At 37.5% G+C, this 288,358-nt stretch overlaps 6 protein-coding genes across 19 annotated transcripts; 1 reads left to right on the forward strand and 5 right to left on the reverse strand.

The window, feature by feature from the left end:
- Nucleotides 1-2,137: 2,137 nt before the first annotated feature.
- Nucleotides 2,138-17,458, reverse strand: si:dkey-118j18.2 (uncharacterized). 2 transcript variants are annotated; one of them, XM_053611713.1, is made up of 5 exons: nucleotides 17,138-17,458; nucleotides 15,156-15,218; nucleotides 10,814-10,973; nucleotides 9,019-9,148; nucleotides 2,138-5,142 (listed from the first exon to the last, which is right to left on the reverse strand). In XM_053611713.1, exons 2-5 carry the CDS (start codon nucleotides 15,173-15,175, stop codon nucleotides 4,955-4,957), a joined length of 498 nt encoding a protein of 165 aa, XP_053467688.1. In that variant the 5' UTR covers nucleotides 15,176-15,218; nucleotides 17,138-17,458; the 3' UTR covers nucleotides 2,138-4,954. The 2 variants fall into 2 exon arrangements, with proteins under 2 accessions (XP_053467688.1, XP_053467687.1); XM_053611712.1 differs by having other exon boundaries at nucleotides 15,156-15,222; nucleotides 17,138-17,456.
- Nucleotides 17,459-19,410: 1,952 nt separating this feature from the next.
- timm21 (translocase of inner mitochondrial membrane 21) lies at nucleotides 19,411-23,834 on the reverse strand. The gene is made up of 6 exons (XM_053612120.1): nucleotides 23,119-23,834; nucleotides 22,963-23,025; nucleotides 22,774-22,871; nucleotides 21,818-21,891; nucleotides 20,756-20,861; nucleotides 19,411-20,536 (listed from the first exon to the last, which is right to left on the reverse strand). Exons 1-6 carry the CDS (start codon nucleotides 23,414-23,416, stop codon nucleotides 20,414-20,416), a joined length of 762 nt encoding a protein of 253 aa, XP_053468095.1. The 5' UTR covers nucleotides 23,417-23,834; the 3' UTR covers nucleotides 19,411-20,413.
- An 11,947-nt stretch (nucleotides 23,835-35,781) lies between these two features.
- On the reverse strand, nucleotides 35,782-145,486 carry LOC128599393 (neuropilin and tolloid-like protein 1). Its single transcript, XM_053610929.1, has 8 exons — nucleotides 145,335-145,486; nucleotides 88,049-88,169; nucleotides 86,438-86,565; nucleotides 70,888-71,077; nucleotides 57,755-57,983; nucleotides 47,020-47,133; nucleotides 37,542-38,010; nucleotides 35,782-36,790 (listed from the first exon to the last, which is right to left on the reverse strand). The coding sequence occupies exons 1-8, from the start codon at nucleotides 145,484-145,486 to the stop codon at nucleotides 36,730-36,732; spliced, it is 1,464 nt and encodes a 487-aa protein (XP_053466904.1). The 3' UTR covers nucleotides 35,782-36,729.
- A 33-nt stretch (nucleotides 145,487-145,519) lies between these two features.
- On the reverse strand, nucleotides 145,520-149,122 carry LOC128599629 (neuropilin and tolloid-like protein 1). Its single transcript, XM_053611426.1, has 4 exons — nucleotides 147,698-149,122; nucleotides 147,230-147,283; nucleotides 146,605-146,739; nucleotides 145,520-145,903 (listed from the first exon to the last, which is right to left on the reverse strand). The coding sequence occupies exons 1-4, from the start codon at nucleotides 147,723-147,725 to the stop codon at nucleotides 145,614-145,616; spliced, it is 507 nt and encodes a 168-aa protein (XP_053467401.1). The 5' UTR covers nucleotides 147,726-149,122; the 3' UTR covers nucleotides 145,520-145,613.
- A 94,091-nt stretch (nucleotides 149,123-243,213) lies between these two features.
- fbxo15 (F-box protein 15) lies at nucleotides 243,214-261,063 on the reverse strand. Of its 12 annotated transcripts, none has more exons than XR_008384483.1 (14): nucleotides 260,819-261,061; nucleotides 256,543-256,761; nucleotides 256,216-256,314; nucleotides 256,087-256,119; nucleotides 255,918-256,004; nucleotides 254,945-255,049; nucleotides 253,389-253,619; nucleotides 251,021-251,221; nucleotides 250,067-250,190; nucleotides 248,849-248,931; nucleotides 247,442-247,587; nucleotides 246,608-246,732; nucleotides 245,610-246,037; nucleotides 245,108-245,229 (listed from the first exon to the last, which is right to left on the reverse strand). XR_008384483.1 is itself a non-coding variant. In XM_053611931.1 (13 exons), exons 3-13 carry the CDS (start codon nucleotides 256,251-256,253, stop codon nucleotides 244,960-244,962), a joined length of 1,443 nt encoding a protein of 480 aa, XP_053467906.1. In that variant the 5' UTR covers nucleotides 256,254-256,314; nucleotides 256,543-256,707; nucleotides 260,819-261,063; the 3' UTR covers nucleotides 243,214-244,959. The 12 variants fall into 12 exon arrangements, 10 of the variants coding, with proteins under 10 accessions (XP_053467906.1, XP_053467905.1, XP_053467908.1 ...); XR_008384484.1 differs by having other exon boundaries at nucleotides 245,109-245,229; nucleotides 245,901-246,037; XM_053611931.1 differs by lacking the exon at nucleotides 245,610-246,037 and having other exon boundaries at nucleotides 243,214-245,229; nucleotides 256,543-256,707; nucleotides 260,819-261,063.
- An 8,044-nt stretch (nucleotides 261,064-269,107) lies between these two features.
- cbln2b (cerebellin 2b precursor) lies at nucleotides 269,108-273,587 on the forward strand. 2 transcript variants are annotated; one of them, XM_053611612.1, is made up of 4 exons: nucleotides 269,108-269,476; nucleotides 269,906-270,377; nucleotides 272,112-272,231; nucleotides 273,230-273,587. In XM_053611612.1, exons 2-4 carry the CDS (start codon nucleotides 270,093-270,095, stop codon nucleotides 273,425-273,427), a joined length of 603 nt encoding a protein of 200 aa, XP_053467587.1. In that variant the 5' UTR covers nucleotides 269,108-269,476; nucleotides 269,906-270,092; the 3' UTR covers nucleotides 273,428-273,587. The 2 variants fall into 2 exon arrangements, with proteins under 2 accessions (XP_053467587.1, XP_053467585.1); XM_053611610.1 differs by having other exon boundaries at nucleotides 269,108-270,377.
- The last annotated feature ends 14,771 nt before the right edge of the window (nucleotides 273,588-288,358 follow it).

Consider the following 288,358-nt stretch of genomic DNA (forward strand, 5'->3'; position numbering starts at 1 on the left):
GTCTTCAGATAGTTATCAGATACACACAGTAGAGCGATGAAGGGGCAATCCAATCTCAGATTTTCAACACTTCACAATCTTCAATCCATATTAAATGCCATCATTAAACATTGTCACCTTCACCTGCAGTTCAAACACTAAATAATTAAATAATACGGTATATACAGACGCGGAACAAATTAAATGGTGGTTCTGTTATGCAATGAGGGGCATTTTGCTGGGATGATTTGGTCCACTTGTCCCTTAGAGCACCACCTTTACTGTTTTATTCTAAAAAAAGTTTACATTTCCATTTTCTTTTAGGATGATTCCGCCACAGGGCACGAGGGCTCACTGAAAAGTTTGGTGAGGATGAAAATTATGTAAATCATATACTATGGCTTTCACACTCAACCGATCTCAACCCAATTGAACACCTACGGGAGATTTCATAGTGATGTGTTATCTCCACCACCATAATCCAAATACCACCTCAGGTAAACCCCACCTGTTTGGATGCCTAAAACTTTACTAAGACACTCAATGCTGGTTTTTATTTTAATTTATTGTCATCTCCACCACCGGAAGCTTGCAGTGTCTTGGCCCCTTCATTCATCAGGATCAGTTCAAACTTTGGGGTGTGATGTTATAGGAAATTTATCAGTGATGGAGTGGGCTAACATACAGTGGAGTTACTGCTACTACCCCAAAGTTGAGTACTTGCATTTAACAGAACATCCTTTTATTCCTCTTATACAAGAGAAATTTGCCAACACTAACCATTTTTATTCATTACAGAATGACGCTTTTTTTTTTCTTTTTTTCTTTAAATCCATTCATAGTTACATTTAACGTTGTGGAACACCCACAAAACAAGTAAAATTCTATGTTCACTTTTATTATAGCAATTATGAACAGATGTTTCATCATCTCTTTTCTTTCTTTCTTTAAGTTTGCTTAGACAAAAAAAACAAAACAAAAAACAAAACAACAACAACAAAAAAAATGCAAGGCAAAGAAACACTGCAGGTTGTGTTTAACGCTGTAGGGACAAGCTGGGTTTGTCTCAAAAAATGGTATTTCATTGCTCTCTAGTGGCTACAGTGAGCTATACATGATAATTACCTTTTAAATTCCAAATTCTTGAATACATGAATACATGTACACGAATAAAGACGGGACTTCTTTTTAACTAGTTTGTGTGTTTATTCACATCTCTCTTATATTATACACTCAGCAGCAACAGGTACATCCAGATCCACTGCTAATTTTATCACCTCTACTCACCATATACAGTGAGGAGGAAAATGTACTCAGACTATTGTTTTTGGTATTTAATAAACTTTGTACTTATAAATCTATGAACATGATGTGTAAGTGTGTATCCGTAATCATAAACATACTAACATTTTCCATACCACTTATCCTTCATGTTTTGTGGGGGAGCCTGGAGCCTATCCCAGGGAACTTGGGGCACAAGGCAGGGGACAGACTGGACAGGATGGCAACCACTGACCTATATATCTATATCTATCTATCTATCTATCTATTATATATATATATATATCTATATATATATATATATCTATATATATATATATATATATATATATATATATATATATATATATATATATATATATATATCTCTGTTCAGGGATGGTTTGAGGAACATGACAAAAAGTTCAGGGTGTTGACTCGGCCTCCAAATTCCCCAGATCTCAATCCGATCTCATCTGTGGGATGTGCTGGACAAAAAAAAAAAAAAAAAAATCGATCCATGGAGGCCCCACCTCACAACTTACAGGACTTAAAAGGATCATCTGCTAATGTCTTGGTGCCAGATACCACAGCACACCTTCAGCGGTCTTGTGGACTCCATGCCTTGATCGGTCAGAGCTATTTAGGTGGCACAAAGGGGACCTACACGATATTAGGCAGGTGGTTTTAAAGTTATGGCTGAATAGTGTATATCTAGAACTTTATACTTATTTTTATGTAACCTTTACGTATAGTATATGCTTTATGACGACATATTGTATAACAAATTATTGGTACATGCCTGATTGTGATATATTTTACTGATTATCATGCCCATGTTGATACCAGAATAAAGTATTTGACAGAGAACCTTTATGAAGACTAAATACACTAGATCTACGTGTTTTACCAAGATGCTTTAATAATAAAAAAGTATTGATCCCATTACATTAAGTTGCCAGTCTATTACATGGTAGCTACTTATTGACCATTTTAACAGATTCACCAACCATACAGGCCACTTTACAGGTGTTTAAATACTGATTGTACCCCATCTGTTGCTCTGTAAAATGTTAGCTTTATCCATTAGTGGAAAGGGACTATTACAAGATCACTGCTAAACAGATATTATTTGGGTGGTGGTTTGTTCTCAGTTCTGTAGTGACACTGACATGGTATTTTGTGTAACAATGGTAGAGCCACCAATAAGGTAGGTGCGTCTAATAAATTGGCCAGTAAGCGTATGTTAACCTGATACATTTGACAACTGTACAGTCATACATTCTTCAAAACACAAAAGATTTATATGAACATCTACTATCAAACACACATACTGAAAGAAATCACAAAGAAGTCGAGTTCATTACTGTGTGGCGTAAATGTATAAAGTCATTACGGTCACCTGATAGGCCAAAGAGTACGGCGGGCATACTCTCTGCATTTACACGCATCATCATTGCCGCGTGGACTCCGATAATCGTTAATTATATTCGCCGGTTACAAATAGGCGTGTGCCGATATTACATTGTCATATCACAGTGAGTAACATTTATCACGGTTACATCTTGATATCAAGTTAAGAAAATAAAATGTTTATCTGGATCTGTTCTCACAAGCATAGCAGCATATAACTGAAAAGGAAACGCGTCTCATTCATTATATGAGGGCTGCAGGGGAAAAGACCCAGCCTTCTGAATGAGACAAACTTAATTCCTCATGAATGCAATGCAAGGATGGTTCTGATATTTTTAAGTGTCCAAGATAACACTACTGAATTGAATATTGAGCTATACTGTACACCCGATTATCGGCATATGTCTACTTACAGTACACACAGACAAAAGTAAGGCAATTACAAGACGTAAAAAGTGCTTAGGGATAGTTTTAGAAATTGTCTTCACATACAAAGCGAGGTTATGCATAAACATGAGGTTAAACCTCTGCACAGAATCCTCTCCCTTTGGGCATTTATAGAGACAAGAACAAATGTTTTTCAACACGTCTACATATGAAAAATCTTCTGCTTCTTACAGGGCACTGGTCAACCTGCATGCTTATGCACAATTAATTCATGGTGAATACACAACAGGGGTGGACAAATCAGGAGCCCAGGTGTCCGGGACTAGCAGATTTCGTGCACAGGCTATTATTATTTTAAATTTTTTTATTCATAGTTGCCTGGTGGTCCAACAGGTAGGTTCAACCTTCAACCAGAGAAAGAAAAACAAACCATACTCTTTACTAACTATTGAAGTATGGCATGTTTAAAAGTAATGCACTGATAAGACACACGAAGATGCTGTAACTATAGCACATGCTTCCGAATCCCGCTTCCTGCTACACTACTACTACTAAGATTCTTTTGTTTACTAGGCTGATTACAGAAGACAATATTTATTAATTTTTTAAAAAATAAATAAATAATAATAAAAAAAATTCAATATGTGTAGTAAGCGGAAACGCTAATGAAAACGAATCGATACAAGCTCCAGTGCAAAGCTGTCGTATAATTCTTATGCAAGAACCATATGCAAATTGCATTATTAACGAAATTTAACTATTTATACTGCAATCATAGCCGGGATGTTCAACAACTACTTTGTGACTTTTGATACATTAAACCTTTATTATATGAGATTAAGGACTCCCTGGACACTTGTTTTGTTTCCCTTATTCTGTACTAATGAGCTTAACTAGCTATCCATAATTAAGTAAAATTACATTACCTACCTACATTACTTAGGCGTTTAAGTTTAAGATTTAAGTTTCTGGGCAACCTAATTATGAATCTGGGCAACACACTGCAGCTTCCACGTGCAAGGAGGTCTAGCTAATGAATTCTTCATTTGTCCACCCCTGCACTAAATCAGTCATTAGATCTATAAATGTCAGAAAGTTGAAATGCATATAGGATAAGAACAATTTGGTGGTGTGTTTTTTTGTGTATATCCATATTTTCCAGACTATAAGATGCAGATGCTGTAAACTATACAGTGATGAGTTTGTTTTAGGGTAGGCGTTCTGTCATTTGTTACAGGACAGTTACTGGAGCGCACACTTCTATTAACTTGACATTTCCACTAGTGATAGACAGATAACTGCTGGCAGAAATGAGTATCAGAGCAGCCGTGTTCACACCAACAAAAGCTCCTTATCAAGTAAATAAAGAGGTTTCAGTCTAAAAGTAAAAGAAAATGTGTAATGACATTTTCAGTAGCAAAAACAAGGCTTTAGGTGTGCTTAAATGCTGTTTAACGAGCAGAACATACGGTATGTGAAATAAGAGGATGGACACATTACAGTGACTTACCCAACAAAGCAATGTATATATGAATGTGTGCTCTAAGCAGAAAGAATTCATACTTGTATCCGGTGCGACATATTATCTAGAAAACATGGTACACAAGTGTGTTATCATCATGATGCTGGTTATACAAGAGAAACTCAAAATAAGGCATGAGTGAGCTTAAAGCACCCATTAATACCAAAGCAGCTCACCATCTCATCTTTCTAGAAGAGAAAATTATTAAGCCACTTTCTTTTTTTAACTACCAAATTCCCCAAATCTTTTAGGATGTCTAGAATCCACCTTACGCACCTTTATCAAGAGTAAAACTGACACACAAAAATAGAGTCCCTAACTAAACGCTGAGCAACTGCATGGAGAAGTACAGCCCTTGCTGTGAACAAAATTGAGAAATGACATTGGAAGAGACTAGCTGGATCTCCCCTCAGGCTCCGCTTGGCACTGAATGCTGGTGTGCTGATTGGCAGTGGGAGTGTATGGAGGCGGGTCATCGCTGATGCTCGAATTGTTGCCCTCTGGGATTGCGATGCTCTGAGACGTGTCCGTGTCGTCGTTCTGAGCAAACTCGCTGTACGGAGGAGGCTTCAGGTCATCGGCTAAAGCAAGAAGAGAGAAAGGGCAACACTGTCATACTGAAGAGAAAATGCACACTCCAAATATCTGAGTGCATTATACAATAAATGAAATACTGCAATTGTGAAAGAGTGGTGTGAAGAAGAAACAACCATTTCCCTGGCACACAGCAACAAAGTGAAAAGCTCTCTGCTAAAGCTAATGCTACCGTTACACAGTCATCTTCTCACCTTGCCTGCAGTTGTCTGTTTATGACTCTACTGTGTGTAGATGGTGAAGGAGGTTCTCAAAGCAAATGGCGACCTTGTGAGGATACTGTTTCTATGCCATTTTTTTAGTGCTAGACTGACTTTCTTTACAATGTGATAAACTAATCAAAATATATCATTGCTTCATGGTAACATGGCATTAATCAGAACGCATAACCGATTGCTAGAACTACCGGTTATCTGCAAAATAACATTATAATATTGCAAAGCAAGTTGCAAAATATCCTGCGTCCATTGCGGGAGTGACAGAGAAAGGTCCACTGTCATTTTACAGTATGAGAGTGGCCTGTAGAGGCAAAATAAAAACGATCACTGAAATTTTGTTGTGTTATTTGAAATGTTTTTTTGTTTTTTTTTTAAATTCATTTTGGATGTCTATTTTCATTTGTTATTTGGAGTGTTACTTTTTGGTTCAGTTTGGGTGTATATCTTTATTTTCTTTAATATTTATTAGGCAGTGTGACTGTGAGGAAATTTTCCCACCTGTTAATCGTCGTATGACAACACCAGTAATGTGGGGGCTTCACCCCTCGCTTGTGCATTTCACTTTCACTTTCGAATTAGCGGCAATTCAGGGCAGCAACTGCTTGAATGGTGGGTTCATTATTAGTCTTAATGAAAACCACAACAATTACAACCTCGCTTATATTAAACATAGAACTTTTGAAGCCAAATCTTCAGTCATCGTCGTGTCAGTCAGCTCGCCTCAGTCTCACTCGTGCTAAACGAAATCCGACTCCTGCTGATCTGCGCTGCGTCTCGGACTCATTTGGCTCATGCTGAACTGAGCAGACGTGGTGTTCACTTTTTAATTGTAGCATCCGTTCTCTAACTGAACTAAATAATTTTTATTACTCTAAAAAGGCAAGACGACGGTGGGGGCGGTGCCGCGGTGGGCAAGTGATGTAATCGGGGTGCGGCCCAAACACCGGGAACACAGTCTATCGCAGCAAGCCTAATATTTATTAATAGTTCATATATATTAATATTTATTTAATTAAAATAAATGGTACAGTCAGTACCGTTTATTGTTCATTTTTGTAATAAAGTTCAGCAATATGTTGAGTGTTATGTTTTTATTCAGTATAAATTTTAATTGGTTATTAATCGGTTGATTAATTGGTTACCGGCAGCAATATGATCTTCTGTGTCTTTGACAGAGGCTGGTCATGCTAAAGTTATGAATGAGCTAAGAGTGGCAGCAGAGGTAGAAATGTAACATGTTTATGCCATGATGTCTTGACAGTGCCGTGTCCCCTACAAAAAGTAATGGAGACAGTTTTAAAATCCAGAGGGACAGGGTTGTGAAATCCAAAATATGAGCTGCCCACTGGAGTAAAGAACTTGTTCAGGTTTATAATTAAAAAACAAAAACAAAAAAAACAACAACAAACAATTTGGTAGATATGTTAATAGAAATGCATTTTAATCAGTCACTGGTGAGGTAACTGTCCATTCACTATACACACCATTTACTCTATTCATGTTTAATATGTTTAGCTGATGCTATTCTGAATAAGTCCATACTGGTGCAAAAGAACTCTGCTCAAGAGAATGCTGTTTTAGCATCTTGTTGTGTTTAACATTGAAACATGTAAAGTGATAAAGATCCTTTCACGCAGTTATGACTGTTTCCAAAACACCACTCCTGCCTGTTGCGCTGCTATCTGTATACATGAAGCAACATGTGTACTGTACACTGTCACTATGACTCATGCTAATGTTGAAACTCTGGCTAATACCAGCCCGATCTTCACAATGTCACCTAATCTTCTGGTCCTTGTGTAAACTCACATTCCTCAGTTTACCATTTCATGGAACTTTTTAAAAGCTTTGTATACACCAAATAACTGTACACACTGAAAAACTTGACTAACTGATAACAAAAATGCTGAGCAGATAATACTGTTTAGAGCAGAGAAACACTGAAAGACCCTGAATTAGGCCTGAGTGCCTTTCTGAATGAACAAACTCTCTCTCACTCACCATACATGCACTGTCTCCTTTAATAGGAAAACCTGTACGATTGCTGATTTATGCAGTTATCCAATCAGCAAATCATATGGTAGCAGCACAATGCATAAAATCATGCAGATACAGGTCAAGAATTTCAATTAATGTTCATAATCAAACATCAGAATGTGGGAAAAGTGTGATCTCTGTGACTTTAACTGTGGCATGGGTGTCGGTACCAGATGGACTGGTTGATAAGTGTCCAGTTTGGGCGAGTCTGTACCCAAGATAGCTGCGGATTCTTGTTCTTGGCAGGCATAGAACTTGATATGGTCTTCTGCTGTAGTAGCCAATCCATGTCAAGGTTTGATGCGTTGTGCATTCTGAGATGCTTTTCTGTGCAACACAGTTGTAAAGAGTGATTGTTTGATTTAATATAGTCTTCCTGTCAGCTCAGATCAGACTGGTCATTCTCCACTGATCTCACTCATCAACAGGGTGTTTCAGCCTGCAGATTCTCTGCACACAGGATGGTTTTGTTGTTTTTTTTTTGCACCATTTTATGTAAACTCTAGATACTGTTGTGTGTGAAATTCCCAGGAGATCAGCAGTTTATGAAATACTCAAACCAGCCCATCTGGCACCAAATACCATGCCATAGTTAGCCACACATCATTCTGATGTTTGATGTGAACAGTAACTGAAGCTCTTGACCTGTATCTGCATAATTTTATGCACTGCGCTGCTGCCACATACTTGGCTGATTGGATAACTGTATAAATGAGCAGGTGTATGGGTGTTCCTACTAAAGTGGACGTATATAAGTTCAAAAGTCTTGTTAACAAGTTCAGGTGAGTTTCCCCCCCTAAAAAAAGCAACCAAACAAACAAAAAATAAAAGAAAAACAAAGCTTCCATAGTTTGCTTTTATTTAGGTAAATGTAAGTGGGAAGGACAAGGAGAAACAACCAGGAAAATAGGTTTGGATTAACCGTGGCTGCTCCTTTGCTTTGTCCAGGTCATAATATCAGCAAAAAAAAAAAAAAAAAGAAAAAAAAAAATCTGTATAGGAGAATGAATGAATCTCATAGTTAAGCTAAATGAATTTACTTAAATGTAACGAATTTGACTCATTGAATTCAACAGATAGAATGTAAATGCCCTGCTGGGGTCATGCTAATCCAATTTTTAAGAGAAATTATAAACCTCTCAGAAAGCTTGTTTATTAAAAAATTTGTTAAAATTTTCAAACTAAAATGTTTTATCTGGGCATTCATTGTCTGATATAAGTGAATACTCGGTGAAGCTCACATATGATCAGCAACTGCACATTTAAAAAGCAGTCTGTGTCAAAAAAACAAAAGAACTGTCAGCTAACCAAAGTATTAGCGGAACACAGTCCTTCCTAAATCCCACAAACACAATACAACTGGTGACTGACCATCGGTAAATCACTTTAATCACACCACAGCTTACGCAAGTCAATTGTTAATGTGCACAGTCCAAGGAAGTGTTCTGCTACTATTTTTAAAGCCACTTCCGCTCACCATCTCCCCTTGGACAAATCTGTTATAGTCATCTTAAACTTTATGAAGTGAAGCTGGTTAAATGAGTGTACGATAACTGTAGACCTTAGGAACACAATGTAACCACAGGAAACCATGCTTGTAGGCCTTACCTCCAGAAACAGCCTCGTATGGAGGGGGTAAGTCCAGTTGAGATAGGGATGAAGATGGAGGAAGAGAAACAGACGGTTCGCCTACGGAGCCATCGTCCTGAACGCCGTACCAATTTGGCCAGATTGACGTCTATAAAACCGGGGGGTTGGGGTGATAATTTTATTCACAACTACAATTGTATAGCATAAATAATGTTCATCTTACACACAGTTATATCAAGTGTACAATTTACTGAACGTTATAAAGTCAGAGTTGATGCTGATATAAATTTTTGGGTACATAAAGGTTCCTGTATAATAGTTAGTCACAGTAGATCAGTACAAACATCGTGTCATTTAAGACATGTATAAAAGAGAGTAACAGATGATAAAACTCTATGTAGTCCAGCTGCTTTGATTTTGCTAATAATAATAAAAAAATGGAAAACATATGTTGCTGTGGACATTTTGAGGAAGAACAGAATACAGAGAAGTCATTCAGAGACCACAGATGAAACAAGCTTTGTATAGCTAAACACAGACTATAAATATTAAGTATAACTTTAACTAAAAGTGCTATATGGTAGCGCTGATCAATATATCGATATAAATATCGATATCGTGATAAATGATTACGCAATACACTTTTCTGAGATAATGTCAGTATGGTGATGTGTTTTTTTTTTTTTTTTTTTTTTTTTAGAGATGCACCGATGTATCGGCCGATAAAGGCTGCCCCCATCAGGTCCGGAAGAATTGCAACCTCTGCACCTTTATTACAATCGATACTCATGCTACTGCAGAAAAACAAGTACCGTCACGTTTTAAGAGTGTTGGTACCGACTTGGTACCGAAGTATCGGTTCTCATGACATCCCTAAGTTGTAGCGTAGTATGTTTCATATCCAATTAATGTTAATATATAAAAAAGTTTATATATTACCAGTTTGATGTTGATGAAGTAGAAATGCTTTTGTTTGTGGTGAGTGAATGTGAGACTAACAGGAGTTTTTTTTTTTTTTTTTTTTTAGAATTCAGTCCATGTTAATATGAATTAATAACATTCAATAAGTTAAGAAATCTTGAGAATTGAGTTCATGTGTTAATGTTAATTAGAGTGATGTGTTTTCTGTTGATGAGACCAGTTACTGTCAAACAACTTGTTGAAATGGAGAGAATAAAGTTTTTATTTGCATTTCTTTCAGAATTCTTTTAAATTAGTTATTATTAACTTATAAGAAGGCATAAAAAGCAGAACTATCGGTATCGGCCGATATCACTCTGAATAATCGATTATCTGTATTGGCTATGAAATTTAGCATCGGTGCATCTGTAATATTTTTTAATAATTACAAATTAAATGTTACTGAATGGGTGCTGTAAATGAACGGCTATGATGTAATTATAAAACAAACAAATAAATAAATAAATAAAACACTTGCTCTTCTTCATCTTTGTAGGCATTACAGTATCATCAAACTCTTATTTTACTACTCTTTCGCAGACAGGTTGCTAGCTACATTATATACCGTGATATATATCGTGTATCGTAGAAATGTCCTCAAGTATCGTGATAGGATATTTTTGTCATATTGGCCAGCTCTAATCTATGGTATTCTGGATTATTTACATCCTGTGTCTTCTCTTCTATAGCAGTCCATCGTCCCTGACAGTATGCAAACTTTGCCATTCAACACTCACTATTTTAGCTTCCCTTACTGAAGATTAAATAACAGAATAGGATAAATGAATATTGTGAGTGGAAAATTTACCATCTTTAAACATTCTTAATGAATTAATTGATGACGCATACTTACGTTTTGGTTCTCGCACATCTGGTGCAGGTATGCTCTTCCTCCCACAATAACGATCTGGGCGTTGCGTGGATTACTGAGATATGCGGCCAGCTGCCTCTGTCTTGAACGGTACCAGCAAACGTAGAAGAAGATCTTTATCATAATAAATATTATGACAACTCTGCAAAGATGAATATAGACATGTTGATAACACTTCATTCAAAGCAAATCATCTCAGGTTATTAAATAACTGTAACAATCAAAAGACAGGGTGATGTGGTGCGGCCCAACACAAAGCAGAGTTACTGTTGATTTTACAATAACAGCACATGCCAGAGTGATTATTTCCTCTTATATCACAGCAAAATATCAACGTTAACTTTTTTCATTTACTTCTTCTTGTATGATTTACCCATTTATAGTTACATTAAATGTTACTACTAGCTACTCAGCCAATATTTAGTCAAAGAGATAACGAACAAACATTGCTATAATCAAATTAATAGCTTTAAAGCTCCAAGAAACCTAGTGTAAAGTATTAAAAATATTTGCATTAAGGCTGCAACTTAACACACCTGCTCCCCATTCACACCTGAGACTTTGTAACACTAACAAGTCACATGACACCGGGGAGGGAGAATGTCTAATTGGGCCCAATTTGGACATTTTCACTCAGGGGTGTACTCGCTTTTGTTGCCAGCGGTTTAGACATTAATGGCTGGGTGTTGAGTTATTTTGAGGGGACAGCAAATTTACACTGTTACACAAGCTGTACACTCACTACTTTACATTGTAGCAAAGTGTCATTTCTTCAGTGTTGTCACATGAAAAGATATCATCAAATATTTACAAAAATGTGAGGGGTGTACTCACTTTTGTGAGATACTGTATAAGACTGAAAAGAACCCAATACACATAGACACACACCAGAATATATATTATTCATTTAGGACTGTAGTTTAATTCCGTGCTTTTCGTGCATCAATAAAAAAATAAAGCATAAATACTTATAATATAAACTATAATATATTATATAAACACAAGTATTTTATTATATATATATATATATATATATATATATATATATATATATATATATATATATATAAATAAAATAGTTTATATGCATTATTTTAATGGATGCAAAAAAAGCACTGAATTAAACTACAGTCCTAAATTAATAATAAAAACTCACTTTCACCTTGAGATTCTGTTACTCACTGCCTTTAGGCATATTGTTTTACTTGTGATCATAGTATTTTAATTAGACATTACAGATCTTACTCGCGCTCCCACTGTATATCACAGCTTATACACCGCGAGTGAGGAGCAACAAAGCCTTGTTACTAACAGATCGCTTCCGTTATAATAATAAACATAATTTATACTGCAAGCGTAACAAACTAGAATTAAACTAAAGCTTTTAAGCCACTCGCACCAGTTTCCCCAGCCCCTTGAACAGTGGAGCATTTTGAATACAGACATAAATTTGTGCTCGTGCATCACTGTCGTGTTTCCCTGCTACACAAGCTCCGCTTCGTGAAGTTTAATCTTCTTCGCAGTGTTTAATATAAAATGCACCACTGCCTTAGAGGATTTGAAGGTCGCACACTTTCTTCCTCAACCACTTAACGATTACGCCTCTGTCTGATGGTGACTGAGGTCATGTTGGGAATAAAAGGTAACGTTGACAAACAGTAAACAGGAAATTTATTTTCGTTGACTCTGGGTATCTGCTAAAGCTAGCGGCATCACATTACACGCGTATGACTTCATCTGCCACTGACTGGGAAACAGCTTATACTTCCGGTTAGTAAAAAAATCCCACTAGTGCTTCATTTGAGATGATACTAACCCTTCTACAATTCATACACTAGACGGTAGAATACAGAGTGCATGGTGTAAGTGTATAGTACGTAATTTGGGACACAACTTTAGTATTTACTCTCCGACGCATGTTTTCGGAACAGAAGTAATGTAGTGAGTAAATGTACCCTGTGCCGTGCGCAGACCAAATAATTGATAATGAGATTTGTTGACAATCTGAAGGTGGCACACGACACACGACACCTGCAGCAGCAGCTAATTACGTGATATATATACACACAGGATGGATTTACAGCGCCACAAATCCCTTGCAGAAACTCTGCTACTAGGTTTATTTATGGAGAAGAGAGACAAAAAACGTTGTGTTTGGTCGCACCCCACCCTTCAATCATGTAAAAAACACAGAATTTCACCAACTAATCAAACCGCTCCGTGAGATTCAAAATGCAGATTTCAGAGTGGATAAAGAGAAAGGGTGAAGCTGATTGGTTGGTTCTAGTCACATGACCTGCGGTACGCTTGTGGAATTCTGAAAAGTTGGGACTTTCCATCTCGAAAAACGAGCGCGTCACACAGCATGAGCACGTCTACATTTAATATAACGAATAAAAGAACAGGCCCTTAATGTTCTTACAGTTTTACCCCCCCCCACCCCAAAAAGAAAACCTCTTTGGATCTACACGATTCACGTAAATGACATATTTTGATTCAAAATGCCAAAAAGCAACTAGTTTGCAGGTATGAATTTAATTAAGTAAGTAAGGTGTTGGACCACCACGAGCTGCCAGAACAGCTCCAATGTGCCTTTGGAATGGTACTGGAATGATTCTTCCCAAAGATATTCCCTCAGTTGCTGTTCTAATGACGGTGGTGAAGAATGCTGTCTAACAGGCTGGTAGAAAAATCTTTCCTTGATGTTCAATTAGGTTGAGATCTGGTGACCAGATCATATGATTTACATACTTTTCATGAACATCAGCATATTCAGTTATCCCTCGTGCCATGTAGATATTTGAGGGGGGGTTTGGAGTCTTCCTGGAAGAGATCTCCATCCATCAGGATAAAAATGTTTCATCAGTGGACAAGTGGAGCTGAACAATAAAAACTCCACCGGTTCTTTTTTAAATTGTTACCCATCTATATGTGTGAGTGAGTTTGTATGCGTGTGAGAGGTTTGTCTTTATTGTTTAAACTTTTTATCTTTTCTTCACAAAAATACTCACAAAAATACTCTACTCTCATAGATAAACAATTAATAAATCAATACTTTATTAATGAGAATGAATAACTAATACTAGCAACTAACTCAATGTGCTCCATATTTCATCTATTGTTCCCTAGAGCAATTAAATCATACAGAGTACCAAGAATGAACACAATAAATAACTCAATTAGGTAAAGAACTAAAAAAAAAAACTAAAATTGGGAAATCAGCTCGCTTAAGATCAAACACGGCTAATTTTACAGGGTTCATACAGATGCTTCATAATGAAATTCCAGGACTTCCAAGGACTTTTCAAGCACTATGTTTTTGTTTTCAAGGTCTATACAAGAGATGTTATTCAAACATATTCTTTATTTCTTCTTTTAAATTCCAAAATAATAAATAAAACCAAAATAAATAATAATAATAATAATACCAAATTTTATAATGGCGCCTTTTCCAGCCATGCTGGACTAAATTTGCATTTCCCAGGCATTGCTTCATCTTCACCATAACGTCAATATACTCCAGGTGAGCAACAGGACCACTACTGTCAACAACTTTCAATGGAAAGTTGCAAAACATCGCTAGATGATGTCATGTGCTAATCAACATTCATTACATCATCGCATTGTATTTGCATTCTGCCTAGTGTCCTACTCTCTCACATACAGTATTTTAATACAGCCAGATTCCCTATAAAGCTGTTCTCATTTACATATATTTTTCTGTTTCTGTTGTCAGAAAATGGAACCGTTATGAAATAGTGACTGAAACAAGGGCCATTAAAACTACATTTTTAAAGTTTTCCAGTACTTAAATTTCAAAAAGCCAAATTCAAGCACTTATTTTAGTATTTAGACACAGCAGTTAGCATAACATTAGCTTGCTTGGTAGCAAACAGGAAATCTTTAAAGATTAAAGTAAAGAATTTAGGTTAAATGAATTCTGCAAAAGCAGTGATGTGTTGTTTTAGTGAAAATAGTATTAACTGCCACACAAACAATACTACTTTCTGTATTGACTATACTACTTTAAAAAAAAAACAAAAAAACAAAACAAAAAAAAAAAACAGTTGCATCGGCGGCATTTTGAAGCTTTATTATCAGGAAACTACCGTACTACCGGTATACGTGCAACCCTAGACCCACTCACTTTACATTAAAGGGAGGACTGAGGTGTGTATACGTTGTAGTCTAATCATTCAAAGTTTGCCCACAAGACCAATGTTAACCTCATTAAACAGCAATTGTGCATGTAGGTTCCCTGGGATTTTAAAAGTAAAAAACAAACAATTAATTTTTTTAAAAAATAATGAGAATTCTGACTTACATGTACCAGTACAGCTCCATACTTTAACCTTCTCAGTCTGAATCAGTCTTCATAATCTTCAGTCTGACTGAAACCAGAGGAGAATAAACATTTTACTGTTAGTTAAACGTTCAATGAAGATTTCTCCGTTACTGTGGAACCATTTGTGATATTTTATTTTCACATATTTTAATTTAATGACTAACAAATGAAGTACTATTACATGCAAGTTTATTTCCTACAGGCACTTAGTGAAGTTGTTCTGCTGTTTCTGTGACTGAATCTCAATTAGCTTTCTAGTCTGCAGAAAGTGCACTATGTGGTGTGTGTGTGTGTGTGTGTACACGTGTGTTACAGGAAAATATTCAACCACAGGGTTTTGCGATGTGACCCGATACAAAACTGAGTTACTGATGTCACCCTGAAGTTGAATATTCTCCAACAGCAGCATGTGTTTTATTCCTCTTATACCTCAACAGTTTGTCAATATTTACAATATTTTTTACTTATTAATGAATGACAACAAGCTTTTTTTTTTTTAATATTCACATTTAATGTTGTGCAATGTCTGCAAGAAAAGTTAGTTCCTGTTATCACGTTAAATAAAAGTCGTTCCCTCAACAGCCTCTCTTCTCCCCCTTACACTTCCGACATTAAAAAAGACAAAAAGAAAATGCAGCTAAAAAAAAAACCCCCAAAAAACAGAAAGTGTAAAGTCCTGAAGACTTCAAAGCCTTTTCAAAGTGCTGAAACTGGAGACTCCTTCTATAAATGTTAAATAAGCATCTTACATGAATTGATGGGCGCTTTGGCTGAATGCGTATTGTGACGACGTTACATGGAACGTTTTGGACTAAATCTGCAGAAACTCCGCGGTAATTTAGAAAAATGACATGCTCCTGTGAATATTACGGAGTTTCCTTCATTTTGCGTTCATTTCTGGGATCGCAGAATCCTGGAGGGACTGACCCATGGTTCCGTTCACGTATTTTTATGCAAATTTTTGGGATGTCACATAAAAAAAAAAAACACTGGATGGAAACACCATTTTGTAAAGGTAATGATACGTTACGTCTCGGAAAAGTGTACTGCGATATAATTTGACACGATATAGGTACTGCATTATCACATTCGATTATCACACTAGCCATAAACCTAGGGGTTGAATAAGCCAAGGGATGTGTTACAATGTAATTTTGTTTCCCACTACAAAGCCCCATATGATCATACAGTACAGATTTATTAAGCACATTAGGAAACATTATAGTTATTTATTGTAACTGTCAGAGCTTTATACTTTCCACCCACAAAACCACATATATGCTTCGTGACACCATGGAAGTCCCCAGAGCCCACGTTCAAAAACCATGGTTCTACATCCCTCCACACACACACACACACACACACACACACACACAATCACCCTGAGAAGTGTCTTAATGCTCTGATAACTTGAATAATGTGTACTAGAGCAGGAAAATCATTAAAATCTTATTAGTATTAGGCGCAAAATCACCGAGGTCATACAATACCTACACACTTTTGTGGTTTATAAACAATACTTCCCATTTGGAAAATATTAAACGGATTAAATTTTGAGGCATTCAGGCTCCTTAATCTTCTTTATAGAACGCGGAGTTAAAAATACTCTTAAAACACGTTAAGATTATAAACAGAAACACAAAATTCACCAGTAAGTCTTTGTTATACATTTGTAGTTAGCATTAGCGCATTCGGTAACTAGCCAGTCACTCTGTCGTAATGTATTTATCGTTCTATCAGCACAACATTGGCTATCGGTGTTAGCTTAGCCACTTAGCTTTACAGTAAGTAGCCTTCCGCGTTCGCTACTAAATTCTTTTAGTGTCTCGCGCCATTTTAAAACAGTAATACCAATTTATTTTCGCAGATAATTATATGTGAACAAAAAAAAATAAATAAAAATTAATGACTTAAATAAACTTGGGTAATGTGTTTATTATATTATAAAAAAAATGACTCACCTCACACCGCGTTGCTCGTTATCTACAGTCCATTAGCCGTTAGCATTGCGTTTGTTTATTTTCCAGCTAACCGAGGAATGTGGCTCGTGTTTAATGGCTAAACACACCGCGTGTAAATAATCGTATCGAAAAACAACACTGTTTTCCTTCTCAGATTAGGAACTAATAGGGTTTATATATATATACTATGTAGTTTCCGAGACACTATCACGGAGCTCGTTTTTCATGCGTTTACATTAATTAATTTTTGTACATGGCTAACTCAGCTTCCGTAAAAAAAAAAAAAACACATCAGAACTAAGGGCGCGTCTCAAATCGCTATCTTCTGCATGCAGTGTGCATACTAGGGATTCAGACATTTTCCAGGGTGTTGCAAAGGTTAGTTAGCACTGAAGGGCTGGTACCATCCTGAAACGCAATTCAGACTGGAGTGGAGGATTATGTTACATGTCCTGAATTACACACATATGTATAACTGTATACCTGAGTGGTCATTCGAGTATGAAATAATTCCATGAACATGTTCTCAGGAGTGCATTTAAAAACTGCCACTAAAAGCCATTGTACCTATCAGGTGGGCTAAACCAATCAGAGAGGGAAAATAAAATAACAAAATCTATGAAAATTATTCCCAGGGATCCAAACTTGGGGGGGGAATCTCTTAGGGCATTTTTCCTGTGGCCAGCATATTTTTTTTTTTTATGTTTGCAATATTTAAAAAAGCCAGCAGTGTGACGAAGCGTTGAGCGTGTATTTTTTCTGGTCACCAAGAGTTGAAAAATGTTCAACTTTGGGTAAAACGCTGCGCTCATCACTGTCACTTTTTACCAGCCATCCAATCACAGTGTAGGAGTGGTGGGACAAATACCACATAGACCAAGTGTCACATCCTACTTGTACAATGACTGAACAACAATGGAGGAGAAGTTAATATTGCTGGTATCCAAGTGTCCAGATGACAGATCCCTGAACTACCACCATATTAATATGAAAAATAATGCTTGGAGGAACATTTTGTTCGCCATGGGTCTACCAGGTAAGCAGCAGTCAGCTAAATGTAGCCAGTTGATCAGGAAAAAAGTTCATACCGTGTAGCTTGCTAACCATCAACAACTACTTTTCTGTTTACTTCAGATACTAGTAACACATCATTTCTGCGGATATTCCGTATCATAGCAACCAAAGAGTCGCGGTGCCTCCAAAGTGCTCTCAAGCACCCCCAGCTGGCATTTTCAGCTGGCTAAAAATGCTTTGGTGGACACAAGGCCTTACAGTAGTGTTATGCTATCTTAAGTGGCTTATAGAATGATATGTCAAGCTTGGGACCGTTAAGTAGCCTGATAAGCTTGAATTGTTTTGATTTAGAGAATGTTGCCATCACATTTTGGATGTAACGGTCGGTGTTAATGTTATTTCCATGTAGTCCAAAGTTAGGGCTCTGGGACTACTCATATAACCTTACTAACGTTACCATTTTGCTCACAATTATAACACAAGTTGAGCTCCTCATGCCAAAGTGCCAACTTAATCTTCATGTTTACCCCTGATGGCTCCATTTTCTTTATGCTAAGATATTAGCAAGGCTAATACTGTTATAACCATGATGTAATCATAACCCCTGAACCCCTAAAGGTGGTTCGCATCTTTGTCACCTTTTTCACCGTGATGAGATAGTCTTTGGTCTGATGAGATGTCTTAGGCTAAAAAAAACATTTATTTACATAAATTGTATACAATTGGAATAAATTGCAACAGAATCAGTGATGGTTCATGTACAGACAGTTTTTGTTTTAAAATGTTTGCATGTGATATTCTTGTTTCCAAACATGTTAATTGACTGAATTGGTAATATGTCTACATGTGACCGCATACACTTTCTCATAAGTGCTGAGTGTTAATGTTTCATGTTTAGACCGCTTTCCATTTTGTCATTCTGCCAGTCGATTTGAGACAAACCCCAAACGTCTTAGTAAAAGGAGGAAGGCGTAGGCTGCATATACCACTGCCAAATACAAAGAGGATGCTGGGCCCGATAAACTTTTTAAAGATCTAGAACTCATTCATTCCACAATTATTACACACAGTTAAGTGGGTGGATTGTTGTAGTGTTATTGAGTATTTGGTAATATGGGACATATAAAGTTTATTCAACCTTCATACTACATTGACAGTGTTGCTAGGCATTTAATCCTGGCTTGTTTGAAAACTCAAGCAGATATTGTGATGTACCAAAACCTATATTATACTGTGTGGATATCTTTACAGAGTTCTGTCATTTAGGAATCCTAGTTCCTAATTTAAACATCTATTTGCAGACAGAAGATAAATGGAGTTTATCCATTTATCTTCTGTCTGCAAAGAAAGAAAATGGAGATTTAAAAACATAGAAATTGTGTTAAACACATCTGGGGTCATCAGTATAGAATTTAGATTTCCTTTAGAAGTCCTTCTGTCCATTTCTGTACTGCTTATCCTACATAGAGTCACAGGGAAGCCTTGAGACACAAGGTGGGGGACACCCTGGCCAGCCCAATGCAAGGCACAATTGCATGCACACACACACTTTAGAGATGTCAATCAGCCTACAATGCATGTTTTTGAACTGGGGGAGGAAACCAGAGTACCCGAAGGAAACCCCCGAAGTATGGGGAGAGCATGCAAGCTCCACACACACATAGGGCGGAGGCAGGAATCGAACCCCCAACCCTGGACGTGCGAGATAAACACCCCCATTATTAAACCATATAACAGGATAACCAGACTTCACAAACCGAATGCATCAGTTTCTTGCTTTATTGTTCATAACAGAGAAATGATTGTGCAATACATTTTTTTTTTACCCTGCTGGATTGGAAAAAAAAAAAAAAAAACACAGTTCCTGATTTTTAGAGGTTTAAGAAATATTTCATATCAAAGCTCTGTTAACAGCAACTCAGACTTCATAAAGACATATGCACATAGTATTTTATTGCCAAACTGTCATATAAGTGCCATCCATGATTTTATTTTGTTATCCAAAAGCGTGTTCTCCGTGTACCAAAATTTTGACTTATTCCTTACATTTAATTGAATTGATTGAAGAACTAAATCAGCTAAAACATAGCTGACAGAAGCACCATGAAGCTAAACCAGTTGAATTCTAGAATCTGAATGAGAAACTATACAACACTTTTTTCTTTTTTTTTTCAGTCTTTTAGCAGTATTAAAAAAATAATATTTTAGCTGCATTGGCGAATGCTGCAAGTGAAGCAGTTGTGTCAATAACCTGAAATCGATTCACACTTTTACAAATCCTCCAGAAATTTTTTCTCTGTTGTCCTCGATCACGATGGTCCTTCTTGGATACGTTTCCACCTCCACAAATATGTAGCGAAATTCATATTTTCCACTTTCAGGATTCTGGAAAATGAAGTAACACAGTACACATTCTCAGCACAGCAGTGACAATGGCATAAGAGTGTGTTGTGGTGCTGGTACTGTATACCTACAAAGTGATTTGATAAAATGGCAAATGACTGCTGCTTATCATCAGCAAATGAGTGTGTATACACAATATGTGTATGTATGTGTGTGGTTAGCAAATGGTGCTTTGAACATGACTTAAGAATCGAACTTCACCTCTTGTGACTCCGAGTGCACAGTGCCACGCAGTCCAGGTTCTGAACCCTCGATATAGAATTTCAGCCTCATGTGCTTCTGTCCATCCTTTATATACTCAATATGACTAGAGAAAGATCACATGCTTACTTAACTTTATTTTTTTCCCCCCATATTACTGACTGGTTAACTTTACTATTTGTTGAACACATCATTAATCATCATCGTTAATGTTGTTAACACATTATTGTTGCATTCTCAAATCTGGTTCACAAGGTGTTGATCAATTTTCTCTAACAGCAGCTCTGGCAATAGTTCTGCCTGTAATTCAAAACAGAACTAATCCACAAGGACTTGTAAGATGCATGCGTCACATAGACTCATTAGAAAAATGTGGAATTGCTGATATGGTAAAGTTTTTTGCGAGGAGACATTTATTTTGCATTTTTGGAAGGAGTCTCCAGTGTCAGTGCTTTATAACAGTCAGAGTTAAAGCTGTCTCCAGGACAGAAAACTGTGGTTTCTCAGTAACATGACAAGCTGCAGGTTTTTTTATATTGTTAACTACAAGAGAAGAAAAAAAAAGAAATACTGTCGAGGGAATGACTGAATATAGCCGGTGTACTGTAAGTGATCACAGGAACTTGTTTACTGGATATTCCACAACATTAATCGCTAAATGTCTAAAAAGTACAATGCGGTATTTTTAATTAATAATAAAAAATATATATCTTTGGCAAATTGATGTGGAATAAGAGGAATAAGACAATATTATTGGAAAGGAATCAACTTTTAGGGTGGTAACAGTAACTGTGTCTGCGTTCACATCACCACGCTATTGATTATGTAATGAATAACACACAACAGACCGTGTTGTTATATGAGAATAATGCACACTGGGGGAGTCTAATGCAGCACAATGTGCAAGCAGAGAGCATTATTTTCATATAACAGCACAGTGGTTTTCAGAAACAAAAACTTTTTCGGAATTGTACTTTGCTACAGCTGGAATTACCTGACCTGATTCACACTTACACAAATCACCAAAACCTAACTGTAAATTCTAAGATGCATGTCTTATACCTAACTTGCTGTCTCCGTCCGCGGCGTGTGGTCTCTCCGTAGCCTTTAATGGGCTCACCAAAAGCTCCAATCACCTGTAACCCACAGAGAGTGAAGAATAAAATCATATTCAGGTGTTCGTTCACATATAACAAATGCGCTGCTTCATTGCTCCAAATGGCTTTGCGTTGCCTTATATACAATTTTCACATTATACCACATTATACTTTTTTTTTTTTTAGCACAATATTACATTAACCAGACCAAAGACTTTTTTCATGGAACTCTCCTTCTGATCATACAGTCAAAAGTCTTGAAAACAGTAATAAATAAAATAGCACTTCTTCATACATATGGGAAATAAGTATCGATTGCATGTTTATTCACTGTCCAAAGGTCTTTAATCACCAGTACCAAAAGTTCCAGCAAGACTGTTTTTAGTACCTGCTTAAGATCAACACTAACAGGATCAGTGCTTGGGAACAGAGCTTGGTTACAGGACTTGAAACACCACACACAAAAACAACACAATAAAATAAACAAAACACACTATATGACCACAAGTTTGGCGACACCTGAACATCACACCCATATGTGGGCCTTGCTCAAGCACACAATTGTATACGATGTCTTTGTATGCTGTAGCATTACAATTTGCCTTCACTGGAACGAAGGGGTCACTGTGCACAAAGCACGGTCCATGAAGGTCCAAGGTTGGAGTGCAAGAACTCAAGTCAGAGTCCTGACCGCAATCCCACTGAACATCTTCGGGATGAACTGGAACACTAATGCTCTTGTATGAATGAGTACAAATCCCTACAACCACACTCCAAAATCTAGAGGAAAGCCTTCCCAGAAGAATGGAGCTTATTATATAACAACAAAGAGGAATAAATCTGAAATGGGGCATTCAAGAAGCACATACAAGTGTTAAGCTCAGGTGTCCACAAACTTTAGTCTATAGTGTCCATGCCTACCTCTGGGTGTAACTTGCATTTGTTAAAGGCCTTGCCGTAGATTTTGCTCGGGCTTGATGATGAAAACAGCTCTTGGAAGATGACATACAGAAGTCCTCCTGTGAGCAACCAAAAGTTAAGGGTTTATAAAATATTCAAGCACTAAATAACCAGAAATTGTGGATGATTTTCACCGGCCATTAACTTCACCTGTAACTCCAAGTCCAACAAGCACCACAATCAGATATGTGAAATCTCTGCCAGCTTGCTTCACTGTTAGAAATTCAAACATTTAAAAAAAAAAAAAATTTTATTAAGGAACTTGTTCAGGAATTATTGCAGTTTAGTAAGTTGGCATTTTAGTACCTTTCTGTGCAGCAGAGATGCCTGAAGATGGCTGACTCGTGGAGACTGACATCTCCTTTTTTCTGTGTTGATCTTGAGCTTTATTTCTGCACTCAGCTCCAATATGAACATTTCTCATTTGAGTTAAAACATTGTGATGGAGCACACAAGCCCACTGAGCCCTGGGAGATTTATTTAACCGAATTAAACCAGGGTTATGCAGATGCAAAGCCGATAGAGGATAAGTGGCATTGACACGATTTAATATATGTACACAGTACGAGGGTTTGCCAAATCGGAACAGAAGAGAATAAAGCATTATAACCGCTATTAATATCTAGTGTTAGACGTCAATTCGAGCTAGCCAAGCAGCGAAGCCCTCGGCTAAATAGTTAGCGTCGCTAGCCTGAAACTTTTGCTAAGCTGCAATAAAAAATAAAATAAAAGTAAGAGGGGGAAAACACTTTTATTTCAGAATTCTGAAGAGAGAAAAACTCTCCATTCTCATTAAAACCCTTTAAAAAATCTTGTCAAATTAGTGTGAAGACACCGACGACGCCATTAGCGAGAACACAAGCTCTCCCTTCAAAATACTAGCATATTAAAATATTTAAACGCATTAGCTACGAGCTAAACGAGTAGCCACAAATGTTCATATATTTTTATTTTTAAAAAAATGTGCTCAGAACATGAGCGTTTTTTATTGTTATAATTTATTGTAATAATAATAAGTATTGTGCTGACTTTTTTTTTTTTGCAGCTAGAGAGCGTTTCCTGTGTTTCGCGGCTTCACAGCGCTGTAGCGGTCATTCCTATGTCCCCCAGTTCAATATTCTGTTAACACACGTTAAGTAAACTTTCCCAAAGGTTTTATATAGTCAGGGCTCATTTTCCAGGTCCCTATTAACTTTATTACCTTTTAACTTTAAACACCAAGGACACGTTTAACTGTAATGAATTTCCTGGTTACACAACTGCAATATTTGACCATGTACTAAACAGTTACAGAAGGGACTTGATTATAATTGCACTATAAGGATGGGTCTTCTTTTTGAGTCTGGTTCCTCTCAAGGTTTCTTCCTCATACTGTATCATACTGTATGTTTTTCCTTGCCATCATCACCTCTGGCTTGCTCTTTAGGGATAAACTGATACATTTAAAAAAAAAAAGAAGAAGTATATCCTGAATTTAGGTATTTCTTTAAAGCTGCTTTGAGACAATGTCCATAAAAAAGCACTTGTTAGAGATAAGGAATCTCAGATTATGTCTTTCAGTCCTCCGTCAGCCTTTTTGCCTTTTTATTTCTCTTAACTCTTAGTTCTGTGCTATGTGTGGTTGACCGCAGAGCGTTCAGGCCTGGAGAGTCTAAATGAACACACACACTGACACATGCTGTTCACAGAGACATCCGGTTTATTCGTGCAGAACAGGAGTATTTATACACATAGATAAGCAGCTGTGCGTGGGCGTGTTTCTACTTGTGCTGGTGCTAGACAGATTCAGACAAAGCACACAGCACACAGTCATACTACAAAAATAAGTCTTTTCAAGGTATAGAAAATACATGTGTCAGCTATAATAAAGGATGGCAGTTAATCAGCTTATTCAAAGAGGTAATTAAGTGAATACATTCATCTTAGGTATTTGATAGCAGTTCATAATGTAAGAGAATACATGATATAAGAGAATCTCCTTCAGCACTAAACAAATAAAACTGAATTGAATTTAAATGAATAACAACATACATTAGTTTAAAGTCCATCCTTCATCCACACTTGAAATTTATAAAAGTTATGAACTTGCAAAATTAACTAGGTTGCACATGTTGAACTACGGAAGCCCTAAACGGCCATGCAGTATGACAAAAATTCTGTTGTTTTCTCGTGATCTCGACATAATAAAAGTTGTCCTTTCTACAAAAATCCAACAAGATTTTTCCATTGGCTTTTGGATTATTGCAGAAAATAAACTCTTGTAACCAACAAAAGTTTATGATACCTACATGTTTTGTTCATTAAGACAATCTTCACAAATGGACACAACTTTTATGAATTTTGAAGCCTATATACAATCGTACAATCTTCAGAAGCAAAAAGCTAATGTTAGGCTATAAACAAACTACACCACTGTCACATGACTCACCACCACTAAGCTTACAACTCTTTCAATCTTTATTTAATAAAACAATACAATTGGAAAATACTATAAATTGATAAATCTACAAGTTTGAGTTGCAAGAGAAGAGCTCGAGTGTAAACACAACGAGGCTGTAGTATAGGAGTTTTCCTGTTCGGCGTGATGACATTTAATGTCCCTGACAACCTTTGTAGTACCATTTAGCCACTTGTTAGCAACTGTCTTTTTCAAGACACGTAAAACCTGATGTATATGTATTACTGATGTATTTTATGTCATAGTATGATATGTATGGTATATGGTATAGTATGGTATGTATGTATAAGCTATAAATATGAGGTAATACATAATTCTCTTTGTCATTCATAACAATGGGTAAGATCAAGGAATATAACTGTGATGTGCTGCAAAAGGTTGAGCTTCACAAAATGGGAAGTGTCTATGAGAATATAGCAAAAGCATTGACAATGCCCATTTCCACCATCAAGGCAATAATTAAGAAGTTCCAGTCAACTGGAAATGTTATGAAACCTTTGAACAGGATGATGTGTGTAAATTGTTAGTATGTTGTCTTCTGGGAGACATGTAACTCTTATTTAGCATCTGAAGGGCAGTACTAAATGAAATAAAGATCTTTAAACAAAATAATAATTTACACTGATCATCCTGTTCAAAAGTTTACATCCCCCTGGCTCTTAATGTATCGTGTTACCTTCTTGAGAATCAGTTAATGTGTGCACCTTTTGTAATAGCTGTGTTTGAGTTCCTCAGTTGTCCTCAGTGTGAAAAAATGGATCTCAACATCATATAGAGACTGTTGGTAAGGGGTCAGATATGCAAAATATGCTGGAAAAGCAAATAATCTGCAGGACCTGGAGGATTTTTCAGAAGAACAGTGGGCAGAACAACTATGAACTCATGAACAACTATCTATAAACAGTCGTGGATCACCAAGGAAATGACACATAGTGTTAAGAATCAAGGGTGTGTAAACTCAGCTATTATCAAGGGGTATGCAAACTTTTGGGCAACATTCTTATTTCTGTTATATGAGTTTCTTTTTCATTGACATGTGCAAGTTAAATTTGGAAAACTGTTTACAATAGGTACTGTATGAGTAACTTGTGAATTGACATTTAATGCCACTGTAGTAATTAATTGGTTTTTAATTGCTGTTTATTTATAGAAAATACTTTTTCAGGTTTGCAAATACCAGTATTTCTGGTGCAAAATAGCTATAGTTATAGAAAAATGCTGATGTACTGTATAGGGTATGGCAATACCATTTATTTATACAGAACATCTCTGTCAACCTCAGCTGCCAGTATTTTAATGTAAAATACACAGAAAATATAATATAACCACCTTCTTTTTTTCTTAAAATGGTACATTTACTCAGTACATTTGATATGTTTTCTATGTTCTATTGTGCATAACATATGGGTTTGTGAGATTTTACACAGTGTCCCAACTTTTTTGGGATTGGGGTTGTAATATAATATAATAACCAAGAATGAAGCAGTGATATGACAGCATTGATCACTTTATTAAATAGGAACTGTTCAAGATCTAATGTTTAAACAAATTGAGACCCTTTAGCAAATTAACAGATTTCTCACTGATGTTTAATGAAGAAAACAATCCAAACATGTGCTTCTTTGCCTCCATTTTATTTGTATAAAAAAAAAACATTGGGTAGCTTTTTTTTTTCTTCTTCTTCTATTGGCATATGCATAGACAAGACTTGCTAATCTAATTTTTTATAGATTGTTAATATTTTAGGGGCTTTATATTCTTCAGTTTTTGTTCATAAAGTGGTATTTAACGTTAGTTGGAAACTTACTGGGCAGCTGTAATAAGATTAGAAAACATATCACAGGAAAGTAGTCCACTTTAATTTGGGAAAAATGTCAAATTTTGCATTAACATTCAACAAAGTTTCTATTCAAATGTAGTTTTAGTGTTACAAGAGTTTCTTAAAGGTCAACTCAGAGAGACAGACAGAGAGAGAGAGAGAGAGAGAGAGAGAGAGAGAGAGAGAACCCAACTCATCAGATTTATATTCCACACATAGGAAACAATAGTGAATAGAATGACAAATCCTAACCAAAGCCCCAGAAACACAATCACATTTCAGTTGATCATTGATGGTTGTAGAAAATCTGTCCTTAGTGTTCGGTCAGAATAGGAACAAAATCCACTGCACAAGCAATCCAACAAATGTTTAATCTGCCAGATAAAACCCAGGTGTGACTGCTGTTAAGTTTGTTGCTGAACGCAACAATATTGCAGGGTGTTACGAGTTTCCTCCTTCAAGTCGTCACACCTGGGAAGATTCAGGGATGTGATGCATCTGCCTGGAGAAAAAATGAAAATACTATGAAAAAAATTGTACAAAATTCCAGCTGTAAATATACACTCACTGTCCCCTTTATTGTACAACTGCTTATTCATGGAATTATTCAATCTGCCAATCAGGTGCGGCAGCACAATGCATAAAATCCTTGCAGATACAGTTTGAGATCTTCAGTAAATGTTCACATCAAAATGTGATCTCAATGACTATGCCTGTGGCATAGTTGTTGGTGCCAGACAGGCTGGTTTGAGTATTTCAGAAACTGCTGATATCACAGGCTTTTTTCATTCCACTCACAACAGACTTTACAGTTTACACAGAATGATGTGAAAAACAAAAAACATCCAGTGAGCCACAGTTCTACAGCAGAAGCCTTGTTGATGCTAGAGGTCAGAGGAGAATGGCCAAATAGGTTTGAGCTGACAGGAAGGCTATGGTAATTAAAATAACCATTCTTTATAACCATGGTGAACAGAAAAGAATCTCAGAACACATAATACATGGATGGATTACAGGAACACCAGGTTCAACTCCTGTGGGCACAGGCTCATCAAAACTGGCCAGTGGAAGATTGGAAAAACTCTGTCTGGTCTTTTTCCAGTCTTCACCTGCCACAAGAGTGGCTGGTTGGATAATTACAGGAATGAGCAGGTGTAGAGGTGTAGGGAAGTGATAGCTCAGTGATTAAGACATTGGACTGCTGATCTGAAGGTTGTGAGCTCAAATCCCAGCACTGCCAACCTGCCACTGTTGGGCCCTTGAGCAAGACCCTTAATCCTCAACTGCTCAGTGTGTATGAATCAGATAATCGTAAGTCGCTCTGGATAAGCTCGTCTGCCAAATGCTGTGATGTAATGTAGAGGTACTAAAGTGTTTTCTGAGTGCATGTCAGATTGTCTTCTTGTCAGATACCAATATTCTGCATTAGGATCACTTGTATATCCACTGGCTACCTAGTCAGGGCCACCTACCAAACAAGTGAACATTGTAGTTGTACAGATACAAGCTACCAGATGCAAGCTTCATTGGCTACTTATTAAATTCCCCATTGACTACAATTTTCTCTGCAAATATTGCCTACTTGTGTTAGCTTGCTATCTAATTAACATATCACAGTATATGTATTATTAATAGTAAATGAATAATGTTAATTAAAATGTTACACAGTATAATCAGCTATATACATAATATGCGTAAAGCACAATGTAGTGCTACATAACATGTACACTCAATTATTATTTATTATTTATTAGGAACACCTGTACTCTTGCTGTTATCTAATTAGCCAATCATGTGGCAGCAGCACAATGCATAAAATAATGCAGATATAGGTCAAGAGCTTCAGCTGATGTTCACATCAAACATCAGAATGAAGAAAAAGTGTGATCTCTGTGACTCTGATTGCAGCATGGTTGTTGGTACCAGATAGGCTGGTTCGAGTATTTCAGAAACTGCTGATCTCCTGGGAATTTCACACACAACATTCTCTAGAATTTACACAGAATTGTGTGAAAAAACAACACACACAGAGTGAGCAACAGTTCTGTGGGTGGAAAAGAGATGAGATAAGAGATAAGATAAGAGAGGTCAGAGGAAAATGGCCAGATTGGTTCGAGCTCACATTGAGTTTCACTCCTGTCAGCCAAGAACAGGAATCTGAGGCTCTGGCTCACCCAAACTGGGCAGTTGAATATTAGGGGAAAAATCACTTGGTCTCAGAATCTTATTCTTGTCTAACAGGAGTAGAACCTGATGTAGTCTTCTACTGTTTGACCCATCTGAGCCCATCCATACATCCATCTGGTTTGATTTGCCATGGATGTAAAGAGTGCTTATGTGAGTTAATACAGACATCCTGTCAGCTCAACCCAGACTGGCCATTCTCCTCTGATCTCTCTCATCAACAAGGTGTTTCAGCCTGCAAACCCTCTGCTCATAGGAGTTTTTTTTGCACTATTCCCTGTAAATTCTAGAGGCTGATGTGTGTGAAAACCCCAGGAGATCAGCAGTTTCTGAAACACTCAACCCCCCGTTGTGATGTTTGATGTGAACAGTAACTGAAGCTCTTGACCTGTATCTGCATGATTTTACGCATTGTGCTGCTGTCACATGATTAGCTGATTGGATAACTGCATAAATGAGCATGTTTAAAAGTGATCCTATTAAAGTGGATGGTGAGTGTACACAAACAATATTATGTGAGTGTATAAACACAATATTATATGAACTGGCATTATCAGATGGGTGACACATTATTAGAAAGTGTTTCAGTATGTCTAAACAAAATGTTTCTTCTTTTTGAATTTTACTGAAGCTGTTCTTTTGGCTTGTTTTTTTTTCTTTAATTTGTCACCCATTTGTTCAGTGCCCTCCACTAATATTGACACCCTTGGTAAATATGAGCAAAGAAGGCTGTGAAAAATTGGCTTTATTGTTTAACTTTTTGATCTTTTGTTAAAAGAATTCACAAAAATACTCTGCTCTCATGGATATCAAACAATTGCAAACAAAACACAGGTTCATCCAAAAAAAAAAAAAAAAAATCTTTGTTAAATACAAGTGTCCCATATTTACCAAGGGTGCCAATATTAGTTAAGAGCACTTTGTCCTTTCAGCATAACAGCATTTGAACATATTGGTTAAATATTGGTTAAAAATCAAATTAACAACTCTGTATGTGTTTGTAGTTTGTATTACTGTTACGAATACTACAAATGTTGTATATCTTTAAACTGACAAGATGCTGTTAATCCATGTCTTCAGTTGTATAAAAATCTTTTACTGTTGCAAATACTTTGGGGCAGATGGAACAAGACGCACAAAATGCACAGATTTCCAAGGTTTATTAATTTTGTTGAAACATACATATACTGATAATAAACTTCTTAGACAACTCAGCTAAAAAGGTCTGCGCCCCAACTGTTAATGTAGCAAGTTATCTTCCTCAAAGCATCTGTCTATTAAAGATTTATTCTGCAGAATTATCCAGGGCTAATAAAATACCCTCGATGAATCAGGTTTATATATATATATCTATATATATAATTGTGCACAATTTTGTCTATGCCTAAAATGTAGTGTATCCACATTTTTAATGTGGATACACTACCGCCTCAAGGCTAATATAGCTAACAAGTAATGGAGCATAGTGCAAGCGGCATGTCTAAATCACCTCCCATTCACCTCAGACGGCTTTGTCGAATTGCCCAGATTCTTAATCTGCTGTGGTTTCTCACACACTGCATGACATAGTGTTATGTATTTTAAAAAAAAAATGGACAAAAGAACTTAGCAGAGCTAAAAACATCAAAGTATAAAAGCAGTGGCCATCTTGAAACTGAATCACTTTCTTCCTCAGAACACACTAATACTCCACCTGCTTCTAAAATACAAAAGTGCACTTAAAATGATTAAGATGATAATATGGTTCCAAATCGAGACCAATAAAGACTATTATTTTATGAAACTGATTACATATAAAATTCCTGCTTGAGGCTCCATCTCAACAAGTGACTATATATATATATATATATATATATATATATGAGTGGACAACATGGTACCATTTACTCTAGTTGTGTGGTTTGAAGCCTTTTTTTTTTTTTTTTTGCCATTTTGTGAACATTGGAGCCACAGTAGAGACCTTGGAGCCTGAGCATGCTCAGTGGATATGGTTGGTCCTCTCATCCACCCATACTGGTGATGAACACTATACTTGTTCATGTTTGGAGCACGCACTCAGTATGGCGCATTGTAAAACGGTAAATTGTAGTTGCAAAATTTTCACAGCTATATTGATTTTTACTGTTGTCTGGAAAGGGTTTTAGTGCTTTGAGCCATGATTGACTGAGCTACCATTTGCTAGCTAGCAAATGATTTTCCATCATTTTAATCAAAGTAATGCAAGTATAAGTAGCTAATATAAGCAAAAATGTAAGCCCAAGATAAAGTGGTTACTGAAGAATAAGTATGTATAAATTGTATTACTGTACCAAATATTGTCTTTTGAAGTGACCGTGTGATGATTATGGCATGCAGCTTACATGATACTAAATTCGAGGCTATGACCTCCTCTTACTTGTTGAACATCTTAGCTCTAATCCAAAACTGAATAAGAAAATTTTGGACACTAAATGTCTAAGCTAATCAGACACATTTGTGTCTTGTGTACATTTAATTTTTATCTGAATTGTTTCTTTACAATTTTAGTATGCATATATTAGTAAAGAAATTAGTATCCAGATTATCGGCTATTAAATGTAAAAATATATAACGAAAAATGTTGTAACAGCATGAGAAAAATTATTTTAACCAGAAGTTAGCTATTACCGTTATTTATTAATAGAAATGGAGACTGTGTGTCTTGTAATTACTGCTTGTTTGCTTATAAATAAAAAAGTTGTCATTTCAATAAGGATACTTTAAAAAGAAAAGTGGTGTGTTCTACAACTCAGTGTTTTATTTTACAACTAAGTACTGTTAAATTGTTTGGAGACTAGAAACTGTGCTCTTTTGAAATGTCAAGAGGAGAAACTACAGCATCTTCCTACAATACAGGTAAGCTGACTGTTCATTGCCAGCAGAAAACGCTGGCTCGATGTCTGCAGACCACATTAGGTTAGTAAGGTAAGTAAGATTCATTCTGCTTCTCTAGTGTAAATATTTTAAAAAGCATTGCTTTTGTGGCAAAATACTGTAATAAATGTATACATTTGAATTCTAACAGCAAAGTATCGCTCATGCATATAATTCCATATTCCGTATGAACTAACATTTACATTTCAAGGTTAATTAAAGAGATTTAGAAGAAAAAAAAGTAATAATAAAAGGAAAAGTTAATTAAATCCTTTGTGAGACAGTTGCTTCTGTGTTTTGATGCTGGTGTAATACTCCACTCCTCGTATATTTACTGAAGTACTGATCCGGGATCACACAATATATTTTTTTTAAATGTCTAACATAGTGTGGGGACTCTGCAACATAATACAGAACATGACTAAACAAACACACTCACAAACATATTACAGTATACACTTCATTGCATGATGCATAAGACATAAAGTAATAGTGTACTAACACAAACAAAGGAAATTAATTCAACTTAAATTCACTATAAAATTGTATTGAAGAATGCCCAAACACAGTTTTTCTTTTCATTTTTTTTTTTTCCACATTTACACTCAACCCACTTCACCAAAGGTGCATGTCTGTGCATTTCCTTGTGTATTTTTATATGCATATTTTGCACATATAAAATCTACAACAAGAGATCTCTACAAAATTTGTAAAGACTAGAATCTCTACAAAATTTTAATTAGCTTGAAGCAGAATCACATGCATCTTTTTCAGAGAAGGCAATGTTTTCTTTCAGGAAACTCATTGATGATGAGATTTCCATGAAATTTGAAAAATACAGCAGATAAAAGTGTTGCCTTGACTTCTTTAGTTTATTAAGGGCATAGTGGCTTAGTGGTTTGGGGGTTCGATTCCTGCCTCTGCCCTGTGTGCACGGTGTTTGCATATTATCCCCGTGTTTCAGGGGTTTCCTTCAGGTACACCAGTTTCCTCCCCCAGTCCAAAGACATGCGTTGTAAGCTGATTGACATTTCCAAATTGCCGTAGTGTGTGAATGGGTGTGCGAATGTGTGTGAGTCCCAGAGTCCCTGGGATAGGCTCCAGGATCCCTGTGGCCCTGTGTAGGATAAGCGGTACAGATAATGGATGGATGGATGGATGGATGGATAAAATACCCTTCCACTCTTTCAAAAATGTGGTGTTTGAATGGCTAACTTTGCTTATATTGTGTGTTATTGTGACTACAGAGGTTGAAATCTGGATCAAATATGTTTCCACAAAGCAAAAGTTCCATTTGTTTTAAACACAGACCTTAACCATTATGTACAAATGCAGTTTGTCGAAAATGGGTTGAACGGAATGTGTAAACCATGTATCATGTGATCTATGTATCCAACCAAATACCAGAAAGCAATACTTCAGAAAATACAGAAAGTAAAAGAAAAAAAAAAGTGAAGCAGTTCAACACATGGTTAAAATTCTAAACTATCTTTAGCTACTTGTTAGACTTGGATAAAATCATCTGCCAAACAAATAAATGAATAAACAAAAAATACAAATGGAAAGCCACTACACTTCCAAAAATTTGATTACTTCAATTCAAAGATCATTGTGGGTTGTGATGGAAAATAAATGTTAATAAACCCTGTGCCACTTTACTTGACGTGACTTACTATGCAACATGCATATGAAAATCTACATAGAACAGATTATTGTGTAGGTGAACCCATATTATAAACACACACTCATATTGAAAACCACACAAATGATCCACCTCAATGAACATTCAAGGAAAATCTGACTTGAGCATGTGAGAGATTCAACCACATTCACTTCTTCAGCACAATTTTTCATGGAGCAGTTTGAGAAAAGGAGTTGTGATAAATGAATGTGCGCTGATCAACATATATCACAATATCATGGATAAACTAAGATATTTGCATGTCTATTGTGTTTCATTTGGGAAGAGGCTACTTGAGCACAGAACGGAGCATTTAAAAAATGGTCACTGTAGACGTTCTAAATATGAGCCACATCATAAAATTTAAGAGCCTGTCATGTTTGAGTATGCAAATTCAGTACATGCAACGCTGGCATACCAGAGTAAGGGGGCGGGGCGTGTCAGGTTTGGTGCTCTTCTATTATCCATATTAATATAATATGATTATTTTTGGTGTTAATTTTAGATTCTTTGAGCCTTTTTGTCTATGGGAAATTTACTATAATATTGTGACCACATTGTAACAGCATTGTAACATTGTAATAGCAGTGGAAAATACTTTGTTACTGTACTTGTACTATTGTACAATAGTACTCTGTACTCTGTACTGTACTATTTTGGATGAGTAGTACTTTACACAAGTACTATTGAAATTCAATACTGTGGACTATTTTTGCTCATGAAAATTTAAAAGAGAAAAACACTTTATACTCTACATTTTTATTTTTTGACATTTTTACATTTTATTTATTTATATTTTGTCAAAATATAAATACCACAATTGATTTTTTTCTTAGTAAAAATTAAATAGATGCCTTTAAAGTTCACCATCAAATCTAAAGAAGTATGTTGAGTTAATTTAACTTTACATTTGAGTAAATTAGCTAGTTTCTAAATTAGCTTGTTACATTAGGCAGCTATTTAAATTTTGATAATTAGTTTGCTAAATTTGCTAGCTAGTTTTGCAAATTACCTTTTAAATTAGCTAGGTAGTCCAGTTTTGTTTTCATTGCTAATGTGCCTTAGCATTGATTCCGAAAGGGCTATTAAGCATTAGAGAACCAGCAAACCAAAGTCTAGGTTTGTCTGAGTTTGCAGAATATTTTCTTTATGACGTATTTTTGAGTCATTCATGCTTGGGCATGATGAACTTGTAGTCAGCTATTTTCATCAGTTACTTACTTTTACGCTTGAATATTTGAGTATGTTTAAATGTACAGTAGATACTTTTTTTTTACTTTAACTCAAGTAGATTCTTACTTTATACTCATACTTTTAATAGGAGAAAGTGTTTGACACAGTACCTTTACTTCTATTTAAGTTCAGTTTCACTCTACTTTGTCCCCCCTACATTGTAATCTCTGATAAAATGTTCTGCAAATTATTTTGCCTGAAAATGTAATTTTGCATACAGTGATGTATTGCTTAAGGAGATACAGTGCTGTGAAAAAGACTTTGCCCCCATCCTGATCGCCCCTCTTTTTGTGTATATCTCATAATAAATTGTTTCAGAAATTAAAACAAAATCTAAGATAAAACAAACGCAACCTGACTAAACAGAAAATACCGTTTGAAACGATAATGTTATTTATTGAAGCAAAGAAGTTATCCAATACCAGCTAGGCCTGTGTGAAAATGTATTTGCCCCCTTAGTTACTAATTCCCCAAATCTATGAAACTGCATTCATAATGGGGTTCAGCTGGACTAGACACAACCAGGCTCAAATTGCTCAAATTGAGGGAAATTCCAGCAATGATGAGGAAGAAGGTGATTGAAATACATTAGTCTGCGAATGGTTACAAAGCTATTTCAAATGCTTTGGGACCCCAAAGAACCACATTGAGAGCCACTATCACCAAATGGAAAAACTCAGCACAGCAATGAACTTTCCCAGAGGTGTCCAACCTTCCAAAATTCCTCCAAGAGTACAACAACTACTCTTCCAGGAAGTCCCAATAGACCCAAGGACAACATCAAAGGACCTACAGGCCTCTCTTGCATCAATACAAGTCACTGTTCATGACTCCACTATCAGAGAGACACTGGACAAAAATGGCATCCATGGAAGAGTGGCGAAGTGAAAACCACTAACCCAGAAGAACATTAAGACTTATCTGAATTTTGCCAAAACACACCTTGATGATCCTCAAACCTTTTAGGAGAATGTTCTGTGGATTGATGAGTCAAAATGAACTGGATTATGTAGCAAGACAATGATCCAAAGCATAGGAGTAGGTTCTAGTCCTAGAAGTAAGTGAAAGTCTGATCTCCGAAACATTTGGTTGCAGTTATTGCTGCTAAAGGTGGCACAACCAGATTTTAAGTTTAAGGGGGCAATTAGTTTTTCACAATGGTGATAGGTGTTGGATATTTTTTTTGCTTCAATAAAGAAAAAAAAAACTATTGTGTGTTTACTCAGGTTGCCTTTGTTTCATGTTGTATTTCATTTGAAGATCTAGAACTACTTAATATGAGATATGCACAAAAACAGAAGAAATCAGGATGGAGCAGATACTTTTTCACAGCACTGTACATTTATCCTAGGTTTCACCAGCATAAGGAAGTGCTTTAGCATCTGTGGCTGAATCTTGCTCAGTCAATACAGCACTGAAACTTATACAGTCCATGCATATAAGCAAATCATCAGATGCAAGTGTAAACTTAAAGAAGTAACAATGAAAATGAAAAAAAAAAAAAAAAAAATCACAGAAATTAACCAGCAAGCAAGATGATGCAACATCCAAGTGGGAAAAACAAAAGCACTGACTCACAATGACTGCATAATATATTAAAGAAATGATCCATATCATGCTTTTTAGGGGCTCTTACCTCCTGATCGTCTCCTACACCCTAGTCGTGTTGTACTCTGATTCGTGTTTGCTTAGAGACCCAATGAGGCAGAACCTGCAATATCACCGCTGTCATATTTAATATCTTAATTCTCTTTTACACAGGGAGAAATGTTATCTATAATTCAGCTTCATGTTTCAGGACAATATCTCTTGTATGTACATGTTTTTATTGTTCATTTAAATATCAATGTGTGATTTAACGGTTAGTTAGTGGGATACATTTAAATTAATAAGCATTCATCTATAATGTAGTAAAATTGATAGCAGAATCAGAACAGATTCAAAACCTTTCCAGAGTATGAGAAATGTTGGGTTTTTTTTTAGGTGGTGTTGTGACTTACACAGTGAACTCATACATTATATGTTTCACAAATGTGCTCATTTCTTACAATTTTAGGGTGAATGTGCAATTACAGCAAATATGGCAATTTAACTCCGTACGTGGAGTTAAATGTTATTTTGGAATAACACTTAAAAACTTGACAGCTTATCAGAAACAAACAAGTAAAAAGGAGTAGAAAGGGGACCTAAAAGTTACACATTTTTGTTTAATGAAAAAGTGAAAAAACTGAAAGTAGGACATGGGAATGACTGCCAAGGACAAAATGGCAAATGGGAAGAACTAAGGCAAAAGTGGTGGGAGCTTAAAAGAAAACTTATAAGAAGGAGAAGGAAAAAAAAATAACTGATGCAAAAAGAGACTTCAAATGAAAGTCAGGGGAAGCAATTAGGTCCCTTCAGCCTCGCTTACTGAAAAGGTGATGTATGCTGGATAATTTGGTCAGAAATCGATGGATACTGACCGCTGCACTGCTTTGTCGTGTCTGGCCAGTCGATGGCTGGTCGTTGGCACCTCCTCATCCAGCTCATCCTCCATCTCTGCGTCTTCTTGCGAGTAGCTGTGCTTCATGACCACGATGCTGCGCCGGTTATCGTGATGATGATGATGATGATAATGATGGTGGTGATTATGCGGATCCATCACGGCCGCCGTTTTGGCGCGGCCACAGTGGTGCTCATGAACACACCGCTTCTGGAAGGTCGTCTCAACATCGTCTGTAAGCTCTGCAATGTCACCAAGGTCATAGCGCCGAGGCGTTTCTTGGAACACTTCCTGAAAGTTGTCACGCTGCACTACGTACTTCTTCCGTGGCTGTTTGATCTGCACTGTGACGGAGATGACGAGGAGAATGAGGACGATGCAGCATGTCACACCAATGATGCTGCTGTTAGTGTTATTCAGGTTGTCCAGGATGTTCGCTTTTCTTTTCTCTGATGAAACACAATCAGAAATAAACTTACAATATAATAATCGTCCAGCTCAATATGAGAACAACATAGCAGCACCGTGAGGTATTGGTGCAAGTGGTGCAATGTAGGCAAAATTTTATATATTATCTTTTATGCATATTTTTTAATTGATTTTTTTTTTTTTTTATCTAAATAGAAGCTTTTAACTTTAGATTTTGAATTTAATATTTTATAAAAAAAAAGTCATTATTCTAATAAATTATGGTTTCTATATGTAACAGCTCATTCACAGGGACTTGTAAAGCAGACACTGCAAATCTGCTGTTATTTAATAAAGAAAAATGTAATCATTGATATGGTGAAGTTGTTTGTTAGGAAGCATTTATTTAACATTACATAGAAGAAGTCTTCTATGTCGCTGCTTTGTAACTGTCAGTAATTTTTTTTGCCACATTAATCAAGAGAATAGAAAATAGACAGACTCGTGAGGTAAATACTATAACCTAAATTGACATAACAGTTTTGCAGATCTAATTGTATCTATAAACTTAAAAAAAAAAACAAAACCCTACAGTGTGTTGTTCTTTAATAAATTAAAAATGGTAACTGTTGGCAAATTGCTGTGGTACAAGAGAAACAAAGCACATCGTGACATTGGAGATTCCTTTTTTGTAACCAAAAACTAACGTCCCCAAAACGTTGCAGAGAGGGGTTTTTTTTGTAACGACCTAAAAATAGTATTGTTGGGTCTGAGTCCACCTTTGTCGAGTTCGTGTCGAGACCAAGTCCTTAACCAATCGAGTCCGGGTCCAAAAGGGGCCAAGTTGGACTCAAGGCCGAGTCTGAGTCGAGTCCAGAAAGTAATTAAATTGAAAAAAGATTTGAAATTGCAATTGTAAACTCAACACTGAGCTGTTAAATTAATATTTTAACCTTCACAAACCAATGGCATCAAAAAACGTAACAAAAAATACCACATCTTACCATTGCTATTTAATATTTTTATTTCATGTCATCAGCACCTCAACTAGTATCCTATCCAAAAATGGTTTCAAAGAAAAAAATGGATATAGAGGTATATGTAGAACTTTTATTATATTACATGTGTATGAAAATAAGGGCGCACGGTGGCTTAGTGTTTAGCACGTTCGCCTCACACCTCCAGGGTCGGGGGTTCGATTCCCACTGTGGCCCTGTGTGTGGAGTTTGCATGTTCTCCCCGTGCTGCGGGGGTTTCCTCCGGGTACTCCGGTTTCCTCCCCCAGTCCAAAGACATGCATGGTAGGCTGATTGGCGTGTCCAAAGTGTCCGTAGTGTATGAATGGGTGTATGTGATTGTGCCCTACGATGGATTGGTGTACCCCGCCTTGTGCCCGATGCTTCCTGGGATAGGCTCCAGGTTCCCGCGTGTTCCTGAAGAAGGATTAGCGGTATAGAAGATGGACGGATGGATGGTGTATGAAAATACAAATTAACCTGTTTCGTTATCACACTATATTGTGTCCTCCAGTTCAAGTTGACATTTCAATTATTTGATGCCTCTCCCCAACTGTTACATAGGCTGAGAGAGAGAGAGAGTTTAGAGTAGAGTTACATTTAGCAGCATGTCATAACCACAAGATTCATGCTTTATTACTACTTTTAATCTGACAACAAACTAATTTACGAACACAGCTCTGTTCTTGTAACTTTTTTCATTTTAACTCCTAAAATCAGCGGGGTTTATGATATTTACTACATTAAGAAGTACATTTCACAGGTACGGAGACATTCATTAATTTCTTGTTATCTTAATTTTATGTTGTTATTTATTTTTTTATCTTTCTTTTCATGTTACACATGACAGACTCGACTGTACTCAGAAAAGAGTCCAAAATGTCAGAGTCCGTGTCAAGTTCAAGTACAAATTTACTTTAGTGTGTGAAGTCCGAATCCATTCATAATTGGACTCGAGTCTGGACTCGAGTCTGTCTGGGATCGAGTACTCCAACATTCTCTAATGGTTATTTTTAGGTTTTCTAGACTGGGCTAGTACATTAATATGTTAACTGAGAGTTTATTTGTCCCTCCTAAAGATTCTATGTAGAACCCTTCATAGAACTCTTCCCACTATAGGAAGTAGGTAGGGTAAAAAAAAACACATACACAAAAAAAAAAACAACTTAATTATTTAAAAAAAAAACTTGAACCCCTTATTAATAGTATAATCTTGAGTGTTTAATATTTACTCAGCAATCAGCATCTTTGACGTATGTAAATTAAAAGTACATAGGAGAAATCCAAAGCCAAACCTCTGACATTTACACTATCTCATATGTATGCTATGTTAAATGCATTATAATATTACAGCTAATTTGTAAAGACAATGAAGAGTGTATTCAATTAGGAAGAGCATGCTATAGCATCTAGAAATCTAGCTTAATCTACCAATTTGCTGAGCAAACCTTCTCTATTCTCTACACACACTCTGCTACATGTTCCCCTTCCATCTCAGAACTCGTATAAATCACCGTTATTTTTATATGTGACCTGAATACAGTCATATACAGTTGTAATGAGTAGCTGGAGGTGAGCATTTTCTCCATGGTACTTTTATAGCATGAGTGTGCTCCAGAGAAGCCATTTATAACTGCTATAATAAATGTGTAAGATGGCCGCAGGTTTGGGAGCATGAGGAAGGACACAAATTTGTATGCTTAACATGTTTATTGCGCTGCTGATATAGCAAGAGTTGCTACACCAGGCAGGGGGCAAGAGGGGAACTTAGAAAAGGCATCTTGCTGCAGCCGTGGCTCGACCTTGGTGAAAGTGGGCTGACTCTTTGTGTGCCAAATTGTACCTCAACTACCGATCTCAAATTTATTGTCAACCCTATACAAATTAACTCAATCTATACACATGCACTCAGACAAATTCAGGCTGATTAGCAGACGGTCATTCTAAGTTTTCTTCAGATTAACAATAAATTAACGAAAAACAAGAATAGCTGTCGCAAAATTCCCAATTCCACATAAAACTTACATAAATATATTGTTTATACACAAAATATATAATGAATATATCATAGACTTAGAAAGGCCTACATATTTGAAGCAAGTTATGGTCTGTTAATTTTAGAATATTATGTTAGTGTAAAGTAGCTTCTAAATTATTCTGTTTTGTATTTTCCTGATACATTGACATCTGACCAGCAGATGTCACCAGCATGCAGCAATCTGAGCATTTCCCAACAATTGTTTGCCTCAGATTTAAGCTCAGCTTTATATTTTTGCCTATTTAATCACTGCTTAGCAACTGTTGCTACCCACCAACACCCTGTCCTATTTTAAGTATTTTAGTAGGTGCACCATGTTTCCCTATGGCCACATAAATTACATTATGGATTGGTGTGTGTGGTTGCGTTTACCAATAGCCAAATACAGATATACAATCTATGTCATCAAGTAAAACACCAGCCTTGAAAACCCAAACACAAGTAAAATTAGCTGGTATGGCAATTGTTAGTGGGGCGTAGGTTTGATTCTGACATTAGTGGGGACATAAAAGCAGTCCACAGAGACAACATGTGCCTATTCAAAACTTTAATTTCAAACACACATGGATGAACCATACAGTACATCAGCCTAACATTTGTCACTATACTGAATCTCATTACTAACATATCACCATGTCATTGTTCGACCTCACCTGTGACCCTGTCTCTCCACCTGCCAATTGATTTGTCCTGTATTTTTATGCACAAAACAGAACTGTTAGTATAAGGATGGTGTCTTTCTCACGTACCGGTAGCCTGAATTATGTGTATCTAGTTGACGGAGCTTTGGTGCTTCATACAATCGGATGTAGCTACAGCCAACATTAGCAAGAAACGGCAAAGCCAATCCTATTAGCGACTGTTAACCGTTTGTGTACCATAAATTTTGCTGATGCCTGTCTTGGCCAGGATGCTCTTGTAAAAGAGATTTTTAATCTCAATGAGACATTTCATGGTTAAATAAAAGGTTAAATAAAAAAAATGTAATAAGAACCACAAGACACAGACGTGTAACAGTGGTTATATTTATGGTTATATATAAAGGTATTTCAATTGTTTGATAAGAATTATAGGGACATATCTCCCTAGCGTCCCTACTAAATTCGATGCCCCTGCTCTGTTTACTTGTAACAGGTATTAGCATAAGGCCAAAGTAATGCAAAATGTTCTGTTAAGACTTACGGTTGCTAACAGTAAGTCTGTAAACACTGAGTGAAGTGATTTGAGAAGGCTTTACTGTTTCAGGAATTCAGCAAGCTAACCCATTCAGAGCTGTAAATGTCATGAGCAAGACTTTGTATTCAAATTGTAACTTAATAGGCAGATTGAATAAGACTGGAGTAATGTGCTCTGACTTTATTTTCCGGGTAAAGACTGTATGCTGCGGCATACTGAATTAGCTGACTCATCCTTAAAGAAGCAGCAGGGTAGTCAGTCAGTTAACATATTAATGTAATAGCCCAGTCTAGAAGCTATGAAAGCATAAACTACATTCTCAGCATCATATATAGGCTTATCACACTTCTTATTTTGACCATCTTTCTTAGATGAGTTTGGCAGCTTAACAGATGCTAGTTACATGTGAAGCAAATGATAAATCATACCGACCTACACCAAGCCCTCAATTGTTGCTTTTGGTATCACAGAAAAACCTTATAGTCGTGACACCACAGTTTCTTATCAAATATAGATACCAAGTATTTAAGCTCTTGGTTTATCTAGCTACCAAGTCTTATAAAGTTAGAATCATAGCAGAAACAGGACAAAACCTTTATCAGCAATTTCCCTCAGATGTTATTAAATTACTACCACTCAATACAACTAAAAATTACACTTTGATTACACTTAGTGTTAAATACTAAATTAACTTCCATCATCATAGTCATATCCTGATACATAAACATTGCATCTTGAATGCAGAACTGTCAATAAATTTTGAGTACCACAATAGTGGACTGTGAAATCTTCTCATAAACATGGTGAGTACAATGCCAAATAAATGCACCATTAGCTTGGCAACAATCATCAGAATCATTCAGGCTAAAATCTCATTAGCTATCTAGAGATCATTGGCTAATGTCAGTAAGTCAGTCTAGAAGTCTGCCTTGTCAGATTAGAAGGGAATAGGATGTGTGACCATATATGGAAAGTGGAGAACAAGGAACAAATGCAACCAATCAATAGAAAGAGTGTGGGTTAATAGGAGCAAGAAACACTGTGGAAGGAAGTGGAAGACAACAGGCCAGATGACATGCAGTGTATGGCTGGTATTTTAGCATGAAATAACTACAAATGCACGTATGAATTTGATGAATGAAAGAAAGAGAAGTGCAATGTAAATTTTTTTCAATGTTACTCTTATTCCAGAAGCTTAATTACTGCTGTGATTTTCATGAAAGAGCTGGTGTATCACCTCTCCATCTGTTCACCTGTCATTCTCTTGTTCTGTTAGTTTTATTGGACTAGGTCTTTGTTACTCCTTTAGCCTCGATGAAGTTCACATCTTACTGTAGTGTGCCAACGTTTTAATGAGTGTGCCTGTGTGTGTTGGAGCAGTAAAAATATTCAAATGTGCAGAGCAGTGGGACTAAAAGACCAGGAGTCGCATTTATACATACATAGTTGCATGCAAATGCATAGTTTTATGTGTAAACCATATTTACACAGATTTCTATGCATAGAATGTGACTTGTCAAGTAATTTTTGAGTGTGAGGATGTACCGAAAAGTGTAACAGCACGTTGTGAGGAGCTCTCATCACACTTATTGTCAGTCATGTCAGTATAATTGACAATAATTGTTGACAGGTAACACATGACAAAGTAAAATAATATAAAAGGCACATCTAAAGATTGAGATGATGCAGATAATGAACCTCTGTGTTGAGAGTGATGAGTGGCTTATTAGTCAATTATGTTCACCAGCAACTTTATCTACTTTTGGAGAGGCCAATGAAACCCAGCAATAGCATCGCTGTGCACACTCAAATCATTCATATCCATGGGCACAAGTTTGTGAACACTTTAGAATTTTCTATATTTCTGCATATATATGACCTAAAATATCATCAGAAGTCCTAAATGTAGATGAAGAGAACCCAAGTAAACAAATGAGACAAAAAATTATACTTGGTCATTTATTTATTGAGGAAAATGGTGCAATATTACATATCTGTGAGTGGCAAAAGTATGTGACCTTTGCTTTCACTATCTGGTGTGAGCCCCTTGTGCAGAAATAACTGCAACTAAATTTTCCTGGTAAGTGTTGATCAGTCCTGCACATCGGCTTGGAGGAACTTTAGCCCGTTCCTCAGAACAGAACAGCTTCAACTCTGGAATGTTGGTGGGTTTCCTCACATGAACTGTGAGCTTCAGGTCCTTCCACAACACTTCTGCTGGATTAAGGTCAGGACTTTGATTTGGCCATTCTAAAATATTCACTTTATTCATGTTTAACCATGCTTTGGTAGAATGACTTGTGTGCTTAGGGTCATTGTCTTGATGCATGACCCACTTTCTCTTGAGATTCAGTTCATGGACTGATGTCCTGACATTTTCCTTTAGAATTTGTTGGTAAAATTCAGAATTAATTTTTCCATCAATAATGGCAAGCTGCCCTTGCCCAGATGCAACAAAACGGCCTAAGCCATGATACCACCACCACCATGGTTCACAGATGGAATAAGGTTTTTATGCTTGAATGCAGTGTTATCCTTTCTCCAAACATAACAGTTCTCATTTAAACCAAAAAGTTCTAGTTTGGTCTTGTCCATCCACAAAACATTTTTCCAGTAGCCTTCTGTCTTGTCCATGTGATCTTTAGCAAACTTCAGATGGACAGCAATGTTCTTTTTGGAGAGCAATGGCTTTCTCCTTGTAACCCTGCCATGCACACCATTGTTATACAGTGTTCTCCTGATGATGGACTCATTAACATCAACATTAGCCAATGTGAAAGTGGCCTTTAGTTGCTTAGATTTTACCCTGGGTCCCTTTGTGACCTCGTGGACTATTATATCTTGCTCTTGGAGTGAGCTTTGTTGGTTGACCACTCCTGGGGAGAGTAACATTGAACTTGAATTTCCTCCATTTGTACATAATATGTCTGTGGATTGATGGAGTCCAAACTCTTTAGAGATGTTTTTCTTGTAACCTTTTCCAGCCTGATGAGCATCAACAACTCATTTACTGAGGTCCTCAGAAGTCTCCTTTGTTTGTGCCATGATACACTTCCACAAACATGTGTTGTGAAGATCAGACTTTGATAGATCCCTGTTCTTTAAATAAAACAGGGTGTTCAGTCAACACCTGATTGAAATCAAATGACTCTAATTTCAGCGTCAAATGAACTGAAGGTTCACATACTTTTGCCACTCACAGATATGTAATATTGGATCATTTTTCCTCAATAAATAAATGACAAAATATATTTTTGCCTCATTTGTTTAACTGCATTCTCTCGGTCTACTTTTAGAACTTAGGTGAAAATCTGATGACATTTTAGGTCATATTTATGCAGATATCTAGAAAAATCTAAAGGGTTCACAAACTTTCAAGCACCACTGTATATTGTTTTAGCTGTGTTTCTCTATGTAAATTGTTTCTTAAGCACAAGCAGACCAATTTAGAATGTGTAAGATTTATCAAGCTGTTCATACACATTTGTGATAACTGCTAATATTCTAGTGAGTACTGGATAATCTTATGCACCGAATTAGAACTTATATGCATACTTATACAACACCCCAGGACTGGGAAAACATGGGTCTATATTAAGTTGTTCATATCTGTATTATCATCTTTAAGTGACGATGACATTTGCAGCATTTGTTGATAAGTGGCTCACTAAATGTTCAGGAACACCCACATGACTCAGGGTTGCTGAATTTGATTTTAAAATAATAATAATGGATGCTTTAAAATGCTTTTTTAAAGACCTTAACAAAAGAATACCATGTCGATACCAGAATTACACCAGATACCCTGTTTGAACCTCAATTTTTTTTATTCACATTGGACAAGAAACCAAATATCTCACATGGAGGTACAATGGTTCACTCTTGGTTATTTGTAATTTTGTCTACCTTGATGATAAACAAATTCTTACTTACTTTTGTTTTACACTAAAACAATGAACAATGGGCCTTATTTATCAATATTTTAGTAAAGTTGTGTTTAAATGTTTGTGTGAGTCAAACAGAACTAAAAAAAAAAAAAAAAATTCCACCAGATTTACAAACGTTTCAGAAACGCTGAGTTTTTTCATACTTGTGTACATATGATAACGAATGACAATCACCCCTAAATTACTAGGTGTGTGTATGGCACAGCTGATTTGCATTTAGTGATGTCCACAAAACTCCATAAAAAGCAAGTTATTTAGACTCCAGTCCATGCCAATAAAAATACACTTAAATATATGTAACAGCGTAACAGAACCTGAAAAGGTTAAAAGTGAGGTGAAAAGAAATTACAAGCAAACATGGACAAAAAACTACACTGTACCCGGGTAATCATGGACACCAAGCACGTTACAGGGAAAGTGGTATTTTTACATTTTTATTTTTAAAGTGTTTCAGTTGACATGCTAGAAGTATTGCACAGCGTTAAAAAGAGATACAGTGGCAAATGGATTCGATTTACAAGCTACCATTCATCGTCTGAAAAAATCATACCAGTCTTTAAACATCCTTTCCCTCATAAGCATGGCAAGCACTAAATCTTCCATCAGCTGAGGGATTTGTTTGCATCTTATGGCTATGCGCAGACATACCGGCCCGTCCTCCGTTTCTACTGCACCATTGGTAAATGTTGAGTTTTATTTGTCTTATTCATGGTTTGTGTTGGCTCACTATCTTTATTTTTCATATTCTTTAATTAATGGCTATAATAGAAAATGACTGGGTTTCACAAAATTTTCTCAAAGGTATTCTTAGTCCCTGACCTTGTGAAATAGTGTGAGGATGTGTTATTTAAAGAAACAAAAGGTAAGACTCACCTTTGCAATGATTTTCGTCCCATGGATACACACAATTCTGGATGCCATTACACACCAGTGAGTTGTTGATGCACATGTTACTGTGACAGAAGAACATGTCAGGCTCGCAGGGAGCTAGAAAAAAACAAAAGTGAATTAAATTTTCAATTGCACTTCATTTTTGCCCATGACATACTAGGGTGGTATGTGAACTTTCTGAATGCCTAGCACTGGTGCTAGAACTGTTTAGCTTTTGTAGCAAATTAAAATAGAAGCACTGAGATAAGTAAAATTTATATATCGTTTTTGATCATATTTGTAAGCTTGAAAGGATTTTCAGTCTAGACATGACTCATAGTCCCAAATTTCAGAGTCAGACTTTCTAACAAGGTTAATTACCTTTGAATGTCTACATACACCTTTGCTGGAACTATGCAAATTGAACAGAAAGTCATATTTGTTTTGATCTGAAGTCACTATAATCATTGTGAGATTCCACATTCTGGGAGTCATTGATTCTGATCAGGACCATGCTCATGAGTGTAATTTAAAAGTGTGTGGTGTTTTATTCTGGGCAAATCACTCACAATTCAATATTGTTTATGTTTGTATAAATTGTGTAGTGTGGCATAGATATAAATATGACCATCAGATATATACACCACCAGAAGGCTGAGATTGCTAAGATTGTGCCTGGTTAGTCATTTGACTCACATGTTGCTCATTAATTCACTTACTGCCAGTGTTGGGTAAGTTACTCAAAAAAGTTATCCATTATAGATTACTAACTACTATTTTAAAATTGTAATCTGATTACATTCCTGAGTACTGCATGTAAAAAGTAATCAGATTACTAATTACTTTACTGTCAAGTTACTTTCAAAACCTATCAAAGCGACAAAAACTTGCCTTGGGTGTTGTCACTGTTTGTAGAACATCTGGGTTACGCATGTAACCTTGTTCTCTGAGAAGGGAATGAGACTTTGCGTTAGCTGAACACCTCTGAGTACACCTCTGAATGGGGGGGGGGGGGGGGTTGAGCTCTTAACCCTTTTGTACAGTATACAGAACCCATGGAGACACATTTGGCAGTAGGTATGCCAGATGGTATTTTTGTGACGTTAACTTTTTCACATTCTATTGGATGGCCCGGGTGAACTCGACATTCTATTGGCCCGGTTGAACTCGACACAAAAGGGAAGGAACTGACTGAATGCCACCGTATGTCGAGCTCACTCAGCAGGTCTGCATGGTAGGCCTGCAACACTGCCATTGTCTGTAGTGACCCACAAGCAAGACCCACTACTGCATAGGCCTTGCCCACCAATGCCATGGTGGCTTTACATGGCTTGGATGGCAAAGCTGGCCCCCCTAAATTACCTGCCGTCGATGGAGAGAGGTAGCTCGCAAGCGCCTCCTCCACCCTCAGCATAGCTAAATAGCAACGCCGTTCATTCCCCACGATGGCCGAATAATCCGACATTGCGGGCTTATAAATATGGCTAGTGCCTGGTTTTCCCCCAGAAACGTGATATTTTGTCATGCACTTCTGAAAAAAAAGGGGAGTTTTCTGCAGTGTGAGGATTTATTTTCACTGGGGAGAAAAATGCTCATCCAGCCTTAGTAAATACTTCTAGCAGCTCTTTATATGCTGCTCTCAGTTTTTAGCACACCCTTCTGGCTTCTCGGACTCAGAGAGGAATTATTATCTTTTTATTTTTGTGTTTTTTTATTTTATTTTTTGGCTTTCCATAACAGAAGGAGATGTTCAGTTATGTAATGACAAACCGCTCCAAGTGGAGAATTATTCAGGGGTAAAGAAAAAATCTTTGGGGCAAAACGTGATTTATTTAAAAAATGCATTTTACTTAATATAGCTTTCTTAACAATAAATTCGTAACACAAGTAAAGTAATTTTATTGACACCAGTAACTGTAATAAAATTATAAACATTTCAAATATAATGCATTACATTACTGCTTTATCAGAAAACATAATTAGATTACAGTAACACGTTACTTTGTACCAGATGAACATCAGTGCATTCACTAGATATGTAAGAACACTAGCGAAGCCCTTTCTAGTAAGAGGAAGTAAATATTAAGGCTCAAATCATATTCTTTGCATCTGTTTAGCTCACATTGGAATGGATGGAAAGATGTAGTGTTACATTACAACCCCTAGGAAATGAAATGTGGAATGCTGGATACTTTTTTTTTTGCACTGGGAGGTTGTAGTGTGTTAATAAGAATTAGTTTTACCTACATGCCTGTATACAATTAGTTGCTTCTGGCTATAGGTAGACTTTTGTATTTTTTATCCCACTCCCTTCTGCTCTCACAATCCCACTGGATCCGACAATTATTATTTATGTTGGACCTGCCAGTACTATTTTCAGACTAACATAGTTGGCTCTATTTACCAAAATATAAACAAATTATTAATTTAAACCACAACAAGCAGGGTTGCATGATGACATTGCATTGCTGCCTCAAAACTCCAGTGTCCTGAATTACTTTCTGAACTAATAAGTTCTCTGGTTTCCCGTGACCCTGAGAAGGATAAGCGGTATAGAAGATGGATGGATATGGATATATATATATATATATATATATATATATATATATATATATATATATATATATATATATATATATATATACATATACACACACACACACACACATATACACACACACTTTGAGTAGTTTTGCAGAATTTATTTTACAAGTTCTGAGCCGTGTTTTGATCACTTTTCCTCTGTGCACTGTTTGACTGTGTACTGAACCTTGCCTGCTGTTGTTTACCTGCATTATTTGGATGTCCCCTTTGTTCCTGTTTGCCATGCAGTGATTATTCGCCTTGGCCTGTTTGCCAACCTTGATATTTGGTTTGTGATTTGGATTTGTCTGTCTGCTTTGTAAATAAACATCTGTACAGGAACACTCTTTTAAGTGTACCTGAGATGCTTCGAAGTTTGACGATGTTTAGATTTTTGATTCAACCCTTAAAGCTGCAGTAAGGAACTTTTTATTTAAAAATGAACAAAAATCAATTATTGAACAAGTACATAAAAAAGCAGCGTTCAAACCGTCTTCTTACCTTACCCCGATTGACAACTGTAAACTTACAATAGTGATTTATAAATTGAGCTGTCGGTAAATGTCAGTAGAATTCATTCATGATGTCATTCATCTTTGCGAGGTTACATCACGTCCGTAAACAGAAAGAAGAAGCACCGGCTACTATATCGCGCGTGTGGGGGCTGAGGATGGTGGAGTGTTTGTAGCCTGCTTATAAGTAGTTGCTTAGAATTTTTGTCATCTTGATGGCTGTTTTAATCTGGATAGTTCTAAACGTAATCATCGTTGATATCTGCGGAATCAGATGTTGTCAAAAACAAGAAGCCTCAAACTGCGGAGAGCCTGAAGTCAAAAAGGAAAAGCGACAGAGTCCATGCTAAAATGAGAATAAATATTGGCATGGCTTTTGAGAGGTGGCGAAAACAACAAGATCTGAAGGGATTGAAGGCTGATGCAGAGTTGGCTTTTATTTCTGTTGAACAGGTAAGACTTGTGTGCTTGATTCAGCTAGGTATTGAGTTTCCTATGTTTTTTTTCCCTTTGTTTTGCTATGGTCAGTGTTGAAAATTGCTCTTATTTTCTACTAGCTACGAGAGAGAGCAGCTCACCTCTACTCCAAGATAACTATATCCGCCACCACCTCCGTTGTCAAGTATTGCAGCTAATATGCAATTTTTTTGTTGTAACCTGTAATAAATGTGGGAGGGTGAAATACACTACAGCACTGATATTATTGTGAGGCTGTGAGCAGACAGTGCCAATGCGTTGGGGAAAATAGCAACCATAAATGTAAAAAAAAGATTTTCCTGACAATCAACCATATTTTTTAAAACAATCCCAAAAAAAAACACAACCCATGACTTTTTTCAAGTGGCTTCAGAAAAAAAGAAGTCCAAAGTCACATATTATAAGCGGAATTGGCAACTTTGATAAGTATACCTCAAAGCATCAGATTCATCCATGCAGGGGAGCAGTGCCGAAGCACAACCCACATAATTTTTTTTTAAAACAATACCTCCACAAGTAACTTGCAATTTTATGTTTCAAACAGAGGGGCAAAAGTTCAGTACTAAAGTTTTAAATTCGACAAACAAATAAACTGCTAAATTGAAATTTGTCCTCACATTTAAGGATTTGGAGACAGTTTTGCATACTTTTATTACATCACATCTTGATTATTGCAATTCCCTTTACATGGGAGTTAGTCAGTCTTCGCTTTCACGTCTGCAACTTGTCCAAAATGTCACCGCTAGACTTCTTACTGGTACTAGAAAAAGAGACAGTATTTAACAAGTCATGGCATCTCTACAGTGGCTTCTGGTCAAGTATAAAATCGATTTAAAAATTGTATTGTTTGTTTTTAAGGCACTACATGGTCTGGCTCCACAATACATCAGCGATGTATTAGTGATTCAGTCCTTATACTTCAGGCAGGGCACTTCAATCTACTGATAAATTACTGCTAACCCTCCCATGTTCATCATTAAAACACAAGGGTGACCATGCTGTCTCAGTAGCTACCTTTTAGTGTAATATCTGCTTCAACCATTGACAAATTTAAATCTTGCCTTAAGGACTAACTTTTCTCCTTGGCATATGACTGTATCTAACCCTTGGTATTTTGTCTACTTAGTCAGTTTAATAAGGGGATTTATAGTTATGTATATTTTTTTTGGTCTTTTTAACCTTGATTGTTCTCAGCTGTATAGCACTTTGGTCAGCTTTGGCTGTTTTTAAATGTTACCTAGAAATAAACTGAATTGAAAATTGAATTGAATTAATGTCACGATTCAAACTACAGAGACGGAAGCAAGCGCAGATTCTTAAACGTTTAATAACCAACAAACATACGAAACACTCTACAACAAGGAAACAAAATACCGTGGCAAAGACAAAGGTATAGTGAGACGATAACGTGAGACAAAGAGTGCATCGCAAACTGTGACTATATACAAGAGTGCTAATTACCAGGAACGTGAATCAGGTGCAGGTGGTCATGTGACAATGAAGCAGTGGCTGTTGGGAACTGTAGTTCAGAGTTCCCTTACTGATTTCATGACAATTAAATGCTTATACTGTACTGGTGCTAAAGTGCTACTGCTGTCTTTACTTTATTTACTTCAGTTTAAGTCAAGGTTAGGTATAAATAAAACCATGGTTCAGCCTCACACTGTTCTGGATGCTGAGATCTTCATGGTGTACCATCACTGTTTGCTGAATAAAGAAACGCCTCCCCCTGCACAGTGCTGTTTGTCTGTCTGTTCATTTATAGAAATAGATTTTATACATCAGAATCTAACAGGCCTTTCTGTATACATCCCTTTACCTTTCTGTGTTTTGAACCTGAACCGTTCCTCTTGACTCTGCTTTAAAATAACACACTGTATGTGTCTGTTTTTGAATTATTGCCGAAAATTGGACTGAAGAAGAAGAAGCCTTTATTTGTCACATATACATTACAGCACAGACAAATTCTTTTCTTTGCATATCCCGGCTTTGTTAGGAAGCCTGGAGCAGAGAGGGTTAAAGTTCTTGCTCAAGAGACCAACAGTGGCAGCTTTGGTGATGCTGGGGCTTGAACCCCTGACCTTTTAATCAGTAACACAGAGTTATGTATGTAGAGTTATGTAGTAATGTATGAATAAAGACAGGAATTTCCTACAATACCCACAATGTTATCTGACTACCTTCTGATAGTGATGTCAGTGGGATTTAGATCTCTCTTCATCTATACCTAAAGAGACTGATTATTCCTTTAATCCTTCCAGTTCTCTCACCTTCTCATCTATAACTAGTTAAGCTGTGCCTCTGCTGTAATTCAGCACAAGTGTGTCATACAGCTGCAGTGCATTCTGGAATTTGGAGTCCAGTGTTTGCAGTGTCCACCACATCTACATTGGATTTATCATTAATATCATACTGAACATTGCTGGAAAATGGAGTGAGAAAAGAAGCGCTTGCTATTAAACCTGACCATTATGATTTTTTTTTCTCCTGTTAAACTTTATTGTAACTCTGCTAGAAATGTGCTCTTGTGATGTAGGCACTGAAGAAAACCCTTAACTTCTCATGGAAAAAAATATAGAATCAACCAACAAATTAGCAACGGAATGGCTAAATATTTATATAGCTAGAAAGTTTTTTTTTTTTCTAGTTCTATCTGATAAATTAACACAAAGCTATGATTCAGAACTGATAAAACTGACTACAGTTCATAAACACAACCACACCAGTATATAGTATATTTGATGTTAATGTGTGTCTACAGTAGGGCATTTGGTAGGGTGTACTGTATATTAACTACAATGAGGCTAGGCTGTAGCACACAGTTTGGTGGAAAATTGCTATTAGTCATGCTCCCTGAATATTCTAGTGCTTTCCTGCTCTGCCACATGTGAATCATCTCATTGAGTCAATCAGCTCATTAACACACCATTCATGGGTACAAAGACACAGAATTAGAAAACCCTAATCTAGCAATTTTACTCTAATGAAGGGTGTGTTAATGAACTGGTGAGCTGAATCAGGTGTGGTAGAGCAAGAAACACTCAGAAGTGTGCAGAGAACTAATGCAGCAGGATGTGGGAGTAGAGAATTACTGCATTAATACATGTGCATTTAGAGCACATATTGAATTTTGAAAAAGGACTTTCTTAAAAGCATCCCAGGACTCAAAGGCCACAGTGAAGTATTGATATTTTTACTCCCAAGTAGGATAGCAATGACATAGTAAATTAGGGTGATTCATTGCTTTAGGTCCAACATGCTCATGGTTTTTAATCACCAGGTTCATCTCTTCACCAGGTGGTGCTGCAGCTCTGCTGAATAGCACCAGTCTCAAGAGTAAGTTATTTACTTCTAATAAAAACAGCATTTTGCTCCTTTATGTGCATAAATGAAATAATAATAATAATTTATTATTATTATTATTATTGTTGATGTTGTTTTTATTATTATAATAACTATAAATGGAAAATATGAATATTTTTATATATACATTTATTATTGTTGCTATTTTGTTATGATTATTGTTGTTTTGTTAAATGAGATTAGAATTTTTTCAGAAAGCAACTACTATAATTAAGCCATTTTTTTAACAAAAGGGGAAAAAAAAGCAAGGTAAATGTGGGTGATAAGACAAATATATTATGATTCTCAATGGTATTTCTATGATACACAATGTAGAGTTGGGGGGAAAAACTGTGATGATTTATATAATGCCTATAAACAATATCCACAGTACCTCAGAAAAAGGTATTGTGCCAATCTGTCGGTTTTACAGTAATTCACAGAGACTTGTACACTGGACCCTCCACATAATCTACGACTAATAATAAACACAAGGATTTTACTGTACCAAGACTGCTAAACCGGTCTTTTTTTGCTCCCTGAATTTTGAATGAAATTCTTAGGCATTTGTCTGCCCTTTTGTTTAATTGTTACAGTCTCTCCTCATAAGCATCAAACGACATATCTAAAATCATGTCAACATTAACAGTGTCTGCCATTTCGTACCAAATAGCAGCTAAGCTGCTAGCTGAAGAGCGAAGTGACAGCTAGCGTGCTAGACTTATAAACAACAAATTTCAGAAATAAATATCAATAATCAAACAGAATTTAATATTTATAGTTTATTTACATTATTTAGAAAATTACACCTAGTGCAGGCTCCAAGTGATTCTGACTGGTGCCGACATGTTTCAGTCATGTTTATTACCATTTCACTGATTGGCAGTTGATTACATTGTTCCGGGTCAAACCAATCCTCACAAGGAGAAGCCGTGCATCCATGGTGGGACAACATCCAACAGCTGTAGCTGTATTCATATTAGGATGCTTTTATGCTCACAGTCCCACAGCACATCCAACCTTCATGTCCACTGCTCCACATAAACAACACAAGCAATACAGATACATTGTGGCACCCAGGTTCAGGGAACAGAGCAGTGAGTAAGCAGAGCAGAGTGAACCCTACAGCCCGCAACATGAGCAGCGGAGCACTGAACCGACAGCACAAAACAGCATACACACTGAAAACCTGACACGCATCAGGTTCAGAAAGCCAGGACACGAAAATGATCAGCTCAAGCTTGGGCCTGTCAGAACTATAAACGACTGTATGCTTCCAGTGCCAACTGAATGCTGGTGCATTTTATTTAGGCACTTGGGAACATAATCCTTACTCGAGTGTGGACCAAAACAACCATCTGAGCTAGGGAGGTGGTCTCAATCTGCTTCCAACATCAACTAGAGAGAATAGTGCAACTGCTGAAAGTGAAGTGATCATGCTGTGTATTATGGATTGCAGGCAGCAAGAAGGCAAGACTAGTGTGCTGCGGCATTACATTGCGCTCTGAAAATCTACACTAAAGGAACAAAAGCTCAAAACAAATTGTGGATGTTGAGCTTGATCCTTTAAACTATTTATAGAATGAATTAGTAATTTATTAAGCATTGGTTCCGGAGTGTCCATGCTCAACTTATTTCCATGGCATCAATGCAGTTTCCAAAAAAAGGTGGTTTAAATTCTCATTTGTTGTATTTTTGCCCAGCAACTGAAAGCTTATTTTGTACATTTCTGGTTTGTGTAAATATGCACAGTGTGAAACCATATCAAATACAAAATGCTATTGAACCAGACAACCTTATTTTAGATATGAATCTGAGTTATTTTCTCTTTGGCCTGAATTTTTTTGTTTGTTTAGACATTCTATGAGAGAGGCAGAAATTATTTCAAGGCATTTTCTCAAATACAAAATATGCTTCGCGATATTTGGGTTAACAAAGTGGCAGCAAAAAAATTCAGAATTTCTAGAACCGTTCATGGGATGAATAGTACAGCCTGGTATTATTGAATGTAGGCATTCCTGAGTGAATCAGTGTCAGAGTGCACTGTCAGTAGATAGAAACTGCTGGTGAGATCAAAGTCTTGAAACAATTTCCACTGATCCATTGAGTTGTAGCATCATTTCCTGTGCAAAAGGACTTTCAAAAAGATCAAATTTTGATAATTTTTCAGGGAAAAAAAACTAAATATGTGGAACAGATGGATATGGAGAAGGGTGGATGGAATAAGGAAAGAAAAGGGTGAGGGTCAGAGAAGATCTCTTGACTTCATCCACAGTGTGTGATCAATTTAATATTGCAAGGGTTTAGGTTTAAGGGTGTGTGTGTGTGTGTAGAGACCCAAAAGGAGCAACACCTGGATGAAATGTTGCAGGAAATTGGATGAAGAGATCAGTAAAAGGAAACTGAGAAAGAGAAAACCAGGAAATAGATAGAGACAAAAAGAAAACACATAATGGAGGGTAAATTAATCTTCTATGCATTAATTGAATCAGGGTCATAGCTGTTGAAGTTTCTAAATACACATACTGCTGCTCCTCCTCCTCATCTGTTACTGTTTGTGTTTGCGCTTGTTCACACACAGTATCAGAATTATGAAGGTCATGGTTTAATACTGTGAGGCTCACCCAAATATTTCTGGACAAGCCAGTGTAATATTGTGTCCTTTTTATGAAAGTAAAGCATTAGGGCTTAAGAATCAATGCCACCTCACACCACATCATGGTATAAAAGAGGAGAGGAGTTTAAGTACCTTGGGATCTTACTCACAAGTGACTTAAAAAAAAAAAAAACATGCTCAAGATCGACAAATGTATTGGGTCAGTGACAGCAGTGTTAAAGTCACAGTACTGGTCTGTGATGGTGAAGGAGGATCTCAGTTTGCGGATGAAGCTTTTTCTTTACCAGTCAATCTATGTCTCATGGTCAGGAGCTGTGAGTAGTGACCAAAAGAATATGGTGGTGAGTAAAGGAACCAGAAATTAGGCTCCTCCTCAGGCTTTCTGTGCTGACTCTCTGTGATAGGGTGAGGAGCTTGACACTTCAAGAGAGCATTGGAGTAGAATCACCGGTGCTCTGAATTGAGATGAGACAGTTGAGGTGGCTTGGGCACTTACAAGGATGCCCTCTGGTCATCTTCTTGTAGAGGTGTCTCAGGCATGTCTCACTGGCTGGAGACGAGACCCAGGACCCACTGGAAAGATTATATCTCCAGTTGGCTTGGGAACATCATGAATTCACCCAGAAAGAGCTGAAATATGTGGCTGGGAATAGAGAAGTCTGGGCTGACATTCTCAGCTTGTTGCCACCTTGACCCCCACCAGGAAAAATCTGAATGGTTTCTCCATTATTCCTATGTCCCTACACTGTTGTCTAGTATAGGGGGGAGAAAAAAAAAACAAAAACAAAACAACACACCAGTGGCCACACTTAAAAATATGTATAACTTAAATTTACTAAGTACTCTGCTTTGTGAGCGATTCTTTATTCTTTATGTGTGTGGCTGATTTACATGCCTGTTCCATTTTTGTAAACAAAAAACAAAACAAAAACATTGACGTTCATGTTGACTTTGCAGCACCACTATGGCCCACTGGTGGAAAACCAATATTTTGCAGAATTAATATAAGATCTTTATAACAGCAGACATTATTACAGTCTCTCACAAAACAGAACCATTAAACTTGCTCATTACAACTAAGTTTCAGGCTTCAGCAGTTAAATTGTGGTGTGTTATTGATGGTGTGTTTTTAATGGGAATATCAAAAGCAGATTCTAGGTTAATTACTTGGATCGTGTGTGTGTGTGTGTGTGTGCATGCATCTTACGCTCTTTAAACGTAGTGTAGAGGATGCGGAAGCGGCTGCGGCGACTGTGCTCATCGGCCCACATACGAACAACACCCAGCGCGGTTCTCAATGTCACGTCACTAGCCACCGTGCTGCAAAATTTACACTTCAGATCCTCAACAGAGCCGCTGCCATCGTACACAGCCACGAAGTTTCGCTTGCACTCATTTGAGTTCTGCATCTCATAGTCCAGGAATCGCAGGTAGATCTGAACATGTACAGAGAGAGAAAGAGATGTATATTTATATATACACTTTAAATAATGTATAATACACAATTTTCTGTTGCTATTACAAATGGCTAGCCAGCTACGTAGTTAAACGCTTGCAACTAGCTCACATTTTTCACAGCTTGATTTGCATCATCAAATTATTAGCAATTTATGAAAATCTAACCAAGACGGTCAAAATATACAATAACTAAATCTATTTTGTTTATCACTAACATTTATCACAAACTATCCAAGATCCGAGTTAGACTACTAGCATACAGACTCTGTGAATAAAGTCCCCAACAATCAACCGAGCAAACTGTCTCTCCATAGTTTTATTTTCATCACTGCAAATATTAAGTTCACTGCCTTAATGCTTCTTAAAAAGCAAACAGTGTCAACACAAACCTGCAGTTAGACAAAGCCATAAAATGACAACCCCTACCCCTGAACACTTCTCTCTAATTGGACATTTTTTGGTTTTCTTTTTTTATTTCCAAAACATTTCTGGGTGTTTGTCATTTCATATTTATATTCTGCAATTTCACAATAAAGATTAAAAAGGTTCTGACATGATTTAACTTAGATTAAAACCTGCCATTTTAACAGGCGTGTGTAGATGTTTTGTATCCACTGTAACACTGAAACAACTGTGATTTGTTCATAATTGAAAAGTTAAGTCAATTTGATTTATATAACGCTTTTAACAACAGACATTGTCTCAAAGCAGCTTTACAGAAATCCCAATGTAGATGTCATGTCCAAGATTCCAAACTGATGATGATCTTCATTTGTGGGATCAGATTTGAGGCTTGATGGATAAATTCAGGATAAAGCATAAGATTTGACATTTCTGGAAATAGAACAGTACAATATCATAAACGGAAATCTCAAAAAGAAGAGAATCCATCTGGTTTGCCGTGTGTGAAATGCTTGCTAGGTTTCAGGTACTATGGTCAATATAGACTGTAAAGAAGTACCCTGTGTGTTCTCTTAGTCTAGTTTAATGGACAGCAATTCCATATTCCCAGTGTCAGAATTTATTTTGTGTGTAGGAGCTTTTTTTTTTAAGGAAGTGATGGGGAGCATTTTGGCAGGAGAATAGCACTCACCCCCTCTTCTGAGGCATCAACCTCATCAGACTGGAATCTGGCTGGGATTTTTAGGTTTTAGGATGACTGCTGTTCTGAATGCTTTTGAGGGAGGATAATGTCATTTCATTTGTTTGTTCCAGATAGTATTTTCTCTTTCCTCCTGTGGGGTTCAGCAACTGACTGGAATAAAGTTTCTAATGAAGTGTCAAAGCATAAAAATCTCTGAAGTTTTTTGATATTTTCAGGAACAGGCCAGTTAGTGACTGCTTGAACCTTGGCATCATCCACAACAACCCCCTCCTTGCTTATAATGTACGCCAGAAATGCCACTTGAGGTACATGGCAGCAACATTTTTTTTCTGCTTTGGTTAAAAAAAAAAAAAAAAAAAGGGTTTTAAGACTCCCGTAGTACATGTACATGGTGGATGTATTGCTCAAGGTAATCAAAATATAAAACAAAAATATAATTTCACCAATGTAACCAATAAAAAAAAATGCCAAGCATATCTCTGACAATGTCATCAAAGATTTTATTTTTTTTTTTTCTTCAAATACAGCACCAAAGCATTGAAATCTGGTGACTTTGGGAGTAGGCCCTAGTATTTATTTTTTTATTAATTATTTTCTATAATTATAATACGTAACAAACATTAAGGTAAGTATATGCTGCAGATCATTTCATTAGTTCAATTTGACATTTTAATTCACTGTAAATGGCTTTGCTAAAATTGTCTACGTAAACTTTTTGTAGGTATCAAAACTGGTTACTGTTTGGTTGATATCAGTGGCTACATTTACATGCATATCAATATTCCAACATTAATTGGAATTTAGCAATATTCTAATTAGTATTGAGTCATGTAAATCCGGTTTCCCAATTCAGATTAAGACATAGATATTCTGATTCCCACCCCTGGAATATGCCTGTTTTAATCGGAAATTTGTTGCACGCAAACACCTTTTTCAGAAAATCCACTGAAAGGAGATATATGCGCATGCTCAGTCCACAAGGAATTGTGGATGCTAACAGATTCTTAGCTGTAGGCTAGGTATTTAGGAATGGCAACTCGGGCATATTTACAACAACCATGTATACAGGAATATTCTGATGCCTGTATGCATATAAACATTGTATTCTGAATATGGCTGCACCCCGAACCTTAAATGGAATTTGATGTGCATGTAAACGTAGTCAATGACAAACTCAATATTTTTATATCTTGAAACTTTTGGTTTTACCATGGTAATTTTTAATTACTAACAATATTAACTTAATCAATGCAAGTTTACATTTTATTTGATACTTGTCCATATCTTATTTCTATTAAAATTCCTGAAATAAATACACATAGGTATACACTCCATTTAAAAAGACAAGAGAAGAAATTCTTTTTTGAAATACAAAGCTGGCACCTGAAATCCCAAAACAATAATACAGAAGTAACATTTGAAATAACCTGTATATTAAACAACAAATATAAAAATATTTTCATTACACTTAAAATCCACCCTCTCCAATCCTAGTCCATCAAAGCCCTTAAAAGAAATTCACTGTGTTTTTTGTTTATACAAATACCAGACAATATACTTGAGGAGGCTACTGAAACTGTAAAATTAGCTTCTAAACCAGGGATGGGAAATTCCGGTCCTGGAAGGCCACTGTCCTGCAGAGTTTTCTTACTACATTACATCCCTAATGGAGTTTTTAGACTGATGGTATTCTTAGTCCATGAACAAGTGAACCAGTATCAGGATATATATTTGATAGAGACTTCAAAGCACTTCTGTAAGTCACTCTGGAGGTGAGGCAGGTGTGTTTGATGGTAAATGATAAATGGTCTGCACTTATCATATAGTGCTTTACACTGTTTCTCATTCACACACACACTCCAGTGGTAGCAGAGCTGCCATGCAAGGCACTAACTTGCCATCGGGAGCAACTTGGGGTTCAGTGTCTTGCCCAAGGACCCTTTGGTATGTGGGTCTGGAATCGAACCACCAACCCTATGATTAGTGGACAACCTGCTCTACCACCTGAGCCACAGCCACCCCTAATGACACAATGACACACAAGTTAGAGACACTTGGGCTAAATCCATCATTATGCAACTAGGTACTGGACTTCTTAACAAACAGGAGACAGACTGTCCGTATCCATGACATCACTGTCTCTCCTCAGGGATGTGTCCTGAGCCCCCAGCTGTATTCGCTGCTGACCTACAACTGCTCAGCTACATTCCCGAGCACCCACATTGTCATGTTTGCAGATGATACAGCAGTGATAGAACTAATTTCCTGCAAGAATGAGACGGAGTACAGGCTAGAGGTGGAACAACTGGAGGCTTGGTGCAGAGCGAGCAACCTCTGCATCAATGTGAAGAAAACTAAGGAAATGATTGTGGATTTCAGGAAAGTCACTAGGAGCCTTTCTGCTCCTCTTTACATCGGAGGAACTGCTTTCGAGGTCGTCTCCAGCTTCAAATACCTGGGGATACACGTCAATAATGACCTCACCTGGCACACCAACTCCGTCAGCTTCATAAAGAAGGCCCATCAACGACTGTACTTCCTGAGGAGCCTCAAGCAGGCTGGCCTAGGTGCCACAGTACTCACATCATTCTACAGATGCATAGTGGAGCGCATCCTTATACCATGTGTCACTGTGTGGTACAGAAACTGCTCTTCTGCAGACAGGAAGGCTCTGCAGCATGTAGTTAATTCTGTACAGAGTATCACTAGCTGCTGTTTTCTAACAATTGAGAACATTTACACCAGAACATTCAGGAACAGGGCTTACTGTATTGTGAAAGACTCTCTCCACCCTGCTCATTGACTGTTTAATCCCCGTCCCTCAGGTAGAAGGCTGCACAGCATTAGGGCCAGAACAACCAGGCTCAGAAACAGCTTCTTCCCAGAAGTTGTTAGACTCAAAAACTTTTCTAACGTGCAATAACACTCATACACCAGAGATGCTTTTATGTGCAATAACACTCACACATCTGAGACTCTTTCATGTGCAATAACACTCATTTCATGTGCAATAACACTCATCAGAAAGATTGTATTGCTGTATTGTAAGTTATTGTATTGTTTTATTGTCGATGTATAGTACTTATTTCTTGCTTTACTAATTTTATTGCTCAGCTTAATTTTATATTTAGTGTTTTTGTTCTTTGCTGTTGTTATGAGGACCTCAGTACTTAGTTTCGTTCCTTTCACATAGCCCATGTTTTGGAATGACAATAAACTTCCTTGAATACTTAAATTAGATCTGGAAAACGGTATGTCCTCATACAACAAAATACAAATACACATACTACTCATTAACACAGCGATCAGCATTAGCCTGGTAGTTTCCTCTCCTCAGCTATGTTGTATTATGAATCTGACTGCAAGTCAAGGTTTTCATCTGGAAAAGTGAAGAGGGGGAGGAGCACAGCAAGGGGGGCGGGCCATATGATTGAAGAGGATGTGCAGGATATTTTGCTTCAGCTGACGTTACAATCAGCCTTCATGTTTTAAATACTTCTAATCATGTAAATGATAATATTCAATGAATAGCAATGCCCCAGTAAAAAGGGTCTAGCAATACCCCTTGATGTCATTAAGTAATGTTGGAAAGAGGGAAGGAGCACTGACCAAGCCATATCCCATTACTAAACATTCATGTGCCCAGACAGAACTTAAAAGTTCTTTTGCAAATTGTACAGCAAAATCCTTCCCTTTAGCGAACCCCATGGAGGAGGGTGATGTGAAGGGTAAATTACAACCTTGGGTAAGGAACCCAGAGATATACCCTTCCATAGCTTTGTTCTCAGTTAGGGTTAAAGGGTAAATGTGGGACCTATTTGGGATCCTGTTTGAGAGAACATCAAGAGCCTGGTCGTATGTTCTTGGAAGGGGCGGAGCACATGTGTTGATTTTATTAAATACTTCTTGGAAAACAAAGTAACATTTGAGGATTATTGTGGATTGATTTACTTTGGTGGACAGGACTCAGGCAGTGATTTCTTGTTCCAACCATGAGACTTTAGTGTTATCATGTGGAAACCAAGGCAACCTTGGCACAATAGAGATTTTAGAAGATGCTTTGCTGAGGAGAGGGATTAGTTCAATGTAAAGATGTTGAGGTGTATTGGAATTGTCTGATGAGTAATGAACCAATTTGTTTTCCATCTAGAGCTTGAACACGAATTGGGGTTTTCAGAAGTTTTACTGGAATTTGGAGTGACACCATATATGAATTTCAGGAGTCAACATGGGGCATACTTACCACACTAGCATATGGTTGTTCTCTGATATGAATTTTTTATGTTTCAGGGTTAGGAGACTTTATTCTACTTCTTTGTCAGCAGGTGGTTGACTATACACACTACAAAAGAGTTCAACAAGACTTTTATGACCACACAGCGTTGACCCACTCTAATGGTTTACTTTGTGGATTGCACCACTTTGTCCTTATTGGACTTAAGGTTCTTAAGGTTTGCATGTTCTCACATGCTTTTACACGTGTGTCTCCTCATAAGATAAAGAAATACTGCGTAACTGTGGATAGTTTTCAGTTTGGACATGGTTTAGTTGAAGTGTGACTTTCTGACGATCATGGGAGTTGGGGTTTGTGGTGGGTGCACACATAGACATGACAGCCAGAGGTGACAGTGGCAGTGAAAACTCCCTGAGATGACATGAGGATTATAACCTCTTAAGAAGTGATCCTACCCTCTTCTGGGTGACACTAAATACTGGGATTATATTCACTACAGTATGCAGTCATATAGGGCAGACAGTACCAAATGTGTTGAAAGGATATCATTTGCAGTTGGAAGTGCAGGTTTGGGCTTTGTTAAAATAAGTCACAGCAATCAAACCTAGAGGTTAAGACAATTCATAAAAACTATTAATGGGCAAAAGGTCCGTTTATTGGCAAACAGAGCAAGGCTAAACAGTAAATCTTTAAGATGAAGTAGGATCAGAATTGGATAATCAGACAGCCAAATATAAGGCTCATTAGCATCACAGACTAGACAACTGGAGCAAGATGCAATATTATTTCAAGGTTATTTCAAAAGTTATTTCAAGGAGTGTGTTAAAGTGAACAGATGTGCATGATCAGAAGTCCAGGATAGGTAGTTTGTGGAGTCTGTGATATGGGTAATGTAGTTTATTTGGTTGCTTGTTGTTCTTTGAGCAGACACAGAATATGTAGTGACTATTATTATTATTGTTATTGTTATTATTATTATTATTATTATTATTATTATTATTATCCATTTTCTATACTGCTTACCCTACACAGGGTCACGGGGACCCTGGAGGCTATCCCAGGGGACTTGGCGCACAAGGCAAGGAACAATCTGATGGGGTGCCAACCTATCGCAGGGCACAATCGCACACACACTCATACCCATTCACACACTACGGACAATTTAAAGATCTACAATGTATGTCTTTAGACTACAAGAGGAAACTGGTCTACCCTGAGGAAACCCCCAAAGCATGGGGAGAACATGCAAACTCTGCGCAATCTGGGCGGGCAAATGTCATAACCAAATATTATTATTATTATTATTATTATTTGTTGTTGTTGTTGTTGTTACGGAAGATGTCAAATGTTATTATTTGACAGCTTCACTGTCAAAACGTTCTACTCAAATCTACATGGTGAAAAGTTGAAACAGATGAGTATCAACACCAGGAGTGAAATTTTGCATATTGTTAATTTCTTTTGCACATGCTGATCATATTTTATAAATGAGGAACTGTGCCTGGGTGTGTGTGTGTGTCTGTGTGTGTGTGTGTGGGTGTGTATGGACCAACATGCTCTGTAGGATGCACAGAGCTTAATTAAGAAGCTTCTTCATTAAAATTAAACTATTGCAGAAGCCACATCATTGTGTTTCTCTATGTGTCCTCAACATGATACATATACACAAGCCATCAACATAACTAATGAGCTGGAGATCATTGCATCTCATCAACAATCTGAATGTGAAATAGTGTGGGTTTTGCAAAGAACAAATTATGGCTATCATGGATATCATGATATCATGAGGATTATGTAATGCCAAGATCATTTTTAAATTGTTGGAAAACAACATCTCATTTTTAAATATGGCTAAACATGCCAGATTAATTGTTGTTGTTAAAAAGAGTGGTTACTAAAGTCTTCATGAGATTCACTAACACAGCAGAAACACCTACTTGAAAGATGGGAGTATGCTGCCAATTTTAGATCTGCTTCATCTGAACTGTACTCTTCGGACTTACAGGCTGAAGATGGTGACACTCAAATTTATCATTGCACAGATTCAGTTCGAGGACTGGTTTGTGACAATAGATCTAAAAGAGTCATATTTCCACATAGAAATATTGCCCGTCACAGGAAGTTCCTGAGGTTCACGTTTCAAGGCAATGCATACAGATGTGGCCTTTAAGAATGCACGTTTTTTCATGCGGTATCATGCGATTTGTAATGTGCGATCATGCTGTATACTGCAGGCACGGTTCTAAGAATATAAATAAATTTGTTGTGCTTCACACAATACCCACCAGATGGCGAATGGAACAACATACTGAAGCTGAACACAGTACAATAAAAATGGAATTTGTGGTTGAATGGTTCCCATAAAAATATTACGTTTCTAATAAAAACTTATGATAAACCTAATTTAAACAAGTTTTTAAATTACAAGATTATGTAAAATATAAAATGAGTGTGATCAAGTCTTGTAGTACAGGTACATTAATGTGATGTACGTGTGCTTGACAGTGCAGTGGTAACATGCAGGCTTAATATTCTAGTAATTGGGGTTTGAGCCTCAGGTCAATTAACTATTTTTTAAATGAGTGGGGTTTTTTTTCAGTGTAGAAAGTTCATTGAGGTAAAAGTGAATGAACTCCGTGTGAACAACAGTGACTGTAAGAAAGATTTAGGTGATGGACTATTAGCAAGTTATTGTTATTCATTTGTATAATTCCAACAATTATTATGTTGTTTTTTTTCACTATTTAGTTGTCTTTTTATTTTAAGTATCTAATAAATTGCATATATAAAATTATTTTATTTACAAGTGTCTTTTTTGGGATTTTTAGGTTATTCTTCATTTAGTACAGCTTCTGACCATCAAATCAAAACAGACTGGTGATTTGACATAATGCTTATTTATTCAGAAATAGAAGTAACTAAATACAAAAATGCTACTTTCAATTTGAACTCTGACAGCATGCTTTCAGTTGATGCACATCCCATTTATATTTTTGATGAGCTGCAGAGATATTCAAACAACTATATTATATATATATATATATATATATATATATATATATATATATATATATATATATATATATATATATATATATATATATATATATTGTTTAATATATAAAATTGTTTCATTCACAGGTGTCATGTTTGTGATTTTTATTCGTTGTGTAGAATATGTAGATCAACAATGTCCAGAAATAGGTGCATTTTTATAGCCTACCATTTAATTTTCCAGTTTAACTTTTATTTAACTGTAGATCAAAAAATAAAGGATTGCTTTGTAACATTATTTTACAATGACAGAAATCACTGCCTATTCCAAATGCAGTTTGACTTTTTCCATGTTCAGAACATTGAACAAATATTGTTCATGCTAGGGGAAAAAATAATTTAACAATATTGTTTGCAATTTTATAATAGGTCTTATTGAGCAACTGATAATTTCTTACTGACCTATTTCACTGTCCCGCCAGTTACAATTAGGACCAAGAATTTTTTTAAAAAGGTAGTTTAAAACCCCTTTTACGAAAAGGAATGCAGTTTGTTTAACTGGGCAATCCAGGGAGTAAAATGCATATGCTCACTTACTGTAGCTTCAGTAGCTTTGGATTCACATGCAAATGTACTGGGCGATTAATAAGCAATTATCATCTTTAAGTAATCTTTCTTTTGCCTCATAAAATTGAAGGGGAGGAGCAGAAGAATAAAACTTGGAGAGTCATATAAATTCTATCCAGGTAAAGTTATTTGTACGTGTTTGCAGTCTATGACATCGCAGTGGAGGCAAAAGCATTTTACTCAAAGAGAAGAGATGCTGAGAGGTGATAATAGTTGGGGGGAAGGGGAGATCTACATGTCAATAAGTAACTGGTGAAAAAGTTGCAGGGTTCATCCTCTTCAAAAACACGAACAATTTCTTTGTTGCTGAACCCAATCCTACGAAAGACCTAAGCGGCCATGCATGATTTTTTTTTCTTTGGCTTTATCCTTCCCGCAGTGACGGTCCCGCAACTTGTATAAATGGTATTATTTTTGGGTATAAAAGAGTATCTTAGAGAGGCAGAGTCTCTCAAAAGTAAAGATGGGCAGAGGTTCATCAATCTTTTTTGAGATGTGTTGCTGCCATCAAATTGAAAATTACCATATTTTTCCCTTAAAGATTGTACATTTCCTCAATTTAAACATTTGATAAGTTTTCTACATTCTATTGTGAACAAAATATGGGTTTCTGAGATTTGCAAATCGTGGCATTCTGTTTTTAATTACATTTTACACAACTTTTATATGTTGATGCTGACAGTTGTATCTTACTGTTTTTTTTTGTTTTGTTTTTTAGCTGGAAACCCCCACAGATGCCTTTTCTTTCAGCAGAGAGAAAGTTTGAAATTAGGGTTTATTCTTGTAAATAATCAGGTTGTTGGTGCTGCCGTCCTTATGGAAGTCTGCAAAAAGAGTCTCTGGATTTTCGGTCCGTCTGTTGTTTTTGTAAACTTTTCATGCTGTTTCATTTGAAATATTTTTTGGTGTTGGGTAGTTCAGTGGAATGGCCTCCACACTTTGGGTTTGTGTGGGCCTAGGGTTATGGGCCATTTGCACCTGTACTTGGGGTTGGGTGTGGATAATTCCTGTTATTGTTTTGTCCAAGACATTTTCACACCTTCCTTTTCAAACCTACAACATGTAGGTCGGCTGATCAGGTAGAGCTGAACCCTCATAGAGCAACTGTATAGTGCGGATAAATATGTGGTGGAAAGTAAAAGTAATAATATTAATAATTTCTTGAGTAAAAGTAATAAAATATACAATGAGAAGTCTACTCAAGTTACTAGTTACTTCGGATCTGATTAAAATCAATGGAAAATCCTGAATTTCAGACTACATGGGGAACTGTGTGTGTGTGTGTGTGTCCCCTGACATGTTTGCTTCTTCCCCGTCTCAAGGACGCTAAAAATGTGAGCAGTTGTTGTGTCAGACCACCGCAGTGTATTGAAAGGCCTGCGACCTCATTATACGTCATTTAAACTAATTATTAAAACTACATATATTCATTAATATTTAACAGTAATGGAGGAATGGCACTGAATGTAGTGAAGTAAAAGTACATTTCTTGAGTACGAGTATAAGTATGGCCAATTAACTTTTAAAAGTAATTTTTTTTTCAAAAAGTTACTGAAGTAAATGTAACAAAGTTACATGTACCACGTTACTACCCACCTCCTCAGTATTCAACTCAGTTTAATTCAGTTTTATCTGTATAGCGCTTTTTACAATGGACATTGTCTCAAAGCAGCTTTACAGAAACATATAAACACAGGATACAGAATTTAAATGTGTGAATTTTCCTTAATGAGCGAGCCGGTGGTGACTGTGGCAAGGAAAAACTCCCTAAAATGATATGAGGAAGAAACCTCAAGAGGAACCAGACTCAGAAGGGAACCCATCCTCATCTAGGTCACAACAGATAGTGTGAAAGTAAAGGGAAGTTAATTATGGTTTTTATATGAGGTCTGTTTTGTTGAACTAATCCACTTTTCACTAAAGGAATCTTGAGTACAAATGCAGTCCTAAGGCCATAGCAGCAACCATAGTACCAGCATTATAGCGCAACTGTTCATGTGAAATTGAGGTCCAAAACCATTTCCGTGGTACTTCAATCCTCACCATAGTACACCATCCTCAACAATCTCCAGGCTACACTTGACAACGTTTAATGTGCTCTGCTGCTTGTTGCAAAATGGTTCTGAGAGAGGTTCATAGATGCACGGACCACGTACAAGCAGATCATGGGCTTCAGTACAAGAAACAGCACCGTTTGGTTGGTAAAAGAATGTATGTGAATACAGTACGGTGTCCAGTAAAGGCTTTCTGTACTTATGTCCACTCGTCCTGCCAGTGGCGTAAGTTGGAGCAGCTGCTGGTCTGCTTTGTCCCACGAAGCAGGATATCGCTAATTGGATAGTGGAAGCAATTTCCATCGCTTATGAGGTGTGCGGTCTCGCTACACCTCTGGACATAAGGGCTCAATCCACTAGGGGGGGGTTGCCTCCTCAAAGGCTTTGTCCAAAAGGGTACCCTTACAGGATGTGTGTGCTGCAGTGGGGTGGTCTATGCTGCACACGTTCATTTGATATTACAGCCTGGATATACATTCCACCCTTGAGTGTCTTACAGTGACCCTCGGGCTCGGATCTTTTGAACAGGCCATGCCCTCAGTATGACGGAGTGGGTATTCTCGTTCCCACAGCATGAAACTCACGCAATGTTGAGTTCCCTCTGAAAGGGAACGAGATGTTGCATAGCTTTGTCATACTGGGGCATGCCTGTGAATTGCGTCTTCGCTTAAGATAACAGAGGTTGACGGTGTGGTTCACAGGTGGCATTTTTATATTACACGACATGCTTAATTGCCACGTCACCTGATCATGACAGGTCTATAATTAAGCATGACATTACACAAGCTTCAGATAACGGTCACGTGCGAGGGCGCTTCCCACAGCGTGAAGCTCACTCAACGTCTCGTTCCCTTCTCAGGGAACAGGGTTACATGCATAACCCAGATGTTACATGAAAATAAGAACATATAGTGTATGTTGCATGTGCTATTCGTTCTTGAAAGCTGTGGTGAGCTCAGCTCAGGACCTATCCTTTCTGTTTTGAGCTAATGTTATGTTTTTGGTTTTGCTGTTATGTTTTTGTTTTGTTAATGGGTTTTCACACTTGGCAACTATAACAAATGAAAGAAAAATTATATATTTGGAAATATATCCTTATTAATATGGACAGGGTATGATATTAGACTTAAGCGTCACCACCTTCATGTTTCCTTCATGGCCTTGTTTACTTGAGTGCACTCTAATTAGCCTTCTGATCTACAGTTTTTTAATTAGCTTGCTTCTTCCCCACCACTGGTCTGGAATACATTAGCAGTGGACGTCTGTCGTTGAGGAAGCAACCTTTAGGGCCGTGCTGCTGCTGCTGTGTGTGTGTGTGTGTGTGTGTGTGCACATTTTCCATGCTGCTCACGTCTCTCCTGTGCTAATTTGCTGATGTTCCAGCTAGCTTAGAGGAGGATGAGAGATGTGTGTACAATGTGAAGTACTAAAGCCAATCACATTTGAAAGACTTTGAAAGCTTCAAAGCAGAACATTTTCTCTCTTCCCTTTTTTTTTACGCCTTCAATCCTTCAATCAGACGCTAAATCAAACCGAAGAGGCTTCATGATGTAATGCGTAGGTGCTTAGTCTAACAGAAATTTGAGTGTTTGAAAATATGACACTGCTCTAAAGTAACAGATAAAATTAAAAAGTTAGTAGTGAATTAGTATTTGACTTGTAATTCATACAGACTCTTATAAAACTATTTATGCACAAATGATATTGGTGAACTATGAAAGACACTGAGGTGTCATGTAGGCATGCAGTTTGCATGAAGCTAACATGATGGCTATAAGCTTTCCTTAAATTTGGGATAAGATGAACATTGTATATATTTAATTCCTTGCTATAATGTTTTATAGTTGCTAAAAAGAAACAGCACTAACCTTAGAGTGAGGAGGAGCTCGGATGAACCACTTGCAGTCCACAGCTTCTGTCTGTAAAGCTTTACCATCTCTGACAATCTGTTGTGATTCAATGATGCCTTCAGGTCCACTCATCTCAAACTCACATGCTGCAGCAAGAAAGGGGTTTGTTTTAGAAAAGCCAAAAGAATGAGCTGTGTGAGCTGGAAGGCTGTGAGATGAGAACGAAAGATCAATACATACTGGGAAGAGGCTTAGGGACTCCAATGTCTTTAAAATCAGGGTCTAAAAGACAAGAAAACAAATATGCATCAATTACTGTGTTCAGTTGAATACTTGAGTTTACAGGTGTACATTTAAAATTTTTGGCTTCCTCAAGTAATGAAAAATAATTGGCAGATATACTGGTGAACACTGCTCTAGTGAAGTTAATGTTAAAGATCAGTGTTTGTTGACTTGAATTAAATAACTGAGCTTCCATTTATATGTACAGTGGTGCTTGAAAGTTTGTGAACCCTTTAGAATTTTCTATATTTCTGCATATATATATATAACCTAAAACATCATCAGAAGTTCTAAAAGCCACAATTTAGCATGATCCTATGTGAAAAATGGCAGTTGGGGTGAATTTGGTTTTATTTGGTGTGTAACATGCAGTGAGTGAAGACAGGACATACAGTAAATGTGTAAATTGAATGTGATTTATTAGGGTTAATCCGAAAATCCTAGCCAAATTCCACAGTGGGGTTCAATACACAGGCAGACACAAAAAATTACAGTGATGCATAAGCATAAGGCTTAGAAAAGCACAATAACTTCAACAAGACTTTTCAACAAAACAAAGAATCAAGCAGGTGTACACAGACAAAATAATCAATGACCAAACACAGAACAGGTGTATACAACCCGGTAACATACCAATAACAGGGCAGGGTTGTGAACATGAGTAGAACAGAAACAAAAGCACATGGCAATGTAAACAAAATGACATGAAAGCAGCTCAGAGCTACAACGTGACATGGCGATTCCCTGTAACTGCACAATAGGACTCTCAGAATGAAAGTAAAATACTGAGCAATTGCTATATGAACTTTTATAGTACTATAATTACTATGGGAATGCTCAGTGACTTTTCATTCACTGCAATTAATTATAGTTACTGTAATATCATAGTACACAGTTCTTGGTTAATGAAATCCACATTTCAATGTTTTTAAGATCCCATACAATATTTTTTGTTCAGCTAACACAGGTCTATTGAAGCACTATTCCGAAAGGTTTTCAACAAATGACCCTTCGGGCTTGATGTAGGAAATGCCTCTGTCATTAGGGGTCACTAGAGGTCTGTCACTAGGCAACCGCCAGAGATTCTCACCCCACCATGCTTCCAGTTTACCAGCACTGAAAGTCTTTTGAAGGCTAGACTATTGAAGGCTAGAATTGACAACATTGATATTTTTTAGAATAGAATAGCAGAGGGGTTCGACTAATACATATTGTTCAACGTGGGTTTTCTTTGCTGTTGTTTCTTTTAAGACATTTAAGAAAAGTAAAATCGTTGATGTAAAAAATCAGCAACACAAAACATTACTGTGGGTGAATTAATAAAAATGAATCTGAAATATGAACTATGCTATTGCCTCCTTGTGATGTTTAACTTCTTGTGGTGTATGTATGAGCACACAGTGTAGTACTACTGCTAACATTTGTTAATAATATAAGATAAAACCTCCTACTACCATAAAGCATTATAAAAGCATTTATATTGTTATATGGCACATGTAATGTAAAGTAAGTTACATACAGTTATAATGTATATGTATGTATGTATGTGTGTATTATAATCTCATGTTACACGTTATAATATAATGTTACAATGCATTATACATATATTAATGGATTATTATAATGGATCCATGTGGATTTTCTGAGACCATCAGAGTCTCCTGGATAGTAAGGGCCTGATGTGGGAACCAAAGGGGAGGGAGATACGGGTATGGATCAACGGCATGCTCAAGGTCATGTGCTCCCTGAGAAAAATTTCAGAGGAAGGGGCTCCTGACTGGCTGGGACCACCCCTGCTCTGCTGAGAATGTTGCTATGCCACCCAGGTCCACTTTGGACATCGCTCCTCATTCTTGCTCTGCTGAGTATATCATTTCTCCCACTTGCTTTGTGGTGTATGTTGCTCCCCCATCTAGCTTCATGGAGGACATCACTTCTCTCTTCTGGCTCTGTGTCGGGCTTTGCTTCTCCCTGCCTGCTTTGAGGTGGCAGTCCTGCCGCTCTTCGGCTGCCCCTTTTACGTACCGCCACCAATTAGCTATAACAAGGATGTCACACCGCCTCGTTGTTCAGCGGAGGACATTACATCTCCTGCCTGCTCTACATCGATCTTGTCGGCCTAAGGGCCTCCACCCGCTTGTCATTTTAACAATAAATTACCTGCATCCATCCATCCCTGCTGCCTGACACATGCATTATAAAGAACTACATAAGGCATTAATACAGGATTCATATGAACTGTTTAAAGTAATTAATTACAATAATTGCATTTTTTAATTTAAATGAAATCCATTTTCAAACAAATATGTTAGCAGATGAGGCTGTAATGGTGGGAATGTGTTTGGATTTTCATGTCAGGTTTCTGCTGCGCGCGCACACACACACACACACACACACACACACACACACACAGTAATAGATTGTTGGGGGAGGGGGGGTCCATGTGAACCCCTGGGTGTCCCTGTGCATAGTGACGAAAGGGCATTTATTACTGTAACACAATCTATTTCCATCTGACAGCCACAGCCTGGAACTGAACACCTGACTGGAAGCATCAGCAAAAAAAATACTGGGTAAAAAGTGTTTCCACTACTCTCAGGTGTGAATGTGGATAAAAAAGAATGTGTGACAAAAAGTTACAGCCCTTGTGTTTTTGTTATAAAATATTACATAGAAATGCTATAAGATTAAGTACTGTGGCAAGACAGTTCATGTGTACACATCCATGTAAAGTCACTGGTGGACTGCTTAGCCTTACATGAAGAATCAATAGATAAAATAGCAGGCTAATATTCTCTTCAAACAATATTTGGATAGAAAAAAAATGTCCTTTCCATCACTTTCCATGCTAGAGGTCTTTGTTCCAGACCCTTTGTGGCTCATCTCTGTATTTCCTTGCAAATTTCAGTCTGGCCTTCTTATTTTTACTGCTGATGAGTGGTTTGCATCTTGTGGCATGGCCTCTATATTTCTGCTCTCAACGTCTTCTTCAAACAGTGGACAGTCATATCATCACCCCTGCTCTGTGGAGGTTATTGGTCATGTCAGTAACTGATATTTTTGGGTTCTTCTTCACAGCTCTCACGATGTTTCTGTCATCAGCTGCTGTTGTTAACCTTGGACCTTGTCCTTAGACCTGTTTCACGTCTGGTTGTTAGTACACCTGTGGTTTCGTTCTTTTTCAGGACATTCCAAATTGTTGTATGGGCTATGCCCAATGCTTGTGCAATGGCTCTGATAGATTTTCCCTCTTTTCTCAACTTCAAAGTGATAGTGATAATGAGTCGTTATGAATCACATATACATTACAGCACAGTGAGATTCTTTTCTCCGCATACCCCAGCATGTCAGGAAGCTGGGGTCAGAATGCAGTGTCAGCCATGATACAGCACCCCTGGAGCGGAGAGGGTTAAGGGCCTTGGGCCTTGATCAAGGGCCCAACAGTGGCAGCTTGGCAGTGCTAGGGCTTGAATTCCCCGACCTTCCAATCAGTAACCCAGAGCCTTAACCACCAAGCCATCACTGCCCCCCCAAAAATTCCACAAAAATGGATTGCTTTTCTCCCATAGAGAGTGCTCTGGTCTTCATGTTGGTTTATCCATTTTAAGAAAATGTAGTCTTCACAGGTGAAACCCAGACCTCAAACCAAGAGTAGACATTCAGAGCTATTAATTGTTTCAACAATTAATCTAACAGGGCACACCAGGGCAACAAGAAACACTTGTCAGTCACATGTTCCAATATTTTTGATTACTTGAAAAATGGGTGGGTTCAAACAAAAGGTCCCATGTGCTAAACTGTGCTACATACTCTGTAGCACAACAGCATAGTATAACACACACTGTTACACACCCATGTTAAGTTCATGAAGCATGTGTTAATAAGCTGATGCATTAAATCAGGTGTGTTAGTGCAGAAAACACAAATATGCAGTACATGACAACTAAAGGAACACAATTGTAAATTTAGAAACATGAACCAGTTTCCAAAGCCCACAGTATGAACACCTTACTTCACTCTGCTCACGACTACACTAGAAATGCAGAATGGGACGTGACCCAGCACAGACTAACCAGCTCTGCAGTGGGAATAATGAAATAATGAAAAACATTACATTACAAGGCTAGAAGAATGAGAGAGACGGAGAAAGAGAGAAATTTGCTGGCCGTATCAAATGAAGCTCATGGGCTGTATGAAGATGAAATGTGTGATCAAAGGATGGAAGGAGAGCGAAAATGGGACGAGGACTCGGGCATTGACATTCACAACTAGACCTCATACTTGCATTCCATCGCTCTTAAATATGAGCTTAGATTCTCTGTTGCTATTGTAAACAGACTGTGGGAAAAGGAAAGAAAGTAAATCCCAGTTTCTCCTTGATAGATAAAAAAAAACACAGGGATGACTGATGATCCTTAGAAACAGATTTAAAAACATACAGTGCTGTGAAAAATATTTTTTCTTCTGTTTTTGTGCATATCTCACACTAAATTGTTTCATAAATTAAAACAAAGACTGATCTCCAGTTATCTGAAGCGTCTGGTTGCAGTTATTGCTGCTAAAGGTGGCTAAATCAGATTTTAAGATTAAGGGGGAAATTAGTTTTTCACATGGGTGATAGGAGTTTCTACAACTTTTTTTTTGCTTCAATGAAAATAAATAAATAAAAACTGTATTGTGGGTTTACTCAGGTTGTCTTTGTTTTATGTTGCTTTATATTTCGTTTGAAGATCTAAAAGTATTTAGTAAGAGATTTACTAAGACAAAAACAGAAGAAATCAGGAAACTTTTGCACAGCACTCTAGGTAATTGTTGATATGGTGAAGTTTTCTTTGTGAGAAGATGTTTAGTTAGCATTTTTGGAAGTAGCCTCCAGTATCAGTGCTTTGACAGAAGTAAAGCTGTTCCTTTATGCTTTACAGCACAGGAAAGCTGTCAGGATCGAGGACTATCCACCTTAGTAACATGACAAGCTGCATTTTTTTGTCTTATAAACTTTGAGGGAATGAATGACATTTTGCTGTGGTATCATGCTTTATTCCTTACATATAAAATATATATCTTAACAGTAGGCAAAACCTAATGTATCCAGACATCCTATGTACATCCAAAGGTTTCTTGAATGTAAAGTAAATTCTCAAACCGCACTATAAGAAAATGTGAATAGTGTGTGTTATCATCAAAAGTGAAATATATATTGAAGTGAAAATCATACTGTGTTCATAATGGGCACCAACACTGAATGTAGGATTATGCTGTACTGATTAAAATTTTTCAATTTAAAAACATGACTTCTAGGGTAGAACATAGCTTCTTTGCATACCCTGTGTAGATGGATACATGAAGCACATGCCAATTGAGATTAAGCCACAGAAGAAAAAAAAACCTGAGCCGAATGTAATGTGGTAAAAGCAATGTTAGAAGTAGAAAAAGGAAGTGACAGTACTTTTTTTGTCAAGTTAACTACTGGTTTTAGTAAATGATTCAAATGAATTAAGATAAAATCATTCAAAAAATGCAAATATGGTTTAGATTGCCATCAGTAGAGCTGTCATGTTTAAAGCTGTCAGGTATCTTTAAATCTCATTCTGAGGTGGTGTTTCAAACAAGTCACACCTGGAAGTTAAGGTTCCATTTTCCTCCATGTTCCCCATAACAAAAAACAACAAAATACACCTAAATCCCAAGTCCTCAAGTAACAGATGATCACCAGGCTCCAAGGAGAAGAAAGCATAAAATGCCTTTTGAATGTAGGGATCACACATCCTTTCCACCGTCAAGCCTAACTGGAAGAGGAAATGTGACGGCTAACATACTCCATACCAGGTGGGGGCAGTACTTTCTATAATTAATATTAAAGAATAAAAGAAAGCTAGAAGTCTCAGTATCATGCAATGTCCATTCAATGCCAATACAAAATGTCCAAAATCTCACACGAAAATGCCAAAATACCAGATTGATTAAATGTTTTGTCAAAATATTACACCACCTGCCAGTATTAATAGTTATAGTGATGTACTATCCTGAAGTACTACAGTGTTAACCACAATAGTACATGGTTTGGGATGTCACCAAAGAAGTTACAGTATACCAACTGCTATTTTAATGCCATTTTCATGTGATTTTTTAAGTATATCTCACAGTTCCAAGGTCCCTGGTTCAAGCCTAAGCTTGAGTCTGTTTGGAGTTTTGCATGTCCAAGTGGGTTTCCTCCGATTCTCTGGTTTCCTCTCACATCCAAAAACATGCCAGTAGGAGGACTGGCTACATAAGTTTGCCCCTAGCATCCAGCGTTCCAGGGATAGGCTCTGGATCTACTGCGACCCTAACCAGGACAAAGGGGTTATTAAAGATGAATGACTGACTGTTTGAATGAGTGAATAAATGTAAATAATGTTACCATTTTGTTTTCACTATGAACATATACTGCAGCTAGCATGAGCAGAAGTTGGAAAATGAGAGATACTATATATGTGCACTGATTTGCCTGGCTGACCAGTCAATCAGAGAGCTCTCCTCTGACTCTGATTCGAAATTCTCAATCAGTCAACTGGGTGCTGATAAGGGCTGACCTAAAAGTACAGGCGACTATCGGCTTGGGGTGTTACTGCATCACTCTAGGGTCCCACCCTGATTTTCAGTTCCATCATATACAGCTCTCAGTTTCTTATTTTTTTATAGAGAAAAGAGAAGAAAGGATGATTGGTTGGAGGGGTGTTACAGTATCTGATTGGGATTTACGTCTAGGTTCCCCTCCTCACCTCTGTCTCATGGTTACCATCAGCATTTGCACACTTTGCATGATCAGGAATGATTATCAGTCAAAACAGAGCCAACACATCTGTCAGACCTGAAATTACAATATGCCAACATGGACAGTAGCTGAGTACATGCATACTAGATGGAGGACGAGACTATGCCCCCATCCTTGTTTCTTTAACAATATCTGCAGGTGTGCTAAAACCTGACTCCAATTAGCTTTTTTGAGATCATTAACTCAAGGGTTCACATACTTTTTCCACAAGCACTATGAGGTTTTTTTTTTGGTTGTTCTCAATAAAGACATGAAGGATCAGAATTTATTTTGTGTTATTATTTTAGACACATTATTTTTGTCAATACCCTTGACTTAGATGAAGATCAGATCACATTTTATGACAAATTTATTCAGAAAACCATGAAATTACAAATGGTTCACATACTTTTTCTTGCCACTGTATATATGTGTATATAGAGGAATATCAACCATTTTGGAAAGCCTTCCCTATTTTATTCTAAGCAATAATCAAAATGGCAGGAAGTCAATGGAAAGGTGACCTTCAGGTCAAGTGAGCTTGGCTACTGCACTGATTTATAATGTGGCATTTGGCATCATTTACCCTAGGCAGGTATTTCCCATGAGGATTTTTTTTCATTTACTTAATGTCTGTGTTTCTTTACATCTTTACAATTCTTTACAATCTGTCAGGATGGCTCCATATTTACTCAAAGATGTGTTGAGTGAAATGTGAAACGCTGCTCTTTGCTTTATGAACACATTTTCTGATGCAGTTCTGACCTATGACCTATTTGATGCCTTTGGAAATTAAATGAAATGTCACTGATCTGATTATATGGGCATATTTTTTTTTTTTCCAACGATAGGTTTCCATTCCCTGTTATCATACACAAATTTTCCACTCAGACATACACAAACCAACATAGGCTACATTCCAAACTGCATACTCACATAATCAACAGATGTTCATCATGTTAAAAGAATCATCTTAAAAGAATACAGGACATGCAGTGGTAGTTGGATAAGCATTTATGTAGCATATTACTGTAAGATACAGCATGATTTTAATGATATTTAGGATTTAAAAAAGTTTAATTATCTATAGATTTAATTTTTTTTTCCATATCTTTTCATATCTTAAAAAACATGCATAAATGCATTTGGATGTGAAGCCTTATCAAATATCTGCAATATCATTAGTCTTTGACCTCCATTTTGCACTGACATTAAAATTAATTAATATAATTCTATTATTGTGTGAAACAGCTTTGGGGTAAACAGACAGGGCATAAATGAAGATTGACTTTTTGTTACAAAGAAATCAGCCTTTGAATATAAATGCCTTTTTAATCACATAAGCAATTCCTCAGCTTTATAGGCATGAATATTTCTCAGCTTTCATGAGGCATATAGTCTCGCAGCACTGCACATGCTATCTTTGTAATGTTAGTTGCTCTCAGAATACATAATTATAATACATTTATTTATGTACCATCATTTCAAACTTTATTTTGCTCGCAGATAAAATGTGGGCTGTAAAATGGCAGTAAGGTAATTAACTGCTCTTCTGGTTGTTATCGATGAAATGGTAATGCTAATGCTGTCTATAAACAATATTCAGTATTCAACAAAGACAGCATGGATGTTGCTAGTTACCTTGCTTTACTAAAAACTAACTAGGTGTATTAGTGAACACTAGGTGTATTAGCTAATCATGGATGTTGCTAGTATATATACAGTGCATCCAGAAAGTATTCACAGCGCTTCACTTTTTCCACATTTTGTTATGTTACAGCCTTATTCCAAAATGGATTCAATTCATTAATTTCCTTAAAATTCTACAAACAATACCCCATAATGACAACGTGAAAGAAGTTTGTTTGAAATCTTTGCAAATTTATTAAAAATAAAAAACAAAAAAGCACATGTACATAAGTATTCACAGCCTTTGCTCAATACTTTGTTGAAGCACCTTTGGCACCAATTACAGCCTCAAGTCTTTTTGAGTATGATGCTACAAGCTTGGCACACCTATTTTTGGGCAGTTTCTCCAATTCTTCTTTGCAGGACCTCTCAAGCTCCATCAGGTTGGATGGGGAGCGTCGAGATCATAAAGAGTAGTTATTTGAGGTATTGTAGCCATTTATTAGCATTCTTCCCTGTTCTTTCTCGTGAACAAGGCATTTTAGCCTGCAGATCTAGTTGCCTTCCACACCATTCTGTTTAAACTCTGTGGACTGTTATGTGTGAAAACCCCAGGAGATCAGCAATTTTTGAAATACTCAAAGCAGTCCATCTGGTACCAACAACCATGTCATAGTCACAGTCACTGTGATAACATTCCCTGCCATTCTGATGTTTTATGTGAACATTAACTGAAGCTTTTGACCTTGTATCTGATTTTATGCATTACACTGCTGCCACATGATTGGCTGACTGGATAACTGCATGAATGAGCAAGCACACTGTATAGTATTCCTAATAAAGTGGTCAGTGGATGTATCTTTAAATACAGTGGACAAGCCCTGATTAATTTTTTAAGTAACTAGGTGGAAATATGGGTTGTCTGCACTCTTTGACATGGTGTTTAGTAGTTTGCTGGTGTATTCACACACCTCAGATAAACAGAATTGCAGAAACTCACTTCATATTCGTCAACCAGCTTTATCAGTCCTGTAATAACTAAAGGCAATGAATCAGAAAATAGGCTGTGCTATCTGATTTAGAGACTCTTCATGCTATGAAATGGGGGAAAGAAAGGCAAAAGCAATCTCCAAAACATTTTAATTACCTCTTGGTAATATCCCCATAGAGTGCCAATCCCAATTCACTAATACACAGAAGTGGTGTAATGAAAACAATCTTCTGTAATATTGATCCTTGGCCTGACTGACAGGCAGGAGGAGAATGGGTCTGATTAAGAGCTGTGTCTAAATTTAGACACCTGTTTATGAACAGCTGCTGAGATCTAAGGGCTGTTGATGTGGACTGATATTTGTCCATTTCCGTCTGGTGTCAGGAAAATATTACTCGAAGCCAGATGTCTAGCAACTCTTTTGCTGAAATATACAGTATTAGCCATATCAGGCCATCAGTCCTAATCACAGCTAAGAGTTTTACTTGATTTCAATATTGCATTTGTAAAAACCATATCTGCTGCCATCATCCAGTGTTAAAAGTGGTAATATACATTTACATTTATTCATTTAGCAGACTTTTTCATCCAAAGCAACTTACAAATGAGGAAATACAAGCAAAGCAATATATATCAAAAGGAGAACAATACAAGTAGTGCTACCATACACGTGCTAGAGAAGCAAAGTGTGCAGAGTAGAGGTGTAAGAGCCAGTGTAAGCATAGTTTTTCATGCTTGTTCAATGAGCCATAAACAATTATTGCACGTGCACCTGTGGAACAGTCCTTAAGTCACTAACAGTTTACAGGCGGTAGGCAATTAAGGTCACAATTACAATAACTTAAGACACTGGAGAGATCTTTCTACTGAAATATACCAGAAGAAAGATGCCTGGGGTGCCTGCTCACCTGCGTGAGAAAATGCCATAGGCACGCTGCAGGGAGGCATGAGGACTGAAGATGTGACCAGAGCAATAAACTGCAATATCTGTAATGTAAGATGCCTAAGACAGTGCTACTGGGAGACAGGAAGGACAACCTGTGGAGGGAGACAAAGAGGGGTGTGACATGGGTTCTTTTGGGCTGGTTGAAAACAAGCCATGATGTTGCATACTGAATCATCTGAAGGGGTTTGATGGAGCTGGCTGGGAGGCCTGGGAGTAGTGCGTTGCAATACTCCAGTTTAGAGATAAGACAGAGATAATATAAGTGGGATACTATGGGTGATACTAGGGCTGCAACTAATCGGATGAGGGCAAACTTTCAGTACCATTTTTTCATTTATCTAAAATAAAATCCACAAACTGAGTGTTACAAATATAAACTTCAGACTAAAACTTAGTTGCGCAAGACGAGCAACGTGGCCTCGTTACTAATACATCACTTTCATTATAATAAAATAACAGAAGTTACACTGATACAGAATATAATGAAAATAAACTTAAATTAAACTAAACCTTTGAAACAACTTGAGACAACATCACTGTCGTGCTTCCATTCTACACAAACTCCGCTTTGCAAAGTTTTATCTTCTCCACAGTGTTTAATATAAAATGTTCCCTTGCCGTAGAGGACTTGGAGGTGGCACACATTCTTCCTCAGTCGCGTGACGATTTCTCCGCCGTCTGATGGTGACTGAGGTCATGTTGGGAATAAAAGGTAATGTTGACATAAACAGTAAAGTGATGAAAGTTATTGTCGGTGACTCTGGGTAGTCTGGCATGTGGCGTCGCATTATGTGCGTATGACGTCACGTGCCACTGACTAGGAAGCGGCTTATACTTCCGGTTAGTAAAAAAACGCAAGTGTTCCATTTGAGATGATATTACCTTTTTAAAATTCACACACTAGACAGTAGGATACATAATGCATAGTGTAAGTGTATAGTACATCATTTGGGACACAACTTTAGTATTTATGCTCCGATGTGTTTTTTTGGGAAGAGAAGTATCTTAATGAGTAAATGTACCCCGTGCTGCGCGCAGACCAACTAATCGATTATGAGATTTGTTGACAGCGATTTTCATAATCGATTATTATCGAATAGTTGTTGCAACTCTAGATTATACACACAAAAATAATAGCACTCAAATACAGAATAATGACTCTGAAGAAACTCTAGTAAAGACAGAAGTTAGATGTAATTTTGAATGTTTTCCACTGAACTTATACACTTTTTTCCACAGCTGTGTGTGTGTACCTGTGTGTGACACATTGAAGGAGTGATAAAGCGCTAGCGCTTAACAGTAGCAGACTGGAGGGAGGGTTTGTAATCCCAATCCAGCTGGATCTGGCACTGATTTTTTGAAGTAATTCGTTAATTTGATCAACCAATTTATCACTGAAATCATGTGCAAACGAGTAAAAAGAAAACAATTCCTGTGGGAAATAGAGTGCATGTCGTTAGCACTCTGCTCTGTGTTGCTTTGTAGTGTTCAAAGAATGAGTCAAACACAAAATTGTTTTAAAAATTAAATTGTTAAAAACTAATATATTTCTCTTAGGGGATTTTTCATTATTCACTAAAACAAGCAGATTGTTATTCAGTTTAACAAGCCGAACAAAGCTAGCATAGATACGTAACTGGCATTCTAAAGGTTAGGTAGCTAGTTACTGTTTGATCTGATCCATCCAAAAGCTGGTTTTAAACAGATTTTCCAGAAAAATACTAACCTTTAGTATGCTTATCCACACTCTCACTGGCTTGTCATGTAGACAAAGTTAGTAAATTAGCTAGCCCAACTAACAGCTAATTAGCTAGCCAAGAACTGTAGCATTTAGCCTCAGTTTTTCTTTTCATTATGCCATCATCTGTTTGCTGAAGTAATTTATTTGTTTATTTCTACTTCAAAACTTGTTTTAAAGGCTTAACTGTCTGCTTCTTCCTGAAAACCTTCCTAATCCCATGAACTGATCGGTGGTGGATGAGTAATATTATTTGACAATTGTATTAGCGTTTCCGAACTGATGAAATAAAAACTCAGTCAGATCCAGATTTAAGCTGCACAGTGATTCCATCCTACAGGAATTCAAGCTGACAATTGTGTGTGTATGTGTGTGTGTGTGTTTGATTGCATTTCTGAGTGTGTGTGCATATGAGTGAGATTGGCCTGTATGCTGAGAGGGTCAGTTTAATTTCAGGAGGCAGCGAAAGATACGTTTCTGCTGTCCTGTTTTGTCAGTAAATACTGCACGCTTCAGGAGCTGGAAGACAGGCTTTAAGACACAATATACAAACACAACAGGCAATCCCAGTTACTGCAGCAAAGATAGACAGTTCTACATAATACAATTCTACACAGTTTAAATAGTGCGATTCTACATAATGTCTTTTAGCCTGATTTGATCTGAATGCAAAGGATGTAAACATAAGATGAAAATGTTACACTCTGCATTATATGTTTATTCACAGGCAGTGGTGGAATGGATGAGATACACTGGGGGGACTCTATTTGAGCACTTTCAGATGACTGGAGTGTAAATATAAAATAAATATAAACATAAATAAATACCTCTATAATATATAATAACATAGTTATTTACTTAGTTCATGCCTCCCCCAAACAATATGCTTTCTTGTAGTATCAAGACAGAAACATGAAAGGTCACTGAAAAACATTCATAAATTATGTGTGGCACAAAGCAAACACTGTTCATTCATTCCTATCTTCCATATCAAATCCCTCGGCCATCTCACTCCTAGCTTTTTCACCAGGTTGTCCAAAGTATTTTACTATAGTTTTTTTCATCCTGTCTAACTGACTGTCTCTCTCCCCTTCAAACTCTTCTTTCTTTTTCTTTTGACTATCAACAAAAATAAGAGTGACAGCCTGTGTCAGTGCAATGAAAAAAATTAAAGTGGTACAGTAAAAGCCCATAATGGCTGGAGAATCTGCATAAATGACCGTTAAAACACTTTACAAACATTACATATATGTCTATGTAACTATTGACCAAGTTTCTATTTGCAAAAAACATGTAGGCTAACATAGTGGATATAATACTTAGCAAGCTATGAAAGTGAAAATAAATAATACTATAAATAAGGGCATTCAAAATAGATTAAACCTGAAACATTTCTGGTACATGCATGCAGCTTTATCCATATCAAAGTTTCTACTATTACATCTGTTAAAGTAGCTGTTTCTGTTAAGATTTCCGGCTCCATTAAGACGCCGATAAGACTCCAATAACTCCATTAAAAAGCGTACCCATTGGCTGCAACCTATAGGTATTATGGCCAATCACGAAAGTCAACTATATGCAACCACACACAGAATAGACCCACAGTGTTACCGTGTAGAACTCGCATTTATGTGCGGAACTCGATTTTGTAGGCTTTAGGTCGAGAGAAACCCTCTTTTTTCCACCAAAATTTCCTGTAAAAAAGCTTATTATTAAATGGAAAAAAAATCACCCTATTTTTATTTAAAAATTGAAATTTACATATTACAGTTTTCTTCCTATTAATTTATGACCAACTCCAACACTAAAATTAATGTAAAACATAATGGTCACCAATATTCTGTAATGACTACCAACACAAACTTCTTGCACTGTGAAAAAAAAAAAAAGTTCATTAAAAGGTGTACATCAATTTCACTAGAATGAATTGCATTGCATTAATAATTTGTTTTTGTTCAGCCCACATGAGTTAATCATGTATATTTAAAACCCTGGAATAAACACTGCACACTCAGCTGAGCTTAGAATTGAACCCTGGACTCTGGTGCTGTAACAGTGTAATGTTACACACTGCATAGATTTTATAACCTAATTGGATACTATGTGAAACACTAACTCTACATAATTCAAACTAGTAGTTTTTTTTAACTCTGCACCTTTCTCTGATATATAGCACATTTCTCACATTCAGGCCTTCTTGAGGGTGATATGAATACATGTATATGTAAAAGAAATTAAATAATCTAATAAAATAATCAATGTATGCGGAAAAGATGCAGGCGTGATGAATGAATGCATTAACATTGCATTAACTGAAAAATCCTTTTGTTTTCTTGAGCTTCCAGATGTCTGAAAGCTAAGCTGAATGCCAGACGGATGTTTTTTAATAAAGGATGAGTAATTAAATGCTTGTGCGAGGGGATTTAATCTGCTTTGGAGCAGCAAGATGTTGACAGAGAGGCAATCGAAATTCTTCCCATTATGTAAGCCTGTGCTTATTCACCACAGTCCAGCTGATGAGTATGGGGAGTTAAAAGTGCATGCTTATCTAATTCTGTCACTGACAAGCTGAGGATTTCTTAAAAAAAAAAAATCCTCATACTGTAATTGCTTGTCTGTTTTAATGAGAATATCAGAAACCAAGAACGATGAATAATATTGTGTAGGTCGCCCTTGTGCCACAAAACAGCTCTGACCCGTTGAGGCATGGCCTCCCCAAGACCTCTGAGGTTGTGCTGTGGTATGCGGCACTAAGACATTATCATCAGATCCTGTAAATTGCGACTTGGGGCCGCCATGGATTGGTACTAGTCTGTCCAGCACATCTTACAGATGTGTGATCAGGGAATTTGAGGGCCAAGTCAACACATTGGACTCTTCTGTCATGTTCCTCAAACCATTCCAGAACAATTTTTGCAGTGTGGTAGGGCACATTATCATGCTGAAAGAGGCCACTGACATTAGGGAATACTGTTGCCATGAAGGGGTTGCTTAGTCTGCAACAATGTTCAGATAGGTGGTACAGGTTAATGAATGCCAGGACTCAAGGATTCCCAGCAGAACACTGCTCAGAGCATCACACTGCCTCTGCCGGCTTGTCTTCTTCCCATAGTGCATCCTAGTACCATCTCTTCCCCAAGTAAGTGACGCATACGAACCTGGCCATTCACATGATGGCTCTTCATTCACAGTAGCTCTTCTGTGGGAGGTGTGCTAGCATCAAAGCCATCAATGAGCCTTGTGCACCCATGACCTGGTTGCTGGTTCACCAGTTGTCCTTTCCTGGACCACTTCTGGTAGGTACTAAACACTGCACACTGGAACACCCCACAAGATCTCACATCACACATAACAATGCGGCCCTTGCACATTTTCCTTGCTTCCAACACACCAACTTTGAGAACTGACTATTCGCTTGCTGCTTAATATATCCCACCCCTTGACAGGTGGCATTGTAATAAGATTATCAATGTTATTCATGTAACCTCTCAGTGGTTTTAATGTTATGGCCGATTGGTTTATACTAAGCAGGATTATATTATAAGATATAAGAACAAGATGAGTCCACCAATGAAAATGTCATGAAGAGGGTGATACAATGGACTGGATGTAAAGTACCCAAAAACCAAAAGAACAAGTCTTGTTTGCTGTCAAGCATTCATTACTAAGGCTATTTTGTTCATAGCAATCTGTCAGGGAGAACAGTTGTAAATGCTTGTTAATATGGAATGGAATGAGGTCTTCACATGATGCATCCAGCATGAATTAGCCATTACACCAAATGTAGTTAATCAGCCAAGATATGTCTAAGGACTTGAGTTTTGCTAATGATGTTACTGTAGCTAACAAGTAAGGAAACCTTATAGCCATTAGGTTAACTTTCTAAATGATCACACACTTAGTTGAGTTGTTACATTTCTGAAACAGACTCAAGCCTGGCACTGTTGTCTATAAAAATGGACAAAAAAAACTATTGCAGGGTTAAAAACAACAACAACAGCAGCCATCTTGAAGCTGAAGTCACTTTCATTTGACACATTAGAAGAGATATGGATAATAAATTTGTTCCAGTTAGATATGCATATTTAATGTTTTTAATACAGTTATTTACAATTTCATTAAACAATTGATTGATACATTGTACATGTTGTCACGTAATGGTGGCTAGGACAGATGCAAATGGAGTTAAGAGCTTTATTAAAGAGAAGCAGGCAAGCAAATCCAAATTGTGAATCAAAAGTGTGGTCCAAAACACCCAAAAGGTCAGGCGATCGGCAAACAAGCATAAACTAGGCAAGGCAAAACACAAAACGAGAAACTAGACTCGAGATCAAAAACCATGAAATGGAACACGATGAACAAAGGCTTGGCACGGTGAATACACTCAATACTTCGCGACGTACATAGATACACAAGGGGTTTAAATAACAAAGGTAATCAGCTGAGAACAATGATGACATATAAGGTAAACAACCAATAACAATACAGGGGTGGACACAGGACCTAAACCATAACAAAACACATGTGTCCGAAGAAAACAAAGTCAATGCCACTGAAACCCGGAAGCGCATGCTTGTGCTTTGAGCTTCAGAGCGCTCCAGTGCTTAGCACGAGGGGAAATCGTGACAGAGCTTTGGGGAGGAGGTCACCCTGTTTGCCTGCTCATAATAGGTGGTAAATGGCAGGGCAGGTTTATCTGCCAAGCTGACCCCCCCCAAAAGATGTTCCAGGTCAGCCTTGGATTCTAGACCAAATGTCATTCCCAAATGCCATTACAAATATTCCCACAAACTGAGTTACAGTCCCAAGTGCCCTGGCTCCCTTGGCCACTAGGAGCCGCACCCACTGGTGGGCTGGTCCAAAGAACTGGGACCACATGAACTTGAGCCATTGTTTCTTCTCCGGCTTGGGGTCTGCTAGACTAGCAAAATAAAACAGGCAGTCCACAAGAAAATATTCAGGATAGCCAAGAAAATCTATCGTAAGTATCTGGGAGCTCCATAGCAGTCCACTGAGGAAACTGGATCGAATCAAAGGCTGGCACAGTTTGCTTGGCTTCCGCTTAGTGTGAGGGGAAATCATGACACGTATGGTGTCATTATATATATTTTTAAGCTTTTTAGCTACATTATCCTTATGAGTTCAATGCAAAACAAACACTAAACAAGTCTGGGCTGATCTACTGCATTCACAATAATGTGGAATATTGTGTACATTTTATCTTTGGCCAAGCTATTCCTTTAAAGGAATATGTAAATCTCTCCTGCAACTTCTAATATGTCTTACAAAAGATTAGTGGCCTCTTTTATAAAGCACTTTAGTCTGAGATTGGATGAGGATGGGATTTCTCTCTCTCAAGCGTTCACACACACACACACACACACACACACTTTGATGAGAACTTTTCCACTTCTTCATCAACAGAGACAGTTTTTGGGCCAAAAACTACATAAGTGGATTTATAGCTACATTAACGTAATGACACCAGTCTCTAAGCTGAGATCAGGCCAAGGGGGAAATATGACTGAAAAATAAGTGACATTCATAAAATAGCTGGTACAGCACATTTTTACACCTGTCAAACATTCAGTCTTAATCATGGTGATCATGTAACAGAACAAACACAAATCTATACAGATATCAGATATAAAGAAATATAGAAATGTTTGGTTCAGGATGATCAGTAGCTATTATGGATCAGTTAATTGTCATGGCTAATTATTATACAGTATTTAAATTCATTCTTATGGTGAGTGTTTTTATTTAACAATTGTGGATGTGTGTGTGAATGGTGCCCTGTGATGAATCGGTGGCACCCTGTGTTCCTGCGATGGACTCTAGATCCACTGTGACCCTGACCATGATAAAGCAGTTTTTGAAAGTGAGTGTTTTACAAGTCATTATAATTTGTTAAATATAGACAAATTTGGGGTGAGACAGACCTCCATTACTTGATAGCAACATTAGTCTCACGGATTAATTGCAAAATTTAAGAAGCAAATGTTGGACACCAAAATGTATCTTTTTGTGGTCATTTTGTTAATTTGAAGGCCACCAGAAGTCAGCATGTGCTATTTGTTTCAGCTTCTTTAGCATTGACTGAAGAGATTTGCCATGGCTAAAGGGTCTAAACTAAAATATAGCCAGTCAAGCACAACTCTATCTAGTCTATACCTGGCTAATCTAAATGCCATAGAGTAAATGATTATTGATAGAGTGACTCTGTGACAGAGCAGAATAAAGCACCAGACATCATGTTAGAAGACATGAAGCATCTTTATCCACTCACTTAATCCCTAATCAGACTTTTTAGGCACGTCTAATTTATCTGGTCGGGTTGACTGATGTGTTTTGCAGAATGCTGTAGCAGAGTGAGCCGCAAATTGTTCATGTCAGGACTATTTAGTATAGTGGACAGACTGAATACTATCATGAAACGCCATATGTTGTGCAGCAGATGCCTGATTTGCATTGTAATATTGACAGACATTAGACTCTTTATATGCTAACTAAGGGGTGTGTTTCCAAGATGATCTCTATGTACAGTAGGAACAACATTCCGATACATTAAAAAAAAAAAAAACATAAAAAATGTTGTTTTATTTTTGTCTTGACAGCTTTGTTTTTGGTTGTACTGTGTGTTTTCACTTCCTCTATCAGCTGACTGGATGCTTGTATTTGTGATATAGAAATAAGATGACAGTATTGCGCAAACACAAATATGATGCATACTAATTGTTTTGGTGTATAAACTTCAGTACCTAGGATGACATGTTAAATTGAAGAAAAAGGGAGCAGTGGTTTGCATAAGTATTAACCCTACTTGAACTTTTCCACATTTTGTAGTATTACAAGCCAAAGCTGAAATGAACTTAATAATAAGTCAGTTTTTTGGAAGCCACATAATTAATTGAATGGAGATGGCCTATGTGCAATTAAAGTGTCATTATCAATATAAATACACCTTTTCGTAGAGAACATACCTAAACAGACAGCATCATCAAGACCAATGCGATATCAAAAGATGTCCAGGACAAAGTTCTGGAAAAGTAGTGTATCAGGCTGTTCCAATGGAGCACCATTAAATACATTATTAAAACCATGACTCTGCCTAGAGGCCATCCCCATAAATCAGTGACCAGGTAAGGAGGGCATTAACAAAAGGAGGGCAAGGGTATCGCTCAACATAATGCTACCACCACCATGCTTTGAACATCCTGCAGAGCACCATAAAAAAAAGAAAAGAACATGGCACAACCATGACTCTTCCTTCCACAGAGACCATCCACAAAAAGTCACTGACTGGATAAGAAGGGCATTAGTCAGAGAAGCAGCGGAGGTAAGATCCGGTGATGTGGGAGGTGCGATGCTGGACTGACCAATTACAAGCCATGCTACAAGACACCCTGGAGGACACAGACTGGGAGATGTTCTGGCACAGCTCTGATGACATCAGCAAGTTTACAGCAGCTCTGCTCTTTTATACAGAGTTTCTGATAGGAGAGACTATTCCCACATGCTCTGTAAAGGTTTTTACTAATCAGAAGCCATGGGTAGTTTGATCCATGCGGAAAGCTCTGACAGCATGCACAACTTCTTACAAAGCAGGGCTGCAGACCGGTAACATGGATGAATATAAAGCAGCTTCCTATAACCTGAGGAAGACAGTAAGGGAAGCAAAAAGGAAATGCTGGGACAATATTGAGACCCAGTTTGAACAGGCAGATTCCTGGCATATGTGGCAAAGCATGCAAACTGTTACAGACTACAAACTAGGGCTGCAATAAATAAATCGACAAAATTGCTAATTAAAATAATCAACAGTGAATTTCATTATGGATTAGTTGGGTCTGTGACGTCACTGTGGATAACACCTGTCAGTGACGTCAGTTCACAATTGTGAAAAATGCATTTCTATGAATAAAACACGGCAGAGGTCACTGAGTGAGCTGCTGTGGGAAAAGTGCATGATCCAGGTTGTCCAACACGTGAGAATGTTTTTCATAAAGCGCTTCAAACAAACTCCAGAAGTGTATTAACGTGATTTGTCATGTCAAACACTGCGACAAATGCATGTGCTGTTCAATATGTTCCAGACATGTTTTTTTCAGCCCAGAAATTACATTTTGACCTTTATATCCTTATCTGTAAAGGTTAGAAATTCACGCCAGTATTTCCATTTTACATAAAGGCTCGTCTTTAGTGCAAGTGAGTCTCCATTAAACACTGAATGAGCGCGAGTCCACACATGCGCATCAATCAAACAGTGCACAATAGAAAGGAAGAGCAATAACTCTGACTAAAATATTCATTTTGATCAAATATGTTGTTTGGTGCTATATTTAGCTATATTTAGAAACAAATGTAATTGTCTTTTTTATAAGAGCTGTAATGGGGTTATAACATGTAAATGTATATAAATGTAAGAAGTGTCATACATTTATAGAATAAAGTAACATGTTACTGTGTTCAAATGAGCGAATGTGTACGTTACTGTAGAACATTCAACCTCTTACCAGTTAACACATAGTTTGTGCTTTTGTTTTTCTTTTTTAGCATTTTTAATATAGTGATTTAACTTCTGCTTTAAAGCTTGTGGACAATCAGTTGCTTTTTCGTTTTCAAAATATAATGTGCATATTTTAAAAAATCCTTTGCACAATGTATAGCATAACCCACATAGATATATTTAGTACCTTTTCCATAGCCTTCAATTTGCACATTTAACAAGTTAAATAGTCAAATGTTTAAAAAAGAGAGTTAAAAGAGTGTTTATTTTTCGCTGTTGTTCCATTTTTATGTGTTAGTGCATTGATGATTGAAGTAAGTATAACGCTGATCGGTCATCTACTGGGATGGTTTGAATCCTGCACTCTGGGATCGATTGCTTTAGTCTCCGCCCACATACCTGAGGAAAAGCGGTAATTTTCCATTCGAGTAAATTTCTCGTGGAAGTAACACGGTGCTTGTGACTTACTTCTCCTGTATATAGGTATGCTGTGCATGTTTAACTCAACTGTTTTATCTGTGTTAACTTGCTGACATATTGCAATGTACTTATATTTTGTTTCTAATAGTTTCTGAGTAAGTAAGTTTTGTCGTGTGTGTGTGTGCGCGCACGTGCAGGTCCTTGCCTTGTACTGAAAACTAGAACAGCGCTAGCTTGTGTTTAGCCGTAATTTGAACATGTGGACATGAAAGGCGTATTTTGTACTTTTATTGAAATAATGTTTAATACACTTTAGGTTTACTGTTTTGTACAACTGTTTGTGTATATTGTTGTATTTTTGACAATTCATTCGAGTAAAGCTCTCGTGGAAGTAACATAGACCGTCATGCTTGTGACTTATTTCTCCTCTATATAGATAGGGGGACAACACACAATGTTTGAAGGACAAACATTGTGCAAATTGAAGGCTACTTCATGTTTGTTTAAAAAACAAAACAAAACAAGTAATCCAAGTAATCGATTAATTGAAGAAATAATCAACAGATTAATTGATTATCAAAATAATCGTTAGTTGCAGCCCTACTACAAACCCGACCCCCCACCATAAACAATGGCAGTGCCTCCCTAACCAACGACTTGAGTATCATTTATTCATGGTTTGAGGCTACCAGCTCCAGCACAAACCAGGAAAACCATGAGCAGGAACGATGAGGTCTAGCTAGGGAAGGGAAGGACTGGTCATTTCAGAACTGGACGTGAGGAAAGTGCTATACAAAGTTAACACCAGAAGAGCGTGCAGCCAGGACAACATCCCTGGACATGTGCTAAAAGTCTGTGCTAACCAACTAGCACCTGTCTTCATCACCATTTTTAACCTCTCTCTCAATAAACGGGTCATTCCCACATGTTTTAAGTCTTCCACCATCATTCCTGTCCCCAAAACCCCCTGTCCTCTGTCCCTGAATGACTACTGCCCAGTAGCACTCACTTCTGTAGTGATGAAGTCTTCAAAAAAACTGGTCAGAACTTATGTCTGCTCCTCCCTCCCCAGCTGCCTTGACCCATTACAGTTTGCACACTGGTCCAACAGGTCCACAGATGACGCCATCAACCACACCTTACAGACTGCCCTCTCCTACCTGGACCAGAAGAAGAATGTTGTTTCTGGATTAATCCTCCACCTTTAATACATTAAAGGCCTGTGGGCTTCAGTTCCCACACCTAGTATAGAGTTGAGGCCAAAAGTTTACATACAACTAGGCTAAAGACATTTTCACAACTCAATATCTAGATGATCCTCCTTCCTCATGATGTCATCTATTTTTTGAAGTCCACCAATCCCTTTTCCAGCAACACACCACCACAACATGATGCTGCCATCTCCATGCTTCACATTTGGGATTGTGTTCTTCAGATTAATGCCTCACCCTTTTCCCTATATACACAGTGCTGATTATTAATGCCAAACATGTCATTTTTTGTTTTGTCAGAACACTCCTCCAAAAGGCTGGTGATCACCTGCACTTCAGCCTAGCATTTTTATGTCAGTCTTAGAATAAGGGCATAGGTCTCTCTTAATGGTGGATATACTGTACATACTTTGTACCTTCACCTGTTCCTTTGTTGCTGTCTAGGGGTTCAGTTGAACTTTTTAGACCAAAGTTAATTTGTACCACTTTCCTGAACAATGCAGTCAGTGTGGTCCCGTGATATTTACACAGATGCTCATGGTACCTTCATTTGTTTGTTTTTCTGAAGCCTTGGCTGAGTTACTTAGAATTTCCCATGGTATCAAGAGCAAAAAGGCACTGTCTATAAATGCAGGCCCTTTCAGAGACACATGTGCATTCCCGATGAACTCTTATTTATGAAAATAAGAAATCAGAAAATCCTAAAACTCATTACTGTTCTATAACATTTTTTGTTTAAAGAGACAATCAACTTGTATGCAAACATTTGAATCATATGTTTCTGATTATCCTTTGTGGATGTAACCTTTTTTTTTTTTTTTTTTACACAGTATAGACCTATCATTTCCGATGTCTCTCTTTACTATGTCCTGAACTCTGTGCTATGATGCATATGTTTGTAATTGTAATTTGAATATGTAATTTCATGCTTATACTGTATAGCTCAGAAAAGCACAGGTTGTAGTAAAAACAAATGTGTGCAAACATGTTTAAACTTCTCACTTTAACAGCCCGAGAGTGTTTGTATGCTTGAGCACGCCGTCTGTCAAAACACACCAAGAGTGCTTTAGCAAAAAGAAATAAATAAAAAGGCCCTCACTTTATCCAGAACACAGTGCTGGAGTTCATATTGCAAACGCATCCACTTGAGAACACAATTACACGCTACAGTTACATGCCTCTAAGCCAAACGTCAGCTTGTGTTTCCTGCTGAACACCGTGTCACCCCAGACAAGCTGATGTAATGGAGTGTGAGGATGTGTCGCCGTGTTAGCATTAAATAATGAAACATCAGAGGCGATTAAAGAGCTGCATTAGCCATTAGTCTTGTAAAACTTAATTTGAAAGTTATACACACACACATACACAAACAAATTGTTTGTCAACTAATTCTTATGCTTATGTAGTTATAAGCTTATGTAATCATATAAAGCAGTTTTTAAATTCTGAAGCAGTTCTAATTTACACAGTTATTAGAGAGAAATAGTTTGTATATATTGTAACTTATTTTTGAATAAAAAAAAAAGAATTCACAAGCCATATTGCTTGTTGATGCTCAGAATACTTTGACTCGATATGTATTCAGATTCATTTATATATCATGTAGGAGGAGTCTTGGGGAAGGTGGAGTTTCTGATCAAGAGTAGTATATTGACGAAATTGAAGAGATCTTCTAGCCTTACTTTTATTTCCGTTATTTCTTTGTCTCTTCCAATTTTTTGGAATAATTCATCGATTTGATGGACGTAGCGTTGCAGATCGTGCCAGCTGGTTCGGTCATACCTCACTTCACAGTTCTCTTTGTTATCAGGGGCGTCGTCACTGGTTAATACAGCAGCACAGTGCAGTGAAACCTGGTTCTTGGAGAAATTTGTTGCTCTGATGCGGTATTTGCATTGCAGAGATGTACTGTTCCATTTACGTCTGTACGCATCCGGGGAAAAGAAGTCCATTCTAACAGTGTAGTCAAAATCCTTGCACCATTTTCTGAACTTTTTCCAGTCACCCTCGTTAAAAGTTATGCTCACTGTAGCACGGGTCCAGTGGATGTGACCCGGGACCAAGAACTTGAAAAGCAAAACGGTTCCTTTTTCTGCATCGAAAAAAAAAAAAACCTGGCTGTACATCCGTTTGACATTACCCAATATTGAATCTTTTCATGATCTAACATTTTTTCTATTCTTCCCAAAAAAGGGTGAGCTTTTTTGGGGGCATTAGGGCATAAGTCAGCCATGTTGTAAGCTTGCATACGATGTTCTAAGTACAGAGTATTATAAAACCTAGAGGGGGTGCTCGACTTTTATAGACAGGTTCGTATGCATGCGAGTGTCTGTGTGTGTGTGTGTGTGTGTGTCTGTGTGTTTGTGTGGTGTGTGCGGGAATACACATGGCCATACTATGTATGGGAACATTTGTGTCTGGAATGTATGGGAACCCGATTTAACATAACTGATATATATATATTATGATCATGACCTTTGACCTAGATATAGAGAGTAAGAATATGTATCTTTTTGACCTAGACCTGTCAAAAATAAGGTTACAATATATACAAACTATTTCTCTCTGTTATTGGTTATACAAGTCTGAATAAAATACACTTATAATATGACCTTTAATAAGAAGTTGTACAAATATCATGTGTTACTGAAAACAAACTAAATGAAGACTTTGCTGTAGTGGTAACCTTAAAAGAACACCTCCCTAAATAATTTTTTTTTTGTTAAATATCAATTGTTTTATTATTAGTCTTAAATGATGTGGATGCATCTACCATACAACTCCTGATAACAATAATGTATTAGACTGAACGTGTTAATATAATATGTATTAATTAACTGTGATACAGCTGGCATTATTGTCAGATCTGCTATTATAGAAAATTAATCAACAGCTTCTGACTGATCAGAATTAAGAATTCAACAGTGCTGTTAGAACTTATATACTATATGTTGTCTAAGTATATTTGTAAAAGTATTTATAGAGAAAGGAACATAAACCGAAAAGGAATATGAGGGAAAAGCTTGCCAGGGATTAATTGAGATTAATCTTTGAACAATAATCTGGTGATAGAACAATATAAACCTCAGGAAATTCTGGCATGTGTGAAGATAATTAGCGAACATAGGAGATTATATACCAAAAATCAAAAAAACAAAAAACAAACAAACAAACAAACAAAAATATCACAGACGTAGATGATTAAAAAAGGACCTTAAATACGTTCTCTGCTTTGATCTGTCTTAACATCGGTCATTTTAATCGAACCCGTCTGTCTAATTGTTTGGACTTATTTTTAGAAAATACAAACAGCACATACTGCTGAAGGTAGCACTTTCCATACTGCATGAAAAATTTAATTCCAAAGAGTAACAGATTCTCATAAAAACTGGGTCCCTCAAGATTAAGACAAACAACATCTCTTTCTCTTGCTGGTGTGGATCATATCTGTAGTTGTATTTTGCAAGCCTGTACTGGCTACTAAAGTCTGTTTAAATGCTATTGGAGCTAAAAAATAAATAAATAAAAGAAGAAGAAGAAGAAGAAGAAGAAGAAGAAAGACAAGTTTTGAAAATAAAACTGCGGTGATACCAATGTCACCAACCGGAGAGGAGACACGAAGATCAACTGAACAGGAATATTTATTTCACAGAATAGCAGAGATATGTGCAGTAAGTGAGCAGGCAAGTACGTAGCACAATATGTCCCCCTTAGCCATCCGCCCGAGCCAGGATGGCACCAACAGTTCAGAAGGGAAGAACACACTTAACTGACAAGTTCTGTCATCTGTCGTGGAATGAAGCGTGGAGAAAACTGGAGAACGGCACATGGCAGAGACAAAGGAGGTGGATAGAGCTTCATATGCGAGGTAACCACAAAGAGAGTCTGAATGGTAGCTACTCACATAAAGACTGACAAGACCAGACAACAGGTACATGATAGCGGTGTGCTTAAGGATAGTTCCTAATTAGGGTGATACAGGTGTGGCAGGTTAGTACTCAGGTGATTGTGAACAGGTAAGTGGAGCTGAAGGACCTGGTGTTGACAGTATGCTGGCTGAATCTGTGACAACCAAACACTCAGTCCCTTTCATCTAATTTTAGTTTGTTCCCATTAATAATTAGTAACCAATTAATAGCTTGATTTTTGGTGGAAGAGGGCTCAGTTGTTCATTTGTCAATACAGGGATGGACAAATCATAAATGTATTAGTTAGCTCTCCAACGTTTCAGCTAGATGTGGTGGTCTGTCCTCATATCGCAGGTAAACAATATTATTTGAGTCTGCATTGTCCTGGGCTTCAAATTTGCTTGTCTCGGGTTAGTGACTATTTCCTCCCAATAAAGAAAATGTTCAACTCGTCTGCACTAGACTTATGTGCTGAAACAACCTAAATTAACGTTAATATTACGTCTTCAGGAGTAGTTATCTGGTGCTAGTTAGCTATCCAAGTTTGATAATAAGATAACTAACGTTACACCAACATTTGGCTAACTATAAACATAGGTTTACCTGCAAGCTAGATTATTTTAGGTATATTACTGTAATGATGTCATATAACCAACTTTTCAAATGGTTCATCTAATTTCAGGCATTATATAGGTGTGTAATGCCATTTGGTTTATTCATTTAGCACCAAACTTGTCTCATACTGGTAGTAGCTTATTATGTGATGAGATCACATTGTCAACACACAGCTATTCAATCAAAACTTGATAAAAAATTAATTCAATAATAATAAAGCATGAAAAAAAAAACAACAATTCACAATACAATTAAAGAGTCCAAGAAAGCAAAATTAGCTGCGGTCTCTGGGTGGGAGATATGACATACTCTCTCTTCCTTGTTAATCACAGTGACCCTAGCCACTAGACACAGTGAGTGCATTGCTTCGAACGTGCTACCCTGTCCTCTGACGCAACATGAGCAGACGTTTGAAAGGATGTGGTAGGCTGGCTTCATTTTTAAATATTTTAAAACATAAAAAAAAAAAAAAAAAAAATGAAATGCCACATTTTCATTCTAAGAGTATGGGGTGGCAATACACCCAAAGGCAGTTTTATGGAAATTATTCTAAATCTCAACCACAAAGAAAAAAAAAATGATTTGAAAATTGCTCACTGAATCACAGGTTTAACTGTCAAATAAATAAACATGTTCTTCTTTTACTTCCCCTTCAATTTTACTTCCCCTTAATCAGCATTCAGCAGCCCCCATGCCAGCATCATCTTTTGGTCAGCACACAGTCCATAGTCTCATATTTTCTTTGCTTTCTTCTCACTTTCTGTCTTTCAGAGAGCCCCATGTACTGTCCCTAACAAATAATTGAAGAGACAGGCCTTTCTTCATAGTGAAATCCTCCACAGCAGTCCTGTGAGGACAACTCTGCTGAATGCTCCTCACTGTGCCAAGACCTGTGAAACATCTACTTGAACCAATGAACTGATCGAATAGACTGAGAACTACAGAGAGAAGGAGTGAGGCTGAGAATCAGAGAGAGAAACAATGAGATGGCTATGAGATGGAGATAGATAGAGATAGAAATAATTTAAAAGGCTGAAAACCTCATACATCACTCCCTGCAATGAATGTGCTTTTGGAAATGTCCTCACTGCAAATTCCTATCTCATTGAAAAAGAGCAAGAGAAAGAGAGAGAGAAAGCAAGAGAGAGAGAGAAAGAGAGAGAGAGAGATGGAGATGAAGAGAGAGAAGGAAAGAGAATAAGATACAAAGGGAGGAAATGACTGAAACATACATAGCTACACGGGTAAAAAATCAAGCAGCACCACTAGAAAATATACCCACATATACACAACAACCCACCTCACATCCTTACCCATACTCTTACTGTCATCATTAATACAATTTCTATTTTTGTTAATTATTACTGTTATTGTTCTTACTGTTGTCACTGCTATTATTCATACTTTGTTATTTATTTATTCATTTACATGGTTTGCATTATAATTGTTGCCAGCACAGTTATTCTTTTTTTTGCCATTGATGCTGTTATTATTCTTGTTTTTTTTTTTTTATCACAGTTGTTCTTTATAGCTTTATAATTAGTACTGATACAATTGTCACCTTGCCACTTTTTATGTTATTATTGTTGTTATAGCTGTGGACAGGTTTACGCAGATTGGGAAATAGGGATAAGGATATATTCCCATCACTAAAACAACTGCTCAAAGCATGTGTTTTTGCTTCTAATATTTTTTATTTCTTTTGGCATGGTGGCTTAGTAGTTAGCACGTTTGCCTCACACCACCATGGCTGGGGGTTAAAACTCCGGTTTCCTCCCCCAGTCCAAAGACATGTGTTGTAGGCTGATTGGCGTCTCTGAATTGTCCGTAGTGTGTGAATGGGTGTGTGAGTGTGTGTATGATTGTGCCTTGTGATGGGCTGGCACCCCGTCCAGGGTGTCCCCTGCTTTGTGCCCCGAGTCCCCTGGGATATACTCCAGGTTCCCCCGTGACGCTGTGTAGGACAAGTGGTACAGAAAATGGAGGATATTAATTTGTAAAATAAACGCGTGAAACAGAAGAGGAGATTCTGAGTTTTTCTCATGATCCCATTTGTACCCCCTAGTTTGGGAACCACTGGTCTAAATGCTGGATGCAGCTTTGTTGCAATAATACATACTGTATATTTCCATTGCAGAGGTTGGCAGACTGCACTATCGTGACTCTGCAGTATACTTGTAAATAGATCTGGTAAAAGGGGAATGTAATATGCAAAGTGTAGTATGATTTACTTAAATGACATTCTTCTACATTCTTTGTGTAGTATATAACAAATAAAAAATAAACAATCTTTTTTATTAATAATTAAATTTTAGCTTCAATCAGTGGTGTGCATTGCCAAAATTTTGCTTAAATCTACACCACTGATTGTTATTATTACTGTACTGTTGTTATTATGAACGTTATTATTATTGTCAGTTTCTTTTTTCTTGATGGCCTGGTAATATCCTATAAGCAGATTGAAAGGAAATTCTCTTATATTATGAACTGTATTAAGACACCTTGGATACGGGGAATACTGGGTTATAGTTTCTGTTTGTGTGTCTCTTTGCTATCAAATACCTATAATGAATGTATATATTTAATTACCTCTTTGAATAAGCTGATCAACTGCTATCCTTGATTATAGCTATATCCTTGAAATACACATGTATTTCCGTGTCAACATGACACAGGACTTGTTTTGTATTATGACTATGTGCTGTGTGTTTTGTTTAAATCTGTCTGACACCTGGACCAGTAGAAACCGTCCATGCACTGCTTCTTATCAATGTGTATATAAATACTTCTGTTTTGAATGAATAAACCAGAAGTCTCTGTGAACATGTGTTAGTGTGTGTGTTCATTCGGACTCTCCGGGCCTGAACTCTGCGGTAAACCACACTTTCTAGCTCATAGCAGCACAGAACTAAAAGTTAATAGAAGTAATGGTAGAACAGGCTGATAGAGCTGGCGGAGGTCTGGAAAACATAGTCTGAGATTTGGAGATTCCTGAGATATTCTCATACATGGAACTCTAACACAGGCTAATAAAGCTATTTGGCAGTGAACTGAAATCGAATCATGTGTGAGTGAGAGAGAGCGAGAAAGAGAGAGATTTTGCGTGTGTGAATTACCTGCGTTTGTGCCACGTCTCTACTGATAATGAAGCTGTTAGTTTAACTGTCTCTCTCTCTCTCTCTCTCTCTCTCATAAATGACAGACAGCACAGTTATATAATTGCAGGTTCCATTAAAACTTTGGCAATGATTGAGGCCACAGTAAGTAGATGGTTGTCATATACATCATTCCTTAAGGCTTTCGAGAATTTTTTGTGAATCTTTCACAGTACGCTTTTAACATTTCATTAAACTTTATTTTATTTTATGCTAGATGATGTGAACTATGGAGTAAATCATGAAAGGCTAGGTTAGATGTTTGGATACTAGGATATACTATTTTTGTTGCGACAGTATGGTCAATATTGTCTTCTTTTTTTCTATTATTTCATCGGAGCTTTATAACCAGCACTGGCATTCTCTATACCCTCTTTCAGTTTAAAGCATTGAATCAATTCAAACCAAAGCGTGAGTCACGCACAGAGTCGGACGCTGTCGATAGCATTTAAATAACATTTCCTCAACCACTAAATCACTTCCGTTCCCAAACGCCTGACAGATAAATCCATCTTTTGGATAGATAAAGGCCTCTATTAAAACTGTGTGGAGTGTGAGTCAAACGCTTCGTGAGCAGCGCTTAGCAGAGGAAGAAACACACACACACACACTCACAACGACCTCTAAAGTCCAGTGGTGCTGAAGATAAAATATAATATATAATATAATAAGCACAAGACAGAAAAGCAAAGTCACTCTCTTCCTGGATTCCAAGGCAAAACTTTCACAAACAAGGACAACTGTGACACCAGCTATATGTGTAATCAAATATAATAAATGTTAATATAATACATGGGGTTCTGGTGGTTCTTCATTGGGTTCTAAAAATATGTTGAAATAACTGTTGAAGCCAACTCATTTAATCAGAATCAGAATGAGTTTATTGCCAAGTGTACTCACACACACAAGGAATTTGACTTGGTAAGTGAAACTTCCAGTGTGTACACAATGTAAGATTAACGTAACATTGTGTACGTTTTACAGTAAAGCTGATTGTGGACTCACAGGGTATGCTAGCTAATACATAAAAGATATTGAAATATGAATTTTCTGCACTTCAAATTTAGCTACAGTTTATATATTGTGACCGTGTTCTACCTTCCTAGCTAACCAAGTTACTTACTTGTGATTGACAGCTTACAAGAACAGTTTGACTGAGATATTACTGATTTTATTATTTCTTTTGCCTTTCATAACAAGACATTATTATTTTTTCATAATGAGACCTTCTAAACCTAATGAACAATTTTTCTATTTTAAGTGCTTGGTGGCTTTGAGACTTTGGCTAAGATTTAGCCTATGTTATTTTATCTATCTCGTTAATTTTACAGAGTAGTGCTGTTCACGTTATCTCAAGTAAAGTAGCTGTTAGCTAGTAAATCCTGATTTAACATTTGCTCTTGTAATATTTAGCTGTTAGCTGGCTTTTGAAATAATAACACAAATCTGGTGCTAAATATTAAATATTAAGAGAAATTCTTCACACTTTTTACTTGAAGAACAATTTAAAACAAATTAAAAAAACATCACAAAACAATCAAACTTGAGGAGAAATGGTCCACAATTAAACATCAATCAAGAACATTGTACAAAGACAATTTGTTCTTAATATGTTGTCACTAATGAAAAGGGGTACTTCTAATCGAAGCATAAAGTAAACGGACCTTGAGCAAATGTTGTTCAAACTCATTAATAGTCTGCTATTGATTTAATCATCTGTAATTGAGTCTGTTATGGCCACTGCTGTTTTTGCTTCCATTGCTCTGCCTCACAAATGGAGTTTTGGTCATTTCAACAGATTGAATACTTAGTAGAGAAGTACTAGAGTATTCGAGGGGGTTTGAGCTTTTACTGTTGTAGCCCATTTACCTCAAGGATTGATGTGTTCGAAGACCTACCTCTTCTGGAAGTACTTAAATTAGCACTTTATGTGTAGTCTGTGTGCTTTTCTTACTATTTTACCTTCCCAACAGTTTTTTTCTGATGATATTCTTAGTCCATGACCTAGTGAACCAGTATCAGGATGTATTTATTGACAGAGACTTCAAAGCACTTCTGTAAGTCACTCTGGATATGGGTGTCAGCTAAATGCTAAAATGTAAACGTAAATGTGTTGTGCATTCTGAGATGCTTTTCTGCCCACCATGGTTGAAAAAAAGTGGTTATTTCTGTTACTGTAGCCTTCCTGTCATTCCAAACCAGTCAGGCCATTCTCCTCTGACCTTTCTCATCAACAAGGTATTCCACCCACAGAACTGACCCTCACTGGAGGACTTTTTCTTTCTTTCTTTTTTTTTCTTTCTTTCTTTTTTAACCATTTTGTGTAAACTGTAGAGACTGTTGTGTGTGAAAATCCCAGGATATCAGCAGTTTCTGAAATACTCAAACCAGCCCATTGGGCACCAACATTGAACAACCAAGACCATGGTTAAAATCACTGAGATCACCTTTTTCCCATTCTGATGTTTGATGTGAACATTAACCGAAGCTTTTGACCTGTATCTGCATAATGTTATACTACATTGTGCTGCTGCCACGTGATTGATTGATTGGATAATTGCATGAATAAGCAAGTGTACAGTTATCCCTTATAAATTGATTCATGAGAATATTACTGAAGAATCTAAAGGTTGTTGACAACATATAAAATGAAAACTGCTTTGGTGGTGGCCTTTAGTCCTGTTTTAATTGTTTTGTTCTGAGACATCCGCATCTGCCTGCACCATGGATATGAATGAGTGGATATGATCAGACTTATGTTTCGTTATGCCACAGTGCAAGTCATAAAATACATTCATAAAGTAACTCTCTTATTTTATATATTTTATGCAACTCACTTCTTGTTTCATCATGTCTCTGCTTTCAGAGGTGCTTTGAAGGTAAAGTGTTAAAGACCTGCTACACACGGCAGTGATAAATCTGACGTGCTAAACCGTGGCAGAAATAGAAATGACACCTATAATGGCAGTTCAGTAGCAGGATGATGAATATTCCTTTTGTCCTGGGGCTCCTCTGCTTCTGCTCATTCATAATCACTCAGTAAATTAAAGTGATCTTAGAGGTTCCTTGTGCAAACTCCCTAATTAACTTTGCGGTGCATATTTAATGATTATCACCCAAAAGACTTGTTCTAGTGGGTTTCCTCATTTCATATAGATAAGCACACGGCAGGCTTCATCAGGAAGTCTCAGTGTGGGCGCCTGCTTTAACATTAAACAGTGCAGTGTCTCGAGGAAATGCCACCACTGATTATGACCAAATGAGGGTTTTTAAAAGGTTTTTTTTTTGAGTGAATACTCCGGAAAAAGAGTCTGATTTGTCTCAGAACAAATCCTCAGTGACTCACTATTGAATATAACGTGCACACTGTAGGGTACGTCATACAATAATTAATGTTGAAATTTGGTTGGAACTGTTTATCATACTCATGTGAAGGTGGAATGTTAAAATAGTTAACTTTGGTATTTAATTTGTTGTAGCCTCAGATTCTTATTCTTGGCAGAGTAGTGGAACCCGATGTGATCTTCTACTGTTGTAATCCATCTGCCTCAGGGTTCAATGTATTCTGACATGCCTTTCTGCTCACCACAGCTGTAAAAATCGGTTATTTTTAAAGTTACTGTAGTCTTCCTGTCAGCTTGAACCAATCTGGCCATTCTCCTCTGACAGCAAATGCATTTCTTCCTGTAGAACTGCTGCTCACTAGATGTTTTTTTGTTTTTCGTACCACTCTGTATGCCCTACTGTAATTAATGATGAAATTTGGTTGAAGGTGGAATGTAAAACTACTTTGGTATACAATTTGCTGTAATCTCATATTCCCCTCAGTGAGAAGACTGACCATGTGTACTTTTAGTTAAACTGTGTTTTCCTCCTACACCCCTGTGCTATTTATACTGTGTGTGATTGCATGTATTGTGTGGTTTTGTATTGTCTTATGTGTAGCACCATCATCATGATGTTTCCTTCCACTTACTGTACAACTATGTGAATGGGATAATAATAAAGTGCACTTTCACTCTAAACCCAGCTTTTCTCTAATGTCTGTCCCCTTATCTCTAGAGATCACAGTTTTTCTGTGTCTTATGCTATCAAAGAGGAAAAAAAGGGGGAAAAAAAACAATTATCTTCATGACCTTATATGGTATCCAGGTATAAACTGCAATTACTCATATAAACTGACACTGATATAAATAATATATGTATGTAGCTATACAGAAACTGTCATCTTGATAAGATGTGGTGAACATAAAAAATAGAAGGAAAAAAAAAATGAGAAAATAATTGGAGGTCAATTTGAAAGCAAACAACCCTGGTATTTTTGGTGTTTTTTTTGTTTGTTTGTTTGTTTGTTTATTGTTGGGTTTTTTTTTTGTTTTTTTTTTGCATATGCTGCTATGCAATTGTTTCCACTTTGCCCTAATGTGGTCACATGATTGAAAGAATTACTGAAAGCACAGATGAACTGACACTAATCATCAAAATGTTTACAAGCACTTTGGTTCAGATAGAGACTCATGGTTTCATTAAAACCAGAGTACCATTAGAGTACTTGGTGTGTGATATTAACTGTGATTTTAATTGATATATAAATTTACAGTATGTCATAATTCCTGACAATACGTAACTATGACAACAAGCATAAATAACAGTTAGAGCAATGTAAATATTTACACGTTTCGTTTCTCACCTTTGAGACTCTGAAGCTGGAGGAGGTTAAACCGGTTGATACATAAGGAATAAAACATGACAAGATGTGCTGTTTTAATTAGCCCTCAGGACATTTCACCTCCCTGCCTGCAGAGGTCATGCAGACCGGATACTAACATGACTACTAACATTTACTTCCTGATTACTTCTTGATTTTAGAGTATATAAACTGTTCATTTCCATTTACTCATTGCAAAGTCTCGCCATTCTCTGTGTTCGAGTAAGTTCTGAGCCTTGTTTAGGATGGTTGTCATATCGTGTTTAGAATTACTTCTGACCTTTGCCTGCATTAATGTTTCAAATATTTGAATATGTTATTGCTATGTTTGCTACCATTTGTATAAAACCTAAATGGATTCTTTGTCTCTGAGACCTCCTTATTCGAGCTGTTGTTTAAGCCAGGGGTTCCCAAACTTTTCCAGGGAAAGGCCCCCCAAATGGCATTAACATTTGATCGAGGCCCCCCTTTTGCAAGATGTCTTTAAAACACATTAAAAATACAGACTTCTGAATATATCCCCCTTTTTCACGTTGATGTTTTGTCTGTTTAGCAATTAGAAAGTTAGGTATAGCAAATGTGATTTTAATATGTATTGTTACAAATAACATGTTATAGTAATGCATGTATATAAATCATGTATTCATTTATTTTTCACACCAAATTTTTGAGGCCCCCTGGCGGCCCCCAAGGGGACCACGGTCCCCACTTTGAAAACCACTGGTTTGAGCAATATCGCACGAGCAAGTGTGTGGTTACACTGAATGTTGGCACTGAGATTCGGCTGTAAGCATGAGGCCGCAGGTAATCATAGTCATGCCGATATTCAGTATAAAAGCACAATTGTGAGCGGCACTGATTTTATACAATAGTTTTATAAATAAGAAATTAATATAGAGTAACTGATGTTTCGGACACAATAAGGGAAAATAATTTGTTTATTTTTGCTCCTCAAATGGAAATAGATCCTGAAGAAGCCAAATTCACAGATTGGCCGTGAGCTAGCTGGCTAGCTAGCTAGCTCACAGTGATTTGTACATTCCCATTAAAGGTGCCTCTGATGAAATTGGCTTCCCTTCTTCAGAGTCATCTTCATCTGACAAGTGCTTATATTTTAAGTCAGAAATTATATTCATGAAAAATGTATCGCTTGACAAGTCTGCTGATGATGTCGCTAACTCTACTGTACTAACGGTGGGTAGATTTAGTGGGACTGTTGCTAGAATTGGAAATTTACATGGAGAAAACAGAAAATGATGTGATGAAGAGTGAAATATAAACAAATAGCACTCCGCAGAGGCTCTTTGCCCCCACGTCATGCATTAAAATTGTGTAATGCACACCTAGCCATGGATTATCCTGCTTATACCATAGCCACTCTCCAGCACTGACAAGTTAAAGCTGTCATTGATGTTTGCATTGCAAATTTTGACTGAAAAGATAAAAATAATGGTTCATTTTCATTAGTTATTTTATATATGGGTTTTTAGATCTAGAATTCTGCCCGCTGTAAATTAATTCTTTGAATGAATTATAATAAATAGTTATGAGAGAGAGAGAGAGACAGAAAGAGAGATTGTGTGTGAATTACCTGCATCTGTGCCGCATCTCTACTAATAACAAAGCTGTAAACTGTATGTTACTATGGTTACATTTGATTATAGGCAGTTTACTAGGCAGTTGATTATATATGTTAATATAGAACAGTGATTAAACTGACTGGAACTACCTGTGGTATATACAGATGTGGCCTTTAAGAATGCACATAAATTCATTTGTTGTGCTGTATACAGTATATGTCCTGGCAGAACTATTATATCTACTAGCAAGCCATGTTTATTCAAATGAAACATGACTGCCTCCTACTGGTCTTGTAGTTCCTGTGCCCGCAGCATGCACGTGATTCTGTGTGATACTGCATGAAATTGTATGATCCCTTTTCCTTTAACGCACATTTTCAATGCCAACATCTGTATGGTTTTAACGCACATCTTCCAGCCAATCAGAATCGAGTATTTGGACAGACCATGGTATAAAGGAAAATAAACAACAATAAAGTACTGTTATCCATTCCTACAGACATCCTGAATTATTTTTATTCCTCTTATACCACAATAATTTGCCAGCAGTTCTCAATTTTAAGGATTAAATTGAAAATTAAAAATTAAACAATGGCAAATTGTGTTTTGGATCCATTTAAAGTTACATTCAATATTGTAGAACGTCCCTGAAACAAGCTTCTTTTATCAGTATGTTACAGAATCTAGAAACAATAATTCCCTTACTTTTTCCCTATGGAAAGCTTAACCATATCAGTGACTATACATTTCTCTTTGTCAAATAATGACACATTTAAAATCTGCTTATTATTACTCTTAAATTATGTGGATTGTCTCCCATACAAGTCCCTGCGTACGTTATTACTACACAAAGAATAACATATTAGAACAAGCACATTAATATAAGCCACTCATACAGCTGAATTACTATCAGATCTGCAGTACAAAATTAATGAAGCCTTATGACAGATCAGAATTCAGAGTTCAACAGTGCTGTGGTATAATTTAAATTAGTAGCTGTAACTGTTGTTAAAATGAAATTCATTCCATAGATTTTTAACATCCTGGGAGTAAAGATGAGATCTTTTTTCTTTTAATTTTTTTATTTCATTCCTGCCCTAAATATATCATCAGAGAAAGAATATAGTATGCATACACGCTTCCCTGCATGCTCATTTATATTCCAGTGTGCTCTTTCAACTTGAGTCTAATCTGTCTGGCATGGTGGCCACCGTGTTTCTCAGCATACGGTGAGCATATGCTGCCTGAAACCTCACACCAAGGTTGACCTGTTGTGTGCATGTGTGTGTGTCCACATCACATAACAGATGTAAGGAATATTAGATCTTAGCTCAATTTCTGACCTTATCTCACCCATCATAATATCTTCATGTGAGACTTTGAACTTGCAATTAAGATATCATGTATCGCTCTGTGTTTGTTGAACACCCTATTATAGATTTAGTCCCCCTTTGCTGTTATAAAATCTTATGGGAAGGCTTTCTACTAGATTTTGGAGTGTGGCTGTGGTGATTTTTGCTCATTCATCCACAAGAGCATTAGTGAGGTCAGGCATTGATGTTGGACAAAAAAGGCCTGGGGAGCAGTCTGCATTCCAGTTCATCCCAAAAGTCTTCAGTGGGGTTGAGGTCAGGGCTCTGTGCAGGCCACTCAAGTTGGCCACAACAAGGCAAACCATGTCTTTAAAGACCTTTCTTTGTGCACAAGGGCATTGTCATTATGGATCACGTCTTGGCCTCTTAATTCCAGTGAAGGGAAATCTTAAAAAAGACATTGTATACAATTGTGTGGGTCCACATTTGTGGGAACAGTTTGGGGGAAGGTCCACATATGAATGTAAAGATCAGATACCCACATACATTTGGCCATATAGCATATAAGGACACCTGTATCCACATTCATTTTAGTTTACTGATGGACTCAGTTCATTTCAGACTCCTATCAGCCACTTCCAGTTCACGACACTGAAAAATTTTAGTTAGTAATAAAGTTAATTCAATACTAAAAATTGAGACATGAAAGAATGCTGTTTGTTGTATAATTAGAGGTTGCTTGTAATCTTCAATGACTTGCACATAAATCTTTATAATTAATGTGTATTTCTCAGTGTTGACCAAGATGTATGATGTAATGAATTTGTGAGTTGACTTTTTTAGTTTAAACATCTTTCATTGACATACTGGTCTATTTTCAATTTGAATGATTCAGTTTACTACATTACGGATAATGCTGTTACCTGTTGCCAATTAACCTCCAGCTGTTTCTTTTTAATAACACTTACTTTTCCAGCTTTTTGTTGCCCCCTTGCCAACTTTTTTGAGACGTGTTGCAGCCATCAAAATCAAAATGACCTTATTTTTTTCTTAAAATGGTACATTTACTCAGTTTAAACATTTTATATGTTTTCTATGTTCTATTGTGAATAGCATCTGAGTTTATGAGATTTGCAAATCATTGCATTCTGTTTTTTAAAATTATTATTATTATTATTATTTTTACATTTTACACAGCGTGCTAACTTTTTTGGAATTGGGGTTGTAGATGACTAAGGCTGATAATGCAGTCACTGTGATTTTTTACACCCAGTCAGTCTCTCACACTTTAGTTACTCAGCACATAATGATTCATTGCTGCAAATGTAAAAGGAGAGTGTTTAAAATATTAACTGGTATTAAGTAGAGATGCACCAATACTAAATTAATAATAATTAATTCCACAATTCTGAAGGAAATGCAAATAAAAACTTTATTCTCTCCATTTCAGCAAGTTGTTTCACAGTAACTGGTCTCATAAACAGAAAACACATTACTCTAATTAACATTAACACATTAACTAAATTCTGAAGATTAAAGTAACTTACTGAACGTTATTAATTCATATTAACATTGATTGAATTCTAAAAAAAAAAAAACTCCTGTTAGGCTTGACATTCACTCATCACAAACAAAAACATTTCTACTTCATCACTGACATCAAACTGGCAATATATAATATAAAACTTTTAATGTATTAACATTAATTGGACATGAAATACACTACTCTACAAATATATTTTTCTGTGTAATATATACTTTTTTGTCAACTCATCTTCATATAAATCTTTCAACGGTGTATTGGCCCTTTAATTCATCATGGGCAGCTCGAGCAGCGCGGCAAAATAAATAAATAATTTTGACTCGACAACGAAACTCCTGCTTCATTGCTGCTCACTTCTGGTGTAAAATTTTAGCAGTGCAGAGTTTACAGAGCTTACAAATTGCAGTTTTGTCATCATTCCACACAAGAAACATCTACTTTACACACAGGACGAAATCGATGTGTTTTCCCTCCGTCTTTTGATTGACAGGATATAATCGGCCCTGATCATCGGATGTTTTTAAACTATCGTCTGACAGCGTGAAAATAGCCTTTATATCGGTGCATCTCTAGTATTAAGGCATTAATTGAGTTTTAGACACTGTTAGTAATGTTATGATTCTCTCCTTATGAGACATGTGTAATAACACTAGTCATTGGAGGTCTTTTTCATGACGAGTTGCGAAACACTAAATAAACTTGTGTTTCAACAACCTCCTGTTCAGCCACCTCAAATAGCCTCCATCTGTACCCTGGTATACATCCTGACAAGAACAGTGATTCTGTTAAGTACTCTAAGTTGACATATGTTCAGTATTTTCCGTAAACAAAGGTGCAACCTGAAGATCGATTAGGCTTTTGTTTAACTTTGTTTCAGCTCCTAGAAACCTCTATAGGGTGGATGCTATAATACACATAATTGGATCAAGCCATACCAGCTAAAATAAATGCTCCTTATTTTGCATTCATTTGGGTTATGTCCCTTTATCCCTTTATCCTGCACCTGCCTGACTGTTATCACTTCCTGTATCTGTTTATCCCCGCCAATTCAGTTCACCAACACAGCGGGATGTTGTGACCTTCCTGAGATACCTGAGTAAGTGATAATTACTGAAGGACAGAAACAGATGCAGTGGAGGTGTGTGTGTGTGTGTGTGTGTGTGTGTGTGTGTGTGTGTGTGTGTGTGTGTGTGTGTGAGAGAGAGAGAGAGAGAGAGAGAGAATCATGGATTGAAAGACAGAGAAACAAGTAGAGAGAGATGAATGACTAAAAAAGGGAAACAGTAATGAAAAGGAAAAAATAGAAGAACCAGATTTGAAGTCCAAACACACACACACACACATACACACACACACACACACACACACACACACACAGCTGTATGTATGTGTATTTGTGCTGATGAAAATTAAAAGGTTCAAGCACCACACCTGCAGTAATTATAGCAATGTTGTTAGCACTAATTTCTGCCTTGAATATGTGAGTATAGTGCCTAACAAGATTGCCTAGCAAACTATTTAGAATAATTTCTTATTTATAATACATATTTGATTGATTTCTCCACATTTATCTTAACCAGTGGAGTAAGAAGTGTATATAGAAATGTCTGCGACCTGAATGGTCAACAAACAAAGAGCTGGGTGAGTTTCAGTGGAGGTTTTCCGCTGAGTAAAACTGCTCATTCTAATAATTGTAAGCCTCAGGAGATTGAGCATGTTGTGACACTTTTTGTTACTCCAGTGGAAATTTCTTTTGCAGTGCTAGGCACCAAATGACTCATCCCTCAACATTCTGTTGGCCGAGTCGCACAAACAACATGATAATATGATGAAGCAAAGCTGACTTTTTGGACGGGCTCTAGATGAAGTAAAATATGAAGGAGTACCTAATCTCATTGTGATTTTTTTGTGGTTTGTTTACTTATTTTGATGGTAGAAAGCCTGGATTTTCTTTTTATTTGGATAGTCCTATGTAGACACTTTACAAGCATTTACAGACTGTCATGAACCATCCTATCAACTGTTTCTCAACATTTCATAAAATGTAGTTGTCACGATTTCCACTCGAGCTAGCGCTGTAGCATACAGCATTCTCGGAAACCCGAAGCGCGAGCTCATTGCCCGAGCTCAAAGCGAGCGCATGATTTTGGGTATATATTGGTATATATATACCAATACTGTATATATACAGATGCCTTGCTAAAGAAGCTGAGGGTGAAGGTGATGGATGTCTCCAGACCTAAACCCTATTGAGCATCTGTGGGGCATCCTCAAATGGAAGGAGCACAAGGTCTCTAACATCCACCAGCTCCGTGATGTCATCATGGAGGAGTGGAAGAGGACTCCACTGGCAACCTGTGAAGCTCTGGTGAACTCCATGCCCAAGAAGGTTAAGGCAGTGCTGGAAAACAATGGTGGCCACACAAAATATTGACACTTTGGGCCCAATTTGGACATTTTCACTTAGGCGTGTACTCACTTTTGTTGTCAGCGGTTTAGACATCAATGGCTGTGTGTTGAGTTATTTTGAGGGGACAGCAAATTTACACTGTTACACAAGCTGTACACTCACTACTTTACATTGTAGCAAAGTGTCATTTCTTCAGTGTTGTCACATGAAAAGATATAATCAAATATTTACAAAAATGTGAGGGGTGTACTCACTTTTGTGAGATACTTTATACACACACACACACACACACACACACACACACACTATATATATATATATATATATATATATATATATATATATATATATATATATATATATATATATATATATATATATATATGTAATTTTTTTTAATCTAGCAGTATAAGGAATTATAATACCCAGGCATTTCTATTAATGGCCACATAATGAATGATAGCTGTGCATAAACATTATAACCCACAATACAATTATCTCATAAGCAGCAGGCTTCCACAAATCTGATCTACTCACTATGATTCCACTCCCACAGCACTGTCATGAGATGAAAGAGATTAAATGGGCTGAAAAATGAATTTTGACTGGAAAGCAGTTAAAAAAGAAGCAGGCATCAGAGGGAATGAATGCTGGTATTGTTCTGCATTAGAGGATTACACTAACATGTAAGGTTGTAAGGTGAGTGTCGAATTCCAATATCACGTCACATCCACTCAAGCTTACTGATTATATGAAATGGATCCAGACTCCTAAGTGATCGACTTATCTAGCACATTACACCAAATGAGACTCCAAATAAGTAAGAAATTAATCACAAGTTGAAATACTCCACTTGGTCAAACTTATGATGATGTGATTACTTGAGGCATTTATCATTAAAGGCAAAAGAGCTAGCTAAAGAGCATGTTTGACATGCAAAAAAATGTAAAATAAATCCCCATCAGCATCTTGTTAATACTATATGTTTCTTGTTGTTAGGTAACAGACGTGGAAGCGGAAAGCAAGTGCAGATGACAGTCTTTATTCATACAAAGTCAACGAACATAAAACGCGGTCTTACACATGAAGCACGATTCGAGGACAAAACAGAAAACTTGAGTCAAGGCATGAAATAAACAGGACACGAACACACGACCGCTTAGCAGCAAGGTAGTTAGCACGAACATAACCGTGGACTTGTTAAATGAAACGCATATACAATACTCAGGCCTTGTTGGCTGGTTAACGTAAATAATACTGCGCGACGTGCGCAGCAACACAAGGGGTTTAAATAACAAACGCAATCAAACATGAACTCAGGCAGTTGGAAACAATCGAAACACACCCTTGCACCTCTGCCAATAACTAAACAGGGAGGGGACAGAACAGAAACCAAAACAAGTGCACGTGTCCACTGTAAACAAATTCCCTATCGTCCATGCTCACTTACAGTGCATGCACGCGTGTGCCCTCCGGCTCTCCGTGCACGTCGCCGGCACAGCGCCATCTGCAGGCGAGATCATGACACTTGTCATTAAGAGAAAACAACTCATTATTATGAGGAAGAGCATCTCTGCCTTATGTGAAAAACATCTTGGCATTTTGAGGAAACATCTTCTTATGAGAAAATCTTGCTTTATTAAAATAAATATCTTAAATAATTTAAATGAAATCTGCAATTTTGAGAACTACGAACTTTGTAAACTACACTAGATTATATAGCAACATGTGTGGCTATGTAATGTGTGGAAGCACATTTCTACAACACAAGAATAAACAAATCTCCATCCTTAATAAAAATGCTTTTCTTATAGTACTTAGGCGTTTTTTAATAAAAAAAAGATGCTTTTCTTGTTATGTGGCAGAAATGCAATATCTGTAAAGATTCTCATGGCAACAAATTGTACTGTGCCTCCCATGGATTTCCCCCCCTTTGCATCTACAGTAGATTTACTTATTTAGCTACACTTAGTAGAACAGATTTGATAGCTATACAGTCACAACCACTAATTATATTACGCTTATTGAGATTAATAGCTGACTTCACAGTGATGTGTGTGCCTTTGATCACAATAACAATTTAAATTAATTAGCTTAATGTTACAACCCTATGAAGGTCCCTGTGAAGGGCAAAAACTGTGCTGCAAGGTACAAGGGTTATTTAGTCAAAAAGGTTTATGAAACGCTCTTCGATAGACATACATTAAGTCAGTGGTTCTCAAGGTGTGCCTACATTCATTAAACATTCTACCGACTATTTACTTTTGAATCCATAAATATTATAGCAATCAAATAGCATCCTAACAGCACCATTTATTCTGAAAGCCTTAATATACTGTACATACAGTAGTCATTTATCCTATCCGAACTGCTGAGTCTCCTGTTTCACTCTGTGAATATTCAGGTGGAGACAAACTTCAGGGTCCTGAACCACCATCACATACACTCACTCCAATATTTCTTCTCTCTTTCCATTTTTCTTTTCTGAAAATGGATGCATTTTCCAGGCACTAAAAGGTAATAAAAGGAGAAATGGAGACTGCAGTGTGGCTGGTGTGATTAATCGAGCTTGGCAATGAGAAAAGGAAATGCAGAGAGAACCACATTGTGGAGGAGGCTAGGTGTGCATGTGTCTGGGAATACGTTTAGCTCTTTCTGTAAACCACATTTCTCCATGATTGATTCCCTTTTGGGTACTTGGGTTAAGATTCTTGAATGAATTTAGGGGAATTAAACCAAGTCATTTGTATAAATATGTAGGAGCTTATGCAGGCTGAAGTTAGTTCGCTAGCTGTTCTTATTTTAATTTGCAGATTGTAAAACAAAAATATCTAGTTATAGTGTAGTTACAGAATATCTGCAAATTCAACTTGTAATCCACTTGTAATTCACCAAGAAGATGTTACATAATATATCACACAAAGCCACTGCTATAATGAGACTACAACTAATGGTGCATTCATTTTCAGTAAGCACATTATCCTGGTCAGGGTCATGGTGGATCCAGGACCTGTCCTGAGAACCCTAGGCATGAGATGTAAATAGACCCCAGATGGCAGCATACAGTATCTCACAAAAGTGAGTACACCCCTCACATTTTTGTAAATATTTGATTATATCTTTTCATGTGACAACACTGAATGACGACATCACAGAGCTGGTGGATGTTAGAGACCTTGTGCTCCTCCATCTTCCATTTGAGGATGCCCCACAGTTGCGCAATAGGGTTTAGGTCTGGAGACATGCTTAGCCAGTCCATCACCTTCACCCTCAGCTTCTTTAGCAAGGCAGTGGTCATCTTGGAGGTGTGTTTGGGGTCGTTATCATGCTAGAATACTGCCCTGTGACCATGCTCTGCTTCGGTATGTCACAGTACATGTTGGCATTCATGGTTCCCTCAATGAACTGTAGCTCCCCAGTGCCGGCAGCACTCATGCAGCCCCAGACCATGACACTGCCACCACCATGCTTGACTGTAGGCAAGACACACTTGTCTTTGTACTCCTCACCTGGTTGCCGCCACACAAACTTGACACCATCTGACCTAAATAAGTTTATCTTGGTCTCATCAGACCACAGGACATGGTTCCAGTAATGCATGTCCTTAGTCTGCTTGTCCTCAGCAAACTGTTTGCAGGCTTTCTTGTGCATCATCTTTAGAAGAGGCTTCCTTCTGAGACGACAGCCATGCAGACCAATTTGATGCAGTGTGCGGTGTATGGTCTGAGCACTGACAGGCTGACCCCCCACCCCTTCAACCTCTGCAGCAATGCTGGCAGCACTCATACGTCTATTTCCCAAAGACAACCTCTGGATATGACGCTGAACACGTGCACTCAACTTCTTTGGTCGACCATGGCGAGGCCTGTTCTGAGTGGAACCTGTACTGTTAAACCACTCTATGGTCTTGGCCACCGTGCTGCAGCTCCATGTCAGGGTCGCTATTTTACATTGTACCAAAGTGTCATTTCTTCGGTGTTGTCACATGAAAAGTTACAATCAAATATTTACAAAAATGTGAGGGGTGTACTCACTTTTGTGAGATACTGTACATATACTCATTCACAGTCATGTTCAATGTAGAGCAGCAAGTCCACCTACAGGCATGTTTCTGGAAGGTGGGCGAAAACCAGAGAACCTGGAGGAAACCATAGGGAGAACATGCAATATTCAACACCAACAGTAGAGTTCAGGGTCGAGCCATGGAAACTGGAAATGTGAGGTTGCAACATTACACCACCATCACCATTTACACAAACGTCTTTATTGGCAACCCAAAAATGAGCTTTTTGTGTTTCCAATAAAGTACTGTAAAATTGACAGTATACAACTGTAAAACATCTACAATAATGAACTGTAATATTGTACATAGCATAAACAAACACATAATCCAGGACATTTGGTTGATATAGGATACAACTGAGCAGAAGGATCTTGCTCAAGGACCCAATCAAGTTAGTTGAGTGGTGCTGGGATTTGAACACACAACATTCTCATCCATGACTTGAAACCTTAGCCACTGAACCACCACATCTAGAGTGCAGTGTTTCAATGTAATCTTTTAGTGGAGTTAATTCAGTGTTAGAAGTAGTTGAATCAGTGTAAGCTAGTTGCGACGTGGCTTTGGTGTAGTTGTCATGGTGCAGTGGTTAAAGCATCGAGTCTGCGATTAGAAGGTTGTGTGTTTAAGTCCCAGTAAAACCAAGCAATCATGGTCAGGCAAGTCCCTTAAACTTTGGCTTAATTGTATCCTACATCAGCCAAATGAGCAAATATATTGGGTTGTATGTTATTCTATACAACATTAAGATATTACAGTACTTTACTGTAAATTTTACAGTACTTTACTGGCAACCCAAGTTGCCAATAATTTACTGTAAAATTTACAGCAATTTTCTACAGTGTCCTTTAATATTTTACTTTTATACTTTCTTAAATTACTGATTTATTAATTCTAATGTGAATATTTTGTTGTCAATGTAAACTAATGCAGTAAATATTGCTAATAATTAATAATTAGCCCATTAGTCATCCGGCTATTTGTAATCTACATACGAGGCTATGAAAGATGATATGATAATGTTATGTGCAGATTGTCCCGTAGTACCGTTGAATGAATTGTAATAGGAACTCTGGAATATAAGTGTTTTGTTACTGTTTGTTTATTGTGCTGATATTCAGTGCCATCACGCCACCCCTTCCACTAATGGAGTACGATGACAATATCGTATCAAGTTTCAACACGAACTGATTTTACACACAAACGTTTATGACTACTGGAAATCAGGGTGGTATTTCCAATGAAATGAATTTAATTTCACGCATGAAATGTTGATGCAGTGTATAAAAAGGAAATTTTACTTTGTGGAACTCTGATGTAGAAGGTTGATAAATGTGGATGCTCAGCAGGATTTTGTGTGTGTTTGTGTGGGTGTATGTGTGTGTGAGATCTCAAGATATTAATGCTTGAGCATGTGATGAAATGTCGCCAGAGAACATAGCTTAGAGGGAGCTCCCTAAAACACACACACACACACACACACCATTACACGCACAATTACACAGATTCTTTCAGACACATGCTCACAAGTACATTACTACTACACACCAAGTCAAAGTGTACACAAACAGGTGCACAAATACACACTGTCAATAAAGATTAATAATACTTAGAGCTCTGACTCAAACACACACTACTGACACACATTAACACACAAGCTTCTTATTTATGTAAAAACACAACCCTTGTACAATCATGACACAAAAATGCACACTACTACTAAAGTGCATGTCACTAACACACACACAAACACACACACTGCTTACAATCTTGAGAGAGAGAGAGAGAGAGAGAGAGACAGAGAGATGGATGCAGTGCATGTTTAAAGAAGACATCTGCATGTGCTGGGACAGTGACATTTTTCTGAAGAGCCAGAGAGAGACAGCAAGAGATGAAGAAAAAGAGTGTTTCGCAACTCAACATGATAAGAATTCATAAGAATGTGAGCGAGTGAAATGATTTAGTATCTGATGTGATTGAAGTTGTAGTTAAAGCTACAAGCTCCAACCAGCCTCTTACCCTAAGCTGAAGCGTTACACACACATTGGAGCGTGAACATTCTTATGAACTTGAAATTGTAAAACCATGTTGTTTCACATCATTCAGTTATTCTCTGGGACTCCAGGCTACAGATGATAAATTGAACCTCAGAGACTTGAGTCATTCTCAGTGCACTGATAAAAACTGTGCCTTGGCTGAATAAGCTACTCGTGACCCCAGTCACGGATTTTTATTAGGGATGATAAAATATTTTTCATCTATTTAGAACTTTAAATATGAGTTAGCTTGGCAAATCCTTACAAATTATTGATTTTGGTTCACCCTTTAATATGATAGACTATGGGTTCTCAACCTTTTTTTTTTGCCAGTGACTATTTAAGGACTCTAAATTCTCTAAATGCTTTTATGAATCACTATGCATTAGAGCCACAACTGCAATTGTAGCAGCTCAGGCAACCCAATGTGGTCAATACAATTTAAACACAGGGATCCCCCAGGATGTGTTCTCAGCCCCCTTCTGTTCTCACTCTTCACATGTGATTGTACTGACAGGTCTACTTGGTAGGAAGGTAAATGACAACTAGCACATGATAGCTAGCCAGGATAGCAACATTTGACTGAAAGTCAAAAATACAAAAGGTTCTTGTGGATGCTGGTAAGAAGCAAATAAGAGTACAGTATGGAGCCCTCACACTTTGGCTTGGCCAAATAATGGAAGTCTGCAGACCTATGTATCAGCTACTGGAGTGGATAACTCAGAGTCTCCACAGCAACCATTACTTTTAATTTACCTTTTGTAGCCCTGACACTGGATCCAACTGTATAAGTAGAGGTAACAGCCAAGTACAGGACAAGAATAGCTAAGATACTCGACAAATGGTGGTGTAAGCCATATGAAATCCTGTTTGAAGTTTGATAAAAGGCATGTCGGAGTCCACAAAAATGGAAAAGATTCTCTGGTTTTTAAAACAAGTTTTGTACAAAGTGCTAAATTTGACTGAAACCCAACACTGCTCATCATGCCCACAGTAAAACATGGTGGTGGTAGTATAATGCTGAGAGTTACCAGTGACTTCTTAGTTGTTTCTCTGACTAATGTCCTCTTTGCACGATCACTGACTTTTGGTGGACAGCTTTTTTGTGCTTGTGCCATATTCTTTCTGTGTTTTAATAATGGATTGAGCAAGTTGGCACATCATTCATCTCTCACATACATTGTAAACCACAGGACACTTGTGGAGAGAGAGTTAAAAGTTTAGTTAAGAGGGCTAAGATTTCCAAATACTTGATCATCATTAGTCATGATCTCTCCACCCTGACATTCTGATAAAGAATGCAGAACAGCAGCTTTATTGCTTTAGATTGATTAGATTTAAGCTGAATACCTACAAGCTCATAAACTTTTATACAATAATCACAGGGAGTACTGTGACAGGAACCATCTGTACTTGATTTGGGAACTAGATCTATCAGTACTGCAAGTTCCTGAAAAATGTTTGACTAAGTGTACTCTTGGTGAAGCTCCCCTGGATCTGCAGGATATTTATTTTAGACAGTGTGCATACAAGGCAAGGAAAATGATCGAAAATCTCAGTCACCCACCCCACAACCTGTCCTCCTGCTATGCTCAGGCAAATGCAACCACAGCATGACAACAGACACAAAGCTATTCAGGAGAAGTCATTTCCTACAAGCAATTCAAATTCTTTATGAGCTCTGCAGTTTTTGACTTATAGGGTGTGTACTCACCAAACCTTATGGGACTTTTCACCTCACCTCACCCTCACATAATTGATACACTTATAGTTTAATACAAACACCAGATATAGTCACATGCACATATACACAAAGTACGATGTTAAGCCCTGAATGGGTGCATTCTATGTACTAAATGTTTATGTGTATATTACTGTATGATATCTATTTTGTTTATATATAATATATTGTTTACTGTATGTACTTTCTGTCATATTAAGTCCACACTGGAAAACATTTCTACTGAAAATTAAAAGACTTGTGCTGTCACTTGCATTTGAGCCTATAATGTTAATTCGACAAATAGACCAAATATTAGTGGTAATGCTACATTATGCAATCATGTAGCACTACCAAATCAGGCAAAACCTTTCGTAATTAGTTACAGCAAATGGTTAGACCAAATCCTAAATGGCTTCCTATTCATTAAACACCAATCAGCCATAACATTAAAACCACCTGCCTAATACTGTAGCGCTGACCCATCAAGGCATGTACTCCACAAGACCTCTGGCCTTATCCTTTAGGTCCTGTAGGTTGCAAGGTGGGGCCTCCATGGATTGGACTTGTTTGTCCAGCACATCCCACAGATGCTTGATTGGATTGAGATCTGGGGAATTTGGAGGCCAAGTAAACACCTTGAACTCTTTGTCATGTTCCTCAAACCATTCCTGAATAATTTTTGCAGTCTAGCAGGGTGCATTATCCTGCTGAAAGAAGCCACTGCCATTAGGCAATACCGTTGCCATGAAGGGGTGTTCTTGGTCTGCAACAATATTTATGTAGGTGGTATGTGTCAAAGTAACATACACATGAATGCCAGGGTCCAAGATTTTATAGCAGAACATTGCCCTGAGAACCACACTGTCTCCGCCGAGCTGACTTCTTCTTATAGTGCATCCTGGTGCCATCTCTTCTTCAAGTAAGTGACGCACACGGGCCCGACCGTCCACATGATGTACGAGAAAACCTGATTCATCAGACCAGGCCACCTTCTTCCATTGCTCCATGGTCCAGTTCTGATGCTCATGTTCCCATTGTAGGTGCTTTCTTTGGTGGACAGGGGTCAGCATGGGCATGACTGGTCTGTGACTACGCAGTCCCATACACAGCAAGCTGTGAACAAGGCATTGTGTGTTCTGACACCTTTCTATTATAGCCAGCATGAACTCTTTCAGCACTTTGTGCTACAGTAGCTTTCTGTGGGATCAGACAAGACTTAGCCTTCACTCTCTATGCTCAACAATGAGCCTTGGACCCATGGTACTGTCACTGGTTCACCAGTAGTCCTTCCTTGGTCCGCTGCATACGGGGAACACCCCACAAGACCTGCCGTTTTGGAGATGCTCTGACCTAGTCATCTAGCCATCACAATCCAGCCCTTGTCAAAGTGTCTCAGACCATTATGCATGCCAGTATTTCCTGCTTCCAACATCCACATCAACTTTAAGAACTGACTGTTCACTTGCTGCTTAATATATCCTGCCCCTTGACAGGTGCCACGGTAATCAGATGATCAATATTATTCACTTCACCTGTCAGTGATTTTTAGGTTATGGCTGATTAGTATATTTGCTCACCACCTAGGGTATAAAAATGGCAAAAATTTACTCTTGGTAGCACACAAGCAATATTTTGAAAATTAAATAGTATATGTAGAACGGTAGAATTCTGACTGTCTAGGCTCTAAATGCATTTGGCCTTGTGTATCTCATGATGGATGAAAATTGTATGTTTTAAACATACTGTATAATATAATTGTGTGGTTAGCACGTTCGCCTCACACCTCCAGGGTCCGGGGTTCGATTCCCGCCGGGGCCATGCGTATGCGGAGTTTGCATGTTCTCCCCGTGCTGTGGGGGTTTCCTCCGGGTACTCCGGTTTCCTCCCCCAGTCCAAAGACATGCATGGTAGGCTGATTGGCGTGTCTAAAGTGTCCGTAGTGTATGAATGGGTGTGAGTGTGTATGTGATTGTGCCCTGCGATGGACTGGCACCCTGTCCGGGGTGTACCCCGCCTTGTGCCCCATGCTCCCTGGGATTGGCTCCAGGTTTCCCCGTGACCCTGAAGAAGGAGTAAGCGGTAGAAGATGGATGGATGACTCAAGAAGTAAAATGAAATGTCTTGACTGAAGATCAGAATTAAAATTGAACAGTGAGGTTTTTGTCTCTACATGCAATGATTGTCTCTTGTTACATGTGTTTGCTGCAATATCTCCCTCTGCTCAGAAAACTGTACTACAATACAATGTATTAGTCCTTTTGATTCTGAATTGAACATGGCTGGCTCTCCCACTAACCTCCACCTACACCCCACGCACACACTCCTCAGTTTGATTTGGGGATAATTGACACAACACAACAGCAGACAGAAGAAAATGTCAAAAAGTCAGGACTGTGTACCTAATAATAACACACAGGTCTGAGTGGTAATCAACTGGTTATCCAGTGTGTTTTGAACTGGACCCTCTTATTCAAATGGAGCAGAAGTGCTGTCAAAACTAGGACAGCTCACTAAGCTTATCTCCAGACTAGCCAGGCTCTCTGTTGTGCATCAATATGTTGTGAAACACACAAAACACAGCACAACACAAAGTGTTAGAAGCAAAAACAGTAGACCCACACACATTTACAAATAACAAAGAACAATATTTTACTTTCTTCTATGCATTTTTATGCCTGTTTACAGCAGTGCATAATTCTTCTGAGCAATTAGCTCAGTGTCAGGGAAGATTTCCTTTGTATCAGTTGCACACTCCATCTCAGCGACAAAACAATGTATTTGAAGTACCTTCATTAGTGATTCACACATTGTATTATCTTCACACTTGGAAAAGAATCATATAGGCTTCCTATATGCCATGCTAATAAGCTTGCTAGCCATCAAGTAAATGTAAAGTTCCATTAGCACTCTTGTACCAATTAAAATGGCTCTGTTATGTTTGGGGAATATAATGAGTAGTTTTATATTAATATACACATTTAACTACTATTGTGGTAAATAGTGAATGTGGTAATTGTGTCATATAACTGAAACAGTTACGCCTAAACTGATGTTGCCTTAATCTCTATGGGCTATGGGTTGTTTGTAGAAAGAACGTAATGACTCTTCAATAATCAGTATTGTAACATGACAATTTCCTTCTGCTCTTCAATGCTCCATTTTTTAATCCAGGTCAACTGTGACTGCCTTCTTTATAGCAATAATAATGCAAAAAGGATGAAATAATGCTTTTTGGAATATGTCCAGAACAGAGGAACACTCTGTGTTCTTTTCCACCTTGCCTGCACCAACTTGTGCCAAATGTCTCGCTATGATCACATTACTTTATGGTGCCAGAAGCCACCTTTATTAAATTAAATTGAACAGAATAACATTGCACAACACACAATGGCAACTGCAAACAATCAGCTGATTACTGATAAACCAGGCTTTACTGAAATACGGAAACTTGCTGGTAGCTAAAATGGCAGCTAATTATATGACTTATGACTAACTTATGATGAGCTAGCTAGCTAGGAAAATGAACAATAAAATGTTATCAATTCGTCTATGAGAGTTCCTGTCATGTATCAGGGAAGGAACTCTGGACTTCAGTTCCTAGCAGCCACCGCACCTTACTCATCAGTCACATGACCACCTGCACCCGAATCACTATCTGGTTAATGAGCACTCTTATATATAGCCATTGTTTGCACTGCTTCCTTGTCTTACGTTGATCTTCTAATACCTTGTCTCTGTAGCCGTGTTTTTGTTCCTTTGTTTATGTTTAATCCTTGCCACAGTGTTTTGCCTCGTGTTATAGTGTTTCCTGTATGTTGTGTGTTTCTTTATTAAAACCCTATATTCTGCACCTGCATCCGTATCTTTGTATCAACTTTGTATTGTGACCGTTCCATTGGAAATAAACAATATTATTCAAGTCTGGCTAGCATATTTCTTTTCTCTCAATATGTTTAACCCTAAGGTGACTGTCTGCTACACTGTGTGTTACACTGAATATTGGCACGGCTGTAAGTGTGATATTGCTTTCATACAACAATTCTATAAACGAGAAAAGAATATTGAGTGATTAAGTGATATTTCGGACACAATATGGCCAAATGTTCTGTTTATTTTTGCTCTGCTAGTGGAAATAGATCCCACACAGAAGCCACACTCACTTTATATTCGTCAGCTAGGTGGCTAGTTAGCTCATATTGATTTGTACGTTAAAGGTGCTTCTGGTAAAATTGGCGTCCTGTCTTCCTTTTCATCTTCATCTGATGAGCTTTCATATTTTAAGACAAGTTATATTCCTGAGAAATACTGTTTGTCATGTCTGCTGATCATGTCGCTAACGCTACTGTAGTAATGATTTCGAACTAGCAAGTGGAATTTTATGTAGCGAACACAGACGAGCAGTGTGATACACACAATGAAACTTTCCAGTGCAGTTATACTAAATACAAGTACTCTTAGAATGCAGCTTGACCAATCAAATTAGTATAAATTACTTTATTTTGTGTTTCCACATGCCTGTATTTATAGCATCTTGTTGTGTCACACCACTGTGAATTAGGTTTAAACATAGCCCACATATCAAATGAAAATGTTTGCTTTGTGAAATTCAATAAAGAGTAGATTTTTAGGGCTGTTGAGCCTACTTGTCTGCTTGGAAACTATGAATGAAAAATAAATACCCAGATACAATTTTTTTTTTACTGGTAATAACAACCATTTTCATGCATTTATTAGTATTTTGTTTGAAAATATTTAATGAGATTCATATTATAAGGTTAAATCTCCCATTCATTCTTAAACCAAATAGAATCTTACAATAATAGAGTCTTTTTTTTCCTTTCAGATTTTCATCTTTTTATTATGGAGAGAAAAAAAAGAAAAAAACCTCCATCAACAATCCATTTGGCAATAATCTAATGAAATAACCAAATGGACAATCGGACAAAGTTAATCTGAGAACTTCCATGCTGAATTTTATAATTGCACTGGTTATTATGTGCTGAAAAGAGGTATTCACTGTGACCATTTTAGTCATCTTTAAAATTGGTGAAAATACAATAAAATAGGTGAAAATAACAATCAGTAGTAACTGTTTCACAACACGAATAATTTTTGTGACTTCATGATCCACACACACGCGTAATGAGGGTTAGGACGGATGCAAGTGCAGATAAGAGCTTTATTGAACAGAGGAAGACAAATCCAAAATCTGAGACATGGGTGTGGTCAACTAGGCACGTAGTCAGACGAGCGGCAAATGGCCATAAATGAGGCAAAACAGAATCGAAAAATAAGGACAAGAACAGGAACAAAGAACAAAGAACAAAAAGCTTCGCACGGTAATAACATTCACGCAAAACTTTGCACTGAATTTAGACACCGGAGGGGTTTAAATACCAAACGTAATCAAGGGTGAACACAAAACAGCTGAGACTAATGACACCTAAGGGAAACAACCAATGTCAAGACTCTTAACAATTGTTAAGGCTAGTAAAAGCTTAATATTTTGCCATTTTGGGCTTGGACCTTTTTTCCCTGCCCAGAAGTATACATTACCCTCTGTAATACATTCTCATGCTCTTTTGGTGGTAAAGTAAATGGCACTCTGTAAAGATCTCTAGCTTTCAGCAGTGTAGCTGTGTTCTATCTCAAATGGCATTTCAAAAACCTAAAAAGTCCACCTAAACCTTTTGCTTCTAGCTTGCATTAGCAGTGTGGCAGTATGATTGTTTGTTCCAAAAGGTTTGTGCCAAAAATGTGTCGAGCTCACTTTCACACTTTATTTTTTGCCAGTTCTGACACAAAATCCTGGTTGTAGTTGTGCACTGCATCTCACTGACTAGTGTTCCCTAATGTATGCACAGTATTCACACCAAAAGTGGCTAGTATACTATACGCACAGCTGGTACAGTTTGCTTTTTTGTCCTCTTTATGCCCATATTCATATTTGCTGCAAATCATATTTCAAATTATACAATTAAGATCCATCCATCCATCAATTTTCTGTAACACTTATCCTACACAGGGTCACGGGGAGCCTGGGGCCTATCCCAGGGAACTCAAGGGGCACAAGGCAGAGGACACCCTGGACAGGCTGCCAATCCACCGCAGGGCACAATTACACACACAATGGACAATTTGGAAATGCCAGTCAGCCTACAACGCATATCTTTGGACTGGGGGAGGAAACTGGAGTACCCAGAGGAAACCCCTAAAGCACATACAAGCTCCATGCACACAGAGCAAAATTTACTGTGCTCTCTGGGTGGGAGGGTTGACATACTCTCTCTTCCCTGTTGGTCACAGCACCACTAACCAATTCTGGGCCTCTGTGAGCTCATATATGTGGAATAGGGCAGATAATGCTTTCCTCCAATGAGGAAATGAGCGGCAGTTTGAAAAGATTGATTTGCTTGGCTTTGTGTGTGTTGAAAGAAGCAATTGCACTTTTGGTGGAATGAAGTTGTAAAAAAAAAATCTATCATCTCAGTCTTAATCTCAGTCCACCTTGTTTATCTTCCAAAACTCTTCATCTCAGTTGACTCAGACTTTATCTATTCCCGGAGACCTAACAGAAGCTCGCAAAAACCAAAATAGACCCCTTCGATCTCTTCCCCAATCACACTGGAATGAGATGAAGCTTCATTCCTTCAATTTTCAATTTTCCATCAGTAGCCTCAATAACATGGAATGGTGTGAAGCCCCATAGGAGCCATAAGGCCATACTGTAAAGCATCTCTCTCTCACCAACAGCAATATCACTGATTTACCTCCTGAAAATGTATTTGCCCCTGTAGTTACTAATTCCCCAAATCGATCAAACTGCATTCATAATGAGGTTCAGCTGAATTAGATGGAACCAGGCCTGATTACTGCCAGCTCTGTTTAATCAAATCAACACTTAAATAGAACTTTTGCAACAGCATGAAGTTGGTTAAAAGGTCTTACCCAGTAACCTACTATGCCAAAGTTGAAAGAAATTCCAGAAATGATGAGGAAGAAGGTGATTGAAATACATCAGTCTGGGAAGGGTTACAGAGCTATTTCAAAGGCTCTGGTACTCCAAAGAACCACAGTGAGAGCCATTATTTCCAAATGAAAAAAACTTGGCACAATAGTGAACCTTCCCAGAAGTGGCCAACCTTCCAAAATTTCTCAAGTAGCACAGCAACTACTCCCATTACATCTGGTGTAAACCAAACACCAAATTCCACAAAAAGAACATCATCCCTATGGTCAAGAATGGTGGTGGCAGTGCGATGGTGTGGGGATGCTTTGCTACTTCAGGGCCTGGGAAGCTTGCAATAATTGAGGGAAACATGAATTCTGCTCTCTACCAGAAAATCCTAAAAGAGAATATCTGGTCGTCACTCCCTAAATTGAAACACAAGCGCATCTGGATTGTGCAGCAAGACAGTGATTCAAAGCATAGGATTAAGTCCACCTCTGAATGTCTCAAAAAGCTAAATTAAAGTTTTGGAGTGGCCTAGTCAAAGTACTGACTTGAAACAACTGAGATGCTGTGGCTAGACCGATTTAAGCTTGAAAACCTTCAAGTGTAGTGGAACTAAAGCAGTTCTGCAAAGAAGAGTGGGCCAAAATTCCACCACAGTGCTGTGAAAGACTGATCTCCATTTATCAGAAGTGTCTGGTTGCAGTCACTGCTGCTAAAGGTGGCACAATCAGAATTTAAGTTTAAGGGGGCAATTAATTTTTCACATGGGTGATAGGTGTTGGATAACTTTTTTTTGCTTCAAATAATAAATAAAAACTATGTTGTGTGTTTACTCATTTTGCCTTTGCTTTATGTTGTATTTCGTTTGAAGATCTAAAACAATTTTTTTATGAGAGATGTACAACAACAGAAGAAATCAGGATGGGGCAATAGACTATAGACTATAACATGCTAAAGGGAATCTGACAAAAGCTGTAAATGTAAATTTAAATGTATTGTTACTCCATGTCGTATGATACATTTCATGATACATTTAAAAGCAGCATTTTTTAAAACAAACTTTTCCATCCACATTGACATGTTAACATTTTTTGTGCAGTTCATATTTGCCAGGATTTTTTTTACACAGTTTACACAATTGAATGTAGTGTGCAACAGCAAATATGGCTTAAGTTAAGTGACATGATATTGACCACTCAGCATTGATTGGACAGCAATATATTTCAGTCAGGACCACTCTGCTTAGAGAAATTGAATTTATTGATGCTTACACAGATTGTTATTGGTGGCAGGATTAGGCTTTAAAGGGTTCAGCATCTATGCTAGACAAAAGGTGTTGTATACCTTACTGAGGCATAAACCCCCTGCCTAAAATAACCAGAACATTGTTTATGGCTACAAATCACATGATCAAGTTTGGAATACAATTTAAACAATTCTACTGAATATAGATAGCTCCTGGGCCATACCATGCTAAATGCTCAGACAGTGACATTACAGACTGGTGAGCATGACTTTGGATGAGCTTATATACACCACGGTTAATTGATTGTTGGTTGAGTCAACTTATCAGCCGAGCGTCAGCTGATACTGGTTAGCAACTGTGTTCTGCCTGAACTATGCTTAAGCTCCATTTGATCGATCAAGCTATATACAAAATATCTTGCTGCATTTATATTATACAAAGCTTTAATTATTACAGAGTTATTGAAACAAATAGGACAGATTACAAGAGTCAAATTAAGACTTTACAAGAAAAAACTTAAAAAGGCTGTTTTAGTATGGACAGAAGGCAGTGCGGATAAACGCTTTCAGATTCTTTCAAATTAATCTGTATTAGTGTGGACTAGGACTCAACTACTTACCAGATGGAGACAATCAATTATACTATATACACCAAACAGCCATAACATTAAAACTGCATGCCTAGTATTGTGTAGCTCCCCCTTGTGCTGCCAAAACAGCACCGAACCATCGTGGCATGGACTCCACAAGATGTGCTCTGCTTATAAATGTGATACTGAATTTGAAGGCCAATCAGCACTGAAATCTTTGTCACAATTTGGCCCTTGTCAAAGTCACTCAGATCATTCTGCTTGCCCATTGTTCCTGCTTTCAACACATCAACTTCGAGAACTGCCTGTTCACTGCCTGTTCAATACTGTATCTCCCAAACCTGGACAGGTGCCATTGTAACAAGATAATCAACGTTATTCACTTCACCTGTCGGTTTTAATGTTGTGGTTGATCGGTGTATTAATATACAGTATATGAGATAATAATAAAGAAGGTGAAGAACAAATCAAGTTGCAACCGAATCTGTTATTTTCTGATATATGGAAGACTTGGCACAGCTGTCTTGGTTACTTATCAGCATTTTTAACTTTCTAACTAACTTTCATGCTAACTTACTAACTTTATTTCTTTTACTTTCTTAATAATTACTTATTTTCTAGTGTTTGCTGCAGAGTGACTGTAACAGTGTTCTGTTATTTTGGATGATGTCGTTTACCACCAACTGGTTTTTTACCACTGAGGAGAGTCTTCCAGTAGCCACTGAGGCGAGTAATGGGGAACGAAGTGAGCAGCTCTCCATTTTATTAAGGCAGCCAGATCTTGTCTACGTGCATCACTTTATCTCTGAGAGAGGAACAGGAGGAGTAATAAAGTCGGGATGTTCTCTTTCTCATCTGACAAAACCATCACTCCGAATCCAGTATCCACGGCAACATTTTTCTGATTATGGCACACACAAAAACATAAGATTGGTGTCTTGTATATTTTTTTTATCTCTATGTGACCGATGGTGCAGGTGGTGCAGCGAAGCATGTTTTCATCCATTAGATTTCATGTACATATTTTATATCAATTTTGGGTGCTAGAAATAACCAGTTGACCGATAGAACTTACAGCAAATATATATATTTTTTCTTTCTGTATAGAGATAAAAGGAGCACAGTTTTTTTCTTTTGAATGCCAACAGTCCAAAGCCCACAATCATGCAAGGGGATAAATATACAGATATAAGGCTGACAAAGATAGAAAGGCATTAAAAAAGTCAATGAATATAGACACAATGTAAAATAATTCACAAGCAGTGTTGTGACCACACACAGAAAGCACATTTTTTCCTTGGTATGGCTTTCTCTTAATATGATGAAGAGTGGAGATGTTGTACATTTTTGTGGTGCATATTACAGCTGGTGTGGATTTCCAAATTAGTTAGAAACTTGTGTATGACTAAATAAAAGATTTCAGTGTGTAATGGCCTTTGGTAGCCACAACTGAGTTCTTATTTGTTTCAGCTGAAATAATTATATCAGTTGTATTTAGTAGGTATTTGGAAGAAGAAGCCTATTTATGTCAAAGCAGGGTAATATATGTAAAAAGTGAACATCTGCAAAACTGGATTATAAGAAATTAGAAATTACTTAAAATACTGTGCTTGAGGTCAGGAGAATACCGAATTATTCTTGCATCTGCGTTAAGAGTGGTCTCAGCAGTTGTTAACACACATTTTTGGATCAAAACAGGTTAAGAAATATGGCAGTAGATTTTTTTATCATTAATTTAATCATTAATTTGATCATTAATTTAAGATCATGCAAACAGCAACAGAACACAAACACAACGAAAAAATTGGCTTGCAACCAACCAAAATAGCAACATACCATCAAATTATACTTTAGTACAAAAAAATATGCACCAAAAGTTTTGAATATATCATTTTACATGACTAACACACAATATCGGCTCATTCAGTTCTTCAGTGTTTTAAGTAATATTGACCCCACTGCTTTCAGCCACTGCTTCGATGTATAAAATATAATCTGACAAAATGGATTAGAGTCACATCACTGTTGAAATGAAGACAGTTTGGGATAGTGTACTCAGACTATTGGGTGAGATTGTGTCTCCAAGCTTATGTATTTTCCTCCTGTACTGCAGGTCACGATGACATTTTATTTCTAAGCACGTACAGTTTGCTCAGTCTGAGGGACACATGATCTCCAGGTCCAGCTTGCCAGGGAAAAAAAAGCAGCATCACTGGTCTTTATAATGAATATCTATGGCATTGGATTTCCATAATTAGTGAGATGAAAGTCTACAACTTCAGTTGCTGTTCCTCAGCAAACAGAGCACAAAGCACATCTGCTATTCTCCAGCCTGCACTAACACATGCTAAAACAGATGGCAGAGCAGACTAAAGAAAATCAGGACCAGAAGAGAATGAGGTATTGAATCATGACTTTTTGCTGTGCTGTGCTGAAGATATTTAGCGACACTCCAACAAGAGGAATGATGTCCACCTCTTCCTTGCTAATGAAAGTGATGAGTAGCCCAAAGCAGGAATGAAGAGGACCTGAGGGCTCATGCTATATTCTGGGTGTGTGCTAAAGAATTTTTAGCCTGATTTAGTTCTGCTAAACCCCTAAAGTTGAAAAATTGTCTTGCCCAAAGAGAGGAAGTGCATGATAAACAGTAAAAAAAATTTTAAAAAACATAACACAGTACATTTTCAATATATTTCTCTTACAAATTGCTGTACAATTGCTTTTACAGTGAAAAGTTTAGCTAATGGTTAGCTAAGTTGAATGTACACTGATTCATTTTGTTTCATATTAAGGAACTACAATGAAATCCAAAATAATCTCCATTTATCCTGACAGAAACCCCTGCCAGTGCATCTTTCAAGTAGGAAAATAAAGTCGAGATGACCGCACCTGCCAAAAGATAACTAATGTGCAATGGGGGAAGGGGTGGGGCTTCTAGGGATGTAAGTTACTACCATACCCTGTCTCTCAATCAGCTGCCTAGTTCAGTAGACAGGGCACTCATCAGGGAGTCGGCCATTTTAACGGCTGTCTCAATCACAAAATCTGCACTGGAATGTTTGTTCCATAAAAAAATCCCAATGCACTGTAAAAACCAGGGAGCATCAATGCTCACTATACTCCCTTATTGGAATTGACATCATGTCAATTTCTGAAGCCTGTCAGCTCGAAAAAAAAAATGGAGGACGAACTCTCAGCTAATTTCGTCTACAAATGTAAGTAGCTTGTTTACAATTTTGTAGCTCTCAAATGATTAGTTACTTTAGCGTTTTACCTTTATTTGACATTCTATATGCAGTTTGTTTGAGTCTAATGGCTTTTAAGTGTTTAATAATTAAAAAAAATATTACTACCTAGTGTATGATCCTGCTTGAAGTAGCATGGCAGAAATGTGTGTGATTAAGCTAACAAATTTATATGGCATAAAACTTAAATATTTTAAAGTTTTTCATTTTTGGTGACAACCATGTTTGGTTAACAACGCGAGTACGTGGTTGTGTTGCTAGAAATTGAGTTATCAGTGTCTCAATATGTAGTGAGCCAGGGTCCTTACTAGTGACTCAACTCATGTACACAATATATTGATTCACGACCTAGGGAGGAAGGGAGCTGATCAAGACACAGCCAATGAGTTCAAAACTCATACGCAAATGTCAATCATTCCAGCTTAATATGTTGATTGGCTCATATGCCGTTTTTACAAGAGGGAAGAAAGAAGATTGCACTTTTTGAGTAATACCTCATCCCAGCGTACGCCGATGTTAAAATGCGGATGTTGACGTGATGTTAATGCAAAATTTGTTAAGGGTAGCAGCTCTTTTCATTTCTCCTTGGTTTGCCTTTTAAGAGAAATTTCCTACAACAGATGAGAACCTCCAGTTGAGGTTTGGATGTGGGCACAGATAATACAGCGGTGTAAGAGTCAGTGAGTTGACCTTAAAGGGGTTATAGTGTGAAAATGTGCTTTGTCCTGTTTTTCACACCTATTAGTCTGTTTGCTGGTTTCAAACCTTAGGAAAAATGGATATTTTTTATTTCTTTGCTATTCAGTTTAGTTTTAGACTGCACATACTGTAAATAAAGAGTAAAAAAAAATATTAGTGTGAAGCATTTTACATAGCATATTCAGCATTTGTTTATTTTTTCTTATTATGATATCCTGAATCATCTTTCTAATGAATATTTCTCTGTCCTTGTGCCTTGCAGGTCACATCAGCTGCTTGCAACTGCAACTAAATAAAAATGCTGCTTGCAACGCAAAATACACAGCATGTTTGGTTCACTTCCATCTTTTGGGTGGATACAAGGTCTAATTGCTTTTTAAGTGCAATCAAGCCATAGTGAAGTCTGCTTCTGAAGTGGAATGAGACCACCTCATACAGTCTTGAATCAGTTGTTTTGGTCTGCAACCAAGTATGTTTGCTGTGTTCTTACCTGCCCAAACAAACCCAGAGGAAAAGTTCATATTTCACAGGTTCTTCAGTACACTGGTGAAGAGCACCTGTATTTTTACATACTGCAAGTCAGGCAAAAGGTTAATTTCCATAATCATTGTGATTGGATCATGGCGGCCAATCAACATACAGCGCACAACTCAAGTGAAGCTTACTTGTGCGCGAATACTAGCTAGCAAATTCAGAATCAACTCAACAGGATAAGTGAAAAGAGGCTGCACTTCATACTGCAGAAAATTCTCCCAGGACAGCACTGAAAATGCAGGTTAGTACGACTGCACAAAAATCTTGTTCTTTCATGGCATTAAATAATGGATTAGTCTGTTCCAGTACAGGTTTGTAACAGCAAAATGATACAACACTAATTTCTTCAAAACTGAGTGCTAGTATTGATAGGTACAATGCTTCTCTCTCATTGGTGAGCATGCTTTTAGCTAAAGCTACCTGGGTGATTAAAGGAGACCTATTTTAAGCCTTTTTACAATATGTAATATAAGTCTCAGGTGTCCCCAAAATGTGTCTGTGATGTTTCAGCTTAAAATGCCCCTTTTTGGGTGGAAGCAAAAACATGCTGTTTTTCTGTTTGTTCAGTTGGCACTGATCCATGCTTGAGAATCAAGTTTTTAGCAAATCCTGCTATGTATTGACCCTCGTTCACAAAGCAGTCTGGTGTGAAATGATTTAAGGTATTTTTGGGGGCACATTTCCTTCAAAAATAAAACTACTCCACTGCTTCTTCAGTAGCTCTGATGCCGGGGGTACATGAAGACTCTCATGTTCATTCTTACAGCCAACAACAGAACACTTACAAAGCTTATGAAGCTGAGACATTCTTCTTATCACTGTAGCTGCTCCAGCATGGAAAACTTGGCAGACTGTTGCAGCTCACTCAGAGAAGGATCTATGCTAATAGGGCAGAGTCCCCGGGCGGGGCTTGTTCCAACGTGACATCACGTTAGGGCAAAAATGAAAATGGCTCATTTTTAGACACTGTTTCTGATTTAATGGGAATATGAAAAAAAGGAGTGGGTGGATTTTTACCATTGTAGGGTGGTTGTGTACACACTCTGCCAACACAGATTTATGTTCAAACATGATTTAAAAGTGATTTAGTAATTTTGCATAATATGTCCCCTTTAATCCTACAGATTATTATTAAAATGTCATTTTAAAAAATGCCACCATCACAGTTGAACATTCTGCACAACTTCTTCAATGTATTCTGCATCCGACAGGCCAAGAATAATTCTAAGATTACACAAGTCACCTGATAAATATGAAACATTGTTGGTTAGATTTATGAATATTAATAAGTAATGAGTTAGGAGAGGTGAGCAAAATGAGCTAAGAGTTGAAGAGGTAGAGAAAAGAACTGTGCACCATTCATTCATCTTCATTAATCACTTTATCCTGGTCACCACACACACACACAATCACAACTAGGGGCAATTTAGCCTAGTCAATCCACTATATGGCACAAAGTATGTGAAAATCACACCTATATGCGCTAGTTGAACATCCCATTCCAGATTTAGTCCCCTGTTTACTGTTATAATAACCTCCATTTTTCTGGGAAGGCTTTCAACTAGATTTTGGAGCATGGTTGTGCGTATTTGCCCATTCAGACGTATCACAAGACTCTTCAGGCACTGATGTTTGGTGATGAGGCCTTGAACACAGTCGGCCTTTCAATTCATTCCAGTGGTGTTTAGTGGCAGGGGTTTCTGTGCTTTTTGAGCTTCCTACCTGGTGGCAAGAGTTTGGGGAAGACCTATATATGGCTGTGATAGACAGGTGTCCACATCATTTTAGCCATATAGTGTACATTCATGTTTTTGAACAGTGGGGATGAAACTTATCGGAAACCCATGTGGACATGAGGAGAGCATGCAGAACTCCACACAGACAGTAAATTGAGCTCAGGATCAAACTGGGGATCCTGGAACCACTAGGCAGCAATGCGACCCAGTGCACCACCATGTTGTCCCCCCCAATGGACAGCAACTTATTAAAATTTTAAAACAGCATTTTAAGTGTAGAAATAATTTGTGTTTCATATATACTCTGCAGTAATACAAAAATCTGGCAATACTTTTCACACATTTCATTGTCATACTCCAGCTATTTGCTAGTTTTTGTTAACATTCCTTATAAATCAACCATCAAATGTTTTGCACACTGGGGCTATCATATTCTAGTTACAGTGCTATTTGTTATGGAATGATTGTGTATATTGCTGTTTTTGGTTGGGCATTAATATATACTCAACCATGAACCTTTAAAAAAAAAAAATGGTAAGGAGTTTAAAATCTCAGTGAATGATACCTTTAAATTTGTGCTTTGGTGTTCCTCACTTGGAGGAATTTGTCCAGCAAAAAAAACTACCATACACATATTTTAATATAAAAACAAGAGTTTTATAAATTTGTTCATGGTCTCTTTGCATCTTTACATCTACAATCCCCTCACTTCACATTGACCTAAAATCTAATTTTATTGCTTAAATAGTGTAACACAGTGCAGCATTTTTATTAAAGCAAACTGGGTGTGATGGGAGCATGTGGAACTGATTCAGCCCTGGACTGAAATTATTAGGGACAATAAAGCATAACACAAAAAAACAACAACATACTTAGTCAAAACTGAGTTTAAAGCGTTTGAATAAAGTAATGGTGTCTGAACAAGATAATCAGATTGATAGCATTATACAGACAGATGACTAATTAACATGAAAACCAACATAGTGTTAGTAAGGTGTTTGGCCATAACAAGCCATCAGAACAGCTACAATGCACCTTGCCACAAATACTATACATCTCTGGAACTGGAGTAATAAATTCCATTCTTCAAAAAGTTAGTGTTGGTGAGTGCTATCTAACATGTTGCCCAAAATCTCCCAAAGTTGTTCAATTGGATTGAGATCTGATCCATTTGTTATGGCTTTCACACTCAAATTATTTTAACCTTTTTAAAGCATCAATTGCTCCTGTGGGCCCTGTGGATGTAGGAGGGGTCATCCTGGAAGAGACCACTCCCTTCAGGATAGAAATGTTTCTGTATAGGATGCATTTTTTTCTTTAATGGATCAGCTGTCTGTAGTTTCATTCAGACTATTTCACACACAATTAAACAATGGATCTGTGTCAGACTTCCTGTGTAGAGGGTGCGAATAAAAATATCACAGTACTGTTACATAAAGGTGGACAGTAAGGACATCAGACACCAAAAATGTTTTGGCTGATCACTACATTTTATTTTTTGCCAAACTGTTCTTTTAATGCATAGGCTAAATGTGAATAATTCATTTCATATAACAGTGTATAAATAAATGTCCAAGCTATGGCAACGGTTCATGATACTGATGTAAATAATGTTTTTGTTTTTGCTTTATAATGCTTATAACCTTGCATGATTCATATTTTTATTTAACTTATTTTCAACAATTCAAACAATTCATATTTTGTTTGAGTTACATATTACACTATTTTACATATTTTGTCATATTTGACCAACTCAGTTAAAATTCATATTCATATTTAAATTCATATCTGAACCATTAATATGATAAGTGATTTACATTCAAACCATTCACATTCAAAAACTATTTATATTCAGACAACTAATTCAAAAAATCATATTTAAACAACTCATAGTTAAACACTAACTCATATTCAAACCATTTATATTTGAAAAAGCTTCATATTCAAGTAGCTTATTCAAAAATTATTCATATTAAAACATCTCATATTCAGAAGTAACTTGGCAGTCATTAGTTACTTGTAGTCATCTCTAATTAAAGTCAATTATAAAGGTCAATAATGAAGGTCATTTTTGCAGTTTGACTGAATGGCCAGTCTAATCTGTCATCTCAGTCACAAATTCATCCCTCTATACTTGTGCACAGAGGACAAAACCTCCAGAATCCACTACAATAGTATGCAATATTAACAAATAAGTTATGAACTGAGCTGAAATTAAATCTTTATAATGACAGCCAAGCTCATGGTGTCATGTCACAGCAATCCATGAACTCCATTTCCCAGCAGACACTGTGGCCTACAAACATCACTTCCCTGAATCCACTTCCCAGAACACACCCACACACACACACACACACAAACAAACAAACAAACAAACACACACACACACACACACACCCTTTAAAAGAGACTTTCAATCACCAGAACTTTGTGAATTATATGCTGTTTCCCTCTGTTTTGGACATTACCAAGCCTTTGTTTGTGCCTCATCTTTGCTGGTTTGACTTTGATCCTGTTCTCTGTTTTGTGTGTTTCTGCCTAGCCTCTGATATCCTGTTAGTACATCGCCTGACCTTAGCTTGTTCCTGTTTTTGACTGTTTGCTTTTTTGATTTGGATTGTTTGCACTGACTTTTATTTTGCTGCCTTACCTGCACTTGCATCTGTCTGAGTCTCCCAAACATGACACATGGGTTACAATTTTATCTCAATAATGTGTTTTGAAAATGAGGACACAAGTGGTGTTTCTTTGTATTTGTCAAATAAAACCAAGACCCTTAGAAGACATCCATCTTATCCTGTCTTGTGAATATGGGTGGCAAATGCTGGAGCACAAATGACACCTACTTGAGATTGTATTGAATTTTACAATATAAGTGATTATGGCACATACGTAGTTGTCATGTTCATAGTAGATACTGATTGTATATTAACTGTTTACTGACTGAAATAGTAAGAATATATTTCTCTTGGCTTGCATGTTCTCCTTGTGCTTCAGGGGTTTCCTCTGGGTACTCCTGTTTTCTCCAGTCTGAAGACATGCATGGTAGTCTGACTGGCATTTCCATATTGTCTGTAGTGTGTGTGTAATTGTGCCCTGTGATGTGCTGGTACTCCGTCCAGGTGCCCTGAGTTCCCTGGGATAGGCTCCAGGCCTATCCTAACTGTGACCCTGTGTTGGATAAGGGGTATAGAAAATGGATGGATGGATTTCAGTTCAGAAAATCCTGCCTATATATAGTAGAAAATTTCACTACATGAAGTGTTTTCCCAGGCTACCATACATACACTCACTGAGCACTTCAATGGGAGCACCTCCACATCTGCACATTCATTCAGTTATCCAACCAGCCAATCATGTGGCAGCAGCGAATTGCATAAAATCATGCAGACACAGGTCAAGAGCGTCAGTTAATTTTCAAATCAAATATCAGAATGGAGAGAAAATGTGATTACTGTGACTTTAGTGCCAGACGGACTGGTTTGAGTATTTACGGTAACTGAAATAACCACTCTATAGAATTGTGGTGAGCATAAAATCATCTCAGAAAGCAAAAAAATTTTTAACCTTGAGAGCAGATAGCATGAACAATGCTAAACTTTATAGGTGGTTATAGATTTCTTCTCATTGTTAGCTACATTAGTGCCATTAATTCCTTTTTCTCTGACATGTTCTTTAAAAGATCAATTTAACTTCAGTGATCCATGAATGTGATTAATGCTATGGCTTCTTTTCAGTTAAGAGCATTTGTCCCCATATTACTGCCATGTTTCTGGAATGTTTTTAATTGCACTGTTAAAGAAATAAAATACACTGGTAAGGTGATACTGTCTTGTTCATGCAGTAATTTAAATCAGTTCTGTCTCCAATATATTGACTGAGCTGCCTCCACAGAATCCTGGTGTGTTGTAAAGAATCACTAACTGAGCTGTAAAACTGAGCCTGTGTTTTAAAGACATTAACATCAATGAGTTATGGGAGTCCATGAATTACAGCTATCAAACTGCAGCAGCAGAAGTAAATTCTGAATGTGCTGGCTATAACTGAGTCATGACTGTGATTCAATTCTTTTGAATCTTTTTATGTATAAGAGAATCAACTATGCAAGATTTTATTCACCATATGGAGCAGGATATGATCCGATAGTGTTTCATAGAAAACAATTACTCACACACACTCGATTTAAGTTGAACTTGGGGTACTGACTGATGAACAAGCGAATCACAAGTGAATCATGAACATCATGAATCAGCGTGCTTGTTTGTCAGCTAGTGAAAAACTTGCCATTCATGCTCACACAGTTTCAGATTTGACCATTGATAGAGAATCCAAAGAAAGATAAGGAGGGTTTTTTTTTTTATATTTTAAGGTCAGGGGTGAACAAATCAGTAGCTTGTGCACCTGGAACAAGCATATTTTGTGTCTGGGTTATTAGTTTTTTATCCATAGTATTCAAGCAAGTAGGTTTATCAACCATAATAACAAAACAAAACGTTGTTGCCTTTTACAAAACGTCTGGGTTACGCATGTAACCCTGTTCCCTGAGAAGGGAACGAGACGTTGCGTTTAGCATAACATTATGGGAGCACCTCTCGCGTGACTGGCATCTGAAGCTTGTGTAAAATCATACTTATTTATAGGCCTGCCATGATCAGGTGACGTCTCAATTAAGCGCATCGCGTGATATAAATATGGCACCTGTGAACCGCACATTCAGCCTCTATTATCTGAAGGGAAGACGCAATTCACAGGCCTGCCCTAGTATGACAAAGCTACACAACGTTTCGTTCCCTTCTCAAGAAACAGAGTTACATGTGTAACCCAGATGTTCCCTTTCAAAGGGAACTCCACGTTGTGTTTAGCATAACACTATGGGATCGAGAATACCCACTCCGTCATACTTAGGGTACGGCCTGTTCAAAAAGACCCAAGCCCGAGGGTCACTGCAAGACACTCGAGCCTGGGGTGGAATGAATATCCAGGATGTAATAATGAATGAATATGTGTGGCATAGACCACCCTGCAGAAGCACACACATCCTGTAAGGATACCCCTTTGGACAAAGCCTTCGCGGAGGCGACCGCCCTAGTGGAATGAGCCCTTATGCCAAGAGGTGTAGCGAGACCATGCGCCTCATAATTAATAGAGATTGCTTCCACTATCCAATTAGAGATGCGATGCTTTGACACCGCATCACCTCTACTGTCGCTGCCAAAGCAGACCAGCAGCTGCTCCGATTTTCGCCACTGGCCGGAGCGGTGGACATAAGTACAGAGAGCCCTTACTGGACACAGCAGGTGTATTCTCTCTTAGTTCGGTGTGGGGAATGGAGGAGAGCAGAAAGCATACAACACCACAGGGTGGGCAGTCGATGTAGCCAGTTTAGGAATATAATCCGGCATAGGATACAGGAAGGCCTTGGCTAATCCAGGGGCAAAGTCAAGGCAGGAAAGGGCAACAGAGAGAGCTTGTAGATCTCCTACTCACTTGAGAGGTGTCAGGGCCAGCAGAAGAGCTACCTTTAGAGTCAGAAGCTTCTCAGAGGCTGACTCTAAAGGCTCAAATGGGGTCCCTGACAGACCTTCTAGGACCACACAAAGGTCCCAGGAAGGTATGCGTGGCCTGCAGATAGGCCTCAGTCGCCTGACACCACACATGAACCTTGAAGTTAGAGGATGTTGCCCCACAGAGGCTCCATCAACAGGGGCATGGCTGGCCAAAATGGCGGCCACATAAACCCTGATTGTAGAAGGAGTCCACCCTGCTGAGAAACGTTCTTGTAAGAACTCCAGGACTGTAGCTATTGCGCAGTTCACTGGGTCTACAGTGGATCCCTCTAGATGGGAATCTCACAAGGAGTGCCATCTAGCAGGGATATTATCTCTGAGAACCATATTCGAGCTGGCCAATAAGGTGCTACTAGCAGAAGACATAGACTGTCTTGGTGAACTCTCGCTAGAACTTGTGGGAGCAGAGCGATTGGGGGAAAAGCATACAGATGTGACCATGGCCACATGTGCACCATGGCGTCCAGCCCTAATTGTGCAGGAGGAGTGAGGGCGAACCACAGCGGGCAGTGTGTTGTCTCCTTGGAGACAAACACATGCAGTCCCGCTTGGCCAAACCTCGCCATATGGACTCCACCACTTGTGGATGGAGCCACTAATTCCTGGGCCTCAGCCCCTGCCTCAACAGGATGTCTGCCCCATATTCCCAGAATGTACATTGCACTCACTGACAAACTTTCCTTCTGCCCAGAGAAGAATTAGTTGCGCCTGCCTGAACAGGGGGCGCAGACATAATCCTCCCTGGTGGTCAATATATGAGACCACCGCTGTGTTGTCTGTAAACACATGGTGACCTCTCAATTGAGGTAGAAGGAATTTCAGTGCTAGAAATATGGTCCACATTTCTAGGCAATTTATATGCCGCTCCAGATGAGGGCCGCTCCAGAGACTGTGAGCTGGACAGCTGTCTAAGTCAGCTCCAGGCCGTGAGGGAGGTGTCTGTCATTACCATCTTACGCAAAGTAGACACCCCTAGAGTGTGACCCAAGGCTAGAAACCACGGACACTCAAATTCTCCAGAGCACGTAGGCATCGCCACGTGACACTGATTACTCTCAGAGGTTTCGTCCTTGGATGAAACCCCCAACTTCTCAGAAACCACTGAACGGTCTCCTGTGCAATAGGCTCCAAAAGTTCCAAAAGTCTCCCAAGATCTTGCTCAGTGTTGATAGGATTGACCCTATGCATGTTGGGGATAGAAACGCCCTCATTATAGTTGAATCCTTATAACCCCTAGAAAAGTTGTTCACTGCACTGGGGAAAGCATACTTTTCTGAGGTTCAACCTGAGCCCCAAGCTCTTCATGTGGGCGAGAACAACATCTCGATGTTGAACCGCCAGTTCCCTGGATCGTGCTAGAATTAACCGGTCGTCCAGGTAGTTTAGTACATGGAGTCCCTGTCACAATGGAGCCAGAGTGACATCCATGCACTTTGTGAAGGTGCAAGGGGATAAAGCTAGCAATATTTCTCTGTGGAAATATGCACATTTTAGATCTATCGTCACAAACCAGTCTTCAAACTGAATCTGTGGAACGATAAGTTTGTGCGTCAGCATCTTGAACCTGTATGTCCAAAGAACACAGTTCAGATGACGCAGATCTAAAATTGGCCGCATACTCCTCTATTTTATGCGGACCAGGAAATAACAGCTGTAAAAACCTCCCTCCCACAGGGAATGGGGTACATGTTCTATGGCCCCTTTGTCCAAGAGGAATCTTACTTCCTGCGCTAACATCGGGCTCTGGTCTGTGCTGACTACTCTGGTGAGCACACCTCTGAACCAGGGGGGTTGAGCTCTAAACTGGACCTGGTAACCCTTTTCTATGGTAGACAGAACCCATGGAGACACATATGGCAGTAGATTCCACGCTGCCAGATGGTCTTTTGGTGACGTTAACTATTCCACATTCTATTGGTGGGAACGCATCAGATTTTCGTTGCCTTGTGACAGCTCGCTGACCAGAGAACACTGAAAACTTGGGACAGCCTTGGCTAGGGGAGGCCCTACAGTAGAACTGGGGGCTAACTGCCCTTACCACCTTATGTCCCCTGATACGTCCCTCCACGGTCCCTCAGGACCGCTCTTCTTTGTCTGCTTGGCCTTTATGACCATTCTCAGATCAGGCCTAGTAGCAGGCCGCGACTGTGGCTGCCCGGTTTCCCTGGCTGTCTGCGGGGGTTGGCGGGCTGCCATACTCGCCTTCTGTTTCTCCCTCGCACTAGTGCTGGCCTGGGCTCCACTCGTGGATGCCCGGGTGAACTCTACACAACAGGGAAGAACTGGCTGAATGCCGCCATATGTCGAACTCACTCAGCAGGTCTGCTTGGTAGGCCTGCAACACTGTCATTGTCTGCAGTGACTCACAAGCAAGACTACTACTGCATAGGCCTTGCCCACCAATGCCATGGTGGCTTTACATGGTGGCTTGGATGGCAAAGCCGGCCCCCCTAAATTATCTGCCGTCATTCGAGAGAGGTAGCTCACAAGTTCCTCCTCCAACCTCAGCATAGCTAAATAGCCATGCAGTTCATACCCACAATGGCTGAATAATCTAACATCGTGGGGTTATAAATATGGCTTATGCAGGGTTTTCACCCAGAAGCCTGATATTTTGTCATGCACTTCTGGAAGAAAGGGGAGTTTCTGCAGTGTGAGGGATTTACTTTCACTGGGGAGAAAAAAGCTCATCCAGCCTTAGTAATTACTTCAAGCAGCTCTTTATATGCTGCTCTCAGTTTTTAGTACACCATTCTGGCTCCTTGGAGTCAGAGAAGATTTATTACTATTATTTTTGTATGTGTGTGTGTTTTTTTTTCTTCCCTTTTGACTTTCCATAGCGGAAGGAACGCGAGCTCCAAAATCCCACGGAGAGCCAAACCCGGAAGACAGAGCAAGAGATAGAGCAGCGCTCGTCTCCGGCTCCTCTTCCAGATCCATAAGCGATCCCCCGAACCTGAGATGGTTAGCTGCCTTGGCAGCGGCCGGCCCAGATCCGCAAGGCTCTGAAACCCAACTCGCTTCGGCTTCCGAGAAGAGAGTGAGTCGCGAGCAGAGCTGTCTGATGTAGGCGTTACAATGTGCAGCCTCTCGAGGCTGCCATCGCATGCTCTACCCCTAAACACTTCACCCAAAAAATGTGCACTATTCCCGTGTTGAAACGGGAGCATGCCGTAACACACTTCCTGAATTCTCTCACTCATGTTTTTTACTCTCGCTCATTCCTTTTTTTTCTTCTCTTTCTTTTAAAGGGATAGAAAAGTTCTGAGATTTTGAGAAAAGATAGAGAGGAAATGAAGCGTCTTTTTGTTTCTTTACACAAACAACCGACATGCAGTCTTTTGATGAAGATAATAAGGCTGATGGCGAGGTTCACAGGTACCATATTTCAATCACGCGACGCGCTTAACTGCCACGTCATCTGATCATGGCAGGCCTATAAATAGGTATGATTTTACACAAGCTTCAGATGCCAGTCGCGCGTGAGAGGCGCTCCCATAGTGTTATGCGAAACGCAACGTCGAAGTTCCCTTTGAAAGGGAACAAAAGTTGGAATGCAGCAACTTAATTTGGTATTTCATTTGGTACATTTCAAATTAAACATGGTCTCATATGCACCTCAATGCTAGCAGGGTTTTTATCATGCGATACCACAACAGAGCTCTATATTTTCATAGCTGAAACACTGGCCAAGGACTTTTCAAGGGCACAAACAAAATGTGCAATATTAGAAAATAGAAATTAGAGGAGGATAATAATCATAAATTCGTTCATTTCTCTTAGTCTGTATTAACACACCTAACTAGGCATATGCTGTTACATATGTTAGCTACCATTTTTTAGTCAGTTAGGTTTCCAGGCACTTAAATGATGAGACTGGACACGACACTGGAACTTTTACTTGCCCATTGGGCTATCTAATATATTTAATATTTGTATACCCCTGAAGATGATTTTAATTGAAGGAGTTAATTGTTGTTAACACTGGGGATATGTATCCTTCCCACAAAAACAATATAATGCACATCTCAATAGAAGATTAATATTATAATAGCAGTTGTAAAATAATTATTCACTATTATACAAATAAGTCACGCCTCCTTACTTGAATTCACAGACAAAGTCAGTCTTCTCTGAGACTGACTGACAAAAAGGCCACACCTCCTTCACTGAGACTGACCAACAAATAAGGTCACACCTCCTTTACTGACACTGACTAACACAAAGGCCACAAATCCTTTAATGAGACTGACAACACATAGGCCACGCCCCCTTCACTGAGACTGACCAACACAGAGGCCACACCTCCTTCATTGAGACTGACAATGGCCACACCTCCTTAACTGGTACATAGGTTTTGGTGGACATGCCTTCTTTACTGTGACTTACAGGCAGAGAAGCCAGACCTCCTTTCCTGGAGCTGACTAGCGCATAGACCACACATCCTCCAATCAAACTGTCATACACAGATGCCATGTCTCCTTCAATGACACGGTTCTGCTAATTTTAGTATACATTCATTTTGTCAGGCTTGTGAGTCAAATTACTCAAAATAATCATTCAAAAAAGAACAAACTCATCACGAACTGTCCATCACTGAAATTCAGTAGATGAAAAAAAAAGCATAAACATTGTAAACCTTACCTGTGGTGAAGTTGTAGTTAGCTGAAAATCCAATGGCTTCTAGTTCACCATCTGCTACAAACTTTATCCAGAGGTATCGGCCGCTCGACCTAATGTACTGCGGGCTCTGCTGGCCACAGTAGCGTCCGATTATCGGAGAAAAGCCAAAAGGTCCGTCACGCACTTCGATGTGGTCAAATTTACATTCCCATGAAGGCTCTATTGAGTACTTCTCGTCAAAGAAGAGATCAATGCACTGTCTCGGGGGAGCTGGAACAGCAAAAGCAAACACACAGCGTAAACATAAGGTGGAAGCACATGCACGTTGTCAGATCATTTCATTTCGAGTCAATACTGAGAAAGGAAAGAAGCACTTTTTTAATGAATGTGTAATCCTATGCACACTGTACAGGTCCAAGCTTTTTAGCATCAGCAATAATGTGGTTAAAGGTATACAATATGAAAAATGCAGCAACTTTACTGGGTAAATAAATCAGAAATAAAATAAAGAAGTACAAAAAGAAAAGATCATCAAGCAAACACCATATTCCTCCAAATTAGGATGCTGTCAAATCTATAATCTGATCCTGTAATTATAATATTTAAAATCTTATTATTTCCTTAAGAAAGATTATCCTGTTTAGCCTGATTAGCATATATATAATTAGTTCTCATGATAATTGGTTTGCAGCTCAACAGGCATATATATTGACTATACTGAGACAACCACACACAAACAGAATAAATCATATGTCCAAAGATGAACTAGTCTTATTTTAGTTAAAAATAATTGTGTTAATGCTCACTAGTTATCAGGTCATTAGTGAGAAGAACAGATTGATCAAATCATTTACATGCTACAGTTGAATTGCTGTAGAATGTAAAGAGATGACCTTGACACAACATTGCTTAGTGAGCAATACAGTACTAATAAAGAAAATAACTTGTGAATGTGGTGCTGTCTTGCAAACCTTCAATAACGTAAATGCACTCTCGCTCTGGTGGGTATTTGTTGGGGTAATTGGGGGATGTGAAGAGTCCTCCCTCTGTTTTTTTCACCCACGTTCCGCACTGTCCTGCTGGTTGAACCCCTGAGTTGTTTTTCACTGGAACATAGCAGCAAAGGACATTAGAAATCAGACATCAGTTACTGCATGACAACAGAGAATGACTAAATATTGTGTCTGTCTGTCACTGTCTCACTGATCTCCATGATCAAACATCTGAACAAGCACAGAGACCACCCCTCCTTTACTGTAACTGATCAGCACAGAGACCACGCCTCCTTCACTGTAACTGTCAGGCACATAGGCCATGCCTCTTTCACTATAACTGACAGCCACAGAGACCATACCTCCTTCACTATAACTGACAGGCACAGAGACCACTCCTTCTACACTATAACTGACAGGCACAGAGACCATGCCTCCTTCCAGTATAGATAACAAAATAATTATTCCCAGGAGCATCATTTCTGACAAGATTTTTAAAACTTTTAAAAGCAGTGAAAATAAAAGACAACTAAGGGTGACTCTTTTAATAAGTTCATAAAAAATATGCCAGCAGTGTTTCCCCCCCCAAAAATTTCAGCATTACCTGCTTCTTTTTTTGTCGCTACAGACAAACCAACCATGAAGAGACCTGCAACAACTGCAAAGAATACAGAAAAAAAGAGGTCTGTTAATCAATTACCACTTAATCAATCAATCAATACTTGTTATAATAAATCTACATAAAAGTGATAATATATAGTTAAAACTATATTATGTTTTTCCATAGTGGTCCTGTTTTGAAAGAAACTCCACTCTTGATCTGGTTCATTACCAGTACACAAACTGCAATGAGAATAAATAATGCCAACAACACTTATAATCTAAATGCAGTTTGCAATTTCCAAATGCTCCACTCAGTTCTAAGGTTAAAAATGGACAATGCACGCACCTTAAAGTTAGATTAGGTATGCGTGAAGTATTAAGTTCTCCAAGTTTTAAATAGGAGAGAAAAGTCAGATCATCCCTTAACAAATGTAAAATCGGAGATGTGCATTAATATTTTAAGACTCACCATGAAGGAAACTGCGCCCATGAACCATGTCTGCTCCTTTCACCACTGCCTTCGAGCTCCAATACTTCCATTTAGATAGGAATAATTAGAAAAGAAACGAAGGATATTTAAAAAAAAAAAAAAAAAAAATCTGTGGTGTGGAGTCTCGCGCACACCAGCCCCTGGGTGACCGCGCTTTTATTTTAGAACAAAAAGTACAGAAATAAATCCAGCCAGAGTACATAATAATAATAATAATAATAATAATAATAATAATAATAATAATAATAATACTAATACTACTAATAATAATGATAATAAAGAAAGAAAGAAACGAGCACTGTGTAGTTAAACACATTCACCACTTTGTTAGAGAGGTCTGTTTCATGCTGCATGCGCGCATTCGGATTCCCTGCATTGCTCCACCTTTAGCGCTTTTGAACAAAATTACAAAGCACGTCGAGGGAGGTTTTGCAAATCAAATAACATTTCAGCAAAGACCTGCATCCTCATAAAAACACCAGCAACAACAAAAACGCACGTATCCATTCATCGATCTCTCCATGCATCTGTGCATCTGTAGATTAGTGTATCCAATCCTCCAGTTCATCACTTCTCTTCATCTTCTTCATTATCTTGATTTCACTTGTTCGCAGCATGCAACTTCATCCACGTGCAGAATTTTTTGATGAATATTTTAATTTCTCTTCATCCTTGGTGAGCACTGAGCAGCGCAGAGTTCATTCCTAATGCCGTGCTTTAGTTTTCTGACTTCTTCCACAGCGCGGATTTATGCTGCACTAGCTAAAGAAAAAAAAAAAAGAAAAGAAAAGAAAAGAAAAAAAAACGCACGTGCATCCCATCCTATCATCTCTTTCCCCCATATGCATTTGTAATCCAAATATGTGGCAAAAGAAAGAAAGAAAGAAAGAAAGAAAGAAAAAATCAGTTATACTGCAGGATTCATCCAGCAGCTCAGGCACACACATGCGACTCAATGAAGAAGCAAGGTGAAATTCTCTCTCTCTCTCTCTCTCTCTCTCTCTCTCTCTCTCTCTCTCTGTGCGAGGAAGTGGTAGGATGGACAGAATGAGATGGATGGATGGGAGGAGGAGACGCATCAGAATCAGCATGATCTGGCCAGGAGCATCTGCAGCATGAGAGGCAGTCCATTCATTCAAGTGCAAATAAAGTCAGATAGCTCCCTTAGGAGATCCCAGTGCTGGGGAATTGACTGCCACACTAAATTGTTATTTCTGTGCCAGGTAATGTGTTATGTTAGGTTTACACTGTACAGCTGATTTAGCTCTCACAGGCAAAAAAAAAATGTTGCATGCATGTTGTAAAAGAATTATTTGGTCATTGGGACCTCCAGGGTCCCAATGACCCTGCAGGGCAGACGTTCAATGCCCACGTCTGCCCTGTGTGTGCAGAGCTTGCATATTCTCCCCGTGCTTTGGGGCTTTCTTCCGGGTACTCTGGTTTGGTCCACCAGTCCAAAGACATGCCTTGTAGGCATTTCTAAATTGTCCATAATTTGTGAGTGTGTGTCTTGCGTTGGGTTCGGTTGGCACCCTGTCCTGGGTGTCCCCCGCTTTGTGCCCCGAGTCCCCTGGGATAGGCTTCAGGCTCCCCATGACCCTGTGTATGATAACAGGTACAGAAAATCAATGGATGGTCATTTTTTTAAAATCAGTGGTCTTCGAACTAGTAACATGACATTCTCATCACCGGCAATTTAGTGCCATTACAACCAAAGTCATCTGATGACATTCTTGCTGTGTCACAGATTCTTTATTAAAATCTCAGCGTGAGATTTGAAATGATCGAAATCCAGTTTTACGCTAGTCACATTGTAAGAGATGATCCCAGTCAAATCTTCTATAACAGCCCATTCTCCATGTCAGATTATACTACATAAGATCCTCTAACGATAGACCTGTGATTAAAGGAAATTTCTATATTCTGTTATGTCATCAACCAGTGTGATCTGGGCTTGTGCTGAAATGGGGTCACATAAACATAAAAATTAAGAAAAAATAACCTTGATGTTTTTTTACTTTCCATTTCTCCATTAGCATGTTTTGTTTTACGGTTCGTCATTGCCACTGCTGTATTTGTAGGCAGGTGTCTGTGAGCTTCATGTCATCTTATACCATCCTTTTATTGGAGCTGACACTGGATACTCCTTCCATTAATGTTAAATAAATGCCTCCTCACAGAAAACGTAACCATACCAACAACTGCATAATCTTTTATTCTTATTTGGTGCATCCACAATACTATGAATTAGTTGTTACTATAGAAATGGTAATCTGTGATTTGAATTACACTCAAAACTATTGTCAGAGCTGCTGTTATAGAAAATTAATCACTACCTTCTGACCAATCAGAACTGAGAATTCAACAGTACTATAGTATAATTATGGTAGGTATAGTAGCAAGATTTACATAATTGTTTACAAGGATAACATAGCTAACAAGTAGTGGAAGCGTATGAGCACCAATTTGCATCATGCAAACTGCATGCTGAAATCATAACATGTGCCTTGTCCTACGTCATGTCATTAAGCTCAATTTCAAGGGCATTTTGAACCTTTAAAACCTGACAGTGTGTGGGCGAGTGTGTGGTATTTTCAGCCTTACAGCTTTCTTGCTGCTAATTGGTAGTCATGAAAATTGTTTATTTCCAAAGATAGCATCAGAGATCCAGTGCTTCACCATTACATGACTATGCATTCCAGATTTGGAGATCAAAACTATATTTTCAATACACATGACATGGAAAATTTTTGTAAACTCGATTCTCTGCCAAATGCTCTGCAGTACAAAGTTTACGCCCATCATCCAAAAAAAGTTCCTAGAAGTGTTTAGTCACAGCCGTACTCGATGACACGGCTGATCAAAGTGATTCAGAGGTGTGAGGTGATGTCTGCGTAGTTAAATAAGCCTTGGCAAGCAGAGGACACCTTCTATGTTGCAGTATTCCCGTTCAGCATGTCTTGGTTGAACCTGAGGCTGCTGCATGCATGCTAATAAATGCATTTGTATGCTTGCATCGATCTGCATAAAATATGACACTGCTCAAGTACAAGGGCTTTTGATCAACAGCCAGCTCATAGACTGTAGATGAATTTAGAGCTAGTAAATCTGATGCTGATTCAAGATTCATTTTTTCTTAAAGCAGTTAAAGGCTGTATCCCAAAGGGTAGTGTTTGATATCAAGGTTGTTATTAGAATTCATTAAGCTAGTGACCCTCATGTTATTTTCTTTCCTTAAGTTATTTTCTTCAAGTGATTCCAGTTATTGATTTACTGCCATTTTTTCTTTGACTATGGCACATGACCAAGAATTTCCAAGTGTTATTAATGTTAACCCGTAATTAGTTTTGTACCTAAATACTATATTACACCAGGTCTTTCTGGTAGAATTCCCTGCAAATTTGTCTGTTTTTACTGGATCTATGTATGTTGTGTTAATTAGTTTTTCATCTTTAAATGAAAATGGGAAAACAAGAAAACAGCATTATGCTCGAAAAAGTGATTGTGGCCTTATGTACAGTAGCTTTTAGATGCAGCTTTTAATTGATACAATGTCCATGTTAATACAATAAATTAACTTTGTAAATATATGTATTTCTGTTTAATGAGTTCAATGTCAACTTCCCAGTATTTACATATTTTCTTTTTGTTGAAGTCCCATATCTGACTTTTATATTGAACTTATATAGCTATAGTTATATAGCTCTTGATTTAAATACAGTATGTTGATCTATGAATATTTTTTTTTCTATGTAATTTTTTCCATAAATGTATAGTTTCTACTTGTTTCACCACAAAAACTGTGTACTGCCTACTGTGAACCGAGTCAACCTGGTGGTATATGTAGGCTATTCTGCAGTGGGTACTTTGGAATGTTTTTCTTTATTCATAAAATATTTGATAAAATGGGATCAACAAATGCACAAATAACTGTTAGCTGATTTTGATAGCCTGAAATTGTAGTACCTGGAAAATCCTGCTGATTTTTCAGCAACTATGTCAACCTCCTTTCCTGTAATTGTTTAGTTAATTATTTATTTTAAAGCATGCCATTTTCTGTATTAGCAGTGTATCAAGAGCAATCTTTAGTCTACCCATCAATTGCTGATACACATCCATATCATTCAACATTGTTCACTAATTGTAGCCCCCAAATGAATGTGAAATAATGAAAAACAAACAAAGAAGAAATATGATACCTTTTTATATCTACTAATAATCTGATTAGCCAGATTAGGTCTATTAGAGTTGAAACAAAAACAATCAGTACCAGTGATTGGAGCCAATCTACTACCTTCATGAATTCGAAGTACAAGTGGATATAAAAAGTCTACACACCCCTTCGAAAAATGGCAGGTTTTTCTGATATAAAAAATTAAACCAAGATAAATCATGTCAGAATTTTTTTCACCCTCAATGTGAAATTATAATGTATAAAAAAATGAAAAACAATCAGAAATATTTTAGGGAAAAATAGGTGAAAAAAAAATAGAATAACCTGATTGGATGTCTGACATGTACTGATTATTCTCTGATTACTCTCTCATATTCTTCACATGTCTGGGCTATGAGGTAGGGTGGCTAGACAGAAGTTTCTCACAAAAAAACAACAACAACAACAGCAAAAAAAAAGCATCCAAGCTCAACTAAATCATACCAAACCATGTGGCAAAATGTCTTATGGTCTGATGAGACCAATTACAATAATTCCATAATAGTTCCATAATTCCAAAAGGTATGCTTGGTGCACAAAAATAGCACATCACCAAAAGAACACCATACCCACAGTGCAGCATGATGGTGGCAGCATCATGCTTTAGGGCTGCTTTTCTTCAGCCAGAACTGGCCTTTTATCAAAGTGGAGGGAATCATGAATAGCTACAAATACCAGTCAGTTTTAGTGCAAACCATTCAGGTGTCTGCTAGTAAGCTGAAGATGAAGTGGAATTTCACTTTTCATCACAACACTGACCCAAAGCATACATCCAAATCAGCAAATGAATGGCTTAACCAAAAGAAGATCAATGTTTTTGAATAACCTAACCAGAGCGAGACCTGAATCCAACTAAAAATCTGTGTGGTGACTTGAAGTGGGCTGTAGACAGGAGATGTCCTTACAATCTGATGGATTTAGAATGTTTTTGCAAGAAAGAGTTGGAAAATATTGGCAAGTCAAGATGTGCCATGCTGATAGACTCTTACACAAAAAGACTGAGTGATGTAATAAAATCAAAAGGTGCTTCAACAAAGTATTAGTTTAGGGGCGTTTTAGTTTTTTTCTTGGTCAGAGGTCAGTAATTACGAATTACAACCAAAAGTAAAAATAGATCAACATGTCCATGAAAGAAGGTTAGACTAATAAGAGTAAGAACTCATTAAAAATTTCATTAAAAAAAATACATCTTGGATGGCAAATATCAAAAGATTACATGTTAATTATAAATATTAAGATGCAGGTCTTTCAGGATGGACTTTTCCTTTAAGTCTACTTCCCTTTTTCTAAAGATAAAATAATGAAACAAAGTTTAAAATCTCAGTGGAATTTAACCAAAGGGAAATTAATAAGAGTAAGTTGTCAAGGACATTTTAAAAATAGTGATGCGGGACGATCATCATGTATAAAAGCCGACCAGAATTATTGATAAAGAGATTGATTTTAATATTTCCGTTGCTCACACTCTGAGAACAATGTGCAGAGATGATTAAGGTTTTAAATAAACACTAATTTTGTTTTATTCAGAGCATTTAGAATAAAGCTTTTCAGACTTTCTGTCTTTTATCACAGCCAGATGGTTCAAGAAGGATTGAAATTCAAATGCATCTGCACACACGCTAATCCTATTAGTGGCCTTTCTTCATATCTCTGGATGTTACACCATCTCTCAGTGGCTTTATGTATGAGTGTCATGTGACCAAATAAATCAGAATTCAGCTCATTGATTGGTGGGTAAGGAGATGAATAGTGGCAACATGCAATTATGCAAATGAGGACTTATCTAGCATACGGTATATATCTCTACAACACACACACACACACACACACACACACACACACACACACAAACACAGATCCACTTCAGCAGCAGCATGAACGTGAAGTGATCCAATATATTTCAGAAACAAAGATTCATCCTTGGCTCAATAAAGGTGCCTTGTTTAATTAAGGGAAAATTTCTGTAGCATAACCGAGATAAGAATTGCTCATTCTGCTTCTCTGGATTTGTAATTAAAAGCGTTTTGGGAATGAAGCATACTCTCATATGAATTCAATATATGAAACAAATAAAACAAACATTAGCATTTAACATTTACCACCTGTGCACTAATATACTAAACTCTTACTATACTAAAATATACGAAATCTTTAAAATCTCTAGTATGATAATGTATATATGTATATCAGCCATAACATTAAAACCACTGACAGGTGGCATGAATAACACTGACTATCTTGTAACAGTGGCATCTGTCAAGCGGTGAGATATATTACACAGCAAGTGAACAGTCAGTTCTTCAAGTTGATGTGTTGGAAGCAGGAAAAGGTTCATGCAGGATAATGCGCCCTGCCACACTGCAAAAATTGTTCAAGACTTGTTTGAGGAACATGACAGCGTTCAAGGTGTTCATTTGGCCTCCAAATTCCACACACGTCAATCCAGTTGAGCATCTGTGGAATGTGCTGGACAAACAAGCTCGATCCATGGAGGCCCCACCTTGCAACTTACGTAACTGCTGCTAAGGATCTGCTGCTAATGTCTTGGTACCAGATACCACAGCACACCTTCACAGGTCTTGTAGAGTCCATGCCTCAATGGGTCAGAGCTGTTTTGAGAATGGCTTACAATAGATGGTTATATCATGGTTACTATGATATATTACTATTAATACCAACCATAAACATGTACATATACCAGAGTGAAGCCATGATCACGTCATGGTCAACACTATAACAACCATAGTTACCATAGTTACAATAGGGTACCATAATAACACTATAGCAGCATCATAGCTAAATACATTCCCCTCCAAAAGTATTGGAACAGCAAGGCCAAGTCTTTTGTTTTTGCTATACACTGAAGACATTAGGCTTTAAGATCTAAAGATGAATATGAGATGATAGATCTGAATTTCAGCTTGCATTTACTGATAATTAAGGACACATTTACAGTATTTAACATTTATGGACGGAGCCTCCAGTTTCTGCACTTTGCAACAGTCAGTGATAAAACTGTTCCTTCAAGTTTTCCAACATGAAAAAGTGTTCAGGATAGAGGACTTTTATAGTTTCTAAGTAACATGACAAGATGCATTTTGTTGTTGTTGTTGTTGTATTAAGTTCAAGAGAAAAAAAAAAAAGAGAGAGGCTGGTGGGGGATCGACTGTTTATAGGACTTACAACACAAGTGATAAGAAACTGCTTTGTTTTGCAGACTTTCTTCAACACAGCTATAAACAGATAAACAGGTATGGTGTGTTGTCCTTTAATAAATAAAAATTGCTGTAGTATAAGAGGAATAAAGCACTTCAGGACATGCTGTTAAAAGAAATAATGAACTTTTTAATTGGTAACAGTTACTTCTCTACATGTCAGGCAGTATCACACTAAATCATCGGTTATTATACTTTATTCCTTATTCAACATAATCATTTACTCAATAATTAACATACACATTAATCATAGTTCCCATACCAGTAATATCGCTGTTCTGAATTATGCAGGTCTGTTGGATTTATATTTTCTCATGTGCTTGTACAGACACAGTATTATTCATGCAGTTATTACTATTATGTTGTTTGAGTTGTACCTTTTAACTAGATACTATAGAAAGATTTGTTAACATATGATCTATATCTGTGCCATATGACCTTATTCTGTACAGTGGATATACTACTACTGCTAATAAATGTATGATCTACAGTATATCTACTTCTCTAGTGGCCTCATACGAATCTTTATAAATTCAAACAGCCCAATTAAATTTAATAGACCTGGTATAATAGGCCCGCTGAATGAATTTATGCATTACATTTAACAATACCCCATTACAAGACTGCTTACATCTAATATAAATATATAAATCAACTATAAAGTGAATAAACACAAAAGCTCACACACCTGACCTGACACATATTAACCTCACTGCTCACTAAAACAGCTCCAACTGTTTGCCATTCAACAAGGTTATACTTCATTAAATAACACCTTCAGGAGAACAGGCCACTCTTACCACAGGCAAATATTTGCAGTTTTCCTGTTGTGTGTGTACCTGCCAGTGTGCTGGTCTACACAGATTCATAGATATTGTTCCAGCGGCTAACACTGGCCACATGGTTATTTAGGTTTCTTACTCATATATCAACACAAAGGTGTCGTATTCGTGCCAAAGTATAATAATGAACCCTTTCATGCATAAATCACATATCTTTTTTTTTTTTTAACTTAAAATTGCATGATATATGAATTTTGATTTTGTTTAAATATCTAAATATCACATTTCTAAGTAAATGGCTTGTCCATGAGTAAAAAAGACTAAAACAGTATGCCTGAAATGAATAAATAAAAAAAGGATAAAATATAAAAAAATAAACAAAAAATCTTCCAACATCCTAACATTTATAACATTCAGGTCTAAAAAATGTGAAACACAGTTGTTATTATTATTATTATTATTATTATTATTATTATTATTACAACAAATCATCTAGAGAACTATAGGTTTACATTAATTTACAGTAATGCTCTCAAGTGACTCTCAAGTAATTTACATCTTATATTTTCCAAAAATACACATAAAACTATAAACTGTCATTCAATCAAATGTCTATTTTACAATTTTTTTTTTTGTATTGACTGCATTCAGTCTCTATCTCTTTGATTCATTTTGTTTGGCAGATTATTCTTCCACCTTGGGAGAGTTTTTATTTTATTTTTTATTTTTATAGCAACGATCACAATGGAAACACACAGCATTGCTTCTGGCCTTCTGTCTCTCATCTAACTCTCTGTCTCTCATCTAACCACAGCAGCTAGAGTCAATTATCACATTTGCAGGGCTGGCTTCTCTTTTATTGCTGCCTGGATGAGCGAGCCCGTACCCTCTGCCTCCAGTGCACTGCAAATTATTTTGTGTACATAGTGGCACTTATCAGCAAGTACAAACATGTACTCATGGAGTCAGACTGACAAAATTTAAATAGAGCCAGAGACTGGAAAAGAGTGGACAAGCACAAGGAGTATGAAATAAGAAGAGCTGAGAATATAGTTGAAATATAAGTTAAAAAAAAAAAAAAGATTGTGTGATAAAAATGCTATTGTGGTAAAAGACAAGGAAATAAGTTTGCACTAGAGTGACCTATTTAATAGCTAGATAATACCATACACACTGGGGATGTGACTGAATATGAATGTGTTATTCAGGCTGAACAGCTGATGTATTTTAAATAAATACAAATATAGATGCAAATAGTAGGATAGTAGGTGTAGTCTTCTTCTTCTTCTTCTTCTTCTTCTTCTTCTTCTTCTTCTTCTTATTCTTCTTCTTTTTTTAAAGAAAGCTTCCCATGAAGTTTCACACAACTTATTCTAAATCGAAGTGCAGATGAAGATATGAATATTTTGAGCATTATACAGATAGAGATACAGAAATTGCATTATGTTACACCACTAGAACACAGAGCAAATCCATCTTTTTGTTGCCTCTTACTCTAGTTAAACATATCAATCGACTGCTTATAGCTGTCTGTTGAAAAAACAAACAAACAAATCAAATGTAGATTACAGATTAAATAATACTTTTTTTTCATAATCTGACCACTGCACATGCAATAATATTGAGGACTCAACAAATTCACTGTAAAAAAAGAAAAATTGACTTAACTTTAAATTTTAAGGCAACTTGCTGCACAGCCTTTTTGAGTTTACTCACCTTAACTTCACTTAACTCGATTTTTAACCTTGAGTTGAGTAAACTCAAAAACAGCTAATATTTACTATTTTATTGTTAGTCTATTGTTAGGCTATAGAAATATGAGAAACCAAGTCAATCACATAAACTTCCATTTAGACAAATTTGTTTTTAGTATTTCCCCAGTTCTAATAATAATAATGAAACTTATACAAATTATGATGGATTATCTTCATCAAAAACAGACTGAGTTAATTTTTACAATAATTATTATTTTATTAATATTGATAGTAAGTCTAATGGGGTCCAGTTTGAGTCTGTGTCTGAGTTTGAGACCGCAATGAAAATCTGGGATTTTTTTGTTTGTTTTTATTTTAACCTGGAAATAAACAGGAATTTTAGAATAATAAAAAAAAATCTAACCAAAAACGAAATGTTCAATATCAATATTCTGCATTATTTTTATGTCACTATATACATACATTTAAGCAAATTTGTGATATTGAGCATGTAAGTAAAAAAATTTAGCATTTTTTGCATTTTTCTTAAATAAACATGAACCTGAGGAGTCTGTGCCAGATGGAGTACATACTGTCATTAAAACAAAAGGCGGACCTACCAAATACTAAGCACTTCTGGAATACATATAAATATTTCTAATATTTCATTTTTTGCTAAAGTTAATACTGAAAATTTTTTAAAATTTTGTATTAAATTCGAGAGGAAAAGGAAAAAAAGGAAAAAGGCATTTTCACTAGTGGTCTCAGACTTTGGTCCCTTGTATAAGAGAACAGATTAAAACAAACAAACAAAAAACAATATCTTTTCTCTTCAGACTGAATTATTATTGTCATTATTTACATTTTTTTTCTCTTTTTTTCTTTACAGAAATTCAATAATATAGTAGTTCACCATTTCCTGACCTGGGAAAAAGGTAATGGATACAAAAGGAAAATTCCAATTAAAATAAAGTCTCATTTGGTGATGAGAGATATTTATTTTCTGAAGGCAGAATAAGATTTCACTCATTTCACTTCCTTCAATAAAATGACATATGGGCCAATATATTCTTAATGAGCTGCTGTATGTGAGAGCTGAATAATTAACTAAAAAATGATCTTCTTTTTTTCATAGCCAAGGGCACTTTGCAATAAAAAAGAAAGACAAAAAGAAAACAAGAAGACAAAAACAGTAATAAACAAACACATATCTTTTAAAAAGCTGTCACTTGGATTGAACCACAGTGGCATATTTGGTCACAGACACAGTCTCTGGTGGTCAGCACTATCATGGCTGACATACTCCACCACATTATCACCAAGCACCACCTCTCTGAACACAAGAACAGGCACCTCATGGCAGAGACTGTCGAGCAGCCTAGAATGAGTGCAGCAAACAGCTCAAATTGCGAGTCTAAGGAGCATGCAGAGTAAACCTCCTTGGTTTCAATGAAAGCAGCAGACACACCAAAAGCTTTGGTTAAAGCTTTGGGCTACCAAACAGAATGTTCTGAGTTCAGCACTGCCAAACTAGCATTGTTGGATCCTTAAGCAAGACCTATAAAACTCATGTAACTGCTCAGTTTTAATTTGGATAAAAAAGTAAGCCAAATTAGCAAATGTAAATGTATGAAATCGGAAATACATCTGAAGATCAAGGCCAGAGAAATTCTGCCATTCCGTGAGGACAAAATGGACACAAAAACACAAAATCTAAAAAAAAATGGCAACGAAAACACACAAAGCGTACTCTCTCACATAGTTTTGATTAAATGGTAGGCATTCATTATTTTCTTATACCAGAGAATTTTTAAACATTTTTAATAAAGGCTCCTGTTTCAGAAAAGTATAAAAAGTGTGGAGGGCATTTATGTGGCTGCCATGCTCTTTGATTACTAATTACTGGCTGTAATGAAAAGCTTGCTGCGTACAGAACAAGCTTCATGTAAAAGTGTGCATTTGAATTCATTTTTTTTTTATTTCTTGTGGTCAAGTGCAGCTTCTAGAACAATTAGCTTCTAGAACAACAACAAAAAAAAAAAATCACAAAAGTCCCAATTAAAGTTTTGAATTTCTATGTGTAGGAAAAAATAGCTGTTTAGATTGAGCTGTTGCATTCCCCAGCAAAATAGCTAGGAAAGACTCGCAGATCAGCCTGGAAGGGGAAATTTTGCGAATTTAATATATCTGATCAACCATTCATCGAGTGATAAGTTGAAATTAGTGTAGTTATTAATTATGCATTAGATATTACCTCTGTGGCCACCAGTAATAATATCCTAATGTAAAACACAAATTATGAGCACAGTAACAAGATCTGACAACTTAAGACAATAAATCATAAACATAGACAAGAGACACTTGCTATTAAAATCAGACAAGACTTTATTAAACTACTCTAATACACAGAAATTAATCTAATACAAACACACACACACACACACACACACACACACACACACACAAAGGAGGTGAAAATAGCTTTGATGGAGAATGAATGGCTCCCTAGTTTTAACACTGTCCTCTGTTTTTAGACCTTGACCTGAATGAACCATCAACAATGAATTTTGCTCCGTTTTAGAAGGACTCTATTTAATACAACAGCTTCGACTAAGACCTGGAGGTGCAGGTTGAAGTTGCTCTAGATGAGGGATTCCCTTGCTATGTCGTTGTGTAGAAGGGATTCCGGATGGTGGGGATTCGTCAGAGGTCTGGTTGCTTTTGAGTGGCATCTAGGGAGACAAGTCAGAATGGTGAATGGAGCGGAGTCTCGTACATTTACATTTTACATTTATTCATTTAGCAGACGCTTTTATCCAAAGCGACTTACAAATGAGAAAATTCAAGCAAAGCTCGTAGGCGGCCTGCCTGAGAAGCTTGACGGTGGTTGTTCTGGTTCTTTCCTGACTAGAGTTAGGAAGCTTTGCAGGAACCGGCTCATGCAGACGTTGATTGCAGAGTACTCTGGCAGATGTTAGTTGAAAAGAGAATTCCTAAAGATGTTGATTGGAGAATTTCTGCAGATGTTGGTTGAAGAGGACTCTTGCAACTTTTGCTAGTTGATGAGAATTTCCCAAAGATGTTGATTGAGGAGAACTCTGAAAATATTGGTTTAAGAGAACTAATTGTTTCCGTGGTGTCCAAGGGTTTTAACTCTTCCTAGCTGGGCGGAATCTGGAAGGTTTTGCTCCAATCAGTATGAAGTTAGGGCAGGGTGTTACTAAGTTCTCCCCCCATGACTTTTTTTCCTTTATAGAGTGTGGATCAAACTTTTAGTCCCATCTGTTGGTACTTATACCTAACAACATTCTACTCGATTTTTTTACTCTCATCTTTTAGGAAATCACTCAAGGAACATGCACATACCAAATAAGATGTATGTTAGCCACTACTAACACATTACTAATAATTAATCACATACCTATATCCATAATCAATCCTACTCATGCATGCGAAACAATCAAATGTCTGAATGCAACTTTGTGGTTACAAGCCTGTTAATTACAGGGCAACACATAGAAGAAAATAGGCAATTTCAGTTGTTATTGTATTATTCTTGCAGTCCTTAGTCTTTTAGAATATATGAGGTGCCCTGGTGCAGTTGGTGTGACCACTGTGATAAAGACAGTGATAAAGAAAGTGAACTGGGTAAGAGAACAAAGGCCTTGCCTGTGTTGATTGTCCTTGGTGCCTGTTTGGATGAGTCACCCCCCTTTTCCCAATATTCAGCTAAGGGTCAGGGCTTTCATCTTGTAGGCCAGCCACAATGTCTCGGCCAGTTGCCCAGATCAACGAGTTTTAAGAGAGGTTTGCTAATCTGTGAAGGTTCATCCATTGTTCACAGGACAGTGAAAACCTTGCAGTCAGCCATGAGCCCTAATTGGCTTGGTTCTCCAAAGGGTCCTACATTTATTAGGTATGAGGAAAATTGATGAATTTGCCATGACCGGGGTTGCCAAATCTGTATAAAAAAGTATTAAACCACATAGTTTCCCTAAATAGCTCTTTTGCCAAGGTCTTAAATGGTCTTGTATTATTACACATTGTACCATAAATTAAAATATACAAGAGAATGAATAAAAAACATCTTCCCCAGTATTTTGAGCTTAAACAACTGCAAACACTGTTCCGACGTCGGCCCCCGACGTTTTCAGGACGCATCCGGACTGTTGTGGTAGACCCGGTTCTTTCAGCAGCTCTCTCTCTCTCAAGAAATTCATTCCTTGTTAGAGAAGAGGGCAATAGAGGTGGTTCACCCCAGGGTTCAGAGGGACAGGTTCTACTTCACATATTTTCTTGTTCCAAAGTGAGATGGAGGTTTTCATACAATTTTGGATTTGAGGAGACTCAACAAGTTCTTAAAGAAGCTCCCATTCCCCATGTTGCGTACAACTGACATTCTTCAGTCGGTGATGGAGGGAGATTGGTTCATGAGTGTCAACCTGATGGATGCATACTTTCATGTTCCTATTGCTGTGCATCACAGGAAGTTCCTATGCTTCAGCTTCATAAACCAGACTTACCATTTCAGGGTCCTACCCTTTGGTCTATGTCTAGACCCTTGAGTGTTTATGAGGTGTATGAGGCACGAGGTCAGAGACCTTGCTACGGCTCACTCACAATATCCTCACCTGGTCACTCCCATGGTTTGCATCACTGAAGGCTGTTTATCTGCCAGGGATAGCCAATCAGACTGCAGATGCTCTATCCAGAAATTGGCTTCATTCGGGCATGTGGAGGCTCCACCCAGCTGTAGTTCATGACATGACAGTTCGGTGTGGTGGAAGTGGATCTATTCGCTTCGGGAAACACAACTCACAGCCCATTGTGGTTTGCCCACATGGAAACTTCCAGTCCACTGGGGCAGGACACACTGTCACATGATGGGTTGGATTGTCTCCTGTATGCCTTTCCTCCAATTCCTCTGCTGTGGGAGACACTTCACAGAATTGCTCAAGGCAGGCACAGGGTGCTTCTGATTGCACCGCAGTGGCTGTCCAGACTATGGTTTCCCTTGATCCTAACTTTGCTGAGGGACAGACTGAGGCAGCTACCCCTCGGAGAGATCTATTGTCTCAGCTGGACGGCTGCATTTGGCATCCGAACCCGGCCCACTTACAGTTATGGATCTGGCCTCTGGGGCCGACTCCCTCTTAGCAGACTCTGAGCCTTCGGCCATTCACACTGATCTCAATGCAAAGGCTGCTTCCACGCAAGCACTTTATGCCTATCAATGGAAGTCTTTTTGTACGTGGTGAGAGACTCATGGGTTTGACCCTGTATGATGTGCGGTCTCTGTGGTTTTGGGTTTCCTACAACGTCTTTTGGATAGTGATAGAGCCTTAAAGGTTCATGTGGCGGCTATCTCTGCACACCATTCACCTGTGGATGGCTCATCTTTGGACTCCCATAACCTGGTTTGCAGTTTCTTAAAGGGTGCGAGGTGTCTCAATCCGGCTCGTTCTCCCCATTCTCCAGTGTGGAGTTTACCCTTGGTTTTGGAGTCCCTTTGCCAATCCCCCTTTGAACCACTGGAGGGGGCAGGTCTTAGATGGAATTCATTGAACGTGGCTTTTTGTCTGGCTGTGGCATCTACAAAAAGGGTCAGTGAGCTTCACGCTCTGTCCATGAGTCAGTCATGCATGAGATGGAAAACAGAAGGTACCGGAGTTGTCCTCTGGCCCAATCCAGCTTTCCTTTCTAAAGTGTTCCTGCACCAGTTCATTAATCAGTCCATCGAGCTGTTTTCCTTCAGGCTGGTGGGCCTTGAGCAGTGTTCTCTGCTCCTGTGCCCCGTATGGGCCTTGAGGTGCTACGTAGAGGCTATGGCACAGTTAAGACAGTCGGAGCAATTGTTTGTCTGTTATGGTGGTGTTAAGAAGGGTGCCCCTCTGTCTAAACAGAGGCTGTCACAGTGGGTAGTTGAGGTTATTGCCTTAGTGAACAAGTAGGCCCAGCAACCCATGCCCGTCCGTCACTTGCCATTCCACCAGGGCTGTTTCATCTTTGTGGGCAGAGGTGTCTCTTAGTGACATCTGTGCTGCAGTGACATGGTCCTCTCCCTGCACCTTTGCGAGATTCTTTAATGTCAACGCTGCTTCATCCCAGGATGTGAGCTCAGCTGTGCTTCGCCAATGACCCCTGGTCTTTTCAGGTGAGTTACTCCTCGTGAGTTTTCTGGTATGAGTCATATACTACTGTTGCACCATCTCTGGCTGTCAAGAAGAATGAAACCGAACGCTGGTCACGAATGTAACCATGGTTCTGTGAATTCCGGATGACCGTCAGAGTTCCCGGGTCACTTGGGGTGTGCGAGAAGATGCTCTTAGGTGGAGTGCTGAGCTGCAGTAGTTTATATCCCCTCAGCTCAGCTCATCTCACCACGTGACTTCATTGGTATTTATTTTCTTGACGTATCAGCTGGTTCAGCTGATGACCTGATAATGGATTTCAGCCAGAAAATAAGCACAAACACCACAGATGGTGCACATGTCATCAGTATCAGCTCACTCAGGAATAAACAATTTGCATGCCATTGGGGCACTGCCATTTCATGGAATTTACATGCCATTGGGGCACTGAGTTTCTAATTAGCATGTTTTTTAAATTATTATTATTTATCATAAAACGCAACTTGTTACCTTCTCCCTCAAATGACCCCAACAGTTTATGATTTAAATAAATAAATAAGCCTCATCTGAAAGTCATTTCATGCCAGGAAGTTGTCATTCAAATTACTCCAATGTTCACACAAAAGATGTGTGTACTCCCTTTCCCTTTTTGTTTCACTTACACTGATCTTCCATTACAAACATAAATTATACATTTTTACAATTTTGAGACTGTTTTTTTTTTAAATAAAAAATGTATATAAAGTAAATTAAATTAATATATGGGTTTTTGCATTACTAGAATTAAATACATTTCTTAAATTAGATTTAAAATGAACACAAAAAATTGGACAGTTTACAAAGTTTAGAGTCATAAAGTAGTAACAGGGCTACAATCCTCCACTTGTATGAGCGTCTTTGTGACTATATTATATCAATATTATTTTTTAAAATATCTTTATATTGAATTGGTATTTAATGTTATATACCATCCTAAAGGTTGTAGTTTGGGTTCCTTTCCCATATCTGATTCTTCAATGCTGCAATAAATAATGCACACCATACTTTTACTCACTGTAACAATTTCACAGAGGTTTCAACCCTCTTATTCAGTTATTTTTTACTAAAAGGACAATAAACCAAATCTAAAGTCACCAAACCTTATATAAGGTTCCCTTTATTAGCATTTAGTGCATTGGTTAACAGTAACAAACCCTTCAATTCAGCATTATTAAAACATAAGTAATGTTAATCCTCAAAAATGTTCATTAAGGTGTTGGTTCATATCAGTAATTGTAGGTGTAATTTTAGTCATTGATGGTGCAAGTATTTTTTTTAATGCAGTTGTTGATTATTTGGCTCATTTGGTTAATTATTTTTTAAAAGATAATCAGTATTAGTTTGTTAATGTTATTTATGGTGTATTAATACTATACATGATTTGTTCATGGTAACAAAAGTATTAAATAATTTAAATTAAGGAAACCTTAATGTATAGCATCATCAAAAATGTATATGTTTGGGCTGAATTTAAAGTAGCTATAGTGACATATAGTAACATGAGAAAACATCTGGGTTAACCTGTTCCCTGAGAAGGAAACAAGACATTGCATGAGCTTCACGCTGTGGGAAGCACCCTCGCACACAACCAGTATCTTAAATCTGTGTAAAATCACGCCTATTTATAGGCCTGCCGTGGCATTCTGCACATCGTGTGACTATAAAACAGCGCCTGTAAACCACATCATCAGCTTCTCTTTGTCTGAAGCGAAGATGCAATTTATAAGCATACTCCAGTATGACAAAGCTATGCAATGTCTCGTTCCCTTCTCAGGGAACATTATTATATGCATAACCCAGATATTCTTTTTCAAAGGGAACTCAACGTTGAATGAGCTGCACGCTGTGGGAATGAGTATACTCATGCTATCATACCGAGGGTATGGCCTGTCACAGAGGTTCCATCAATAGGGGCGTGGCTAGCCGAAATGGCAGAGAAACATTCCTGTAAGAACTCCAGGACTGTAGTCATTCCTAGCATTTAACATGGTCCCTACAACCTCGGTTGAGAGACTGGAATCTAAGAGCTGGTGCCCCTCAGGGGCCAGACTCACAGTTTCCATACTTCCAGCTGAGGGTGATAAATCAACCTTCTGGCTTGGGAAAATAGATTCCTGTGAATAGGAATCTCCCTGGGAGTGCGGTACAGAAGAGATATTATCTCAGAGAACCATATAGAGTGGGGGAAATAAGTATTGAATGTGTCAATATTTGTTTTAGTAAATAGGGCTAGTGAGGCCAGTCACATGAAATTTTCAATTCCAATGAGCCTAGTCACATGAAATTTTCACCAGACTTTGGTATTAACTCAAGAAATCCGCACATATAAAGAATTCATGACATCCATAAATAAAGTTATGTGTAATAAAGTGGGATGACACAGGAAAAAATTATTGAACACGCTAACTGAAATTTATTTAATACTTAGTGGAGAAGCCTTTGTTTGTAATGACAGTGTCAAGATGCTTCCTGTATGAAGAAATTAATCAGCCGCAGTATTCAGGTGTGATTTTGGCCCTTTTTTGTAAATATACTGTCTTTAAATCTTGTTCAATTGGATTCAAGTCAGTTTATTGACTGGGCCATTCTAACGCCTTGATTTTTTTTCTCTGAAACCAATTGAGAGTTTCCTTTGCTGTATGGTTTGGATCGTTGTCCTGCTGGAAGGTCCACCCACGTCTCATCTTCATCATCCTGGTGGATGGCAGCAGACTCTTCTCAAGAATCTCCCTGTAAAGGACTCCATTCATCATTCCTGTAATTATATGAAGTCTGTCAGTGCCATGCAATGAAAAACAGCCCCACATCATGATGATTCCACCTCCAAATTTCACTGTTGGTATAGTGTATTAAGGGTGATGTGTAGTGCCATTTATTCTACAAACATGGTGTGTAGTATGACAGCCAAAAAGTTTTGCTCTTGTCTGGCCAGACAACATTCTCCCAGTATTTGATAGGCTTCTCCAAATGAGTTGTAGCAAATTTTAAACAAACTTTGACATGCCTTTTGTTTAGTAATGGAGTCTTGCGGGGTGATTCTGGAGCTCTTTCCAAGTGGTCCTTGGGTCTTGCACTACTCTTCTGACTATTCTTCGGACTCCCTGATCAGAAAACTTTCAAGGAGCTTCTGTGCGTGGCCGGTTGATGATGAAGTGATGTTGCTTCCACTTGCGGATAAGGGCCCCAATGGTGCTTACTGGAAGATTCAGAAGTTTTGAAATACGTCTGTATCCGATTCCATCAATATGTTTTGCACAATATTGTGCAAACTCTCTGCTTTTACCCATCATGAGATGTTTCTTGTGCGATACCTTGGTAATGAAAAGCCTTTTTACAGACCATCAATTTACAAACCCAGCTGATACTATTTACACAGATAGGGGTATAATTACTTATGGATTTAGCTGGTTCCTTGCCTTACTTTGCCTTGGAGACCTGCTTTTTCTTAGCGTGTTCAATACTTTTTTCCTATGTCATTCCAATTTATTATACATAACTTTATTTATGGACTTTAATGTGAATTATTTATATTTCCAGATTTTGTGAGTTAATACTGATGTCTGGTGAAAATTTCATGTGAATAGCCTAATTGGAAATATATTTACTGAAAATTTTTTTGACGTCTCCAATACTTATTTCCCCCACTGTACGAGCTGGCCAATAAGGCCAAACTGTAAAACCAAATGAATGTGTGTGGCATAGACAACCCTGCTGCAGCACACACATCCTGTAAGGGTACCCCTTAGATAAAGCCATTGAGGAGGTGACCCCCTAGTGGAATGAGCCCCAATGCCCAGAGACGGAGTGAGACCACGCACCTCACAAGCAGTAGAGATTGCTTCCACTATCCAAATAGAGATGCGCTGCTTTGAAGCAGCATCACCTCTGCTGTCACAGCCAAGTAGACCAGCAATTGCTTTCACCACTGGCTTGAGTGGTGGTCATAAGTACAAAGAGCTCTCACTGGACAAAGTAGGTGCAATCTTCCTTGTTCTGGTGTAATGAACAGAGGAGGGGAGAAAGCCTGCAACACTACCAGCTGGGCAGCAGACATTGGCACTTAGGAATAATCCAGCCTAGGATATAGGGATTCCACTTATGCCTAATCCAGGGGCAAAGTCAAGCCTTGGCTAATCCAGGGGCAAAGTCAAGGCAGGAAGGGGCAACAGAAATGTCACGGCTAGCCAAAAGAGCTACCTTTAGGGTCAGAATCTTCTCTGAAACAAATGGGCCTTCCTAACAGACCTTCCTGGACCACAGAAGTTCCCAGGAAGGTATGTGTTGTCTGCAGATGGGCCGGAACTGTCTGACAGCATGCTTAAACCTTGAAGTTATAGGATGTTGCCCCACAGAGGCTCCAACAATAGGGGTGTGAAATGGCGGCCACATAGACCCTAATTGTAAAAGGAGCCAACTCTGCTGAGAAACGTTCCTGTAAGAACTCCAGGACTGTAGCTACTGCACAATTTACTGGGTCTCACTGCCGTTCCTTACACCACAATAAAAAAGTTGCCACTTGAATGCATACAATTTTCTCGTGGATGGTGCAATAGCGTTTAACATGGTCTCTACAACCTCGGTTGGGAGACTGGGATCTATGAACTGGTGCCCCTCAGGGGCCAGTTTCCATAGTTCCGACGGAGTGTGAAAAAACAACCCTCTGGCATGAGACAATATATCACTGCGAATGGTAATCTCCCAGGGAGTGCCGTCCAGCAGAGATATTATCTCTAAGAACCAAACTCGAGCTGGCCAATCCAGTGCTACTAGCAGGAGACATAGCATGGCCCTGGCTAACTCTTGCTAGAGCCTGTGGGAGCAGAGTGATCACAGGAAAGGTGTACAGTTGTGCCATGGCATTGAGCCCTGAACTTTTTTTCTTTTGTGTGGGAGGAGTGAGGGCAAACCACAGCAGGCAGAGTTGTCTCCTTGGATGGGAACATGTCCACGTCTGCTCACATGAACCTCTGCCATATGGACTCACCTACTTGTGGATGGAGCCTTCAATCCCCTGGACTCAGACCCTGCCTCAACAGGATGTCTGCCGTACATTCCAGTTGCCTGGAATGTACATTGCATTCACTGACAAAACTTCCCCTCCTCCGGAGAAGAATTAGTTTAGCATGCCTGAATAGGGGGCGCAAATGTAATGCTCCCTGGTGGTTGATATATGAGACCACTGCTGTATTGTCACATGGTGACATATCAAATGAGGAGAAGAATTTCAGTGCTAGGAGTATGGCCCACACTTCTAGGCAATTTATATGTCACACTAGATGAGGGCCGCTCCAGATACCATGAGGGAGGCAGCTGACATTAATATCTTGCGATAAGAGATGCCCCTAGAGTGTGACCCAAGGCTAGAAAACTCTCAGGAGTTTCCTCCTCGGATGAAACCCTCAACTTTCAGCCATCACTGAATGGTCTCGTGTGCAATTGGCCCAACAGTATGATGTTGGCTGCTGCTGCCACAAGCCCCAACAGTCTAGTAGAGACTGGAGGGGATGCCCAGACCTAACTTTATCTTGCTCAATGTTGATAGGATTGCCCTACATGTGTTGGGGATAGACACACCCTTATCATATTTAAATCCCATATAACCCATAGAAAAGTCACTCTGAACTGGAGAAGCAACTTTCCCTGAGGTTCAACCTGAGCCCCAAGCTCCTCACGTGGGCAAGAACAACATCTCGATGTTGAATCGCCAACTTCCTGGACCATGCTAGAATTAAGCAGTTGTCCATGTAGTTTAGCTCACGGATGCCCTAGAGTTACAAAGGAGCCAGCATGGCATACATACACTTCATGAAGGTGCGAGGGGATTAAGCCAGCAGAATGAAGAACCGACATTGATACACTTTGCCTTCAAACGCTAACCTCAGGAACTTCCTGTGACTGTGCAATGGAATAGGCATCTTTTCTATATCTATCATCACAAACCTCGCTACTCTTGTCTTTTCTGTGGACCAGGAAATAACAGCTGTAAAACCTTCCTCTCTCAGAGAAAGAGGTACATGTTCTATGCCCCCTTTGTCCAAAAGATCTTACTTTTTGGGCTAACATCAGGCTCTGCATTGTGCTGACTACTGTGGTGAGCATGCCTCTGAAACAGGGGGATTGTGCTATGAACTGGACCTGTACCTTTTCTATGGAGGACAGAACCCATGGAGACACATTTGGCAGTAGTTTCCATGCCAGATCGATTTTAGTGATGTTAACTTTCCACATTATGTTAGAGTGAAAGCATCAGATTTTCACTGCCCTGTGACAGCTCGCTGACCAAACAAAACTGAAAACTTGGGAGGACATTGACTAAGGGAGCCCTACAGTAATACTGGGGGCTAACTGCCCTACCAACCTCTTGTTCCCTGATACCTCCACAATGCATGTTCCCTTTCTATTTGTAGGCCTGCCGTGGTCAGGTGACGTGGCATTTCACGTGTCTGTGCCGTTTTATTGTGACACGACACGTGAAATGCCACGTCACCTGACCACGGCAGGCCTACAAATAGAAAGGGAACATGCATTGTTTTTATGGACTTTCAAAGCTCAGTTTCATAACATTATATATTTTTTGTTATAAAATGCAAGAATGAATGTCCCTGAAACACACTTGTTATCATTTAACTGCTCTTCAGTTTAATGCTGCCTCTTCAAATTGGGAATGGTGATGAAAGTAATTGGAGTGTATGTTAGAAGAATATTTAGCTGTCAGATGAAAACAGCATCATCCTGGAAACTGGATGAGATGAACAGAAAAGCACTTTGTACTATTATATTCATTTATCATGTAATACATATTGCGAGGAAACACTATACTTCCCAGTGGCAACTCATCAATAGCTGCAGGTGGGGAAGAGTCCAACCATATGTTAGTCATTGAACAAATGTTAAGCTTCATAAAGTCCCCATTTACAACTCCATAAATGTTAAATTCTATTGAAATACTCATGACATCTTTTGATTGACCAACGATTTAAAAATGAAATGCTATATTGAAAGATATAAGCTGACATTCCATTGATTTGGTTGCTTGTCTAGATGATGCAGTGGTCAGGACAGTTGATGATATTACCTCTTCTGTGTTTGCTGTGACAGTGGTGACAGGAACTGTAATGAACTGTGGTGAAGCCGTGTTAAACATAGTTGAATTTCTTTACAAAAATCCCTTTAAACATGTTATCAAAATGAAACCAGGTGACTTTTTAGTTTGCAGTTTTTAGCCCTTCCTCTGATTACAAATTAGCAATTAGCAAGTTATTAATGTGTCTTTGCGATTATCAACAAACAGAAACATCGTAATAGCACTAATTACTTATAAAATTATTATGTCTAATTTCAATAAAGCCAGGATCGAAAAAATTGCATATCTGAAAGAAGGACAACCTTATTTTCTTTACAAACAAGGTAGATTTAACAACGAGGTGGTTCAGTTTGATCAACCAAGGGAATTACTGTATATTGTTGGACTTTTTGTTTGGCTATTCATCTGTGCTCGGGGACTTTTAGACCATACTATCTTTCTGTGCTCTTGTTGAAAATTGGTTTCTGGTTAGCTTGTTCACATCTTGTTGACTCTCAGCTGGCCATTGTGGGGTTAATCTAAAAATATATTAGATGGTACACTATAGCATAAGTGTAATAGCCTTTACATAATTTTGTTACAATAGTTGACTTAATTTTGTTTGAGGCTATGTTGCTCTTATCCTTCCCCACCAAAATCCTTGGGCTCAAGCTTCTTCTGATACCTACTCAGTTGAAAATGTTGCTGCTTGGTTACTTAGTGGTGTAAAGATAAGATCACCCCAAGTTTTAGCATCACTTTATTGTTTAATGCTCATAAAAACAGTACTTTTGTTTCCCTATGATCTTAAGACCCCTTAAATTCCCAGCATCTGTGAAAGAGCACATACTCTCATAATTGTTTCTACATATCTTTCCTATTAGTTTCACTGTAAGTACTGAATTTAATATGCTTTAAGACAGTGACATAGTCAGGAATACATTGCAACCTCACCATATTAATATTGTCGATATAAAACACTTTAAAGAAAATTTTTAAGGAAAATTATGTTTTAGAAAATGTATAATTATATTTTACTTTTAATGCAGTAGACCTCCAGTATTTCAGAGGCTATCATCAGGATATCACATCTAGGAATAAGCATTTTGAACTGGAAAATATTTCAGATGATGTTCAAACCTGAAATCCAGCAATGCCATTGTTTTATGAATAGCTAAACAATATGTTTAAGAAGTTAAAGGATAGCCTGTCTCTTATATAGATGTAAGAAAATGCATAACATATATAGCTAGCAAACACAGGAGCTGGTTAGAGGGAGGTCCATTTGTCCATCCATCCATTTTCCATACCTTTTATTCTACACATGGATGCAGGGGAGCCTGGAGCCTATATCAGGGAACTCAGGGCACAAGGCAGGGAACTGCTTGGACAGGGTGCCAACCCATTGCAGGGCACAATTGCAGACACATTCACACACCCATTCACACACTACGGACAATGTGGTCATGCCACTCAGCCTACAACGCGTGTCTTTGGATTGGGGGAGGAAACCTCTGAAGCATGGAGAGAACATGCAAACTCCGTGCACACAGGACAGAGACGGCATTCAAACCATCAACTCTGGAGGTGCGATGCAAATGTGCTAACCATTTTATTTGCTAGCTATTTTACTTGTTTGTGTTTGTGACTAGCTATTTTAAATCTGTAAAGCACAAAACCTTATACAAGTATTTTAATGTCTAACGCATGTTATTTAAGGCTAATTAAGAAATCACATTTGAATTATGAAACTGATTAAGAAATCAGTGAATGAAACTGAATGTCCTTATTTATTATTGTTATGGCTCCACACTGATATTTTTCTTAAAAAGTTACCTCAAGTTACAGCATCACATTATGGTCATAAAGACTAAGACCTGATACTGATGCTTCTCGATGAGTTAGGTGCTTCCATAAAAATAATGTTCTAGATAGAAAGGGTGGAGAATGATTTAATCTTGTTTTTCTGACAAATGTAATTTGACAAAAAATTGTATCAGTCTTTGCTAACTGCTGAAATAGAAACAGCATGACATTCTGGTCACAGTGGGAGGGAAAACAGCTGCTTTTATTGCCGTACAATAAGGAACAGGTCGATAGAAAGTAATGGCTTTTGTGAATTAGGTGTGCCCGATTCTCTCGATGAATGAGGCTCATCATGTGGGTCTGGACCAACCACTGGGCCTTTATAAATAACAGCAAAATGAAGGACTGCAAATGAACAAGGACATGGATTTCTATTCATGACTCAGAATGAAAAATAGAATGTCAGCATGCATTTATATTGAATATAAAGCTATGGATGACTTTTTGTCTCTTTCGATATTTTGTTGAAAACCTGACTGAACATTACTGCAAACAACAGTTGTTCTTTTTCGTGTAGACAGTACACCCCATATAATTGAATGCTATTATTATTATTATTCAGGGTTGGGAGAGCTACATTAAAAATGTAATCTGTTACAAATTACTTCATAAAAATGTAATCAGTAACGCAATCCAAGTATCATAATATGAAATTAATGTATTCTGATTATTTTTGGATTACTTCAAGGTCACAAAGTCAAGAGAAAAGCAATATGATATAAAATAATTTTATGTAAAGCTTATTTTAGAGCTTGGATTTGTTTTAAATAAATAAATAAATAAAAGATTACTGTCCCTGATGCCTGTAACATTACATCACAAAATGTAGGGTGAACATATTCTGGTCATGCGGACACCTTTTTTGGGGTGTGGGATGGGGTGTCTTAATAGTGTTCAAAACAGTGTTACTATTAATGCAGACTTTATTACACTGAAAAAGACACACTATAAGCATCACATATACATGAATTAAACAAATTGTGTGTGTGTGAGTGTATGTATATATATATATATATATATGGGAAGAGAAGAGTATATATATATATATATATATATATATATATATATATATATATATATATATATATATATATATATACTCTTCTCTTCCCATCATTCTACAAGTTGATCTTTGTCTCATCTGTCCATATGACGTTGCCCCAAAAGTGTACAGGCTTTTAAACTATGCTTTCAATCAACACCTTTGGACTGAGCCATATATAGAATTAAAAAGCACTGGAGTACAATTGATTTGATTAAATGATACCCTGTACTGCATTAGTGGTTAGCACGTTCATCTCACGCTCTCAGAGTTTGCATGTTCTCCACGTGCTGCCTCCAGGTTTCCTCCGGGTACTTCGGTTTCCTCCCCCAATCGAAAGACATGCATGGTAGGCTGATTGGCATGTCCAAAGTGTTCGTAGTGTAAGGGTTTGGGTGTGTATGTGATTGTGCACCCCTGTCCAGGGTGCCCCAGATATCCCTGGGATAGGCTCCACATTCCTGTGACCCTGTAGGGATAAGTGTTATAGAAAATGTATGGATGGATGTGCTGTATCTATCTGATTCACATTTAGTAGCCTCAAGACACTGCGTGGCTGAATATTGTAACCTGGCAACAAGATGCATAACTGCATAACTCCTACAGTGAACCATATGCTGAAAATGAAATTGAATTAAGTCTAATAATCAGAGTAAAGCTAAAACAGAATAGCACTGTGTGGCCTTTGGTTGTTGTAGTCTTCAAACTTGTCTTCAAACTCATTAAACATTGACATTTTGTAGGTGTTGTTGATTGGCAGCTTTGGATGTATAACTATTCAGGTGCATCTAAAAAAAAAATTAGAATATTGTGGAAAACTTTTTTTTTTTTTCTTTAATTTAATTAAAAAAGTGGAACTTTCAGATTTTTCTAGATTCATTACACATAAAGTGAAATATTTCAAGCCTTTTTTGTTGTATTCTTGATGATTACAGCTTACAGCCTCCATGCCACGCCACACTGATGCAGTAGCAAAGGAGCCCCGACCAATTACTGAGTGCATAAATTAACATACTTTTCAGAAGGTCGACATTTCTGTATTATAATCTGGAGTTTTGATTTCCATGAGCTGTATGCTGTAATCATCAAGATTAAAACAAAAAAAAAAGGTTTGAAATATTTCACTTTTTGTGAAATGAATCTATAATATATGAAAGTTCCACTTTTTGAATTAAATTACAGGAAAAAAGGAACTTTTCCACGATATTCAAATTTTTTGAGATGCACCTGTAAATGTGATAAATCAATTGCACACTTGATGAATTTGTTTTTCTTATTTACTGGATTGTTTAATTGGATACGTTTGGTGTGCTTTATGCAAAGCACTTGCTTGAAAAGTGTGATAAAAATAAGCTGATTTCAGTAAAACTGCCCTGCAGTTTATTCAGTACTGGAGCTAATCAGGAACTAAAGCAAGTCCTTAAAAGTTGTTAAGGTTCTAGTGAATGCAGTGTAAAAAAATAAAATCTTTGCATTAAGCGAAATGAATATGTCTGATTCAGGGGTAAAAGGTAATAAAACACTTTAATCACCAACTAAACAGTAGCTTGCTATGGCATTCAAGCTGAAATAAACATTACAGCTCATGACAGGCAGGATTGTTCAATCCTACATATACCGACCCATTTAATTATAGACTTAGCATACAGAAACTGATTTGCTTAGGTCAGATTTGTGGAAAGTGTGTATTTATAGAATTTAGCAGACAGAGCAACTTACAGAAGCAAACGGACATTACATTTATACATGCTGATGGGCCCAACAAGGGCAGCATTGCAGTGCTAGGATTTAAACTTATGCCCTTCTAAACAGTAGTCCAATACCTTAACCACTAAACTAGCACTGCCCTCAAGCTGCACATAGCTTTGCTAATGGTAACAATAGTCAGCTTTGTTTTTAGAGCAAGTATTAAAAATGGAAAGTGGAGAAATTTGAACAAAGACATTGAAAATTCACCATTATCCATCCTTCCTACTGCATGTTATGGTAAACAAATCCACCACTGACCTACATAAAATGATAAGTCAGGCTAGGGTTTTGGCATCAGGTTCCTTTTTGTCACTACACTGACTGTAGAACTCCAACATAATCAGGGTCACAAAAAAGAGAGAGAGAAAAAAGTTTTTACAGGGGATTTTTACAGAAATTGAATGCATAAGAACAATAAGCGCATTCTGAGGAGAATGGTGATTAAGGCAAAAAAGGGTTCTGGATTTAACACGAACAATTAAATTGCACCTTTGTAACACCAGCAATTTAGAAAGGTTGCATAAAAGAAGCACTTTCTCATTGAAACTCACAAAATGTCTGAAGTGAAAATATACTTTTTCCCATAATTGGGATAGATGGTGGTAATGGGAGTTGGGGATATCAATCAGTGGATATGAAGTACCAGGGGGTTTTTTTTAGCCCAAAACTTGGTTGCTTCTGCCAGGAGGTTAAGCCTTGGCATTGGGTAGATTTTCAAAAAGGCCAATCATGCATCTAAAAAAACAGACAAACCTTATAAGAATATAAAGCAGATTAAAATATCCTGCATACTGTATGCTCACCAACCTTAAAGAGGCTTTGTGCTGTTATTCAGTCCGTGATAAATTAATTGTAGAGGTGCAGATAATTAAAAAAAATACATTAAAACAATGTGCTGTTAGAAAAGCGTTCTCAAAATATCATTTATGGGAATTTTTTTTCATTGTAGAGTTGATTGTAGACTAAATATATAGTTTTAAATGTGGATTCTTTTTTTCCGTAAGATGTTTTTTCCATCTCTTGCTTTTTCTTACCCCAACCAGCTCATAGTGTGGATACAAACAAGCTTTGTTGTCCCAACGTTTAGGAAATGCTTGCAAAGGTCTCCTTTAAACACATACTGCATTCATCTCTCTCTCTCTCTCTCTCTCTTTCGCTGTCTATCTCTCTTCCTCTCTTGCAGTCAGTCCATAATGGTCTGCGAGTAGTGAGCTGCATTATTATGCTTGCTCTCAGACTGCCATGAAAAACGTCTTTGATTCTGTCTGTGTGTTTGGTTTCTTCATTTAGACACAAACAGGAACTAAAGCAAAAGTGTTATGCTGGTTTGCATTTTGTAAAAGATCAACACTTATTATATAGCACTTATATTTTAAATAAAAAGTGCAATTTATATGAATCAACCAGTGGCATTAGATCTCTATGGGTGAATGAATTCCATCCTTTCCGGTTGATTTTAATTTCATCTCCATTTAGAGTGCTAGTTTGTTTCCAGCCCTGCAAGCTTTCTGTTCCCTTTCAGAGGAAACTCAACGTTGCATGAGCTTCACGCGGTGGGAAGCGCCCTCAAGCACAACTGTTATCTGAAGTCTGTGTAAAATCCCGTCTGTTTATAGGCCTGCCATGGTCAGGTGACATGGCATTTTGCATGTCGCGTATAAAACGGTGCCTGTAAACCATGTCATCAGCTGTCTTTGTCTTCAGCAAAGCCGCATGTTTTCAAATATATATATATATATATATATATATATATATATATATATATATATATATATATATATATATATATTCTATATCAAAAGTAACAGTCAGTACACATCTGGTTTGGCCATCAGCTGCTTTAAGTACTATAGTGTATCTCATCCTCATAGACCAGATTTGTCAGTTCTTGCTGTGAGATGTTACCCCAGTCTTCCACCAAGGCATTTGCAAGTTCTTCATCACGTGTGGGAGGGACATGGTTACATGTAATTTTTCACTGCCTTTAAATACTTTGAAGCTTTGAATTGACTTATTCTATTGGCATATAAATTTACTTTATTTTTATTTTTTTTATTTTAGAAATAAATGCCTAAAATTAGAAGGAAAAAAAAATCTGGCAATAGACAAGACAATTTTAAATTTGAAATTCTTTAAAATGTCTAGAAATAGGTTTAATGCTCATATTTGGTGTATTGTAATTGTTACGGTACCACCGGCAGATGGCACTGTGGCGATAACGTGCACGAGCAGCTTGAGAACACGCACGTGACTGAAGTGCGCATGGACACTAAAGCTGGGTTAAGTGTCGCCAGTTGTCGGCAATCAAGAGACTGTTCACTTAAACCCCTCGCAGTGCTGCGCACATCAAGCGGCGTTGGAGCAACGAAGCAACGTCCCGTAAAGCAACGTCCCGTAAAGCAAAGTCCCACCAAGCCAAGTAAAGTAAACAGGAGAATGGACTAACAGAGAAGATGACGGAATGTATAATGGTGCCAGGTTGTGATGTTGCCATGCTCTGTCTGTTTTCCTGTTACTTAGGTTAAACCCTGTTGTAGTTGAGTGTTTGTATACTGTCGTAGTCAAGAAAGTTTAAGTCCTGTCATAGATAAGAATGTTGATGCCATGCCCTAGATAAGAGTGCTTATGCCACGCTGTAGTTAAATGAGATGTTCCTGTTCTGGTTAAATGAGATGTTCCTGCTTTAGTTAAAGAAGATGTTCCTGCTTTAGTTAAATGAGATGTTCCTGTTCTAGTTAAATGAGATGTTCATGCTTTAGTTAGATGTGTTCCTGCCATTGTTAGAGGATTGTTTCCTGTCTTGTTTATAGTTAAAGGAGAACTGTTTGAGTTAAGTTTCACGCTCTTTGCTTGAGTTAGAGTTTTATGTTTAGATCTGGTTTCCTGCCTTCTCGTGTATTCATTTAAGTGTTACAATAAAGACTGCTCTCCTGCGCTTACTTCTTGTCTCCAAGTCCTGTTTCGTAACAGTAATCTTATTAATAGGGAAGACTAGATAAATTTGACTATATTTGACAATATTTTCACTGGCAAGATTTTTTTTGCAAGTACATGGGAAATTATATCATCATCAATATTTGAACAAGAAATACTTCCTGCTAGAGTGTTAAACTGTGACTAAATTTAGTATAAAAATAAATTGTGTACATTACAATTCAGCATGGAGCAGCTCCGCAGTATGACCATGTAATTCTGTGATCATCTTAGCATTTCAAATGTCACAACACTGTTAGGAAAGGGTGAAAGATTATAATTACAGTCTCTACCTGAACTTGTTTTTCATCAGCCACTCAATTTACATCCTGTTGTTTTTACTGACCATAGGACTGTGTCTAGTGTGGCTGACTTAGTTCCATTTGATGTGGATGAAGTTGTTATTAAAGCTTTGGTTAAGGTCAAATTATTTTTTAATTTAGTCCAGGTCAGGGAGAATTTTATATAGAAGTTTTACTTGAAATGGATTGTAGGCTCAAAACAAATGTAAACTATTGTGAATATGTTAATAAGCTTATTTTGAGAAGGTGTTTTGAATGAATGATTAGTTATCATGCTGTTAACTGTTTATGTTTGTATTAAATAAATATTAAATAATGATTTTTTATGGATTTCACTATTGCCAGTTCTCTTAAATTGGACTCTCTCTTTTTTCTCTCTTTCTTTTTTAGTTTTGTGTTTGCTGCCATACGCCTCCCTGAGTGGGAAATGGGAGATAAATGCAAGGCCAGCAGAGTCCTTGACTGCAGATCTGTAACTCTGTCAGCTTTCTGCACAGGATGAATAACCGTCTCTCTACATCTGTTTTGCCTGCAAACAGCAAGGTGGAAATGTTCTTGGGGGATGACAAATGGGGCAGAGAGACTCAGCAATGTCAAACGGAGACATCTCACACCTACTGCTGTGCCACTATTCCCTTCTTGTATATACTGTAGACTACCATATGGGCAGAACATATGAGGAGAACAGTGTGATTCATTGCAGGGTTTGTGTTGAGCTGACTGTTGTTGACTTGTCTTCTGCAACACATAAACTCTCCGTAGTTATGCACTGTTAGTACATAAATGCACAAGAGGTACTGGTCTGAGTTTCTATTGTTTATGTTGAGTCTCTACTGAGTATTAGCATTGCACCAAATTTAACATAGTGATTATTTCTTCTGTTGATTCTCAGCTTTTTTATTTTTTTTTTGGTTGGTGCTCAAATAACTCTAAGCTCCTGAGGTGCTCCATTTCTGTTGATGAATGAGTTGGGAGTGGCTGAATAATCCAGCATGGAAACAAATTGGCTGCACACATTTTATTTTATACACTTACTGAAAATGAGAAAACATAATATATCATTAATTTAATTTCAGTAACCACTTTATCGCTGTCAGGACAGAACACTGGGTGTGAGATGGGAATACACCCAAGATGGGACACCAGTCCATTGCAGGGCACCATGCACACACCTAGAGGCATTTTAGAGAGGCCAATACACCTACTGGCTTGATTTTGGGAGTTGGGAGGAAACTGGAGAACCCAGAGGAAACCTATGTGGACATAGGGATAACATGACAAGAAACTGCACACAGACAATATCCCAAAATCAAGATTGAACCAGGGACCCTGAAGCTGTGAGATAACATTTTGCCCCCAAAGTAATATAATAAAATAAATAAATATGCTTATGTATCTAATTGATGGTAAATTTTCAACTGTCCCTTACTTACTATATGGCTATGATTGTGTTTAATGGTATTTTTAACCTTTTACGCCTATTATCCGACTTGTATGGATAAAAACTCTCACCATTTTGATGGATAACGAAAGGATTTGTGTGTCACCTCATAGTTCTACCCAAGAAAACATGAAACAAATACAGATATAGAGTTTCTGGAGACTTGTAATTGGCCCCATAAGAGAAGTGGAGTTTAATTATATTGTAATAGCAACTCCATAGAGTCTTACATTTAATGACTCTCTTTGAACTAGTCGAATCTGTCTTAAGGTGTCCGTAGTGTATGAATGGGTGTGTGGATGTGTATGTGATTGTGCCCTGCGATGGATCGGCACCCCATCCATCCCGTGTACCCGATGCTCCCTGGGATAGGCTCCAGGTTCCCCATGACCCTGTAGGATAAGCAGTATAGAAAATGGATGGATGTTTCAAAGAGGAGTTTGCCAATGGGGCAAAAACAGGTGCTAGTCTTTAAGGGCCAAATGTGGTTTTCAGAAACTTCTAAAAATGTCTGAAAATCACTGTCATTATTTACAGATAATAAAATAACGTGATCTAACACATCCTATTATTGTGCATAATTTTTTTTTTACATTGTGTGACAATATAAATGCCAATGTTTTTTATTAATTTGATATGCTCTTCTGTGAAGAACATTTGCCCATGGTTTGAATGATAAACTGGCCATGCATTCATCTGCTCAACTTTGAATATGACCGTAAGAGACCAAAACAATTGGCCATTGATGCAACACATCCACATTTAGACAGGCCAGCCTGTATACTTCCAGTACCCGTGTTTAAAATATAAAGAAAAACAACATTAAATCAACTGAGACACATTTTTGTATTTTTTGTAACAACCCAGAAATCAAAGGGATTTAAAATTTTGCACTGCATACACTACTAACTGTTTAAAAAAGTGAATAGTGTATGAAAATTTTTATTGTATTTTTTTTCAAAATCTGCATATATATCCTCAATATAGTGTTTGATATAGACTCAGACCTTTGGACCCAACTGTAACTGACTCACAAACCAGAGTCTCAAGGCACAGAGGGAGTATTATTAAAATTAAATGAGCTTAATTTATGAACCTGTGCATATTAAATGGGCACAATGCACCAAACCAACAAGCACAGCATGCTCCTAATGTTCACAATTCAGCCTGCAGGAGTTTGTGCTATTTACTGACTGTGAATTGCACAGATGACTGACTAATGTGGTATTTAGTGAAACTATTTCCAACCAGTGTGCTTTTCCACTACAATTTGTTGCTAAAAAAGAAAACCAAATAGACATTTTGGTCCCGAAACAGTCCTAGATGTTTGTTAGGAATGAAGCAAAAAGCGTTGCATTAATCAAATTAATGGTTTTAGATCCAATAATGTTTCATTTCTCCATCCCTGAGATTTCTCTACCTTAAAACCACACTCTTTTTTTAAAAGCGCATAATTAAATTTCCTTGTATTTATTTAAATGAAGAATCCTTGCTGAGACTATCATAGAGAGGCCCAAGGTAGTACAATTCCAGTTTTAAGTTTGCTGTTACTGCTAGCTCCCTAGAAAATGGAGTTTTATTTCCAAAATCTTGGGAAAAGTTTTACTATCAGATCTCTTCTTACATGAGTACTTCTTATATTTTTGATACATTTCAGTCTTGTTTTAGAGAACTACATAGTATTGAATCTGCTTTGTTAAAGGTTACCAATGACATTTTACTCTCTCTTGACTCTGGTTTCTGCTGTATTTTAATCCTGCTGGATTTAAGTATAGCCTTTGATACAGTAGATCATGATATCCTTTTAAAAAGACTTAATCATGTGGCTGGGTTTCAGGGACCTGTGTTAAAGTGGTTTGCCTCTTACATTAAGCGGAGAACGTTTTCTGTTAATGTAGGAAATTGTTTCTCATCTCATGTCAAAATCTCTTATGGTGTTCCTCAGGGTTTCATTTTGGGGCCTTTTTTGTTTGCTCTATATATGCTTCCCCTTGGTCATATCATTCAGAAACACAATTTATCATATGACTGTTATGTTGATGACACGCAGCTTTATTTTCCTGTAAATTCGAATAACAGCTGTTCTCTGTCAAATCTGTTTGGATGTCTTTATGACATTATATGCTGGATGGACATGATTTTATTTATTTATTTTATTTATTTATTTATTTTTTTTACAGCTAATTAGTGATAAAACTGAAATAAATCTTTTTGGCCCACCAGTCTCAACTACTTCTATTTTCAATCAGCTAGGTTCTCTGTCTACCAATGTGCATGATTTGTCAAAAACCTTGGTGTTATTCTAGGGCCTACACTGTGTTTTGATATGCAGATTAGTGCTGTTGTCAAAAGCAGCTTTTTTCAGCTGAGATCTATAGCTAAAATCAAGAAAATGCTCTCTAAGAAGGACCATTCATGCATTTATAACATCAAGGTTAGACTACTGTACAAATTGTGGTGGCTGTATTATTAACTGCCACCAGGAAACGTGAGCATGTTACTCCTCTCCTCACCTCTTTACAGTGGTCACCAGTCAATTTCTGCATTGATTTTAAAATTTTGCTATACGTTTTTAAAGTTTTGCATGGACTTGTTCAACACTACATATGTGATCTCCTTACCCCATATACTGCCTCAAGACCTCTTCGATTATTCAGTCAATAATACTATACTCCTTTCAGTTCCTCGTTCTGTTTTATTCTACTTGTACATCACTTTGGTTTCAACTTGAATATTTAATATTCAAGATTCTGCACTATTTCTAGGTCCCTATTTATATGTAAGTGTCACGATCTCCCCTTTAGTCAGAGCTTCAGCCTGCAGCACGCTCGGAGTGCCGGAGGGCGTGCGCGTGCACGAGCCAGCTCTTCAAACCTTGATAACTGTGACATTGTTTACTATGGACACATGCGTTTGTTTTGTTTCTGTTCTGTCTCCTCCCTGTTTTGTCATTGGTTGTTTTTGAGGGTGTGTCGTCATTGTTTTCAGCTGTAAGCACTTAGCGCTGATTATGTTTGGGATATATACCCCTCGCCTCACAGTACACTTCGTGGAGTATTATAGTTAAATAGTAGATAGTTAATGTTACGTACCGCGAGCGATTTAGTTAGTTTAACGGTAGATTAGTTCTCTTAGACCACACTGGTGTTCTCTGCTCCCAGTTCCCAGTCATAGGTTCATGTTTCTTGTTTTGTGTTTTGACCCTGTTTTCTGTAACCGCGACTTCGATTCCTGCCTAACCCTGTACATGCCTGTTTGCCAATCGCCTGACCCACTGCCTGTTTTTGACTACGCATCTGTTTCACGTTTTGGATTTATCTGCCTGCCTCCTTTAAAAAATGTCTTTACCTGCACCTGCTTCCGTATTCAACTCCCTTACGTCTCGGGACGTGACAGTAAGCAAATGTGTGAAGGTCATTGATGTATCGAGTCAAATTTAGAGTAGGGTCAAACATATCCGTACAGCACTTAGGACCCACCACTGCACACGTACCTCCTTGTTGTGCTAAGATATAATCTAAAGTGTCCCAATTCTGCAAAATCATCATCTGATGTGTTGGACATGATGCCAAAGGATTGTGCAGTATCATTAGCCAATTTCTTGACTTCATGAGATAACTTTGGCAGATACTGCCAAAATCATGTACTGTGCATCCAGAAAGTATTTACAGCGCTTCACTTTTTCCACATTTTGTTATGTTACAGCCTTATTCCAAAAGGGATTAAATTCATTATTTTCCTCATAATTCTACAAACAATACCCCATAATGACAACGTGAAAGAACTTTGTTTGAAATCTTTGCAAATTTATTAAAAATAAAAAACAAAAAAGCGCATGTACATAAGTATTCTGAGTATGTCAGCCACTTGTTCTTAATGATATTGTTTATCTCAGGCATTTCTTGATGTCATGAATTTGTTTGTCAATTATTTGTTTGACTAGAAAGTTTGACTTGTTAAAAGCTCTAGCTCCTCATCCATATGGATGGAAATGCATATTCCGATTTGACATTAGACTTCAAAAATTAATGTTGCAAAGTTTTGATGGTATGTAACATTAAAAAAAATACAACTGTTTGCATTAATATTATTTCTGTTAATTTATTAAAACTATTATTGTTCAGTAGTTACATTTACAAATAAATAATTTTAAAGGCATTTATCATCCATAATAAGCACATCTTCATGATTTATTAACATTTGCATTATGGAAACTGCATCCTATGCTTTTACTTTACTTAAAGCCATCAATGCATTTATAGGCTACAGGTTAGTAATTGTATTAGAACTCACAATAAGTATTTATAAGGCAGCACAACACAACTATCAACAACAATATAAAATAATTCACATATTGGACCTTGAAATAAATCTGCTTTACCAATAAGTCATTATAACTATAACATAATAACATTAAAAAATGCAGGCTGCATTTTTATGAATACATTAATGGAACCATAAGACTGGATAATTAATAATTATGAATTTGTGTATAATGCATTATGAGCATGGGCACTGAAAAAGCAAGTGTATCACTTATAAGAAATTATAACAATAATATAAATGTACCTATAACTGTTATTATAATGAAGTATAAGTCTTTATGTGTTGTTATAAATGTATTTATAGAGCAGTAATTCTTGCTTATAGATAATTATAAATGTGGCTATAATTCAATATAAGCATGGGCTTCATAGAAAGTGTCACTATATTTTTCTTTATTTATGCACGTACAAAAGCCCACTGTACCCAATTTATGTTTAGACTAAGATTGTGACTACGAAATGTTGTAGTGCCCATGGTGTTTCTGCGCAGATAATAAACCATCTCTTTGACTATATATATACTTATATTTTTTAATTCAAGTATAAGTAAAAGTACAATTACTTTACTTTACAATTATAATCAAAAAAGTACTGTTACAGTAAACCATGTACTCAATGCATGCAGATTGATAACTTTCAACCCCTGGCAATAACATCAATATTTAGAGGATATGAAGTGTTAGTGTGGTAGAGTGTTTCAAAAGAATGGAAGAAACAACTCTGTTGAAATTTCAAGTGTTTGTCCTGACACTAATAATACATTATCATCCCACCTTTAATGGTATTAGTACATCAAATGAGAATGCCAACATGTTGCTTTTGAATTTTAAATACATTATTACTCTAAGGAGCTTAGTTTTGGGACATAGCAGTCTGTGCGTTTCAGTGATGAAGAGTGGCAGAAATGGGGCCCAGCAATGGCATTTTCATTTGCTGCTTTAAAGTGTGCAATGGCTCTCTGTGTTATCAGCTTTTGTCAGGAAAAGAGTCTGTCTTATGTTCGACAAGCAGGGAAATTGGGACATGGGTGAACGGTTAGGGAAGTCTTAATTCACCTCTTTTGAGAAACACACAGGACGAAAACAAATTCCAAACAAAAAACAGCTTAGACCAGAACAAATTACATTCGTCTAGCAGACAGCAACTGAGAAACTGCTATAGGTTTCTCTATTTTTTTTTTCTGGGGCAAGAGTACTGGGTAATACCTTAGAATACTGAGCCATCATTAATGATTAACTACACAGGAAGAAATGAATAACGCAATATTAACATTCTAACTGCTATTAACTAACTAGAAACTTTGATTAACGAATTAGTAAATAATATCACAGATGACTGCGGTAGTTCACTATTAGCAAATCAATAGGTATTTCTTTCATGCCTCCCGGAGAATTACTAAGAAATTATATTAATAACTATTATTTCTTTCATGACTCCCGGAGAACTACTAAGGTTCCCCGCGACCCTGTAGAAGGAGTAAGCGGTAGAAGATGGATGGATGGATGGATGTTCTCTGAAATCTCACCAATGACATATTCCATTTTTTTAAGTGCAGTAATCAATATCTTGGTACATGCAGATTTTCCTTTAAGCCATTTATAGTCCACCAAAAACAGCATAACTTGCCAGCAAGTGTAAAAAAGAAATAAATCTGTACATAATAATGTGGTTAATCATTGTGAAATATTTGAATCATGTCAAAGTCCTATTAGCTTAGCTTTTTATATTTCCACTATGAAGGCCCTTATAACATTACACCATTCTGTCATTCTATTTATTAGCTCTTGATTCATCATGGACATTGCTTATTCAGGTGAAGTTCAGGCCAGCATGCCTCTCTTCTCACTTTCACTTTCCAGAGGTTGGCAACATTAAAAGCGTTGACCAAGGACATTTATAGCTATATAAGTCGTGGGCTTGCCCGGATATGTGCTCACAATGTGAATCAGAGGCTTTATACATTACAATATAGTGTAAGAGAGAACATTATGGTTCCTCCAAGGTTTTCCTTCTTCTTTTATTGTATAGCAACAGCGGTTCAGGGGCCAGTTAAATAAGGGCATTTGGGATTATTTCAGTAAAATGGCAGTGTGTGAAGCCTCAGGTTCACTGAGTTTTCTCATAATGAGCAGTTCAGGCTCCCAAGGACTCCACATAACAATGTCTCATATGAGTCATGGCTCATAATTCCACTCGACATTTGTTCCAGGCTATCTTCGCTAATGAGTCATTAGCTTTCATTCACACAAAGTGCATCACCTTTGCTACCTGTGAAGGAATGTCGTCACATAGATATATTGTTCTTATACCCATGCATACAAATTCAGATTTTATTAGCAATTAGATATGCAGATAGTTTGTAGAGTCCACTGCTAACACAAACAAAAACATGTTTACTTTATCAAAAATCAAAACTAGAAGTTTAAAAAGTTTCTTACTGACTAAAAGTAGCATCCCCACACAAAAACATATGAGTATATTGATATACTGATGAATTAACACTGTTTTAAGAGTGTGTAGTCTAGATTTAAATGAACCATCTTTCCATTAATTTTTTTTTTATTATAGTTTATTTTGTCATAAGTCTATGTCTATATGGTATGTACAGTATCTCACAAAAGTGAGTACGCCCCTCACATGTTTGTAAATATTTGATTATATCTTTTCATGTGACAACACTGAAGAAATGACACTTTGAAATTTGATTGCTATGCTTTGTTAGAACACAAGATTTCACATGAGTGCACTTTGTAACAGAACCTGTGGGTAAAGAGGTTGCTTTACATCATTACCTTTACATAAAAACTTGAGGTAAAATTTCAAGGTATGAATACTGATTTGAGCCACTTCCTTATTAATTCCTCACTACATGTGAATCGCTCACCTTATGTGGTGAAATGGCAGAAAGTCAGCTTTAATTTCACATCTATAATTTGTGAAGTATATGTAAATCATACAAGCCTGCGTTATCACAGTCCTATTAGTTCAGAGGACCTAGAAAAAGTTGTTCATTATATAATACCCAAGTATGGCCCAGGAGTGTCTCTACACCTTTACCCTCATAAAAAATGCAAGTATCTATGAATTGATAACATCCTCCATGTCCTTCTACCATCATAAATACACCCCTTCCTCCCCCTACAGTGAATACGGTATGAAATAAATAAAGTGTTCAATAAGAAGAAAAATTAACAATTTATTAAAACTGGAGGGACCAAAAGTCTAACGAATCCTATGAGGTCCATGAATAGTGATCACACATACACACACCCACATGCAAATTAGGACATCATCCATTTCATCCACTCAGATCCATCCATCCCTCCGTCCATCCATCCATCTTCTACCGCTTACTCCTTTTCAGGGTCACGAGGAACCTGGAGCCTATCCCAGGGCGCATCGGGCACAAGGCGGGGTACACTCTGGACAGGGTGCCAGTCCATCGCAGGGCACAATCACATACACACTCACACACCCATTCATACACTACGGACACTTTAGACACGCCAATCAGCCTACCATGCATGTCTTTGGACTGGGGGAGGAAACCGGAGTACCCGGAGGAAACCCCCGCAGCATGAGGAGAACATGCAAACTCCGCACACACATGGCCCTGACGGGACTCCCTGGACCCTGGAGGTGTGAAGCGAACATGCTAAAAACTAAGCTACTGTGTGCCTCCTCATCCACTCAGATTTTCTTGTTAAAATCTTTAAGTGAACAGAAAGCTGGGCACCTGGCCAGTCTAGAAGCCTGCAGTACACAAGACTCTTATGTGCGACTCATTAGAGAGAGTGAAATAATCATTGAAGACTATAAAACAGGGCAACCTCCACAAAATGAGGTTATTAACCTAGTGGGGACAATTTTTAGTTTAAATTGACACAAGAGGAAAAAATTGTCAGTGTTAACAGTGTTGTTTTTGACCAAGTCTGCTGAATAACACAAAAGACTGATTATAGTATTCATTTAAACAGATTTGAGACATTTTAAATGCAAAGATCACCATATAATCAGTTTCTCACACACACAGGAAGTGCTTCATACTAAATCATGCTCTCCATTTTGATATTGTTGTTAAAATATATACGGCTTATACTGAGAACTGCATGGGGGGTGTACTAACATATGTGGAGGATTATGATCTTTGACTCTGTGTGTTATCCACTGTAATGTTAATATTTACTCAATTCTGGTTTGGACTTTGTATCATCCCAAATACATCCTAAACATGATCGCTCTAAATTTATTGGATTTGCAATGATCCATTAATGATTTAAAGCTATGCATTTAGTTCTTAATTTGTTCAATTTCATGTCTTTGGACTAAAATAAGCAGTGCTTTTGGACTCAAGTCACATGACTTTGGCTCAACTTTGACTCGAGTCACAAATTTGCTGATTTTCGCAGTTGGATTCAAGCCCTTTGACTTTATATATTTTTTTTCAAAGATGACCACTCATTGCCTGACGACAGAGACACATTGCGGTAGCGATCCTCCCAAAGATAGTAGTCTTTGCCTACAAAGATTTTGTTGTTTGCAACAATAAAAGGGTTGCAACATGTAGAACCTGTGGTTCATGAATATCAGATGCAAAAGCAAAAACTTTGTTCAGCATCTGAAGTTTCACAAAGCAAATCCCAAGGCAAAACCAAACTGAACTGATGAGTGCCCTTAGTGAAAAATACACCTCATATCATTTGACACTGAACTGAAATATTCTCTCAAATATATGATAGAATATATTTCCATTGAGTTATAAGGTTTGTCTAGAAAATGATGAAAGCCTGTATGATTTGTGTAAATGTACTTTATGATTATGACTTGTTTAGGACTTGAAACTTTAAGTTAAGAACTTGCCTTGGGACTTGAATGCCAAGACTTAACACTTACTTGAGATTTGCAGAACAATGACTTGGATATCTGTGTGACATTACTGAATCATGCTGGAACAGGATCCAGCACCTCTAAAATATAGTACACCTGCATTCCATTTTTATGTGGATCCACCACCTCTGCAGCTGGATGTTTAAAGTCTCATGCAGCAATATTATCAAAACAAATCGTTTTAGTTTTTAATTCACCAAAAGTAAAATAGAACAACAAAAAAACTGCAATAAAAATTCTAATCTTATATTACCGGTGCTCAAACATTGCTAATAGCCAATAAATAGCCTCTTTCACATAAAGTTCACATGAATTCCTTGTCAGAACATGTTGTAGAGTGTGTCATGGTGAAAACAAAGCGGTTATCATTAACAGCATGTTTAAAGAACACAAACAACGACGATGAGAATGTGGAGCAAAATACTAAGGCAAGAGACCAAGAGAGTGAGTGGCACATGTTGCTGATAGTGCTAGCCTGATTGGGGAAGGAGATGCTAGTGGAGAAGAGCATGACATCAGCATGATTTCAGGCTTTTAGGGATTACAAGGACTCAAATATACAAAAAGTTCCAGAAGGACTGAGGCAGTTGTTGGCTATTATGAATACCATACAAATCTTGAGTGGAGTTTGAGTGGGGTTTCTCCAAAATGAATCTCATTTGTAGCTTGCAGCGTGCATCCCTTCTCATCCCCACCATTTCTCTGATGTTTTTGAACACTGTGGTTCCACAGCTTACAAAGATTACAAAGAGCCATTTGTGTGCTCGTTCCATCGTTGTATTAGAAGGATCAAAAACATAGGCCTACCTATCAGCATTGAATATTAGTGGCTACATGAGATTCTAGAAGCACTTTTACATGCCTGTAAGTTCGGGGACCGGGACCTTTCGCGTGCCTCCTGACTTGCCAGATCACTACCCTCTTATTGTTCTGGAACCTGCAGATTTACAAATTAAGCACTGGGTTTATTGGTGAGCAAGCACAGACTGACCATTGGGAAGTTCGGGAATTTCCCCGGTGAGCAGGTCTTGTGAGGGCAGGTCTTTTTTTCCCAACCCTGGCATTATATAGCCTATATACAGATATTCAATATGTCATCTTTGCTTCAGCGACATGGCTGGTGCAATCCGTAATAGCAGGTAGCAGTTGCCATCACAAATGAAAGTATCTAGCACTTGGGCAGTTAGTATCTAGCACTCATTGAAAGTATCTAGCCCTCGTTGCCGAAACAAAGATAGAAAGACAAAACCTGCTGCCGATGGTGCAGAGAAGGTGTGGCAAAATAAAAGACTTTGCTGTCTGATGTGGCAAAGTGTGCTAAAGTAAAAGATTTATTTAAGCCGTCTGCAGTTGGTGATGAGGACAGTGGCGAAGGAGCAAGGAGCAGGAGCGTTGTCATGCTTATTTGCTGTGAACTAGCTAAATGAATTAACCAAAGAACAAAATGTTTTTGTTAACCTTGGGGTTTCAGTGCTTATGCTACCACCAGTGCTGCAGGTTTGAACATTTCCAAGCATTAACTAGTCAGACTTAGTGCACAAACATTTAGAGAAGTTTTATGCTAAATCTGTGTTATAAAATGGTCATCAGGTTCAACTGTAAATGGGTAAAATAAACATGTAAGTAATAATAACATACACTTTCTGTCATAATGTCAGATTGATTTATGACTCCTCTGTAATTTATGACCCCATGTTCCCCTGGCTGACAGTTTTGTAGGGGCACCTAATTTATGACCTCTGGTAACCCTATTGATCTCTACGTGTGAACAGGCACCTGACTGTCTGGGGATGTCCTTCCTGGGCTGTGTATTGTCCAGGGTCTCCCCCACTGAATGTTCTGATGTGTTTATGTTAATGACTTTAGTGTGAGCATGGTTTTTGGTGTTTAAGTAATGGTTTAAGACACTGAAAACAGTTAAAACACAGAAGACACTCTGCAACTATCTGTTACAATGGCTGCTCCGAGAACTCCTTATAGCCCTAGAAGCTTGATGTGTATTTCACCAACAAGAGGACCTGTTGAAATGAGAGATGATCTGACTTTTGCCCCAAGATGTTAGTTTGATAAAGTTTCTTCATGAAGATGAAGATATTGTAAAGACATTGTTGTTTAACCCTGAGCAGGGCATTACCAATTCCAAAGACCGTCTCTTAAGTCCACCCTCATATTACAGTGGTTAAAAACGACTACAGATCGGTACATACACGACACAAACACATTCACAATGTCTCTGGAGACACTGATGGAGCTTTAGCTGGAGCCACTGCCTATGCTGAGATTGATGACACAGATATTTGTAACTGCTCTGCCGGTTTCAACATTTTAAAGGTGACTGTCGTGGTCCTTCTGGAACATCTTATCAACAAAAAGCTGAAAGAACTCTGTTTGGGCTGTGAAGTGGATCATCCGAGTCAGCTTAGACACTCATTTTGTTTGAACCTGATGCATATTTCTTTGACACGTACTTTGAGGAACTGTCATGTAATCTGGTTAAACCAGGATTAAACACATCATAGCTCAAGCAAGTCTGTGTGGTTTGAGGATTCACCCGCAGAATATTCAGGGATCGGTGGACACTATTTTTCATGAGCTGCGTGACAAATTTTACATTGTGGAAAAGCTTTGTGAAGTCAGAAAGTTGTAGATGTCAGCAGCGAGCAGATTGTCTATGACGCCGTGGTCAGCTGGAAAGGCACCATACAAGTTGTCTGAGAGGGATACTGAAATGGGAAACACATACTGTGCAACAGGACTGGCAAAGAGTATACTTAAACATCGTATTAAGTGTGAGATTATCAACTTATTGTACAAGATTTTCATTGTAAACGGATGCAGTGTTGATCCCAAATGTTGTCAAGAAAAGAACAGGCTGATGTTTGTAAAGTTATTGATACACTAGTTGGTTATATTGTTGAGAAAAACACTGATTTGTATAAAATTTCTACATTCCCTTGATGCCGTATGATACCGTTGCTCTCAATTTACTGAAATAAAACCCCCCAAAATTAAACCGTCTGAGTTATTCTTTTGTGGAGACTGAATTGTTGATATGTCAGAAGAAATTAAAAATATTTATTACACACCTTCTAACCTGGGTTCTTTAGTAGGTCAAATATGTTTAAAAGACTGTTTTTTAAAAGAAACGGGGGTTTGTTTAAAGTGCCCCTATAAAGGATGTCTCTGTACATTGCTGCATTCATCTTTCCCCCGGTCCTGACTAGTCTCCCAGTTCCTGCTGCTGAAAAACATCCCCACAGCATGATGCTGCCACCACCGTGCTTCACTGTAGGGATGGTATTGGCCAGGTGATGACTGGTGCCTGGTTTCCTCTAGACATGATGCTTGCCATTCAGGCCAAAGAGTTTAGTCTTGGTCTTGGTCTTGGTCTGAGAGTCCTTCAGGATTCTCCAGGCAGACGGTCATGTACCTTTTACTGAGGAGTGGCTTCCATCTGGCCACTCAACCATACAGGCCTGATTATTGGAATGCTACAGAGATGGTTGTTCTTCTGGAAGGTTCTCCTCTCTCCACAGAGACACGCTAGAGCTCTGTCAGAGTGATCATTGAGTTTTTGGTCACCTCCCTGACTAAGGCCCTTCTCCCCCCGATCCCTCAGTTTGGCCAGGCGGCCAGCTCTTGGAAGAGTCCTGCTGGTTCCAAACTTCTTCCATTTATGGATGATGGAGGCAACTGTGCTCATTAGGACCTTCAATGAAGCAGAAATGTTTCTATACCCTTCCCCAGATCTGTGCCTCGGTACAATCCTGTCTCGGAGGTCTACAGACAGTTCCTTGGACTTCATGGCTTGGTTTGTGCTCTAACATGCATTGTTAACTGTGGGACCTTATATAGACAGGTGTGTGCCTTTACAAATCATGTCCAATTTACCACAGGTGGACTCCAATCAAGTTGTAGAAACATCTCAAGGATGATCAGTGGAAACAGGATGCACCTGAGCTCAATTTTGAGTGTCATGGCAACGAGGCTGTGAATACTTATGTACATGTGCTTTTTTTTGTTTTTAAAGATTTCAAACAAACTTCTTTCATGTCATTATGTGGTATTGTTTGTAGAATTTTGAGGAAAATAATGAATTTAATCCATTTTGGAATAAGGCTGTAACATAACAAAATGTGGAAAAAGTGAAGCACTGTGAATACTTTCCGGATGCACTGTAAATATGGTTGGACTTGTGTTTTAAAAAACAAATCCAGTGTCAAAGAGACTAAAGTTTTTGAATCTATACTGAATAAGGGCCGTGTGCCATGCAAATTACAGACAGATAAAGGAAACAAATTTTTTAACAAACATTTTCAAAGCATTAGAAAAAAGTACAACTTCACACATTTTGCACCTGCCACAAAATTAAAACCTGCAAAATTCGTGTCATGGATCGACCAGAAAGAATTGGTTGATGTACAGGCCCCATAAAAACAAAAGATCTATATGTCACACACGTTCATGTAAAAAACCAACCATGGCTGAGGGTGGTTTTTATGTCATGCTGCCCTGCAATGCCTCGTCATCTGTTTAGTTACACAGTTAATGCGTTAATGTCATGGGTCTGACCACCTTTCCTGTCCACGTAACACCACTGAATTAGTGTGATAGTATCTGACATGAACGAAAAGTGTTTAATGTCATAACCATCACTGAATATGTGTTGGGTAAACTGTTCCGCATCTCATATTAGTTCTGTACACGACAAATTTTTGTGCATAGAGAACCACCCCGAAAGTGAGTTCAGCAGAAATTTGTTAATAGACCGACGTGCTTTTAATCCCCTCTTTCTCATTGGCAGTATAGGCAGTAATTGGCAGTGTAGGATTCTTTGTCTGCATCTGTTACAACATGCACAGGGAATCCACTGTCCTCTTGTTTGTACTGTGAAAATGATTTAACATAATCACAAAACAAGGTTTCTGACCATTGAGGAAAATGCTGTACCTCGTCCACCTTCATTACCTCGTAACCCTTCTCCACAGCCTTTAACAGCTTGATACTGACCCAGCAGCCTGAAATAGCCCTTTCCTCATCAGTGTGACTACATAGGGTGGTCTGATTCTGCTGTTCTGCACATGTATATCAGAGTGGAAACATAAGCTTGCCACCAGTCCTATAGGGAAGGACGGGGGAGAAGCAGTTTTTGCAGGGGCAGCGCTGTGGCTTTGACAAAGCCATAAAAATTTCCAAGAGGTTCAAAATCCTTGAAAATTATTTGGGGGTGTCCTATGTGGTAGCATTCATTGGCCTGGCAAAAAGGGTACAAACTTGTAAAGTCAACATATCGTATTTTTTCAACAGTGTCAGCTTTATGATACAATTTGTACGCGTTAATATGACCACCAAATAGAATGCTGCATGGTTTCATTCTTTCAGGTTGTGTCTAAGTGGCCATAATCAGTCTGTTTAGCAACGTTTCAATAGCACTCCCACATCACTTCCACTTCCAACTCGTATGAACTTGTATGTCCAACTCTAAAATTGCACTATGTCATCAAACTGTCTTCTGAGTGTGCAATAGGGCAATTTTGGTAATGGGTGTAAACGATTAGGATTATAACAACAATCATGCCTACGAAACATACATCCATTGAATTCGAGAGCCTTTTTTACGTCCTTTTCATAATAACCATCAAGATGGTATTTTCTAAGTGCCGTGTGTTGTAATTTAACATATTCAAGCCATTCAATGGAAATGTTTGAGTATGTCTTGTTCTGACTGGTGTATGCATTGTTATGGGTCAGAGTTAGGGTGCCTTTTGGCAGGAAGTGTGTTTTATACACTGCCATACAACATGCTGCTAAAGTGGTGTATCTAAAAGGTTAGAGTTTGCTACACTGTATGAATTCGTTGCAGTACTTCATACAAGCCCCCCGCAGTAAAACGACGTCATTCTTGACATACATAGAAAGTTCTTTCTTAAACTCAAGCACCTTACATGATACTGTAACATACCACTCATCAAACAGAGCCCTCTCTTTGTCAGACATTGTCTCATAGCCATAGAAATGCCTGTACAGGTATGGGCCTATGTAATCTTCATTTTCTAATATATTGAAATTGTGCTGAAAATAACCTTTCTCTGTGTAGGTTAGACTTAACGCAGCAAATGTCATGGCCAAACACATAGGGATGAATGAGTAACTGTCAATAAAATGCTGCTTGAATGCATTGTCATACATTAAAATTATCTAACAGCCTTGCATCGTGATTTTAAGTGTGAGCCCTGCTTTTGTTATTGAATATTTGCAAATATTCACAGCATTGCCTTGTTTTGACAGGGTATTTATACCGATTACCTACGTTACAGATATCACAGATGTATTTACACCAATGGTCTCTTTGGCTAGTAAAACCCTGGTAGCAGTAGTCATAGACATATGGAATAACTATGAAGGATTTCAGTTTTTATTCATAAAATAATGGCCAGTGTGCAGGTACAAGAACAATGTCTTCTGGTGATGTCACTGGTCGTGTACGTTTCCAACACACCAGTGCATGACCTAGGGAAGACCACTATTTTTATGTGTAACAAACAGTGTGATATCATTAAACCCGAGTGCACGCCTGAGTCTGCTGACACGGCCAGCCAAGTTCTACTCATGCCTGAATCTGCTGACACAGTCAACCAAGTTCTGCTCACGTCTGAATCTGCTGACATGGCCAGCCAAGTTCTGCTATCCTGTTCCACTGAGGATGCCGCTCTGCCATCCTCTTCTGCTGAGGACGTCGCTCTGCCATGCTGTTCCACTGAGGAGGTCGCTCTGCCTTCCTGTTCTGCTGAGGATGATTCAGCTTCCCATGCCTTAGTGCTGCTTAGGGACCATGGTGAACCTGCCCCAGCCTTATGCCTGCTCCTGGGCTGCTATCTGTAGGACAATGTCTGCCTCGGGACCTGAGGGTCTGTAAAGACATTTTGCCCAGAGGGCCAGGACTGCCGGGGGAGGGAGTGTTTTCTAGTGCTCCAGGAGTAGTGCCTTTGGTGGGGGGGTTTCTGTCATGATTTCCCCTCGTGTTAATGCTGTAGCACGCAGTGCACTTTGAAGCTCCAAGCATGAGCATGCACTTCTGGGTTTCAGTGACATTGACTTTGTTTACTTTTGACACGTGTGTTTTGTTATGGTTTATGTCCTGTCTCCACCCTTGTATGTCATTGGTTGTTTCCCTTATGTGCCATCATTGTTCTCAGCTGTTTTGTGTTTCACCCTTCATTTAGGTTAATATTTAAACCCCTTGTGTCTTGTTGTTCATGGCAAAGTATCGTTCTTTTATCTTCATTCTTTTGTTTCATGGTTTTGAGCCTGTGCTCGTGCTTGCTTCACGATTCCTGTCTTAGCCTGGTTTATCCTGTTTGCCAATCGCCTGACCCATTGCCTGTTTTGGACCATGCTTTTGATTCACAATTTGGATTTGTCTCTTTAATAAAGCTCTTATCTACACTTGCATCCGTATCAACCTCCATTCATGACGCTGTCATGTAATGGGGTTGGAGATGTATGCAAATGCAGTTAACTTTTTTTTATGAAAGACACAGGCAGACAAATCCAAAATGTAGGGCAATATCACTGTCACAAAACAGGTGAGAGGTCAGGCGATTGGCAAATCAGAATCACAACTGAGATCGAAAAACCATGAAATAAGGAACACGGGACAAACAGCTCAGTAGAGTACTGGTGGCAAAACACAGAAACAATACTTTGCATGGATCAAAGAGGGAAATAAAAACAGCAGAGCCGTTCGGAAGTAACCAATTACATAACAGGGGCGGAGACAGGACAGAAATCAAAACAAAACACACGTGTCGCGCTTTGGGCAGTTCATGAGGGGAAATCCATGACCGTTTGTAACAAATCTGTTTCACTGAAATAATAATAATAATAATAATAATAATAATAATAAACCAACTATTGTTTTATACACAACTAATGTGGACATTCTGCTTTACATTACATACAAGATTTAGAAGAATGCTAAATAGTCAAGCAAGTAACTTTATGATGTTATGCTAGATTGTATTTCTGTCTGTTCTGTGTGCCATACTTGTGACTATGTTGGTGGTGGGATGGTGCCTTTTGTCTCCTCCTCTTTCAGGCCCAGCCCACTGCAACATGTCACACACCTTGCTCCCATGTGCTTTGGGATTGCTTGGATGTACTTTTCTGGATGTGTAAATACAAATAGAAGAAATCAGCACGCATAGTAACATTTGCACAGGACAAGGGAAAGGCAATGATCTATATGGCGATGTAGACTGAGGTAGTTTAAATAAAGTCTACATCCCCGTACAGTAGATCATTGCCTTTGCTTTGTACTGTGCAAATTTTACTGTGTGCTGATTTATTTTATGTATGATCCTCTGCCTGTTGTTGACCTTGTTTGTGATTTGCCCCTTGGGTTTGACCGTTTCATTTGTATATATCTTGTAAATAACACAAACCAATAACTATTACCTCTAAATAGTACATTGTAAACAGTGGTTAGTAGGAAGTTGGTGCCACTTATGTTTAATGTGTTTTCTCTTGGTTTTGGGTTAGCTATAGAGTGAGGGAAGGAAGTGTATTTATGTTTGGCCTGGCAAGCTTCTAAAGCTTTAACCACTTTGGAAATAAAGAGAGAATAAAATACAAATCTAATCTTGGTCTTGCCACACCCTTATTCCTTTGTATGCTGTGGAGGGAGCTAGACCGGGTTGTAACAATTAATAAAAACTTATCTTACTCTAACCTGTCTTAATTAGATTTGCTTCATTATTGTATAAAGCTAATGGTGACTACACTGTTTTGCACTCTGTAGATGTGTGTGTGTGTGTGTGTGTGTGTGTCTGTCTGTTTCTTTCATTTTCATGCAAAGCCGGAGTAAGCCCTTCCACCAGCAGACTTAATCCGATTGGGCTTCTGAAACTGCCTTTGTTTTTCTAGTGTCCATTTATTCAGTATTGGTGCTTCTATAAGCATCATGTACATTCTGAGGAACAAAGTAATCAAATCTTACTACACACTTCATTTCTTTCCCCTAATGTTTCACTTGTTTACAAACTAATGATCCTTAAACAATTTCCATTTATAGCATGATTATTTACAACAGAAAATGATGCACACTGTAATGTTATGTACAATAATGTATAACGAATGAATCTTCATTCAGTTGTAATCATTATTTAAGATGAATGTGGTGATACTCCAATTACAACTACTCGTTACATATTAATACTTCACTCTACCATTGGCAAGTAATTAAATATCCAAATTTAATAATTAGTCAACAATTAATTAGTTTATGGCAATAGATTATTTTTTAACAGTGAGTCATTAAGTACATTGTTAACTGATAGTTATTATTACTTTTTGCTGGGTGGCTGTTAAACTCTTACCAAAAAAAGGTTCTTCAAAGGTTCTTTAGTAATGATAATGGGTATATATTGAACTATGACAATTCCAAGAATCACCTGAGTGCTTAAATGTTTCTTCACAGATGAAAACATTGGTTCTTTATACATATAGACAATTCTTATGTTTGGAGTGTCATATGTTCTTCCCATGTTTATGTGGGTTTCCTCAGGGTTCTATGATTTCCTCACACCTTCCAAAAACATGCCAGCAAGTCACTTGGTGACTCTAAATTGACCCTTGGTGTAAATGAGTGTATGAACCAGTGGAAGTTGGTTGTGATACTAGAAGGGACAATTAAAATCTATTATCTATTAATACCGTGACAAGTAAATAATTAGGCAATAAGCCCAAGTATTGATGTTGATAATAATAATAATAATAATAATAATAATAATAAATTTCACATACATGTTCATTTGACTCACGAGTGAGACAGTTGTTCTCATTACAACACAACTGCTGATGATGTATAATGGATGCATCATCGAAGTGTGTTGAGCAATATTAGCCCAAATGGAAATCAAATCTAGGAAGCATTGCAGTCTGTGTAACCACCTACTATTGGTGGTGTTGTTGCACTACTCAATGTCACAAAACTCCAAAATAATCCTCTTTAAACATTTGCCAACTGCAAATAAGATAATGTGGATGATAAAAAATTATATATATATATATATATATATATATATATATATATATATATATATATATATATATATATAGTATCTCACAAAGTACACACCCCTATCTGTAAATATTTGATTATATCTTTTCATGTGACATCACTACATTACTGAAGAAATGACACTTTGCTACAATGTAAAGTAATGAGTGTACAGCTTGTATAACAGTGTAAATTTGCTGTCCCCTCAAAATAACTCAACACACAGCCATTAATGTCTAAACCGCTGGCAACAAAAGTGAGTACACCCCTAAGTGAAAATGTCCAAATTGGGCCCATTTAGCCATTTCCACTCACTACTTTACATTATAGCAAAGTGTCATTTCTTCAGTGTTGTCACATTAAAAGATATAATCAAATATTTACAAAAATATGAGGGGTGTACTCACTTTTGTGAGATACTGTATATATATATATATATATAAAACACTCAATATCTCATTATTTCCATGTACTAACTCAATTTCTAGTTACTGTCTTGCTATTCGTTCACCATAGCAGTCATTATGGCTGTTTAAATTTGATAGTTTCCATAAACAGTAAACAGAACCACAAAACTCAGAATTAGTATCGTTCCTAAATTATAGTTTACTTGCATCAATCAGAATCAAATCTACAGTTATACAGACAGTTAAACATAGTATCTGTAAGATACAATAATACAGTGTCTGCTATGACACAAATGACTTTTGGAAAGGAATCTGGAAAGGTGAGATTACAGGTGATATACGCTACAATAAATAATTGCATACCTTCTACTCCTGTTACGCTTACACTGTAGATCTCTACCTTGCCCTTCACTGACTGGAAACACACTAAATATAGGTGTCAGCAGCATGCTCATCATCACACCCTGTAAAAGCAGAGGTGTGTGATGTATACCAGCCTTGAGGGAAAGTGTCAGTTTCGTTTGTAATAAGTCACAGGGGCACAGTGGGGCACAGGGACAGATGACAAAACATTATTATCACACATCATCATCTCTCTCACTCTCTCTTCCACTCTTCTTGTCACAGTTTCTCCAAACTCAGGTGCATAGAGCTTATCTATGTGACACATGAGGAAAATTAATCCACTTTGCAAGAAGGAGGGGATGGTAATGTGATGTCAGGGAATTTATCAAAATGACCCACAATACTTGTGTCCTTACTTGAGTTTTACAAAGTTGTTGCTTTAACAAGGAAACTAACTCCTACTTAAAATTCTAGACATGTTTATAGATATACTTTTGATATCTGACAAATTAATATAATTAAGTAATATTGATAATCATGTGGGAAAAAAAGATAAACAAATACACACGTGAAACATCCATGTTTTGTTTGTTTGTTTTTATTTATAAACCATGATTAAAACAAAAGAACATTGACCAATGTGCTGTACAATCATATTGAATAAAATTATTAAATTAAGACATATAGTGGGGGAAATAAGTATTGGATGCGTCAACATTTTTTTTCAGTAAATATATTTCCAATGTGGATATTCACATGAAACTTTCACCAGACTTTGGTATTAACTCAAAAAATCCACACATATAAAGAAATCCAAACATTAAAGTCCATAAATGAAGCTATGTGTAATAAAGTAGAATGACACAGGAAAAGAGTATTGAAGACGCTAATAATAAGCAGTTCTCTAAGGCATGGTAAGGCAAGGAACCAGCTGAAATCCGTAAGTAGTTAGAAAGTAATTACAACTCCTATCTGCGCAAATTAATATCAGCTGGGTTAGTAAATTGATGGTCTATAAAAAGGCTTTTCGTTACAAAGGTGTCACACAAGCTACAATAGAGCATAATGAAAACAGGATTGGGCCAAGAATAGATCCTTGTGGTACAACACTAATCAGTGAGGCCGTCTTGGAGTGATGTTGACCAAGATTTACTGAAAACATCCTACTAAAAATGAAAGCCTTAAACTATTTGAGTGCTGTGCCCCGGATTCGCACCGTCTTCTCTAGGTGAGAGACAAGAATATTGTGTCAATGGTATCAAACGCTGCACTGAGATCTAATAAGACTAAAATCACAGAACTACTAGAATCAATCAAAATATGATTTAAAACTTTTAATAAGGCAGTTTCTGTGCTGTGATTTGCTTTAAACCGAGACTGAAAAATTTCGATAATATCATTTAGAACTAGAAAAGCCTGCAATTGACTTAAAGCAACCTTTTCTCGGACTTTAGATAAAAAGGTCAACTTCGAAATAGGGTGGTAATTAGATAAAACACTAGGATACAAGTTTGTTTTTTTCAAAAGGGGCTGTACAATAGCATGCTTAAAACTTATTAGAACTACTCCTGAAGTGAGATTTCTATTTATTAGCATCAGTATACTCGGGCCAATAACCTAAAAAGTCTGCTTAACTACTCTTGATTGGATATTATTTGTAGGTTTCAGCTTGCCAACAATCTCAGCTAAAGATTGAAGAGAAATAGATGTAAACTGATTAATACTGCAGTACGTGTGCTGCTTTCTGTGTTGGCACCTTTTCTCTTAGTTTCTTTGTTGACTCCGGTGCGGACAGATGAAGCCCCTCACCATTTGTGCATTCCTTTGTCCCCTCACCATTTGTGCATTTGCATACCTTCCTGTTTTATGCAAATATGCCCTTCCACCTAGCCAATCAATAATTAACCCATTGTCTCTGTTGTGAGTCAAGCCTTATACTGTATATATTCTGTCTTTCTTGGAATAAATGAGAGATCTTGCCATTTGAACTTTGTGTGTCTGTGTGTCATTTGGCAAACTCTCCCAAGGCCTTGGTGTAGGAAATGTGTAGCGAGGCGAGGGTGCCAGACTAGTACAAATGCCAGTTAGTCTGAGACAAGTCAAAGTCAACACAGAAGACTAGGCACGAGTTCTCTAGCCTTACTGGTCATGAGCAGGTCCAAATAAAATAACTTTGCAAACGGGATAAAAAAAAAAATAAAATAAAAAAAAAAACAGTTCTGTGCACATCTCTCCAGTGATGTGGCTGAGGTTGAGGAACTGTCAGAACCAGAATTCAAAGATAATGCTAACAGCGCTGTCATTTCTACCTCTGGATTTTTTTCCAGTGTTAAAAGCACAGTGGTAGGGTTTATGTTTAAAATAAATTTACGAATATTTAGAGCATTAAACAGATGCAGAAAATGCACTGCATTTCATCCCTATTGCAATGGAAGTTCTGCTAAATGTCATCCCTGAACCTTCTTTTATATAAGGTAAATCCTACTGAAAGGCATTATTGCGCCAGGAAATGTGAAGTCTTATCTCTGTTAAGTCTGCCTTGGGAGAATGGAGGCACTGGTTTGAGGGAGTACAACAACCATTCCTCATCCTGACTAATAGAAATCTAGGGTATGACAAATCTGCTAAGCAGTTAAAATCTTGTAAGTTATGCTCAGCATTGTTCTTCACCAGATTTCACTTTATATTCACCTATAGGTCTGCCTCTAAGAGTAGTGAAGCAGGATGATTCCTAGAGTCCTCAAAACCTACAGACTGTCCAGCCACAAAAACTTTGTATTTTCCAATGTCTTTTGGCAGCCATTTTATTGAGTAGGTCACTCTGTTATTCACACATCACTCGATTCTTGGCATCCAAGCATTCAGTGCACCTCAGCATCAGTGAGGAATATATTCTGGCAGCCGTCCTTAACAACTGATGTAAACAATTTCATCAAAATCTTTACATCCGTGCCCAGTCCAGAACATCAACAGAGGTTCCTGCTGAGCTGCTTGAGGCCCTGCCAGTCCCACACTGCATGTGAACTCATATTGCTATAGATTTATTATTATTATTTTTTTTATCACTGATCTCCTTCGTGGGCTATACTACCACACTTGTCATTATAGACAGACTCCCTAAAGCATACAAGCTCATTCCTATACACATTTCCTATAGCCTAAAGAAAACTGCAGAAGCGTTTTTCAATAATTGTTTTTATCTGTACAGACTCTCAGAGGACAGAGGTATTCAATTCACTGTTCATTTATGGAAGGCTGCAGTATTTTCTGTGCTCTACATAACTGCTAATGGGCCATCTAAACTCTCAAGTACCTCCATGTTACACCAGTTACACCAGGTAAGTCATATAATCATGTTAAACTATGTATACAAACTGATATCATAATAACTACCTTACAGAAAAAAGTACTAATTAAAGTCTTTTTCCATCCATTTCCAGCCATTTTGTATTTAAGCCACTGAATAATTGGATGATGACTGTGTCACTGGGGTTAAATCAGGCATTTGATTGCTGTTGACATAATTGGAAATGAGTCTGTTGAGATTACAAAATGCCGGGAGGGAGAGAGATAGACAGAAACAGAGCAAATGCATGGCTAGTCAAGCCAAAATCCACCCGACAGCCGAACAGATGCCACATTCCTTTGAGGTGAGTTGCAAAACATGATTGACAGTTGAAGAAAGGCACTGAAGCGAACATTTTCATAGAATCCGGTCAAATTTTGCATTATTGAACACACAGCTCTCTTGGATTCTCACAGAGGAAGATGAGGCATCAATCATGTGTGATCACATCACATTTGCCAATATTAAATGGGAATATCTTAGTAATGTCTTAACCTTTCAACATTTGTTCTGAAGAGCTTAATTTGTCTTAAGCAACAGTGCAACATGTTACAAAAATGAGAACATAAACCAAAACCAATGTGTCTTCTATAAGTGATCAAAATGAGTGATTTAATTACTGACTCACGTCCAGTTTAATGAAAACACAATGTTTTTTGTTGTTGTTTTGTATGTGGATGGTGCCACATAGATTCCTTAAAGAGTTGTAATCCCCAAAAGTATTTTGTGTTCAATTCTCACACTTCAGTGGATAATATCACCTGGATACTATACACGATGATCACATCCACGCTAAACAATTTTTCAACAGATTTTTACAGTATAGAGTAATAGAAGAGAAATGATTTATAAGGATTTGTAATCCCACTATTGCTGATCATGCTAAACTTTATAAACTGATAGCTTAACCTTTAAGATGCTCCTTATTGTCTTTGTTTGTGTACATTGCATCATGGAAGTCTTTGCTATTGCTGATAAGGCAAAAGCAAAGAGGAAGATGAATGTGGTGTGAAAAGGGGCATTATTGATTTTACCCATCCAGAAAGAGCCTGTTCAAAGAAATATCGAGCTGTTCCTGCAGATCTGGAGAGGGGATCAACAAAACAGCAGAAAGAGAGTAACCCATTGACTGAAGACTAAACAATGCTATCATATGCTACATTATAGTTGAATTCGAATGTGGGATAATTATTCTTACATTCTATTGAACCTCACTGTAGTACAAGGAACAACATACAAGAGGCAATTTTGGATGCTTCATTATACTACATAGTTATACAGTGAGTTCCAGAAGTAATAGTGCAGTTAAATATTTTACTTTTAAGCAGGAAAAAAACGATTATTGGTAATGGAGCCATGTATGTACTAGTAGTTTCCTAACAACTCTGAAAAAAGTGTTCATATTCCAGTTTACATGGTTGATATAAAAATATGCTATTGATCGGTAATATTGATATGCTAATAGTTAGTGAGCTGTAAAGTAGATAAGCTGTCTGTATATTTTATCTGTGAGGTGACAAATTGTCTGTAATCAGTAATAAAAAATGAATCAGGGTTTATTCAGTAATATACTACATGATCTACAGGTAACCAATCGATTATTATTACTCATGGTTGAACATATATTCACATTAAGAATGTACTAACTGTTGGGCATCTGTATCAAGAAGTGATGTGCCCATCTCACCCTGTTGCATTGTTGATGATACATAAATAGCTGAATTTTCCAGACCAACTGTCTACTTTATGTACCCTCTGTTTAAAGTCGTGTAAGCATTTTTAAGATCCAGTTTTTCACCATATGGAATCCTTTTTGACATAAAAAGGCACCAGAGGCAAGTGATCATTATTAAGTCATGACTGAGACATGTTTAGTGATCCTATAAATAATCACTGTAATAAAACTTCAACAGAAGTGCTTCTGACTTGTCTCAGTGTGCTTCTCTGTTCTTAAGAATCTTACTATTAAAGGAATACGTGTTTTGCCTGAATTTGGTCTCTTCAAGTCTTATAGGTGTATTTCCGCAACATTTCTTGGCATCCCTGGGTGTGCCCTGATAGCTCAGCAGAGGATTATTGGAGGAGAGGTTAATAGATCTGGTGCACCATTTTCAAATTGGACATTGAGTGTTATTCATCTGTGATGAGACAATCCCTGTGATTCTGGTGATTTCCCGACTGGGTGACAGGGTTGAAATAGGAGACTGGTGAGTTTAATGACAATGTGTACAAGTCACCTGTGTGGGATGGACAGCAAAGAATCTGGTGTTTATGAAGGATCATGCCACCCATGCTGAAAGGCAGTTAAAGGAAAAACAAACCAAAACACAGAACGTACACCAGAAGGCACAGGTAGGGACGGTCCATCTGCCAGCACTATTTGTTTTGCTTGTAATAAACCGGGACATTTTTCTAAGGAATGCCCTGGTGAGGGTACCTCAATGTGGACACCTCCATTCTCTTTGACACATCCTCAGCTTACAGCATAGGGATTAGTGGGACACATGCCAGACACATGCCCAGTTTCCAGAATTGACTCATGACCCTAAAATTGAACCGTTTATCAAACTTAAAGTATTTGGTAAGATAGTCCTTTTTCTAGTTGACATGGGAGCAACTTGTTCAGTAATCAAACACAAAGACTTCCCATCAGTATCATTAAGTACAGATGCAGTTATCACAGTGGGAGCATCAGGATTATACAATATTACGTTATAGCAAATCAATAAGTACAAAACTAGAAAATAGGTTGTTACAACACCGTTTTCTATTTTCTTATTGCTGCCCAATAAATCTGTAGAGACTTTTTATCATGATTTCACCTCACCATTCCATGTGAACAAGAAGGGTTCCATGTGTCAAGTCCACAAATAAACCTCTATCCAGTATTGTCCAAACCATGGTTCTATTCCTGGAACTCAGTTGATAATGATTTTAACCAATAGATTTATTGTGTCTCAAAATTTGAAGATTGTGAATTAACTGAATTTTTGCACTGCACTAGCTTGTTTTCATACCATAGCCTTGATTGGGAATATGAGACAAAGTGGTTTCCTAGACTGATAAATGAGAAGCTTTTTGTTTCTGACATATACAAGGGTCCTATTTACTTGCGTGCACATACTGTTGTTTGATCAGCAACAAGTATGTTTTTCAGTTGATGATAGTGTTCTGCACCCACATCAGGTGGTGAGTTTACAAAGGGCATGGTAATGTATAAAATACATTAAAGAATGGTTGGAAACAGATGGAAACTTTTTTCTTTTTTTTTCCTTTTTTTTTTTTTTTTTTTTACCAACAAAGCAAAATATCAGCAGGTAGCTAGAAGTATCATGATTACATACTGTAAAGCATTTTTTTCATTGCAAAATGTCTATTTAATGAAAACAATAAAAAATGTATATGTTGCATTTTCATTTCATTTTATTGTATTGTATTATGTACAGAAAGTAAACAGAAGGAGCTTCATTTGTAAACTGTCACAGTAGACAAGTGTGCCTTTCAGTTACACTGTAATATTAGATCTTAGATCTAATTGCTAATTAAATCTGAAATCATAATAATTAGTGATTGACAACAGCAAAAAAAAAAAAAAAATCATTTATATTTAACCAAAACAACAACAACAACAAAAAAACACCTAGTGGCATTGTTATTTAATGTTATTTATAATAACTGTAGTCTAGAACAGGGTCTAGAAATTAGAGTGAGGGATATGATTTGGAAAAGAGAATTGTTTATGCATGTTTAGAAACAAGCATCTTAATTGATATCATTCACTATACTGTGAAGTATGTTCTATACATGTACAGTGTAGTTTGGCCAAAATGCTTTTTATCTCACCCTTTTTTTTTAAATTTAATTGAAAACTGTATCGACTGGTGGTTTGATTGAGCTTTTTACAACAAGCAAGCAAACAAACAGAGGAACAGAGGAATTAAAGATCCTGCAAAGGCACCAACAGTTCAGTTTGACAGTTTGATGGGGGATGGGGGTGGGGGGATGGGGACAGAGAAAGAGAGAGAGAGAGAGAGGTTAAAAGAAATAGACTCAGCTACTGAGTCCAGATGAATAATGCATGAACAATGCTCTGCCAACACTGTCAAGCAAGACTATTCTTTTTCTTCCTTTTTTACTCCAAACAAAACACTTTGTCAGGGTAGATAACAGCTGTCATCCTGAGCAAATAAGGTTAATGGAATAAATTTGACCTTAAGAATTTTTTTTCTGTCTGTTAGGTACCAGAAATATCAACAAATAAGAATCTTTTATTTGTCACTACAAAGACTTTCTTGTGGGACCAGTTTCACCTTTATCATACTGGAATTTGTTCCAGTATGCTAAAACATATAGAAATATTTTTCATTCACACACACACACACACACACACCCTGGTGGCAATGTCGCATAGCCGATCCACCTACCAGCATGTTTATTGGAGCTAGGAGGAGACTGGGGAACCCACAGGAAAACAAGCAGAAATCTTCCCAGACAGTAATCTGAGCTCAATATTGAATCAGGTATGGCAATGCTACAGTATGCCACCATGCCACCCTTGTAAAAAAATAAGCAGTATCAAATTTAATTATTTAATACAATAATATTTTAATAGGGCTTTTTATGGTACAGTTTGGAAGTTAGGAGTTGAAGCATGTATGCCTCAGCATAAGATATACATGAGCTTGTGGACCTCAGGGACATAGGGCTACAAGCTTCTAGGTTTGAAGAAGGTAGGCTTTCGGAACTTGGGGTCAGCAGAAAGGTAGGTACAAAAGCTTGTAGACTTCCAAGTGAGAGCAGGATGCTGTGGGCTTCAGGAAGGCAGTAGGAGAACTTGATGGGACCATGAACTTGTAGATCACAGAAGAGGAAAAGTGTTGAAACTTGTTGGCATTAAATAAGGGAGGATTAGGAGAAGCATGAGGGTCTCATGAAGCTAGTGGGCTTCAGGAAAGCAGGAGCATAACCTTAGCTTTTCAACAAATGTTAATATTCATAAAGTTCTCATTCACAAACTCTGTACATTTTAAATTCCTTTGAAATACAAATTACCTCTTTTTAGTGACCATGCTTTAAAAAAAGAAACATAAAATTTTGACAGATACAGTATAAGCTAATGGTCCATTCACTTGCTCACCTTTCTAGATGTTGCACAATCGTGGGGCAGCATGTTTACTGCCCCATTTAGCTCCATACGTTTATTATTGCACCTAGTGATAAAAAAATAGGAATAGCAAACACCAAGCAAGCAACAATAGAGGCCCACTGGGGGTGGAATCATGCTGCCCCATGCTCGGGGGAGGAGTGAGGGACAGGACAGTTGATAACAGGGTTGCAGGGTTGGCTAGTTTAAAAAAATCAGCTGCCAACAAGATTTTTTATAGTAAATAATCAAAATTATCTAAAAGAACAAACAAAGGCAAAATGCAGACAGCAGAGTGACTATGATACATGGAAACATTTCTATTGTAGGATATACTACTACTATATTACAGAGATTGTCAGATGGAAAGGGGGATTATGGACTGTTTAATATCTGTACATCAGAAATGTGTGTGCAATATGTATCCCATGCAGAGAAAGGCTGAGGAAAAGAAGAAACGTGTCTCCATTTTTCAATGTCTGCTAATGTCAGATCATTGTGATGTACTTGGGCCAGACATTTTGCTTAAACTTGGCAAGTCAGGTTACGTGTAAATGAAGAAACTAGTGGCCTCAGAAAAGTAGAAGTAGGATCTGGATGGGAGTAGGATGTTCTGTGCTTTCAATGCTGAAAAGTGTGAAGCTTTAGGACAGGGATAGCAGCTTGTGGGACACCGGAAGTTGAAACTCTCAGGAATATCGGAGTTGAAATTTGCATGCCTCATCTTGTGGGTGTTGGAAAGGTAAGAGCAGTAGCTTGTAGGGCTCTAAAGGCATGAAGGAGCTTGTAGGATGAAGTTAAATTTGAAGTACCCAGGCCAGCAGTCAGTGTAGCCATAACAAGTGGCTCAATAAATATGTATGAAAAACGTAATTAATGGAATATCGATTGTATTTTAGGCTGACATTTTAAATTTGAAAGAACATGGCTTCACTTTACTTGTTTTCATGCAAACATCAGTGTTGAAATAATCGCTGACTTTTATTCTATTGGAAAAATTAGCTTTTTTTTTTTTCTTTTTTTTTAAAAAATTAGCACTCAAATATTACAACTTTGGCACCATCTTTACAGAGTAAGAGACAGTCTATGTGGATTGCTAGTAATCTGATAGCTATCTAGATCGTTGAGAAATTTAAATGATTATGCTTTGATTATAGGAATTGATGTGCGTTTCACCATGGCATGTAACCAACAGCTTGATCTAAGCATGACTTCCACTGGATGAGGAAAACACACATTGATAGCAAGAAACCTGCGTATTTTTATAGCTGTGTACCTTTGTTAAACTGGCTCCTTATTTCTAACTCAGAATAACATTCTGATTATTATGCTCGGGCATCTTAATTAAATTAGTACACAAACTGAAGGCACGCCATTTCACTTGCTGCCATCTCAAAATACACATTACCTGCAGGCTCTGACACTTCACTGGTTCCACTGTAGCTGTTTCTAATTTTAGAGCTGCTAATGAAGTTTAAAGAAGTTTAATGAGTCTGACATAAAAACTGAATTATGAAATCCATGTGTGTAGGGGATCAGACTGGATTAATAAAGTTTTAAAGTCTTTGCTTGTAAAATGTCCCCTAATAATTATAAAAGGTCAAAAAGTGGATATCTGCTATAATGGAGACATTTAATGCATGCATTTTGAGTCTTCATTACTTAGGGTTCCACAGACGATTTTAGCACATATGAATTTAAATTTAAATTCATGAAGGCAAATTTGTCAACTACAGAAATGTGTTTATATACTCAGCAAAAAAAGACCCATTATCAGGAGACCGTATTTTAAAGATAATTTTGTAAAATCCAAATAAGCTTTACAGATCTTTATCGGAAAGGGTTTAAACAATGTTTTTCATGCTTGTTCAATGAACCATAAACAATTATTGCACATGCACCTGTGGAACAGTTCTTAGGACATGAACAGTTTACAGACAGTAGGCAATTAAGGTCACAGTTACACTAGGACACTAAAGAGACCTTTCTACTGACTTTGAAAAACACCAGAAGAAAGAGGGTGCCTGATCACCTGCATGAACATGCCATAGGCCTGCTACAGGGAGGCATGAGGGCCGGAGATATGGCCAGAGCAATAAACTGCAATGTCCATAATATAAGACGCCTAATGCAGGACAGCTGATCGTCCTTGCAGTGGCAAACCATGTGTAAACATGTGTCTACCCAGACATGATCGAGAACTTTCAAATGCCTTGGTAGAAGAGTTGGGTAACATCTCACAGCAAGAAGTGACAAATCTGGTGCAGTCATTGAGGATGAGATGCACCGTAGTACTTAAAGCAGCTGGTGGCCTAACCAGATACTGACTGTTATGTTTGATATTGACTCCCCCTTTGTTCAGGAACTCATTATTCCATTTCTGTTCATCAAATGCCTGTGAAACTTGTTCAGTTTATGTCTCAGTTCTTGAATGTTTTAATTCAATTCAATTCAATTTTATTTGTATAGCACTTTTTTACAATGGACATTCTCAAAGCAGCTTTACAGAAACATATAAACATGAAACATGGGATACAGATTTTAAATTTGCGAATTTATCCCAATTGAGCAAGCCTAAGTTGTTAAGAGGAAGAAACCTTGAGAGGAACCAGACTCAGAAGGGAACCCGTCCTCATCCGGGTAACAACAGACAGTGTAAAAGTAAAGGAAAGTTCATTATGGTTTTTATATGAAGTCTGTTTGGCCTTTAGAAGCATCCGTAGTCCCAGCAACCACAGTGAGTGTGTCTATCTGGAATTGGAGTAGATGAGAGCTCAATCCACAGGCAGGGCATCCGAATGGATCAGGCAGGTCCGGAGAGCAGAAAGGATCAGGATCTCTAGTATCTCCATAAAATCGTGTGTGGCTTGGCAAAATATCGGGTATGGCTCGGCAAAAGAAACATGTTAAGAAATTTTCTGGAAATAATGTATATGTGAATAATGAATGTGAGAGGACGTTTCTTTTTTGCTGAGTATAAAAGACATATTAATAATAAGTGATATGTACTTTTTATTCTGTGACATTTATAACTGTAAGTTATAAGTATGCATGTGTGTGTATGACATTTAACTGAGTATAATTAGTAAGTGACCAAGTATCAATACTTCCTCTGATATAAATTATGTATAAATATGGTATTTGTCTCACACTGAATGCTTGGTTTCATCAGAGCTATTTCAAGATTTTAGCTCAATAAATTTGTCTCTCACATACCCTAAACAAATTCACAAACATTTAAAACTCAAAGACTGAGAGCCAAGATAAACTGTATGTAAAAATTAAGCTTGTATTTGATGTGAAAATCAGGTTGTATAGACTACAAGATAAAATTTATGGAGAAGCAATTAGAAAATGCTGAGTCATTTAATGACTTTAAGAACTTTGTGTTTCCATAATTGAATGAATAAAGGAATAAACATAGACAAGTAAGAACCAGATAATAATGGTTCAGTGACACAAACAAAATTAGAAACATTAGAAACATTTTAGGGGAAAAAAATAAGGGTACATGATTGATCATGTACTAGTATCTGAATTCATATTTAGTTCAACATGAGTTAATGGTGCATGAAAGCATCGATTAATCAGGAACTAATAAAGGGCTAACCTTAGCCATGACTAGAGTCATTCAATTCAATTCAATTCAGTTTTATTTGTATTTTTTTTATTTATTTTATTTATTTTATTTATTTTTTTTTTTTTTACAATGGACATTGTCCATAAGAAGCTTTACAGAAATATATAAATTCAGAATATAAATTTAAAATTTATGAATTTTTCCCTAATGAGGAAGCCAGAGGCTTGGGGAAAAACTCCCTGAGGTGATATGAGGAAGAAACCTTGAGAGGAACCAGACTCAAATGGGAACCCATCCTCATCTGTGTGACAACGGATAGTGTAATTCTAAATAAGTACATTCTATAAATGTGTTAATAATACATGCTCAAATAGTGCAGTTGTGTAATCAGGAAAATTCATTACAGTCCATCATAGCATAACTGTTTACATGAATTGAGGTCCAAAGCCATCTTTGTGGTTTTTAAACGGTACCATCCTCTGCAATCTCAGTGATCTTTAGGCTGCACCATGTGGGGCTATCCTCAGCAGCAGCATGTAACCTTTGATGTAACAGCATGTAACAATTGATGAGAACTCCAACCAGAAGTAGGGCATCAGGATGGATCAGGCAGATCCGGAGAGCAGAAGGGGTCAGGATTATTGCTATCTCAGGAGTATCATATCTAGTTTGCCAGAAAGAGAGAGGGAGAAAGACGGAAAGAGAGGGAGAGATTATTAGGTATGCTTATTGTCCCGTAATGGCTAAGGACAATGCATTTTGCGTGAGGCCAAGCAGGGACTCTGGCAAGACTAGCTATGAGAGCATAACATGAGGCATGAGGGTTCCCTGGGACATAAGGAATCAACAAACCTGGATGATCATGAAAGTGTTAACCTCTTAACAAAAAACTTGGCTAAACAAATATGTTTTCAGGTGAAATATTTGTTTTTCTGGTCTTAAACACTGAGACTGTGTCTGAGTCCCAAACTCATTGGAAGGCTGTTCCATAACTGTGGGGTTTTGTAGGAGAAAGCTCTTTCCCCTGCTTTCCCCTTCACTATTCGAAGTACTGCACCTTTTGATCGAAGTAGGCGTGGCGGATCATAAAAGACCAAAAGTTCGTTCAGGTACTGTGGTGCAGGACCATTCAGTGCTTTATAGGTCAATAGTAGAATTTTATAATCAATGCAAAATTTTACTGGGAGCCAATGCAATGTGGATAAGATAGGGGTGATGTGGTCATATCTTCTGGGTCTAGTAAGGAGTCTTGCAGCTGCATTCTGGACTAACTGGAGCTTGTTTTTGCTCGCACTGGAACATCCAGACAGTAAGGCATTACAGTAATCCAACCTAGAATTGACAATAGCATGAACTAATTTTTCTGCATCATGTAGTGACATTATATTTCTTATCTTAGCAATATTTCTGAGATGAAAGAAGGCTATCCTAGTATTATAATATTATGTAATCAGAAAGCTTATTTCTAGCTGCATGTGGTCCTAGTAGAAGTACTTCTGTCCGTGTCAGAATTAAGTAAAAGCAAGTTAATAAGCATCCAGTGTCCTTTACACATTCCTCAACTTTATTAACGTGGTGTCTGTCATCTGGCTTTGCTGAAACATACAACTGTGTGTCATCAGCATAACAGTGGGAGCTAATTCCAAGTTTATGAATAATTTGACCCAGATATAGCATACATAAAGTAAAAAGCAGTGGGCCTAAAACAGAACTTTGTGGAACACCAAACTTTACCTCAGTATGCAAGAGAAGTCTCCATTTACATTTACGAACTGATAGCGATCAGTCAAATAAGACCTAAGCCAGGTGAGGGCTGTTCCCTTAATTCCAAAAATATTTTCTAGTCTATCAAGGAGAATAGTATGATCAATGGTATCAAAAGCTGCACTAAGGTCAAGCAACACATGCAAGGAGACACAACCCTGATCAGAGGCCAGTAGTAGTAGTCATTTGCCACTTTAACCAGCACTGTCTCTGTGCTAAAATGAGGCCAAAATCCTGACTGATACATTACATGAATGTTATTCCTATGTAGGTACGAGCATAGCTGCTGTGCTACAACATTTTCTAATATCCTGGAAATAAAGGGCACATTTGATATTGGCCTATAGTTGGACAATTGCCAGGGGTCAAAGTTAGGTTTTTTAATCAGAGGTTTAATAACTGTTAGTTTAAATGATTTAGGTACATAGCCAGTGCTAAGGGAAGAATTGATTATTTTTAGAAGGGATTTGATTATGTCTGGAATAATCTGTTTGAAGAAACATGCAGATAAGGGATCTAGTATACAAGTTGATGATTTTGATTGAAGAAATTAATGAAATTAGCACGGTCTCTCTAAGGGGAGTAAAACATTCTAATTGTTGATCTGATATTGCTATATTATCATCTACAGAGTTCATTATAAGACTGTCTGGTTTTAAATTAATAGTCTTTTTTAGAATAGAATAGAATAGAATTTTTTGTCTAATATTTTCTATTTTGCCAGTGAATTTTTTTTTAATCGTCGCTGCTATATAATGATTGTGTGCAAGTTTCTGTGGTGGTTTTATTCCTAGATAATTTTGCTACAGTATTGAATAAGAAGCTAGGATTATTTGTGTTATCTTCAATTAGGGTGGAGAGATAGACTGAGCAGCATTAAAAGATTTTCTATAGTTCAGTAAGCGCTCCTTCCACGCTGTTTGAAATAATACCAATTTGGTTTGATGCCATTTACGTTCTGATTGTCGAGTGGTCTGTTTTAAGGTGCGTGTATGATCGTTATACCAGGGTGCTAGCTTTTTCTCTCTAATTATTTTTCTTTTAAGTGGAGCCACCTTAACTATGTTAGTACATGTTTGATAGTTAACATATTAATTAACATCTACAGGTAAACTTAATCAAATGGACTCTTTAATAAAGAACAAGGAGTAGCAAACCCTGTTTTGCTCTGAATGACCTTGATCTGAATTAAACATGCACAATTTTATTACTTTTGACATAGCATCTGCAGCTTTAGTGATGCTGGATTAGTGGTGGTCCTGACTGACTTTCTCTGATCACAGTTTATTTTCTGGGAGAGGGGTGCAATCAAGTAAAAGTGGAGTGAGTGACTGAGAGATATGTGCACATATCGCTTATGTCAGCATGGATTATTGCATTTCATGGTTATTTACTGTACACTGTTCCTGTGTAACAACTTTGCAAAGATTCGCTAAATTACCAATAAATTACCAATAAATTACCAATATCGATCCAGTTTCGGGTGATTTTCTGTCCCCTTTTCTTCAACATACCACTCTAGCTCCATTTCATCTGAACACAGGCCATAGTTCCTGGTCTTTACCTTCATTCACTTTCACATCATTCTTTAAATGGGATGGATACTATGTGTAGTACTGTGTCATGTCATGGCAAACCAGCAACTCCATTTCCCAGAATGCACCACAAACTACAAACATGGCCGACAACTACAAGTCCCAATGGAACACACAGACACATCACCTTCTCCTGAGGACTAATCACACACACCTATTCTCAATTACATCACACTACTTAAGAGACTCTCTCTCACACACACACAGCCATTGTGTAGTATGCGCTCAGGTGACTTGTCTCTGGCATTTACCAAGCCTTTACCCTGTGTCATTGTGCTGGTTTTTTGATTTTGTTATTCTCTCGACTTTGATTCTCTGCCTTGCCTAGTTTGGATTGTTTAAATGATCGTACGACTCTTGCCTGTCTATGGTTATTGATTTCTGCCTAACCCTGTGGATTTGTCTTCTCATTAAACTACCTTGCCTGCACTTGCTTCCATCTCAGCCCCCATTACGTGACATACTGCATGTGTAATTGATAGTTTTTAATGATGTGCCCCTGCAAAATCGTGACATAAAGATGTTTTTTGTAATGTGTTACAAAAAAACAACTTACAATTACATAGTTGCCCATGTGTTCTTTTGTAATAAGATATAATAATGATATAATTGTGATTATGACCCAGGTCTCTAGTGTAATTTCTTCTTCTTCTGCTGCTACCTCTTCTTCTGATTATTATTTGATAATACTACTCATACATATATAATTTTACACCACACTTTTTTCATCAATTGGTTAATTACTTGCACATTAATCACAGTTTACACAGAGTTTGAAGAAGTAACCATTTCTGCACAATAAATTCCATAGGGTTGTCTAAGTCTGGTAATGAAAGAGAGAGATAAGTGAGTGTCATTCAGGCTTAGCTGGCTTCAGATTTTCTCAGAGAGCTTTATAAGGTCATTCTTAAGTACAGAGCAGCAAGCACATTCAATCCAGTCAAGGCTCCACTGTTTGTCTATCTGACTGAAATAGAAATTGTCATTTTGCCTTCTTGACTGATGCAATTTTCTACTGTTGCATTCAGAGTCCATGGAAACGGTACAGCTCAAGGTGAAAGCACATACACACATGCGCTCTCGCTCTCTCTTTCTCTTTCTCTCTCTCTCTCTAATGTTTACTGATAAAACCTGCATTCTGTCTTTTGCTAGCAGTCAATGGCCATTTTATTAGTTGTTAAAAATATCAATGCATCAATGGTGCTAGGATTTTTTTTTTTAATATCAAAGTCACTGCTTTGTACAGAAACCTTAAGCGGCCATGCATTATAAATGTTTTTCTTCCTTGTTTTCTCATGATCTCGATTTAATTTTCTCATGATCTCACCATAACAAAAGTTGCAAGAGAAATTGCAGGGTTGTATTAATGTGCTCATTTTTATATGTTATTGTTTCTATAGTTACAGCTAATTCACAGGGACGTGCATGGCTTAAAAGAAAGTGTGTACTTATTGATATGGTGAAGTTTTCTGTAAAGAGATTTATTTAACATTTGTGGATGGTGTCTCTAGTGTCAGCACTTCTTAACAGTCAAAAATATAATGTTTTAGGACACAGGAATGTCTTCAGCACAGAGGGCTTTGCAGTTTCTCTGTATCATGACAAGCTGCTTTATTGTAGTCTTATTAACTTCATGAGCCAGCCAGGGAAATACTTTTAAAATATCTGCAATAACAAATTGTTAGCATTGGCAAATTGCTATGGTATCGATGAATAATACATGTCAGGACATCCTGTTTTTGGAAAATAATCCACTTTGGGGTGGTAACAGTAACTACGCTTCACTCAAGTTGCCTTACACCAACAGATAGTTGACTATTTTCCTATAACTGCATGCCCCGGCATGTTTTATACTTTACATAACACTGCTATGCTTGTTAAATTGTCAGGTAATTGTCATTCCTGAACTGAGAATGATCCATCGTCTACTATAAATAATATCTTGTGAGCAGTGGTTATATGGTGGTCCATTTTCATTGATCGATGATGTGGAGGACAATATCTTCACAGTAACAGATGGACTACAGTTAGCTTTACACCGACAAAGTGCACCTATATGGTAGGTGTAGCTGATTGAGGCAAAACACCTAAATAAAAAGACTATGCATTTACAGCCATGCCCCTCTGTCTTGTATTCCATACAGTGCCTATGCTTAAATTATTAACAAAACTGGTATAGGAAACAGCGATTCAGCAATTCAGAGCTTTTCCTTTCTAGTAGGCTACGTTAGCCTGAGACAGCTAGACACATACATATCAGCTCAGGCTTAGAGAGCAAAATTATATCCAGCTGATATCTGCATGCTCAAAACACTGTAATATTAATACCCAATAAACCACCACATGATTGCACAAACAGAAATTGAATGTCAAAATTGTCAGCAGATTATTAGATCACTGTGTACAAACATTTACCAGCTTAGAAGATTCAACAAATAGGTTATGACTGCAGATGTGAGAAGCTGAACAGTCATTTAGTCTCATTTATCTTTTGAGACCATAACAAGCTGTACAAATTATTATTAGTGTTGTTATTTATGATTTACAATTACAAATGACTGTCACCTCACAGCACCAATCTGTAGTTTTGCATGTTCTTGCTGTGTCTGCACTGGTTTCCTTCTGATTATTCAGTTTCCTCCACCACTTAAAACATACAGGTAGATGGATTGGCTACCCTAAGTTGCTCCCGAAGTGTGAATGAATTTGTGAATGTGTGTGAAGTGTGTTTGCATCAGTTTTCCTGAGATCTCTCGATCCAACCCGACCCGGATAAAGCAAAGTACAAGACTCTTAAACCAGGCAGTAATAATTCACTTTCTTCTCATGGCCAGATTGAACGGTTTTGTGTAGTAGTGTCAGCAGCCCCACTGCTGTATTAAACAATATAAATAGGATCTAAAGTTCAACTGCTGAAGTCAGCATGTTCCTCTGAATTTAAGGGAATTTATAAAACAAAGCAAACTGGTTGCCAAGCATTACCTGATTTTCATTTCCTATGCGATGCAGCAGTTATGTGCAAATCAGGCGGTGTTTGTCACTCTGTATGACAGGGTAAAAGATGGCTGATGTGTTGTAGCTGTGTAGGTCACAGTATATGTCTTATGGCAGAAAATTTTATCTTAATCATTGCTACAGGCTGACTGAAGGGTTCTGAAACTTACTGTAGCCTATTTTACAGGGAACACAATTTTAAATAGCCCTAAGAGTTACTAAGATGTGAAGCTCATCATCTGAGTGGGGATGTTGCTTAGTAACCATATAATAAGCTGTAGACTGAGCAAAAGTGACCCGCTATTGTTTTACTGTTAAAAAGTTTGAAACCAACAGAAGAAATCTCTGACTACATTTACATGGACAGCAATAAATCTAATTATTGACCTTATTCTGAATAAGACTATTGTGATTAAGGTGTTTACATGAGTCACTTTTAGAATATTCCTTTCATGTTCCCATGTTACATGTTATAGAACATTGATCGATTAACGGCACACGTCATTATGTCCCCACGCCACACCGTCCGATGTTCCCTCCAGAATTTCACGTATCGACATACAATTCGTCTTCATTATGGTACTGTATACAGTTTTTGGTGTTTTTAATTTTAATTTTACGAACGCTTCAAGTGCAGTTAATTTTTGTCATGCTATACGTGCAAATAGACGACTGCTTGAAGCCGTGGGCTGCGTCCGAAACCGCATATTTACCTACTATGTATTAGCTGAAATACATGTATATCTCCTACTATATAGCAGGTAAGTACGCGGTTTGGGACGCAGACATTCTCTCTTGTTTGCCATCAAGCACTGCCGCTTGTGTACATGTCCTGTCGCAAAATGCTGTGAAAACTCCCACACTATAGTGTGATTAAGGTGTGTACATGTCTATAATGCACATCGATAATCTGACTAAAACAGGAATACTCCACATGTCTTAATTCGATTTGTGTTTACTTTGAGAATGACTTTAGTCGGATTAGGTAATAAAAAATTACTGTTTACATGCTAGTTTCTTATTCAAAGTATTGTCTTAATCGGCTTAATATTGGATTATTGTTGTCCATGTAAACGTACTGACTGAGAGAAGACCAGCTGTCACAGAAAAATCAGCTTCTTTTTTTAACTTGATAACAAACAACTCATCCCAAATCAAGCATTATGGACTCTTTTCTTCTATCTCCTATTGTCCTAGTTCAAACAATCTCACAGCACACATGTCCCTCTGAGATAATCTAAACAGCTAGGCTCACACCTTCCTACTTACCACCAAATGCAACTACTTACCACCAAACACTGGTGGGGAACCATACTACATGCTTCCACCCAGGCTACAGTCTCTCCCAGGGTCTCTCCCAAGGTACTACATCCATCATCCCACTTCACCATTGACTTTATTCCAGACTTGCCATCCTCTCAATTCCAAGCTACCATAGTACTCTTCCTTCCTTACCTACAGCATTCTGATGCACAAAATGTACTGTTATGGCAATTTATCTTCAAATACTTCAGCCTCAACTTTGGTGAACATTTATAACAGACACCACTAATCCTAGGGGTGGTAGTTCAGTGGTTAAGATATCTGAGTATTGATTGGAAGGTCATGAGTTCAAATCCCACCACTACCAAGTTGCCACTGTTGGGTCCTTGGCCGAGGTCCTTAACTCTCAACTGGTCAGCTGTATACATTAGATGCATGTAAGTTGCTCTGGATAATGCTGTTAATGTAAATGAGAGACCTAATCAAGATATTGCTTGTTTCCTTCCTAACTTTTATAACGATCACCCAGAAGAGTGGTCACATTTCTTCTCAGTGATGATTATGCCCAAAACTGCTTTCGTCACTCAACAACAAGGTGTATGCCATTCTGGTTCATACTTGTTTACCAGCCACTCCACTTAATCTTGAACACCACACCCACGTAAGCATCAGCTATTAATGAGTGGTATGTAAAAAAGCAAGGCAGGACTGGAGAAGACACACTGGCAGTTAAATAAATCAGAACAACAAAAGGAATTTGCTGAGAGATACAACTCTGAGGATTCCATCTCACTCGATGACCATATATAGCTAGCGCCTAAGGACTTTAGAACACGGGCGTCCAATCTAATCCAGAAAGGGCCAGTGTGGGAGCAGGTTCTCATTCCAACCAAGCAGAAGCCACACATGATAGTCTATTGAAAGCCAAGATCAACTGATTAAACAGGTGGAATCAGGTGTGGATCCTGCTTGATTGGAATGAAAACCTATACCCACACCCGATAAGTTATGGATAAGATAAGGAACCCCTGCTTTAGACCATTCATAAATCTCTTGCCTTGGCTCGTTCAAAATAATCAAACACATCAATGAAGAAACCTATAAATTACAACTGCTACATCAATACCTCATCTCACTAAGCTTCAATCTTTCAGTCTACTATATAAAGCTAGGCCTACTCCATCAAATGAGATGAGATGAAAAAGATCACAGGTTTGATAAATGGGGCTTGATTGCAGTTGTAAATGATTGTAGAGAAATCAAGATTGTGAAAGGAAAGGGGGAAAAGTTGATGTGCTTTTAAATATGTGAGAAAAACATGATGAATCATTATAATGTGTTAACTTACACCAGGCACTGCATGAGTAGAGACGGCACCATACAATTCAGAAACGTAACTTCCATATTTAAACATTAAAGCTCTAGATTCATTTGGATCACTACTTTGATATGACACACATGTGGGCACTGAACTCTGTTTCACAAAAATACCTATAAGTGCTAGCAAATGGTTTAGTTTGACAGTTGGGTTCATATGTTGCATTTCATGTCATATGTGCATAGTATGAAGCCCATTTTAGTACAAAATGTTTGTATCATTTACATTTTAAAAACATTTTTTTAAAATCATGTTACTGCACTGCTTAAGTAAATATAATGTGAAAAGATCTGTAAATATTTTAAACATTATTTTACCACTGTATATGATCACAAAGTTTATTCTTATGCTTTGTTGCAGTTAGATCTGACTAGACTGAAATATTGCCCATGTGCTGTTTAGATTTTGGACATACACTGTAAAAAAGCTTGAATATTGTTTGTTGTACAGTTTCTAGCTAGACAAATCTCATTTGTATTTTAAATTGCTGCCCAGCATATTGCTAGTGTTCATTGTAAATTGTTGCTTGACATTTAATAATACTAATTATCTGACAGTTTTTATTGTAACTTAATTGTAACTTAATATTACTATTTATATGTATAGTACTAATGGTTGGTTAAAAATCTCTGACCCCATCCACATTTAAGTTTATCCCATGTAGGTTTGTGACTCCAAGATTGAGAACCTATGCCATACAACAATTTTCACATCTCTTTTAAGCAGGAAAATACAATATAGGTAGGTAAATGTAAGCTCTGGTGCTGATTCATGTAGCCATGCTGTTACATGGCACAAGCAAAACGGTATTACGGGGGCAGGACAGCTGGTGAAATTAATTACAACAGCAGAATGTTTGACCTTACTCACTCTAAATGACTCCACCATGAGCTGTTGCTAACATGCAGGTCTCTCTCGGTCAGTGGATTTTGCTGAACTGGAAATTGAAACTATGAATAATGCACTCTGTCTTTATTAGGTGGTGCTGTCAGTCTTGATTTGGTTGCCAAATTGGCTCAAAAAGTTTATCTATCTATCTGTCTGTCTATCTGTCTGTCTGTCTGTACAGCAGAACAGAACACACAAAGGCTTCTGGAACAGGAGAAGTCAGCAAGTGTCATAGGCTTCACTTTCAGAGCTAAGTATACTTCATCACAGAAGTAGCTTAGAGATTGAGTGCCCTTCAAATGTCAACTTGATCCGTTTTCATCCGGTTTGGATTTCATTTAGTGCCGTTTGACTGTACACCTGGTGCACACTCTCTCGATGTAAGTGACCTCAGTGCCTTTCATTGCAACCAGAAGGAAAATGTGTAAGAGATAGATAGATAGATAGATAGATAGATAGATAGATAGATAGATAGATAGATACCTACTGCAATACTGACTCAGTTAATACATAGTTAATCCTTTGTTACACGCCTAATATGTGTTATTCAATGTTATGTGTTATATAAGATAAGAATAATGGATAAGCCTTTTCGATAACAAAAAAAAAAAAACATGGGTGGCATCATGGGCTTTTGGACAGTAGAGTATATCTTATTGCAGTTATAGCAGGACAGAGATGCATTTCATTGATCACAAGGAGGTCATTATGTATGAATAAGCTGAATGGGCTCTTTAAAGGCTTTCTGTAGCTGGATGCTGCATGATTACAGCTCCCCAGAGCCATAGTACTCTGCTGAACTGCTTCCATTTACTCATGATAACTTCATTTTAACTATTATCTTTGGATACAAATGAGTCATTTTAAATTTTCAGTAAATGTGAATGACTTATTGAGTGTGAAACGTCATGTGCTCAGTTCTTATTTAGTCAAATAAACTGGAACAATAATTTAGAAAATCATAGTAAATATCACATATTTACATCGTTCTTGTAAGTATAAAAAGATCATTTTACAGCATGACTATGACAAGCTGAACCGTTGTCAGCACTTTTCAATGAGCACTGGATGGGAGGAATGTGGGAGAAATGCGGAGCATTCTCTGTACTTCTCTCATTATGAGTTTTTCCTATAGCACTTTTTTACAACAGACATTGCCACAAAGCAGCTTTACACAAATTTTGGTAGATCCCGAATAAGCAAGACAGATGTGACAGTAGCAAATGTTCCTAAGATGCCAGAAGGAACCAGACTACTACAAACAGTACCTCTTGTTTGAATCAACTCTCACTGCCATGGTGTCATTGTTTAAGGTTTTTCCTTTATTGTGTACAATCCTCAGTCTATCTTTTTTATTTTTTTGATTAGGCATGCTTGTCATGTTGAATATACATGGCAACATGACAACTCTATCTCTCTAATGCATAATAACAATTCGATGAGTCTGTGAAGAAAATATAGCCATAACAATGGACTCTATGCATGGTTGCTTCCGTATTTAGTCTCAGTGACCACCGCTACTTCCAGTGCTGTGATGTGAACAATGTCAATCATATTGTGAGCTTACTCGCTCTAATAAGAAGGAGAAGGGCTTTAAATTTTATGTTTCAAGTTATATCGACAACTTTGAAAGTAAGTATTATCAAGCTAACCATCTAGCTAGCTTCATTTGTGACTGTTGACCTTTATTTATTTATTTATTTTAAAAATATTTTGTTTTTATAGTTTCTCTAATGTTATTATGTTAATATAACATATTATAGAACATGTATGATTCTTTAGGACTATAAATGTCACTAATTTGGTACATTTTTTCAGTTTCTGATAAGGATCAGGTGACAGGAGAGATTAGTGTCTGAGGGTGACTTGTTTCAGATCTACTATGAGGAGGCAGAGAAGCCACATAGTCTGAGGATTGGGAGACAAAACTAGAGTACTGAAGAATGAAGTCTATGTCCTGTGAGAGTCAATGGCTCCATCAAATCATCACACTTGAAGTGAGGACTGAAGACTCTTATATTAGGAGTGATATTAAAATCATCATACTGTATATTGTGAATCCACTTTTCGCGTGTTTCGTTGTCCAGAGGGAAATTATGGAAAGTAAGAATTAAACCTTGAGGATGTACCACATAATGGGACACAGCAATACTGAGATGATGCACCTTCATACCGAAGGTATTTGAACTCATTACTATACTATATATATATATATATATATATATATATATATATATATATATATATATATATATATACTATCCCTGTTAAAATGGCAGGTTTGTGTGATGTAAAATAAAAAAATGAAACCAAGATAAATCATGTCAGAACTTTTATTGTGGAATTTTAACCTATTATTTAAAGTGAAAAGCAAAACAAACATTTACAACCTGGTTGCATAAGTGTGAACAGCCCTAAACTAATACTTGAAGAACTTTTAGATTTAATAACAGCATTCAATCTTTTTGGATAAGAATAAATCAGTTTGGAACATCTTGACTTATTTTGACACATATTTTGCCATTCTGCCTTGTAAAAGCATTTTAACTCTCTCAAATTGGCTTGGCATCTCCTGTGCACAGCCCTCTTCAGGTCACCCCACAGATTTTTGATTGGATGTAGATCTAGACTCTGGCTGGGCCATTTCAAAATCTTGAACTTGTTTTGGTGAAGCCATTCATTTGTTGATCTGGAAGTTTGCTTTGGGTCGATGTCATGCTGAAAGGTGAAATTCCTCTTCCTCTTAAGTGTTTTAGCAGAAGCCTTAAGGTTTTGTGCCAAAATTGACTGGTATTTGGAGCTATTCATTATTCCCTCCACCCTGATTAAAACCCCGGTTCCAGCCAAAAACAGCCCCAAAGTATGATGCTTCCACCAACATGCTTCCCCGTGGGTATGGTGTTCATTCGGCGATGTGCTTTGTTTTTTTGATGTCAAACACATCTTTTGGTTTTATGGCAAAAAGTTCAACTTTGGTATAATCAGACCATAACACATTATTCCACATGTTTTGGGAGACAGGATGTGTTTTGTATTTATTTTTTTGGTTAAAAAAGACTTCCGTCTTGCCATCCTACTGTGAGGCTAGCACCAATATGTCTGAACCTGGAGAGGATCGATCTCTGAGGAAAAAGGTCCCTAATGGGAAATAACACTCTAACTCTCTCCCACAGAATATGCATCCTCACCTAAGATAGCACATCATGCTAAGAGGAGACGGGGAAAGATCCTCACATCCACTCTCCCCAGACCCTTCTCTTTCTCTGTATTGAGATCACCTTAAAAATTAGCATCTCCATCGGAGCTAGCACATCATGCTGAGTGGAGACTAAGAGATCCTCACTTCATTGTTTCCTTCTTCCTCTCCTCACACCCTTCTCTCTCTGTGTCAAGATCACCTTAAACACACCCAAGGTCTATATGCATTACATAACATCTTTTGATGTGAATAAGATGTTGACTTTACATGTTTGCTATATTATACAAAAGGTCTCAGTGCATCTGGAAAATATGGTCTCATTCCCTCAAAAGCAGTTCAAATAAAAATATTGCATACCGTTAAAGGCACACCCTCCCAGGGTCCCTCACTCAAATTACCTCCTGTATGTAAATAAGGTACATCCTTCCACAAACATCAAATTATAATCACAAAGAACACCATTTGGTGGACCCACAGAGCATCTGGGTATTTAGGGGAGAGCTGGTCAAAGATTCAGGGAATCTGTAGACAGATCTCCCGCACGATTACTGTGTGTAGTTTTTCTCTACCAAGTATGTAAGTTTTGACTTTCTTATGTTGTATTATTATGTTTTGAATTTGATTGGTAATGTAATGCTGAATGTAAATTCTTTCTTTTTATTATTATTAGTAGTATTGGATTTGGATGTGTTCATATCTGGTTAAATAAATAAGTAGACTTGATTATATTCTGACTTATTCTGAAATTATTGTCTCTAGTAGATTACGTTAAGTCCTTGTTACCGCAAATCTGCGACCAGGTAAGTACAGGCTAAAATCCAGGTTTAGGTGGAGCATTGGGACACGCCAACTGAGATTTTAGAGTCCAGGCTAACAACTTGGCGTTAAGTTAAGTGTACTTAGTATGTACAGGCTCGATAGGGAATTTCCATTTAGGACAACATAAAGTTGATCGACCAAGTCTAAATAGGGTGAAGTCTAAACCTCTGGTTATTGTAATATTTTTCTAATTAATGTGTACATAGGAAACTCTGGCATGATTATTTAAAGCTAATTTTAACTCCGATATTATTGGTCTATCTCTGTAAATTTTAGTGGTCATGACCTCTGATTATAAATAACGTTACTATAACTAAGTGTTACTATCTAAGGGGACTAAACAAAGTACTTTTTAGAAAAGGGCAAGCATGGGGCAGCCATCTAGAGAGTATTAGTCAATTACCTCTGGCTAATCAGAAAGACTGGCGAGTTTGTGAGCGTGAGATCCGCGTACACAGCCGTCGCGAGACTCTGAGTGACATGGAATCCAAATGTACGAGCACGATTTAAAGTATAGAATAAACTAGAATTAATCAAATGTAAAAGATCAAAAGTATCAAAATACAAATAAGTAGGAAACAAATACAACATTGAGGTTTTTACAATTGGAATCAGATTCAATTTAAGAGAGAGTCAAACAGAATTGGAATGACAAATTTAATAATCTAAATGTATTCACATCGCCCCAAAGAGACAGATACATGTGGGAATCCTTCTACTACGTCATTGGATACCGCCGTTGGACCAGTGACTGGACCCCTACAATACCCCATAGCCTAGAGATATGAAGAGTTAGGGAGATTGTTGTCACATGTAGGGAAATTGCTGCAATTCTTTTAATGTTGCTGTAGGCCTCCTGACAGCCTTCCTGACCAGTTTTCTCCTGAACTTCTCATCAATTTTAGAGGGACATCCTGTCCTTAGTAGTGTTACTGTCATGACATAATTTCTCCACTTGTTGATTATTGTCTTTACAGTGTTCCGATGGCTTGGAAATGGTCCAACATTGATACCCTAAAGCTTTTCACTTTTCACTTCAAAAACTATTTATGCTTAAGTTCATCCATGCTTCAGTGGATTCACCTGGACAATTTAGATTTGTACTCAAGTGCTGCTGCTGTACAGGACTCTTATTCACAATCTGCTCATACTGAACAACCTTTCAACAAACACTCAGTACTGTTTGTCGTTACACTTCTATACCTGTATACTGTTGTCACTCCGGTGAGTTTGCTTCCTCTCAAGGTTTCTTCCTCCTGTTGTTTCATGGAGCTTACTTTATTTCCTTGAAGGGTGCTTTGTGACACTATCTATTAATTAAAGTGTCATGCAAATAAAATTGATTGACATTGAATTGAAATGGCATAAATAGTCTACTCAACATGATTTCAGTTTCACAGTTATGACTACACAGTAACATGACATTTAATTGTGTTCTTGTTAAAATAAGGAAACTGTAAACATATCTTGTGATGTACTGAATATCCTCATATTGGTTTGGAAATTGGTTCATATTGGTTAACATAAAGGGAATTGATGAGTGTGTGTAAAGGAGTAAATAATAAAAGCCCTTACATTTTAGCTCCTTCTAAATAAACAAACAGGAGGAGCAAGTTTTATGTGATTTTTGACAGTCAGTTGTTTTGCTACACGGGATCTACCACAATATATTGTGTCAATGCATTTCCTCTGTTAACTACAAAACACTGACCCAAATAAATGACTCCTATTAGAAAAGTACTACTTCTGTTATATTATCGATTTTCAGGTTGTTAAGTGTGCTTGATCCATGTTTACATACAGTAGTTTAATTTGATTTATGGATTTATTAGATTAAAGAAAATAATAAATGCCTGACAAGACTGTTCTGTCTCACCATTGCTAACAGATTATCATTAACTTGATAGCTTTCTCTAGAAATTTGAAACAGTACAATAAAATACAATTGAGTCGGTATTTTTATAGCACCATATAAAGTGCAGTCACATTCACAGTTTCAGAAATAAAAAAAGTAACTACCATGCAGTTTTTCCTTAAGGCTCGTATATGCTGGATAGCTCTAGTTTTACAGTGTGTGATGGTGGGCACTAAACACCTATATTTAGTGTGTTTAGTGTCATTAAAGGACAGGTTGTGGATATACAGTGTAAGTGTAACAGGAGCGCTGTACAGTAATGATGTCCTAGTCACCCCTTTGCTCTTCAGGATTTGAAAAATAATTTCACTTAGGGCTGTGACAGTGTATGACAGTAACTTTAGCGTTATTCAAGGACATAAGAAAAACAGCACTTGAAATCTGGTAAAGAATTTAAATGCCCTGCATATCGTAAAGAGTTCAGCACTGTTCTTTTAAACTATACGTTAAACAATGTTCTTGCAGTTTTAGTCATTGAATGACACTGCTGCTGCAGTATCATAAAGCATTTAATGTCATCCCCCTCAAAATATAAAAAGAAGAAACTGTGTTGTTGTTACGAAACACAACTCAAGCAAGAAGTAAGCGCAGGAGTGACGTCTTTATTTAGACTTAAGCTAAGAACCGGAAACTTAAACACTTATCCCTTAACTCGGAAGGAGGCATGAAGCACAAAACTTAGAACAGGACTAAGACTTGAAACACTCGTTTCACTCAGGCATTGAACATTCATTTAACTCAGGCATGAAACGTTCATTTAACTCAGGCATGAACACTCATTTAACTCGGGCATTAACGCTCTTAACGACCTGCCCTTTCCGGATAGGATTGGACATCCCTGTGTTAGTGGCTATACAATAATGCATTTAAGTGCAAATCTTGGGGCAGCTTAATAAACTACAGCTGTCTTACATACAGAGACTGTGTCTCATTCTCTAAAGTTGAGGCCCAATTTGGCATAGAATGCTGATAGCCTGAGACTGGAGTATATGATTATCAGAGTGTAATGCTGGAGTGTGGCTCAGCAACAGCAATGAATGTGCTACAGACTGATATTAAGGTTGTGAAAGTTAAGCTGGACCTTCCACTCGACATAACTGAACAAATGCCTAATCCAACTCTTTTACCTACATGGTACAGTCACTCAAGCAAGTGACTAGACTATTCCACAATGTATTAACTGCTTTATGCACTGTCAAAAGCACACTTAAGCTGTGATCTGAGAAAAGTACACACATGCTTACCACAATTGCAGATGCATAAGCACTGAGGTTGTTATTAAAGTCTCCATTAATGGTCTGATGCAGCCTTGCGCGTAATGCATGCAGTCAAATATAAAGGAGCGGACATGATTCATAAAGTGTCTGATGATATGGTGACTGTGGGTTATATCCCTAAAATGTGGCACAGTTGGTAATGATATAATGCCAAAATGCACAGCCTAATTATGCAGCCCAAAAGTACTATTGCATGTACCAATTGAACCCAAACAATACTGAATGTGAATGTCCAAAATAGATTTGTCCACTTTAGAGACTCACTCTAAAACTGGGTTTCCGAAACCACAACAGTGGATGGATGGAGTTTTTAATCAGTTTTCCCCATAGCACCATATAAGGCAAAGCTGTATTCCCCAAAATAAAATAAATACTTATGAGTCAGCTTGAAAACCTTATGTTCAGTCCATTTAAAGTGTGTTTGAACCACTTTCATGCAATTTTCTGTTTTTCTCCCTCCAGATTCTTTGATGTCTCTCTAAAATCCTGGCCATGAAACTCTTATGGACCGGGCTTCAAAGTTTTAGAATATTTTAGTCATACTTATATTAGTTGTTTTCATCTATCATGAAATATCCATTTATGTCTTTTCTCCTGGTCTTTGTTATGAGTACTTTGCTCCTTGGTAAATAGTAAATGCATCATTCAAGGTAACTGAACAGTGTAACAAACAGTATCATCAGATCAACTTTAACTACTAAAAATAACATTGTTCATTGTGCACTACAATCCTTATGTGAAATGTCTGAAGGAGAAGCTTTAATGTAAGATAGGATTTCTTTATCTTGTGTTTGTGGATATTTCAGTTTTGCTTTGCTGACACGGACACAGCAGTGCTGCTCTTTCTGGGAGTTTTATTCATAGATTGTCATTTGTTGTTGCTATCAAATTCTTTGGGATTAGATTATATAACACATACTAAAATTATCTAGAAATATATAATCAGAAATGTTTCTAACACTTAATTTAGGATATTCCATTGTAGATGCACACCAGAAAATCAATAAACAATCTATAGACTGGCATTAACCTGTCAATCAACAAATTCTAAACAACACATCGATAGTTTATGGTTGTTTAGATTAGTTTTTTCTTTTCTGGTTCCCAGTCTTATCTCAGGTTCATTTTCCAGTTAGTTTTGACCTCTGACTATTTATGACCCTTTGTCCAAAATAACAAGTGTGCAACGTAATTCACATGATGGCAGTTAGGACGGATGCAAATGCAGATAAGAGCTTTATTAGAGTAGAGATAGACAGACAAATCCAAAACGTGAGACAATAGCGTGCTCAAAAACAGGCAATAGGTCAGGCGATTGGAAAACGGGCATAAACAAGGCTAATCAGGAATCGAGAAACGTAGACGAGAACAGGATCAAAACTATGAAACAAAACACGATAAACAACGGATTGGTACATGGAAAACTCACGTAATACTTCGCAATGAACAAAGAGAAACGAGGGGTTTAAATACAAAACATAATCAGGGTGAACACAAAACAGATGAGACTAATAATCACACATACGGGAAACAACCAATGACAATACAGGGGCAGAGACAGGACAGAAATCACAACAAAACACAAGTGTCAGAAGTAAACAAAAAGTCAGTGTCACTGACAAACCCGGAAGCATGCTCACACTTTGAGCTCGCGCTTCCAGTTTCTGAGCGTGACAGAATGTTGCTAAAGCAACAGGTGACCTGTATACATTTGAGACATGCCACAATTCCAGAATCAGTGACACGTGACTTTTAGAAATTTAAAAATATTTTTTATATATGGTTCCCTGATGTCTTCCAAATTCTCTAAACAGACAACTGCTTGGAAACTGTCAGGTGTTTAGTGTAATAGAATGTATATAACTTTTCTACAACCATACATATACAGTACACATGGCATACACTGTATACATTCAAACTGCAACATTTCAAAACTTCAAAATTCAAAATTTGTTGTTTATGCTACAGAAGCACAGGTACAATTCTTAATTCCACAGAAAGTAGAAACATCTCTGACAGTGACTGACAAACTATCTGAGGTCATTTTCTCTAATAAGAGAGCTTGGACAAAGAACTGATGATTCTTCCCTCTGCTCATAGAAACACAGGAAACAGATGTTCACACACAAAAAAAGCATGGCTACCATTTCGATGTTCCATTATTTGCATGACTCAAGAACAGAATTTCAGAAGACCTCTAACCAAGGGCCATTTTTTATTTCACCAACGAGTGATCTTCAGTGGCCTCCAAGATTTATTTTCATATTAAATTCTGAATTTATGGCTTCCTACATTACCCACAATACTGTTTGAATACGTGCTGATAGTGGCACAGTGGAAATTTACCCTTGCTTCATTTCTACATAAAGAGACTGATGCAGCAGTGCTTTGGCATTTTAGTCTGTCCAGCTCTCTTACTTCCTCCTCTGTACACTATGCCTCAAACAGATGCGATTCTAAAGCTTCAATTTTACTTTTAATTCCATCATCAAAGCCATTGTGCCTGTCATCTCATAGAGCACTAACTAGACGAGCCAAGTCTCAACCGTGATTCAGTTAAATGATTCGGTATGATGCTTTTAATATATACTTTAATTTTTAAATACCTTGCAAGTATACAGTTACTAACAGATGTAACTGTAGCTCATCTGTTGCATAAATGCCAGCACCTCTATTCCCTGTCTATCTGAAAAGCACCTTTTAGCATGAGCATGGCTAAAATATTGCTCAGATTTATATCCCTAGCACAGCAGTGATATACTCACTATATAAATGAAAATCATTCCACAAATTCACTGTCATTACTCAGTCTGAAAAACCAAAACACATCTGAACCTTCAGTGCTGTCCTGTGGCCATTTTAATAGTGTTTACAACTGTTCCCCTCAAGGGGGTGGGTGGGGGGGTGGGGGGTCTGTTGAATTAAATTATATAAAATCTCATTACACAGATAAAAATGCATGCAGCTCCCATTGTGACAACAACACACATCGTTAAGGATGTTCCATTATCTCATTACTATGTAGTATACTTTTCATAGTGTTTTATCATGACTTTTTCCACCTGCTTTAAAATTTGATCCATACACACTGACAGCTGTTAAATTGTGGTGCATGGTAACTGTTAAAGGTTAGAAAGACTGGAGAGAAGAGGAATGAGTGTGAGTTGCACTGGAGCAGAAAGAGTGTGAGTCATTTATCATGCTAATCTAAATGCCCACTTATCATCGGACCTCATATAAATCACTGTCATATCTTGCATGAGTCCTCATTATGTACAGGGTGCTCTAAAAATCACAGCTCAGCAGTGAAAAAAATGAGATGTGTGCTTCACCCCCAAAACATCATCAAGGATTTTACCCTTGTCATCCATTTTTTTTTTTTTTATGGGTTTAGTGGGTCTGGGGCATGTCTTGAATGCTACTGGCTGCTGTGCAAATTAAGCCTCTTGATACAACCTACCCTAATTTCCTGTTTAAAAGTGAAATATGTCAAGACACAGAATCAAATCACAAGCCTTAAGCCATTTTATGGGCACCATAAGTTTAAGGTTAATGCCTTTAAAGTTCCAACTGTGGTGAGCTGCAATAACCAGTGTATTAACAACTGAGCCTCAACTAGGCTTAGTATTTAAGACATGGTTTGTTTCAGTATTGGGGCTCAGATTTTTTTCTTTAATCGTACTGTTTAGGGCTCTGACTCTTGTTCTTTCTTAGTGTTAAAGGCTCTGACTCTTGGAAATTTCCAGTTGCTAGAACTCTGAATTTTTATTTAATCCTACTACTTATGGCTCTGAATCTTGGTTAGGCATAGTGGTTATGCCTCTGAATCATGGTTACTGCTTAAGGCGCTGCTCTTGCTTAGTCCTCCTGTTTAGGGCTCTGACCTTTGTTTAGTGCCAGTTGTTAGGGCTCTGAATAATAGTTACTCCTACTGTTTATGGCTCTGACTTTACTTAGTCCTAGTGTTTAGTTCTCTAACTCTTTGTTAGTCCTAGTGTTTAAGGCTTTGACTCTTGGTTACCCCTACTCTGATTCTTAGTTAGTCCTAGTGTTTAGATCTCTTATTCTTGGTTTCTCCTAGTTTATCTGGATAGCATACAATGCTGAGTAATGTCTAATTACATTATGAGTTTGCGGAGACAAACAGATAGAAATAGAGGATGTGGTTATTGATTTAATGTTTTAAAGTTTTATTATCCCTCCAGAGGAAGTCATCATACTATATATTGATGCGACTTTAATAATTATATCAGGTTTTGGGAGGGAAAACATGACCTTGAATACTTATGATATAAAATATTCTTTCTTTTCCTTCTAGTTCCGTTCACAATCTATAGATCTGTCATAATAATAATAATAATAATAATAATAATAATAATAATAATAATAATAATAATATCATCACTACTCACAGGACAAGCTTATGCTTACAAATCAACTTTAAGTACAGGACACATTGTAGTGCTTGTCCAGAATATGAATAAGTAGAATAAGCTCAGTGAAAATAAACAGACATGAATAAAACACAACCTTAGAGGGCACAGTAAAGAGAATAAAACCACAACAGGAGCATTTTGAAGCCTTTCAGCATCAATAAACTTCAACTTCTGCCGCAAACAAGCCATTAAGCTTCCCACCATGATTGGAAAAGAGATCGGAATCTGCCACAAGCTCAGGTTGTTCCCCTTTGCACAGAAAACCAGGGATAATGAGTGTGTGCATGTGTATATGTGTGTGTTTCATGCTCTTCGCTTTGTCCTAGCATTCCCTCAGATCAGTGAAGCTTTGCCAAAGGCACCAAAACAATATTTTCATTTGCTGTTTTAGCAATTGAGTCTTGCAAAAACAGAATCAGTTGCTTTTTGGTGACCAAAAAAGATCTGCCTTATACTTTTATATGTTTTAATTCACTCACTATTCAATATACAATGTACTACTTTTAAAGAACCATCATTTTTTTTGTTATTACCAAGGGCACACTGGAGACTCACTTGCAATCCTGAACTTCCACAATGCAACACAACAGGTGCTGCATTGTGGTGATGTACTTTACCTATGGAGGACAGTATGCTTCCTGTATACATGCAACATGATAAAAGTGTGTGGCTTGACAATCCAGTGTTAATTATCAGTTTTTGTGGTGTTTATGAGATTAATATTTTGTATACAGCATTAAAATACCCTATATAGTCACCTTCAGAATTATTGTCACCTTTGTTAAAAATGGGTGTTTGGTAAGTTACTTTAATAGAAACACATGTACACCTGCTCAGGCCTGCAATTGTTCAGTCAGCCAATCATATGGCAGCAGTGCAATGCATGAAATGAAGCAGATACAGATCAAGAGCTGGCTCACATCGAACATGACAATGGGGACTTTGACCGAGACATGGTTGTTGATGGGCTGGTTTGAGTATTTCAGAAACTGTTAATCTGGGACTCTAGCGTTTAAAGAGAATGAAGAAAAAAAGTTAGTGAGCCATGTAACTCAAATAAGCACTCTTTACAACTGTGGTGGACAGAAAAGCATCAAGGAATGCACAACAAACTGAATCTTGACATGGATGTACTACAATAGCAAAAGACCACTTCAGGTTCTAATCCTTTTAGCCAAAAACAGGAATCTGAGGCTATAGCAGGCACAGACTCACCAAAACAGATGCCTTCCTGTCAGATTGAACCAGTCTGGTCATTCTTCTACAGAAGAAATGCTGCTGACTAGGTGTTTTTTGTTTTTCGCACATTATGTATTTACTCGAGAGACTGTTGGGTGTGAAAATCCCAGGAAAGTAGCATTTTTAAAGAAAATACTCTGAAATAAATTGGTATCACCTTGCCACCATAAAGGCTATAAGAATACAGAGAAAGGAATCTGAGAGCACTTCTCAATACAGAATCTCTCAAGATCCTCCAAGGTTCTATGCCTTCTCTTATGGCCATGCCAGAAGCCTGGTTCTGTTTTCACCAACCATTTTTGAAACAGTGAACCATTTTGTTGAAGGATTGGACCATGACCCAGTTGTAGCTTCTTGTAAGAGGCAGTTCGATTTTCATTTAATCTCTCTTACTTCATGGAGTTCATAATGCCATCTATATTATCAAGGTTCTCAGGGATTTTGGAGGAAAAATAGCTCTTCATGAACACAGATGCTCCAGCATACTGAGCAGTGATGATGTCTATGTTTACCACCCCCCCCCCCCCCCCCCAAAAAAAAACCAAACAAACAAAACAACAACAACAACAACAACAAAGCAATAGGAATAGGATATCCATCAGCCTAATGGAGAGAACCATGTCAGTGCTGGTGCCAGAACTCTGAGGAGTCACAGCATGGTGGCGAAGTCAATGTAAGAAACACACCTTAATGAAATCTAATAGTAAGATCACAAAGTGGAGCTGAAACCAACAAAGGGGATTGCTTCTGGTTGTGTATTTCTTTCAACACTTTTCAAAGATATTATAGAAGTAGGCATTATGGTTTATTGCAGCTCATAAACCCTTAAATGCCTACGTTTTGCCAATCATTATTACATATTCGGGTCGTTTGCAGCTGGATCTCTAAATTGTCCTAATATTTTATTAACAATTACAGAATAGTAATACAGCATATTTCATTATATTTTGACATTTTATTATTTTTATAAATTTTATATATATATATATATATATGTGTGTGTGTTTGTGTGTGTGTGTGTGTGTGTGTGTGTGTGTGTGTATACACTGTTGAAATTACACACTTATAATACATGCTAAAAATAGTATAGTTCAATGGTTTCAGTCACCATAACAAAATTAAAATTATTACAATATGTTATATTTTTGTTATTAAATTAATTTTGTCATGTGTAATTTTCATGGCTAAAAAATATTATCAAGTAATATTATGATAGACAAATATGGCACCTTATGTACTTTGGCAGGTAAATTCAGCAACTGGCTCATATTCAGGATCTGGAACATTCAATACGTTACTCTCAGTAGGCTACTATCATGTTCATAATCATCAAAATCAATAGTTTGTTTGCTGACAACTTCATAATCATCGCCACCATCAAACGACCCTAATATTTGATTAGAACCTTGTTCTTCAGTAAATCGCTGAGCCATGTCAAGTTTTGTAATGTTTCTTTTATGTCTGTGGTAATTATGATTGACACATTACATCATCATTATTTACCAAACATTCCCACCTTGGGTAATAAAAGTGAATTGTACTTGAGCCGTGAGAGATTCAATATTATTGCGCAGAAAAATATACTTACACTATTACATACCGCGGGTCATTAGCGACCCTATAATCTTTTTACAATAAATTAATTATACATTTTTTTTCTTATTTTTCTAGATAGAATCTTTCTTGTTATATTGTTGATAATAAATAGATTGAGGAATACTAAGAAGGTGGAGGTCTAATGTGAAAAAATAAATGATGGGGAGGGTACTGGATGACGTCCCGGGTCACTAACAACCCGAGGTATGTGTTTATGTGTTAAAATAATAATTTTTATGTTTAAATGTTTAAAGGTGTGTAATTACAAAACTGTTATAATAACTATTTAAGAATAACTATGATTAAATATCAAAATAAATGGTAATGTGCTGTAATAGAAAAACATGAATCAGAATAAGGCCTTCCTGGCTTAATATGAATTAGACTTTGCAGGTTCCCACACTAATACAGCCATCAGAATGCGAAAGAATAATTCAGCCAAAAACGAAATGTTCAATGTACACGATGGTCCCTGTACCTACCAAAATTTTACATTTGGCTCAACTGATCCTTTAAAAATAGTCAAGCATGGAGAGGCTAAGAGTAATTTCATTTCACTGTGAATGTTACTAGGTGCTGTGTTTGAGCAGCGGCAATATAAGATTAGTGCTGAAAGCATTTGTGCAGAGTACCAGATTAGGGGAAATCAGTGAGTATTGTGGCACCTCAACCCAGAAACAAAGTTGCAGCAAATCTGTCTTGATGCATTGCTGTTTCACCTCTTTTCTTGACGAATGTTGCTTTATTAAAATGAGATTGAGAACTGTTTTAATGTAATGGTCATGGGAGCTTAGAGTTGACAGTTAGGAAGACTACTACGCTTTGGCACAATATGCTATTATGCTAGGACAGCCGAAGACCAGCCCGATCTGCAAATGGTCTGCCTGACCATGCTGGCTTCATGATCAGGTCCAAATAGTGATCCTTGCATACAAATCAGATTTCACATGACTCATTTACACACATCACCAGAGCGTACTGAACCAATCATACCTGGAAAAACATATAATCCAAGATAGTGGCGATTCACCTCATATGCTACCCAAGTGTCTCAGTTCAATGAGATCTCAATCAGTTATCTTACAGAGGGCTCATCATCTGCAGATTGGAGGGACTGCATCCAGAGCTAAATAGCCAAACATCTAGCACTCCACATGTGATCTAATATCATAGGACATAAATAGGAAGTCATAAGTGCATCTGTACTTAGCACTCTGGCAGCGCAAATCTGGGCATAATGCTTCATTGCTAGTGACCCAACATAAGCCTGAACAGCATTGACATGCTCATACACAACCTGCTTGTGATTCCTCATGTTAGTCAGAACAGGCACCATTGTGAGCTGGAATCCATACTGAATGCCCCATGTAAGTTGGCAATAAAGTTCATGCAAAAATTCTATGAAAAATTCTTAAAGGGATAGTTCACCCAAAAATAAAAATTGTCTTCAATTACTCACCCTCATGTTATTCCAAAGTCTTATTCCATAAGACTTTCATTCATCTTCAGAACACAAATGAAGACATTTTAATGAAACCTGGGAGATTTCTGCCCCCCCATTTACAGTCCAAGTAACCAAAACTTTCAAAAAAAAAAGTTCACAAAAAGTTCATAAAGGCATCGTAAAAGTAGTCCATGTGACTCCAGTGGTTTAATCCCAATTTTATGAAGCGATACAAATGCTTTGTGCATGAAAAAAAAAAATCAAATTAAGTCTTTATTCACAAATTATCTTCACCTCCGCATAGATTTCCAACACGCGTTCATGAGAGAACCATGACCGTGTTGTGTTGATGTGAGAGCAGACAAAAAATGCAAGTCCTCCTCTATGTTGAAATCTGCAGACATCTTTGTAACAAAGCTCTCACATCATACATACATCATACCCGGAAGAACATCATACCTACGGTCAAGAATGGTAGTGGCAGTGTGATGGTGTGGGGATGCTTTGCTGCGTCAGGGCTTGGGCAACTTGCAATAATTGAGGGAAACATGAATTCTGTTCTCTACCAGAAAATCCTAAAGGAGAATAGCCGGTCTTCAGTCCGTAAATTGAAACTCAAACCCAACTGGATTATGTAGCAAGACAATGATCCAAAGCATAGGAGTAAGTTCTAGAAGAAAGTGAAAGACTGATCTCCAGTTATTGGAAGCATTTGGTTGCAGTTATTGCTACTAAAGGTGGCACAATCAGATTTTATGTTTAAGGGGCAATTGGTTTTTCACATGGGTGATAGGTGTTGGATAACTTTTTTTTTTTTTCTTCAGTAAAGCAGGGTGTACCGCGCCTTGTGCCCGATGGTCCCTGGGATAGGCTCCAGGTTCCCCGTGACCCTGAAGGATACGTGATATAGAAAATGGATGGATGGATGTATTGTGTGTTTACTCAGGTTGCCTTTGTTTTATGTTGAATTTCGTTAGAAGATCTAAAACTATTTGGTGTGATATATACAACCACAATTCCGAAAAAGTTGGGACAGTATGGAAAATGCAAAAAAAACAAACAAAAACAGTCATTTGAAAATTCAATTCAGCCTGTACTGTATTGAAAACACATTAACAACACATTATTTGATGTTTTACTATGCGAATTTAATTTATTTTTGAAAATATACACTCATTTTGAACTGCAACACACTCCAAAAAGTTGGGAAAAACCCTGTCTGATTGGTCTCGCCTCCGTTCACTGCCATCTTCTTTTACCGACGTTCAGTAACTTATTAACAAACCACTTCAAGTGAATGACTATTCGGGGCTAAAGAAAAAATCTTTGGGGATACAGCCCTGAATGCCAAGGCCAGGTAAACATGATTTACTTTAAAAATGCATTTTACTTAAAATTGTTTTCTTAACAGTAAATTTGTAATGCAAGTAATGCAATTTTATTGGCATCAGTAACTGTAATCAAATTATATACATTTAAAATGTAATACTTACATTACTGTGTTATACGAAAAAGTAATTAGAATACAGCAATGTGTTACTAATGTGTAAATGTTTATACCCAACTCTGTTGATGATTTTTTTTTTTTTTTAATCTAATAACTTCCAAAGTGGAAATTTTTTATGAGTAATATTGTACGACAAGTCTACAACTGTTGTCAAAGTATCTATAAAAGCTCTCCCTTGTTTTTGTAGCATTTTAAACCTGTATTACTCATCTCTGAGGAGTGTGTAGCCCTAAATGCCCTTTGCTTCACTTTATTTTGTACAACAAACATCTAAAATACAGTATGTGATCATATTTAATTTATTATTTATAGGTCTTAATAAATGCCTGTAGCTTTTATACCATGTTTGATAATAGCATATGTAGTAATAATGTTATGCACTCTTACAGTAGGCTATAAATCTCATGTGCTTATGCAGCTACGAAGCTACGGAACAGTTACGAAGGTGTTAAATTCTCATTTATAATAACATGTAATTAATTACTCCACTCCTGCCCTGCCAGATAGGCATTAACCATTAATTTAACAAGAGAGCATAGACAAATAGTGGCCAAAATGCCACTGTGGGTGTTTTCAGAGACATATCGAGAAAATGGCATAATTAAAATCACACTCTAGATGAATCGGGTATTCATAAACTCACCCATATCTGTTTTTTTGACACCAATTAGCATGAAATACGAGCAATGGTTTTTGGAGGCCAGACCTCATCTGGTCAGTCATTACAAATGGCATTAGATGGTAAAAATGCCATAATGGCTGTGATTTCTGTCTGAATGAGTCAGCTAGGAAACCAGAGGAAAGGAAAGGAACTAATAATGAACCACATTCTTGCTTTCACAAATGATTTTGCAGAAACATTTTCTAATTGAGCCAGAGAAACAAAAAACAGAAGCTAAATTGGACCTGGATTGCTGTATGGCTGATGATTTCCCTGGGTCTAACAGACCTCCAATAAAACATGACATTACATTTTTAAGATCCTTGTATATGAACATGTATTTCACAGTCCAGCTGCATGATGGGTAAAATGAGCTAATGTTTATTTCTTATTGATAGAGAGGCTGGCCCAACTGTCTGTTCTTGTTCTTATTGTGATTGTGGAATAAGTCAGCTGCCTAGCCTTTAAACAGAAACTGAACAGGAACAGGAAAACTGTAAAATCAGATCTAAACACAGGCACTGTTACAAACACTAGACTATTATACATATAGTATAGTATAGATACTATTCTTACATATTAAGAAATGCTATGAGTTTTAGAACCTGGTCTAACATGACTTCTTGATAGCTGTTAATTTATTTCAGTGTATTTATGAGATGTTATTGATATTTGCTGAAAAGAAATTGTGCATGTTATACATAAAGTACTGCAAGCAAGTCACGTTTAACACTGAGAATCACTGTTCAAATGTAACATTCAAAAAGATATGTGCTGACATAGGGCCAGGTTTAGTGAAGAGTTAATATCGAAATTTAGCACGTCTATATTTAGACTTCAGATTTAACTACAAAAAGCATGGCCCCTAAAGCCAAATTTATAATCACTTTCGACCTTTCAAATCTGATTTGTCAGGTTTTAATTAATTTTTCAAAAACAGCAACTCTGCCAGTGGGGCCAGCTGTAATTTATAACATTAATATGCACATACAGATATTAATACTCGTTTTAATATGGTATAGTTCCTATAGTAACAGCTAATTCACAGGAACTTGTGCACCACATAATCTGTACACCTCATAAGCTACACTATATGGCCAAAAGTATGTGAACCTGTCCATCACACCCATATGTGGGTCTTCCTTAATTGTTGCCACAAAGTTTGAAGCACACAATTTTCTAGGATGTCTTTGTATGCTGAGGTATTACGAATTACCCTTCACTGGAACTAAGGGACCCAAACCTGTTCCAGCATAACAATGTACCTGAGGCCCGTAAAGACACGGTTTGTCTAGGTAGGTGTGAAATAACTCAAGTTTCCTGCACAGAGCCCTGACCTCAACCCCACTGAACACCTTTGGGATGAACTGGAATGCTGATTGTGCACCAGGCCTCCTTGCCTAACATTACTGCCTGACCTCACTAATGCTCTTCAGAAAATCTTCACAGCCACGCTCCAAAATCTTGTGGAAAGCCTTCCTAGAAGAGTGGAGGTTATTATAACAGCAAATGGGGACTATATCTGTAGTGGTAAAGTAAAAATGCCTAATAGTTGATATGAAGTTTTCTGTTAGGAGATGTTTATTTAACATTTATCGAAGTGTCAGCAAGTTTTCCACCCGTCACGTTTCAAGGTAGGATTTGGAAGCAATCGCAGATAAGAACGTTTTATTAAACAAATAAACAACAAAACATAGACACTAAGAAATACTGTGGCAAGAAACAAAACACAGTGACATGGAACAAGGTAGTCTAGGACAAACGAAAGACAGAGAAACAGTGCAGACAATGGGTATATATATACACAAGTGTGCTCATTAACAAACGTGAATCAGGTGCAGGTGGTCATGTGACATGTAGTGCAGTGCAGTGGCTGATGGGAACTGAAGTCCAGCGTTTCCTTGATATATGACACCACCATGTGGAAGTCTACAGAACAGAGGACTGTGCTTTGTGGTTTCTTGGTAATGGCAAGCTTCTTCTTATTTATCTTTGAACTTTGAATGATAGAAAGGGAGGCTATAGAAGGAATGTCTGTTTATAGCCATGACAGTATAAGTGATAAAAACTTGCCTTGTTGACATTCCACATTAAACCGGATAAAAAGTATGTGTTAATGTGATAATAATGATGTTTGCTTATCCACTGACTTTGTGTAACCTATCCCATACCACATGTTTTTAATATTTACTTTTTCTCTGTGTATCAGCAGTATAGAGGCCAGTAGGACCTAATAAATCACAAGCATCTATGAAAAATTACTCAAGGTCCCCAGGTGACTAATACAGAGTGAAAACCATACCAGAGAGTGTTTTATTTTTTAATTTTTTTATTTATATAGGGCTTGGATTATCATGTTCTAGCAGAAAAGTTTGATAAACTGCCTAACACTGTTTAATATGGTTCACTAAAACACATTTCAAAGATAAAGAAAGGTTAACCTTCAGGCACAACTTTCTCACAACCAGCAATCTAATGACTTTTTTTTTTTGTCATAACATTTGTGACAGAAGCCATTTTACAGCTTCACATCTCCTAACAATGTGCTGAAGAAAATGAAAATGCCAGCATGTGTTGATAAAAAGCAGGTTTTCAAGGTTGAATTGACCTCTGTGGACTAAACGCAATCCCATTATGCACCAATCCAGAGGGGTTGTTTATGCCTCAAAACTGCCTTCCATCACTAATCGCAGCCAAATGTTGTTTTAACGGTGTGAGCATGTCGTGGCATCAGCTATAAAATCCTCCTCCAGCCGAGAGCTATTACATTAAACAACTGTCTTAAGATATCAGCATCTAAGAGGAATGCTGATGATGCTAAACGACAGTAATGCCTTAACGATAACTGTTTTCTTGTGGGAATTTAGGAACAGAGATGATAGAAATTAGCTTCCTATTTTGAAAATCAGGATGCACGTTAATCACTTATGCTCTTTATTTTTTTTTTCAATATACAGTTTATACAGAAGAAATTTAATATGATCAAGGTTCCAAACACAGTGTTGTGTGTGTGTGTGTGTGTGTGTGTGTGTGTGTGTGTGTGTGTGTGTGTCGTGTACAGTGCATCCGGAAAGTATTCACAGCGCTTCACTTTTTCCACATTTTGTTATGTTACAGCCTTATTCCAAAATGGATTCAATTCATTATTTTCCTCAAAATTCTACAAACAATACACCATAATGACAATGTGAAAGAAGTTTACTAAAAATAAAAAACAAAAAAAAGCACATGTACATAAGTATTCACAGCCTTTGACATGACACTCAAAACTGAGCTCAGGTGCATCCTGTTTCCACTGATCATCCTCGAGATGTCTCTACGACTTGACTGGAGTCCACCTGTGGTAAATTCAGTTGATTGGACATGATTTGGAAAGGCACACACCTGTCTATATAAGGTCCCACAGTTGACAATGCATGTCAGAGCACAAACCAAGCCATGAAGTCCAAGGAATTGTCTGTAGACCTCCAAGATAGGGTTGTATCGAGGCACAGATCTGGGGAAGGGTACAGAAACATTTCTGCAGCATTGAAAGTCCCAATGAGCACAGTGGCCTCCGTCATCTGTAAATGGAAGAAGTTTGGAACCAGGAGGACTCTTCCTAGAGCTGGCCGCCATGCCAAACTGAGCGATCGGGGGAGAAGGGCCTTAGTCAGGGAGGTGACCAAAAACCCGATGGTCACTCTGACAGAGCTCCAGCGTGTCTCTGTGGAGAGAGGAGAACCTTTCAGAAGAACAGCCATCTCTGCAGCACTCCACCAATCAGACGGAAGCCACTCCTCAGTAAAAGGCACATGACAGCCCGCCTGGAGGACTCTCAGACCATGAGAAACAAAATTCTCTGGTCTGGTGAAACAAAGATTGAACTCTTTGGCCTGAATGGCAAGCGTCATGTCTGGAGGAAACCAGGCACCAGTCATCACCTGGCCAATACCATCCCTACAGTGAAGCATGGTGGTGGCAGCATCATGCTGTGGGGATGTTTTTCAGCGGCAGGAACTGGGAGACTAGTCAGGATCGAGGGAAAGATGAATGCACCAATGTACAGAGACATCCTTTATGAAAACCTCCTCCAGAGCGCTCTGGACCTCAGACTGGGGCGAAGGTCCATCTTCCAACAGGACAACGACCCTAAGCACACAGCCAAGATAACAAAGGAGTGGCTACAGGACAACTCTGTGAATGTCCTTGAGTGGTCAAGCCAGAGCACAGACTTGAACCCGATTGAACATCTCTGGAGAGATCTGAAAATGGCTGTGCACCGACGCTCCCCAGCTAATCTGATGGAGCTTGAGAGATCCTGCAAAGAAGAATGGGAGAAACTGCCCAAAAATAGGTGTGCCAAGCTTGTAGCATCATTCTCAAAAAGACTCGAGGCTGTAATTGGTGCCAAAGGTGCTTCAACAAAGTATTGAGCAAAGGCTGTGAATACTTATGTGCTTTTTTTATTTTTTATTTTTAATAAATTTGCAAAGATTTCAAACAAACTTCTTTCACATTGTCATTATGGGGTATTGTTTGTAGAATTTTGAGGAAAATAATGAATTGAATCCATTTTGGAATAAGGCTGAAACATAACAAAATGTGGGAAAAGTGAAGCGCTGTGAATACTTTCCGGATGCACTATATGTATTATTATTAAGGTAAAATGTCCATGGGAGTATCAATAATCCCTTCTAAAGTGCCTGTTTACTTTGCCAATCGAAAGAAAAAGGATTAAATTAACCATGACAAACTGTTTCTGTTCCTCCATCCACTCCAGCTCAATCTCCAGCTTTCCATCTGAGTCCTGATATTCCATAAAGAAGCTCTCTCCTTTACAGTCATATGACACTTCCTCATGGTTTGATTTAGTAATAGCTACAGGATCACTAACACACCAGAATGGTGTCTGGGCTTCAGCAAGAACAGTGAGAGTCAATATGCAACAATGCTGAGGAGAAGAAAAAAAAAAAAAACAGTGATCAAAATTTACATTAGTGAGAAATTCCAAAATTCTAGTTTAACAGAGAAATTTGAAAAAATATTCATAAATTAATCTGAGGATTACCTCAATAAATGTCCCAAACTTAATGCAATTAAATTAAATATTTAATTGAATAATTTAAACCTAAATCTGGATTAAGTTGAGGAAGTAAATATATTTCCAATCAGGCTATTCACGTGAAATTTTCACCAGACTTTGTTATTAACTCAAGAAATCCACACATATAAAGAAATCCAAACATTCAAGTCCATAATTAAAGTTATGTGTAATAAAGAGGAATGACAGGAAAAAAATATTGAACACGCTAACTGAAATTTATTTAATACTTAGTGGAGAAGCCTTTGTTTGTAATGACAGCTTCAAGATGCTTCCTGTAGGAGGAAATTAATCAGTCGCAGTATTCAGGTGTGATTTTGTCCCATTCTTGTAAACATATTGTCTTTAAATCTTGTTCAGTTGGATTCAAATCAGGTGATTTACTGGGAAATTTTAACATTATAACTTGAATTTAAATTCTAAATTCTAACTTGGTTTCAAAAAAAAAAAAAAAAAAAATCAAGTGAGAGTTTCCTTTGCTGTATGCTTTGGATTATTGTCATGCTGGATGGTCCACCCACGTCTCATCTTCATCATCCTGGTGGATGGCAGCAGATTCTTCTCAAGAATCTCCTGGTAAAGGGCTCCATTCATCGTTCCCTCAATTATATGAAGTCTGCCAGTACCATGCGATGAAAAACAGCCCACACCATGATGTCTGGGGAACATTTCATGTGAATAACCTCATTGAAATATATTTACTGAAAAAAATGTTGATGGGTTCAATACTTATTTCCCCCACTGTGTTATAATAATAATAATAATAATAATAATAATAAAAGTAGACATCAGCAGTCAAATGCTAGTTTAAAAAAGTGTCTTGAGTTGTGCTTTAAAAATGCCAAAGGTCTGAGCTTCCCTAAGTTCGAGAGGAAGAGAGTTCCAAAGGGAAGGAGTATAGACAGAAAAACCATCGTCACCCATAGATTTGGGGTATAAGGAATTAATAAAGCAGATAAGTAATGAGGAGCCAAGCCATGTAATGCTTTGTATGTCAGCATCATAATTTTAAAATCGACACAGAATCTGACTGGGAGCCAGTGGAAGGACTCCAAAACAGGAGTGTTCCTGCATACTCTCTCTCTCTCTCTCTCTCTCTCTCTCTCTCTCTCTCTCTCTCTATATATATATATATATATATATATATATATATATATATATATATATATATATATATATATATATATATAGGATAAAATTTATGTGATAACCTAAAATTCCTTGATACCTCTATGCATCCCTGTAGTGCTTCAGTCCTCCAAGGCAAGCTGGTTTTTCCACACAGAGGGGTTTGTCGTGATCTGTTGTCTTTACTGATAACTTGCAAAGGGATGTACCCATCAGCAATCTGATCTGTACACCACACAGTACAAAAACAGTTAATATTATAGCATTCTGCTTCCTACACCGCTAAGAGCTGAGTTCTTTACGCTGAGTTATGTTTGGGATTTAAAAAGTTTAAATGAACTTGGGTTGGTCTCAGTCTCATGTATGGCTTCAGAATTCACAATGTAATAGAGTCCAAATGTCTAAACTCACCACCAAGAACTGATTTTATTTAATCTGTTTTAATCAAATAAAAAAAAAAAAAATACCCCGGTGACCCTTATTATACAATAATTCTTTATTTTAAAACAAGTGATTCCAATCCATTTTCATATGAAAATGTGTTTAGTTTCTGTCAGATTGTTGTGACACTGTATTTCATTCAGTCTGAACAGTGTTAACTGGTGTCATCTCTTTAAAAGATTAGATGAAATGCTAAATAAATAAGGATGCTCCTCTATGCATTTTGTGTTATTGAGCAAATGATGTGTTCTGGTTGTTCTTTATGTTCAGTAAAATGTAGATCTCTAGCACACTCTACTGTCCATGCGTCAAAGTAAGGGTGAGCAGTAGTAATATATTACTGCATACAGTAGCTAAAAACACAAAGCAAGAGAAAGCTCATTAGTTTTCCATGAAGGAAATGGCTTATGGCTCTTCTTCTGGCTAAAAATGTAGGGAAATACACAACAATGCAAACTTTATCCTTATAACTTTAACAAAGTTCAAACTGCACCTTTCCTGCAGAACAGCTGGGAAAAGTTGACTGATGCAATGCTTTCTACTGTGTTGTGCAGCTCAAGGTGCACACTGTAACCATGCAAGCCATAAACAGGATCAATGTCATCAAAATGGGCTTGCATGTCTGTTGACTCATACGGACTGGGAAACGGAAAGAGCGTGAAAGATTAGGGGTGAAAGCAGACCTAAATCTGGATTTGAAGTTGGAAAACCAAAAATATAATGTGTATATTTGGATTACATTTAAGGTGTTAAACAAACTTTTAAACATATATAAATATATTAATTAAATAATCTAAACCTAGGTCTGTATTAAATTAAGATAAATCAAACTTAAAGCCGTATTAAATTAGAGTTAATGCAAAACCTACATCTGGACTATATTAGAAGGATAATCCAAAACCCATATTTAATCCATATGCGGGTTTTTGATTAGCCTTCCAATTTACTCTATATTTTGGGTTAAATCTCTAATTTAATCAAGATATTAGTTTTCCATTATCCAAAAGCTATATATGGTGTAAATTAGAGGGACAATCTAAAAACTACATCTGGATTAAATTAGAGCATTAACCCAAAACCTACATCTGGGATAAATTGGCGGGATCACTCTAAACTTCTTCTGGAGTAAAGAATAGGAATTCCAAAACCCACATCAATTATTCAAAACTATGTAACTCCAGCTGGGTTAAATTAAAGGAAATATCCAAAACCCAAATCTGGATTAAATTAGCGGGATAACCCAAAACCTACATCTGTGTTAGAGGGATAATCCAAAACTACATCTGGAATAAATTAGCGGGATAATCCAAACCTACATCTGGAGTAAATTGGAGGGCTAATCCAAAAAAAGATCTGGAGTAAATTAGAGGGATATTCCAAAATTAAATCTGGAGTAAAATGGAGGGGCAATCCAAAAACTATATCTGGATTAAATTAAAGGGATAATCCAAATCTATATCTGGATTAAATTATAGAAATAAACCAAAACCCCACATTTGGACTAAATTAGAAAGATAATATAAAACCTACATCTGGATTAAATTAGAGGTACAATTCAACACCACATCTGGGTAAAATCTGATTGATAATCTAAAACAGATGATCAATCCAAACCTGAGTGTGTGTGTGTGTGTGTGTGTGTGTGTGTGTGTGTGTGTGTGTGTGTGTGTGTGTGTGTGTGTGTATGAGTGAGTGAGTGTGTGTGAGTGTGTGTGTGTGTGTGTTCTGTGTATGTCGTGAAAATATTTAGGATCACCAGAAGATGGAGTTGTCATGCAAGTAATCTGCTCAATCCCCCCATACTCATTTTTTCATGCTCAACCCTGTGACTAAAACGTGACAAGACTGAGATGCATAGTCTTAGTAATTAAGTGACAACAAATAATGAATCAATACATACGTGGTGGATGACCCCAGGAGATTTCTTTCCACAAGCCTGTGATAATGTAAGTTCACTAGGACAAATGCAATTTCCTGTTGCTTCTGAAAACAACAACAACAAAACCAATAAATATGTTAAAGATTAAAACATTTCAAACTATTCTATTTGCTGATAGGTAGTGTAGTACAATGGAAATGGCCACAAGAAAACAAATCAACAATATGCTGCTGCTTTGGCTGAGTATGTTCCTGTTGAAAATTCCACCCCCCTACAAAACACAAACTAACATAATTGAATGCAAAATGCAACATGCTAGTTAGCTAGTTATTTGTCTTTGTAGAGACTAGGGATGTGATTGACAGAAAAAAAAATCTCACAAAGCACACGACTTGACATAGCTCTATACAATATCTCTAGTATTTGGTGTTGTGTTGTACTGCATTGTTCTCTTTGCATTACAGTGTTCATTTTTCCTCAACATGTGTTTAAATGTGATATGGCAATTTGTACCATCACTGTGATGACATTTATCACAACTTTGCACTGTACTGTATTTTATCAGTGTTTCCACCTAAAAGTGTGTTCCTGATTCAGTTCCATGCAAAAAAAAAACCTGTCTAGTTAAAATAATTGCTACCAGACTACACATTCAGATTGACTGGATCAGGTGAGTAGTGCATTCGAGATGCATTTTAGGTCTTTTAACTGGAGCATATTAGCTGTTTGAATAAGTCATTAAGGTGTAGAGTGTTCATCTGGTTGGAACTGACAAGAACATACAAGTGGCAAATACAAAATAAACTAATAAAGTAAAACTAATAGTCCTAAAAGCTTCTCAGAAAAAAAAAAAAGTTTGGAAAACTGACTTCCAGTTTGCAACGCTTGTTTGTGCCTCCCGTCATTGTTTTCTGAGACACATTACTCTATGGGCCACCATAGATCCTGGGGGCAGAGCTTTGTGTACATCTGTGGGATTCATTCAAATGTCGAACCCACCAAACTTTAAGAGACCTAATCTTGAAAAAAAGATACTAATTTTACCTAATGTGGCTTTAATAAATTCTGCTTCTCTTAGGCACCTGGGCTACTGATTTGTACAACCCTACATAGGTTTTAGGGTTAAGGTTCAAGTCATAAATGGAAGTCTATATTAGGGTGTTGAAAGTAGAGTGAACTGCAGAAAAAAATAAGCTCAGTAAGCTGAAATGTGAGATCAGAGGTCACATGTGTACATACCTGCCAAACCCCCACAGTTACACCTTTCTCAATGTACAGCAAAGAGATGACCCTGTCTGAACTGCATAATTTCCCACCGTCCTTCTTCACAATAAATTTTCTTAAGAGTGATCTCCAGCCTGGTCTACAATAATAATAATAATAATAATAATAAAACATTGGAGCATAGCCTCCAGGTTAGCATCATGCAAGTCTATAATCATCACACTTATCTTAAAAGACATTGTTTGGCTCAGAAACAACATTCGTACAGAAAAAGTTTCATAAAATATAAAAGGTATGTGTTAAAAAAAAAATACTGTGGCAGCAGGGGTGGGTTCAAGTGCTTCCTATGAAATGGAAGGAGAGTCGCAGAGAATGAGTGGGTAACAAGTGATTGTCTACACCTCTGTATGTTTTATTGCAACCTATTTATGAGCTCTGTCTTTTTTACTAGGTGGCCAGATGCCAGTGAAACAGGGCCCTGAGGAGTCAACTTGAAATTGGCCCAAGCAACTTAAGTAGTTGTGTGTTTAATTTAGTTTTAATTTAGGTCTAATTTCCTTTCGATTATAAAGAAGCAACACTGAAAATCACTCAAATAAAGAAGAAAAATGGAAGCTTTCAGACAGCTCCGCTCTCTCCATCCCCAGCATCATGTGACCTCATTTCCAACTGTTCCAAAAAAAAACTATATCATCATCCAATTAAATTCTACCTTTAATGCTGTGATACTGAAGTATTTGCTGAAGAACAAAGTGATTGGTTTGATGTGAGTGTCATGATTTAGGCATGCACGATTGTGCTCCATGCTTAAATGGTAACTATACACGTTCCTTAGTCATTAGCAACATTAGCCTTGCCCTAGTTACAGGGCAAGATGCAAACTTCAGTCATCAAGCATGTCTTTTCTGAGCAAGAAAAAACTTGTTTGTATTACATTTTTGGCCATATTATTTCTTTAAAAGGCCTTACCTGTATGTGACTGGACAGTTAATGGGCACAAGCATCACTCCATGCAGCTCTAGTGTAGTAGGTTTATCCAGAATTGGCCAGTTTCCTGAACTCCACCCAACAGTCAGAGAGGCTTGGCCAAAGTACACGTGAGAGTGTTTAATTCTGTTCTCATGTCCTCTTGCTTCCTTCACTGTGATCTCCCACATGACACCCAAACTCCTGATGACAACAAAGACAATAAATGCAACCTAGGACAGGATTAATATTGGACACACACACAGACACAGGATACATACAGGATTTTTTTTTATTTTTACTTTAAAAAAAAATACAAAAAACAAAATGTGTCTTGGCTACTTGACAAAAAATTGGATAAATGTAGAACTGCACATTTAATTGTTGGCTGAAATATTCTTTTAATAATCTGACCATGACTGTTTTTTTCATAGTATATTTAGCAGATAAAGATCACTTCCAAAGAAAGCCACTTGTTAAGATCTACATCGAGGCATGGAGTTAAGGAAATAGCTAATATGATGCAGTGACACCCTGTGACATCAATCAGAGTGAAAGAAACGAAGGCAGAAGTGCTGAATCCCGTAGAGGTTTAATAGCTGTTGTTTGTGTCTCTGAGAGTGTAGAGACTATTATTACGGAGGTAAATCTCATCCTTCTGTGCCTCTGTAAACCCAGCAAGCCGACAGGGATTTGTCTAGGCACGAGGACAGAGCCAAGCAATTTATTTCCACGATTTGACAAAACCTTCAGAGCGGTAGAACAATTACTTTCACTCCCTCTGCACTGCACAAGACCTCAGGGTTGAGAAATCGAGTGACTCGGCAGGTCTAATCAGGGGTTAAAACAGCAACAAGGATCGTCAGGTGCACTTTAGTTCCTCGTTTCCCCAAATGAGTGCTGAGAGGATATGAGATGTGGCCTTCAAAGAAACCTTTAATGAGTGTGAAGACATCAAGGGGATGAAAGACACTGACTTAAGGAATAAGGAATAACAGATGGACATTTAATGCACTATACATTATATGTTACAATTACACTGCCGTACATCTCAGGTAAATGTAGGCTATTTATATTTAGAAACACATACCTGAATGTTTGATTCGGATGGGTCAGAAGGTGTTGATTAATTTTCAAAAGCAGCATTTCCGACAATAGCTCCGGCTTCAAGGTCTGTATTAATGCACTAGATCTAATACATTATAGTTTCTATTGTAAGAGCTCATATACAGGGATTTGTATGGTGGATATGCCACGTAAATGGATTTAAAAATGTGTAATTGTTGATATGGTGATGTTTTCTGTGGGAAGTTGTTATTTAGCATTTTTGTAAGGGGTCTCCAGTGTCAATGCTTTATAACAGAGGTAAAGCTATTCCTTTAAATTTAAAGACAAATGGATAAAAAAAAATATGATGTGCAGTTACTACATAATTGTTGGCAAAATACTGTAGTATAAAATGAGTAAAACACTTTTATTGAAAAATAATCAACTTCGGGCTGGTAACAGTGTATGTCTGTCTGCCTCTCTGTCTATCTATCAATGCTTTACAAATACTATTCTATTTTACAAAACTGAGACAGGACAGAAAACCCAGTTCGATCTACTCCGACAGAATGAGTATCTGATACTTCATAAACACACAAATCTCAGCCTAATTAGCAGAGAGATGAAACCACACACTGAACCTCAGAGACTTTTAACATGGCTCTGGCTTTTGGAGCGGTGGCATTTTCGCTGTCAGAAAACAAAACAGAGTCGGCCATGTGTGAGCCACATGATCGCTCCTGAGATTTATCCTAATTAGACTGAGCCAATTAGCAAATGTGCTGGATGGCTCTGGCATGTTTGGCTAACATCTCAACCCTTCAGTGTTTGCTACTTAGCAATGCCTTGTGGGATCACCTCAGGCCGTCTTTTTAGATTTTGTAGTAATACAACTGTAAAGATGTAGTTTAAATACCTCACATACTGTATATATTTCTGTCCATCTCAGTGTTAATCAGGATAATAGTCCTGATTGAGACAGAGGTCTAGAGTCTCTGTCTGTGTTTGGTGATCTCCACAGGTGGGAGTGGAAATAAGAGAGAAAGAGAGAGACACCTTTCATTTTCACATTTACACCAACCACTTTTTTCACACTTACCATTTTACCAACCAAGTCTCAATTTAAAATGATCAATGGAATATTTTGAAATGGTGATGCTAAAGCTACTACACTAAATGGGTAGCTCTGACCTGACCTGGACATAAGGGTTAAACAGGGGACAAATCAAATTTAAGTGGAACTGGGAGAAAAAAAACCAACACAACTCCCCCGCCCCCCCTCCCCCACCAACTTTCATAACAAAAGTCTATTTTTATTGCTCACCTGAGAATTTCAACTGTTCGAATTGGCAGTCCAGTGTAAGAATGAATGGATTTGAGTTTTTTCTTCCAGCTTCCATTATGACTGGCCAGTTCTTTAAAGAAAACTCTCCTCCAGTATCCCTTAGGCTTTTCCTGAATGCTGGCCATGTCCACTCCATCTGTCACATCCTTTATTAGCCTGGATGTCTTCGTTTTTGCTCGCTGACAGGTGTAAAAGTGATACCACATGGTACTGAGGATAGACAGTTCATTAATAGAAGTGGTAGATCATTTGTTTAAAAGCTCCTTTGTGTGCCTAAATTGTCATACATTTTCATAACCCTTACAGACCTATATTAAATGAATGGTTAGGGGAAAAATCACATTTACATAATGTTCCCTTCAATCCGAATGTAGTCAGTGAGCCAAGACAGGTTTGGTAACAGATATTTGCTTCTTTAGTTCTGGAGCTCCAAGACTAATGGTGCCAAGAAGTAATGAAAGTCTGTCTCAACCAAAATCACTTCTGTATCTGCCTCAACCTACATCCAGTTCTTTAGTGTGGTCACACACAGACTTGCTCATTTAGTGTTTAGGATACAGTATGACTGGCTGTAACATTATAAAGGCAGCCATCTTGGACAAATGGAATCACATTTTCTTTTATGGGGTTTGGTATCATTCCATCTCCTAGTCCCCTCCTTCTAAAGTTTGAAGATAAAATGCTAAAAGTGGTGTATATGATAATATTTGTGGCGGCCTCCGAAAAAAAAAAAAATCTGGTTTTGGTCAACATTGGGTATTCCAGCTTATAAGCTCTGACACCTCAACTTTACGAAACCATGCATATATTTCACAAAAATGATGTGTAAATATTTTATTTCCTTTTTAATCTTCGGAGGAAACCCCCAAAGCACAGGGAGAACATGCATGCTCTGTGCACAGGCCGGAGGCCGGGATCAAAGCCCCAGCCCTGGGTGTGCAAGGCAAATGTGCTAACCACTAAGCCACCGTGGCCCCCCCCCAATATAGTGTATTGCTGCTATTTCACAAAATCACTTATTTAAGAATTAAATTACAGAGCTTCAGAAAGTTAATGTTTATATGTTCCAAATGTTTATACGTTTAAAGGTTACCAAATCATAACATAATCAAAAACATAAGGGAGCAGACGAAATCCTTTTTTCCCCTTACTAATTTACTCAGCACTTTGATGACAGAAAGTAACTTTTACCTTTTATTCACACCATTTATACAAATCACATGTAAGCTTTGATTAAAATGCATATTATATTGTAGTTAAATTCAAGAAACTATTAGACAATGATGACTTTCCATGTTTGCACACAAAATGATTTAATGTAGATTAAAAGGAGGTAGAAACTGAAGTTGTGATAGTAAATGTCCTGGGCATAACAGACAATCTGTGCTGTAGGTTTGATCTGAGGAATTCACTTTTCGCTTTTTTTTTTTCCATTTACGAGTGTGATCGCAAGATTTGAAGAGCACAAGAAATCTGAAGCAGTGACAAGCTAAAGATCTGGACATTTGTCTGGTAAGGGTAAAAGTAAAACTTACTTGTTCTCAGCCAGCTCATGGAAATGCTTGTTGACGAAGCCAAGGCAGAAAAGGGATTCTGCATCCAAATATGAAATAATCTTCTCAGTGACCTCTGGTGGCATCCTAATCCCAGTCAAAATCAAAGTCATATATTTGATTATATTAAAGGCATTTAAAAGTGTCTTTGAATTCCACTCAAGTTCACTTTATTAAAAGTTATTAAATTATTAAAATCAATAATCATGCAGTTATTAAAATCTATACACATTTTACTTAAAGAAATAGTTTTTTTTTTAAATAACAGGTAAAAAAATCTAATTTACTCCTCCTGTCCACTTACTTCATGCAGCTCAACTGCAAAGAAATGTTTGGTGTGTGAAGTTTGCTTCTTTAGATTTACAAAGCTAATGTAGCTAATAAGCAACAGGTAAGGACTAAAACATGACACGGAGTGCTGTTACAGGTAGACTCCACTGTTACAGTAGACTCCATACTTTGAGGGTATCTAAGATTGCTGCCTCTATAATGTCACTGTGTTCAGCTACACACAGTTTGGTTCATGTTTATATATGGATTACAGAAATTCACATAATAAGTGACATTACCAAAGCACTTGGAGTAGTTTGAGGCAGATATTTACAAAAATGTTCTGGGTGAGATAAACTTCCTTTGCTTGTTACCTCATAGCTCCAGTGCAAAACTAAAGAAGTAAACATCAGTGATCAATTACGGACATTTGTAGTAAGGGGGATAATGTGCATGCTTTTTTTTTTTTTTACCAAACTAATGATTTTATATTCACAAACTTCTGTGGAATAACTAATCTCTGTCTAGATGGTCAAAATCGAATCAGCTAGGTATTATAATCTTGACATCCAGGACCTTTTAAGGTAAAACAAAAAGGTTCATAACAATTGTTCTGTTGCTTTACTGCGATTATACATTTTGAAATGATCTGGATGACTGAAGCCATAGTTTACACATGACTTGCCTCTCTATGTAGTTTGTAGAGCTCCTGACGGATTTGGGTGAAGGTTTGAGACAGGTGGATGATCGGTGGACCATAATGCGTTTCAGTCTGTGAAACGAAGACATACTGTAAATAGCTGCAGCACATATTTGAAGAGTAAATGTGTTGAATTAGTGTTAACTCTTTTTACAGTGTGTTGGCTGGATGGTCAATATGCATCATGCTGAACAGTAAGACACTGGATGGTCAATACGCATCATGCTGAACAGTAAGACAATCTACATTACTATCGATTGCGAGGGAAATTATTCATTTTTACTTTGTAATAGTGTTGTTCTTGTTCTGTTTCACGTTCATCAGAGGATAACGCCTAAGAAGGCCATGTCATGTACTTAGATCAGTACAGAATGTTTATCTGCTATACAGAGACACAAACATGTTCTTCTGTTCAAGGTTCGTCTGCACATCTTCTAAGACCCTGAAACAAAGCCTGTTTGAACTGCCTCAAACCACTTCTTATCGGTACACATAAGTGTGTCATGCTCTGCGTTTCATATATATAGTAGTGGTTCAGCACAAGCACTTCAGAGCGCTCTCATTATTCTATCCTGTATTATCCATCTTTCTGTAATAAACCTTTTTTTACCTTCAGAGGACGAGTCTGCGAATGTTGTCTAATTTCCACGACAATTTGGCGTCTCCTGGCTGGGCTGCGTGAGTCTTTTCAGCTTTTCTGGACAAGCAGCAAACTGGAGGACGCCCATGGAAAAGTTTCTCCCTAGATCCGGTGTTGACACGCAGGCGATTTGCCCTTTATTATGCAGAGTGAAAGACCGATGCAGCCTTACCACTGACTGGTAGGAATCTTCAAGAATTTAGAATTTGAATTTTATGAAGTCATTGTGTATTGCTGTTTTGTATGGAAGGGAGTCAGTGATATAAGAAATGCGTGTATTACATTGAGAGAAGTATTACACGGAGCGATTTCTTATAAGAAGTTCCAGGAACTTCGCCTCTGCGACGGCAGAGGTATTGGTGTTTCTTAGATCACAGCTTCAAAATTAAGATACATACCAACGGGTATATATATATAGAGAGGGAGATAATAACGGTAAAAATATTTGCTAACGGAAAGAGTCCGGTTCGAGCAATAAATAAGTAAAGAGAGTAGAGAAAACTGTAAGTCCTACCAAATTGCTGTATGTGGACTCGCCGTCACAGGTAAACTCTTTTACATTCTTAAGGTTTGCTCTATTGAACCTATAGGTTATATGATTAATTGAATGTCTAGAGATTTGGCACACACTAGAACCTTTTCTGTCTGTGCACGAGAATGCATATTCACTTGATTTTCATAGCATGTTAAATTGATTAAAACTTTGAAAGTTACAGAAGCTGTAAAAAATAAATAAATAAATAAATAAAAATATATGGGAAAAAGATGTAGCAAAGCACATCCTGTGACACATGCTATAGTATGTACAGGGTGTCATATGTTGGTCCTAATATCACATTTATGCGAGTGAACTACGGAGAAGGCCGTTTGAGCCAATATGATGTATGGGTTAAAGAATGTGCTTTCACAGAAAAAGGTCGTTTTAGTCTCAGACAGTTAGAACAACAGAAATTTAATTTGGAGACAAAGGAGAGAGAGAGAGAGAGAGAGAGAGCGAGAGAGAGAGACCCCTAAAACAAACAGCGAAGTACGGTTTTTGGCAGACTGGAAGGCAGAGCGAAGCACATAAAAGAGAGAAAAAATGTCATGCAGGGCCCTCATCTGTTTCTCAGTGTGCTAAATTGCAGAAAGTCGATCCCGACCTGGACTCCGCCCCACCGCGACGCCCACAGCCAGGAAGGAGGAAGGAACCTGCAGTTTCAGAGGCACCTCCTAACGATGAAGTGGCCCAGCCTACACCACTCCATCCGAATCTGTCAGAACTGAGCCACCAACCCCCACCGAACTATGCGACAGCCATCCCATCATCACCGGTGGCATTACACAAAAGATCCCAAGTGAAGAGACCAACAACATTGCTGCCTGAGGGCTTCAGACCAACAAAATCAGACAGACAAGGGACAGTGAACGCCGTGGTAAATGCCCCAATGCTAGAAGTGGCCGGAGAAGTAGGCCCTATGCTATTTCACAGACCCTGGACATTGGAAGACATCAGGAGCATGATGCAGAAGTAGGAGGACAAAAGTTTGGGGATGAACTTCAGATATTCTGCAGAGAATTCAGACCCACCACTCATGAACTACGACGACTGCTCATGGCGAAACTTGGCACGGACTGGGTCAAGGTTTCACGTGAATTCCCAGAGAACGATGTCCGCCTGATCAACCCACAGTGGGATGATGGAGTCAACGCAAGGTACAGAGCACAAATCGCGGCGCTCCAGCAGAGGCTGACAAACACCTTTCCTGTGCGACTGGACATGACAAAAATAGCAAAGTGTAAACAACAAGACTCAGAGACTGTATCACAGTACCTGTCCGGGCTCACTGAGATCCATGACGCGAACTCAGGCTTGGAGAAACCCGATGTTCTGGCAGATGGGCAGGCGGCCGTCACAGCATGGGAGGCACATCTCTGAAACAGCTTTATGAACGGCATGAAACCAGAAATTGCCACTATAGTCAAACAACAATGTATCACCTGGGACACTGGAAACCTCACACAAGTGGAGAGGTATGCCATCCATGCGGAGAAGCTCTTAGGAGATGCAAAGGACAGAAAGACACAGAAGAGGGGAAAAGACCTCCTCACAGCCACACTAACCATGTTACAAGCTGTTAGCGTGCAGCCCCAGCGGATACAACAACCGGGGGGCAGAGGAAGGGGAGCGGTATGGAGAGCAAAACCAAAAAGACGTGGACGAGGAAGGCCAGGTGGCAATCCCCATAGATACAACTTCACATGTTTTATTTGCGGAAAAGTTGAACATTTTGCAAGAGACTGTTCAGAGCAGAAGCTGACTGACGGGCAGAGGAAGGGAAGGGTGAGGCACCTAGGAACAGAAGAGGTGACATCAGACACCCAAACTATCAGTTAGCTCACAAAGAACAGGAATATATGCACACACCCACATCCAACATTAGTCAGACTGACAATTCACAAATGTCTGAATCAGTCATGACCCTTAACCTTTTAAAATATAATGCCTCCCCTATTACACAGTTACCATGTATATCTCTTGTACTTAATGGACAACGTTTCACATTTTTGGTAGATTCAGGAGCAACATAATCAGTAATAAAACACTGCGAATTAAAAGAATCCCCGAAAATGAGTTCACAGTCGCTGCGCTCCATGGGTGTGACAGGACATTCAGTATTAGAATGTTTCTATGAACCGTTACTTTGTGAATGTGAAAATGGGAAAAGAGTAACCCACCAATCCCTAATTTTGTCGTCATGTCCAGTCAATCTACTGGGCAAGGACTTGATGTGTGTTTTACACTTAAATTTGATGTCCTCACCTCAGGGAGTAACAATAACCGATGACTCATCTTTGGGAACTCCATTTGTTAAAAAAACAGAGCTCTGTGTTTATCAATGGTCCGCAAGAGCATGAAGGAAGAGACTTTAATTTTGAGAAAGAATAGTTTATGGATATCCCAGATAGGGATGTCACGAGAACCGATACTTCGGTACCAACATTCTTAAAACGTGACGGTACTTGTTTTTCTGCAGTAGCTTGAGTACCGTTTGTTATGACGGTACCGAGGTTGCAATTCTTCCGGACCTGAAGGGGGCAGCAAATACGCGCATGTGTTTTTTTTAGTTGGTCCACAAGTGGTGAAGAAGAAGAACAACAACTACAAGTACACGGGAAAAACTACACAAGTTTAGCTGCGCGACTCATTGAGAGGAAATGTGGTAAAGAGTCAAACATGGAAATACTTTAGGTGGATGACAACAAACATATAACTGATGCCTTAAAGCCGGTGTGCAACCGATGCTATCGTTCATTTCAAACAAAGTGAGGAAACCCCTGGAATTTAGAGAAGCACCTGAAAGAGGGTCCTATATTATATTTGTTTCAGGCAGCTGGCATTGTAGCCGTGAAACCAGCTAACGTTATGCTCCGTTTAATGTTAGCGATAGCCAGTTATTTGTTAACCAAGCTAACGCATTGCAGTGTTATAAACTACCTCCCAATGGGCCACCATGCATCGCCATTCAGCCAGTGTCCTATCAGCTAAATGTAGCCTAATGTCACTAATAATTATTTAAATGTTCATGCTTTTAATAAATCATTTTGGCCTGCCACCATATCAGTGAATTTAATCTAATGCTTGCATTCATTCTCTCTCTCCTCTCTTCATTCTCTCTCTCTGTCTCTCTCTCTCTCTCTGTCTCTCTCTCTCTCTCTCTTTTGCCAGTATCAGCCAGAGGAGGATGTCCTCCAGGAGAGTTTTCAATTACATTTTTTTTAAATTATTTTTATACCACACTGTGGTATCGACTTTGGTATCGAGTATCGTGTATTTTTGGTGGTATCGGTACCGACTATTAGATTTTTGGTATCGTGACATCCCTAATCCCAGAAAGCGTAGAGCTGTACCTATATTGGTGTGATGCCAACCCATCACAGGCCACAATTGCACACACATTCACACACCTTTTCACACACTACTGACAATTTAGAGACACACAATGTAAAGGTGGGAATCAAACCCATAACCCCGGAGGTGTGAGGCATATGAGCTTTTATGTGATAATATATGGGTTAATTGGGATAATGCAACACTGTATGGTTTAATCTAACACTTTATGGGTTCATTTAACACTTTAGGGTTTAACACTGTACGTGATAATGCGTGGGTTTGGTGGAAGTCGTTTACTGGTTAACTGTTAGCGTTAAAATAAACGCTATAAAAAGTAACAATACCAAACAGCTTATTAACTCTCCAACGTACCTCTGTGAGTTCATCTCGGCGTTTCTGTTGTACAGTTAGACCGGCCTTGTTTCGCTTTAGCCGTTTAAAAAAAAAATCCCTTTGTCCTTTACACGGATATCTGTTTTACAGTGAAACCGAATAGGCACGCGTCCGGTAACTACGGCAACACTGCAAGCAGGAAGCCGTTGCGAGTGCTAGCTATTACAAGACGTCAGTGCTTCCGCCATATTGGAGAGGTCTACACTCAATTGTAAGTCAACGCAGTTCAATCGACAGACGCGGCTCCATCGGCAGTCGCCATATTGGAGAGGTCAACGTGAGCAAACGCAAGTCTATCTACAAGTTCGAGTCTACTGGCAAATCTTTATGTTCAGTTTATGTTCATTTTCATGAAAATTGCTTTGTTGCGTACATTATACATTTCAGAAAGTATATTCAGAAGATATACCATGACGACATTTGAATTCAGCCTAATTACTGTCAACTGTCAGCTAAGGTGTAGCATGTTAATGGTATCATAAATAATAATTATAAACCAGGATAACCTTGAGCAATTTCTTTACTTCTAATGATAAATTGTAATCTATTACGTGCACTAATAATAATAATAATAATAATAATAAATGAAAATGAAAAATGAAACATGATGGGATGTGGTCTTATAGGAAAATAATGACTGACAGGGTCAGGGTAATGCAGCACAATGTGAAGTCCCTGCTGAAAAAAAGCAATAGAAACCATCCCAGACATTCTAATGGTTTCCACTACAAATACCATTGCAAACAATCAGCTAACCATTAAATCCATTATTGTTATTGGTCCTTAATGGTATCTACTAGACATAACAAGCCACCAATAGAAGGCAAAAAATAACCAGTAGAGACCCACTGTGACCATTAAAGTTTCCATTAAAACCAATACAATTCACATTATAACCATTAAACCCATTACAAATTCTATGAGGGTTTCTGTTGGGGTTTCTTCAGCAGGGTTCATTGTAACCAAAACAAAATAGATTATTTTCCACATCTTTACAACAGCACCTCCCAGAGTCTTTTATTCCTTTTATACAAAAGCAATTTGCCAGCTTTAATAATTTTTAAGTTAGTTCCTGTTATCACTCAAAGTGTGGGCGGCTGTGTCTCAGGTGGTAGAGTGGGTTGTTCACTAATTGTAGGGTTGGTGGTTCGATTCCCAGCCTACATGACTCCACATGTCGAAGTGTCCTTGGGTAAGACATAGTTGCATGGCAACTCTTCTACCATTGCTGTGTGTGTGAATGAGACACAATGTAATGTGCTTTGGAACCGCTAAAGTTAAGAAAGTGCTATATAAGTGCAGACCATTTACCAAGTTTCAGCAGCTTTAACAGTCATTCCCTCAGCACACTCTCTTTTTCTCTCACATGAATTTAATCACACAAAAATAAACTGGAAAACACAAAGTCTTCTGCCCTGAAGGTGGACAACATACTGATGGTATATAGCACTGACATCAAAGACTTCTTCTGTAAATGTTAAATAAACCTCTTCTTACAGAAAGCTATACCATATACACGATTTTATGTGTTTTCTTTGTTAAATGACATGTTTTTTTTTTTTTTAAATTGTTGATTTTATGAGTTACAATAGAAATGATAATATGTTAGGAAGAGTGCATTAATATAAACATATTTCTCAACAACTTTCTTTCATTTATTCCTCTTTGTTAACTGCTTAACCTGGTCTGGGTTGTGGTGGCTCCAGAGCCTATACCCAGAATGCTGAGTGTGAGGAGGGAATATATCCTGGTTTGGATGGCAGTCCATCACAGGGCACCATGCACACACACACACACACACACACACACACACACACACACACACACACACACACACACACACACACACACACACACACACACACACACATACATATATTCAAATACTCATTCACACACACATTCACACATTCTTGGGCAATTGCCAGTAAGTGGATTGACATTTAGCATAGCCAATACACATGTTTTTGGGTGGTGGAAGGAAACCCAAGCTTTGGATCCATCCAGGGACCCTAGAACTATGAGATGAACAACTTTCCTGTCAGAATGAATTCTAACATGGCTCATCCTAACTCTTCCCCAAATATTAAATCAATCAATCAATCAATCAATCAATCAATCAATCCAATGAATAAATTTGTCTTTTTAAGCACAGGCCTAATGTTCATTGTGCCATTATTCAGACCGTGGAGGAATAAACAGGCGAAGACATGGTGAAGAGTAATAATAATGCTGCTTGTTGGAGTGGAGAGTTACAAACAGTAGCGCATGACTTTTATTTCACATGGCTGAGGATCTGCGATGCAGTAAGATGCCCTGAGGTTTGTGAATACGAGTCCCTGTGCCCTCTCAGCATGACATTTTCATGTTCTCTGATGTTTTCTCAGCTTTCTCCGATCCGTGAGTGAGTGAGTGCTCTTGGGGCTTTAATGTCAGTTTCTGCATCGCTTGTCACTACACGCTACATGATGGCTGTCAGAAAGGTAGCCAAGGCCCGTAGAGACTGCAGCTTCAGCTCCACAAGTGAGAATTTATCTGTTTATAGGCCAGACCAAAGTAGTTCCTTCACCTCAGATATGATGTGTGTGCCATTTTAAAAAGATGATTGACATATAAGCTTGCATTACTTATACCAGACTAGGATAAATTTTAATACTTCACGAGCATGACACTCATTAAATACATATTTCATTTTGGAATATAAAGATGTGGTGCTTTACATTTGTGTCATCTTGTAAAAATGATTGTGAAGTATGTAAATAAATGTAAAACATGGTTAGACTTTTAGGCTGTGGGGAAAAAAAAAAAAAAAAACCCTTATAATATCTATACTGATATACAAAAATCAGTGTAATGTTATACATCAGAACTTTATTAGTATCTCAATACCAATACTCAGATTGTTGGCTGTGGCATTCAAAATATGCTCAACTGGATTTGAAGGACTCAGTGTGTGCCAAGAAAACATACCCCACACCATTAAACTATTACAATCATTCTGACCTAGGCAGGTTGGCCTTTTTATTTTGATTATAAATACAACTATAAAATGATTCCATGGCTTATGAACTATCAAATTTAGGTACAGTCTGTTTCAGTTTGATTTGATTATATAATAATAATTTTTAAAATAAAACTAATACACCAGAGGAACTGTTTCTACCATACTGGAAATAAAAATGAGAAAATAGCTAAAAAATGTTTATTGAAAAATGCATAATTATTGATCAACGTTATGCTCTATCATAATGTAGTCAACCTTCCAAAATTAATAGAGTTAAATTAAATATAATGTTTATACATGTATCGTCTGATATTAGTACATGTCAAGGTTATTATAAAAAGCTTTATATAAGGTTATTATATATATATATATATATATATATATATATATATATATATATATATATATATATATATATATATATATAAAAAAAAACCAAAAAAACAACAACAAAAAAAACACTAATATTGGCACCCTTGGTAAATATGAGTAAAGAAGGCCGTGAAAAAATGTCTTTATTATTTAACCTTTTGATATTTGATAAACAATTACAAACACTCATGTTTATCAAAATAAATCTTTTTTAAATATAGGTGTGCAACAATGAATGGCACCCCTATGAATTCATATGAGAAAAATATATTTGAAGTATATTCCCACTGATATTTAAATTTTTTGTAGTACATGTGGGTGACTAGGAACAGGAAATTGTTCAACCATGACTTCCTGTTTCACATGGGTATAGATATGAGGTAACACATGTTCCAATTTCCCTAAGTCATTCATAATAATGGGTAAGACCAAGGAATATACAGTAGCTCTGATGTGTGGCAAAAGGTTGTTGAGCTTCACAAAATGGGAAATGGCTATAAGGAAATAGAACAAGCTTAGAAAATGCCCGATTCCACCATCAGGGCAATAATAAAGAAGTTCTAGTCAACTGGAAATGTTATGAACCATCCTGGAATTGGACGTGTGTCTATATTGTCTCAACGCACTGTGAGGAGGATGGTTCGAGTGGCCAAAAAATCTACAAGGATCACAGCTGAAGAACTGCAGAAGTTAATTGCCTCTTGGGGTCAGAAAGTCTCCAAAACTACAATCCAAATTCATCTATATCACCATAATTTGTTTTGAAGGGTTTCAAGAAAAAAAGCCTCTACTCTCATCCAAAAACAAACTCAACCATCTTCAGTTTGCCAGACTCTACTGGACCTTCAAATGGGATCGGGTTCTATGGTCAGATGAAATCAAAATAAAGCTTTTTGACAATAAACACCAGAGGTGGTTTTGGAGCACACAGAGAGGTAGCCATATGGAAAAGTACCTCATGCCCACGGTTAAATATGGTGGTGGCTCTTTAATGTTTTGGGGCTGTTTTTCTGCCAGAGGTCCTGGACATTTTGTTACGATACATGGCATCATGGACTCAAATATCAACAGATATTAAATGGAAACCTGACTGCCTCTGACAGAACACTTAAAATAGGTCGTGGTTGGATTTTCCAGCAGGACGATGATCTAAAACAAAAAAATCACCACAAAAATGGTTTACTGACCACAAAATCAAGGTCCTGCCATGACCATCCCAGTCCCCTGACTTGAAACCCATAGAAAACCTGTGGGGTGAACTGAAGAGGTGAGTCCACCAGCGTGGACCTCGAAATGTGAAGGATCTGGAGAGATTCTGTATGGAGGAACGGTCTCAGATCCCTTGCCATGTATTCTCCAACCTCATCAGGTATTATAGGCGAAGACTCAGAGCTGCTATCTTGGCAAAGGGAGGTAGCACAAAGTATTGACTAAAAGCGTGCCAGTAATTGTTGCACACCTATATTTAGCTATATATATATATATATACATATATATACACTGTATATAAACCTGTGTTTTGTTTGCAACTGTTTGATATCAATGTCAGCAGAGTATTTTTGTGATTTTTTTTTTTTAACAAAAGCTCAAAAGGTTAAACAATAAAGCCAATTATCACAGCCTTTTTGCTCATATTTACCATGGGTGCCAATATTAGTGGAGGGCACTGTACATATCTATCCAAGAATGAGACATTGATTTCAATTCAGATGTTAGTAATTAAATTAATATTTCATATTGAAAAATAAAGACGTGACAGCTGTCAAAAAAGTTGTTGGGGCCCGTAGTGACTTCAGCTTCAGTTCCAAATGTAAGAATATATCTGTATATGAGGGATATGACATCTAAGCCATTTATAAATATAAATATGTGAACTGGTTTTTCCATATGTTCCAACTGGTGTCAAACTACTATTTATGTCAAATTTTGACATTTTCTACTATATACATACATAAATGTATATGGATAAATGATCTCTGGCTCTATTGGATAAATGTATTTGTTAATGTATGTAAATGTATTTGTTTCCAATCTCTGGCTCTATTGGATAAATGTATTTGTTCATTTAAGCATTTTAAATCATGCCACCGGATTACAAACTGTATTGCTTAGGTTTTTGTCCTTTTTCCTATGTGTAACTTAGCTAGCAAGGTTTTAGACATCTTCAGACAGGCTGACTATGTTAATCAGTGTGTTCATTTAACTGGTTCTTTACAAAATATGAACTTTTCAGGAAGACACCAAGGCAAGGTTATAATAACAATAATAATAATAAAAATTAAACAACAACAACAACAACAACAACAACAATAATAATAATAATAATAATAATAATAATTTGTTACTCTATACGATATACAAGGAATAAAAAGGAAAATAATCCACATTCTGTGTAACATCCTTTGTCCTGAAGGATTTCCCATGGCAGAAAACTTCCAGACTATAACAAAATGTTGATGCTTGTCAACCTATTGACAAGGTTGACAATTAGACTTAGATAAAGATTATCATTAATGTTAAGATTATTCTTAATGTTATTCTTATCTTCTTAATCTTAAAAGCCTTAATATTATGCGCAACATCCATCATAATATCCATCGGCAAGTGAATTTATGCAAACCTAGCATTTAAACTACAGCCATAACAACTGTAAGAGCAATGCTGTTGTAGAAAATTAATCAACACTTACAGTACAGAATCAAGAATTCTACAGTGTTGTGAAATAGACACATAATTAACCAAAAACACTTTTACTGATACACAAGTCAGTGGCAGATGAAGATATTGTATAGCATGAGTGGGTCAGTAATTAAAGCAATCTTGGCATATAGAGCTTATGAAACCCCCCCTGCCCACACCACCACCACCCTTTTCCTATTGCTTCTAGATGGTGTGATGGCACTAGTTATGTAATATTGCCAATTAGTTACTTCAGAGTGACAGTTAATTAAAGAGGTTAAGTGACGGTTCAGCAGTCTTAACACACTCTGTCTAACTGAAATCATATTCTTCAAAACTTTTAGCCTAGCTTTTTTTAAATGGCATTATATAACATAGTGAGGTCAAGAAGCTTACAACTAGTTTGTCAACTCTCATTAATTAGTGAACTTAGATGATCAAGTATGTCCACACAGGTCATTTTAATTAACACTCTTCCTTGGATGATCTCAGTAAGCCCAGGATTACAGTTCCTTGTGTTATACTGTCACGCTGGTTACCATCACTTAACAAGTGACTGTCACTTTTATTAAGTCTCACTCACCTTACCCATGCTGCTGTTCCTACTTTTTCTGCACTCACTTGTACACATACAGTATAAACATCCTCATAAATGAATTTTGTGTTTACAAAATTTCTAATATGTTTCTGCTTTTCACTGTTATTGTTATTGTGTTATTTTATACTGTAGCACTGATACAGGTAGCTGTTTATCTCTTAAAAAAGGATTCTTCAGAGATCTTAGCTTCTTAAAATGGTTCTACATGGAACTGTCTCAGATAGGGAAACTACATAGGGTTCTACAGAGAACCTTTAAGGGTAGCCCAGAGGGATAAGCAGAAGAAATTGAACTCATGTTTGTAGGTCTGTATGTTTGTCTAGACTCTTATAAAAATGTTTCTCAAAAGTTCTTTGCATGGTTAACAGAACCTGTCTAACTGTCTGGGGTTCTATTAATAGTTTTGCTAATAGTTCTACATACAACATTTAAGAGTTCCTACAACGGAAAGTTTTAGGGTGCCAGATGGAAGCATTTTGCTATCTATCTATCTATCTATCTATCTATCTATCTATCTATCTATCTATCTATCTTTTAGACAAAGGGTTAAGGATTTGGATATTTAAGGATCCTTAGCTTCCTGCACTCTTAGAAACAAATGGTGGTCTTCAAGGGTGGTTTAAGTGTCCATTCAATCAAGGGTTTTTAACCCTTAATTGACCCTTTTTAACCCTTAAAGAGATCTACATGGAAACTTTTCTGTTAGAGAATCTGGCATAGAGTTCTATATAGAACCTTTAAGGATTTCCCCAGAGGGAAAACTCTAGAAACCTAAAGTGTAACATGGAATCGTCTACTTGGGACCCTCTCTGATACGGAAACTATATGGAACCTAGAGGGATTCCACCAGTGGGCAAACCTTTATGCTTCTAGAGCTCAGTCTTGGGAAATGGTTTTTTTTTTTTATCTTCTTTCTATAATTAAGAATCATGAGCTTCATAAAATGGTTTCTGATAGAGAAAGAATTTGGTGTAAGTTTGGACATAGAAGAGTTCCCCCAGAGGAAAACTGAAGAACCCTTAAGGATTCTAAAATCTAGAGTTTTTTTTTCCCCCATCAAGCCTCCCTCTCTCTCTCTCTCTCTCTCTCTCTCTCTCTCTCTCTCTCTCTCTCTCGTCTGTTTACAGTCTTAGAAAAAGGGTTCCTTGTGGGTTCTCCAGATGGTTAACAGTTCTAGCTTTCCAAAGACGATCTGATTGGAGTCTGTTTTGAAAGAAAAACCCTTGTTATAGAAAAGGGACAAATTATTTTATGCTTCTAGTACAAGATGGAACCTATATTTCTAAGAATGTATCTGTTTCTCTATCTCTGTACCTATTTTATTTTTAATTCCTGCCTATTCTGATTGCGAATCAGTTTCAGTTGCATGTTATAAATACTTGAAAGAGGAAAATAAATTAGAGTGAGGAAGAGCTGATGAGTGGCTCCATCAATAAAAGTTGAACACCATGTTCCCTTCCACTGGATGGAGCTAAAGCACCTTTACTTGTCTGGTCCTTAAAATAAAGAAGCATAGGAACACTCTTGTCATTTACCCAATGATTTCCTCCTTGTTTTGTGCTCTAATTAATTTGTGCTATATCAATCTGACCACCTTTGTTCTGGCTCTTCATTCTCAAAACAGTTCTTCTTTCAGCATTTTTGCTAGCAGATTTCTCGATGGTATATTTTGATATATTTTGTTCACTGGTAGAGTCATGCAAAAAAAAAAAAAAAACCAAAAAAAAAAAGAAGATGATGATTTATTTATTCATTAATTCAGGTGCCTGGGTGATTTTATGCCGAGGAAGTCCACGGAAATCCAGCGTTCATGCACCGTGCGTGTGTGTGTGTGTGTGTGTGTGTGTGTGTGTGTGTGTGTGAATAATCCTGAAACTGGGCGGGAATTGTCCTTATAAAGGAATGAAGGGGAGGACGACTTCTCTCCATTCTGCTCTCTGCTTCAGAAGGACGCAGATGTCCCACACAGCAATGGATTTACCAGGTAAAAAAAAAAGGATGAACTTAAGAACTTAAGAGGAGAGAATATACAGCTAAAGAAAGATTTTTTTGTGGATGTAAATGAGCAGGAGAATTTGCATGTGATTTATTGTAATGACTTCATATACACGTTGGATTTAAATCTATAGATATAATGTTATCTGTAGTGCAGTTAAAAGGATAAAGTTTAAAGTTGTTGATCTATGGTGGAGGCAGATGATGGTCAAGTGAACCTTAGAGGCAAAATGTCAACATGAGTTACAATTTTTAAAGTTGCTTGAATGACAGTTTCATTTGTAAATTAGAGATTCATTGCAAAGTTTATGAGAACAAAACTGTGCGAAATTTTTATTAATATAAACAGAGATTGTGCTTTGTAGAGATTTTGGTCTTTTAAAACTTAATCTGTACTGCACTTTTCTTTTTCCCCCAGAATATATCAAACAAATTCTCTGAATATCTCCAATATCAGTTGAGAAGAAGGAGGGAAAAGGCGAGCATCAGTTAGCGTTAGAGAAATAAAGACAAACAAACAAGAGAGATCGGAGGAGGCGATTAACGCCATAAGAATTCCTCGAAGGAGTTGGATTTAACAGATTTGTAACCTTGCCTCTGTGATTATGATGGGACGCTACATCGCACAGATGTTGGTGCTTGTCTTCGCTCTCCTCCTGGTGCTTGGCATTGACGTGGCATTGGGTCAGAATGACACCGAACCCGTCGTGCTTGAGGGGAAATGCCTGGTGGTGTGCGACTCGAACCCATCGTCGGATGGCGGTGTGACATCAGCGCTTGGCATCTCGGTGCGCTCTGGGAGTGCCAGGGTAGCGTTCTCGGCCGTCAGGGGCACCAATCATGAGCCGTCTGACATGAGCAACACCTCCACCACCATCTACTTTGACCAGGTCTATAACTTATTCATTGCTTATGGATTTTGGGAGTTACTATACACTACACCTGCAATGCTAAATAACCTACAGGGTTCTGACTGCACAGATATACAACGTAGGTGTTAACAAAGCATACTGGCTCTGTTTACGTGCTTTCATTTCTAAGTGATGAGGTTTTGGAATGCTTAATAAGATAAAAAATAAGATTCAGTATTCAGTTAACACCTATGCTTTCAGGTTCTGTAGGGCATATAACGTTAAAATTGGCACCTATAGTGTTTAATTAAATTATTCCAATGTCAGGAAGACTCAGCTTTCAGATGATAGTCATCACTGGTGAATTGTAGATTCACTTTTTATTTTGAAATTACACTTTTGTTGCTAGATTAACCCCATTAGCATAAATGAATTAATATGATATTAGCACTAATAATAAATGAACATGGATAGGCTTAAATTGCATCCAAGTAGACTAATAGAAAAGAGTTGGACTGTGTGCTACTGTGATTTGGTATTTTGGCATACATTTCTGTTCTTGTTGCCATTTATCTGTTTTTATTATTGATAAAGACTGAAAATCTTAATACTAAAAATAAATCCACCCACAGTACACTTACTTACAGATAATACACAGCACAATACTTCGCTTACAATGTTGAATGTCCTATCTGAATCCGTTTACTTGTACATTGCTGTACAAACTCTTGCGTTAAATGAATACATACAATATTTAATTTAATTGCCTGCTAGCTGTTATTAATTGCCAGAACATGTATTATCTCTGATGACTTTTCAGTGTACAGTATACACATGATGTGAGCACAAATATGGCCAAAAACTGCATATTGTATAGCCTATTTTGCTCTTTGAAATCATATTTTAGTTACTGACTTGAAAAACGTCCTTAGAAAAATCACCTACACTTCTGGATTAATTATTAGTATTCAATTAATTTACAGTTAATTAAATGTTGCAAGAGTTAACATATTAGGTGTGAATTTAAGAATTTACAGATTTTTTTTACTGTCGAATGTTTGAAATTCCCTTATGCCACACTCTTGAGAGCAAATTATCACTTACATACTGCATCAGACATTATTGCGCTGCAATGCTGTTCTTCACTAAAAATCGTCATTTTGTCCGCTCGTGATCAAGATCATCAAGCCGAGGCAATAGCATCAGAAAAATCACAGACATTACGATGTGATTATGTAAAAAACAGTTGAAGCTCCATTGCACCATGTTATGCCCTGTTAATTCACAAATTGCTCATGTGAATTTAAATAAACATGTGACATCATGTAAATAATAATGTAATTATATGTGAAAAATAAAACCATATCCCTTACATGTGAAAAATGGAAAAGTGAAAATTAATTAATTAAAATCACTTGCGAAGAGTAAAACAACATATACTACACGTGAAAGAAAGAAAAAAAACGTGAAAAAAATGTTGCACAGTTTTAATTCTGATTAAAAAGGCTATTGTAAATAATTTTTAAAAAATAATAATATGGAAAATGTGTAAAAGATGAAGTGTGAAGTTTTTTGTGACTATGTGTGAATAGAAAGACAAATTTTTTTTTCTTTTTTTTTTTTTTTTTTTTTTTAGAAAATAATGAACAGTATTGTAGCCTATTATTGTACAACTCTAAGCATGATATGGAAGTCATTCAGATAAATCCAGGCTATACGTGAAGATTCGAATTGTCTAATAGGTTAAAATGCATGTGCTGCTGCTTTTGTCAGGTTTTAGTGAACATCGGCAACCATTTTGACTTGAAGGCCAGCGTGTTCACAGCACCGCGGAGGGGAATTTACAGTTTCAGCTTCCATGTGGTGAAAGTGTACAACAGACAAACCATCCAGGTGAGAATATTAAAGAGGATCTTAATGGATTAAGGTGGTAGAGCTCCATTGATGATGAATAACTGTAATCTTGTGTTAGAGAGTAACATGCATGGAAACGATGATTAAATGACCCAATAGAGGAAAATACGGAGTGTGGAAGATTGCAACCTACAGAACTGAAATCTTACTTTTAAAGGAAGCACTAATTAACCTGGTTTGATTTGTATGCCTGGTGTGAATAATAAACAAGCATGGAAAGGATTTGATTTAATCCATGTGAGAAAGCAGATTTAGATTTTTTTGTAGAAGTTTTTAATGTTTAATTCAGAACAGAAGCGCAGAGGAGCACGCATCTGTGTCCTATACAAGAAAATCCCATGCTGAATTAAATCTTAGTGTGTAATTCTCTCTTATAGAAGTCATTCATGTCCATCTGAATTTATAGTATATTATACTGAAAGTGTCCATTTTTGCTTTCTAGGCTACCCTGGTAGTAAATGCCCCCTTAAGGACAATGTGTGAGTTATTAAGGGAAATAGAGATTGTTTACAACCCCGATGTCTATTTGTGGAGAAATTAGGTTTCTGTAGAACATCAACATTTTTTTTTCTTAGTTTCTCCACAGGGGCCCTTTAGCACTGTGGCTCCCAATATGTGCAGGTTTCTCGGTTATTTAGGGATTAACTTGTCTTTAATGGGATTTATTGACAGACAAATTAAAGGGAAAAACACAAAAAGTCTTAGTAAGGTGTTGGACCACCATGAGCCGCCAGAACAGCTTTATATGTGAAAATTAAATATTTATGTGATTTGTAAATAGATTTAATTCTGACCAAGTAGACTTCTTTAAAATATAGCGTTCTTGAGGAGTGCCATATATTAGCTTTAGATATACATTTCTGTATGTGTAAAAATACATTCTTGCAGGTCTAAAAATAAGTGTTTTTAGCTAAATACTCACCTAGGTTTCACGTTTGTGCATTAATATCTGAGCTTTAACCATTTTTTGTGTTCAGGTGAACCTGATGCACAATGAATACCCCATCATATCTGCATTCGCCGGAGACCAGGACGTCACGAGGGAGGCGGCGAGTAACGGAGTGCTACTGATGGTGGAGAGGGAGGACCGGGTTTATCTCAAACTGGAGCGAGGGAATCTCATGGGCGGATGGAAATACTCCACCTTCTCTGGATTTTTAGTTTTTCCTCTCTAATTGCTCTAAAGATCTACTGACTCTTTTTTAAAAGAGCTTGGAGGTATTCATAATATGCTGAATATGGACCCTGGAGTTTGTGTATTAATCTTATATATCCAGACAAGAGGAACCCGTTTGGATTTTATAAAAAAAAAATATATATCTTTCGCCTGAAAATGAAAATGGACAACTATATAAAAACGAAGATGAAGAACTGGGAACCCGGACTGCATATATTTATATTGACCAATGCTTTTCGTTGTGTTTGTAGAGCCTTAAAGATTGATGTGAGGTTGATTATGGAGTTGCAGACCTTCCCGATTTGAGCAACGCGTTACTAAAGCAAATTTGTTTTTGCACGAATGGAAGATCTTGTTTGTCTGTGGTGTTCATGGTGTTTCCTTTGGACGCTGAACATATTCAACATTATGCCACACATAGGCTGCCTAATATACAGTGATTATTAAAAGAGAAAAAATATATATAATATAACCAGCCAATGGAGACAACTTAAAAACTGAAGGTCTATCTGAATTTATAAAGTACATATTATTCACATGGTGTGTTCTACATTCCAGATCTGCGTTAACTTTAACTGATTTGCTGTTCCGTGATCCTGCTCACAAATGTGCATTGTGGAAAAAAAAGAAAATCCCTATATGATGTCCCGCCTAATAAAATATTGTATTGTATGTGTATTTATTCAGTCTTTTTTAATTATTAATGACACACTGAGCCAAACAAAATGAATGCCCATCCATTATGGTAAGACAAATCATCAGGATGATGATACAGTGATTAGAAGTTATTGATTAAATATTGGCTGTCATATATTAGCATATTTTCCTGAATGAAGTCACATTTGGTCTCCTATAGGGGCATGTAAGCAGGAAAACACATTAAATGTACTTAACTGTGACCATCTAGAGATGTGATGCAGCTCTAATTTAAAGGAAAATTTATTTATCCACATCAATCATTACAAACTGTCTACTACTACCACCAGTTGATTATATATGCAAAGATTTAAACCATGCTGAATTCAATAATGCTTTTATTTGACCAAGTCTTCTTAGACTAAATACATATGGGCTCATTTTGTGTTTTCACCTTAGAACATTGGCACTGAGGTGCTAAAATGCTAGATCATTGTATGTTAACTGTTCAACTTTTAGTGTGATGGGACACTTCAGTTAGCCATCTAGTGTTAGAATGCTGACCAGGACTGAGATCCCTAAAGAAAGTACTGTGGCTAGGCTTACTGCCTGCTCATGCTAGCTGAAGCTTTATTTTATTTTATTTTTTGAGGCAGCTAACACACAGTAGCTATATATAACTTTAGCAAAACCTTGTTTGTTGTGGTAGATTTTGACAGGTTGGGCTAATGTTATATTAATTACTGGGAATATGCAAATTGAGGTAAAATCCAAGTGAACTACGTTGAAAATAATTAACTAGCTGGCTATATTTTTTCCCTAATGTTAACTACAGTATGGTATATTTCTATCTAGCTAGTTAACGTTACTTACAGCTAGCAGTATGCCTAGCTGCAGAAAATTTTTCACTTAAATTACACATTTTAAAGTCACATTAAAACAAATGTCCCCACAAGCATGGGAATATCTGACACTTTTCACCGTGTGGGAATATCTGGCCAGTCCCCACGAGGAAAACCTTTTTTTATATATATATAAACCGGGAGCTTTTATTATTTATTTAAAATAAATAAATAAATAAAATAGCCAAATGTTTTCTTTTGGTTACTAAGGTTAAAGATTAGGGTTAGGTGTAGGCTTAGCATTAGTTTTGTCAGTGGATGGTGCTCTGTATGGTTTTAAGATAAAGCACTTCACGCAATCACAGGAGGTCTGTCGCACAGAGAGAAAACATACACATGTGAAAAGCCAAAATACTCTCATTAGATATTAGACTGAAAAGGAAGTGTGTTGTTATGCCAAGTTTTAGAAGAAAAAAAAAAATTAGCAAGGAGCGAGAGTGAGTAAGAACTGAAACTGGGACACATCTATATCAGCACTTCATTTAATACATGTTGAGCAGCAATAGCTTTAAAAAGACATTTAATTTTTTTTTCAAATTTAAAATATTGTATTTTCTCCAGTATCTTTCTTTCTTAAGTAAGTATGTAGAGTGACAGAGATATAACCTACTTTTACCATGAAAAGTAGGTTACAAAACAGCTCTGTTTTTTCACCACATTTTTTTTTCTGTGCCTGAATATTAAATGGCATGCATTACATAGTGTGTACAGGGAAATTATGTTATACTCTAGTTATAGCACAAGAAAATACATTTCAATGCAATATAATCTCCCACTCAGTATCCATTTGGTATCCATTTTTAATACCTTATTAATATTTGACAATATTTGCTTCTTTGTTAAGCCTAATTGATGACCTCTGGTGTAGAGATTTTCCTAATGCATTTGGAGATTCTTGAGTATTTTAATTATACACAATTCTACAAGGTGACTCTGAATGAATCTACAACATATTTAAAAAAAAATATTCTTTATTCAATAAAATATTGTATTATTTAACTCAATGTACACTGGCTAATACAAAAATAGTATTTTTTTGTTAAACCATTTGATGCTGGCAAAGGGTTAGCATGCACAGTTTAGCAGTATTGAATAATCAAATTATCTGTTTATTACATTTACCAGATTTCATGTTAAATTTAGAATGTTAAAATGGCTGATGCTTTTAAAGAACTTGCTTAAAGTGATGATACATATACACTTTCATATACATAGCCCCAATAATGAGACATTTCTGTTAGTTTATTCAGTTTAAAGGATTAATACAAAAACAGAACAATATTATATAAAGAAGTCTTCCAGTTAATTAAATATACTGGATATTCATCCATTCATCATTCAGCATCCATCTTTAGTAAGCAGTTCATCCTGGTCAGGGTTGTGGTGGATACAGAACTTATCCCATGACACACATTCATTAACACTTAGGGGTAAATTAGAGTACCAAATCAACCCAACTAGATGTTTTTGGAAGGTGGGAGAAAACTGGAGAACATGGAGGGAACCCTCCATGGAGAGAACAGGCAAAACTCCACACAGGGAATAAGCTGAGCTCAGGATGGAACTAGGGACCCTGGCATTTTGAGGATTCTTCACTACCCATGTAATATACAATAATTTCTGTATTTGAACCTGATAACTATAACTGTCAGAAGGTTATGTGCACAAGCTTCAGATACAGGGAAGAAATTTTTCTTCTTTTCAATAAGGACATTTGGAGGACATTCTGATACAGAGACTGATATAAGACTTACGAATTTAAAGAGATGATTGAAAACTCTAACATGATTCATGTGTTTGTTGTTATTATGGTAACATTAACTCTCAATACATCTTGTTGCATATACCTACAATTGGTTTGGATTACCTGTAACATATATTCAAATATTTAAATGAGGCAAATATTAACATTTTATTTTGCAGTGGAAATATATTTATTTTGAAAGAGACCAAGGAAAAGAACAGATAACAAAGAAATCACTGCTTGACATTTGCTAAATATTAAGTGTGATTAAGGGGTTAAGTTAAAAATGATCCGCACTTCCACTGGCATTGTTTGTGCTATAAAACAGCGCTGTGTTAGAAAAGAAGTTATACACTCTCCATTAAAAACTCTGAACCATAAAACCCACATAGGTGCCATAAATCTATGTTCTCAACGACACTTTTATGAGTGCACAGATGGCTGAATACTGTGTGTTTTTAATTATGAAAAAGTAGCAACATCCAAGAAACACTTCCCGGATTAATGTGGTTTTTCTCACTCTCCTGAAAGACAATACTCTTGTTAAACTCCCATCGTGGGCTAATTTGAGCGGGCGGGTTCTTCTCTCAGCAGGATCATCCACCTCCCTGCAACTTCACAGCGAGATGCGCTGTAATGCTTCACGAATTTTGCAACTGAAATTGCATATTAATGGCACGTGTGGGGTTTTAACGCCGGGTTTTTCAGGGTTCCAGCACTGGTGTCAGTTGCGGTTAGTCATTAATCTGTGCACGCCTCCCTGATGAGAGCTGCAGCTGTAATTCTGACTCATCCAGGCTTGAACAAAGATCCTCACACACACAAAAATACATGCACGCACAGACAGGTTGCACAAGCACTGGGGCAGACAGCTAATGGGTTTAAAGTGATCAGAAATTAATTTTCACCAGAGCTAGCAATTACACAGTCTAACATAGTCAGCTAATAAACAGTTCAGTCATGATTTCATCTTTTGCTGGAGGCAGTATCATAGCAATGTTTATGACGATATTAAAAACCCTTTAATAATGTATGCAGGCTGGAGGAATTGTTGAGTATCATTGATTTTACACCACAAATCTTTTGCAGCACCGCATATATTTCTTTCTATATGTTTACTAGAGTGAAAAAGAGTAGCATTTTTTTAGAATACAAGACAATATGTGGCCCTATAGGTGTCGGGACTCAGACACAGTCTCAGAGTTTAAGTCTAGACTTAAAACGTATTTGTTTACTCAAGCCTACCATGACTAGACTTTCTGTTACGCTAAGCAGTCTCCCTCTCTCCTTCTGTCGAGCCACACACGATTTTATGGAGATACTAGAGATCCTGATCCTTTCTGCTCTCCGGACCTGCCTGATCCGTTCGGATGTCCTACCTCTGGATGGAGCTCTCATCTACTCCAATTCCAGATTGCTGGGACTAGGGTTGCTTCTAAGGCCAAACATACTTCATTTTACACTATCTGTTTTTAGATGAGGATGGGTTCCCTTCTGAGTCTGGTTCCTCTCAAGGTTTCTTCCTCTTAACATCTTAGGGAGTTTTTCCTTGCCACCATCGCCACCGGCTTGCTCAATTGGGATAAATTTGCACATTTAAAATCTGTATACCATGTTTATATGTTTCTGTAAAGCTGCTTTGAGACAATGTCCATTGTAAAAAGCGCTGTACAAATAAAATTGAATTGAATTGAATTTGTATTGTAAGCTAATTGAGCTAATTTGTATCATCAGTGTTATTTTCATGCTAGATAAAGTTTGAGACATTAGAGATGTAGCACATAGTTTTGACTACTGTTTTCCCACATTGCTAGGTTCCTTGGCCTGTGTCAAAAAGTGCATTAATTTATCATCAGCAACCACAATTAGTGTGTAATTTATGGCACAGATGACTTTGTCTTTTTTGATTCTATTGCACTTTAAGGGTGGTTCTATGACTGGGGTGTCATCTTGTCCCAGTGATATTACATTTATAAATACTATCCACTTTATTAAGAACACTTGAATACCTGGACATTCATGCAATTATCCAATCAGCCAATCATGTGGCAGCAGTGCATACATAAAATCAGGGAGATAATTAATTTTCACATTAAATATCAAAATGGAGATATGATCTCAGAAACTGTGGCATGGTTGTTGGTGCCAAACTTGCTGATTTGAGTATTTCAAAAACTACAAATTTCCTGCAATTTTCAGACACAGCAGTCTCTAGAGTTTACACAGAATGGTGCAAACAACAACAACAACAAAAAAAAAAAACCATCCAGCGCATGGCAGTATTGTGGGCAGAAATGTCTTCTTGATGAGAGAGGTTAAAGGAGCCCAGACTGGTTCAAGCTGACCGGAAGTCTACAGTAACTGAAATAACCACTTTTTACCACTGTGGTGAGCAGAAAAGCATCTCAGAATGCACATGTCAACCTTGGACATGGATGGGCTACAACAGCAGAAGACAAAATCAGGGTTCCAGTCATGCCAGCTAAGAACAGGAATCTGAAGCTATAGTGGGCACAGGCTTATCAAAATCAAGATTCAATGTCAGTTTTCCACAACTCCGCACATTTCATGTTACCAAGTATAGCACTTGTGTCCTCCAATACAACATTTACTACTGGAGCAGTTCTAGATTATAGATCATTTAATATAGTAAATCCACCTGGGTTGGATGATTTGTTTAGATTTGTTAGTAATAGTTAAGATCAAGCTAATAGGTTACACCTATTTCAGTTTCACTTTTGTATGTGTTAACCCTTCTTTTCCTTCACAGGCAGAAGAACAATTTCATTCTACTCAAGGCAAGGCGGAAGTAAACACAAGCACATATCACAAAACAGAATATTTTAAAACAATAAAGAATAAAAAGTTTTCGATACTGCAATTCAGTTTGAACTCAGTTCATGGTGTGTGATACAGTTTAGCTCATTCAATATGTGTAAAATAGTTCAGTCCATTCAGTATGTGTAATATAGTTCAATTTGTGTGTAATATAGTTCAGATTGTGTGTAATATAGTTTAGTTTGTCCGATATAAAAAAGGGGGAAAATGTAGAAAAAGAATTGTCATCCAACAATTCAAATAAATCCAGTCAGTCCTTCCACTCTGGCAGTGAGTTTACCAGGTCTTCTTGTTGACGAAGGGAGATGAGATTCACAATCCAGGTTGGCCTGCCATCTTAATTCCGGCGTCATGTACGTCTTCACAGATACACATCATGGGAGTATCTTTGTCCAAATATCCATCCATCCAACTTCTATACTGCTTATCATACTGGATAGCGACTGGTGCACTTTAAAAAAACAAAAACAAAAAAACAATGGTATTATGAGGAAGGAGGATTATCTAGAAATACTGAAGCAAATTCTCAACATAGAAAGTTTAAGACTTGGTCGTAAATGAGTCTTCCAGCAGGACAATGATCCTAAGCATACCTGTAAAGTTAGAACAAAATGGCATGAAGACAACAAAATGAAAGTACTGGAGTAGCCATCACAAAGCCTTGACCTGAATCCTACTGAAAATTTGTGGACTAAATGAAAAGCATAAATGAGCACAAAGGCGCACAAACCTTTTTATGATTACATACCATCCATCCATCCATCTTCTACCGCTTAATCCTTTTCAGGGTCACGGGGAACCTGGAGCCTATCCCAGGAAGCATCGGGCACAAGGCGGGGTACACCCTGGACAGGGTGCCAATCCATCACAGGACACAATCACATACACATTCACACACCCATTCATACACTATGGACACTTTGGACATACCAATCAACCTACCATGCATGTCTTTGGACTGGGGGAGGAAACCGGAGTACCCGGAGGAAACCCCCGCAGCACGGGGAGAACATGCAAACTCCGCACACACAGAGCCGCGGGAATCGAACCCCCTGGCGGTGTGAGGCGAACGTGCTAACCCTAAGCCACCGTGCGCCCGATTACATACCAGTATACAAGAAAATAAATGTGTAGAGCAACAAGAATTTCAGTCACTGTATAATGGAAGAATAATGCCAAAATCCTCCCACATTTGGTGTCTGAAAAAGCAGAATGCATTACATTAAATATTCATTATCTGATTAGCATAAATGGATTGCTTTGTCTTTTTATGACATGATTAACACACACCTAGATATCCTACATCACACAGCTTAAAATTTTAATAGGTGTTAACCTTAATTTATCATAACAATTTAGTGTCTGATGCTATTGATGGAAATTGTAGAGCCTGTAATGGAATCTTTAATTGCTCAAATGTTTCTACTAAGTGGTTAAGTAGATGGAGTGTTAATAACACTTAGGTGCTATCCACCAACCTTCTTTTCACAATATCCAAAAATAATGTCAGCTGACAAAATCTGGTCACATCACAATTCTGAACAAGCAGTAACTTTTTAAACTGCTGTCTGTTGCGGCTTCTTTGGACCTCCGGACTTGTAATTAAACATCAACTCCTACTTCAGAGGTTTGAAAATAATTTATAAAAGCCAATCTAGCACAGGAAATGACTCAAGTTAAATGAAAACACTGCATCACAGATTGGCCAGGATGATCAAAATGGCAGAAGGAACTCAGAATAGAGTTTACTCCCTTCTGTCTCTTTCTCTTCCTTCATTTTCCTCTTATCGTAAATGCTCAATGCTGCAGCAGGATAGTTTTCTCAAAGCAGACTGCAGACAGCACTGTTGTTTTTTAGTAGTCAAGCATACAGACAGAAAGGCATATATAAACTTTTGCACTCAAATACACTTGCTGCCCACTGTATAAGTACACCTACACATTAGTGCAATTATTCAATCAGCCAATCATGTGGCTGGAGTGCAGTGCATACAAACATGCAGATACAGAGCTAGAGCTTCAGTTAATGTCCACATCAAACGTCAGAATGAGGAAATAATGTGTGTGTTTAACTGTTGCATGGTTATTGGTGCCAAACAGGCTGGAGTGAGTATTTGAGAAATCCCAAATTTCATATAAAGCGGTCTATAGTGTTTACATAAAATGGTGAAGAAAAAAGAAAAAGAAAAAAACAAACAAAAAAAACACTGACTGACATTTATGTGGGTGGAAATGTCTTGTTGATGAGCAAGGCCAGAGAAGAATGGGCAGACTGGTTTGAACTGATTGGAGGGCTGCATTAGCCACTCTTTACAACCGTGGTGAATAGAAAAACATCTCAGTATGCACAACAAGAACCTTGAGGCAGATGGGTTACAAGCTTACAACAGAAGAAGATCAAATTGAGTTCCATTCCTTGCAGCCAAGATCAGGAATCTGAGGCTTTTTGGGTACAGACTCACCGAAGCTAGACAGTTAAAGATAAATAAATAAATAAATAAATAAATAAATAAATTTGCACCTGATCTTTAGTACATAATCATTCTTCATAGATGTATGTGTGGTGAATAAAATATATTTTCTAATCCAGAATTAAAGCCTGTAAATCCCACCACCATTAATATTTTTACACTTTTATTTGCTTTTGTAACGCTTACGTTCTCAAACCAGTTGAAAAGTGGGGCAGTTTATATAAAAAGGTTTGTTGCTTCATTGAAGCAGCACCATCTCTGGTCATTGTTAGTGGAAAAGGGGGACAGTTCCCCATACAAATCTGAGTGTCACCAAAATGTACAAATATTTATAGAACCAAATCATAAGAAACTGAGGTTATTTCTTCAAGCACAGGTCAAGCACAGGACAAATACCATACATCACATCAGAGAACAACAAGCTAGTGAGCATAAAGCTGCTGAATATGCCATGACAGGCTGTCTACAAGCCATCCAATCAGATAACATGGCAGACTTGTGGGATGACTTGTCAGATGATGTGGGCCTGAGGGTGAATAGAGTGAACATGGATGCATCATGGATCTCAGAAAATGGTACATGAGCAGGTAGCATGAACCATCCAGGAAAGAGAGAGCAAAACAGACAAAAACAGAACCAACAAAATGCAAATAAGAAGAGCGTAACAATGAATTACACTTATCTAGTAATATTGAATTGAATATTTAAAAAATACAATTCTTTAATCACTTTGTAGTAATTGTTTTAGGTATTAGATGAACGATTGAAGGTGAACATAATTTGGTACAGTAGTACTGTACCTATATAGTTGATAACATACCCCAAAACAGTATTTCTATTAGCATGTTTGCCTTGTTACTCTGGGGCTGGGGGTTTGAATCCCGCCTCAGCCTTGTGTGTGCGGAGTTTGCCTGTGCATTGGGGGTTTCTCCAAGAACTCTGGTTTCCTCCCAGAGTCCAAAGACATGAGTTGTAGGCTGATTGGCATGTCCAAACTGTCTGTAGAGTGTGTGATTCTGCCCTCAATGGGTTGGCACCTTGTCCAGGGTATCCCCTGTTATGTGCCTCCTGTTCCCTGGAATAGGCTCCAGGTTTCCCTGTGACCCTGTGTAGGATAAGCAATATGGAAGATAGATGGAGGGACAAATGTTGGTTAGGTAACACTTTATTTTAGGAACACATATTATGAGTCAACTACTAACAAATGTCTTGTTCTTTGTTCAATAAATCCCATTTCTCAAGACCTATTTTGCTTCCTAATTGGGGACCTATTATTTGAAAATCACTAATGAATACATTATTTATTGCACGATGATGTGCAATAAATACTTTGTTACAGTAAGTCCTTGTTAGACAAATTAATGTGCATGAATTTAATCATCAAAATTTACAGTTTTTTAGTCTATAATTGGAATCAAAAACATTATTTTCTCACTTTTGTATACACAATCTGAGGCATATAATCAAGTTTTAAGAGTGTGCTTTGAACACAATGCCTAACATTTATGTATTTTCAAAACCAGATTACTCACGGATACTTTATCACACAACAAAGCCACCATGAAGTTTGGAAAGTATTAGTCTTTCTGCTTCATCTCAGTTCTGAGCACAAAAAAAAAAAAAAAAAGACCTGAAATTGTGTTATTCACTTTCTAAGGGTTAACAAAAGATGTTACTGTTATTTATATATAGCTTTAGGACATGGTGTATTTTCTAATTTAGCCTATAACCCCAAGGCCTCATTAACACTAATAACAATGATGAACCACTTGTTATGAACCACTTGCAAAACAGAATTTCCTCAGGAAAATGAGCAACCTGAAAATAGTAGGTTTATTATACACAATGCGAATGTAACATATTCTGTAGGACTCAGAGGCAGAGTGGGGATCTGTGTGCAGATAGTTTTAATCAGGGTCATAGCAGACATAGTGAAATCGTAATCCAGAATAAATACTGTTAGGCAGGCAGTGTTCAAAAACACAGTCTATAACAATAGACAAGGCTAAAGGGTAATCCACAACAAGGCATTCAGCAATAAAAAAGGAGTTCGCACATGCTAGAAATGGCAAGACTTTGCAATGCTCAAATAAATATTAGCTTCCTAAATATGCTAGAACCAGAAAAGAACCAGGAAGAGTTAGAGATTGTGCTAATACTCAGGTGAGCACAACCTCTGCTGGCAGGGAGGGGAAGTGTCCTGAGCTCTATTTTACAGCATTAAGAATGTTATTTTTTTTTAAATTATTATTATTATTATTATTATTATTATTATTATTATTATTACTTTTGCTAATTAATTATGTTTTTCTAAAAATCCATGTGCTAAAATGCCATCATAATGCTTAATTCATGAGTGTATCAGACCCCCCGTCCACCTCAGCTTCAGTTCCCACTACATTGGACTATTCCACAATTATACTGCACATCTACGGAAATGATTCAGAAAGAAAGTAGCCAACTCATGCAAATGTAGGCGACGTCACATGTAGTGTACAGACACAGTAAAAATGAAGCGAAGCTACCACAGCGGTGCTGAAAAGAGAAGGAGAAAGCGTGAGGAACGCAAAAAGTTTTTGTCAAAGCCTGTGAAGTGTTTTAATTAACAGATTTTGCCTTTGGGATGAAGGCAAGGCTCAGTAAAGAACAGTGAGGCTGGGACAGACAGCAGGGTTCATTCTCTCCCTCTCTCTCTCTCTCTCTCTCTCTCTCTCAACGGGGTTCATTCGCGCTCTCTCTCTCTCTGTCTCTCTCTTTTCCTCATTCCCTCCTAAAGCTCTGCTGACCTGCTCCCAAATGAAGCAGTAGGTGACTTTGTCACATGATGACAGTGGGCCATTCAGATGTGGATTCATGTTCAGTGCTACTTCAAATAAATACGTTAAATATTACCATAATTTAGAAAAAAGAAGAATATTTTAATAAGCTGCTGTCCTACTGTACCATACAGTGACTTATTGTTTTCTCTTGGTTAGTGGTCGTAGTGAAATAGACTTATTTATTAATGTAGGCCTAATATCAAGATTAATTTCTTAATATTAATATTAGAAAATAAAATTTATTATTATTATATTATATTATTATATTATTACTATAGCAATAGTAGTAGTAGTTGTAGTAGTAGTGGTCTATTTTTGGGGGGTTAAATTATTAAATGTGGATTCATGTTAGTGCTAAAAAAAATGAAGTTTCAGTCCTGATTCAGGAGTTGAGTGGTGCAGCTCTCTTACACTGCATCGAGATGATGTCCCCTGACTAGCTAACATGCTGTCTTTATTGCTTTAAATTCTTTGTCACACTGTTCTTCTGTTTCTTGTTGCCTATTTTACAAATATGACTTGATATCTGTTCAGTGCTACTTCAAATAAATATGTTTAAATAGCATTTATGTTTCTGTTATATTTTTATGCTAGTAACTGGTGTTAAAAATCGGTCTAACAGTCAATGAGCTGGTGTGTTATGATGTGGTCTGTTGTAGGCTGGGTGTGGTGGTCCACTCTGGGCCAGAAGTCCAGGGCTACTTTTTGGTCCCAGGCCACCCCTGATTATTTCTATTAATGCTAAATAACGTGTGTTGAAAATCCGGCCCGCATAATGATACACATCAGAGAAGCAAAATAAATTTTGGTCATATGATCATGTTGGACTACTGTATGGAGTCGCTATGCTACCAGTATGATCCATCTGTTTTTTTTTTCTTTTAGTTCTTCTCAGTTATATATATATACATGGCACTACCTTCACAGTTTTAAATAGCATGTACCCAACAGAATATACATATTGCCCTTCTATCCTGCATGCAACACTTAAACAATTTAGCAATGTAAAAATGATGCTTGTACTTGGTAGTTCTTAGAGTCTTGTTCATGTTAGGCTTCTTTTGTGAGAATTAAACCACAGACTACTTTAATTTCCTTTTGGATATGGTTCTCATGCAATTCTAATGAGCATGAGTGAATTAGTTGTTTTTGATATTAATGAAATTAATGAATATATATTTTTTAAACTCAACTTGACAATCCAGTCGGTTGGTCTGAATATGTAACACATAGCATGGCCAAGTTGGAATATCTGTCTTGAGTTGAATGTAGATGTATATTAGTCTTCATATAAGCCCAGTCCCTATAGACAAGTTTGTTTTTCCTCTTCGCAGACACTCTGTGGCTATAAACCTGACAAGAACTTCACTTATTTCAATAGTGTATTCCCAACAGAATATCCATATTGCAGTGCGAGCGTGTATGCACATCTTCAAATCTCATGTGACCATCTTATTGGTGTATATATGGTGCACCATGCATATATTTGCCAGTGCTTCATTTTGAATGGCATGAGAAAACTGCTTGAGAGGAACATTGTTGGAAGACTGAAGAAGATTCGGTTAAGGATGAATCGCCTGTAATTTATTTTTTCATTTGTAAAAAACAAAACCCAGTACAGCCTTATTTGGCAGAACATGGTTATCATGGGGGCCGGCTTTCTGACAAGTGAAGACACATCAGATATATTTTATATAAATAAAGTTGTAATTAATACTAGAAGAGATCACCATGCCGTCATACTCAGCTTAACTATGCAGAACTTTACTTACAAGTTGGATCAGGATTTGTTAGGAATTTGCTATCATGAAGGGAAAATAACTTCTGAAAAAATAACATCTGAGAAATAGTTTGTATAAGATAAGTTAAATTCTGCACTCAGTGTTACATTATTTCTAATATGTAAAATAATTATTACTGAGAACTCACACAGGATATAAGCATCTGCTACATGGGATGTATCATAAAAAGAAATGTGCTGGTGTTAACTAGCCTTTGATATAATAATTGCCCAAAATGCTGAAAGGCATCACTCAGGGTATTGACATGCAAAATTGTTGAAAGATGTAGGAGTCATGTGAACATATACGTTCTTAAGGCTGAATTTAGAGTTGTCTTACATGCACACAGTGAGGATTTACCGAATACTGAAATTGCACACTGGTATTTAGGTATTAGATGTAACTACACAATTAAGTGCAATTTAGAAATTGTGTGAGTTACACACAGAGGATGGAATTACAGCTACAGGGTCAACATCATCTCTTTTTCTAAACTAAGCCATTGGTAACTACTATGAAGCTCAATAATGTATAAATGAGCAATGTCTACATTGCTACTCCTTGGGTACTCCTATCTTAATCTCCTATGTTAAACTCCATATTAATTAGTTTTGCATTAAAGACCGTATTGGATAATCTAAATCATAGTAGTCAGTCTTTCAAGAAAGGTCAGACATCACATCATAGGAATGTGGATACAAAAGCAGAAGGAATGCCTAAATTGGACCCACTGCCACTAAAGTCATTTTTGCCTGCAGCATTATAATAATCCTTAAGGAGTGCTTTAGGCATGTTTAAAGGCAAAAATATAAGAGGAAAACAAAAATATTCTTTGGGTATAGTGCACCTACACTCACTTCACTCTGTGTGAGGTTGATATTTGTGTCGAGTTTTGGTTGTTAATGCCAGTTCCTTCGGTGCATCCATCATGCCAAAGGGCAAACTTGTGAACTCTCACAGTTCGGACTGATATAAAATGCAATATTAGACTACCATCCTCTCATACTCTTCACATACTCATACTCTTGGATACATTTCATGTACAGGATTGCACATGCTTAATAAATCAGCTGTTGAATCCTAATAAGTAAAGATCAGGAGTAGCCAGGGGCAATGTAATAACAGTGAGGTTGTGCAGGTCAGCCTAGACCTCAGAGCATCTGTGAGCGCTAATGAAATACTGCTTCATGCATTAATACAAACCGTGGAGAAATCATGACCTGGGGCATCATTCTTATTCTCTCTATGCAATTCATAAATGAGTTAATAAAGTTAGATTTTTTTTATCCATGTCAGAGTATATTGATTCATGTCAAAACCTTTGTCATGTAATTTTATTGGGATTTGAGATATAGATTATTGCAGGTTACCCTTTGAATTCTTGCTCATCATATATTAAAAGAACTTGAATTAGAAAATGTCAAGTTGCTTAGCCTTTCAGGGGGGCACAGTGGCTTAGTGGTTTGCCTTGCATCTCCTTGCCCACCCTGACATTTTGACCACCCTTGCATGTTCTCACTGTGCTTCAAATGAATGGCATTCCAAATTGTCCATGGTGTGTGAATGTGTGCACGATTGTGCTTTGTGATGGGCTGGCCCTCTGTCCAGTGTGTTCCCTGCCTAGTGCCCAGAGTTCCCTGGGCTCCAGGCTCACCTGTGACACTATGTAGGATAAGCAGTAAAGAAAATGGATGCATGGACTCTCAGCCTTTCCTACTCAGGAACAAGGATTCTCGGG

The sequence above is a fragment of the Ictalurus furcatus genome, chromosome 23 (assembly GCF_023375685.1).
Source record: "Ictalurus furcatus strain D&B chromosome 23, Billie_1.0, whole genome shotgun sequence".
NCBI classification, from domain to species: Eukaryota; Metazoa; Chordata; class Actinopteri; order Siluriformes; family Ictaluridae; genus Ictalurus; species Ictalurus furcatus.

What these genes read in the sequence shown, in the direction of transcription:
- LOC128599393 (XM_053610929.1), bottom strand. Translation starts at nt 145,486, where the DNA reads ATGGCATCTGTGTATGACAGTTTGATTGGAGGATGTGTGGTCTATGCG. An exon ending in GTTAAGGAGGTGTGGCCATT is followed by an intron (nt 88,170 to 145,334) that starts GTCAGTCTCAAT and finishes TTATTTTGCTAG; the next exon opens with TCTAGCAGACCCCAAGCCGG. An exon ending in CCTCCCACAGAAGAGCTACT is followed by an intron (nt 71,078 to 86,437) that starts GTGAATGAAGAG and finishes CTCATCTCACAG; the next exon opens with CCTTCCAGCTCACACAGCTC.
- LOC128599629 (XM_053611426.1), bottom strand. Translation starts at nt 147,725, where the DNA reads ATGGTTCATGGGCGCAGTTTCCTTCATG. An exon ending in AGCGACAAAAAAAGAAGCAG is followed by an intron (nt 146,740 to 147,229) that starts GTAATGCTGAAA and finishes GCTATGTTCCAG; the next exon opens with TGAAAAACAACTCAGGGGTT. An exon ending in GTGCATTTACGTTATTGAAG is followed by an intron (nt 145,904 to 146,604) that starts GTTTGCAAGACA and finishes TTGCTGTTCCAG; the next exon opens with CTCCCCCGAGACAGTGCATT.
- fbxo15 (XM_053611931.1), bottom strand. Translation starts at nt 256,253, where the DNA reads ATGAACGTGAAACAGAACAAGAACAACACTATTACAAA. An exon ending in GACCATCCAGCCAACACACT is followed by an intron (nt 256,005 to 256,086) that starts GTAAAAAGAGTT and finishes TTCGTTTCACAG; the next exon opens with ACTGAAACGCATTATGGTCC. An exon ending in CGAACAGTTGAAATTCTCAG is followed by an intron (nt 251,222 to 253,388) that starts GTGAGCAATAAA and finishes TGTTGTCATCAG; the next exon opens with GAGTTTGGGTGTCATGTGGG.
- si:dkey-118j18.2 (XM_053611713.1), bottom strand. Translation starts at nt 15,175, where the DNA reads ATGGAGCTGTACTGGTACAT. An exon ending in ATGGAGCTGTACTGGTACAT is followed by an intron (nt 10,974 to 15,155) that starts GTAAGTCAGAAT and finishes TCATCTTTGCAG; the next exon opens with AGTTGTCATAATATTTATTA. An exon ending in AGATGTGCGAGAACCAAAAC is followed by an intron (nt 9,149 to 10,813) that starts GTAAGTATGCGT and finishes CCGGTTTTATAG; the next exon opens with ACGTCAATCTGGCCAAATTG.
- cbln2b (XM_053611610.1), top strand. Translation starts at nt 270,093, where the DNA reads ATGATGGGACGCTACATCGCACAGATGTTGGTGCTTGTCTTCGCTCTC. An exon ending in CCACCATCTACTTTGACCAG is followed by an intron (nt 270,378 to 272,111) that starts GTCTATAACTTA and finishes TGCTTTTGTCAG; the next exon opens with GTTTTAGTGAACATCGGCAA. An exon ending in ACAACAGACAAACCATCCAG is followed by an intron (nt 272,232 to 273,229) that starts GTGAGAATATTA and finishes TTTTGTGTTCAG; the next exon opens with GTGAACCTGATGCACAATGA.
- timm21 (XM_053612120.1), bottom strand. Translation starts at nt 23,416, where the DNA reads ATGCTTTATTCTCTTCTGTTCCGATTTGGCAAACCCTCGTACTGTGTA. An exon ending in CATCTCTGCTGCACAGAAAG is followed by an intron (nt 23,026 to 23,118) that starts GTACTAAAATGC and finishes AATTTCTAACAG; the next exon opens with TGAAGCAAGCTGGCAGAGAT. An exon ending in TGCACTCGGAGTCACAAGAG is followed by an intron (nt 20,537 to 20,755) that starts GTGAAGTTCGAT and finishes TTCATTTTCCAG; the next exon opens with AATCCTGAAAGTGGAAAATA.